Below are 243793 nucleotides of genomic sequence, written 5' to 3' on the forward strand. Positions count from 1 at the left end.
TCCTTTCTGCCTTCTCATCTCACCTCCAGACAGGAGCTGCCCATTTATTTAGTCTCATGTATCTACTTGAACTAAAAATCACACTCTTCACGAGTGTGATTTTAGGTCTTATAGTCTATTCTTTGTCTGAGGGGTTGGCTTCGGGAATGGTTTTAGTTCTGGGTTAACAGAGTCTGGGGGCTATGTCTTCTGGGGTTCCTCTAGTCTCAGACCATTAAGCCTGGTCTTTTTACTAGAATTTGAGTTCTGCACCCCACTTTTCTTCTGCTCTGTCAGGGACTCTCTGTTATGTACCCTGTCAGGGCAGTCATTGGTGGTAACTGGGCACCATCTAGTTCTTCTGGTCTCAGGCTGATGGAGTCTCTGGTTTATGTGGCCCCTTTTGTCTCTTGGGAAACCCTGGTGCTGTAGTGATTAAGAGTTACGTCTGGTAACCAAAAGGTCGGCAGTTCAAATCTACCAGGTGCTTCTTGGAAACCCTATGGGGAAGTTCTTCTCTGTCCTATAGGGTCACTATGAGTCAGAATCGACTCGACGGCAGTGGGTTTCTGTCTCCTGGGAAACCGTGGAAGCATAGTGGTTAAGTGCTGTGGCTGCTAACCAAAAGGCTGGCAGTTTGAATTTACCAGGTGCTCCTTGGAAACCCTATGGGGCAGTTCTACTCTGTCCTATAAGGTTGCTATGAGTCGGAATTGACTCGATGGCAACGAGTTTGGGTTTTTGGTTTTTGTCTCTTGGGCTAATATTTTCCTTGTGTCTTTCGTGTTCTTCATTCTCTTTTGCTCCAGCTGGATTGGGACCAATTGATACACCCATCTTAGATGGCCGTTCAGTAACTTTTAAGACCCCAGACACCACTTACCAAGGTGGGATGCAGAACATTGTCTTAATAAACTTTGCTATGCCAATTGACCTAGGTGTCCCCTGAAACCATGGTCCCCAGACCCCCGCCCCTGCTACACTGTTCCTCAAAGTGTTCGGTTGTGTTTAGGAGACTTCTTAGCGTTTGGTTTAGTCCAGTGGTAAAAATAGTAGCCCAGTTTTAAAAATGTTAAATGGTTAAGAAAAGCCTAAATACTATCGTAAATATGATACTTCACCTTGAAAAAGACCTGAAGTTTTCTTGTCAAAGTGGGTATCAGAAAAGTTAAAGCTTAGCAGTTATTGTGTAGTGGTTGAAGGAGGGTTATCTAAAATTCAATGGACAGTTGTAACTGCAGATGTGGATGGGTGTGGTTCATAATATGTGGTGAACTGAGGTAGCTAGTAGATGTGTTCTGAGGTGTGTATGCTTTGTGTATTCCTATGTGGGTTCAGCTGGGTGCAGTTTTCTGTGTTCACCTAGTGTTTCTTGTGGATGAAATCATGCAGAAGGAAACACAAAATTTGTGTTTTGCTCACATTGTCCCTTATATATACCAATCATGCTGGAACATAGCCACATTTTCAAAACAAGCCTTATAACAGCATACAGCATGGTGTATATACCAGATTCTATAATATGTGCTTGTAGCAGGATAATTTATTAAGATATTAGTTCATTTGTTCTCCCTATACTTTTTCCCTCTTCCGCATTCCAAGAAAGTAACCAAGTTCTATGCAATTCTTTGCCTCAGGGGCATTTGTAGAACAGAAAACACCATTCAGCTGTTTAGTCAATCAATAAACATTCATTGAGTCCCTCCTGGGTGCCAAGGAGTGTTTTAGGCACAAGGGATAGAGCAGTGAACAAAACAACAAAACCTCTGCCAGCATGGAGCATGAGTTCTAATGGGACAGACACAAAACAAATACATATATAATACGATGTCATTGTGAGAAGTGCTATAAAGTAATATAGTGCAGAATAAGTGGATAGAGAGTAACTGGGGGTAGAGGGATAAGACATGACTCTTTTCAGATAAGGTGATCTAGGGGGAGAGTACATTTGAGCAGAGATCTAAATGAAATGAAGGACTTGTCCCTGTGATTATTAAAGGGAGGACTGTTCGAAACAGAGAGAATAGCAAACTACAAAGGCCCTGAGTAAGGAGAATGCTTGGTATATTGGAGGGATGTCAAAGAAACCGGTGGCTGAAAAACTGAGTGAAAGACAGAGAACAATAGGAAATGAGATAGAAGGTGTTGCAGGGGACCTGGTCACTTAATGTCTATAGATCATGATCAGATCTTTGGATATTTTTTTCTAAGTATAACGGGAAGACACTGAAATATTTTGAGCAGGGAAGAGACATGATGTGACTTAAGAGTTAAAAGGCCCACTCTATATCAGCATTGCCTAATAGAACTTTCTTCAATAGTGAAATATTCTGTCTTTGCTGTCAAATAGGGCAACCACCATGTGGCTGGAGTCCTAAGGTAGCACAGATAGTTAATACACTTGGCTGCTAATCAAAAGGTTGGCAATTCAAGTCCACCCGGAGGCACCTCGGAAAAAGGCCTGGTGATCTAGTTCTGAAAAATCAGCCACTGAAAACCCTTCGGAGCACAGTTTCACTCTGACACACGTGGGGTCACCAGGAGTCAGACTCGACTCAACACCAGCTGGTTTAACGTGTGGCACTTGAAATATGGCAAGTATGACTGAGGAACTGAAAAAATTTTAATTTATTTAATTTTAGTTAATTTAAAATTATGTTTAAATAGCCACATGTGGTCAATGGCTACCATAGTGGACAGTGCAGCTCTAGATGTGCTGAAAATAAACTAAAGGGGAGCAAGAATTGAAGCAGGAAAATTAGTTAAGAGTCTACTGCAATAGTCCAAGTAAGAGATGATGGGGTATGGACTGAGGTGGTAGCAGTGGAGACGGTGAGAAGGGTCAGATTCTGGATATATTTTGAAGGTAAAGGCAACAGGTTGATGGCTTGGATATTATATGCTATAAGAGAAAGAAAAGAATTGAAAATGATTCCTAAGTTTTAGGTTTGCAACTGAGTGCATGGTGGTTTCATTTCCCATGGTGGGAAATAATGGAAAATGAATGAAAACTTGCCATTTTGTGCTGTTTTGTTTTTTTCCCCCAAACTCAAGCTCATTTGTGAGACAATACTCGGGTCCTAGAGTGGGTAGGGAGAGAAAGGTTGGCCTGGAGGGCATCCATACTGGGAAGAGAGCTAAAGTCAGGGGTCTCCTGAGTTGTGCAGACTTGAGCCCCACTCCCTGGCAGCACCTCCAAGGGAGTGCACTAGAGAAGGCCTCCAGCCCCAAGTCTGGCCCCCAAACCATGGAGCTTCCCGATCTGAAGGGACCAGGGGGCTGGGATGATGGATGTGTCAGTGGTGACACTGCCTGAGACTCTGAGCATCCTAGAGGTGGATGGAATGACTAGGCATCAGTGTTCTACCAGCCCGAAGAAACAGGTTCTTTGAGTAATCTTTAAATTAATTTAAAGAAAGAAAAGAAGGTGCTTGAGAAGCATCCTGGATGGGATGACATTTAGTCTTGTCTGTGAGGAATGGGTAAGGATTCAGGAGGCAGAGTTAGGAATGGTGGGTGTCATGGACTACAGATTTTGAATCCAACACTTAACATTCACAGCTTCTTCTGGGACCTTCTCAAGGGGGATAAAAGATCCTTTCATTTAGGTCAGTTTATAACCTTAACCTTCTTTGTCTTTTTTCCTTTTGAAGAGGGTGGGTGGTCACACATTGGGATATCTGTGTCATGGCGAGGATAATAAATACTTTTCTCTAGCAATAGGTGAAATAGAGAATGTAGAGTAACACAAATCTGGGTTTGAATCTCAGATCCTCCTACACTAGCTGTGTGACTTGCGGCAATTAACCTCTTTCTGAGGCTCAGTTTACTCATCCATAAAGTGGGAACTCACAGGTTTGCAGTGAGGAATACATAATGATTGTAAAACATCTCCCATGGCCCCTGACACATAGTAAGAGCTTAGTAAATAATAATTTCCCTTATAGAATTGGCCAAAGCTGCTCCTAGTAGCTTCAGCCTCAGAGCCCTCCAGCGGTATGCTGCCAAACATCTCCTGTTTGATCTCCGCTGCTTGCTTGGATCCCTTCATGGTCCTGCTTTTTTCCCCTGCATTAATTCTAAGCACCTGCTTTATATTAAAGCAAAATTCTCTCTTTGCCCAGCACCTTGTTTTTTTTTTTTTGAAAAAGCAGCTGTAAATGGAAGGTGTGCTCCCCATCATGCAGCACTGCTGGCATTTTGCTCTTTAAAGGTTAATGGCCAGGGTTGTACCTTTGGAAAACTCAGCCAGCAGTGCTCACCAGAAATAATTGCAATAGCAGGGAGGTGGGGAGGTGGGCCTGAGCGGATGGGAGGAGGTGTAGAAGGTCTACATAGTAGGATAGTGAGCATCTGTGGGGACTGTGGTACATTCTGGACAAAAATGATGGGTGATTGGAAGCAGCCAGCCATCAGAAGTAGCAGAGTTGTGGCTTCAATCTGGCCCCCTTCCTGGACCGAATTCTTACTGCCAGTCTCTTGTTGGACAGCAAAAGCTTCTGAGAGTACTTGCTGTGATAATTCAGAGCCTGATCGTGCTTCATTTGCAATTTATTGAAAGTTGACAATAGGGATCCTGTCTTTTACCAGCAGATTCCCAGCACTTGAATCTCTGCAGGCTGAATTTTTTGATGAAAAAGTAGTTAAATTTCACACTTATTATAGTACCTGGCACCTGACAGTCCCCAGAGAAACTAAAAGATTAATGAAATGGAACTCTCAGCACTACTGTAAACAGGAAAGGGAGAGGAGGGGCCACACCCTATGTCTCCTCTCCACAGGAGACAAAGAGCCAAAAGGACTTCACCTTCACTCCGTAAATGGACCCAGATTTTTCTAGGCCAATCTTCAAAGGGCGTCTGATTGGTCCTCAGAGAGATGCTAGCTCAGAGCATCTCCTGGAGGGCAGAATCTGCCTGAAAACGGGTCAGTGTGGCACCAGCATACAGGTCCAGGATCCTGCTCCAGCTTCTCCTGTTCAGCATCAGACAATAACCAGTCAGGGAAGCTGGACTGATTTTTGCCGAGTATCTCCAGGAGTTGAAGTGTGTGGGCATGTCTGCCCTATGATGGGAAGGTGAGTGCAGGATTCAGGGTGTGGTTCAATTGAGGAACAGTGCAATCATTTTGATTCTTACCTACAACTCAGCCAGTTCCTTCACCCATATCCCTGATTGGGTCCTCAGTGGAAAAACTCTCAACTTTTTTTTTTTTTAGACAGATCTGGGTTCAAATCCTTCTGCCATTTATTAGCCTTATAGTTTAATTTCTCCAAGTCTCAGTTTCCATATCTGTGCAACATAAAAAACAATATCATTATGGATATCTATTGCTGAGTAACAAACAACCCCAAACTTAGTGGCATTAAAAAAAAAAAAAAAACCAATTTGTCATGTGCACAAATTCTGTGGGTGAAGAATTTGGACAGGGCACAGTGGGGATGCCTTATTTATTTTTATTTTTGGTGAAAACATACAGCAAAACCTGCTCCCATTCCACAGTTCCTAGACATAATGATCAGTGACATTGGTTACATTCTTCACATTGTGTCAATATTCTTGTTACTTCTAGTTGTTTCGCTACCTTAGACTTAAAATTCCCTGCCTCTCAACCTTATCATCTATGCTTTAAAATAGCTATTGATCATTATTGTAACACTTTTCTGTTGAGCCCATTAAATTATATAGATAATTAAAAAACAAAACAAAACAAAAAACTCAATACTCAAGGGTGAGTGACATCTTTACATTTTGAAATAAACTGTCACTTAGTTTAAAGATGACTTTCGGGGATAATTTCAATTCAAGGTTTGAGAAGTAAATCAGGGCCATAATCTCAGGGACTCCTCCAGCCTCAGTGGGTCCAATAAGTCTGGAAGTATGGCTTATTTCTGCTTCATAGTGTCTGGGGCTTCAGCTGGGATGACTTGAATGAATGGATGACTTTAATAGCTGGAATTATCTGGAGGTTTTTTCACTTGTAAGTCTGGTGCCTGAGATGACTTGAGGCTAGGCTCAGTTGGGACTGTTGACCAGAGCATCCATACATGGCCTCTCCACATGGCTTGGGCTTCCTCACAGCATAGTGGCCTCATGGTCTTTTTACATGGTGATTCTGGGCCCCAGGAGTAAGTGTCCCAGCCAATGAGGCAGGAACTTCATGGCTATTTATGATCTGGCCTTGGGAGTCACACAGCATCATTTCCACCACACTCTGTGGTCAAAGAAGTCACAGCCTGCCCAGATTTAAGGGAGAGGACATAGACCCCACCACTCAGAAGATGGTCACAGAATTTGAAGCCATGTTTTAAAACTGCCACCAGTTCCTTCCTCACTTGGCTCTTGTGATGAATAAAAGAAATAACAATCTTCTACATAGTAGGTGCTCTATAGATAGTTTTCTCTATCCCCTCTCTCTCCTTTAGGCTTTTGAAAGATAAAGAGAGAGAAAAGGAATCAGAAAGAAGTGAAGAGAAGGTAAGAGAGAGCAAAGAAGAAGGTGAGAAGAACATATGAAAGAGGCCTTTCAGAGCAATCTGCATTTGCTCCAAAGCAGAGGGACAGAACTGAAGTTGCCAAAATAACTAAAACTGCTTCTCTCTTTTCTGTTTCATGTCCCATTCTGGGCTATCACAGAGCCTAGAGAAATGGTTTAATTCAGGTGGTGAACTGGGGCAGGTAGGTAGGTTAATATCCCTTGGAAATTTCCAGAGCTGCTTCTCAGGGTAGAAAATACAAACAAAAAGAAGAAAATCAAGGTTAGAGCTTGAACCCTCTACTGTTTCCTGTGATTTGGTTACAAGCAAGTCCAACCCTGTGCTATAGCTTTAAGATAATTCTGTATTCCAGTGTGTATTGCCATCATCCCCTCTGAGGAAACCACCCTGGGAAGTGTTTGTATAGCTCTGATGGAAAGAGCAGTCCAGTGAGGCAGAGAGACTGGATCAGAGGAGGGCACAGAGGCTGCCAAGTTGGAAGTCCACTCAGAACACAAATTCTAGATTTAAAATCCAACTCTAACCTTTTGAGGTCCAAGTTCCATTTACTCTTGGCAAGCTCAATTCTTTTGTTCACAAAGAGAGTAGACACTTAAGAGGCTCAGAGAGAGTCCTCGCACAAATCAAGTCACTCTCACAAAGCCACGGGGGAGAGGTGAGTGCAAATGAATAAGAACTTATGGCTTCTTTGAAGCATAAATTAGGGGAAAAAAACTGCTAAGGGAAAGAAAAACATGTAATGTTTTAGCAAACTCTGAGGCTTTGAAAACAGCTTCAGAATCATGTTGTAACACTTTTTGTTGAGCCCAGCAAGAGATACTACTAGTGACAAGGTGGGCAATGGGAACCATATGGAACAAGCAGAAAGGTCCTGGATATCAAGGGGCAGGTTATAGAGTGAAAGGTGATATATAGTTCTTTCTTGCTACTTAACAAATTATCCCAAAATGTGGTTTACAAGAAATAAACATTTATTATCTCACAGTTTCTGAGGGTCAGAAATCAGGGAGTAGTATAGCTAGGTGGTTCTGGTTCAGGTTCATAAGGTTGTATTGGCTGGGGCTGTAGTCATCTGGAGGCTTGATTGGGGCTGGAGGATATACTTCTGTCTTAGGCTGGGTTCTCTAAGGAACAAAACCAGTGAAGTATATACATAAAGATAAATATATAGAGAGATTTATTTCAAGGAGGTGTCTCCTGCAGCTGTGGAAGCTAGCAAGTTCCAAATCCTTGGGTCAGGTGTCAGGATGGAGGCTTCTCCTGACTCAACTGGTTGCAGGGGCCAATGAACCCAAAATCTGCAGGTCAGACGGCAGGCCGCTGGCTCACATCCCAAGAACTGAGGTCAGAAGATGACAAGTTGGACACAGGAATGAGAGCAAGAGGGCTTTGCCAGAAAATATCCATATGTATTGGATGCAGGCTGCACCACCTCTTAACTGATTGGCTGCACAAATCAGATCACTAAATGGAGGATGATTACATAATATCTGCCAAACCACTGAGAATCATGGCCTAGCCAAGTTGACATATAACCTTAGCCATTATAGTACACCCCTTGTCAACTTGGGACCTATACGCATCTCCTTAAGCCATATAATCTCCAAATAAAGAATTATAAAATCATACTTGTGCCTAACATAACTAACGTGTACAGCTGAAAATGCACGAGCCCCGTTTACATATATATACACACGTATACATATAACAAAAGGAAGAAATACTGAAAACAATTACAGTCTTCATTTCTGCAACTGCTTACATAGTTGTAACTGGTATTTAGAACTACCTTCTTTGCCTGTTGATCCAGATGCATGAGGACCCAAAAGTGGCCAGGTGGAATTCTTAACTTCCAATTCAGTGGAATCAGTGACGTGTCTCCTGGTGGAAGCATTCCTCCATTTTGAACTAAGACCTCTAGACCTGCAGAGCATAGGGTTGTGGGGACAGGAAGCAAAAATTTTGCAAGTAGGTCATTAGGGGTAATAGTGGTGCCACTCCCATTTCTACCCCTTGATTCCTGGACCCATGAATTTCTGGCTATGGGAGAAACAGCACCATATAGTGGATGCTGGTTTAGAGCATGTGATGGCTGGGGTTATGTGTTGACTTGGCTGGGCCATGATTCTCAGTCATTTGATAGTCATGTGATGGTGTGATCATTTCCATGATGAGATTTGATATTGTGTGGTCACCTCCATGATGGGATCTGCTGTGAGCAGCCACTTAGCTGAAGGGGGATTTCCTTGGGTGTGTGACCCCCATTGAATGTGGGTGGATATTCTGGTGGGGTATGTGGGCTTTTGCTCACTCTGGATCCTGCTGCTGGCTCCCATTCAGCTGATCTCCAGTTCTTGGGACTTGAGCTAGCAGCTTACATGTGGTCTTGCCTGCTGATCTTTGGGATTTGTGGATCTTCACAGCCTGTGAACAAGAGTCCTACTCTCTGACCTGCTGATCTTGGGTTCACCAGACCCTGTGGCTATGTGCATCAGAAGCCTCTATCCTGACACATGGACTAGGGACATTCTAGCCCCTACAACCGCTTAAGCCATGTCCTTGATATAAATCTCTCTGTAAGTATATATTCAAATGCTTTACTGGTTTTGCTTCTCTAGAGAACCCAGCCTAAGACACAGCATGTACAGCCTCTTGGAGAACATTGCCCCAACCTTGCAAGGTATTACCACCTAGCTGGCACTGTAACTGTGTCGTTAGAAGGCCATTCCATCATTCAGTCAAACCAGCTGCTTCAGGATGATGGGGAACATGGTAAGACCAGTGAATTCTATGAGCATGGGTCCACTGCTGCACTTAATTTGCTGTGAAATGAGTCCCTTGATCCAAGACAATGCTGTATGGGATACCGTTTTGGCAGAAGCATTGTGTGCAGGGAATGCAAATCCATATCCAGAGTAAGTGTCCATCCCAGAAAGAACAAAATACTGCCCTTTCCATAATGGAACTTATCCAACGTATTCAACCTGCCACCAGGTTGCTGGCTAATGGCCCCTAGGAATGGCATCATATCAGGGACTCAGTGTTGGTCTCTGCTCCTGGCAGATTGGGCACTCAGCAGTGGCTGTAGCCTAGTTGGCCTTGGTAAGTGGAATTCTGTGTTGTTAAACCCATGCATAACCTCCATCCCTGCCACTATGGCCACTTTGTTCATGAGCCCATTGAGGCAGTGACAGGAGTGGCTGGGGAACAAGGCTAACCTTTATCCACAGAATGTGTCATCCTATCCACCTGACTTTTAAAATCGTCCTCTATTGAGGTCACCATTAGGTGAGCATTCACATAAGATACAAATACCTTCACTTCTTTGGCTCATTCAGAGAGATCTATTCACATCACATGCCTTTTCCCCACACCTCCTTTTCACCAATTTTCCAATCATGTTCATTCCAAGTCTCTAATCAGACAACCAAACCATTAGCCACAGCCCGTGAATCAGTATACAGTCTCATATCTGGCCATCTGTTCTTTCAAGTGAAATAAATAACCAGGTGCATTGCTCAGAGTTCTGTCCAGTGGGAGGATTTTCCTTCACCACTGTTCTTCAGGGAGGTCCCAGAAAAGGGCTGCAGTGCTGCTGCTGTCCACTTCTAAGTGGTGCCTGCATATAGCACTGAACCATCTGTAAACCAGGCATGAGTTTTCTCTTCCTCAGTCAACTGATCCTAAGGAACTCCCCATGAGGCCATAGGTACAGAGTGATAGAAAGAGTATAATGTGATAGGAGTTGGTACCATGAGCATTTAGGCTACTTCCTCATGTAACTTGTGCCTTCAGGTTGTGGTTTAGCCCTATATTATATATAACACTTTCATTTAATAATGGAGATTTATTGTGCATGTCCAACTTTATGACTCTGTGGGTCAGACAACACACAGTTCATGGTGGGCAGTTCAGGCCACATAGTGACTTGGTAGCTCATGGTTAAGCGTTCAGTCTTTACTAAGGCCCAGTAACAAGCCAAAAAGCTGTTTCTCAAAGGAGAGTAGTTATCTGCAGAGGATGGCAGAGCTTTACTCCAAAATCCTAAGGGTCTGCAATATGATTCACCAATAGAGGCCTGCCAAAGACTCCAAACAGCATCTCTGCCACTGACACTTCAAGCACCACTAGATTAACTGGATCATATGGCCCAAGTGGCAGAGCAGCTGGTATCGTGGCTGAACCTGTTGCAGAGCCTTCTCTTGTTCTGGGTCCTACTTAAAACTAGCAGCTTTTCTAGCCTCTTGACAAATAGGCTGGAGCAGCACACCCAAATAAGGGATATGTTGCCTCCAAAATCCAAAGAGGTACCAGGCATTGTGCCTCAGTTTTAGTTGTAGGAGGGCCAGATGTAATAACTTATCCTTCTCTTTAGAAAGAATATGGACATTTCCGCCACCACTGGATCTGCAGGAATTTCACTGAGGTGGAATGTGCCTGAATTTTTGTCAGATTAATTTCTCACCTTTATCATGCAAAAGTCTTACCAATAAGTCCAGAGTCATTGATATATCTTCCTTACTAGGACCAATCAGCATAATGTCATCCCTGTAAAGGGCCAGTGTGATGTCTTGTGGAAAGGAAAGGTGATAAAGGTCCCTGCAGACTAAATTGTGACATAGGGCTGGAAAGTTGATATACCCCTGAGGTAGAACAGTGAAGGTGTATTGCTAGCCTTGGCAGCTGAAGGCAAACTAATTCTGGTGTTCCTTCAAAACTGGAATTGAGAGAAAGGCATTGGCCAGATCAATAGCTTCATACCAGGTACCAGGTATTTCCTTTCCCCAGTGAACAGTCACTCTCATAAAACGCCATAGATCTCTTTAGGGAAGGCTGGGAGAAAGAGTAACAGTATAAATTTTTGGCAGTGTTGTGGGGTACTTCCTCAAGGGGACCTGGCTCCCCCCTTCATTCAAGGGGTTGTGGGTCTGTAAGCTGGCACAAATCTGGGAATTGATTGAGGAGCCATGACTCTCTATTCTTGCAATTCAAGTTAGACTGCTGTTTGCTTGACCTAGAATTCTTCTGCTTATACAGATCAAGTAAATACTTAGTAGGTTTCCCATCTGTTTCACTCCTAGGGACACCATGACTAAGTAGCTGATGCCATATGGCCATATGACTCAAGACTATCCTGATTACTGCGTTGAATTTGCTGTCCATTATGATAACCAAGCCCACCTTATCTCTGTCAACTAAGTGCTGCCACGTGGCCCCTACTACCATGGGGTCCAATCAGCCCCATTGTAGTTAGGTGTCTTAATTCAGTTAGGGCAGTTTCCACTGTCAAATCTGATTTACATAAAATAGCAATCACAGCAGTGTTCAAGGATGCTGGGGCTCCCTTCACAAATTTGTTCCTTACTGTTGTGGTAAAGGGTATGTCTTCTGGGTACTCCAGTGGTGGTCTGTGGGTCTAACCTGATAAATTTACTCTAACATACCAATTTCCCTAAGCCTTTGAGTACCTTCTTGTATAGTATACCAAGATGGGTCACCACTTAATCCATGCTTCAGTGAACCAATCAAATAAACTATTAGACCCTTTTCTAACCTCTCGAGCTGAAACATTGAATAAAGAATCTGTGCTTACTAGGTCCATATAAATAAACTTAGAGTGATCCAACTTTATGTTCTTGCATCATTATCCCATACTCTTAACAGCCATTCCCACACATATTCTCCAGGTTTCTGTTTGTATATATTAGAAAAATCAAGTAGTTCTTTTGGAGTATAGCGTGCCTCCTTCTGGGTCACACTTTGTACTTCACCTCTTGGGGCTCACTGAGACTTTAGTTATAAGTCTAGAAGCAAAAATGGGTGATGGGGGTGCATCCCAGGGAAATCCAGCAGTGTCTTGTAAGGCATCTGCCTCAGGTGATACTCCAGGCAATGTCCTAGGCAGCACCCCAGGCAATATCTCAGACAAAGACTCTTCAGGCACAGCTGGGTTAATCTCATCAGTTGGGGTGGAAGGGATAATAGTTTTACTGGGCAGGGTGGCTTAGCAGACAAAGATGGAGTAATCTCTTCAGATGGGCATGAGAGAGCTGGTTCTGGTGGCAGGAGTGATTCAATGGAATTTAGGGGCTCTGTGTCCTCAGCTTCCTGAATGTCTGCCCATATGTCTCCATCCCAACTTACAAGATCTTATTTCTTCCCAATCAATGCCATCACTTTAACTTCAGACCCCATTCGAGGTTGGGAATTCAGTTGGTGGTGTAATTCAGCATCTCTTACAGTAAGACTCTGGGTTTGGTTTTCGGCAATATCAACTATGTTACTATATGAAATAAGACTTTCAGGGCACAAGTGGCAACTTTCAGGTCTTGTATGTGGCACTTGAGCTGTGACTCTGAAGCTTTGAGCTCATCCCTTTTTTCACCGCTTTGACTAGTGAAAATAGAACCAACCAACCTGCTTCTAGAATAGTATTAAATATGCAATCACCCAGAGCCTTGTCACTCACAAATATTTGATCCATTAGTGGTGATATTTTGCATATTTCTATTATCACCTCACACAATGGGCTAACAGTGCCCTCTTTACTCCTGGAGGTAGGGTCATCAGCACTTTTAAGACTAGCCAGATCCATTCCCAAAGCCAACTCTGCAGACAGAGATTGGACTGGACTAAACTCTGCAGACAGGGATTGGACTGGACTATAAGACAGAAAATGATACCAGTGAGGAATGAGCTTCTTGGCTCAAGTAGACACATGAGACTAAGTGGGCAGCTCCTGTCTGGAGGGGAGATGAAAAGGCAGAGGGGGACAGAAGCTGGCTGAATGGACACGGGGAATACAGGGTGGAGAAAAGGAGTGTACTGTTTCATTGGGGGAGAGCAACTAGGAGTACATAGCAAGGTGTATACGAATTTTTGTATGAGAGACTGACGTGATTTGCAAAGTTTCACTTAAAGTACAAAAAAAAAAAAAAAAAGACTAGCCAGACTTGAGAACCAATTCGGAAAACTCATGATTTTGTTCCTCTAGATCCACTCTTACTACCAAATGTCTTAGGCTGGGAGCAAAATCAGTGAAATGTATATATTATATATATATTTATATATATATATACACACACACACAGATTTATTTCAAGGAAATGACTCATGCAGTTGTGGAGGCTGGCAATGCCCAAATTCGTGGGTCAGGCATTAGGTTGGAGGCCTCTCCTGACTCACATGGCTGCAAGGGCTGACAAACCCAAAATTGATAGGTCAGATGGTAGGCTGCTGGCTCATGGGGCTGTGGGAGCTGGCGAATCTCAAAATCTGCAGGTCAGACAGCAGGCTACCGGGTCACATCCCAAGAACTGGAGGTCAGAGGATGACAAGTCGGTTGTAGGATCGAAAGCAAGAGAGCTCTGCCAGAACATTTATATATGTTGGATGCAGGTGACAACACCAAGTAAAATCCCCTTTCAAGTTGTCCCTTAGTCATCTAGTACTGCTATAACCACAAGTAGATGGCTTTAACAAAGAGAAATTTATTTTCTCACAGTCTAGTAGGTTACAAGTCCAAATTCAGGGTGTCAGCTCCAGGGGAAGGCTTTCTGTCTATGTCGGCTCTGGAGGAAGGTCCTTGTCCTCAGTCTTCCCCTGGTCAAGGAGCTTTCCAGGCTCAGGGACCCCGTGTACAAAGGACATGCTCTGCTCCTGGTACTGCCTTCTTCGTGGTATGAGGTCCCCAACTCTCTGCATGCTTCCCTTTTATCTCTTGAGAGATAAAAGTCGGTGCAGGCCACACCCCAGGGAAGCTCCATTTACCTTGGATCAGGGAGGTGACCTGAGTAAGGATGGTGGTACAATCCCTCCCTAATCCTCTCAACATAAGATTACAAATCACAAAATGGAGGACAACCACACAATACTGGGAATCATGGCCTAACCAACTTGACACATATTTTGTGGGGGGGACACAATGCAATCCATGACATTCCACCTTTTGGCTCCCCAAAAATTACATCCTTGCAACATGCAAAGCATATTCACCCTGTCATATCATAGGAAAAGCCCTAACTCCAAGTCCAAAATTCAAAAATTCCTCTTTATCTGTGAAATCTAGAATATAAGTTATCTTTTTCCAATGGTACAATAGCAGAACAGGCACGTGCTAGACATTTCCATTACAAATGAGAGAAGCTGAAGGGAAAGAAGGCATAACAGGCACCAAGCAAGTCAGCAGAACCATTACATTAGTCCTCAAGGCTTTGAAAATAATCCTCTGTTCTCTGAGATGATTTACACAATAACCCTGCCCTCCAGCCTCTAGGTATTGGTCACACTCTCCAGATTCTGAGTGGATGCCCCTCAGCCCTGGGCTTTAGCTCTGCCTTCCAGACCCACTGGGACAGCAACTCTGCTCTCTTGGCTTTAGGCGCACCATTCTCCTCTACCATCTGAGTGGCAACTCCACCCTTAGGAACACCAGAGGCCATGGCTTCACCCTTTGAAACCCTTGAGGTCATGGGCATACCTTTTGAGACTGAGGCAGCTCGTCTCCTTGTATTGTCTCTATTTAGCTTCTGTTTCCTAGTTTCTTGGCCTCTCGTCTCCTTGGGCCTCGTGCCCGCATCTACCCTGCTGGGGTAAGTGTTCCAAAGTTCTGTAGCTCCACTGATAAGTGCCCGGAGGCACCCCACTCCACCAGGAAGTCTCCTGCACACAGGCAGCTTTCTGGCTCCATGGGTCAGCAAGCCTAGCTCCACCAGTAAGTGTCTAGAAGAACCCCACTCCGCCAGGAAGCCCCAAGCGCACAGGCACTCAGCTCTCTCGTTCCGTGGGTTGGCTTCAGCGGTGGCTGGCACTCATCTCCTGGTTCTGCTGCTACTGGTTCTCTGCTGTTGCCGCCTCTCTGCAGCTGCAGGTTCTCTGCCGCGCTGGTCCTCTGCCACTGTCGCAACTCTATCCATTCACAGTTTCAAAACCGCTTCCACAGTTTAAGTATCTATTAGAGCAGCACCCCACTCTCTCAGTATGAAATTCTGTCTTAGTCATGTAGTACTGCTGTAACAGAAATACCACAAGTGGATGGCTTTAACAAAGAGAAATTTATTTTCTCACAATCTAGTAGGTTACAAGTCCAAATTCAGGGCATTGGCTCCAGGGGAAGGCATTCTCTCTCTGTTGGCTCTGGAGGAAGGTCCTTGTCCTCAATCTTCTCCTGGTCAAGGAGCTTCTCAGGCACAGGGACCCCATGTCCAAAGGACAAGCTCTTGAGAGATAAAAGGTGGTGCAAGCCACACCCCAGGGAAACTCCCTTTACCTTAGATCAGGGAGGTGACCTGAGTAAGGGTGGTGTTAAAATCCCACCCTAATCCTCTCAACATAAAATTATAATCACAAAATGGAGGACAACCACACAAGACTGGGAATCATGGCCTAACCAAGTTGATACATATTTTTGGGGGGAAACAATTCAATCCATCACACAAGTGATTGCCTATTCACATCAGATCACAAAATGGAGGATAATTACATGATATCTACCAAACCACTGAGAATCATGGCCTACCCAAGTCAACACATGATCTTAACCATAACTACTTCCAAGATGGGTCACTCACATGGCTGTTTGCTGGAAGTCTCAGTTTCTACCACATGGCCCTTTCCATAGGGGTGCTCATGACGTGGCAACTGAATCCTAGAGCAAATGATGACAGAGAGAGAGACATCAAGGCAGAAGCTGCAGTGTCTTTTATATCCTAACCTCAGAAGCTACATATCATTATTTCTTCCTGATTCTATTGGTCACACAGGCAGATATGAATACCAGGAGGCAGGGATCACTGGAGACCAGAAGGGCAGATGAGTCTGGGCTCCTCCCCTGACATGCTTTCTGGTTAAAAGCAAGGGAACTTTCCCAGGATCTCTACCTCCATCTCTCTTCCCCCCTCTTAACGGTCCGTAAACTCTTTGAGGACAGGGACCGTGTACCAGTGTCTGTTTTATTCATTGCTGTTCCTCTGGTGCCTGGCCCCTGCCTGACATATAGTAAACCTACAATAAATATTTGTTGATTAATGAGACATGTAGGAAAAGAAAGAAGTAGACAAGGTAAAAATGGTACCCTGTATGTCGAATTGTTATTAGGGATGTGGAGTTGATCATGGCAATCCCAATTGTCCAGAGTAGAACTACTCCATAGGGTTTTTAATGCTGTAAACTTTTGGAAGCAGATTGCCAGTCCTGTCTTCCAAGGCACCTTTGGGTGGATTTGAGGAGCTTCTGGGTGGGTTGGAACCACTAACCTTTTGACTAGTAGTCAAGGACTTAATCATTTGTGCCAACGGGCACAAATGTAAGTTGGATTCCAAACCCAAACCTGTCGCCATCAAGTTGATTCTGACTCATACCAACCATATAGGAAAGAGTAGAACTGCCCCATAGGGTTTCCAAGGCTATAATCTTTACGGAAGCAAACTGCCACATCTTTCTTCCATGGAGTGGCTGGTCAGTTTGAACTGCTGACCTTTTTGTTTGCAGTTGAGGGCTTAACCACTGCACCACCAGTACTCCTCTGTAAGTTGGATTAAGGGTACTGAATTCCGGGCTCAGGGGCTTGGACTTTGAGTGTTAGGAATCCATTGGGCTGTGCACTATTGTGGCCCTATTTATGTGCTGGCTCTTGTTGCTTCCTGTGCCTGGAACATTGTCCTCTCAGAACTGCTGCTCAACATTCCAGAAAGATAACTGATAAGAGAACAAAGTGTTGGAGGAAACAGGGTGTTTGTGAATGTGTGTGTGTAAACAAAAGCTCAAGTGGAAGGAAAACATTCCAAGGCAAGAGAGAAGGAAAAAAATTGGTGGAAATTCAAAGACATTTCAAAGTGGGAAAGAGGGACTTTTTAAGGTAACAGAGACCAGAGAAAGAAGGGAATGGTGAGGGAACTTAGTGTGCTTTCATCAGCAGTGGTGATTAAAACGGGGAATATCTTAGTGAGGGGCAGTTTGGTTTCAAGGAACAGAAACCTCTCAAACTGGCTCAGGTAAAAAGGTGTTGGTTGGAAGGCCTCAGGAGTTTGTAGTAGATGTTGCTGCCCTGCTGAAATGTTTTCAGCCCTTCCCTCTACACACCAGAGACTGCTTAGTGCAAACACCTCAGGGTTTTGTTCTGGTTGCAGGAACATACTAGGTGTCTGCACAGGAAAAGTGGAAATTGCCAGAGAGTTAAAAGCTCAGCTTGGAAAGCACTGTCAACCAATGACAGAAGTGGGGGTTGTTGGATAAATACCCCAGCTTCCTCACCCAAGCCTGAGGCATGTTCCATTATCTTCCAGAGTTCCCCAGCAGGTCTGAGCTCCATGTGTTCAGAGTAATAATTTAACAGGTTAATAATGCAGTCTTTAATGGCTTCCTTCTTTTCTCTGTCTCATTTCCTCACTCTTCTACCAGTGGTTCCTGGAATCACCTTCCAAATAACTTATTTGTACTTGAACCCCTGTTTCAGGGTGTCTTAGTTTTTTAGTCATCTAGTGCTGCTATAGCAGAAATACCACAAGTGGATGGCCTTAACAAAGAGAAATTTATTTTCTCACAGTCTAGTAGGCTAGAAGTCCAAATTCCGGGCGTCAGTTCCAGGGGAAGGCTTTCTCTGTCTGTTGGCTCTGGAGGAGGGTCCTTCTTATCAATCTTCCCCTCGACTAGGGGCTTCTCTGTGTAGGAACCCCAGGTCCAAAGGACGCGCTTTGCTCTGGGTGCTTCTTTCTTGAAGATATGAGGTTCCCATGTGTCCCTGCTCGCTTCTCTTTTTTATATCGCAAAAGAGATTGGCTAGAAACACTATCTAATCTTGTAGATCTCATCAATAGAACTGCCACTAATCCATCTCATATCATAGTGATAGAATTTACAACACATAAGGAAATCATATCAGATGATGAAATGGTAGACAATCATATAATACTGGGAATCATGACTTAGCCAAGTTGACAGATATTTTTTGGGGACACAATTTAATCCACGACACCAGGTCTGTTTTGGGAGAACCCAAACTGGAACAGATGTCTCACGAAACACAAGCATGGAAATCAGCTTCGAGGTCCTGCTAGGAGGAGATGAAAGAGAGGGCCTCTTTTCCCAGTAGGGTGAACCTCTACAAGATGCCTCCTCCTCTTAAAGTGTAGGTCTGGTGGTTATTATACTGACAGAGTCTTTATCTCTTTTCTCCATCTTACCAAAATCTGCCTTCTGATTCCTACTTTGGTAAATGCTACAGTCCCTGCTCTGTCACATTTGTCCCTTAACTTAAAAGACATTTATTATGCCTGATGCATCTGAAAGAGCTTCATAAACTATAAAGTTCTGAACAAATGGAACAGGTGAGGAAGAAGGGGAGAAGATAAAAGAAACGATAAGAGAAGATGAAAAACAAGAGGAAGGGAGATGCAGGGGCTAGAAGGTGAAACATGTAGTACTGAATCAGGTAAAGAAGGCAAGGTTAATGTGCTCGGCTGCTAACTGAAAGGTTGGAGGTTCAAGTGTACCCAGAGATGTTTCGGAAGAAAGGCCTAGTGATCTGCTTCTGAGAGATCAGCCATTGAAAACCTTATGGAGCACAGTTCTACTCAGACACACATCAGGTTGCCATGAGTCAGAATTGACTCAATAGCAACTAGTTTAGCATCAAAATAAGGCCTGTGAAAAGTAGACATGGGGCTCTGCCTGTAGCTGGTTCTTCAGCTCTCATCGACTTCATTTTAAGTAAACCCTTCCACCAGGCTGGCATGTGGCAGAGGCAAGCTGCGGTGGTGATGCTGGGCTGCACACAGCTGTGCTGGATGTGCTGTGAACTGCATTTCTGCATTTTCCTCTTTCGCTCCTGTATCCACCGGCAACTGGCAGGGTGGGTACCGAGAGGGTGGCTCTGAGGATCTGTGGAGCTAAGGCACATGGTTCTCTTGGGTGTGTGGCACTCAAGCTGGGTGTGTGTTTTCCTAGGACCCCTCCTCCCTAGAGCTGCCCTGCAGAACATCAGGCACACAATATCAGCTTTCTTTGGGGCTGAAATACCTGCAGTGGAGTGTGGGGGTGGGGGTGGATTAGAGAGGTGGGGGTGTGGGTTTGGGCTCAAGTGTCTGGGTGGCCAATCCAGCCCTGCTGGCTTTCTGGAGAGATGAGGCCAGGACTGCGAAGGTAATTGGCCAAAGAACACAGGGTTGGCTGGGACTAAAGCTCCTCTCACTCCATCCCAAAGAAAAGGCTTTAAATGCTTTGTGCCCTCCTGGAATCCTCCATCCTGGGGAGTGGGACCCATGGCAAGCTCAGTTTGCTGCCCCTCCAGGTAGAAAGTGAGAAAATCATCAGTACACAGAAGAAACAAGCCTGAGGAGGGAGAAGTAAAGGTCCAAACCACAGTGTTAGACCATTTTAGGGTGGGGACCAACAGAGTCTTTGTTGTGGTTATTCATACATTCATCTCCTCATAGGCTTTTATTAAATGCCTACCCTGTACCAGACCTGTGCTGAGTTCTGAGGATGCCCAGATGCAGGAAGCTTCCTGACTTGCATGTCAGGCTCCTGCCTCTAGGGATAGTTCACCCACTGTGGTGGAACCAATGTTTTTGTTCCCTAAGGCGCAAAATACAATTGCTCAGATGCAAGGAGGTAGGCATGTCTTCCCAGACTGCTGTCTGCCGAGGGGATGAGCTCACAGAGAGCCTGGCAGGATCCGGTGTGTCTTGCTTTCATGCCATCCTCTACATTCCCCTGAGTCCAGGAGGAGGGCACTGAGGTCTTTTGAAGCATGTTCCTTTTACTTGGACCAATTTGCCTTTTTGCTTTCACAGTTCTTTACGCCAGCACCAGATGCACTTACCAGTATGGAAGAGACTTGCGGGATGACATATTCTTCCTTCCTTTCTTCCATTGTTTTTCTTTCTAGTATTTACTGATTGTCTTCCAGGAGCCTGGAACTCTAATAGGTGTCTTCCTTGAGTCGGAAACGACTCGAGGGCACTGGGTTTACGGAGAAATGGTGCTTTCCAAACACAAAGCATTCTGTCCTCATTCATCTTCCACTTTGTCTTCCTCTCTGGCCACATGGAGCTGGACAGAGATGTTTTTTTCTCTGTCTCTTCTTCCCTGCCTCAGTTTGTTTCTCTGAGGACACAAGAGCTGCCTTTTGAATCCCTCCTTGGGGACAGTGACATCACAGGCCTCGGTTGCTTTCCCCACTTTCTCTGGAACTGATGGGCATATGGTTCCTGCTCATCTATGCTTGTGTCCATTTCCATTAGCACGTTGGCCACTTCAGGGCCTCTGTGGAGCCAGGACTCTTTCATAACCCCCAGAGGAGAGCGAAGCCACTACAGCCTATGGATGCCAAAGGTTCCATCCCACGGGCTCCTGAGTCAACAACCTACCTCCATCTATATATTTTTTTTTGGTTTGTTTTTGCCTCAGGCACATTTGCTCTGTAATTTTTGGAACCCAAATATAAGGGAAATCTCATTTGCTCTGTTCTGACTCATTTACAATTAAATACACTTGTTCCCATCTGTGTCTGTATACATCTGCATACATTTGCTATAGCATGGCCCTTAATTTTGGAAAACGATGTGGCTGGTGCTATTTTTACCCTGGCTGCCAAATTGGCTGAGAAGACCAGTGGGTGATCTAATGATGACCCCCACCCAGACCTGTCCCTGAGGGACATAGTGATGTTTTTTCCCTGGACAGGACATGCAGACCCCTGGGCAGTAGTGGTCTTTGTGAATGCCTGTCTCAGGGGGTCCAGCTGCCAAGACTGGGCACGCTCCTGTCCATCTCAGTGCTGAGGCATCACCGCCCACAGAGATGGGACTTGACTCCCTATGCCTCTTATTGGCAGCTGCTTTGCAGAGCATTGAAGTTAAGAGGTGGGAGTGAAGGGCTTGCTGACTCTCAAGGAAGGTGACACTGATGAAGCACTGCCAGGCCATCTCAGCCCCACCCCCTCCAAGCTGGGAGAAGTGAGGCACTGTCTTTATTTTTCAGAGGGATGTGTGGGCGCCTGCCTCACCTACGTACCTAAAAATACCACACCATGGTTGTCTACTCCTTTTTTTGTTTTCTTCCCCCCCCCCCCAAAAAAACCAAGTTACATTGTAAAGAGATTCACATTTAATGAGATGGAGGTGCCTGTCAGCACACTTAGAGACTTTTTAATATTATTTCATTGAATAATTTTATTTATACCCATATACTAAAATAAAACTTAGGCAACAAGAATTTTAGGATGCAAGAAAGTAAGATGTCAACTGCTGCCAATCAAGAAAGTTAGTATCAATACGATATTTGAAACAATACTTATTTTCTGCTGACTTACAACATTCTCTTGGAAATTCTGTGACCAGACAATGCCGCTGCTGCTGTTGGTAAATAATTCAGATCTACTCGAGGAAAGGTTGGGCTTCCATACTTTTTCTGCATCACTTCCAAGACCCCAGACTCCATAGTCCTTGTAGAACCAACTGCATTCCTAAGAACAGTTCCCTTCTGGTCCTTGTCTTTAAGGCTAGCATCTTCATTATCATCATTATCAAAATTGCTGTCATCTTCGGCATTATCAGCATTATCCAAAAGCCCTTTATTAAAAGCAACTAACTGCACATTTTGCTATTCTATATTTTAGACAATAATAATTACACAGACTTCTAAGAGCTTAGCAACTAAAGCTTGGGTGAGCATGTTAAGGGCTCCCAAATGGCAGCATAAAAGGACACCTATACAGCAACTTGCCCTAGTGGTGTCTTCTTGGACAGGCTGCTGTGCCTCTCTGAGCTTCACTGATAGGCTGAAACCTACTTTCCTTCCCACCCCCACAATCGACCCCAGTGAGATAAGGCTTGAAGAAGTGCTTGGTGGAGTGGAAAGCACTGTGCAAACTTTAGTTGGCACTTCTCTTGGGCCTTTTTGATTGAACCTGTCTGTGTGGATAGTGCAAATGTCTTATACCTCTCACCATGACTTAACTACTTTTGCCCACTTGGGAATACCTGGATGTGAGAAGCAGCATCTTTTTGACTACATCCACCCCTTTCTTCTCGTAGTTACTAGTTAATATGGTGCTATTTTCCTGGTTTGGCCCATAAGAAGTGGCTGCCACTCTGCTTAGGTTCAAGTTTATGAGAACTCTTCCTATGATTGCCATAAAAATGACCAGTTTCCTAATCCATGTTTCTCTGAACTACATCTTAGTGCCTAGTCAAACATTAGTGAAGTACCTACTGTGTGCTGATTACTATACTGGGTCCTAGGTGAACAGATGCCTTCCTTCAGGAGCTCACAGACAGGTGGGATAGGTGTCAGGTGCATGCACCACTGCAGTGAGATGCACCTTGACAGAGATGTGTGCCAGGCTTGAGTACCTGGGAGGATTTCAAAATCTGAAAGAAAAGAGAGTATCAATGTGTTGGGGAGGCGGGTGGCTAGGAGAGGAGGAAAGACATTCCAGGCCAAAGGAATTAGCAGCCTCAATTAGCAAGGCAGGCCTGAAGGCCCCCATAGACCTCCTTTTGTCCAAAGCTTAGGGATTAAGTACAGAAATGGAGTGGAATGAGGTTAGAAAGATAGGTTAAGACCATTCATTCATTTGGCACCTACTCTGTGCCAGCCATTGTTCTAGGTATTGGGAATGACACAGTGAGCAAGACAGACAAAGTCCCTGCTAGTAGGCTACATTCTAGAGGGAGAAGACAGACAAGCAAGTAGATAAATAATTTTGGATGGTGACATGTACTATGAAGAAAATAAAATAGAGTAATAGGGTAGAGAATGACTAGCCAGCTACCTTAGATTAGGTCATCAGGGAGACAATTTTGAGGAGGAGACATTTGAATTGAGACCTGAATGATGAGAAGGAGCCACTATGGAAAGATCTGAGGAAAAGACTTCCAGTCAGGAAAAAGCTGGTGGAAAGGAGCAGATTCCAAAGGACCCTGTAAAAAAAACCAGTGGCTGTTGAGTCAACTACGATTCATGGCGATCCCATGTGTATCAAAGCAGAACTGCACTCCAGAGGGACTGCGGTGGCTGATTTTTTGGAAGTGTATCACCAGGCCTTTCTTCTGAGGTACCTCTGGGTGGATTCAAGCCCCCAGCCTCCAACATTTTGGTGAGCAGCTGAGCTTGTTAACCGTTCGCACCACCCAGGGTTTCCAAGGGCCTTGTAGGCCAGGCTAAACTGTTTAGATTTTATCCTCTAAAAATGAGAAGCCATTTGAGGCAGGGAAGACCTGCCTAGACCACATTTGAGAAACCTCACTCCGATCTCCTGGGCCTCAGCCTCAGCGGAGACACAGTATGCCTGTCAGAAGACACTGCCAACCACCAGGAAAAAAGAGCTTTGGTTCATAGAACCAGCCATTTGGCTGAAAGTAGTTCAAAACAAGAGCAAAACTGCTGATGGCAAATGATAGTAGGCAGGGGTCACAGCCTCATCTTAAGCAAATTCATGAGGAAGAATAAACCATTGAGAACTAAGGGGGCCTTGTACTGTACACCGCATCCCAGTCCATTAGAAGAGGAAACTGGGGTCCCTGGTGGGCCCAGGCCTAGAGGTATTGATGGGTTGGTGCTCAGTGCACTGCATAACTGCCTTAAAAATTCATGACTCCTGCTGGGCCTGGTCTGGGATGCAGACAATGGGGAGAGAGCAGTAAAGAGATGGCCAATGTCATTTGATAACCTGATCTTCGCTCAGCCTAGAGAAATTTACCAACAGGGATTTCACTGAGGGCGTAATGCCCATTTCAGTAGGATTTACTGTGCTAGATAAAGTGTGGCACATTGTGGGGGCTCAGCCTAGCCGCCTCTCTGTGGCCAGAGCAGTTTCTAACGCTCTGTCACTCTCGTGCTTAAAATCCTTTAGCAGTTTTCTGTTGCCCTCAGGATGAAGTTCAAAAGAATTTCTTAGCATGGCACAATTATGATCCTGCTTTCTTATCCATCCTTTTTACCATGCTGCTGTCTTCCCACTCTACAGCTCAGCCATACTGAACCACTTATTTTCCCCTGAATTCACTATGTACTCTTGCCTCCATGCCTTTGTACAGCTGTTACCTTAGCCTGGGATGCATTCCTTTCCCCTCCAAGTCTCCTTCACCTGGCTAACTCCTACTCATCCTTCAGGGCTCAGTTTAGATATCAGAAAGCCTTTCTGGGCCCACAGAGCTGAGGCTGGAGCTCAGTGGGTCCACAGCACTCTTCCCTCCCTTTTTACCTATGTAACTACTTACCTGCATTTCACCCTTCTTAAATACTCTCATTTTATTTTTCTTTCACAGCTCATATCACAATGGGTAATGACATGCCTGTGAGAGTGTTTTATTAATGTCTGTCTCCCCCACTAATCTGTAAACACTGTGAGGTTATGTGCCTTGCCTGTTTTGTTCCCTATTGTATCTCAAGAGCACATAAATATTTATTGAATGAATGAATGAATTCCTCTGGGCTCCCAAAACACATGGAGATTACCCCAGCATGGCACTTAGATCATTCTGTTATAGAGGCATATGTACTTCTCTGTCTCCCCAGCTGTCCTGTAAGCTCCTTGAGGGAAGGAATGATGTTTTGCTCACCATGATTTCCCAGTTGTTGGCACAGTGCCTGGCAATTAGGCACTCAAAAAATATTTTTGAATAAATGAATAAATGAATGAATGATGACAGGCACTCATTCACTTTCCCTTACACTTCATTCTTCACATAGCAGCCAAAGTGACCTTTTTAAAATGCAGATCAGTTCATGTTCACTCCACTGCTTAACCCCCTAGGGGTTTCCCAATGCTCTTAAAGTAAAATCCAAACTCCTTACCATCACCTACGAGATTTTACGTGGTTTGGCTCCTGCCTACAACTCTGACCTCATCCAGTACTACTCTTTTCCTCATTTACTACCCCTCAGCACACTGGCCTTCTTCCTGTTCCTTGAATATGCCAGGCTTATTCCCACCTTAGGGCCTTTTACCCTTCCTATTTCCTCCTCTGGGATGTTCTGCCCCATCATAGGGCTCATTCTGGTCTTTCATGTCTCAACTCTGTCTAAATGAGCACTCCTTTTTCCTATCACTCTTAATCCTTACTCCTATCTGAAATCATATTGTTCATTTAATTGTTACCTGTGTATTATCTTTCTCCCTTGTCTCTAGAATATAAATTTCATGAGGTCAGACATCATGTCTGTCTTGCCCACCCGTATCTCCAGGGTCTAGTACAATGTGTTACACATAGTAGATAGATAGCTGCTGTCAAGTTGACTTTGACTCATGGTGACCTTATGTACAACAGAACAAAACATTGCCTGGTTCTGTGTCATCCTCATGGTCGCTGGCACGTTCATCATTGTGGCTGTTGTGCCAGTCCATCTCGCCGAGGGTCTCCCTTGCCCTTGCTGGCCCGTTACATATAGTTGCACATAGTAAATGCCCCAAAATATCTGTTGATTGAGCAAATGAATGGGTAAATGACTCACAGGCAGACACATAATGATTTATTGTGCTTAAAGAAATAAAGAAGCTGGGCTGGTAAGAACTGATGGAGGGAGCCAGGATGGAATGTGGGTTTGCCTGGCTCCACTGTGAGCTCATGGAATCCAAGAATCCAGAGCCTCCTCAGCCTGCCTGACTCCAGTCAACCTAGAATCAAATCCAATATGGGTGAACCAAAAACAAAGGCTGCCCCGGCTTCCTGTTTTAGTCCTCCTGTATTCAGAGTGCCCATATGGGGATGTGTGTGGGACATAAAGATTCCTGGCAGGTGTATCTCTCTCCTCTGTTCTAACAGGTTTTCTTTTTCTCCAAGTTTCTTGGAATTTTTTTTTTTAATTGTTACACAACAGAAACAATGAATGGAGACCGATGACTTATTCATTGATACATCTGAAATTGAAAATGTATTAATTTAATTCAGTGTATGTTACAGTGTAACACTTCTATTTTGGTAGCACTTTTCATACCCCTATAAAAATCTGAAAATGCCAGACAAAAAAAAGAATTTTAAAAATTGTGAATACAAAAAGCCAGGTTTCCATAATAAAGCCTACTGATGCTTTAAGAGAAGAAAAAAGCACAACCCCCCTCTTCCACTCCCCTTCTCTTTTTGAATGACTTTTTTTTAGATACAATTTTGCTTCGCTGTCACAGTCTTTAACTTCTTTCCCCCCAGGTTCTCTTTCTCCATTGTTATCAACAAAAATATGAGAATGAAAGGGGCGGGAAGTGTTTGTTTTTGTGTATACATCTTTGATCATATCAGAGAGGAAAGAATCCTGAACACCTACTGCCAACTGATTTTAAGAACTAAATCTTGATTTCAGTTTCTTCAGGAAAGATGAATAACATGAATAAAGAGAGCCTCACACATCTTTCATAAGTGTCAAGGGGGCTAAGTTTGGCTCTTTTTCTTTAAAACTTAACTCACTGGTTAAAGCCAATGCCATCCTCTGTTAGAAGAGGCCTGGAAGGGATGTAAGTGAGCCCTTGCCCCCCTCCCAGCCTCCCAACCAGCCTCACCTGTCAGACCCTTTGAAGCTGTGTAAAAAGGCAAAACGTATGCAGCATTACAACCCGGTATTTAAATTACCTCCATCATGGTATGGTCCTGACATGACAGCCGTTTTGAATATAAATGGTGGCTTTTCAACAAAGATTTTTTTTTTAAGCTATTGCCATTTTAGATGCTAAGTGGCAGTGGTTAAGAGCCTGGCTCTGGATTTTGTCAGACCTGGGTCCCAGAGCTGTCACGTATTCCCAGTGAGATCTAATCCTCTGTTTTCTCATTTATCGAATGAGGAATATATTAGTAACTACTTTAGGATTAAGGAGCCCTGGTGGTACAGTGTTTAAAGCACTCAGCTGCTAACTGAAAGATCAGCAGATTGAACCCACCAGCTGCTCCATGGGAGAAAGATGTGGCAGTCTGCTTCCATAAAGATTTACAGCCTTGGAAACCCTATGGGGGTAGTTCTACCCTGTTCTATAGGGTCACTATGAATCAGAATCAACTCGACAGCAACGGGTTTGGTTTGGTTTCTGGTTACCTTAGGATTCCACCACGATCTGTCAGTTTGTTATACTGTGGAGGCTTCCGTGTTGACTATGATGCTTGAAGCCATGCCACTGGTATTTCAGGTACTACTAGCAGGGTCACCCATGGTGGACAGGTTTCAGTGGAGCTTCCAGACTAATACAGACTAGGAAGAAAGGCCTGGTGATCTACTTCCAAGAATTAGCCAGTGAAAACCTATGTAGCCCAACAGAATATTGTCTGAGTAGTGATGGAAAGTGGCACAGGGCCAGGCAGTGCTTTATTCTGTTGTACATGGAGTTGCCATGAGTTGGAGCCAACTTGACGGCAACTAATACCACCACCTTAAGAATGTTGAGACTTGGATGAAATATGAAGCTCTCCTGGCACATAACAAAGACTTAGTAAATAGGAGCTATTATTATTTTGAGTCATTGAGAGTGTTAAAATAATTATTACTATATGAACAAATGAATTAATGAATGAGCTTTAAGAATACATGACTTAACTTCATTTTTTCCTCAGGCTTAGACTGTGTCAGAGTGGTTCTTGACTCTGGGTGCACATTAGCATCACCTAGGGAAATTTAAAAAACGTTTAGTCCCTTTCCAAGAACAACTGAATTGAACCTCTGGGGGTGGTGCCCAGGTATTTTATTTTTTTAAAGCTCTCCAGATGATTCTAATATGCAGCCAGAGTTGAGAATTATTGAGCTACACAGAAATAAGGAAAATACTCCGATTTTCACTAAGCTAATGGGCAAAACTCCCAGGGTGGGTGGGCCTTCAGTGCTTTTCCCCCACCCATCTGAAAAGGACTGAAAGTGCCAGGCCACCAGAGTCACTAGGCATCTAATTGTCTTAAACCCTGATGTGGTCTCACACTTTGGTTACCTGTGTTTTTACTGCCTTTTGTCCAAATCCACATACAACCAACCCCCCTTGCTGGCCTTCCCCAGGCTAAGGCAAGAGTCCCTTTGATATTCTCTTCTGTGGGACTGATGGGAGGGAGTGCTTATCTTTTCATGGCCACACCAAGAGGTAAAGATTTTCCAACTTTTCACTCCAAAGCTGCCAAATCCAGTCTTGTCATCATCACTCATTTTGGTTCTACTTTCCTTACAGGAGATAACACATAGGAAAATGCTTTGCAAACTGTAAAGTTTTTACCAGCATGAGGTAGATAAATACAGAGAAACCTGTGAGACCCAGAACGCAACGGGACTGCCTTGTTCTTCCAGGTCTCGCAAGTTCTCCACCTTTGACAGGGTGCAGTCTTACCACTTTTCTTCTGCTTATTTTAGTGTAAAATATTTGAGTTGTTCTTCTCTGACAAGTTGCCACCTTACACAAATTTTACTATAATAATGAAGTCCTCATCATGTAGAGAATCTCTAAACTGATCTCTGATAGTTCATCTTTATGGACACTTTGACATTATTATTTTGCATTATTTTTTAGAATACTTCCTAAAAATTGATTTTCCTTTTCCCACGTAATATTCCTGATACAGCCTTAATCCTCCTGGGTCATGGGTACGTGCACTATGTTCAGCAACTTTAAGTAAGAAAGTTTCAATCCAAATGCCACCAACTGGCATCAGTGACTGTCTTAGTCATCTCGTGCTGCTGTAACAGAAATAGTGGATGGCTTTAATAAAGAGAAGTTTATTCTCTCACAGTCCAGTAGCCCAGAAGTCTGAATTCAGGGTGCCAGCTCCAAGGCAAGACTGTCTCTTTCTTTTGGCTCTGGAGGAAGGTCCTTGTCATCAGTCTTCCTTGGTCTGGGAGCATCTCAGCACAGGAACCTCAGGTCCAGAGGATGTACTCTACTCCTGCTCTGCTTTCTTGGTGGTATGAGGTTCCCATGTCTTTCTGCTCACTCCTCTTTTATATCTCAAAAGAGACTGGCTTAAAACACTACCTAATCTTGTAGACCTCATCAGTATAATTGCTGCTAATCCATCCTATTACACCATAGTGATAGGATTTACAACGTATAGGGAAATCACATCAGAAGATAAAATGGTGGGCAGTTACACAAGGGAATCATGACCTAGCCAAGTTGACAGATATTTTGGGGGGACAAAGTTCAATCCATGACATTCCACCCTTTAGTCCCCCAAAATTCATGTCCTTGCCACATGTAAAACATATTCACCACATCATATTATATCAAAAGTCTTAAATTAACTCCAAGTCCCAAATCCAAAAATTCTTCCTCACTGAGAAATCTAGAATACAAGTTATCTGCTTCCAGAAGTACAATGGTAGGGAGGCAGGGCCAAGATGGAGGAATAGCCAGATGCTTCTGGTGATCCCTTTTACAATAAAGATCGGAGAAATCAAGTGAAATGATTATATTTATCACAAGCTAGGAGCCCTGAACATCGAAGGCAAAGTTAGAAAATGGACTGGGCAGCAAGGGGAGTGAGAGGCAGTTCAGAAGCAGAGAGGAGTTGCCGGACCTGAATTGCTGGGATCCCTCAGGCACCATTCCTGGGAGTGGCTTCGGCGGGCCTGTGGTAGCCTTCTGCCACAGTTTCCTCAGGGAGAAGCAGCCAGTTGCACAGCCTACTGACACTTCCAGAACCAGAGAAGAACCGTGCTCTCGGCAAATTGCGTATATTTTACTGTGCCCCTGCCCTCAAGCCAGCTTCAGCAGCTGTTGATTTCCCTGGGCCTGAGATAGGCCCTGCTGAGTGCCCGGAGCCATCTTCCTGGCCTTGGAGAAGTAATACATTCACATCAGGGGGAAAAGATAATTTGCCAGCTCCACTACCCGGGGGAGCTCAGGACAGAAGCGTCTCCTGTCCGTGGACTTTGAATACCTTTCCCCTCTGCATGGACCTGTATGGGCCTATTTCAGGAGAATAGGCCCTTGTTGGCAGACAACAACTGTTTTAGCTGTGTGGTGGAGAGGTGGGTGTTTGCTATTTGAGACCGCTTTGCCTATTAAACAGGATCCTCACCTACCCTCATTAGTAGCCTAAGGACTGGTGGCTCCATTCAGGTCACCCAGCCACCTGTGATGGGGTGCAAGGATAACTGGTATCTCCCAGCCCATACAACCAAAAGCATTGGGTGCCCATGGTCTGTATGCAGAACCCACCCACCTGTACACTCTAGAGAAGAGGGACGTGCTTTTCTCAGAGACACTCGAGGGACGGTTGTCAGCCCCCTGCCTTGTTCAGAGTATGACTCCCTGCTGCAATCAGATACCGGCACCTACACCAAACACCCCTGCCCCTCTAAGACTGTATGACAGAGACTGTATCACATACTTGATGATCAGCTACCTGGACACCTAAGCTGAATCCACACAATAAAAGTGAATGAACTCGTAAGCTTATATACCTGATAACGGCTCTAGCCATCTGGTGACAGGACATCAGAGCTCCAAAGGTGAAAATAATCAAGCTAGCTCACTCAAGCAACCCATTTGGGCAAATCAAAACAAAAGAAAGCAAGAAACTAGGATACAGTAAGCAAACATAAAATAACTTATAGATGGCTTGGAGATAACAGGCAATATCAAACCACATAAAGAAACAGACCGTGATCACTTCAACAAACTCTCAACACAGAGAACCAAAGGATCTTCTGGATGAAGGTACCTTCCTGGAATTACCAAAAGTACGATGGTAGAAGAGGCACAGCTAGACAGTTCCATTACAAATGGGAGGAACTGGAGGGAAGGAAGGCGTAATGGGCACCAAGCAAGTCAGCAGAATACATTAGCCCTCAAGGCTTTGAAAATAATCCTCTCTTCTGAGACAATTTACACAGTGGCCCTGCCCTCCAGACTCTAGGTACTGGCCACACTATCTGAATTCTGAGTGGAGACTCCTTGGCCCTGGTCATCAGTTCCACCTTCCAGGTCCACTGGAACAGCAACTCTGCTCCCTCGACTTTAGATGCACCATTCTCCTAGCCCATCTGAGTGATGACTCCACCCTTAGAAACCCCAGAGGCCATGGCTCCACCCTTTGAAACCCCAGAGGTCATGGCCATACCTTTTGAGACTGAGGCAGCTTGGCTTCCAGTGTTCCTTGTCTCTTCAGCTTCTGCTTCCTGGTTTCTTGGCCTCTCAACTCCTCGAGCCTCATGCCCACATCTGTCCTGCTGGGGCAAGTGTTCCAAAGCTCTGTAGCTCCACCAATAAGTGTCTGGAGGTACCCCACTCTGCCAGGAAGCCTCTTGTGCATAGGCACTCAGCTCTCTTGCTCCGTGGGTTGGCTCCAGTGGTGTCTGGTGCTGGTCTTCTGGTTTCTTACCATCTGTGCCTTCTCCAGTGTTAACAGTTCTCCTCACTTTATTCTGAGTCTTCTATCCATTCACAGTTTCACAGTTTCAAAACCGCTTCCACATTTTAGCTCTCTGTTAGAGCAACACCCAACTCCTGGTACCAAATGTCTTAGACTGGATTCTCTAGAGAAGCAAAACCAGTAAAGTGTATAAATATATACGTAGAGAGATTTGTATCAAGGAAACAGCTTACACAATTGTAGAGGCTGGAATGTCCCAAGTCTGTGATCAGGATAGAGGCCTTTCCCAATTCATGGAGCCACAGAAGCTGGTGAACCCAAGATTGTCAGGTTGGAGAACAGGGCTTCCGCTCACAGGCCGTGAAGGTCGAGGAATCCCAATGTTGGCAGGCCAGACTGCAAGGTCTCTCCTGATTCATGTAGCTGCAGGAGATGGTGAACTCAAGATCGGCAGGTCGGGGAGCAGGACCCTTGCTCACAGTCTGTGAAAATCGATGAGTTCGAAGATGGACAGGTAAGCTGCTAGCTCAAGTCCCAAATACCAGAGGTCAGACAAGAGGCAGCTGCTGGATCCAGAGGAAGCCAAAAACCTTGGCAAAGTGAGCAGGAAGGAAATATGTGGTGGAAGGTGGAGAGATGAAGGCCTAGGGGGCAGTGAGCCACCACAGGTCCCACCCCTGCAGTACCGCTCAGCAGATTCCATCGTGGGGGTCATCACATATCAAATTTCAACAGGTAAGTGATGACAACATTGTACAACGGCCAAATACTGAGAATCATGGCCTAGCCAAATTGACACACAATCTTAACCATCACAATCCATAAGGACAGAAACCTTGTCTGACTTCTTCACTTTTCTGCTCCTAGGCTTGGCACCCACTTTGTACTCCTCAAATCCATGTCCTGTACTGCAGTCAAAATGATCTTTTAATTTAACCATTTTATCACACAAGTAGTGCATGAATAGGAGCCCTGGTGGTACAGTGGTTAAATACTCAGTTGCTAACTGAAAGGTCGGCAGTTCAAACTCCCCAGCTGTTCCACAGGAGAAAGATGTGGCAGTCTGCTTCCATAAAGATTACAGCCTTGGAAACCCTATGGGGTAGTTCTACTCTGTCCTATAAGGTTGCTAGGAGTCAGAATTGACTCCATGGCAATGAATTTAGCACTTCACTGTAAAATATTCAAGCAACACATAATTATATAAGAATACAGAGTAAACCATAAAAGTCCTCCCTACTCCCCTCCCTGGGTATAAGCACTATAACACTTTGCTGTGTATCCTCACATACCTTTTACTATTCATTTATTCAGCTGAGGACTTGCTAACTGCCAGGTACTGTTCTAGGTGCTAGGATTACAACTGTGTATAAAAAAATGCCTGCTTTGATAAAGCTTACATTCTAATGGGAGAAGACAATAAGTAAACTAAAATATATAGTATGTTAGGAATGATAAGTGTTATGAGCTACAGTAGGATAGGGAAGTAAAATGGGAACAGAGGAAGGGAAGTGGGTGCTGGTGTCATTTTACAAAGGGTAGTCAGGGAAAACCTCTCAGACAAGGTGATATTTGAGCAGAGAATTGAATGAAGTAAGGGAATGAGCTAAGGGACTACTTGGTGGAACTGGAAATGCAAAAGCCCTGAGGCAGGACAGTGCTTGATGTGTTACAAGAACACCTCGGACCCCAGTGTGGTCTGGAATGAAGAGATGGAAAGGGAAAGTCAAAGATGGGTGAGAGGTTACTGGGTAAGATCATGTAGATTTTATTCCAAGAGATATGGGAAGCACTGGCAGATTTTGAACAGAGGAATGATATGTTTTAAATGGATCAGCTCCTATGAGAAAAGAGCATTAAAAGGAATATGCACAAAAAGACAACCCAATCACAAAATGGGCAAGGAACATGAACAGCACCTGCACCAATGAGGACATCCAAGCAGGCAACAAACATATGAAAAGATGTTCACAATCATTAGCCATTAAAAAAAAAAAAACCCGTTGCCATCGAGTCAATTCCAACTCTTAGTGACCCTATAGGACAGAGGAGAACTGCCCCATAGAGTTTACAAGAAGTGCCTGGTGGATTCAACCTGCCGATCTTTTGGTCAGCAGCATAGCTCTTAATCACTATGCCACCAGGGTTAGCCATTAGAAAGACACAAATAAAAACTACAATGAGAAACCATCTTACCCTGGCTAAAATGGTACTGATTAAAAAAAAAAAAGTAGACAACAACAAATGTTGGCTCGGATGTGGGGTGATTGGAACCCTTCTCCATTGCTGGTGGGAATATAAAATAGTATAACCTCTATGGAAAATGGTATGACACGTCCTTAAAAAATTAGAAATAGAATTACCCTAGGATCCAGCAATTGCACTCACCCTAGAGACCTAAAAATGATGACAGGAACGAACAGGTATATGCACACCTATGTTCATTGCTGCTTTATTCACAATAGCAAATAAAACAACTGAAGTGCCCTTCAGTGGATGAATGGATAATCCAATTGTGGTACTACATGAAATGGAATACTATACAACCGTAAAGAACAATGATGAGTCCACGGAACATATAACATGAATGGACCTGGAGGGCATAATGCTAAGTGAAATAAGTATATACGGACAAATAAGTAACTTCATGATAAATAGAGAAAAGATTGACGTTGTCAAGGATTTCATTTTACTTGGATCCACAATCAACACCCATGGAAGCAGCAGTCAAGAAATCAAAAGACACATTGCATTTGGCAAATCTGTTGCGAAAGACGTTTTTAAAGGGTTAAAAAACAAAGATGTCCCCTTGAAGATTCAGGTGTGCCTGACCCAAGCCATGGTGTTTTCAGTCACCTCACATGCATGCTAAAGCTGGACAATGAATAAGCAAGATCAAAGAACTGATGCCTTTGAATTGTGGTATTGTTGAAGAATATTGAATATACCATAGACTGCCAAAAGAATGAACAAATCTGTCTTGGAAGAAGTACATCCAGAATGTTCCTTAAAAGCAAGGATGGCAAAACTACGTCTCACATAGTTTGAACATATTATCTGGAGGGATCAGTCCCTCGAAAAGGACATCATGTTTGGTAAAGTAGAGGATCAGGGAAAAAGAGGAAGACCCTCAATGAGATGGATTGACACCGTAGTTGCAACAGTGGGCTCAAGTATAACAACGATTGTTAGGGTGGTGCAGGACCTGGCAGTGTTTCATTCTGTTGTACGTAGGGTCGCTGTAAGTCAGAAGCGACTCAACAGCACCTAACAACAACAAGGACAAATATGATCCCTCTTCTATAAGAAGAGCAGATGAATATAGAGACCAATGTTCATTGATGGTTACCTGGGAGAGGGGGAAGGGGAAAGCACATTTTAGACTGTTGTGTTGTTAGATGCCGTCGAGTCGGTTCTGACTCATAGCGACCTTACGTACAACAGAATGAAACACTGCCCCGTCCTTCGCCATGCCCGATCTTGTTATGCTTGAGCCCATTGTTGCAGCCACTGTATCAATCCATCTTGTTGAGGGTCTTCCTCTTTTTCGTTGACCCTGTACTTTACCAGATATGATGTCCTTCTCCAGGGACTGATCTCTCCTGATAACATGACCAAACTATGTAAGACATAGTCTCACCATCCTTGCTTCTAAGGAGCATTTGGGTTGTATTTCTCCTAAGGCAGATTTGGTTGTTCTTTTGCCTATAGAGACTTTCTTTTGGTGATGGGAAAAGTGGCACTGATTGTAGATGTAGTGAGCACAGCACAACCAAAGTAAAAACGAGTGTTTTAGCATATATGGATGAGTATAGACACAATCAAAGAGAATGATAACAAACTGTGGTAAATGTAACTAATGTCAGTGAACAATTTATGTAGAAATTGTCAAATGGAAACCTAACTTGCTGTGTAATCTTTCACCAAAAACTCAATTAAAAAAAAAAAGGAATATGTACATACTGTTCAAACAAAAACGGGATAGCATATGCATTGCTTTACAATGAGCTTCTTTCCAAAGTGAACGTGTAAGAACCAAAATCTGATCATGTTATTCCTTTGCTTAAAATTCTTTGTGGATCTCTATTCCCCACACAGTAAAATCTAAAGCCTTACAAAGCTCTCTCCTGTCTGTTCTCTGCTGACCTCACCCGCTTCCAAACACAAGACTTCTTTTCCTGGAATGCACCCCAGAGCCTTCAAACTTGTTGCCTTGGTCTAGAATCAAACTTTTTTCCTTTTTTCCCATCTACCTGGCTAACTCCTCTAGATCTCATTCACTTAACTAGTATTTATTGAGGTACCTGCTCTTGTGCCAGGTGCTATTCTAGGCACTAGGGATAAAGCAGTAAAAAAAAAAAAAAAAAAAAAGACAAAAATCTTAGCCCTCATGGGGCTTATATTCTAGTGGAAGGAAGACAGGAAAAAACAATAAGAAAATTAAAATACATATTATGTCAGAAGGTGATACATGCTAAGGAGAAAAATAAAGCAGAGATGCGGGGGATGGGATGTTGGTGAAAGGAGTTAAAGTTTAGACAGAGAAAGCCTCCACTGAGAAAGTGACAGCTGAACAAAGACACGGAGGAGGTGAGAGAGTGAGTCAGGCAGTTATTTCGAAGACAGAATCCCAGGCAGAAAGCAAAGGCCCTAAGGCGAGAGCCTTCCTGAGATTTTCCAGGAATAATAAAGAGGCCACTGTGTCAGAAAAGTGTGAGGGGGCTGGAGGAGGGGCAAATGAGCTTTAGAGGCCCTTATAAGGACCTTGCCTTTTATTCTGAGTGAGAAGGCAGCCATTGGAGGGTTTTGGGCAGAGCAGGAGTGACACATTTTAACAGGAATTGAGACTAGACTAAGGGAGGCAAGGGCAGAAGTAGAGAGACCAGTTAGGAGGCTACCAAGACATTCTTCAGGCTAAGCCTGTTGGCTTGACTCATGATGGTAACAGTGGAGATGGTTAAAACTTGGCAGATTCTGAATGTACTTTGAAGGTAGAAACAAGATTTGCTGAAGAATCAGATATAAAATGGGTGGGAGAAAAAGACTGGCCAAGGATGACTCCAAGGTTTATGGCCTAAACAATCATAAGATGCAGTTAGCGTTTACTGAAATGAAGAAACCTGTGAGATCAGCAGGTTTGGAGGAGGGTATCAGGAAATCAGTTTTGGACACAAAGTTTGAGAAGCCTAGATGCCTACTGGATATCCAAATGAAGATAGCAAATAGCTGGATACACAAGTCTGGAATTCAGGGGAAAGGTTCAGGTTAGAGATAGAAACCTGGAGTTGTCAGCATATTTAAAGTCAAAAGACTGGGTAAGATCACCAAGAGGTATAGGGTAGACAGAAAAACACTCAACAGCAGTTTTTAAATCTTAAGACTCACTTTACATTCTTAAATTTTTTTGAGGCTCTTAGCTCATTAATTTTTATTATGATTATACTTTAGATGAAGGTTTACAGAACTAGCATCCCATTAAACAATTTTAGTACACATACTGTTTTGTGACATTGGTTACCAACCCCACGACATATCAACGCTCTCCCTTCTCAACCTTGGGTTCCCTATTACCAGCTTTCCTGTCCCCTCCTGCCTTCTTGTCCTTGCCCCTGAGCTGGTGTACCCCTTTAGTCTCATTTTGTTTTTTGGGCCTTGTCTAATCTTTGGCTGAAGGGTCAACCTCAGGAGTGACTTCATCACTGACCTAAAATTGTATCTGGGGGCCATACTCTCAGGGTTTCTCCAGTCTCTGTCAGACCAGTAAGTGTGGTCTTTTTTTTTTTTTTTGGTGAGTCAGAATTTTGTTTTACATTTATCTCCAGCTCTGCCCGGGACCCTCTGTTGTGATCCCTGTCAGAGCAGTCGATGGTAGTAGCTGGGTACCATTTAGTTGTGCTGGACTCAGGCTGGTGAGGCTGTAGTACTTGTGGTCCATTAGTCATTTGGATTAATCTTTCCCTTGTGTCTTTAGTTTTCTTCATTTTCCCTTGCTCAGATGGGGTAGGACCAGTGGAATATCTTAGATGGCCACTAAGAAGCTTTTAAGACCCCAGATGTTACTTACCAAAGTGGAATATAGAACATGTTCTTTCTAAACTGCATATGTCAGTTGAGCTAGATGCTCCCTGACACCATGGTCCTCATAGCCCTTAGCCCAGTAATTTGGTCCCTCAGGGTTTGAAGCTCTTAAAGAGCTTTTATGTGAGTTTTATCTAGCAGTATTTACTGCACTGGAAATTAAAACAGAAAATTTTGAAATATTAATTTAAAAACAGTAACAAACCTACATGTTATCACAAATAACATTTTTTAAAGGTAAATAATGTTTTCTAAAACAAAAAATTCAGTGAGAAGTATCATTGTTGTGCCTTTTTGCAAATATCTAATGTCTGGTTTAATTTCTGATTTAATGACAGGTGGAGTCTCATATCTGCTTCTACATTTCATCTGATGCTGTATCATACATCATGTAGCCTGTGGAGCACTCTACTGTATACCCATGAGAAAATGAGAGTGAAAAAGGCAAATGATATCTTAGTATTAATATGAAAATAGTTTTAACCTCAGACTCTCTGAAAGGGTCTCAGGGGCCCCTAGACTGCACTTTGAGAACCGCTGCCCCAACACTTAGACGTTGGGATGATTTAGAAGAAATCATCAAAGAAAACTAAGCAGTTGGGGCCAGGGAGGTTGGAGGAAAATCAGAAGAGCCTGATGCCCTTGAGGATGAATGAAGAAGAGCATTTCAAGGAGGAGCATGATCAAACACTGCTGATGGTACAAGACAGCTGAGGACAGAGACTGACCAGTGGATTTGACAACATGAAGATCATTGGGGACCTTTGATAAAAACAGTTTTGGTGGAGAGCTGGGTGCTAAAGCCTGATGGCAGTGGGTCTCAGCATAAAGGTCATTTTCTCAGGTCACTGAACTAGGTTACTTTCTCCCCAAACCTACTTATTTCTCCCTCCCATCTTCACACTTGCTCTTCATTTTTTTCAGTAGTTCACTGGTTTTAATATGTGTTTCCTCCCCTACATTTTAAGTTGTATGAGAACAGGGATCAAGTCAGTTTTATTCACTGCTCCTTCCCCAACACGTAGCAAGAACCTGGGATACAGCAATTGCTCAAGAAACTTTTCAGACTTTCTTGGAGGTAGGGAACTAACTCCCCTTAGTTTAAGAAATTATGCTGCAAGTCTCATCATATTTTCTCTTCACCTAGACCCTTGTGTCCCTAAATAAACTCTGTACTTTCATCTTCAATTCTAGCATTACTTATGATGATCCCTTCACGTGGAAGATTTCATTTCTGCCTGTTGAAATCCTACCTGTTGTTTAAGAACCAACTCAAACCACACTCACTCATTGATTTATTGATTCAAGGAAGTTATTACCTACCAAATAAGCTGTTCCTGCCCTTTAGAAATTTCACAGTTGGTTAGGGGACTCAGATATATAAATTTAATATATAAAATACAACAAGGGAATCCAGGCTTGGCTTTATGTGTGTGTGACCTGTGCAGTAGCATAGGGTTCTGTGCTTACAAAGGCCCCGTGCGTGCTTGGCCTTGTAAAGGTTTGCCTCTCCTGAAGTGGTTCTCTGCCTACCTCATGGTCCTATTGCCCTTTGTCAGTATCTTTTAACTACTGCAAACCATAGTGCTTTGAATTACAGTGGGCACTTTTACTCATATTAGGTCACTGGGCACTTCCTAGGGGAAAGGAGTTGTACTAAGTGCCGTAGGGGATACAGCTCCTATCTTCCAGGAGTTTGCATTCTCTAGGGGAAAGGAGTTGTGAATAGTAGATGCTGAAGGCAGGATAAGCTTTAGCTTATCCATCAGCACAGAGCCAGCAGTGGATATTGTTGTCTTGGATTATTTTGGATTTATAGGCCAATACTGAAATCAACCCGGTTCATCATTCCATGACTCATGAGAAACATCATTGGGGTTTTCCATCTCAGGCTCATAGTAAGTATATAGTATGTTTTGTTTTGTGTTTTTTTTTTTTTTAAAGGAGTATTCACCATAAAGGATAGGAATAAAATTTTCTAAGTTTGCCACAGGTTTGTCATACTGTGGGGGGCTTGCATGTTGGTGTGATACTGGAAGCTATGCCGTGGGTATTCAAATACCAGCAGGGTCACCCATGGTGGACAGGTTTCAGCTGGGCTTTCAGACTAAAATAGACTAGGAAGAAGAACCTGGCAGTCCACTTCTGAAAAAAATTAGCCAGTGAATACCCAACAGCAGAACACCCTCTGATATAGCGCTAGAAGATGAGCCCCTCAGGGAAGGAGGCACTCAAAAGACAACTGGGGAAGAGTAGCCTCTTCAAAGTAGAGTCAATGATAGTGAGTGGATGGAGTCAAACTTTTGGGACCTTCATTTGCTGATGTGGCATGACTCAAAATGAGAAGAAACAGCTTCAAAAATCCATTAATAATAGGAACATGGAATATACAAAGTATGAATCTAGGAAAATTGGAGATCATCAAAAATGAAATGGAATGCATAAACATTGATATCTTAGGCATTAGTGAGCTGAAATGGACTTGTATAGGCATTTTGAATCATATAATCATACGGTCTACTATGCCAGGAAAGACAAATTGAAGAACGGCATTGTGTTCATCATCAAAAAAAGCATTTCAAGATCTATCCTAAAGTACAACACTATCAGTGATAGAATAATATACATATGCCTACAAGGAAAACCAATTAATATGACTAACCCAAAAAACCCACTGCTGTCAAGTCTATTCCAACTCATAGCAACCGTATAGGACAGAGTAGAACTGCCTAATAGAGTTTCCAAGGAACACCTGGCAGATTCGAACTGCCAACCTCTTGGTTAGCAGCGATAGCACTTAACCACTACACCACCAGGGTTTCATAATAATATGACTATTATTCAAATTTATCCACCAACCACTAAGGTCAAAGATGAAGAAATTGAAGACTTTTACCAGCTTCTGCAGTCTAAAATTGATCAACACACAATCAAGATGCATTGATAATTACTGGCAATTGGAACGTGCAAGTTGGAAACAAAGAAGGCTCAGTAGTTGGAAAGTATGGCCCTGGTGATAGAAACAATGCTGGAGATAGCATGATACAATTTTGCAAGACCAACAACCTCTTCATTGCAAATACCTTTTCTCAACAACATAAATAGCAACTATATATGTGGACCTCACCAGATGGAATACACAGGAATCAAATTGACTACATCTGTGGAAAGAGACGATGGTAAAGCTCAATATCATCAGCCAGAACAAGGCTAGGGGCCGACTGTGGAAAACATCAAGTTCACACTGAAGTTGAAGAAAATTAGAAAAAGTTCATTAGAGCCAAAATAAGACCTTGAGTACATCCCACTTGAATTTAGAGACCATCTCAAGAATAGATTTGACGCATTGAACACTACTGACTGAAGACCGGATGAGTTCTGGAATGACATCAAGGACATCATACATGAAAGAAGCAAGAGGTCATTAAAAAGGAAAGAACAAAATGGATGTCAGAAGAGACTCTGAAAGTTCCTCTTGAACATAGAGTAAAAACCCACTGCTGTTGTAGCTAAAGCAAAAGGAAGAAATGATGAAGTCAAAAATCTGAACAGAAGATTTCAAAGGGCTGCTCAAAAAGACAATTATAATGAAATGTGCCAAGACCTAGAGATACAAAACCAAAAGAAGAACATGCTGGGCGTTTCTCAAGCTGAAAAAAACTGAAGAAGAAATTCAAGCCTCAAGTTGCAATATTGAAGGATTCTATGGGGAAACTACTAAATGACACACGAAGCATAAAAAGAAGATAAAAGGAATACACAGTCATGTACCAAAAAGAATTGGTTGACATTCAACCATTTCAATAGGTAGCATATGATCAAGAACCAATGGTACTGAAGGAAGAGGCCCAAGCTGCATTGAAAAAAGCATTGAAAGCACTGGCGAAAAACAAAGCTCCAGGAATTGATGGAATACTAATTGAGGTGTTTCAACAAATGGATGCGGTGCTGAAAGTGTTCACCCGTCTCTGTCAAGAAATTTGGAAGACAGCTACCTGGCCAACCGACTGGAAGAGAACCATATTTGTACCCATTCCAAAAAAGGTGATCCCACAGGATGTGGAAATTATCATATAATACTAGTAATATCACGCACAGGTAAAATGTCACTGAAGATCATTCAAAAGTGACTGCAGTAGTACATCGACAGGGAACTACCAGAAAGTCAAGCTGGATTTAGAACAGGATGTGGAACCAGGGATATCCCTGCTGATGACAGATGGATGCTGGGTGAAAGAGAATACCAGAAAGTTGCTTACCTGTGTTTCATTGACTATGCAAAGGCATTCGACTGTGTGGATCATAACAAATTATGGATAACATTGTGAAAAATGGGAATTCTAGAACACTTAATTGTGCTCATAAGGAACCTGTACTTAGACCAAGAGGCAGTCGTTTGAACAGAACCAGGGGATACTGTGTGGTTTAAAGTCAAGAAAGGTGTGCGTCAGGGTTGTGTCTTTTCACCATATTTATTCAGTCTGTGCTAGCAAATAATCTGAGAAGCTGGACTATATGAGGGAGAAAAGGGCATCAAGATTGGAGGAAGACTAACAACCTTCCATATGCATATGCACAACCTTGTTTGATGAAAGAGGACTTGAAGCACTTATTGATGAAGATCAAAGACCAGAGCCTTCAATATGGATTACACCTGAACTTACAGAAAACAAAAATTCTAACTACTGGACCAATAAGCAACATCGTGACAAATAGAGAAAAAAATTGAAGTTGTCAAGCATTTCATTTTACTTGGATCCATAATCAACACCAATGGGAGCACCAGTGAAGAAATCAAAAGACACATTGCATTGGGAAAATCTGCAGCAAAAGATCTCTTTAAAGTGTTAAAAAGCAAAGATGTCACTTTAAGGACTAAAGTGCACCTAACCCAAGCCATGGTGGTTTCAATTGCCTCATATGCATATGAAAGCTGGACTATGAGTGAAGAAGACTGAAGAAGAATTGATGCCTTTGAATTACAGTGTTGGTGAAGAATACTGAATATACCATGGACTGCCAAAAGAATGAACAAATCTGTCTTTGAAGAAGTACAGCCATAATGATCATTAGAAGCAAGGATGGCGAAACTTTTTTTTCACATACTTTGGCCATTTTATCAGGAGGGTATCAGTTCCTGGAGAAGGACCCCATGCTTGGTAGAGTATAAGGGTGAGCAAAAAAGAGGAAGTTGCTCAACGAGATGTATTGACACAGTGGCTGCAACAATGGGCTCAAGCGTAACAACGACTGTGAGGATGGCGAAGGACTGGGCCGTGTTTTGTTCTGTTGTACATAAACTCGCTATGAGTCCGAACGGACTTGAAGGCACCCAATAACAACAAGTGCCTTGAGGGATAAGGATAGAAGCCAGGACCCTAAAGTGTGTGTGTGCGTTTGCGTGAGAGGGGGGCATCCTGGGGGGGGGGACGCTGCTATAAAAAAATTTCGCGACCAGGAGGAGGGATCCCGGTTTCCCCAACTGTTGAGAGGATGGATTAGGTGATTTCTAGGGCGATTTCACCTCACAACCTAAGAGATCCCCAGTGTTTGATTGTAGTTCCACTCTGCCTTAAGCTGTGGGACCTTTATTTAGCCTCAGTTTCTCCTTAAGTAAAACTAGGGGACGAACCTAGTACACTTTCCTGGGAACGTCTGACTCGGGGACACCTGTGCCACTTTTCGAGGAGCGTGCCCAGGACCTCACGTTGCCGCGCCCAGTGCCTGGGGCACCGGCCAGGGGCTGGGCTTGCGCGAAACCGTGCCCCGAGACTCACCTGTGCGCAACGCGGTGACTCACCTGCCCTCCCCCACCCTCCCCCGCGGGGCTGTTCTAGGAGTCGCCGCTCCTCCTTCCTCTCGGAGGTCATTCCAGGCCTGAGCGCCCACTACAAGCCTGGAATGAAGTGACTGGGGTGGGGAGCTGAGAGGAAGAAGTCCTGAGGGGGTCCGGGCCGAGCCCTGCCAGAGGGCCTCTTCGCGTCGAGGCTCCCCCATAAAGCGGGGGCCAGACGGAGCCGGGAAAAGCGGGCGGGGCGGCGGCTGCGGCGGGAGGCGCCGGGAAGAGCGCGCCAGAGGGAGGCTCCGGGAAGGGCGGGCGGGGCCGGGGCCGCGGGGCGGGGGGCGGGGGGCGGGAAGGGGCGGGGGCGCCGGGCGGCCCATTTCCTCCTCCGAGCCCGACGGGAGGGAGACAAAGCGGCGGCTGTCGGCCTCGGTGCTCCGGTCCTCCCGCGCTCGCCCCGCTCGCCGCAGGTAACTCTTCGCGCGAGCTCCCCAGCCGGGCCCGGGCGTCCTCGGGCCCTCCCGAGCGGGCGCCGCCTGGAATTGGGCTCGCGGCGGGCGGGGGTCCAGCCTCCGGCCGGCGGCCGTTTCCCGTGCGGGCCCCCGGCCGGGCCCTGGCTGGCTGGGCGGGCGGGGCCCGCCTCCCTGGCGCTGGAGGAGCTGAGGGGCCGCGGCGGCTGGAGAGGCGGAAGCCACGCGCAGCCGCTGCGCTTCCTCGCGGAAAAGTTTCTCCGGGTTTCTAAACTTCGTTAAAGTGGGCTGGGTGCGCGCGCCGGCCCCGCGCTGGGCCGCCTCGGCCGTTTTCGTGAAGAATCTGCGCGTTGTTCCAGTGATTGTGTGTGTTTGGTGAATTGATTTTTCCGGTGATGTGATTGTTCTCTGGTTTTGTGGTTTCTGTTGCCTCAGCTCCCGTCACGGGCCGCTGAAACTTCACTGTCTGCTGAACCGGGCTTTTGCTGAGCCCGCGCGCGCACCCGCATTCCGGGCCCCGAGCGAATGTGAAAGTTAGTTCTCCCTCTCCCTGCCTTAGCCGTGTTGGTAAGGTGCGCCACACCCGTGTGGACTTTCGGCGTGTACCATGTTAACCTTTCTTGTGAAATTACTGACTTCCTGTGTGGTAAATTGGACGTGCCCTTGTTTTCAAGAGTGACGTTACAGCGTCTTTTTTTTTGTTGACTTTGAATATATCGTGTGTGTGAAAGAGAGACAATAGCACTTGTTGGAAAAAATGTTGACTGAATGCCTAACCTTGGATTGGCAGCCATGGCTTCCTAATAATGCAGGCAGCACTTGGCCCAAGGCCAGGATGGACACCCTTGTGTCCTCCTGCGTTTTCGTAATATTTTTGTATTTGTTTTGTAGAGGATTTACAACAACTTAGAAAAGACGGTATGATGCATAGCCCTCAACTAAATAAAGAGCATTTCATAATTTTGTTGAAGGAAATGATTACATCATTATTTTTTGACAGGATAGATGTTTTGGTGAGAGGATATTTTGTGCTTAGCAGTGATTTTTAAAAAACTGTACAGGTGTGTGTTGCTTTAAGAAGATATAAACTTGTAAGTCAAATTTATTAGGATTTGTTGTTTTACAAGAGGAATGAGTGGGGTACCTATCTATAGCTGCTGCCCAATTACTTACCCTTCTTGACTATTGTTAAGTTACAGATAATTTTTTATCCACCTAATTAAGGGTTCACAAATGAGTAAGATATGGTCTGTACCCTTCAGGGTTCACAGTGTAATAGGGGAGGAACCCCCCCCGCCCCGCCCCACAGGGCAGACTTAGATAAGTGCCATAACAGTACTGTTTAAAAGCTTTTGTATGGGTCGGATATACAACAAATATACAAAGAAACTTTGTGGAGGCATAGGGGGAGGGGTAGTTTTCTTTGGAGAAGCTGGGAAAGGCTTCCAGGAGGTGGTGGCTTTTTAACTGGCCTTTGAAACATGAGTAGGGTTTTGTCAGGTGAAAGGAGGAAGTCTTGAGAAGCTTAAAAGGACATAGGATTTCCACGGCAGCGGGTTTGGTTTTGGTTTGGTGGTACAACTCTTCCTGGTTTTGGTTATATGTTTGGCTACTGCTTCTTACTCTTTTTTTTTTTTTTTTTAAAATGTACTCATACACAGGATTTTATCCAGTGTTATTTTGATTCTTTTCTACCTCTACACCATTGATGCAGTATTCACCCTCACTCCTATCAGTAACATCTCATTCCATACAGTGACTTAGAGGTGAGGGATGCCCCCATCCCAAGTGGATAGTCTTCCTGCCATCAACCTTATGTGCTGAAGCCCAAGTCTCTATTGGAGTGCAGATGTCTCTCCTGACCCCCAGAGTCATCCGTGCACTGGATTGCTCCTGGGGTGTCTCAGGGGCTTCTCAAATTCAACATGTCTAAAATGGGGCTCCTCATTCTCTTAATTCTGCTCCATAAACCAGATGTGGAGGTTGTTGTGTGCGACTGTCAAGTCAGTTCTGACTCAGCAATCCTGCACACTGTGCAGAGTAGAACTGCCCAATAGGGTTTCTTAGGCAGAAATCTTTATGGGAGCAGGTTGCCAGGTCTTTTCTCCCTCTGAGCCACTGGTGGGCTCAAACTGCCAACCTTTTGGTTAGCAGTAGAGTGCTTAATGGTTGTGCCATTGGGAATTTCTTTGAGAAAGTGACATTGGTTTGAGGCATGAGGGATAGCCCTGGTTGTGGGGGTTTGTATGTATTCTGATGAAGAGCTGAATGGAGGGAACAGGGCACTCTGCATGTTTAAAAGTCCTGAGACAGGAAAGAACTCCACGTGTTTAGGGACCTCAGAGAAGACCTGTGTAGATTAAATACTCTTAGGTGGAGAGAAGCCTCACATGAGGTTGCCAGGGAGGGCAGGGGCCACGTCGCTCAGGGCTATGTTTGGACTGTATTCTAAGAGCTATAAGAAGCCATTGTAGGGAGTTTAATCATCTGATAACATTTTAAAGAAGATCTCTCTTGCTAGCGTTTGGAGAAGGCTTATACAAGTGGAAATAGGCAGTTAAGCTAGAAAGATGTAGGGGTGAAGGTGGTAGGGATGAAGGGAGTTGTGTTTTGGAGAAATAAGACAGGACTTGAATGTGCATTGGATGTGGGGGTCTAGGTTTCTCGATAAATGTTGTTTCTTCCTTCTTGTACTCTATTACTGTGTTTACTGGTGTATTCTTAGTTATAGCTCTAGATTCAGCTGAGTGTTACCGCTTTCATTTTTGGTAGCAAGCCTCTTTGTGCAGGGTGGTGTGCTACATTGTACTGTGACTTATTCTTGATGTCCCTGCTGGAAAGTGAAGCTCCTTGAAGGCAGGGACTGGTAGCTTTAGCCCTTGGCAGTTACTGGACATGGAGGGCAAATAAAGTGTTTGTTGAATGAAGAAGGGAAAAAACCAGTCTTTTCTGTTTGGAGTCTAGTTTGTGGGTGGAGCCGTGCAGATGAGGCAACAATCAGATTAGGGAGAGCCTTGTACTTAAAGGAAACCCTGGTGGCACAGTGGCTAAGAGTTACGGCTGTTAACTGAAAGGTCGGCAGTTCGAATCCACCAGGTGCTCCTTGGAAACCCTATAGGGCAGTTCTGCTCTGTCCTATAGGGTTGCTATGAGTTGGAATCGACTTGACAGCATTGGGTTTGGTTTGTACGTATAATAAATTCCTGTTTTGGGGAAATTGAGAATTATTCCATATCTCTGAACTTTCAAAAGTACTTGAGGTTTTCTGGATAAATTGTTTTATTTCTTTATTTAAATGCCTTTTTTCAAATGTTTATCCTTTGTCTGAGCCACCTATCCATCTAACAAACTCATTTATTCTTTAAAACTCAAGTTTGACGCCATTGCCTCTGGGTTTTCTCTTGGACCCTCAGTCTTCATGGGTACCTTGTACATCTTCTGTATTTGCATCTGTCACACTATCTGGTCAATATTTTTATGAATGACTTCCTCTCAGCTGGGAGTTTCCTGGAGGTGGGGTCTAGGCCTTTATTTTTAAGTAAACCTTTTCTTATTAAAGTATAACATACATGCAAAAAAGTGCTCAAATCATGAGTACCTGCTCATTGAATTACAGAGTGAACACTACCCATATCAAGAGGTAGGAAAAAAACAGCACTCCAGAAATCCCGACTCCCTTTGTAGCCTGTAGCCACCCCTCCACTGCCCTCAGTTTTTAATCCCAGGATTTGAAACATTATGGTTGCTCAGTAAGTGTTTGCCAAAGTTTGTACGGTTTCCTCCTGGAAATTCCAGTCTTTTACATATAAGCAAAGCTCTGATTCTCATTTGAGAAACAACTGATAACTTGTTGCATTAAATAAAGAGGTCATACTCTTAAATTGGTGTTAAGGCTTCGAAGTTCTGGCCCTAACTTACTTTTTCAAGTTTATTTTCTACTTTAAGTTGCTGCTGCATGTCTTCTGCATTTGCCAGGCATTTGTGCTAATGTTCCTTTGCTGTTGGCCGTGTTTTGGAATGTTTCATCCCTCTTTGACACAAATGCTATCCATTTCTGAAGGCCGATTAACATGCTTTTTCCATTGAGACTTTGTTCACCATCACTGAAAGTGATCTTTATCTGAACTACAAATTTGCATGGGGTTACAGCTTTCTCATTTTATATATATATATATAAATGTATGTACATATGTTAACTGTATTTTTTTCAGCTGAACTCTTTTTTTACCCTGAGGGCAGGGACTAAGTTTAAGTTACTGTTCAAACCAAAACCAAACTGTTGCCATTGAGTCGATTCCCTCTCATAGAGACCCTATAGGACAGAGTAGAACTGCCCCACAGGGTTTCCAAAGAACAGCTGGTAGATTTGAACTGCCAACCTTTTGGTTAGCAGCTGAGCTCTTAACTACTGCCACCTATACCCTCCAGCACTGGCGCATAGAGTGAGCAAGGAAAGCATCTAGAAAGAGTTCTAAAAAAAATTCTTAAAAGGTCATAATAAACAGCAAAGAGTTGTGTGGTGGGGCATTTCCTCCTATTGCTAATTTGTTGTTGGTTATGTGTCCATTGTCTGATGAGTTACGATTATAACGATTATAACGTGCTTTTAGGAGTTTTTAATCTTATGAGACTCAGCTGAGAGTTTGAACTTTGTCATCTGTATAATGAAAAAGATGATTTATAAAGGATATTTATATTAACTTCTGATGTGAAAAAATTCTATTTTATTTTTTAAATTATGGAGTGCTGGACAGGATATGTTTTTATCCATGTTAAGTGGATTGTCTTGCAAGTAAAACCAGTGAACAAGTTCAGCGTTTAAATGTCATTAAGGTGCTGACTTAACCTTTGTTAAGACTTCTAGAATGTCAGTTCTTTTGTTAGATGCTTAGTTCCTTGAAGGCAATTACATTGTTTTGTATCTCTGTTTTCTGTGATACTTGACTCATTTCTTTGCCTATAGTATGTACTATTTAATCAGTATTAAATTAGTTATGGCAGATGTACTTGTGCTATGTATAGGGTTGTGCCAGGTTGATATGGGGGTGGAGGTACAGCTTGACATCTGACTACTTAAAATTAAAAAAAAAAAAAAGAAAATTCATATTTATATCATCCAGGGATAAACACTGTTAACACTTTGATTTATATCCTCTCATCTTTTCTCTAGGCATGTATGTTGACTATAAAATAGCTTTTATAAAAGCTGGATTTTACTTTATGTGCTCTTTTGTAATCTACTGTCCACTTAAAACTTGAACATTTCCCCCTATTATTAGAGTAAGATTAACCTTTATTTAATCCTTTATTTAACCCTTAACGAGATGGACTGACACAGTGCCTGGCATAATGGTCTCAGACATAGCAACAGTTGTGAGGATGGCACGGGACCAGGCGACATTTTGTTCTGTTGTACACGGGGTCACTGTGAGTGGGAGTTGACTTGTTGACACTTACCAACAACCACCAACTTTATTTTATGTGCCATGAGGAAAGAAGAAACGCTGCCAAATAAACTAGGAAATGCCATCAATTCTAAGATGTGCCCAGATTTTAGACTAAAGTCTAAAAAATGTGAAATAATGTATGCTTTAAATTGACGAAATATGGTTAGTCTCACAATGCTAACACAGCACGTTAATGATCCCCTCCTATTCCATCATGTGGCTTCTTTAACCAGTTCTTCCTGGGCATTTAGCTTGCTTCCTGTGTTGCTTTAGTTTGTAGCTAAATCTTTATGTCCATCCTTGATACATTTCTTAAGAGTAACTTCTCAGAAGTGGAATTTCTAGGGGAAAAAGGTACTTTTTTGTAGCTTTAAAAATTTCTGAAATTGCCCTCCCACTCCCCCAGAATGTAGTTTATTTGCATCTATGCTATATCAGGGTATTTTCCATTTTAAACATCATGGATCTATTGTTTGAATACTTGACAGTGGGATCTGTAAACTGAAAGGAAAAGTTGATGGCAGGCCATACCCATTCTTGGATAGAGGCCCTAATATCCCTCAGACTGAAATCAGGCTGATTTCATAAATGTTTTCCACTGTTGTTGTTAGCTGACATCAGATTGGGGCCCCAATTCATGGTGTCCTCATGCATGGTTGTGGATTGGGCCACAGTGATCCATAGGGTTTTTTTCATTGGTTGCTTTTTGAAAGTAGGTGTCCAGGCCTTTCTTCCTCATTAGTCTTAGTCTGGAAGCTCCACTGAAAGCTGTTCAACATAACAACACACAGGCCTCCACTGACAAATGGGTGGTCGCTGTGTGTGAGGGTGCGTTGGCTGTGAGTAGAACCCTGGTTTCCCACATGCAAAGCAAGAATTCTACCGCTGAACCACCAGTGCCCCCATGTTTTTCACTATTTAATCTCTATATAGAAGGGCGAACTCACAAATTTTTTTTTTAATTTTTATTGTGCTTTAAGTGAAAGTTTACAAATCAAGTCAGTCTCTCCTACAAAAATTTATATACACCTTGCTATATACTCCTGGTTGCTTTCCCCCTAATGAGACAGCACACTTCGTCTTTCCACTGTCTGTTTTTGTGTCCATTCAGCCAGCTTCTGAACCGCTCTGCCTTCTCATCTCCCATTCAGACAGGAGCTGCCCACATAGTTTCCTGTGTCTGCTAGATCCAAGAACTTCACTCTTCACCAGTACATTCTCTGTGCCACAGTCCAGTCCAGTCCCCGTCTGAAGAATTTCACACACAAATTTTTAAAAAATTCCTATATTTCAGATGAAGGTGTACAGAACAAACTAGGTTTTCATTAAACAGTGCACACATTGTTTTGTGATATTGGTTACCAACCCTATGACATGTTAGCTGTCTCTACTTCTTGACCTTCTGTTCCGTATTACCAGCTTTCCTGTGCCCTCCTGCCTTCGCGTCCTTGCTGCTGGGCTGGTGTGCACCTTTAGTCTCATTTTGTTTTATTGGCCTGTCTAATCTTTGGATGAAGGGTGAACCTCAGGAGTGACTTAATTACCAAGCTATAAGGGTGACCAGGGGCCATACTTTCAGGGTTTCTCCAGTCTCTTTCAGGCCAGTAAGTATGGTCTTTTTTTGTGAGTTAGGGTTTTGTTCTGCGTTTTTCTTCACCTCTGCCCGGGACCCTCTATTGCGATCCTTGTTAGGACAGTTGGTGGTGATAGCCGGCACCATCTCGTTGTGCTGAACTCAGTCTGGTAGAGGCTGTGGTAATTGTGGTCCATTAGTCCTTTGGACTAACCTTACCCTTGTGTCTTTGGTTTTCTTCGTTCTCGCGTGCTCCAGACGGGAAAAATATATTTTTTAATGAGTTTATTTTTTTCATTTTTGATATGTAATAAAATTCACTCTCTTTGGTTTACTGTTCTATGAGTTTTGACAAACTCATAAAATAAGCCCTAGAAAGGCCATGGGCTGATGCTGCTGTTGATGAGGCAGTGAATTTTTGTCTGGTAGTGGTTGTGGATCTGCATGGCCACCTGCTGACCCGTAGTCCTTGTTCAGCCTTCTTAAGAGGTTGTATGTACAATGCTGTTGTGAAAATAACGTAATTTAATTTTTTTTTACACATCTGAATGTTTTGAAATTAAAAAAAAATTTTTTTATTGTGCTTAAAGTATAAGTTGACAAGCCAAGTCAGTCTTTCATATAAAAATTTATATACACCTTGCAATATACTCCTAGTTGCTCTCCCTGTAATGAAACAGCACACTCCTTTCCTCCACTCTTTTTGTGTCCATTGAGCCAGCTTCTGACCCCCTCTGCCCTCTCATCTCCCCTCCAGACAAGAGCTGCCCACATAGTCTCATGTGTCTACTTGATCCAAGAAGCTCACTCTTCACCTGTATCATTTTCTGTTCCATAGTCCAGTCCAATCCCTGTCTGAAGAGTTGGCTTTGGAAATGGTTCCTGCCTTGGGCTAACGGAAGGTCTGCGGACCATGACCTCTGGGGTCCTTCTAGTCTCAGACCGTTAAGTCTGGTCTTTTTACTAGAATTTGAGGTCTACACCCCGCTGCTCTCCTGTTCTCTCAGGGTTTCTCTGTTGTGTTCCCTGTCAGGGCAGTCATCAGTTATAGCCGGGCACCATTTAGTTCTTCTGGTCCCAGGCTAATGTCGTCTCTGCTTTATGTGGTCTTTCTGTCTCTTGGGCTCATAATTACCTTGTATGTTTGGTGTTCTTCGTTCTCCTTTGCTTTGGGTGGTTTGAGACCAGCTGATGCCTCTTAGATGGCCACTTGATAGCATTTAAGACCCCAGATGCCACTCTCCAAAGTGGGATGCAGAATACTTTAATAGATTTTATTATGCCAGTTGACTTAGATGTCCCCTGAAACCATGGTCCCCAAACCCCCGACCCTGCTACGCTGACCTTCAAAGCATTCAGTTTATTCAGGAAACTTCTTTGCTTTTGGTTTAGTCCCGTTGTGCTGACCTCTCCTGTATTGTGTGTTGTCTTTCCCTTCACCTAAAATAAAATAGTTCTTATCTACTATCTAATTAGTGAAAACACCCTCCCTCTCCTAACCATCGAAGAATAGTTTCTTTTCTGTTTAAACTATTTTTCGAGTTCCTATAATAGTGGTCTCATACAATATTTGTCCTTTTGCAACTGGCTAATTTCACTTTTTTTTTTTTATGGGTTAATTTCACTTAACACAATGTCTTCCAGATTCCTCCATGTTATGAAATGTTTCACAGATTCATTATTGTTCTTTATCGATGCATAGTATTCCAGTGTATGAGTATATACCATAATTTATTTATCCATTTATCCATTGATGGGCACCTTTGTTGCTTCTATCTTTTTGCTGTTGTAAACGGTGATGCAATGAATGTGTGTGTGCATATGTCTGTTTGTGTAAAGACCCTTATTTCTCTAGGATGTATTCCAAGAAGTGGGATTGCTGGATCATATGGTAGTTCTTTTTTTAGTCTTTTAAGGAAGCGTCAAATTGATTTCCAAAATAGTAGTACCATTTTACATCCCCACCAGCAGTGTATAAGTGTTCCAATTTCTCTACAGCCTCTCCAACATTTATTATTTTGTGTTTTTTAGATTAACCCCAGCCTTGTTGGAGTGAGATGGAATCTCATTGTAGTTTTGATTTGCATTTTTCTAATGGCTAATGATCGTGAACATTTCTTCATGTCTCTGTTAACTACCTGAATGTCTGTCTTAGTGTAGTGCCTGTTCATATCCTTTGCCCATTTTAATGGGGTTATTTGTCTTTTTGTAGTTGAGTTTTTGCATTATCATGTAGATTTTAGAGATCAGATGCTGATAGGAAATATCACAGCTAAAAACTCTTTCCCAGTCTGTAGGTAATCTTTTTACTCTTGGCGAAGTCTTTGGATGAGCATAGATGTTTGATTTTTAGGAGCTCCCAGTTGTCTAGCTTCTCTTCTGCATTAGTAGTAATGTTTTGTATACTGCTTATGCCATGTATTAGGTCTCCTAGTGTTGTCCCTATTTTTTCTTCCATGATCTTTATCATTTTAGATTTTATATTTAGGTCTTTGATCCATTTTGAGTTAGTTTTTGTGCATGGTGTGAGGTGTGGGTCTTGTTTCATTTTTTGCAGATGGATATCCAGTTATGCCAGCACCCTTTGTTAAAGAGACTGTCTTTTTCCCATCTAACTGACTTTGGGCTTTTGTCAAGTATCAGCTGCTCATATGTGGATAGATTTCTGTCTGAATTCTCAATTCTGTTCCATTGGTCTGTGTATCTGTTGTTGTACCAGTACCAGGCTGTTTTGACTACTGTGGTGGTATAATAGGTTCTAAAATCAGGTAGAGTGAGGCCTCCCTCCCACTTTGTTCTTCTTCTTCAGTAATGCTTTACATATCGGGGCCTCTTACCTTTCCGTATGAAGTTGGTGATTTTTTTCTCCCTCTCATTAAAAAATGTCGTTGGAATTTGGATCGGAATTGCATTGTATGCATAGATCGCTTTTAGTAGAATAGACATTTTTACTGTGTTAAACTCTTCCTGTCCATGAGCAGTTAGGTAGGTCTCATTTGGTTTCTTGCAGTAGTGTTTCATAGTTTCTTTGTATAGGTCTTTTATATTTCTGGTAAGATTTATTCCTAAGTATTTTATCTTCTTGGGGTCTAGTGTAAATGGTATTGATTTGGTGATGTCCTCTTCAATGTTCTTTTTGTTGGTAAAGAGGAATCCAACTGATTTTGTATGTTTATCTTGTATCCTTATTCTCTGCTGAACTCATCTATTAGTTTCATTAGTTTTCTTGAGGATTCCTTAGGGTTTTCTGTATATAAGATCATGACATCTGCAAATAGAGACACTTTGACTTCTTCCTTACCAATCTGGATGCCCTTTATTTCTTTAGCCTAATTGCTCTGGCTAGGACCTCCAGCACAGGGTTGAATAAGAGTGGTGATAAAGGGCATCCTTGTCTGGTTCCCGATCTCAAGGGAAATGCTTTCAGACTCTCTCCATTTAGGATGAAGTTGGCTGTTGGCTTTGGTATAAATGCATGTTATCATGTTGAGTAATTTTCCTTCTATTCCTATTTTGCTGAGAGTTTTTGTCATGAATGGGTGTTGAACTTTGTCAAATGCCTTTTCTGCATCAATTGATAAGATCATGTGGTTCTTGTTTTTTGTTTTATTTACTTGATGGATTACATTAATTGTTTTTCTAATGTTGAGTCATCCCTGCATACCTGGTATGAATCCCACTTGGTCATGGTGAGTTATTTTTTTGGTATGTTGTTGAATTCTGTTGGCTAGAATTTTGTTGAGGATTTTTGCATCTAAGTTCATGAGGGATATAAAAAACCCACGTATAGGTCTGTAATATTCTTTTTTTGTGTTGTCTTTACCTGGTTTTTGTTATCAGGGATATGCTGGCTTCATAGAATGAGGTTGGGAGTATCCTGTCCTTTTCTATGCTCTGAAATACGTTTGATAGTAGTGGTGTTAGCTCTTCTTGGAAGTTTGGTAGAACTCTGCAGTGAAGCTGTCTGGGCCAGGGCTTTTTTTAGTTGGGAGTTTTTTATTCACCTTTTCAATCTCTTCTTTTGTTATGGGTCTATTTAATTGTTCTACCTCTGTTTGCGTTAGTTTAGGTAGGTAGTGTGTTTCTAGGAATTCATCCATTTCTTCTAGGTTTTCAAATTTCTTAGAGTACAATTTTTCGTAGTAATCTGATATGGTTCTTTTAATTTCAGTTGGGTCTGTTGTGAAATCACCCATCTCATTTCTTAGTTGGGTTATTTGCTTCCTCTCCTGTTTTCCTTTTGTCAATTTGGCCAGTGGTTTATAAGGTTTGTTAATTTTTTCAAAGAACCAGCTTTTGGTCTTGTCAACTCTTTCAATTGTTTTTCTGTTCTCTATTTCATTTAATTCTGCTCTAATTTTTATTATTTGCTTTCTTTTGCCCGAGGGTTTTTTTTGTTGCCTTCTTTCTATTTGTTCAAGTTGTAGGAATAACTCTTTGATTTTGGCTCTTTTTTTGTATGTGTGCATTTATTGATATAAATCGGCCTCTTAAGCGCTGCTTTCACTGTGTCCCAAAGGTTCTGATAGGAGGTGTTTTCATTCTCATTGGATTCTATGAATTTCTTTATTCCATCCTTCATGTCTTCTACAACCCAGTCATTTTTGAGCAGAGTATTTTTCAGTTTCCAAGTGTTTGACTTCTTTTCCCTGCCTTTTCTGTTATTGATTTATGGCCTTATGGTTAGAGAAGATGCTTTGTGATATTTTGATGTTTTGGATTCTGCTAAAGCTTGCTTTATGACATAATATGTGGTCTGTTCTAGAGAATGTTACATGTGCACCAGAAAAGAAAGTGTACTTGGCTGCTGTTGGGTGGAGTGTTCTGTATATGTCTGTGAGGTCAAGTTGATTGATTGTGACATTTAGATCTTCCATGTCTTTCTTGAGCTTCTTTCTGGATGTCCTGAAAGTGCTATGTTGAAGTCTCCTACTATTATTGTGGAGCTGTCTATCTCACTTTTCAATGCTGTTAGAGTTTGTATTATATATCTTGCAGCCCTGTCATTGGTGGATAAATATTTAATATGGTTATATCCTCTTGGTATATTGTTCCTTTAATCGTTATGTAGTGTCCTTCCTTATTCTTTGTGGTGGATTTAACTTTAAAGTCTATTATGTCAGAAATTAATATTGCCACTCCTGCTCTTTTTTGATTGTTGTTTGCTTGATATATTTTTTTCCATCCTTTGAGTTTGTGTCTCTAAGGTGTGTCTCTTGTAGGCAGCATATAGATGGATCATGTTTTTTTTATCCATTCTGCCCCTCTCTGTCTCTTTATTGGTGCATTTAGTCCTTTTACATTCAGCATAATTATGGATAGGTATTTTTTTTTTTATGAGTTTAGTGCTGTCATTTTGATGTCTTTTTTTTGTTGTTGACAGTTTCTTTTTCCCACTTAATTTTTTGTGCTGAGTAGTTTATGTTTATATATTGCCTTTTCCTTTTGTTCCTTGTTGTTGATTTTGTTTCTGCTGAGTATTTTTTTCTTGTATTTTATTTTGATGTGTAGGATTTCTAGTCTCCTTTGTGGTTACGTTAATTTTTACCCGTTTTTCTAAGTTTAAAGCTAACTTTTATTTCTTTATATCGCCTTGTCTTCCTTTCCATATGAAAGATCTATGACTACATTTCTCAGTCCCTCTTTATTGTTTTAATGTTGTCTTCTTTACATAATAACATTGCTTTTTCCCTCTTTTGAGCGTTTTTTTTAATCTTGATTTATTTTTGTGATTTCCCTATCTGGGTTGACATCTGATTGCTCTGTCCAGCATTCTAGTCTTGGAATAATATCTAATATTACTGATTTTCTTACCAGAGAACTCCCGTTAGTATTTCTTTTAGTTTTGGTTTGGTTATTTTTACGAATTCCCTAAACTTCTGTTTATCTGGAAATGTCTTAATTTCAACTTCATATTTGAGAGACAGTTTTGCTGGATATATGACTTTTGGCTGGAAATTTTTTTCCTTCAATGCTTTATTTAAGTCATCCCATCACCTTCTTGCCTGCATGGTTTCTGCGGAGTAGTCTGAGCTTATTCTTATTGACTGTCCTTTGTTGTTGACTTTTGTTTATCCCTAGCCGCTCTTAAAATTTGCTTTATCTTTGGCTTTGGCAAGTTTGATTATAATATGTCTTGGTGACTTTCTTTTAGGATCTACCTTATGTGGAGTTCAATGAGCATCTTGGATAGATATCTTCTCATCTTTCACGATATCAGGGAAGTTTTCAGCCAACAAATCTTCAACAATTCTCTGTATTTTCTGTTATCCCTCCCTGTTCAGGTACTCCAGTCACTCATAGGTTATTTCTCTTGCTAGAGTCCCACATGATTCTTACGGTTTCTTCATTGTTTTTAATTGTTTAATCTGATTTTTTTTCAAATATATTAGTACTAAGTGCTTTATGTTTAATCTCACCAATTCTGCCTTCCACTTTGATCAATTGTGCTCCTCTGACTTTCTGTTTAGTTGTCTGATTCTGTAGTTTTATTGTTAATCTTTTGAATTTCTGATCGTTGTCTCTCTGTGGATTCTTGCAGCTTATTAAATTTTTCATTATGTTCTTGAATAACCTTTTTCATTTCTTCAGCTGCTTTATCTGTGTGTTACTTGGCTTGTTCTGCATGTTGCCTGATCTCCTTCCTGATGTCTTGAAGAGTTCTGTATATTAATCTTGTGTATTCTTCATCCGTAGTTTCAGGAAGGCACCTTCATCCAGAAGAACGCTTGGTTCTTTGTTTTGAGAGCTTGTTGAAGCGATCACGGTCTTTATCTTTATGTGACTTGATACCAGCTATTGTCTCCAAGCCATCTATAAGTCATTGTATTAGTTTATATTTGCTTACCGTATCCTAGCTTCTTGCTTTTTGTTTTGTTTTGATATGCCCAAATGGGTTGCTTGAGTGAGGTAGCTTGATTATTTTTGCCTTTGAAGCTGTCATGTCCTGTCACCAAATGGCTAGAGCAGTGATCAGGTATATCAGCCTAGGAGTCCATTCACTTTTCTTGTATGGATTCAGCTCAACTGTCCAGGTAGCTGGTCATGAAGCATGTGGTACAGGCTCTGTCCTACAGTCTTAGAGGGGCAAGGGTGATTGGTATAGGTATCTGTGTCTGGTTGCAGCAGGGGGTCACACTCTGAACAAGGCAGGGGGCTGACGACTGTCCCCCAAGTGTCTGTGAGGAAAGTGCATCCCTGTTTCCTAGAGTGCATAGGTGGGTTGTTCTGCAAATGGACCATGGGCACCCAATGCTTTTGGTTGTGAGGACTGGGAGATAACAGTTATCCTTGGACCCCTGTCGTGAGTGGCTGGGTGACCTGAGTGGAGCCACCAGTCCTTAGGCCCCTGATGTGGGTACGTGAGGATCCTGTTTATTAGGCAAAGTGGTGTCAAACATCAAATACTCACCTCTCCACTGCACAGCTTAACAAGTTGCAGTCAGCCAACAAGGGTGTATTCTCCTGAAGTAGGCCTGCACAGGTCCATGCAGGGGGGAAAGGTATCCACAGTCCACAGACCGTTTATGCTGGGACATGAATCGCTTCTATCCTGAGCTCCCCAGGTTAGTGGAGCTGGCAGATTATCTTTTTCCCCAATTGTGAATTTATTCCTTCTCCAAGGCCAGGAGAATGGCTTAGGTTGCTCAGCAGGACCTATCTCAGGCCCAGGGAAATCAACAGCCACTAAAGCCAGTTGGGGGCGGGGGGGGGGCATGGTAAAATATAGGCAAGTACTTAGCTTTTGCCAAGAACGCCATTATTCTCTAGTCCTGGAGGTGTGAGTAGGCTGTGCGGCTGGCTGTTTCTCCCTGAGGAAATTGCGGCTGAATGCTACCACCAGTCCACAGCATTTGCTCGCAGGAGTGGTGCCTGAGGTTTCCTGGCGATTCAGGTCCAGCAACTCCTCTCTGCTTCTGAGCTGTCTTCTTCATCCCCGTGCTGCTCAGTCCGTTTTCTGACTTTGCCTTTGATGTTCAGGGCCCCTACCTTGTCATAAATATCATTGTTTCGCTTGTTTTTTCGAGTGTTTGTTGTAAGAGGGATTACCGGAAGCATCTGGCTATTCTGCCATTTGGCCCTGTCTTCACATTATTTAATTTTTTATATTTTGATTGTGGAGGTGATTACCCAACTGTATGAGTTTGTCAAAACTCAGAGGATAGTACATGAAAAAGAGTGAATTTTGCCATGTTAAAAAATGAAGAAAAAAAAAACCAGGTAAAATAAGTTATTTAAAAAATGTCTTTGCGAGTTTGACTTTCTACGTAGAGATAAAGTAGTGAAAAATATGAAATCGATCATCCTTTCTGCGTTCCCTGTCCAAATAATTTTTTCCTCATGAGTGACTGTGAAGCCACACCCTTTGAGTCTTAAAGAATTTTGGTGATTATATGTTGGAGAATTTGTCTTATTAGTACCTTCTGTTTTCTGTTAAGAAAAAAAGTCAAACACATCAGGCATCTGGGAGTCTCATAGAGTATCAGTTCCTGAAATTTGTGCGGGTGCTTGTGTGCTTGCTTCCAGTTCTTGTGGGTGTGGTTTATTTAGCAAGGAAGTCTGCTCAGTCTCCACGCTGTGGGCCTGGATTGAATGGGCCTAGCGGTGTGGAAAGTGGACAGTATGGCTTGCCTTGCCCTGTTTCATGCTGTTTGCTCACTTGGGAGAGTACTGTACTGAACTTACCCATTACTGAAAGTCTAAAGTATGCAGAAATACTTACCTTCAAAGAGCACTTCAGCATTACCCTTTCTCTTTGGAGCCCCTAAATGTTCATTATTTTCTTCTTTAGCTTTTTCATAACTATCACACTTTTTCTTCATATGCGAGCATGCCCTCCCAACCCCATTTCTAATGGAGCTTGAAATTAGCATGCATTTCTGTTTACTTGTTGATGGACTGTCATCTATCAACCCCACTTTTTGATTGGGATTTAATATGTGCTTTTTTACTGGCTGCAAGTTTCCATTATTGTATATAATGCGAGTACAGTTTGGTGGACAACTTTGAGTATTACTCTAAATATTTGCAGCATTTGATCATTTGGAATAAGTATTGTATGAGTAGTGTGATTTGACTTTTAGAATTTCTGTCATTTTCTTTATTCTAATTTTATTAAAAGAAGGGAGAAATTAACATTGTGTAAGTTATTGTAATTTTCATCTGATAAGAGGTTTTTTTTTTAATGTTTATTTTTTTAAGGCTACTAGGACTTTAAAATTTTGTAATGAGTAATCTATCCATTCTATTTTGAGTTCCTGGGTGGCACAAACGGATTAAGTGCTTGACTACTAGCAAAATGGTTGGCGGTTCAAACCCACTCAAGGGCACCTCAGAAGATGGGTCTGGCGATCTGTTTCCAAAAGTTGCAGCCTTCAAAACTCTACGGAGCAGTTCTAGTTGGCACACGTAGGGTAAGCCATGAGTTGAAACTGACTCGACAGCAACTAACAACAGCAATCTTTGTTTTAAATAATTGGTGTTATTCTTAATGGTTAATTTAAAGGCTAGTTCTTTCCTGGATTCCTTAGTTTTGGTTATTCCATTACGTTATATTGAGCTGTTGTTGTTGTGTTAGTGGAATTGATTCCAACTCATAGCAACACTGTAGGACAGAGTAGAACTTCCCCATAGGGTTTCCAAGGCTACAGTCTTTACGGAAGCAGAGTGCCACGTTTTTCTCCCTAAGAGTAGTGGGTGGGTTTGCCAACCTTTTGGTTTGCAGCCGAATGCATTAGCCGCTGTGCCACCAGGGCTCCCTCATTTTCTTGTGTTAAGACTGGGAGGTACGGAACTCCTTTGCAGTAAACAATTTGGCCTTTGGTCCTGGTTTCTGAGAACAGGACCACACGTGAGGTCAATTAGTTGGGGCTTGACCTAACCAAAAGGGATCACCTCCTGGTCTGATGCTGACTAAGCCTCAGGGGCCACATGGTGAGGCCAATAAAAGGCCGTGGGAGACAGAGGCTCATTGGAGCTTCTCAGTTGGAGAGAACGAACATAGTTACATCTGGAACATAGTTACATCTGGAACATAGTTACATTGAACATAGTTACATCCCGAAAACAGTTACATCCCAAACATAGTTACATCCTCCTGTTGGGAGGATAAGCTGTCTCCTGGGGACATGGAAGCTCTGTGCTGAGACCCCTCCTAACTTCATTCCTTTGTGTTTATAACCTCTTCTCCTTCTAGATTAAAGATAGCCTTTTCCCTACAGTTTGTGAGTTCCACTGGATTGTTGGACTTAAGAAATATAGAGGGGATTGGTGCTTACAGACCTGGCCCTGGGTAAATGGGGATGAAAGAGAAATGGCTGCATGGAGCAGCTAGGGACTGAACTGACCAGGGAAGGGAAGCTGAGATTTCCCTGGACTGGTTTTCGACGGCACTGGGTTTGGTTTTTGTTTTGGGTTTGATGCCATAAAGACTTCATTATTAAATACTGCCATGAATAAGTGGACCACCAATTATAGCTTGAGAAAGTTTTATTGCTACAGTTTATTTTGTTAGTATTTGGCATTATGAGTTGAAGATATGAGTTGGAGGCCTGGCTAATTACCAGATTACATAATCCTGTACGCAGGTTAGGTTGCAGAGCGTTCTTGAAACTGAAGGTTCTGCCTTAGGCATAGCTCAGAAAATGTATTCACTACAGCCGGTTTCAAGTGATGTGAATGATAGGAGCCTTTTTTGATAGTCCATTTGCCCTGTGTGGCTCTGATTCATACTTTATTCCAAAGCAAAGATGCATTGTTACTATTCTTTCATGGTATGTTGAATATTTCATTATGTTAAATATTTTAATATTAGTCCAGACTTTTAATCATGGTTTGTGAAAAATGATAATGCAGTGAATAAGCCAGAAGCTGAGAGGGAGAGGTAAGCTACTGTTACAGACAAGTGAGTTTTCATGGGGTTTTCTATTCCTAGGAATCTCTAGATTGGCAGAGGTTTCCTATAATCATCTGTTACCATTTTCTTGCTTCCTTGGACCTGAGGTCACCATGTTCTCAGGAAAACTCAGGACTTGTCATTTTGCAGAGAAGTGGCTAAGTGAAAATGTGATCTTGATCCCTTGAAATAGAAAAAAAAAAAGCCCGTGGAAATGGAAAATGGCAGCCTTGAGAGAAATTTAAGCTTATTTGGAACCATTAAGACCAGTGAAAAATGTGATATTTTCTATGTAGCTTTAATCTAGAGTGGAGCCCTGGTGGCATAGTGGTTAAGAGCTTGGCTGCTAACCAAAAGGCTCGAATTCACCAGCCGCTCCTTGGAAACCCTTTGGGGACATTTCTGCTCTGTCCTGTAGGGTCACTATCAGTCAGAATTGACCCAAAGGCAATGGGTTTAATCTAAGGTAGTATTTAGTCTGCTGTATATCAGTCGCAGTGGGAAAGGTTCAGTTAAATACAGCACATTTATTAGAAGCTTGCTTTGCAAAGCAGTGTGCCAAATGCCAGAGATCTTAAGAATGTTGTCAGCCAGCATTGATAACCTCAAGAAGTTTACAGACTAGTGGGATTAGCCTTAGAAATATCACTGATAGGTAAGAATGAGCCATTTATGCCCTTTTCTTATTTCTTTCCCACATGTGTTGGTGTTCATAGATGAAACCTACCTTCAGTTAAACATGTATAGAATGCTGTATTAGGTGACTGTTACCACGTTGAAAAAGACATGGTTCCTGTGCTCAAAGTGGCTCACAGTTTCGGGGAGACAGGGACACAGATTAAGTGCTATGTGGCAAGTGCTGCTTTAGATAGAGATGCTTGTATAGTGCTGGGGAACCCATGAAAGAGGGAACAGCTCTTTCTGTGTGGAGGCAGATGAGATGACATTTGTCTGAGTCTTGGAGGAAGATGAGTAGCTTCTCCAGTTGGAAAGGTCTGGGTAAAGGAAACAGCTTGTATAAAGGTTTGGAGGCATGCACATGCAGGGGGATGTTTGATGGAGTGGAGGCAGGGGATTAAGGCTACAGGCTAGTGCAGATCCAGTGTGTTTGCAGAGTTTTGGCTTCATCCTGTCTGTGATCTCCTTTCTTTCAGAGGGTTGTGACCCAATGAGAATGGTAAGTGGTGTGGCTGCTACCTGGATAGCCAGGTTGAAGGAAGGATTGGACATTAGAAGACTCCTAGATATTCTAAACCAGGGGTAACAGGTGTCTGAGCCAGAGGGCTAGAGGTGTTTACTGAGTGAGGCGTTCACTGAAGTACAGACGAGGGGGAGGGAGGAGGAAGAGGAAAGGAGGCATGGAGTCTCCTTGCGGGGGGAGGGGGGAACCTTGCTTGGTTGAGCTTTGTTCAGCTGAGATGGCAGAGACCACAGGGGGAATATGCCAGGGGAAGATGCTTGGGTTGGTGCCTTTTGAGTTTGAGGAATTCGTTCTACAGTTGCGTGTGTGTAAAGATGGGTGTTCTGTAGACCTGTGCAAATGGAGCTCTGGTTGGGAAGGCACTGTCTGGCAGCTTCTGCCTTCACTATGGTAACTGCAAGAGCTAGGATTCAGTCTTTTGTCTTTGTTTTTCAGTAGAGGGTTTCTCACTGCTGAGTAATTGTTAGAAGCAAAAATAGAATGGGTACAAAGTAATTTTTAAGTTAGGAAGGATAAAGCCTAAATCTCTAGTGCCTTCTTAATTTCTTAGTTTACCTCTCAGCTTATCTCCTGCCGTTTCACTCATCCTCTGTTTTTCACTCAAAACCGGTTCCTGGAAGGTGCCAGTGTTCTCTGGTGCAACTTGAAAGAGCTGCCCTCCCTCTCAATATAGCAGATCCTTAGTGAGACTCCCTGGCCAGTTGGGGACTCCCTCCTGAATGCTCCCAAAGCTCGTCTTGTATACCCATGGAGCACTTGACAGCTTTATACCTCCTGTTGTAACTGTGGAAACCCTGGTGGCATGGTGGTTAAGTGCTACCGCTGCTAACCAAGAAGTAGGCAGTTCAAATCCACCAGGCGCTCTGTAGAAACTCTATGGGGTGGTTCTACTCTGTCCTGTAGGGTCACTATGAGTTGGAATTGACTCAACAGCAATGGGTTTTTTTTTTTGTTTGTAACTGTTTTCCTGTCTGAACTGTGAGCTCTGCCCAGGGTATTTTCTCCCCAGGTCCCTGTCTCACCGCGCCCCCCCACCCCAAGAAAAAAATCTTCAAACCTACAGAAAAGAGTGATACAGTGAGCCCTTGAATCACCAGTTCACCTAAATTCACCAGTTAACATACTCAAATTTGCTCAATTACTCTATATAAACTTTTTCTGAGTTATTTGAAAGTAAACTGCAATCATGGCCTTTCACCCTTAAATTCTTCAACGTATAACTCCCAAGAACAAGAACATTGTCCTACATAACCATAATTAGTCAAAAAAACTTTCACATTGATACAGTAATATTATTAGCTTGCTTTTAAAGAGTGGTCTGAGGGACCAGCATTGGGTTTCCCTGGGAGCTTGTGAGAAATGCAGAATCTTAGGCCCCATCTGCCTTTTAACAAGATCCCTAGAAGTACTGACTTCATGTATAGTCCATATTCAAATTCCAGTGATGTCCCAGTGATTTCTTTTTGATCTAGGAACCAAGTAAAAGATCGTACTGCATTTAGCTTGTCATACCTCTTTAGTCTTAATTTCCAGTCTCCCCCCTGCCCCCCATGACACTTACATTTTTTAAGAGTTGTGATCAGTTTTGTAAATGTCCCACATGTGGACTTGTCTGATTGTTTGCACTTCTGGCAGGAATACTGCATATATGGTATTGCGTCTTTCTCAGGAGGGCAGTGATGGTTCGGTGGTAGAATTCTCACCTTCCGTGCAGGAAACTTGGGTTTGATTCCTGGCCAGTGCATCTCATGTGCAGCCACCCCCCCCCCCCCGTCAGTGGGGGCTTGTGCGTTGCTATGATGCTAAACAGGTTTCAATGGAGCTCGCGGACTAAGATGGACTAGGAAGAATGGCCTGGAGATCCACTTCCAAAAATCAGCCAGTAAAGAAACCCTATGGATCACAATGGTCTGATCTGCATCCAATGATGGGGGTTGGTGCAGGACCTGGCAGCATTTCATTCTGTTGTGCTTGGGGTTGCCAAGAGTTGGGGGCCGACTCAGCAGCAGCTAACAATAATCTTTCTCCGGGCATTACAACATTTGTCAGGTTGTTCCACTGATGGTCGTGCTGTTTAATCACTTTTTTAAGATTAAGTGGTGTCTACCAGATTTCTCTGTTGTAAAGGCAAAAACATCTTTACTCTTGTACTTAATAATTAATGTATGGATTATCTGCTAGGGATTTTGAATTAGTTTTTCTGTCCTGGCACCTAGCAGGATCCCAGAAGATGGTAATTGATCAGTCATTGATGTATTCAAATCAAAGGCCATCAACGTTATATATACTACCAGACAAATCTTAGAGAGGATTCTTGGTGGTTTTCTCACTCAATGTGAGTAACTTTCCAGACTTCCTAGTCAAGTCCAGGCATCTTCTTGCTTGGCTTTCCAAGAAAATGACTGTATTTTTCTTCTTCCTGTGGGTTTCTCCTCAGCTGTGTGAAAAGTTTCTCTGCCTTTTAGTCCTATTGTTTTAAAACAAAAACCTTTTTTTTCCCTCTCTTCTCTTGTGCTTCCAGTCCAGATGCTTGTTTCTTCTTTGCTTTTCAGACCAGAGTTATCCAGTCTCTTATGGAAACAGGGACTTCCTGTGCATCTATAATCAGTTGTTTATTATGAGGCCTTTATCAGCTTTCTATCAAACACTTGTTCCCTTGTTAGTTACTAGCCTCAACCATAGTGGGGTGGAAACTAAATAAAAGAACCATATATATTTGGTCTATAGAGCAAATGATTGCTTTACCTTGGGAGGTTTTTTTTTTTTTTTCCCTTTTGCTGGATCTCTCACCTCTTTTCACTCTACTCTTGAACTACACTGACCTCCACTTTCTGAGACTGGAGATGCTTCCTCATAGCTGTGTGCCCTCTGCCTCTTCCCAGATGCTCATGTGGTTGGCTCTCTCTCTCTTTTTTTTAATCTTTCAAGCCTCTTATTTCTTTGCTTTTTGTGTGTGTGTGTGTGTGTGTGCTTTAAGTGAAAGTTTACAACTCAGGTAAGTTTCTCATACAAAAACTTAAACACACATTGTTATGTGACCCTAGTTGCTTTCCCTACAATGTGACAGCATATTCCTTCTCTCCACTCTGTTTTTCCCTTGTCCACTGAACAAACTCCAGTCCCCCTCTGCCTTCTCATCTCGCTTGCAGACAGGAGCTGCCCACATAGTTTTATGTGTCTACCTGAGCCAAAGAAGCTCACTCCTCACCGGTATCGTTTTATGTCTTATAGTCCAGTCTGTGTCTGAAGAGTTGGCTTCGGGAATGGTTTTAGTTTTGGGCCATGACCTCTGGGGTCCCTCCAGTCTGAGACCATTAAGTCTGGTCTTTTCACTAGAATGCGAGGTCTGCATCTCACTTTTCTCCTGCTCCATCAGGGGTTCTCTGTTGTGCTCCTTGGCAGGGCAGTCATTGGTGGTAGCCGGGCACCATATAGTTCTTCTGGGCTCAGGCTGATGGAGTCTCTGGTTTATGTGGCCCTTTCTTTCTCTTGGGCTCATATTTTCCTTGGTCTTTGGTGTCCTTCATTCTCTTTTGCTCCAGGTGGATTGAGACCACTTAATGCATCATAGATGGCTGATTGTGGCTGACTCTTCTTGACTTTCAGGTTTCAGCTCAAATGTTACGGAGACAGAAAGGCCCTCTGAGTGCTTTACCTAAAAGGAGATTCCCCACTTCATTATCCTATTTAATTTTTTTCTTAGCACTGATGTTGTCTTATTTATTCACTTAACGTCTTTAGTGTATGCTTCGTGAAGGCACGGCCCTTTTTTGTCTTGTTCAGTGCTGTCTGCAATAGTGCCTGTACCAAGAAGATGTTCAAATACTTGCTGTGTGTATGGCAAAATAGTTGGCTGGACATCTTTTTGGGGGGGAGTTTACATTTTTTCCTTGGCTTTAGTGCTTTTGGTAATCAGTGTCTCTCTGATGCTTGTGGTATAGCAATTCTTTGTTTCAGCTGTTCCCTGTATTTCCTCATTGCCTTTGACACCCTCAAGAAAATAAGAAAAGGAACAAAATAAAAATGATTTAGGTGCTTTATTACTGTTACTATGATTATTATTTTTAAAGATCTAGACACGTATCCTTTTTCTCATAGGCCTGTATATCTGGAAGGTGTAACTCCTTCTCCCATATGCCGTGTAAGTCCCTGATGTAAAATGTATTTGTATGTGATGGGTTGATGCTTATGTAATCCAGTTACTCTGTACTAGATGGGAAACTTTTTACCCTGATTATATTTTGGCTGTCAGGTTTGACCAAGAGTGAGAGTTTTTTTTTTTTTTTTTAACATAGTGATGTTATAATTGTAATCAGAAATGGACTGTCTACTTTCTTGGGAAAAACAAATTTTCATTTTGTTTACTTGGGCCATCTGCATTTTAATACCTTTTATTTACCCTGTCTTTCCTCCCCCAAACCCCAGCCTGTTTACATGTTAGGAAAAGAAGGTGACAGGCTTGGGGGGGGTTAGTAAAATAGTCAGGATTTGGCTTAAAGAGTGAGTCTTAATTGTAAGGGTTACCTTTTTTTTTTTTTTTCTGACAGTTACCAAGAGATTTGAGAGTTGAGGTTCCCACAGCTATGTTAACTCTGCTTATTGCAGATGCAACTTGGCATACCTATGACAGATCTGAGGAATCACAGCCTGTGTCTAGTGCAGTGTGACAGTGCAGTGGGTACTTTTAATTTCTAAATTTCCTGATTTGCATTTAAATGGACCATCCTCCAACATTGCATTAACTTAACCTTGCTGTTAAAAAAAAAAAATGCCATTGAGTAGCATGGTAAGGATAGTTTAAAGCTTTGGAGTAGGCACATTTTAAGAATGATGTGGCCATTCTGTTGTAAATGAATGTTTAATGTCTTTAGGGAAGGTATGTAGCTCTTCGTGCAAATGAGGCAGTTTACCACAATCAGCCTCCTTGGTTCTGATGGAACTATGCTTTCATTTTCTTTCTGTCGCTTCTCCATTTCTCTGTCATAAAGATTGCTAGTCAAATGCCTACATCTCTGCCCCTTTCTGAATTTATAGCAAGCTTAGCCAGGATTGTCATTTATAAGGTAATGAAGACTGAGTAACTACAGTTTAACTTTTCATTTAGTTCCACTAAGCATAATTTCTCCTGGAAAAACCTAAGGTTGCTGTAATTCATTAAGGTTGGCTAGCTCTAGTAGGTTTTATAATAGATCTTGTGAAGGAGTGCTCTGTAAGTTGATTGGAAAATGAGAGACTGCCAAGAGTTTAAAAGTTGTTTGTTTAGCTGCTGTAAACAATACCATTAATTGTAGAGAACCAGAAGATATGACTAAGATTAAGGCAGGAGCTTTGTTTTGGTTGGCTTGTAAATACTCTTGAATCAGGTTTGTATAAATTCAGTTCAACCAATACTGTGTCTACTCTGTATAAAGCATCTTGCCAGAGACTAAGGTACATAAAGAAGCATAAACCTAGTTATCACTCTTAAACTTAAAATATAGCTAGAAAGACCGGGCTAAACACGGGAAATATTAATTGAGTTTAGTAAAATAGTTTAAAGGCTGTTGAGAGATAATATAAATGAAAAGAATGCTAGAATTTAAGGGCTGGATGAAGCTGGAGCATAGAATTTAACCCCTTTTTTATAGGTGAGAAAACCAAGGACCCCGCAAGGTGAAACGACTTGCCCAAGGTCAGAGAATAAGTTAGTGACAAAGCTGGTACCAGAAGCCAGTGTTCTTTCCAGCAGAACACATTCTCTTTAGATTTTAAATTCTCTGCTTTTATTTTTTGAAATCCTTTTAGGGTTGAGGGGTCACCAAAAGCATAACTTGGCTCCGTAGCATAGTTTAATAATGTTCAGTGTCACTCTCAGCAGGGGTTTTGATTAAAGATGCCGCACAAGGCAGTCTGCTTCCATCATGGTTATTGAAAGACTTGAAAACACACTGAATGGGTTCTCAATTTCCAAGTGTCAGTATATTTCAAGTTTTTCAATGTAAGTGAGTGATTAAGTCCTTTGCTTTAACACCTTTAGTGGTGAATTTTTATGGGGGAGGCAGTAGACCTCGACAAGAGATGTTATTTACGAAGATTGTAGAGCTGGAAGGGACTTTAGGGAGGAATCTTGTTTAGAGGTTGCAAGGTTTGTCCAGCAGGACAAACGTAATCCACAGACACATTTGTCCTGCACAGCGGTAATGATTTTTTGGAAGGAGTTACTAACATTAACGTTAGGAGAGTTCATGTGAAAATCTGCATTGCTGGCTTCTGTTGAAAAATTTGAATGATCTGGTAACCCTGGGTCTGCATTTCTGCACGATAAAGATTGACTGGAGTTGATGGGGAGCCCTGGTGGTGCAGTTTTTAAGAGCTTGGCTGCTATCCAAAACATTGACAGTTCGAATTCACCAAGCTGCTCCTTGGAAACCCTATGGGGCAGTTCTACTCTGTCCTATATAGGATTACTGTGAGTTGGAATCCACTCAAGGGGAGTGGGTTTGGTGTTTTTGGTTTGGAGTTAATGGGCAGCAGTTACTTTAACTGGGCACATGCTTTTCCATTAACCAGTCCTGCCTCTACTAGTGGTCTCCCCAGACCCGGAGGGGCCAGGGATCATTTGCAATTTATTATTGCACTTGCACTCTGCGTTTTTTGAGTTAAGAAAGTGAAATTATTTTGTACCCTAAAATATCAAAATCAGAAACAAAAGACCAAGAAGCCTTTCTATTTCAAGAAAAATGGAATACTGTGTTTGGGAGAGTGAATTGTATCTGATTAATAATTAAATACAAATTATGACCATACAGTGTCACCTGAGTGTACACTTGGAGCTTAAATTATTCTTGGCTCCCTCCCACTAACCAAACCCATACCTGTTGCCATCAAGTTAATTCAGACTCAGTGACCCATTAGGACAGAATAGAACTGCTTTGGAGGGTTTCCAAGACTGTAATCATTATGGGGGTAACCCTGGTGGTGTAGTGGCTAAGAGTTCGGCTGCTAACCAGAAGTTCGGCAGTTCAGATCTACCAGGTGCTCCTTGAAAACCCTACGGAGCAGTTCTACTCTGTCCTGTAGGGTTACTCTGAGTTGGAATTGACTCACAGCAATGGGAATCATTATGAAAGCAGAGTGCCATATCTTTCTCCTGTGCAGTGGGTGGTGGGTTTGAACTGGTAACCTTTTGGTTATCACCTGAACACTTAACCTACTGTGCCACCAGGACTCCTTTTCCCTCCCTTTACAACCCCTGAAATAAGTTAGTGACAGGTTTTATGAAAGGTTTTGTTTTATTTGTGTTGATGGAGGATCCATGGGACATGTTATTCCTTCTGAAATGTCTTTATCTGTGACATTTGATGACATTTGTTGAGCTGTTATCAGCCCTTTAGCGATCTAGAGCATACTGTCTCCTAAGGTTTACTGACTAGGGCCGATCAGTTTAGTGGACAGATAAGCTTTAAAGAACCAATGTAAAGGCCTGTCATGAGTGTAGAGAGCAAATTTACCCTCTTGCAGTGAAACAAATTCCCTGGAAACTGGCAAATATCAAGTAAGCAAATCTAGATTCCTTTTAGCACCGCCCCTCCAGTGATTCTAGAATTTCCTGATGGCTTAGATAAGGCTTGGTGAAAGATGATGCTTGTTACCAGTATTTTTCAGCAATCTAAAGGGGTCTGTGTGTTAGTACCTGAAGCGTGTGTTTATGGGAGAGGATATAAACATATTCTTCTGTTAAAATTGTCAAGAGTGGGCTAGTCACAAATGTGTACTTCTTCCTTGTCATTTTAATATAGAGTTTAAATGTTTGATGCTGCTTTCTGTAGAGCCTCTCCCTTTCCCTCCACCTCTCCCTTTACACACACAGATACACACACACTGTCACAGGTAGGCCAGAAGTTCACATTAAGGATGCCAGCTCCAGGGGAAGGCTTTCTCTGTCAGCTCTGGAGGAAGGTCCTTGTCCTCTATCTTCCCTTGGTCTGGTAGCATCTCAGCACAGGAACCTCAGGTTCAAAGGACGTGCTCTGTTCCCGGCGCTGCTTTCTTGGTGGTATGAGGTCCCCACTCTCTGCTTGCTTCCTTTTCCATTTATCTCTTCTAAGATAAAAGGTGTGCAGGCCATACCCCAGGGAAACTCCCTTTACATTGGATCAGGGATGTGACCTTACTAAGGGTGTTACAGTCTCCCCACCCCCCCACCCCCAATCCTCTTTAGCATGAAATTACGATGGAGGACAACCACACAATACTGGGAATCATGGCCCAATCAAATTGATAACATGAATTTTTGGGGGGACAGATTTCAACCCATGACAAATGACATTGCTACATTTGTAAATACAGTGCAGTTGAACATTGATACAATATCAGTGGATGCAATGCTGTTGCCTAATTCAGAGTCCATATTTAAATTTTATCAATTGTGTCAACTTTTTTTCCCCACTCAGTACAATTTCAATCCAGAATACTTAACTGCATTTAGTTGTCATATCTCTTTAGCCATCTTTAATCTGGAAGAGTTTCTCAGTCTTCGATTTTCCTATCCTTATTATTTGTGAAGAGTACAGGCCAGTTATTTTGTAGAGTATCCCTCTCTTTGAGTTTATGTGATATTTCCTCGTGACTAGATTGAGGCCATATACTTTTGGCAGGAAATACCACAGAAATGATCTTGTAGACTTCCCAGCGCGTCATATTAGAGGTACGAGATGTCACTTTGGAAACCCTGATGGCGTAGTGGTTAGGTGCTGAAGCTGCTAACCAAAAGGTCACAGTTCGAATCTACCAGGTGCTCCTTGGAAACCCTGCGGGGGCAGTTCTATTCTGTCCTATAGGTTCGCTGTGAGTCAGAATTGACTAGAGGGCAATGGATTTGGTTTTTGGTTTTTGATGTCACTTTGCACAATAATTGGGAGATATGAATTTTTTTTTTAAAATTGTGATTTAGGTGAAAGCTTACAGAGGAAATTAGTTTCTCATTAAACAGTTGCTACACAAATTGTTTTGTGACATTGGTTCCCAACCCTGCAGTGTGTCAACACTCTCCCCTTCTCCACCCCAGTTTCCCTGTTTGCATTCGTCTGGTTTTTCTGTCCCTTTATGCCTTCTCATCTTTGTTTTTGGGGTGGTGTGCCCATTAGTCTCATACACATGATTGAACTATGAAGCATGTCCCTCATGTGTGTTATTGTTGGCCCCATAAAACAAACCCAGTGCCTATAAAAAAAAAAACTTTTTTTTAATCTATAGACCTGTTTAATCTTTGGCTGAAGGCTGAACCTTAGGAGTGCCTTTAATACTGAGTGAAAAGGGTGTCTGGGGGCCGTGCTCTCCGGTTTCTTCAGTCTCTTTCAGACCAGCAACTCTGGTCTTTTTTGTGCAAATTTTAATTCTGTTCTACGTTTTTCTCTGGCTCTGTCTTGGACCCTCTGTTGTGATCCCTGCCAGAGCAGCTGAGTGGCAACTGGGTACCATCTAGTTCTAGGCTCAGTCTGGTTTAGGTTGTGATAGTTGTGGTCCTTTAGAGAGATACTAATTTTGATCACTTGGTTAAGGTGGTGTCTGCCAAGTTTCTCCAGTGTAAAATTGCTGTTTCCCTTCTTTGTCATCAATAAATAATCTCTTGGGTGTTAAGTATAAGTCTAGGTAAGCAGTTTTTTAAGCTTTCACTCACTAGTTTAGCATTCTTTGATCATTCTTGCCTGAATCTATTACTATGATAGCTCCTAAATTATTTTTAAAAATACATTATTCATTCTACATTTACTAGTTGATTTTCTGTTGTAAGAAAGAACTTCTCCTCCTCCTTTATTCATATCAGCATGAATTGATGAATTCTTATTTTATTCAGTTTTATCTAAGTTAATCTTCACAAAAGTCCTCTGAAGAAGTTGGTGGTAGTCTTATAAATGAGGAAATATGTTTAAAGTAGTTAAGTGATTATCAGGCATGCCTTTTGATTCTTTTGTCCCCCCTACATCTTATATAATAACTGTTTTTTTATTATAGAAATAACTTTTTCTAAATACCTGTGTAATTTTATATCAGAATATACAGTTAAGCAAAGAGAAGAATGTTAAAACTACCCATAATCTCCAACCCTTATGGATAGCATCACTATTTTTCATATTTTAATTAATTTTTATTGTGCTTTAAGTGAAAGTTTACGAATCAGGCCAGTCTCTCATACAAAAATTTACATACACTTTGCTATACACTCCTAATTGCTCTCCATCTGAGATAGCACAGTTCTTTACTCCACTCTCTCTCCTCGTGTCCATTTGGGTAGCTTCTGGCCCCCTCTACCCTCTCATCACTCCTCCAGACAGGAGATGCCAACATAGTCTCATGTATCTACTTGATCCAAGAAGCTTGTTCTTCACCGGTATCATTTTCCATCCCATATTCCAGTCTAGTCCAGTCCCTGTCTGAAGGAGTTGGCTTTGGGAATGGTTCCTCTCTGGGCTAACAGAAGGTCTGGGGACCATGGCCTCTGGGGTCCTTCTAGTATCAGTCTGACCGTTAAGTCTGGCCTTTTTATGATAATTTGGAATCTGCATCCCACTGCTCTCCTGCTCCCTCAGGGGTTCTCTGTTGTATTCCCTGTTAGGGCAGTCATTGGTTGTGGCTGGGCACCATTTAGTTCTTTTGGTCTCAGGTGGATGTAGTCTCTGGTTTATGTGGTCCTTTCAGTTTCTTAGGCTCATAATTACCTTGTGTCTTTGGTGTTCTTCATTCTTCTTGCTCCAGGTGGGTAGATAGCATCACTATTAATATTTTGGTGTATATATCCAATTACTTTATTTTCCCACTGCAGTTATATGTAATATTGTTTTCAGATCTCTTTTTCATCCTCTGTAGTGTTTTGGACTTTTCTCCATATACTTCTATATATTTTCCCCATTTTTTTTGATGAGAAATTTGTTATACCAAGAAGTTGAAAAAATAATTCTGTAAACACCCATATGTCCTCTACCTAGATTCAACAGTTAAAAGTATTTATAATTTCTTGATTTTTTTTACTTGGAAAGATCAAGAAATTAAGTATGTGGATAATTTATATCTCTCTAGGTATCTCTATATATATTCATTTACTTTGCAGAACCATTTGAACGTTGTTAACGTCTTGACATTTCACCTGTAAATATTTTAGCATGCATCTCCTAAAAAGCCATTTTCTACATATCCACGATTCAATTATCACACCTGAGAAATTGAATAGTAATTCCATAATATCATATAGTGATTACCAATATTAAAAATTTACCAGTCCTATCAATGTCCTAGAGCTGTTTGTTTCAAACCAGGGTCCAAACAAGGTACGTATATTGCGTTGGATTCTTATGTCTGTTGAGTCTTTTAGTCTAGAGTAGTCCCTTTACCCTCATAATACTGACTTTTCGAAGAGTTAAGGCCTGTTGTAGAATGTCCTACGTTCTGGATTTGTGTGATTGTTTCGTCATGGTGTTGCTTAACATGCTCTGTATCCCCTGTACTTCCGATGAACTTGAAATTCAGTCAGGATTAGGGTTTCTTAACCTGGAGTCAGTGAATTTGGATTGGAAAAATTTTGTCTTTGTTTTCACTCCCTCAAACAGGACTTTAGTATTTCCCTGTTATTAATGCTGGCAGGAAACCACGTTTTTCAGCTGAACTTGTAACTTTGCCACCAGTAGACATCTCAGAGTTTTTTGTATCTGCAATAATCCTAATATAGTATCTTGAAAAAAACTTGTACATTAGTATTTTGAAGTAGTTATCAGAATTCTTGGCAGATCTTACTTAATGTGGTAATAGGGAAACACATATGTTACTTTATCACGTTTGTAAAGTTTAAAAGAAGTGTTTAATTGAGGTGAAATTTACTTAACATAAAAGTAACCATTTTAGAGCGAATAATGCAGTGGCATTTAATATATTCAGGGTTGTGCAGCCAGCGCCTCTGTCTAGTTCCAGAATATTTCTACCACTCTTAAGTAATTGTATTTTGTTGACTACATTTCAATATATTTGTTTCCTTTGTAGTCCTTTGAGTTCTACTTTATGCATTTAAAAACATTCTGAGACAGGTTTTATAGCTGCACTATCCAATACAGTAGCCACTTGCCACATGAGGCTTTTGAACACTTGAAATGTGGCTAGTCTGGATTGAGATGTGCTGTAAACCGAAAATACACACCCAATTTCGAAGACTTAGTATGCAGGACTGTAAAATATCTCTAATAATTACAAAAAATATTGATTACACATTGAAGTGATAATATTTTGGATATATATTGAGTTAAAGAAAATATTAAAATGAATTTCACCAGTTTGTTTTTGCCTTTTTTAGTGTAGCTACTAGAAGATTTAAAATTACATATGCGGCTTGCATTGTATTTCTATTGGACAGTGTTGCTTTGTAGGCTTCATTAGACTGCCAAAGGGATCTGTGGCACATACACACACAAAAAAGATCAAGAATCCCTATTTTGAGGCTTCATTAGTCTTCTTGCATTAAACATTTTTAAAAATTTTTATTGTGCTTCAAGTGAAAGTTTACAAACGAAGTCAAAGTCTCTCACACAAAAGCTTATATACACCTTGTTACATACTCCCAATTGTGCTCCTCATAATGAGACTGCCGGCTCCCTCCCTCCACTCACTCTTTTCGTGTCCATTTCACCAGCTTCTAACCCCCTCTACCCTCTCATCTCTCCTCCAGGCAGGAGACTGCAAAAGAGTCTCAAGTGTCCCCCTGATCCAAGAAGCTCACTCCTCACCAGCATCCCTCTCCAACCCATTGTCCAGTCCAATCCATGTCTGAAGAGTTGACTTTGGGAATGGTTCCTGTCCTGGGCCAGCAGAAGTTCTGGGGGCCACGACCTCAGTGTCCTTCTAGTCTCAGTCAGACCATTAAGTCTGGTCTTTTTATGAGAATTTGGGGTCTGCATCCCACTGCTCTCCTGCTCCCTCAGGGGTTCTCTGTTGTGTTCCCTGTCAGGGCAGTCATCAGTTGTAGCCGGGTACCATCTAGCTCTTGTGGTCTCAGGCTGATGTAGTCTCTGGTTTATGTGGCCCTTTCTGTCTCTTGGGCTTGTAATTACCTTGTGTCCTTGGTGTTCTTCTTTCTCCTTTGATCCAGGTGGGTTGAGAGCAATTGATGTATCTTACATGGCCACTTGCTGGTGGATTAAACATTTTTTTTTTTTTTAATCGAGAATACTTTATAGGTGATATAGGTGTTTCGTATTTCATCACATATTAGGAAATACACGATATCAGGTGTCACATTAACGGCATTAGTAGGCTGTTCATTTAAGGGAGTGACCATCAGATTTCAACGTTGTAAAGGTGTATTTTGCCCTTTGTAATTAGTAAGTAGCCTGTCAGGTAATACTTTGGCACCTTACAAATATCGTATTCCCCAATAACCTTTTACCTACTGGTCTTAACATCATTGATAATCCTTGCCTGAATCAGTTATTATGGTGGGGTTGCAAAAGGGTCATTTTATAATTCTGTTCTACATTTATGGTGAAGAAATTGTCTTTGTGCGCCCCCCCCTTTGTTTCTATGGACATAAGCACTTTCATTTACTTGTTATGTTATAAAGGAGCACTGGTGGTGCAATGGTTTAGTGCTAAGCTGCTAACCCACCAGCTGCTCCACAGGAGAAAAGACCTGACAGTCTGCTCCTGTAAAGATTACAGTCTACGGGAAGCCCTGTGGAGCCCCTCTACTCTGTCCTATGGGGTAGCTATGAGTTAGAGTTGACTCGATGGCACACAATTACATGGACTTCAGGATTTTTATTTTATGTATTATATTATAGGAGCCCTGGTGGTGCAGTGGTTAAGTGTTTGACTGCTAACCAAAAGGTTGGCAGTTCAGATCCACCAGCTGCTCCTTGAAAATCCTATGGGGCAGTTCTCCTCTGTCCTGTAGGGTTGCTATGAGTAGGAATTGACTCAGTGGCTGTGGAATTTGGGTCTGTTATAGGCAGTTACAGTCATTATTCTGTTTGATACTCAAATTGTCTTAAGCTTGGCCAATGGGAGCCCTTGGTTCCTGTATCTTTTTGGTATGATTTCATTGATCTTAATACTCTTTCTTGCTTTCTGCACTATAAAATGCCTTAGGCCCGGAATAAGCCTTTTTTCCAAGAAAGCCTGGTTCCTTCTAATGGGAAGTGGTATTTAATAGAAATGAAGATCTGAACCCTCCCAAACAAAGTTTTTTAAGGATAGGACACTTTAATTGTGTAACCGTTTCAGAATTTATTTATTCAGTCATCTGTTAGAAGTTTAGGTAGTTTCTAGTTTTTAATAATTATGTACAGTGCTGTTGTGAATATCATTTATCTTTTTTTACACGCACCTTAGTTATTCCTTTAGATTAATAATCTAGAACTAGAATTGCGGGGTTACAGACCGTGGACCTTTTTAATGTTTTAAATTTCTATCAACAGTTTGTCTTCTAGAAAGTTTGTATTAGTGTTTACCTCAGCTACGTACCTCTGTTTTTTCTTTTTTAAAATAATCATGAAGGTATTACTTTTAGAAGCAAATACTAACTGTGGTTGGTATTTTCATTGGAGTTTTTTTTTTTTTTTCCTGTTTTAAACTCTCTGTCCAGTGGAAGTTTCCCTTGACACTGATACAGTGATATTTGACTAAGTGAGACTTGAAATTTCTTCTGGCTATGAGTGATAATAGCTGTAGGTGCAGAGGGCAAATGACTTAAGCTTTATGCTTTAGTAGAATAAGACAAGATGTTCTCTAAGAATCCATCAAAAAGTGCTGAGGTGTACCTTTTAGATCATACTGTACTAGAAATGTTGTGAAGTAAGAAAAATCAGAACCTTCTGTACTAAATTAGTTTCTGAAGAAATTTCTTTTAAAGTAGCCTTTATTCACTTTAGCTTTTCATCCTACTTCTAAAGTTGGTGTGAAAAAACTGAAAGTAGATATGTCTTGGTACCAGAGAAGCCCAGAGGGAAAAGCTGTGTTTGGGAATGCCCTCTTATAGTACCCCTGGTATTTGTGAACTAGAAATCTTAAGTATAATAGGTTCTAAGGGTTACTGGATTCACATGTGTAGGCTCCTAAGACTTTTTTTCCATCTTGTGGTTAATGTAGCTTTGGTGATATGAAAGCCCTGAAGTAGGAGATTAGTTATGTATTTCATGTTCGTGTTTGATGGTTGCCTAACTTTGACTTTTTGTTCCTCTTTCAGAAATGACTGCTGTCCATGCAGGCAACATAAACTTCAAATGGGACCCCAAAAGTCTAGAGATCAGGACTCTGGCAGTTGAAAGACTGTTGGAACCTCTTGTTACACAGGTAAGAATCTGTAAAAACAAATACGTGTTGTAATGTGGTTCCATAGCAGTGGGCATGGGTAACAAACATGAAAGCAAAGTCATTTTGTTCAAAGCCTTAATTTGAGTAGTTAGTACTTAGATCATGTTTTAGTGTGCTTTGGCTCCTCTAGTAAATATTGATGCATGGATTCATTTAATCTTTTAGGTGCAGATGCTGCTGCCATTTTCTTCAGTCTTATTGGCAATAATAGGGGTTAGTGGTATATAGTGCAGCTTCCCAAATGTTGGCACTTTAGAGATACCTTAGTCTTTCCTTGGAAAGGAAACCCAAGGAAGATGGATTATGGAGCCTTGACTGCTAAGTCTCCTCATGGTTTGTTAACGTGCTTTTCGTTATGCAGAGTCGGTTAGCAGGCAGTTAATCAGAGTGTGTATGTCTGTTACAAATACAAATATTACAGTGTGATGACATTTTGTTAATTGTTAGCAACTAGCTATATACCTTATAGTGTTTTGAAACAACTTACTAGTGTGTGTGTGTCTTTAAAAAAAAAAAATGCAACTCCATTTCAACTCTTAAATAAGAACAGTATTTATTTATATATATATACATACACATGTATATGTGGGAATGTGTGGTTAAGACTCAGGGGACTATTTACTTTCTTAGAGCTCATCTACTAGAGTCCTCAGTAGGTCTTTGGCAGATTTACACTCTAACACTTTTTTAATCATCAACCTAGAGATCATCTGGTGGGTCACCACTAGACTAGTAATGATGGTTAAGTGTTCTGGGACTTAAAGCACCATCACAGTTGGCTTCTTTGGGCAGTCATTACTTTCTTAAGGGCCTTTACTAATTAACTGTTGAGATTTGTGTGAATAAACTCTGAAAAGACTTCAGAAGCAAGTTATTTTAAAACATTTTTCAAAGATTGAAAACAGTGGTAAAGTGTGTGACCTCCAGGTAAAGCAAGTTCGTTGTTAACCCCTTTCTGGAACTTCTTAGTGATACATAGAGGAGAAGATACATGTAATCATTCTTTAATTCGTAAAACCAAAATAAAAACCTAATGATCATTCCTAAGGAATTAAAATACTTATTATATTTCTTATCTTACGCACCAAGTTAGCTAAATTATTTTGGAAACTAAATATAGTCTCAATACTATATATCTTAGACACAGAGTTGTATGTTTGTAATGGTTAGTGGAAACTCATAAATATGATTTTTATTTCCTTGTGAATAATTTATTCTTGCAATCTTTAAGGATGTTAGCCTTTCTTTTATTTTAATTTTAATTGACGGCAGTTTATTATTTTTTTTAATGAAATGTTTAGGTTACAACCCTGGTAAACACGAATAGTAAGGGCCCCTCTAATAAGAAGAGAGGTCGTTCTAAGAAAGCCCATGTTTTGGCTGCATCTGTTGAACAAGCAACTGAGAATTTCCTGGAGAAGGGTGATAAAATTGCAAAGGAGAGTCAGTTTCTCAAGGAGGAGCTTGTGGCTGCTGTAGAAGATGTTCGTAAACAAGGTAGGTCAATACTGCTTTTTATATAGAGAGAGGCAGGACTTTCTAGTAGATCAATCCTTACAGGAGGCTTTTGTGGTCAGTATTCTCATTCTTACCTTGCCAGTTGCTTAATGACTTGTAATATGCAGTTATTGGAGACTTAGTAAGTTTTACTAGCTTATATTTTAATTGGAAGTGATGCTTACAAAGGAACATCTTTCTGAAGAATCTAAATCCACTTCTCTTGAATGTTTCAGGTAATAGTTAAGACTTAGAAATATTGCAGCACAATTTGATAGCAAATAAATGGGGCAGAAGTTTCCCTTTCATCCTACTTGATACCTCTTTTTAAGGTTCATACTGAAGATAATGGGGAGGAGTCCTGGTGGGGCAGTGGTTAAAGTGCTTGGCTGCTAACCAAAAGGTCGGTGATTTGAACCTACCAGCTGCTCTGTGGGGGAAAGATGTGGCAGACTGCTTCCGTAAAGATTTACTGCCTTGGAAACCCTATGGGGCAATTCTCTAAGTCCTATAAGGCTCACTATGAGTAGGAATCGATTCGACAACAGTGGTTTGGTTTGAAGATATGGAAGTGATAAAACGGAAAAATGGCTACACATTCTGAAAATGCCCTAGCAATTATTCCATTCTGTCAAACTGGTATGGTAAATCATCTGTGCACATTTTTACTAGTTTGTATTTGAAATCAGTAAATCTGGGCTTAATGGAATCATGTTTTGGGAAACTCAGAACTGATAGTAAAGTGGTAACCCACAGCTTACTAGTAGTTAACTGTAAGAAAAATTGTATTGCAGGTATGAAAACTAGTTGCCATTTAGTCAGTTCCGATTCATGGGGACCCCCTGTGTGTCAGAGTAGAACTGTGTTCTGTAGTGTTTTCAGTGGCTTATTTTCCTGAAGTAGATCTCCAGGCCTTCCAGTGTGCCCCAGGGCATACTTGAACCTTTAATCTTTCAGTGAGCATCTGCATTTTAACTATTTGCACCACCCAGGGACTCCACAAATATGAAAAGAAGACTTTGAATCTGGGAGATAAACTTCTTGAAACTTAATTTGGTGTTAGGCTTCTGGTCTGGTCGGGCAGAAGGACTAGAACAAGGATGTAGGTTATTGTAGGGCCATTGGATATTCGCTGAGCCCCTACTCTGTAGCGCTTTACTGGCTTCTGGGAAGTTCCCTAGATCTCTGGTGGCCTACAGCAAAGTGCATAATCCAGTGGATCCTTACGTCATATTCATCCCTGTAATAGTAAGGGCAGTGTGTTAAATGGAGCCAATATGTTCACTTGTTCTGGATTTGTGAACTAAAAATCTTGAATGGTAAATATTTTCTTAATTTTTAGGCTGCAAATGATGAGATTACTAGCTAGGTGATTTTGAATAAATTTAAAGCTGTTTAATTGTCCATTTCAGGACAGTTTTTTAAAGTCCTGTTAAGGAAATCAGGGTGGCAACTTTGTTGTTCTCAGTGGGACAGCTCTGCTTCCAAAGCCTTTGTCTCCTGTAATGAAACTCACAATAATATTAACCGATGAGTGGCCAAGTGTTCATTGAGTCTAGTGACTAAGACATTTTCAAAATACATTTGCTTGTTGCAGGTAACTTTTTATTTATGCATATCTCTTGCTTTAGAATTTTTTCTGATGCAGTGTTTGCAGCAGTCATGGTACAATATGTATCCTCACCCTCTAGAAAAAAATCTCAGAATTTTTGAATGCATACCTAAATTTCTGTTTTCCTGTTATTTTTGTTTATATCTGAGAAATCCTTTTTATGTGTCCCTGAATCATAAATACTTGTGTATCCCAAGTCCAGCTTTGCAGTTACTTATGATCATGATCTATTTACCATAATTTGCCTTCTGTCTAGAAAAAAAAAAAAAAATCCCAAACCAGAGTATGACAAAATATAACTGCCTCATCATCATTATCACATCAGATACGAAAAGCCGAAATGCCTTGCTTTTTTTCTCTTGGCTTGTTTTTCTTTAGAGAATCTTAAATGGTGATGAAACTTGTGTGATAAATAGAACAAAATATGTACTGTGAAAATGATTAGGCAAAAATTATTTTAATCAACGAAGCCTTATTGGTTATGTTGTTGAAGCTGCTCAGTCATCATTTGAGACCCAGTAGTGGTGTTAAGGAAACCCTGGTGGTGTAGTGGTTAAGTGCTGTGGCTGCTACCAAGAGGTCGACAGTTCAAATCTGCCAGGCGCTCCTTGGAAACTCCACGGGGCAGTTCTACTCTGTCCTGTAGTGTCGCTATGAGTCGGAATTGACTCAACAGCAGTGGGTTTGGTTTTAGTGGTGTTAAAATACTTCCATGGATTCTGGTACTCCTCCCTCAAAAAGTAAAGCCTAACTTCACTGCTAGGTTGGACTTAGTGACTTGCTTCTAATGAATAGAATGTGATGGAAGTGATAATACATTACTTTGGAGGTGAAGTGATAAAAAGGGAATAGTGTCCACCTGGCTGTTTCTCTTGGCTTACTTGTTCTGGGGGAAGCCACCTGCCCTCCCATGAGGACATTCAGGAAGTGCCCCTGATCTGCCACCTTGGAGGCAGATCCTCCAGCTCTAACCAAATGTTCAGATGACCACAGTCCCATCCAGCACTGAATTCCTGACTCAGAAAATCCTGGGAGATAATAAATGTTTGTTTTCAGCTACCAAGTTTTGGGTTAACTTGTTATGTGGTGAAAAATAATTAGTACAAACAGCTTTCCCAGATTTTGCCTCAGTAATCTTGAGTGCTTATATAAAACTCTGACCTTATTACTCTGAATTTTACTGACATGTAAAACATAAAACTGAGATACAGGGTACTATGACCTACCCAGAGCTCCAGAAGTTGGGTTAGAATTATTTGTATTTTAAGTCTGTTGCTTAACCACTGGACCACCTACTTGCTAAAGGATGTGTAAGAAGATTTCTTTATTCTGAATTAGTTTTGACGACTTTCGTCTAGGACAGGTTGGCACCTTTTTTCTGTAAGGGGCCAGATAGTAAATATTTTAGACTTTACTGGCCATTAGGTCTTCGTTGAAGTTGAAGCTATAGCAGTATGTAAATGAGTGAATCATGGCTGTGTACTGATAAAACTTATTTACAAAAACAACAGGTGGGCAGGATTTGACCCACAGGCTAAAGTTTGCTGATCCCTTGATTTTTAAAATGTAAGAGCTCACTGTTTTCGAAGAAATATTTAGGTATGTATTTATAATGGTTTTGAGCCAAAAATAAGCCCTTCCATATCTTTGGGTTTGTACATACCCTGTGCTGCCCCTGTGCTTTCTGTGCAGTCATAACTTATAACTAGAAAGTTGAATATATATAGTTTTTGTAGCATAACTTCACTTTTGTATTAATCCTTGATTACATAGGTAATAAACATGAACTTTATAAGTATACTAAAACTTGCTATAATGCTATAAGTGGGGTAAAAACATTCATGCACATAAAACATTTTATGTCATGGTTAAAGAAATGGCCAGGTGAGCCTCCTGTGGTGGATGGCAGCCAAAACCCAATTGCACAGCATCTAGATCCCTGTGCTGGAGGGGTTTCATTGTTCGGCTCAACCTAAGTGTTAAATATATGGGCTGAGGCATATATGTACTTTATAGATGTGCTCTTTTCTTCTTGGGAGCCTTTCCCAGCCTCCATCTCCCCCATCCTGATCAAGTCATTCTCAACTTATAAAACTTGGTCATATGTCTTCGCCTCTCCAGTCTCCGGGAGGGCAGGTTCTGTTCCATTCTGGTGACAGTTCTCTGTGGCACCCGACATGGTGCCTGGTGCAAGATAGGCACTTAAATGTTTGAGTAAGATAATTAACTCCGCTCTTCAGGGAGTATGTGAGAAAAGGCTCTTTGCTCAAAATTGAAAATGAATTTTTCTCCCTAGTGCCAAGTATAAATGTAGGGGTAAGGGTAGAGAATCTTATATTTCTTTTTTATTGATATAATTCACATACCATAAAATCCATCACTTTAAAGTGTGCATTTCGGTGGTTTTTAGTACAGTTACAGTTGTGCAGCTATCACCACTAATTCAGAGCATTTTCATTACTCCAAAAAAGAAACCACCTACTCATTAAGCCACTTGCTATACATACACACACACACACACACACACACACACAAATATAAACATTACATAGAAAAGAGTAGTAGCTGCCTTTGGTATATAATGTATTAATTCTTGACTAGGGATCTGGCTAGAAAAAGAGGGTCCTTAGCTGGGCAGAGGGCACCTGAAGGACAGAGTTGGAAAGACCTAAATGAAACTTGTTTGAAAAAGGAGGGACATTAAAAAAAGAGAACCAGTGATGGTAGATTGGAAGTGGAGTGGTAAGGAATAGCTTCTACTAGAGCAGGGTTTTAAAATCTATTAGTCACTTCTCATGGAATCCAGAATTTCTGGAGCCATTGAAGCTGGATAAACCCCTGAAACTGTTGCCCTGAGATAATCTTTAAACCTTAAACTGAAAATATCCCTTGAAGTCTTCTTTAGACAAAACAATTTACAAATTAGTTAAGAATGTCTGCCTTAAGCATTGTGCCTCCTTTAAAAGCTATCTATATGGGACCTAGTTGAGAACAGCAACTTGAAAGTTTGGATAGGAAACTTAGAGGGTTTATGTTAATGGGGGAAGAACAATTCAGAAAAGGAGGGGGAAAATGGTTGTACAACTTGAAGAGTGTAGTCAGTGTCACTGAATTGTACATATAGAAATTGTTGAATTGGTGTATATTTTGTTGTATATATTCTAAGCAGCAACAAGAACAAGATAAAGACAGACAAAAAAATCCCTTAGTCACAATTCACATTTGGATCTCAGAGGCTAAGATCAGAGACTTGCCGTTTCATCAGTAGCTCATGGGTATTTCTGGGTGGATGAAGGAAGAAAAGATCCAGGGAAGCTGAAGCATACCTTTATGTAATCCCACACTGCTTCTGGGGATGCTTTGCTTGGTAAAGCTGCTGAATAGGTAGATGATTGGTACACTGGGCAACAGTAGATTTCATGGGAAGAAGTTTGTGTTGGAGAAACCAGAGTGGGAAAAGGCTGAGTGACTGTAGTCCCTGATGATCATCTTCCCTCTCTGCCTGGTGACGTGCAGTTGGTCTTCCAGCATACAGGAGGCTACTTTTCCTATTGTCCCAGAGTTTATAATTAGGACACGTGGACGTAAAAAGTAATAGGATGTCATGGGCAGAGGAATGGATGGTAACACTGGGATAAAAAACACTTCCTGAAAGTGTTAGAGCTTTCACTGGGTCTTAACAGGTGGAAGGAGGAGGAGGGGGAAGGGCATCTAGTAAGAAAAATAGCAGATTATGCAAGGCGTTCTTGAGGGCCCTGACTGGAGGAGGGAGGAGTGTTCTTGAGCACTGCTGGGAGGAGAGGTTAGAAGGAGAGAGGTTGGAGCCAGATTTTAGAAGGCTGAAGTGCCAGGTGAAGAAGGCAGAAGACTATTAGAGAAATGACATAGAACCAGAGAATTCTATGGTTGGGCCAAGCCTCACAGCTTAGATGGTTTAGGTTCTCACAGAACTCACTCTCTCAGGAAGCAGCTCTTTCCAGTATTGGTTTGTGTTTATTTTTATACTTTTATTCTTCTTAAATTAAACTGAAATATGTCTCCTTAACTTTCTTCCTGTTATAAGAAGTTCTGCCATCTGGGCCATACAGAATATGAGGAAAAGTGGTATTTTGGGGAGGTTAGCCTCTAAGATGTGTGCAGGAAAGGCCAAAAGGGTTGGAAGAGAGCCTGGAGGCAGGACCGATAGCCAGGAGACCATCATAGTAGTTGGGGGATAAGGAAGGGACTGCCATGGCAGACATTGGGAAGGGAGAATTGGCCAGTCTCATGCAAGTTAACTGCCAGCTTGGCCTGTGCAAATGGTTGATCTTCTCAATAGATAAAACTAAGGGATCTGTTAAGTGAAAATTTGTAGTGATTTATTTTCTTGTGTCTTGAGTCATATAGGGTGTGTGTTGAGGCAGTGTGTTACTAAGAATGCCAGATACATTACCCAAATTAGAGTATGTACTCGTTAGTTTAGAGTCATTAGAATTCTCCTGTGCCAGATTTTGGTCAAATTAAAAAAAAAAAAAAATGCATCACAATATTTGCTTCATTGTTTATTTACAGTAATAAAAAGTCAGCTAACAGGTTTTTTTTTTAATTATTATTTTTACTTTTAATTTTGAAATAATTATAGATTCACAGGAAGCTGCAAAGGTAGTACAGAGGTCTTGTATGACCTTCATCGAGTTTCCTCCAATGGTTCCCCCAATGGCTACATCTTACGTTACGATAATAAAATATCAAAATCAGGAAAATGATATTGTACAATGTGTGCAAGGAGTCCTGGTGGTCAGTGGTTAAGCCCTCAGCTGCTAACAGAAAGATTGGTGGTTCCAACCCAGTGGGAGAAAGATGTAGCAGTCTGTTTCTGTGAAGATTACAGCCTTGGAAACCTTACAGGCAGTTCTACTCTGTCCTGTAAGGTCACACTGTGAGTTGGAATTGACCAAATGGCACACGACAACAATGCATATAATTCTGTGTTATTTTACGACACATACAGATTTGTGTGTGAAGCATCTGTGGGTGGCACAAACGGTTAAGAGCTCAGCTGCTAACGGAAAGGCTGGCTGTTTGACTCCGCAGAGGTGCCTTGGAAGAAAGGCTTGGTGATCTACTTCAGAAAAATAAGCCATTGAAAACCCTTTGGAGCACAGTTCTACACTGACACATATAGGGTCACCATGAGTTGGGATCGACCTGACGGCACCTTTTTTTTTAAAACTGGTTTATAGATTTGTGTAACCGCCACAGCAGTCAATACACAGAACTATTCCATCACCACAAAGATCTCTCTCATGCTATCCTTCTATGGTTAAATTTATCCCCCTTTTTTCCCCACCACTCCTAACTCTTAGCAACCACTAATCTGGTTTCTATCCCTATAATTTTGTCATTTGAGAGTGATGTTGTGTAAATAGACTCATACAGTGTGTGACCTTTTGCGATTGGCTTTTTTTTTTCTTTTTAAAAGGGCATGATATCCTTGAGATTCATCCAAATTGTATCAATAGCTTGTACCTTTTTATTGCTGAGTAATATTCTGTGGTGTGGATCTAGCTTGTCTTTTCATCCTCTTAACAGGGTCTTTTGTAGAGCAAAAGTTTTTAATTTTGATGAAGTCCAATTTATCTTTTTTTTTTTCTCCCTTTTTCTTTTTGGATCATGCTTTCAATGTCAATCTGAGAACTTTTCATCAGGCTGTAGCTAATGAAGATTTTCTCTTTTTAAAAGTTTTATAATTTTACATTTAAATATTTGATCCATTTTTAGTTTTTTTTTGTATGAGGTGTAAGGTTTAGGCTGAATTCTTTTTTTTTTTTAATGCCTTGTATTTTCTGAATTAAAAAATTTATTTGCTTGTGAATATTCAATTGCTTTAGTATCATTTGTTGAAAAGACTATATTTCCTCCAATGAATTCCTTTGCACCTTTGTCAAAAATCAGTTGGCCCTATTTGTTTTTTTAATGGAATTTGGAATTTTTTTTTTTAATTGTACGTTAGTTGAAGGTTTTTAGAACAAAATGGCCTCTCATTAAACAGTACACATACTGTTTTATGACACTGGTTGCCAACCCCATGGCATATCAGCATTCTCCCTTCTGAACCTTGGGTTCCTATTACTAGCTCTCCTGTCCCCTCCTGCCTTTTAGTCCTTGCCCCTCGGCTGGTGTGCCCCTTTAGTCTCGTTTTGTTTTATGGGCATGTCTAATCTTTGACTGAAGGGTGAACCTCAAGAGTGACTTTATTACTAAGCTAAAAAGGTTTCTGGGGGCCATACTCCCAGAGTTTTCTCCAGTCTTTGTGAGGCCAGTAAGTCTGTTCTTTTTTTGTGAGTTCGAATTTTTTTCTACATTTTTCTCCACCTCTGCCCCAGACCCTCTATTGTGATCCTTGTCAGAGCAGTCAGTGATAGAGGCCGTGGTAGTTGTGGTCCGTTAGTCCTTTGGACTAATCTTTCCCTTGTGTCTTCGATTTTCTTTATTATCCCTTGCTCCTGAAGGGGTGAGACCAGTGGAGTATCTTAGATGGCTGCTCAGAAGCTTTTAAAACCCCAGACGCTACTCGGTAAAGTAGAATGTAGAACATTTTCTTTATAAACTGTTTTATGCCAATTGAGCCAGATGTTCCCCAAGACCATGGTTCCCACATCCCTCAGCCCAGCAGTTTCGTCCCTCGGGGAGTTTGGATGTGTCTGTGGAGCTTCTATGACCTTGCCTTGTACAAGCTGTGGTGGCTTCCCCAGTATTGTGTACTGTCTCACCCTTCACCAAAGTTACCACGTACTATTGTCTGTTTAGTGTTTTTCTGTCTCCACCTCTCTCCTCCCTTGTAACCATCAAAGATTGTTTCTTTTTGTGTGTAAACTTTTTCACGAGTTTTTATAGTTGCGGCCTCATACAATATTTGTCCTTTTGTGATTGACTTACTTCACTCGGCGTAATGCCCTCCAGATTCATCCATGTTGTGAGATGCTTCTCAGATTCATCATTGTTCTTTATCTATAACATAGCAAGTACTCCATTGTGTGTGTACCATGGTTTGTTTATCCGTTCATTTGTTGATGGGCACCTGCGTTGTTTCCATCTTTTTGCTATTGTGAACAATGCTGCAATGAACATGAGCGTGCATATGTCTATTCTTGTGACGACTCTTGTTTCCCTAGGATGTGTTCCTAGGAGTGGGATTGCTGAATCATATATTTCTATTTTCAGCTTTCTAAGGAAGCACCATATCATTTTCCAAAATGGCCGTATCATTTTGCATTCCCACGAGCAGTGCATAAGAGCTCCAGTCTCCCCGCAGCCTCTCCAACATTTGTTATTTTCTGTTTTTTTGATTTGTGCCAGTAATGCTGGGGTGAGATGATATCTCATTGTGGTTTTGATTTGCATTTCTCCAATGGCCAGTGATCCCAAGCATTTCCTCATGTGCCTGTTGACCGCTTGAATGTCTTCTTTGATGAAGTGTATGTTCATTTTCTTTGCCCATTTTTAAATTGGATTATTTGTATTTTTGTTGTGGAGGTGTTGGATTTTCCTGGAGATTTTAGACATTAGAACTGTGTCGGATTCATAGCAGCCAATTTTTTTTCCCCAGTCTCTAGATTCTCTTTTTACTCTTTTGGTGAAGTCTTTTGATGAGCATAAGTGTTTAATTTTTAGAAGATCCCAGTTATCTAGCTTATCTTCTGAAGTTTGTGTACCGTTAGTTACGATTTGTATCCTGTTAATGTCGTATATTAGGGCCTCTAGCAGTGATTCTATTTTTTCTTTTATGATCTTTATAGTTTTTGGCTTTATATTTAGGTTTTTGATGCATTTTAAATTAGTTTTTGTGTATGGTGCGAGATATGGGTCCTGTTTCATTTTTTTGCAGATGGACATGGAGTTTTGCCAGCACCATTTGTTAAATGACTGTTTCCTATTTGATGGACTTTGAGTCCTTGTTGAAGATCAGGTGACTGTAGGTGGATGGGTTTACATCTGGGTTCTCAATTCTGTTCCACTGGTCAAAGTATCTGTCATTGTACCAGCACCAGGCTGTTTTGAATACAGTGGCTATATAGTAGGTTCTCAGGTCAAGTAGTGCTAGCCCTCCTACTTTATTCTTCTTCAGTTGTGCTTTACTTATCCAGGGCTTTTTCCTTTTCCATATGAAGTTAATGATTAGTTTTTGTATTTCTTTAAAGAGTGTTGTAGGTATTTGGATCAGGATCGCATTGTATTTGTAAATTGTTTTGGGTAAAACTGCCATTTTGACAATGTTGAGTTTACCTATCCATGAGCATGGTATGTTTTTCCATTTTTGTAGATCTCTTTTAGTTTCTTGCAGTAGTGTTTTATAGTTTTCTTTGTAGAGGTCTTTTACATCCCTGGTTAGATTTATTCCTAAGTATTTTATTTTTTAGGGGATATTACAAATGGTATTGTTTCCATGATTTCCTTTTCATCGTTCTCTTTATTGGTGTATTGGAATCAAAAATCAGTTGGCCCTACTTCTCTGGGGCTATTTTTGGGTTCTCTGTTTTGTTCCATTGGTCTATGTGGCTATCCCTCTAATACCCATAGTGTTGATTGTGATAGCTGTATAAGTCTTCAAATTGAGTAGTGTGATTTCTTCCGCTTCATTCTTTTTCAGCTATTCTAGTTCTTTTGCCTTTCCATATACATTTTAGAATAATCTTGCCTGTTTCTATAAAATTTTGGTAGGAATTACATTAAACTTGTATGTCAGTTTGGGAAGAGTAGACGTCTTTATTATGTTGAGTCTTAATCCATGAATGTCTTTCCATCTATTTAGATCTGTTTTGATTTTTTTTAAATCAGTGTTTTATAGCCTTTAGCATACAAACCCTGAACATGTTTTGTTAGATTTACATGTAAGTATTTCACTGTTTTAGAGCAATCATAAATCATATTTTATATTTATTTGATTTTGTATTCCTTTTCGACTCCTGGCCACATGCATGTGCATTTTACCTAGTTTTAAGTCTAGCTTTCAATATCTTTATTTATCTTCTTTTAAAAAAAAAAAAAAAAAATTTTTTTTATACCAATCACAGGCATTTAAAATTTTTTATTGTAAAATATATATATATCAAAAATTTGCCATTAAAACCTTTAATTACTGGCATCCTTAATGATTTAGTATAACCTTGGAATTTACAATCTTTAAATAAAAGCTGCATATTGCATTATTTCCCAATTATTGGACTCATAGATTATTTACATGTTTTTGATATAAATAACGCTGCAGTGAGTGAACACCACTGTGCATGCAGTGTTTTCCTTTTTGTTTATATCCTTGATTAGCTAGCCTGGGTCACATGTTCATCTCAGGATACGTTCATCTCAGGAATGAGAGTGGAGCTCTCCACAGGGGTGGGGTATAAGAATGTGATTTTGCATGGAAAAAAAAATTTCTCTCTTGACCAGTATTGGGCTTCCACCGCCTGCCCCCGCCCAAGAAAAAAAAAAAAAAAACCGGTTGCCATCGAGTTGCTTCTGACTCATAGTGACCATATAGGACAGAGTAGAACTGTTCCAAGGGTTATCAAGGAATGGTTGGTGAATTTGAACTGCCGACCTTTGGTTAGCAGCCATAGTGTGACATAGATCTTAACCAGTGCGCCACCAGGGCCTTCAGTACTGGGATAGTACTGTTAACAATTTTACTATCTTTATAGATGTAAAATGCTATTTTCTTTTTAAAATTTTACATTATTTGATGGTACTTTATGTTAAGCATTTTATCATTTTGGTTTATTAATGTATCCGAAACATGATGGTGCTTGTGAGAGCCCTTAGGGCTGTGACAAGTATCTATAAACATTAGTGCCCCTTTGCCTGTTGATTTGTTGAAGCATTATTGGTTTTCTTACTGGTTGGGATTCTACTAGGTTTGCAGCAATTTAGCCGTGATTCATTAGACCAAAGGTGCAGATTTTCTAGATTTCCGATCACTAATCTGTTAGCATAGCAGAGGTAGAACGAATTTGGAGTAGAAAATCAAGAAATGATTGTGTGTCTTTATCTTCTGTTTTAATAGTGGGACAAGATTTATGGTAGTCCTGGAAAAGGTGGTTGAGTTCTGTTGAACCCAGCAAGGATTGTAGCTAAAGCCAGTGATTCTTACTGCTTAATAGACCATTTGGTTTCATCTTTGTTCCACAACTACCATGCCACTAACCAAAGCCAATCTCGTCTCTTGTATGTGGTGTTATTCACCTGGTGGACAAAGTGAAAACATCTGCATAACTCACTGCAACCTCTAATCCAATACTGGAAAAACATTTGATAGTGATACCTGTATACCCCTTCTCCCCAAATGATTAGAAGGCGAAATAAAGTAAGTTCTATTACTGAATATCCTTGTCTAGTAAATAGAAGGCAGGCACCTTAATGTTTGACTTGTAGCTTTCCCCCTTTCACAATCAAGTACTTACGTTTAGCAATATTTATCTTAACATTTTTTTGGAGGCTTGTTATTTTCAAATTTTGGCTTTCAGATAATTATTCCATTTCAGGTGAACTTTGATAATAGTGAAAGTGCATTATCCTTGAGGAGAAGTAGGACTTCAACTTATTGAGAATAATTAGTGTTACTCAATACTAAATCTTAATTGTTACAGGAAATATCTTTGAAAGTGTCTTGTTGTCAATTTTGGAGCATTAAAACAATATTGCTCTATTAAAACGATAGAGTTAAAACTATTGAGTTTGCTAGCACCTGGGTGATCCTAGTACTTAAGAGTTGATTCGTAGTCTTGTTGCACAGAAATCTTCTCAGCTTTCTTAAATAGTAAAAGCACAGAATTATTCAGTCAGATAAAACTTAAAAAAATTGTTTTTATTTTTTTAATTGTGCTTTAGATGAAGGTATACAGAGCAAATTAGTGTTTCGTTAAACAGTACACATATTGTTTTGTGAAATTGGTTGCCAACCCCGTGACATACAAGATACCCGCTTCTTGACTGTGAGTTCCCCATCCCTATTTGTCCAGCTTTTGTGTCTCCTCCTGCCTTCTCGTCCTTGCCCATGGCCTGGTGTGCCCTTTTAATCTGGTATTCGTGGTTGAGCTACCTGTATTACTGTTTGTTTTATGGGCCTATCTACTCTTTGGCTGAAGGGTGAACCCCAGGAGTGACTTTAGTACTGAGTTAAAAGGGTGTCCAGGGGCCATACTCTAGAGTTTTCTCCAGTCTCTGTCAGACCAGTAAGTCTGGTCTTTCTTTGTGAGTTAGAATTTTCTTCTACATTTATTTCCAGCTCTTTCTGGGACCCTCTATTGTGATCCCTGCCAGAGCAGTTGGTCGTGGTAGCCAGGCACCATCTAGTTGTGCTGGACTCAGTCTGGTGGAGGCTGTGGTAGTTGTGGTCCATTAGTCCTTTGAACTAATCTTTCCCTTGTGTCTTTGGTTTTCTTCATTCTCCCTTGCTCCAGACGGGATGGGACCAGTGATATATCTTAGATTCAGTCAGATAAAACTTGACGATCTCTTAGGACATTTTCATAAATGAAGGATAGGTGATAAGAGTTTTTAATCCATTAAGTGACATTCTTTTATTTATCGTAGTAATTGTGTAGTGAGTTTGAGAAAATAGATGCTATCTTGGTGTACAGCCTGAATGATTTGTGTATAACCAAAAAACCAAACCCAGTGCCGTCGAGTCGATTCCAACTCATAGCGACCCTATAGGACAGAGTAGAACTGCTCCATAGAGTTTTCTAGGAGTGCCTGGCAGATTCGAACTGCTGACCCTTTGGTTAGCAGCTGTAGTGCTTAACCACTACACTACCAGGGTTTGATTTGTGTATAGGGAGAAGAAAAATACATATGTGTGAGTGTGTGTGTATCTATTTTCATTGTGAATCTTGGCAAGGCAATTTTAAGGAAAATAACAATGTATTTCATCCCTAACAAAAGAATATTGAGCACAAGCTATCAGGCTCTTGAGGCATAATTTTCTCCCCGGCAACTGACTAGAGGATCAAGTCAGATTGAAGGAGGTGAAAATTGGTCTCCTGTCCAATGCAGATGTTGACAGCTTCAGAGTGATGTACCCACATCTAATATATACTCAGCCTGAAAGATAGATGTTAAAAGGCAGATGTGATCAGGACAAAGCAACTGTCAGGGACTGTTTTGAGTAGGGTTTGAGAGGTAGACAGGAAGGAGGCAGAGTGGAGTCTGAGTTTGCAGAGTTGGTGGTGTGAAGACTTAAAACATGTCTTTGAAGAGCTTTGTGTGTGTGTGTGTGTGTGAGAGAGAGAGAGAGAGATTGCATTTTAATTTCTCTGATGTGGTTGGTGTGATTTTAATCAGGTTGGGATCCTGAGCTTGATCTTACATATGGGCTCTTTAATGTTTAGTATGGATTTCAAAAAGTGCTCTGGAAGAGCAGTAGCAGGCAAGCATTTAACATTGTGAAAAAGATTAAAGTTAAGGTAATTAGGTTTTCATATTAGTGTAACCACTTTCTTCACTAAGCCTAACAAGAAATCAGCTGATTTCTCGCATACTCTTACTTTGAGTTTTGGCTTCTCATTTATCACCCTGCCTTTTTCTCTTGCCATTTTGGTAAAATTTTCATCCTGTTTTCTCCTCTTATTTTTGCGGATGTCTCTTTTCGTGTGATCCTCCTTATGGCTGGATCTGCTGTTAGAAGTGCTCCTGCTCCAATTCCTACCCTTCACATGTTCCAGAGGACTATGATTAACTTAAAAATTGTTCATTATTGACCCCCATTCCTCCAGTCTCACCATTTAACGCGTTTTCTCTTGCTCTTCATTTAACTTGAGCAGGAAAAGCAAAGTATAAATTCCAAAAAATCATTAACTGGTTGTCAAGAGAGTGTTTTATGTCTTAAAGTTGTCTATCTGACTTAAACTGTAAGTCTCTAGGGTAGAGGCGGTATTTTCTTTGACTCAGTATGTGTCAAGGATGCTGTCCGCTTCTGGATCACTACCCTGGTGTGAGCATATGCTGCTTCTCAAAGCCTTGGGTTTTCGTCTAGGCAGTTAGGAAGTAAGGAAAGGAGAAGAATGTTTTTATATTCTGATGATTCCTGTCATTTTACAATTGCCCGCCCACACCCCCAAGTTTGTCTTAAATTCACAAAAATAAATAACAGTAGCCAGGATAATAACTTTAAGTTACAGTGGGTAGTATTAATTACTGCATTAATATATTTGGAACCCTCATGGCATAGTGGTTAAAAGCTAGGCTACTAAACAAAAGGTTGGCAGTTCAAACCCGCCAGCTGCTACTTGAAAACCCTATGGGGCAGTTCTGCTCTGTCTTATAGGGTCACTATGAGTCAGAATCGACCTTGACGGCAGTGGGTTTAATACATTTTATATAGTGTAGCTGAGGAAATTATTGTAGGTATTAACATTTTGGCTCTGATGTGACTTCAACCATGATGTTGCAGTAACGTGGTTTCTACAGGCTGATTTCTTAAGAAAGTAATTCCAAGTTGAAATGCATGTTATGCATTTATTTGAATGTGTAATCAGGAAGTAAGTGCCTCTCTTTAGAGTGTTTCTGCGTAGCAGCAGGGCACACTTGAATTAGTAAGGAAAATGAGAACATGAATATGTGTGGTACTCTATTTTAACTTTTTTAAAAAATCCATTCTCAAATGAAAAAAAAAAAAAAAATCCCCCCCCCCCGCCCCCCCGCCCCAGAGTCCCTTCACCCCCAGGGAGTGGGGAAAGAGTGGCTAAATTGAGAGACCTGTTTTCTGGGCTGTATCTGATCCAGATGGGCTTGCAGTATTTAAATAACTTGATATTAAATGTTTGTTTCTTGGGTTGACTTTCAAAAGAAAAACAGTTTTGTAGATTAAAAACAACATTCCAAAAAGTTATTTTAAAGCATCTGTCAGGGATGCTTATGAATTGTCAGTTTATCTGTAATTATGGAGGTATCTTCCAGGGGGTCTCTGTTTTTTTGCCAACTCCTCTGGCATCATTGAATGGAGGAGCAAAGGTACAGAGAATCAGAGTGTTTTTTTCAGGTTCATTCTCATTTGGAATGAACCACAGGGCATGTGGGTTATTCCAGATATGCCATCATTTCAGTCCCATCCCATAAGGGCTTTTTTTTTTTTTCCCTCCTGTGGATCTATTTATTTATTTTGAGGTGTATTAGTTTTCTGTGGCCATGTAATAAATTATCACAAACTTAGTATCTTAAAATAGTACATATTTCTTTTCTCACAATTTCTGTGGTTTGGGAATCCATGCGTGGTTCAACTGGGTTCTTTGCTCCGGGTCTCACAAGCAGTAATCAAAGTGTCAGCTGGGCTGTGTTCTCATCTGGAGGCTCAACTAGGGAAGAGTCAGCTTCCAAGCTCATCTGGGTTGTTGGCAGAATTCATTTGCTGGTGGCTGTGTGAGTGAGGGTCTCAGCTTCTTGTTGGCTGAAGGCTGCCCTCATGCTCATGCCCTAGAGGCTGCCCACAGTTCCCTGTCACATGGCCCTCTCCATAGGCAGTTCACAACATGGCAGTTTGCGTCTTCAAGGCCAGCAGAAGAGTCTTTCTCCAGTCTGCTTAGGTAGAGTCTCTTCTTTTAGAAACAAGAATTTTATTTCTTATTTTTATTATTATATTTTTTATTGTACTTAAGATGAGCGTTTACAAAACAAACTAGTTTGTCATTAAACAGTTAATATACTTATTGTTTTATGACATTGGTTAACAACCCCATGGCATGTCAACACTTTCCCTTCTCTACTTTAGTTTCCCTGTTACCAACTTGCCTTCTAGTCCTTGCCTCTGGGCTGGTGTGCCCCTTTAGTCTCATTTTGTCTTAAATGCCTGTCTAATCCTTGGCTGAAACGTGAACCTCAGGAGTAGCTTCGTTATTGAGCTGAAAGGGTGCCTGAGGTCCATACTCTCAGGGTTTCTCTAGCCTCTGTGATGCCAGTAAGTCTAGTCTTTTTTTGTGAGTTAGAACTTTGTTCTACATTTTTCTCCAGCTCTGTCTAGGACCCTCTATTGTGATCCCTGTCAGAGCAGTCAGTGGTGGTAGCCAGGCACCATCTAGTTATACTGGACTCAGTCTGGTGGAGGCCATGGTAGATGTGGTCCATTAGTCCTTTGGACTACTCTTCCCCTTGTATCTTTAGTTTTCTTCATTCTCCCTTGCTACTGTAAGGGCTGTTTTGTGAAGTCTGTTAATTTTTGCCACTGTGTTGTCACTTTATCTTAATTAACAAGTATGGAAAATGTCTTATTACCAGATAATTGGCAAATGAGTTAATCTTGTGGTTTTTCTTTTTTTTCCCCTAGGGGAGTAAATGGGGTATGGTAGGAAATGGCTGTTAACTCTTGGTTATCTTGAAATTAACAAATAATTTTTTAAAACCTTGGTTGTATTAGTTCATTATTTTTTAAAATGAGAGTTGGTACAATGGGTATAAAGAGATAAGAACAATTGTATCACTTTTTTCTCAGTTATATTGCACTTGTTAAGATACTTTAATCAGATATTTTAAAAATAATTTGATATAAAGTTGGTTTATCAATGGAGCTAAAGCACTAAAAAGTAACTTTTAAAAATTAAGAATCCCATGGTAGGGAAGTTTTAGATATCCAGATCTAGGGCTGGACTTCTTTACTTTTCACCTTGTAACAAGATGCTGAGCTATTGAGTACAGGGATGTTTGCCTGTGATGTTGGTTGCTTGCCTTTTTTTTTTTTTTTTTTTGCCTTGCTTCAACCACTGCCTGACTGGAACTAAGAATTTATTTTTAAACAAAAAGTTAATTTTCTGCAGTGAACATGTTTTTGATAAGAAGACCAAAAATGAAAGTTACCTGTAATTTTGTTACCCAGAGATAAAATCAGTGGTTAACAATTTGGTCTAAACCTTTGTAGTTTGTTTGCCATTAATATACTCACATGGGTGGAAATATGTGTGCTCTGTTGTGTCATTTACTTTTTTACTTAGTGGATCCTGAACATCTTCCAGTATCATTAAGTATTTTTCTATAGCATAATTCTTAAATTTTTATTGTGCTTTAAGTGAAAGTTTACAAATCAAGTCGGACTCTCATACAAAAATTTATAAACACCTTGCTATATACTCCTAATTGCTCTCACCCAATGAGACAGCACACTCCTTCCCTCACTCTCTCTTTTTGAGTCCATTTGGCCAGCTTCTGACCCCCTCTACCCACTCATCTCCCCTTCAGACAGGAGATGCCAACGTAGTCTTATGAGTCTACTTGATCCAAGAAGCTCATTCTTCACTAGTATCATTTTCTGTTCCATAGTCTAGTGCAATCCCTGTCTGAAGAGTTGGCTTTGGGAATGGTTCCTGTCTTGGGCTGGCAGAAGGTCTAGGGTCCTTCTAGTCTCAGTCAGACCGTTACGTCTGGCCTTTTTATGAGAATTTGGGGTCTGCATCATGCTGCTCTCCTGCTCCATCAAGGGTTCTCTGTTGTGTTCCCTGTCAGGGCAGTCATCGGTTGTAGCCGGGCACTATCTAGTTTTTCTGGGCTCAGGCTGATGTAGTCTGTGGTTTATGTGGCCCTTTCTGTCTCTTGGGCTCATAATTACCTTGTGTCTTTTGTGTTCTTGATTCTCATTTGCTCCAGGTGGGTTGAGACCAGTTGATGCAGCTTAGATGGCCTCTTGCTAGCGGATAAGACCTCAGATGTTACTCACCAAAGTGGGATGCAGAATGTTTTCTTAATAGATTTTATTAATAGCATAATTTTTAATGGCTGAACAATATTCCCTGTAGAATAATATGATTTAAGAAGGTTATTTTGAACCAGAAAATAAAGGCTTCCCTTTCATATTATGACCAGAGTTTTAGTTACCTTTCAAATTTTTAAAGGAGTGTGGTAATGAGTTTTTTAAAGTCTGAAGGCTGCCGTTTTGTTAACAAGTATAGTATGAGATAGCTGCCTGAGAAGAAAAAAGATTTTAGATATTTAATATCATTTCAGCTAAGAAGACCAGAGTGACTTAAGCAAGGTCACCCAGGAAATCATTGGGAGAAGGGGATGAGAATTCCATGTATGGCCATGAATTGATCCTGAAATAAATAGATATAGTGAACATCTTTTAGATGGTAAATGGCTTTTAACTCTTCACGTGGAATCTTCTGTCATTTTGACACAGGACCGTGTTTGTTGGTTTGCAAAATCATATTCAGGTGGGTGCCATAAAATATCTTCTCTCTGTTAAATTTGTCAGTTGACAACAGACAGCATTCTGTCACAAAATGTTCTGTTTAAGAAATGCCTACTTTGAGTCTAAGTTGAACCACTTTGCGGCAACTAAACAAAAAGTTACTGCAGTGAGATTGGGGCTGCAGAGAGCCCCCTTATTTCATCATTTAGCTTACCATATTTTGGAGAAGCATCTCAAGACAACAGATTTTACAAAGCTTTTAAAAAGAGATTTAATAATGCATGTTAGTTTTCCTTTTTGCATATTTCTACTTTTTCTTTTACTAGCCGTGGAATTTTTATGCCTCACAAAAGAGAAATTTTGTATACAGACAGTTTTTTTTGGTGAGTGTTTTAGATGATACCTTTCTAGGAAATTCTGAGTTTTATATATTACCCACACATAGGCATTAAAAGTATTTTTAATTTTTGTGATCATTTAAAAACTTTTTTCCTATGAAAGTATGTTCGTTATAGAAAGTTAAAAAGAAAGAAAGAAAGAAAAAAAAGGCCAACAGTAGAAAATAATCACCCATCAGGCTATATCACCTTGTGATAAACTGTTAATATTTTGTTGTATGTCAGTGTAATTCCCCCCATTACTCCCGTGTGACATAAACACATTATTACTGTGCGGTGGAGATTGTTGTATATCTGCTATTTAAGGTGGAAATAAAAATTTCATTAATGAAGACCTGGGGGTGGGTGAACTATGTAATTTATAGAAGATAGGCCATGTTCTTCTACTAGGCTAGCAAAGTTTATGTCTCTCCCTGGACCTAAAAGATAGAGAAAGCTGTAGTCAAGGAACATATTAAAAATATCTTTAGTCCCTTTCTTGATGAAAACATTCAGGACACTAGGAATAGAAGGGAAATCCCTCAACTTGATGAAGAGCATTTATAAAAAACCCGTAGGTAACATACTCAGTGGTGAAAGACTGAAAACGTTCCTCTAAGATCAGGAACAAGACAAGAATGCCTGCTTTTACCACTGCTATTTAACATTGTACTGGAAGTTCTAGCCAGAACAATTAGGCAAGAAAAAGACATCAAAATCAGAAAGGAAGAAGTAAAACTGTCTCTATCTGCAGATGGCATGATCCAATATATAGAAAATACCAAGGAATCCACCAGAAAGCTACTAGAGCTAATAAATGAAATTAGCAAAGTTGCAGGGTATAAGAGCAACAGTTAAAAATCCAGGTGTGTTTCTATACTCCAGCAATGAACAATCTGAAAGGATGTTAAGAAAACAATTCCATGTACAATAACATCTAAAAGCCTAAAATACCTAGGAATAAATTTGATCAGGGAGGTGAAAGACTTGTACGCTCAAAACTGTAAAGCATTGTTGAAGGAAATTAAAGACCTAAATAAATGGAAACACACCCTGTGTTTATGGATTGGAAGACTTAATATTATTACGACGTTAGTACTGCTCAGAGTGGTCTACAGGTTGAATGTAATCTCTAACAAAACTCCAACAGTCTTTTTTTTTTTTTTTTTGCAAAAATGGAAAAGCCAATCCTCCAATTCATGTGGAATTGCAAGGGGCCTTGAAGAGCTAAAACAATCTTAAAAAAGAAAAAAAATTGGAGTACTTACACTCCCCAATTTCAAAATGTACTGTAAAGCTTACAGTAATCAAAATAGTGTAGTGTGGGCATCAGGATAGACATATAGACCAATGGAATGGAATTGAGAGCCCAGAAATAAACCGATTCATCTGTGGCCCATTAATTTTTGACAAGGTTGCCAAGTCTATTAAACTGAGAAAGAATACGTTCTTCAAAAAATGGTGCTGGGACAACTGGTTCTCCACGTGCAAAAAAATGAAGTTGGATCATGTGTGAAAATTAATTCAAAACAGATCAGTGACCTAAATATAAGAACTAAAATCATAAAGCTCTTAGAAGAAAACATTTGGTAATTGCATTATGACCTTGTTTTGATAAGGAATTCTTAGATATGACAACAAAAGCACAAGCAGCAAAAGACAAAATTGTTAAATCAGGCATCATCAAAATGAAAAAATTATTGCGACTCAAAAGACTTTACCAAGAAAGTGAAGAGACGGCCTACAGATTGGGAGAAAATTTTTGGTAGTCTTATATCTAATAAGGGTTTAATATTCAGAATATACAAAGAACTTCTAAAACTCAACAACAAAAAGATAACCTAATTGAAAAATGGGCAGAGAACTTCAACAGACATTTTTTCTCCAAAGCAAATACACAAATGGAAAAGACACCCAGTGTCATTAGGTGTCAGAGAAATATAAATCAAAACCACGATGAGATACCACTTTACACACACTAAGATGACTACTGAAACTAACAAGAATTTATAAGAATGTAGAGAAATTGGAATCCTTCTGAGTTGCAGTTGGGAATGTAAATTGGTGCAACTTCTGTGTAAAATAGTTTGGGAGTTTCTCAAAAAGTTAAGCATAGAATTACCATGTTCTTATTAGGTGCTGTTGAGTAGATTCTTACTTGTAGTGACCCCATGTGACAGGGTTAGAACTGCTCCGTAGTGTTTTCTAGGTAGTAATCTTTTTTAATCTTTACAGAAGCAAAGCGCCAGGTCTTTTTCTCACAGAGCCTCTGGGTGGGTTCAAGCCACCAACCTTTAGGTTAGCAGCCAAGTACTTAACCGTTGCACCACCAGGGCTCCTTTACAATTACCATATGACTCAGTAATTCCACTCCTAGGTGTATACCCAAAAGACTTGAATGCAGGAACTCAAACAGATAAATACTTGTACATCAATGTTCATTGCAGCATTATTCACAATAGTCAAAAGGTAGAGAGAACTCAAGTGACCATCAATAGGTAAAAGGATAAAATTGTATGTATGTACATACATACAAGGAAATACTATTCAACCGTGAAGAGAAATGAAGTTCTGATACATGCTACAACATGAATGAACCTTGAAAACTTTGTGCTAAGTGAAATAAGTCAGACACAGAAGGATAAATATTGTATGATTCCACTTATTTGAAATATCTAGAATAGGCAGCTGCATAGAGACAAAAGCTTATTAGTGATTACCAGGAGCAAAGGAGAAGGGGAGATGGGTAGTTACTGCTTAAGGGGTACTGATTTTCTTCTTCTTTTTTTTTTTTTTAAATTTATCGTGCTTTATATGAAGGATTACAGGGCAAATCAGTTTCTCAATAAACAATATACTTATTGTTTTGTGACATTGGTTGCCACCCCCACAACATATCAAAACTCTCTTCTTCTCGACCTAGGTTTCCCCATTTCCGTTGGTCCAGTAAATGAATAATTTATTCTGTAAGGTTCAGCACAAAGCTGGTTTCTATAAGGTTGAGGTTAAAGATGTCCCAAATGTCCAACTTTTCCAACCTATTTTACCACTTTATCATCTCTAACATCAACTAATCCCTGTCCCCTCACTACTCCCTTCCGTCTTTGGGTTCCCTAAATTGCTGTAACATAACACAGAACTCACAAACCATATAAAAGAAATGGCTCACACAGTTGTGGAGGCTGGCAAGTCCCAAATTCGTGGGTCAGGCATAGGCTTCTCCTGACCCACATGGCTGTAGGGGTTGACGAGTCCAAACCAGAAGAGGCTGCAGAAGCTGGCCAGTCAGGTCACACGATAGGCCACCATCCCCAGGGGCTGTGGAGACCAGCGAATCCCAGAATCCACAGGTCAGACAGCAAGCCTCTGGGCTCAGTCCTATATCAGGTAAGTCAAAACCTCCTGGGTGGGGCTTTGTCTTTAACAGATGGCTCTCTTCTTTATGGCATCCTTGGAAACATTTCAGGGGAGGCCAGGTCTGTCAAGGGAGCATTTGTATATCTATACTGTGTGGGGGCACATGACTGTACACACAGTGTGGGTATAAAAGTCTCTCTTTTTAAAAAATTTTTATTGTGCTTTAAGTGAAAGTTTACAAATCAAGTCAGTCTCTCACACAAAAACTTATACACACCTTGCTACGTACTCCCAATTTGATTTCTTTTTGGGTGATGAAATATTTTGGAAATAGATAACGGTGATGGTTGTACAACATGGTAAAGATAATTTCACTGAATTGTACACTTACAAATCATTAAAATAGCAATTTATTTGTTCATATGTTTTACCGCAGTAAAAAAAAGTATTCTTAGTGTTATTTTAGACAACAAGAGATACCTATCAGGGCTCCCTGGAAAACTTTTGAAGGTTGCGGAGATGTTTCCACACTGGATTTCTGAGGCATTGGGACCCTCTACCACAGCATTGGGGTTGGGAGTCATTCTTGTTGCATATAGGCTCTATGGGATGTCAGGTTGTAAATAGGAGAGGTGAAGGAGACGTCCGTTTCCTAAAAACTGGACGGAATTTCAGATTGACTTGTTAACGTTACTTTAAAAAAAAAAAAAAAACAGATGGAAAAACTAAGGGGCCAGCAAGGGGAACTAAGTCAAACTTTGTGACTAGTACCACAAAAACACCAGTTTTTACTACTTCTGCACTATGGAAATTTGTGTGACAGACCAAGCCCCTTTTACTGTGTCAATATCACAAATTAAAAGCCAACTTTTCCTCCATCCTTCAGGAAACTTGATATCAAGACTTTTTAAAATCCAAAAATGTGAGAAACAGTTGGTATGTGGCTAGTGACCATATTCTGAATAGGTTTACAAATTGGAAAAAGTAGATAGGAAAGTAGAAGGGGGTGTGGAAGTATTTGTTCTTTGACCACATACTGTGTGTTGGATACTGTGTAGTAAGTAATTGCTTTGCATGTATTACCTCATTTCATTTTTCTAACAACCCAGTGACGTGGGAGATTGTGTTCTATTTACAGAAGAGAGATCTCAGGGAGTGGCGAAGTAACCCAAGGTCTCACAGCCGCCAGATAGGAAAGCAGGAATTCAGGCCCAGCTGCGATACCTTGTTTAACCTATAACATGCAGCTTTCTGGGATAGAAGTGGTATGTGTTCATTAGCATTACTTTGTACCATTCTTTGTTTTAGAGGGGCAATGCAATAAAACATCTTAGGTCTTTCAGGTTTAGGTTAAAAAAAAAAAAAAAGCCTTTATTTCTTTCTCTTTTGCGTGTGCATACACAGTTTTCTCCAAGCCTGTTATTCCACTGTAACTTTATAAAGTTTGGTTGCTTTGAAGGGAATTTACTTGAGATATTTTGATGTATCAGAAAGGCCTTGATCTTGTCCTATTCTGAAGGAGAACTGTGGGGTTTTGGTCCACTTCCTTTATAATTGCCCTTCGTCCTTGTTTTGAACTCCAGAGGAGCTTACCTTTGATAACCAGCTTAGTCGAGGAGAGCACCAGGGGAAGGGCATTGGGTTCTCTTAAGTTTCATCTCCTTTTTATCTTAGTTAATGCTACATGTAGCGTGCTTGATTGGAGACAGTTGGGACAGGGCCAGAAGACCCAGTTAGTTTCTCAGCCTTTTCTGCTGACCATGTGACTTCGGGCAGATTGACTGTTTGCCTCATTTTTTCCAGTTTGCCATTTTTTTGTGTGTGTGGAAAGAGTGCTTTTGATCTCAATGCATCTGTAAATTAATTGACAATTTCTTTTTTTTTTAAAGAATTCTTGATTATTTTTGAATTTGAAAAGTTTTTACATTCTGAACATCTCAAGTCAATCTTAGTGTCTTGACTCTTTTAGAGGGATGGCTATTTAGCAAAAGTTGGAGGCCCTGTCTTTGGCTAAGGGCTTATTTACATGTTTTTTTCATAGTTCTGTGAGTAGTGTTGTTGTTAGGTGCTGTTGAGTCCGTTATGACACATGACTGTGTACAACAGAATGAAACACTGCCCAGTCCTACGCCATCCTTAAAATCTTTTTATGTTTGAGGCCGTTGTTGCAGCCACTGTGTCAATCCATCTTGTCGAGGGCCTTCTCTTGGAATCTCTATGGGGCAATTCTGCTCTGTCTTACACGGTTGCTATGAGTTGGAATTGACTCCATGGCAGCGGTTTTGGTTTTTCTCCCTTACCAAACATGATATCCTTCTCCACGTAACATGTCCTCCTGATAACATGTTCAAAGTAAATGAGATGAAGTCTTGTTATCTCCTGTTTGTGTTCCATTTCATTTTTGATGATTTTCAGTTTTCCTAGACTCATGCTTTGTATATTCCATGTTCCTATTATTAACGGATGTTTGCAGATGTTTCTTCTCATTTTGAGTCATTCCCCATCAGCAGATGAAGATTTCCTGAAAGCTTTACTCCATCCATGTCGTTGAGGTTGACTCTACTTTGAGGAGGCAGCTCTTTCCCAGTCGTATTTTGAGTGCCTTCCAACTTGAGAGGTTCATTTTCCAGCACTATATCAGACAATGTTCTACTCTACTACTATTTATAAGGTTTTGAGTGGTTAATTTTTTCAGAAATGGACTTCCAGGTCCTTCTTCCTAGTCTGTCTTAGTCTGGAAGCTCAGCTGAAAGCTGTCCACCATGGGTGACCCTGCTGGTATTTGAAATACCAGTGGGATAGCTTCCAGGATCACAGCAACACACAAGCCACCATAGTATGACAAACTGACAGATGCGTGGGGTCTGTGAGGAGAGAAAAATTTAAATGCTTTAGTTCATCATACGGTGTGTTGCTGATTCATTTTTTTCATTCCCAATGCTTTATGTTAGCCATGAAGTTAAGGATTTGCCATTGTGGCTGTGAACTAAAAAAGATTAGACCTTTGCTTCTTCCTTCTAGTTCCACTTGTTTGTTGTCGTTTGACCTGATATTGTTTTGGAATGATTTTGTGACGCTAGCTGTAGAACGCATGAGACTGTTTAAAAAGAAGCCTGGGTCAGAGTGAAAATTTAGAGAAAGGAGGATGTTAAAAGAGTGTTTGGAGTTGGTGAAAAATTGGGAGATTAGTATAGTTCTGTTACTGAGCCTGGATGGCATAAGTGGCTTGCGATCAGTTGCTAACCTTAAAGTCGGTGGTTTGAATCTGTCCAGCAGCTCTGCATAAAAAAGGCCTGGCGAATTAACACTGTATAGGTTACAGTGAAAAAAACCTTGTGGAGCAGTTGTACTCTGTAACACATGGGGTCTCCATGAGTTGGTGGTGACTCAATGGCAGCCAGCAACAACAACAGTAATATTACGTGTTTAAAATTATCTCCAAGACTTTTGTTTATTTGAATGTAAGCTAGCCTTTGAAGCAGTCTGGTTCCTTTAGATGACTAGTTTTAACAGTCTAAGTTCACTCCATTTGACCTACTGTACGCTCTTCTGTGGCACAGTTCTTTAACTCACCTCAAGTTAACTCCTTTTTTCATTTCCTGTAAGCAGCTGTTTCACAGTTTGTTTCACTATCCCAAACCCTTATTTCCATTTTCCTCCTGCTCAGTTTTCAGGGGAGAGCTTTACTCACTGCTTCTGAGAAGAATGGGATTCTGTGACACTGCTAGGCTTTATACTACTTGGAAGCCTCTTGCAACCTCTACTTCACTTTTCTTTTGAGGATGTAAGACCTGCCTTTCCCTCCTCTCACTTGCTTCTTGGGTCCTCATTATGTGTGCTCCTGTCTGTTACCCGGAATCTTCATTCCCACATTAGGTGTCTTTAGGGTCCTTCTGCCTCCCCTCACCCCAGTCTATCTGTAAGTCATCCCAGCGGTGATAATAGGGCGTGACTGTCAGGCACTGTTGTGAGTACTCTCCTGAGTACTTTGAGTCATAGAGAATTTGGTTTCACCTCCACAGCAGCCCTGGGGGGTAGGTACATGCTGCCCTTGCTTTATATGTTTCAGATTTGTATACATTTTAATTACAACAGTTTAGTTAAACAATACCAGTTCCCCAACTACGCAGTTTAGACTTTAGTTATGACAGTATATTAACTGTAATTGAATAAAGTACAGATTTTTCTGCTAGTTCTGAAGTACACATATCACTGTGTAAATAACACACGCACATCATTATCATTGACCAGGCTGGCAAGTTCTTCCCAAGTCTTTTGGTGATTGGTCACTGCACAGATCTTACTTGGTATGGAATTGTGTTGCCTCTTTGTCTACCAGTGGTAAATGCACATGACGGTTTACAAAAATGGATAATCGAAAGGGAATTAGCTAACAAAGATGGAAGTGCAGTAAAGAAATGAAAAGTGATAAACTCGCTTGAAATTTGAATCGAACATAAACGGGAGTTTCAGAAGAAATAGCTGATGGGGGAAATATTGACCCTCCTGCTGGTACTCTTACTCTGTATGTGCAGCCAGAGGAACTTAGTGAAGGTGTACTTATCAATGTAAATAAAGAAAAAAGGATGAAGGATGTCCCACAGGAAGTGCTGTCATCAAAAACTTCACATTAAAGGAACTCCTGGAGATATTTCAAGACATTGAAAAGGACAAAATGTTGGAAACTGATCCAGACTTTGCAAGGAGTATGACAATTCACCAAGGCATAGAAAAGATGCTCGCTCTGTATCCTAAGTTATGTGACGATAAGGCAAGCATTGTTCAAACTATTTTCGAGTTTTTTTTTTTTTTTTGGCAAAGAAAGCAAACACTTTAATGCTCAGTGTTTCTAATGTTCTGAGTTAGCGTACTAAATAAATATTAGTTGTGCTATTTTTTTTACTTCCTCTTGTATTTATAATTGACAGTAAAGGAGCTTTTAATATTTTGACAAATTTTAAAGGTCATGGGACAATCATAATTTTTCCATTGATTGTTAAGGTGTCTTTGTACTGTTTCAGCTTAAAAAAAAATCCTGTACTACTGTGTAAAGTGAGGACTGTCTGTATTATTATCTTTGTTTTACAGTTATGGAAACTGAGGCCTACTTAGTACTGAAGCTGTGGTTTCTGTCTGTCTGACAGAGTTCATGATCCTACCCTCTTCATCATACTGCTATCCCTACGCCACCACCCCCCCCCAAAATTTTTTTTTCCATTGGTAGGTTCTAGACTTTTCCTTCTTCTTGAAACAGCAGTCTTATTTCTAACTTGTCCTATACCACCCACCCGTTGCCATCAAGTTGATTTTGACTCATAGTGACCCTGGAGGACAAAGTAGAACTGCCCCATAGGGTTTCCAAGGTTGAAATCTTTATGGAAGCAGACTGCCACATCTTTCTCCCACGGAGCAGCTGGCAGGTTTGAACCACTTATCTTTTGGTTAGCAACTGAGCGCTTTAATGCTTTAATCACTGTACCACCAGGGCTCCTAACTTGTTCTATAACCCTTGAAATCTGACTTCTGCACCTCCCACAAAGCTGTTCTTCATTCCCTCTGTGCCAGCCACATGGGCTGCCTTGGCCTTCTGTGATCATGCTAGTGTGCACTTACCAGGAATGTTCTTCTTGCAGATAGCCATATAGCTCCTACCCTTTTTCAAGACTTTAAATGATACCTTTTCAATGAGGCTTACCCTGACTCTCCCCCTGTTTTAAATTACATCTTATATCCCCACTCTCCCCATTCCTCCTGTCAACCCACTCACCCCCAAGGTACTATTTTCTGTCAAACTATATGATTGGCTTATTATGTTTATTGTCTTTCTCCTTCCACAAGAATGTAAGTTCCCTGGAGCCATGGATTTTTGTTTGGTTAGTTGATCTGTACCCCAAGTGTATAGAATAGTGACTCATTTATAGAAGGTGCTCACTCAACATTTGTTGAAAGAAGGCATGAATGCTCTTGAAGGTAGCTGTTGAGCAGGTAAATCTAAACACAATGAGCAAATGACTGAGCTGAGTCTTTTTAAATACCATTGTTTATCTTGTGTGTCCACTTAGTGATTGCCGTATGTCTGTATCTTTCTAAAGATATAAGGTAAGACTTCATTAGATCCAGGAAAACCCTTTTATTTTTAACTATAAAATTCTTCATTACGAGTTAATTCTGTCCTGACAGATATGTGGTGCCTACCTTTACTCTTCATGTACTATCTAGTTTTTATAAGTCTAATTGGTATATGCATCTGAGGATGAATTTGACTCTTTCCCCTCCTAAACTCATTTCTGCAACAAAAATTCATAGCTAGGAGAAATTTGGTAGGTCTGTTCAGAAACGGAAACCCCAGTGGTGTAGTGGTTAAGAGCTACGGCCACTAACCAAAAGACAGGCAGTTTGAATCTACCAGCTACTCCTTGGAAACTGTATGGGGCAGTTCTTTGTCCTCCTGTAGGGTCACTATGAGTCAGAATCGACTGGAAGGCAATGGGTTTTTTTGGTTTTGGGTTCAGAAATAGCTAGACTTCTTGAGAGTGCCTTTTTCTTTTTTTTTTTGCATTCATGGAAGAGGTGGGAGAGTGCACGGCCTTTATTTGGGCTTTAACCTCAAGAGAACATGCTCGTCCCAGGGAGGGAGTAATTGCTTTTCTAGGAATCCAGGGATAATTACCATACAGGTGCTCAGTACAACAGGTGGACAAGCCACAGCCGTGGTCCTCTAGTTGCTTCCATCTATGAGAAGAGAGGGACAGTAGGCACCCTTAAAGATTATTAATAGAAATAAATAATAAAAGTTTAAGTTGTTTTATACGTTTTCCAGGAAATGTTAAAAATAAATTTTTAGCATTGCTGAACTCAGGGTTGTGTAAGTTGAATATCCCTAATAACTATAATGAAATCTATTATACATTTTAAGCTTTTTTTTTTTTCCTGATAAGAGATGTAATACATGTTCATTGTAGAAAATGTTTTAATAAGTACAGAATAACCTAGTGGTAACTATTACTTGCCTTTGGCTTCCAATTTTTTCCTGTATTTTTAAACACAGACCACATACATTTATAATTTGTCTTTTTTCTGCCTAAGGATTCATCATAAGCCCTAACACTTTTCATAGATATATTAATATTTGCATAATAGTCAACTGTTAGGCTGCATCGTAATTTATTTACCTAGATGTTTATTGTGGAGCATTTCAGTTGTTCGTGAGTTTTCCTATGAGAAAAATGAACCAGGGCTTTATACATTAGACATTTGGGATAGTTAATAAAGTGTCATAGTCCTGCATAGTGGTTACCACATTCTGTGATTGGGAGAGTAGTTACATTAGATCCATTTTTTGTCCCACTCAAACCTTGAATTATTTTTTTAGGATACATTCTGGAAAAAGGTATTATTAGATCAAAGGGAAGAAGTATTTTTAAGGCTCTTGATATGCAGTGCCAAATCACATTCTGGGTATTGTGCTTTCATCAGCAGTATGAGGGTTCTATTCTTAGTGACAGCTGTAAAACAAACAAAAATAAAAACCTTTAAACTAAATCTGTCCCTAGAATATATAGTTTGAACTATTTCAGTTTTAAAAAATATAGGGCAGTTATTCAGGTACATTCCTGTTGAATTTGCCTTTTCACTCTGACACAGGTGACTTGATGAAGAGTGCTGCGGGAGAGTTTGCGGATGATCCCTGCTCTTCTGTGAAACGTGGCAACATGGTTCGCGCGGCTCGAGCGTTGCTCTCTGCCGTTACCCGGCTGCTGATTTTGGCTGACATGGCAGATGTCTACAAATTACTTGTTCAGCTGAAAGTCGTAAGTACAGGCCTATGTCTGTAATTCGCTCTATCACAGTGAGGTTGCTGCTGGCAAGACTTAGTTCAGCATTCCTTAGGATTTAGTGGGGTTTTGAACCCGGTTTACCTAAATGAACTAGGGATGTTTTTGTTTAAATACCACTTACTACTCTATTCCAAATGTACATGATGCTGGTTCCACTATGAGCTAGTGTTGTTACTGTTTCTAATAAAGAATTTGTAGCAAAGGTCTTGTTTTTACTCCTTCCCCTTTTTTCAGTAATGTTTAAACATTTCCTTGTACCAGTAGAGTTCCAGAATTGAAAAACAAAGAATATATTAAATTGTACACTTTTAGATTGTTATTATTGGGTGCCATTGAGTTGATTCTAACTCATAACGACCCCATGTGACAGAGTAGAACTGCCCCATAGGGTTTTCTTGGCTGTAATCTTTACAGAAGCAGATTGCCAGACCTTTTCTTTTGTGGCACTGCTGGGTTGGTTCAAACTGCCGACCTGTTGGTTAGCAGCTGAGTGTTTAACTGTCGCATCACCAGGGCTCCTTAAATTTTTAGACAGAGATCAGTGTAATGCTGTCCTTCCTGCTGTGGGCCAGTACTACCTATCATGCTCTGATATAATAGCTGCTTAAATATTTGAGGGCCATGCAAGCTCAAGAGAAAGTTTGGATTGCTGGCTTTCTGAGGAGCTGTTAAAAGCCGTAAAAAATTCTAGGGTACTGTCTATTTTATGTACAGACTTAGAGTTCAGAATTTTTCTTTTTCTGGGGGCATGTTTTATAGGTAGAAGATGGTATCTTGAAACTGAGGAACGCTGGCACCGAACAAGACTTAGGAATACAGTATAAAGCCCTGAAACCTGAAGTGGATAAGCTGAACATTATGGCATCCAAAAGACAACGGGTATAGTCATGATTTGGGGGATATATTAAAGCCGTTTATATTACTGACTATTGAGAAAAATCCATCTGCCTATGTTTTCTGAAGGTATCATTACCTCCCTCTGCCAATACAGTTTCATCAAAACATCTTAACTAAGGCATATCCTTTCAGTATTGTGTTGTTAATAAAGCTGTAATTAAATTGCATTCAAGTTATGCTCCTATTTTAATTCTTTGGGTAATTTTACTTTAAGTGGCTTTGTAATTCTAGATGAAGATAGTGTCTGGAGAGGTGATAAGCCTTTGTTAGGTGCATTGAGGGATTAACCTGAGTGGCTGGTGAAGTTTAATTCACATTTTAAGAAAAATCTAAACAGGTTAAAACATGTTAGAATTATGTCTATATCAGAAAGTACCCCCCTGCCCAGTGTTTTGTCACTGTTTTAGTATTTCTTATTAGTAATTCCATAGTGTTGTGAATTTATGTTGTGTGGCACATTAGTATTATATTCTTATTTTTCCAAGCTTGATAACTGTTTTTTTTTTTTTTGCTCCTGGGCTGCTTTGAAACCTTTCCTGTGGGATGCTGTGTGTTTTAGGTGTGTTTTTTGCAGGCAAGATACACGTGTAGCCATCCAGCTGTTTATAACTTTGGTAGCCCTGATATTTTATTTTTTAAAAAGCCTAATTTTTGTTATTGTTAGTCAGTGTCTGTTTCAGTTGGTATACTTTGTACTACAGTTCACAGAAAACCCCAAATGCTTTAAACAACGTGACATTTATTTTCTCACTAACTAGTAGTCCCACAGTAGATTGAGTGACTCTAGGGTTGTTAAATTTAGGGGCTTTGCAATGTCATCAAGGATCCAGTTCTTCACATTTTCCAGCATTGTCATTCTCAGTGTCCTGTTCCCAATGGCCACAGAAGCTCTAGGCATGACATTTGCACAGATCAGTGTGTCTGGTGGGAAAAAAGAAACTTTCTTCCATGTCTGTCTTTGTAAGTTAACAAGTCTGGAAGCACCCAGAAGACTTTTCGTAAATCTGAATTGTGTAACACGCCCATTCCCCACCAATCATTGGCAAGAGGAAAGGAGCTACCATCCCTGATGCAGAGTAATCAAGATCCATCTTCTGCCTGGTGGATAAGGATAGGCTTCCTGAGGACAGGAACACCCAAGAAGAGCTCTGACAGTCAGGAGGAAAATGGGGATAGAGTGGGCGTGTGGAGCGAGCTTGGGTAGCAGCCAACAGTGCCATTTTTATTAAGGGAAGATGGTTGTCAGTACTATAAATGTCTAATATATGACAACATCAGCTTTGGAGACTTTTTGTAACCTTCATTCATTTATATTTACCTTAGAGTATAATCTCTCCCCCACAGGGTTGAGGAGATTGAATTAAATAATGTATCTAAAGTGTTAAGTACAATATCTGGTACTAGTAGTCCCTCAACACTAGGCGATCAGTGAATAGTAGCTATTGCTTGTATTTCAAGCCATAGTATTAACTCATGTTGCTCATAAGATGTAATCAAATTGACTCTGAACATTTAAGATCCTGCTTTTAACATTTCCAGTATATACAATAATATGGTTAGATTTGGTGTACTGCTTGAGGAATTTAGTTAGTGTAGGCACAGTGTGCTTTGATCATTTATCTTGTTGACTTATCTCTTTACCATATAAATCACAAGTAGCTTTTTTCTTTTTGTTGGTACTGATTGATTCTAAGAAAACTTGTCAATAGTCTGATAATTCTACAAATATGGCAAGGTAGCCAGTTTATGTTCATGATTTATTATACTTAATGTTCTTGATATAAATTCTCATTTGAATAAGTGAAATAAATGTTAGTTATATTTAAAAACAAAGTTTGATGAATAGTACTGTCTTAACAGTCTGATACTGGTTTTTGAAGACTTGCTGTTATTTGAGCAAAGTAAGGACATTTAGACTGCCACTTAATATTATGTATCTTTGCAAAATGGTGGAATAAGTAAACAGATGATGCTCTTGAGGTAAAACATACTAACAATCCAGAATTTTGTATGCTACTGGAGAAACTTAATAGAAAGTAATATCGGCTGAGTTTTAATCCTTTGTGCCATGAATCCAAGAAGAGTTCCGTATACATAATTCCTGATGTGTTAGAAAAAAAGTAATAGTAAATGTCAAACATTTCTGAAATATGATGTCACAAAAATTCTGAACTTCTGTGCATATGCTGGTTATTGTTCTGTTTACCCTTCCACATCTGCTTTCCATCCTTGTTCATCCAGCTCTGCACCAGGAACCTGACCTGTCTGGCTTCTATCCAAGGGTTCCTTTGCCCCTCAGGGCTTGGCGAGTAGGAGTACCAGCAGGAGACAGAGGAGAGTGAGGCTGGGGTCAGAGTGAGGCTGGGGTCGAAATTGCCCTGACTCTTTCCTTGCTGGTTGCTCTGGGTGGCTAAAATTTACCTTCTTCCTCAGTTCAGGTAGTTGCTGCTTCCTCTTGCCCGCCTCAGGTTTAAGTGTCCTAAACACTAAACAGCCTTGTGGTTTCCTTGTACCTTGCCTGTACCTTTGTAACATAGTCCCCAAACCGTCTTTGAATTACCCAATTTGCTTTTATTATTTTCTGTTGGAATTCTGAGTGATACCTGTTCCTATTTTAAAGTTTTTCTTGGGTTTGTATTATGTCATAGTCATTGTAGTTTTCCTTAATTCCTTAACCTGTAGCCTTAACCTTCTACAAGAGAAACCTTTGAGTAGCCTGGCTGTAGACTCCTGTATGCCTCCTGTTCACAAAATGGCCATTCATAGGACCTGGGCCTTAGTGTGTATTCCTTTAAGTTAGTGTTTCTCATGGGAATTAAACTTCTATTCATTTCATCCTGAGGGCCCAGCCTGGTGGAAACTTTATTCTCCCTTTGAATTCTGACAACTGGCCTCCTTTAGCAACTGGTCATATTTCTCATGTGTGTTTTCTGGCAGAATTTCCCCACTGCTATGTGTTTTTTTTTATGTGTTTAGCCCGCTAGACTGTTTGGACCTTTGACTTTTTCATTACCCATGGTATGTAGTAATTTACCTCTCAGTGACCTCTCATCTTTGCAGGCACCTCTAGTTTAGAAAAGGGAGTATTTCCTAAAGAGCAGTATTTGGCTTAGCCTTCTTATCATTTGAGTAGGCAGCCACCCAATGAGGAAATGATAAACCTCATAAGGTTAGCTGGCTCTCTGGAATTTACCTAATTGTCCTTAAGGATTTTCTGGGATTTGGTGTGGTGGTTGTGGTGATGTTGCTGATGGTAATGGATAGCTCCAATAAAGTGTTTACTGTGTGCTAAAATACTCTCATAAGCCCTTTATAAACATAAACTCAATCTTTACAAAAGAGTATAAGATAGATCTAACACTTAGTCACATATTAATTTTTATAGATGAAGCAACTGCAGCACAGATAAAGTAATTTGTGCAAGGCCATTATCTAGAAATTGGTGGAGCCAGGATTTGAATCCAGGCCAGCTGGCTCCAGAGGACAGGGATACGGTATTTTTTTTTTTTTTTTTAACACTACACCATTTATCTCCAATGTGTAGAATGTTGCCTGGACCTAGTAGTGTTCAATAATTATTTGTTTAAAGAATGAGTGAAAAAATCACTTTGCTATACTATTAATCCATCCTGTAATGGGATTCTAAGTACTACCCTAATCCGTTATTTCTTTCTTGGGCTAGAGTATTATTTGCTGACTAGAAGTGTTGGATTTCCGTTAGGCTCTTCTTTGGCTGTAATGGTAAAAATGATTGCAGAGGTAAGGAGGAGTTGACATCACCCCTGGTCTCTGTGAAGAGGACCACCTCTGCCTCACATTGTCAGCCTTGCTCCCCAGCAGACTGAGATGGAATGCTCTGATGTTTGCATTCCATCCGCCCAGGTACATAGAACTTGTTGAGGTATTTGGTGAGAACTTGATGCTTCTTATTTCTTACCTAATTCTGGCTTCCATGATTATTTTTCTGAAAATCTGAACAGAGGCGTTGGCAATGGTACTGTCAGTGTTTTATTTGTAAGTATTCTGGACTACGTGGGTTGTTTGTCCATGGACCATTTCTTTAAGTATAGTTGTTTGAATTAAAGAGAAGACATTTTGATCAAATGTATCAAGGCTTCAGTTTTATATTGTTCGGAAAGAAATGAGAGGATACTTTCAATTTAATTTTCAGCTCTTGGGTAGAAATAGTGTTACAGATTGCTCAGAAGTTTCCCTTTATTTCTTGGTTGCTGCTTGGGATGGATAGTTCGGATTACGTTGAATTCCATTATTTCCTCTTTATACATTTGTTTGGCTGATCTTGAGTTTGTCTGAATCGTAACTGGATTGGTGAGGTTGGGAATCATAGACCCAGTGGGCTCTGATTTCATGTTATTTACTGTATAGCTTAAAAGCTCGCTTTTTTCTGTAATCTGACTTAAGTATCAGCACTGTGTTGTTGTTAGGTGGCGTCAAGTCGATTTCAACTCATAGCGATCCCAAGTAATAAAGTAGAACCTCCCCATAGGGTAATCTTTGTGGAAGCAGATCACCAGGTCTTTCCCCTGTGGAGCTGCTGGGTGGGTTCAAACCGCCAGCTTTTTAGTCAGCAGCCCAGTGCTTAACCATTGTGCTACCAGGGCTCCTTATCACCACTGTATATCTTGAAAAGAATGCTTTTGACTGATAACTATTCTTATTACCTTAAATAGTGTCCATTTTCCTGTCTTAACAAAATCTAATTTCCTTATGCAAGGCAAAAACAGTTCTAAAGAGAGAAAGTAGAACACTTCAGCAGTTAGGACGAATGATACTATTTAGTTGTCATTTTCATCATAGATTAAAATATATCCACCGTACCTGGTAAATAGGATCTACCAGAGATACACATGTGGTGAAGGCAGGAAATTTAGAAAATAACCACACAGAACATGTTCACTGGCTGTGTAAGACTCATGGTTAGTTCCAGCCCCTTGTCACAGCTGGAGTCTATAAAGCCATAGGGTTCTGTTTCTGAATATTTAACCAAATGTAGTCTTTGGAGAGGTAGAAGTTTATCGTACCAGGCCTGACTGTGGCTTTAGGAAAGTAAGCTGTTGAATAGTAATTCTGGCACCTGTTAACTTTAGGTGGACGTGTCTTTGGTAACCTGTGTAAGATGCTGTACTCATCTGTGTTACAGATACTTAGGAGGGATGCCAAAGCTGATTATAAAGTGTTTTATAAAAGAGAGGACAGTATAAATGCGTAAAGGCAAGTGCCTCCCTAGGAGACTTAAATTAGAGTCCCTGAGATTGTAGGGAGGGCAGGACATTTAGAAAATGCCACACAGAATATGTGCACCAGGTGTTGAAGCATAATGGTTAGCTTCAGCCTCTTGTCATACAGATTAACTTGAATCTTGAAATGATCGCTGATTTTCTAAATCCGCAGGGTCCTGTTTCTGAATATTTAGCCTAATGTACTGAGCTACAGGACATTTGGAGGGCTGTGAGTTATTAGATGCAAATTCAGATGCCAAATGAGAAAAGAATTCTAGGAGGAGAAGTAAGCTGTCATATTATACAAGGTTTCAATAAAGATGCAAACCTAAGATACATACTGAGGTAGAGTTTCAGAAAAAGGAAGCCAGTTTCATGTTTCCAGTGCTTACTTAGGAGCTCATCTAGAAAGATGAGCCATTAAGTGGCTAAATCAGACTTTTAATTGAGTAATTGACTTCAGCCTTTTCTATGTTAGCCAATTTTCTTTTACCGTTTACACATGTAATAACTCAGTTTTAAACCTCTAGGATTTAGTTGATGATATTAACATTGGAATTCTATGATCATATGTAAAATGGAGTTGGAACAGATACTGTGGTTAGTTAGGGTTACCGCCTGTATTCTTCCTCTGTGATGATGACCCACATTTATGAAAGACTTGGGTTTCTTTTCCTTCTGCTGAGTAATTTGAATAACAATGGGGTACCAGAAATACCCCATTCCAATCTTTCTTATTGTCAGTAATGCAAATTTGTCACTTAGCATTTATTATCCTGCCTAGTGTTGTACCAAGTTGATGCCAGAAGTGGAAACAATGCTAGGAACCTCAAGTCTTTTTAACTGGATTATAATTATTAAGTAAAGCAAACAGAAAAAGGACAGTCACTCAAGGCCACAACTGTGCAGAGTATTACAATGAAATACCTCTTTGTTTGAGATCATGGAGCACATGGGCCTCAGCTTTATGCCTGAATGACCTGTTTTTGATCAGTGAACTGTTTGGCTTTACTGTGTGAAGAAAGTATGCTTCTGTGTCCTAAGGTGGCCTTTTGGGGTAGGAGGGGGCTAAGCGCAAGTTGTGTACTTCTGAGAATAGGCTGCCGAGTCCTCACCTGGTCAGTTTGCATAGTTCATATACAGTTGTGGTATCCCATCCCAACTTTCACAAAACTCTTAATGAATTTGTATAACAATAAAAAAAGAAGTCCTCATAATAAATGATACTGTGTTTAAATGTATCTCCAAATGATCTTTCTATTTTGGTCAGGATAAGTGTATACATCTTTATGTAACTGTAATTACAATACTAGGCAGTTTTATGTTTTGCCTTTTATTTCGTGCCTTGTTTAGTACTGTGCTAGGTGCTTTACATGCATTATCCCATTTAGTCCTCTAATAAGTATATGAGTGGTACTACTATTGCTCCTATTTTGCAGAAAGAGAAACTGAGTACAGAGTTTTAAAAAGGACCGCAATAGCCAGGAAGAAGTAGAGTTGAAGATTTAATTCTAGGTCTGTCTGATTTCAAAGTTTGGACTCTTTCCTGCTAAGCCATATTGCCTCCCTTGTAATTACCTTTCAGGCCAGACTGTTAATGATATTGTGTCTATTAGTAGAAATTCTAATTTTTCAGCATTTACTAACAAATTTTTATATGACTAGAATGCATGTAAAGATTGTTCCAATTCCTTTTTCACCTTTGTAGGAACTGAAAGATGCGGGCCATCGTGATCAGATGGCTGCAGCCAGAGGAATCCTGCAGAAAAATGTTCCGATCCTCTATACTGCATCCCAGGCATGCCTACAGCACCCTGATGTCGCAGCCTATAAGGCCAACAGGGACCTGATATACAAGCAGCTGCAGCAGGCGGTCACAGGCATTTCCAACGCTGCCCAGGCCACCGCGTCAGACGATGCCTCCCAGCACCAGGGTGGTGGTGGAGGAGAACTGGCTTACGCGCTCAATAACTTTGATGTAAGTTATACTTGGGAGGAATCTTCAGGCTCTTGACCACCACCCAAAAGACAACAGGCTCTTAGGGATATGTGATCAAGGCTTCTAATGAAAGCTCAGTTTCCACTTAGATTTGCAGTCTAAGTGGAAAGAAATTGTTATGAATCATCAGCCTGCTTGATCTTGACTTGACCTAAAGTGTTCATCTTTTCGGTTTTTTATTTTTGTTTGAGTTAAAATTCTGAATTCTTCTGTACAATTTGTGTTTCCCATGAGTTCATTCTTTATTGAGGATGTGAGTTTGGTTCATTTCAACCAAAATTTTGATCTTGCAGATATGAAGCTATGAGAGATACGGAGGCGATGTGGACTTTGGCTTAGCCTTCCAGGGGCTCATAGTCTAGTAGGAGATACAGACATATCATAAGTGGCTGCAGCAGAATCTTACTTACACTGTAATCTTACTTGTCTGTCTGGATGCACTTATCTTGGCAGTGACTAAATTGAAATAACAACGGACAAAAATTTAATCAAGTAGGAGCAAATTTGGGATTAAAATACCTTCTTAGCACAGTGCCATATAATCACCTTTTGCAACAGATGTGCAAGCTCACTGTCTTATGTGTACAACTCTAATCTTAATTTTTTAAAAATTTTGTTTTTTATTCTTAACCATAATGCCTTATGGCTTCCAGTAGGTGGCAGCAGCTTAAGATTTTTTGAAGGTATACCAAAAAAAAAAAAAAAAAAAAAAAAATCGAAACCTGTTGCTGTCCAGTCGATTCCAACTCATAGAGACTCTGTAGACAGAGTAGAACTGCCCCGTGTGGTTTTCAAGGAGCATCTGGTGGATTCAAACTGCAGGCCTTTGGTTAGCAGCTGTAGCTCTTAACCACTATGCAACCAGGGTTTGAAGATTATATATCTGTAAAACCAAGTGTTGGGTACTTTTTTTAAGTAAGAGAAAATTGTCTTATAGGTGACCAGCATTCTTTCATAAGTAAAAAATATACTTTCAGGTATAGAATCAATATAGTGGAGTGCATTTTGTTTTTAACAGTTTTTCCTTGCTTTTACCTTTTGTTTCTTACCTTTGTCTCACCCTTTTTCTTTGACTTGGGTAACTGATCCTTGCTGATGTGCATGGCTGATTTAAAACTTTCATAAATCATAAAGACAGTGGTAAGTCTAAAGACCATGGTATTAGAACTGAATTTTTACCCTGGAACCTTAAACATTAAATAACTTTATAGCAAACACTTGTGATGCATCTTACAATTTACTGGCACTGTTGCTTTTCACTACTCAAATTTTGTAGTATTAAGAACTTGCCTCTTTGAAGACAGCAAGGATGGCATTTTGCCCTCATTTGAGTAATCTGTATCAGAAGCCACTTAACCTCTTAGGGCCACAGTTCCTTCATTTGTAAAAAGAGGGAATTGGGCCAAGTGATGTCAGGTCCATTGCTAAAAAACTTTTAGAATTCTGTGACCCATTCACGCCTTATTCTCACTGGCCACAAGCATCGTATATGCAGTTTGGACCAGATAAAACCTGTAATAACTTAATCTGGTAAGAAAAATGGCCAGCTAAAATGTAAGTTAATAATGAACTCAAGATATTGTATGTTCAGTTTCAAAACTGAAGTTTCTTTGGTAGGGAAGGAGGAAATGTTTACTTACCGAAAAAGGGCAAGGTTTCGGTAGAAAAAAAATTGACATTTAAGTTGAAGTGAATAGAAACATAGTCCCTATAAGGAAAAAGGCAAAATATTTGTACAGATATTTACCAGTGTGAACATTAATTGTATCAAGTAGAGAAGTTGGAGGGAGGCCAGTAGTTGCTATCCTAGAGGTGTTGATGTTTGACCTTATACCTATAGCTTGCTGTGACCAGACCTCACTAGTCACTGGTAAACCTGTGTTTAATGGAGTCAGGGAAGGGAGAGGAAGGAAGGGGAATACAGAGGAAGAATTTATTTGTTTTAGAACGGATACGCCTCACAGAGTGGAGTGGTTTTGTTGGGGAGGTTGGATATCTTTTACAGAATATCTGTAGGTCTTTAAGGAAGGAAAATCTGTTAGACACATCAGGATGAATTTGAGATCAAAAATTGTTTGTTTATAAAATTTCATTAGATGTGTGAGGTGAGAATTGAATTTCATTATGAATGCATCCCTTTCTGAAACTTTGAGGTCAGAGGCCAGTTTTGTTCTTACTTTTTTCCGCGTGAAACAGTTTTACTAATGTAATATAGCATGTATACTGTACACATCAAAAGAAAAAGATAACTGGTTTTTCTTGTAATTCTTATTTGATGACTTACTAATACTGTATAGGCTGACCTGTAGGTATTCACATTAAGCAGTTCGAACATGATTTTTATGTCAGCATATTTGTATTTACATCTTTGGTATCATGCCTTACCTAGGCCTGTTGTACTGGGTAGTATTGCTTTCAGTACCTTCTTTGGGAAGTGATCTATCAGAGGCCAACTTATATGGGATGGCACCTCATCTTCCAAAATGTATGACTTTCTTTCATGCATTGAGATTTTTGTGTTAAATCTTGATACCAACACTTGACTCACTTTATTGAATAATGGAGGGAACAGCGATTAGCACTAACTTCAGTAATGCTTCCTCTGCAGAAACAAATCATCGTGGACCCCTTGAGCTTCAGCGAGGAGCGCTTTAGGCCTTCCCTTGAGGAACGCCTGGAAAGCATCATTAGTGGAGCTGCCCTAATGGCAGACTCATCCTGCACACGTGATGACCGGCGTGAACGAATTGTGGCAGAGTGCAACGCAGTCCGCCAGGCCCTGCAGGACCTGCTGTCTGAGTACATGGGCAACGTGAGTGTTAGAATTTTTCTTTGAAGTCAAGTATTTATGTCTGAGGAGTTTTCCATAACATGTTGGATCTGAGATGTTTTAACTATAAATGTAAAAAATTTCCTTGACTCTTTTGGGTGGGCAGATTCTTTAAGGAATGGTAAATGGCCTCCTGGGTGACTATTTCCTCCCCAAAGTTTTATTTTGAAAAATTTTAAACTTATAAAAATCGTACAGTGTACATCTCTTATACCCTTTATCTAGATTTACCAGTTAGATACATGTGCATGTATGTGTGTGTAATCGTATGTGTATATATACATATACACATACATTTCCCCTTTTTTTCCTCTGAAACTTTTAAAAGTAAGTTGCAGATACTGTGACACTTCGCCTCTAAATATTTCAGCATGCATCTGCTAAAGATAAAGACCTATACAACTAAAATTCCATTATCACATTTAGGTGGACATCTAATTTTGGACAGAGAATACTGAAGATCCATCTCTTTAATATTTATAGTTTATGAAATATTTTTATCAACCACACAAAATAAGAGTAGGCAATTGCCAAGTAGAGTTGTATTAGGCAAACTGCATAGTTTTTTTTTTTTTTTTTTTTTAGTTTTTAGACTTGTATTTGACACTTGACTTTTTGTTTTAGAAAATACTTTGTTGATTTTTCTCTATTGTTAATGTCTTACTTTTTCCTTCCCTCTTCAATTCTAATTATTTAATGCTAATTTAGGGTCACTATTTTTTATAGACCTTGTGGAGCCCTGGTGACACAGTGGTTAAGAGTTTGGCCGCAAACCAAAAGGTCGGCAGTTCAAATCCACCAGCCACTTCTTGGAAACCATGGGGCAGTCCTGCTGTGTTGTATAGGGTCGATATGACTTGGGATCGACTCAACGGCAATGGGTTTTATAGACCTTGTAGGGAGCCCTGGTGGTACAGTGGTTAAGTGCTCAGCTGTTAACTGAAAAGTCAGTGGTTCAAACCCACCAGCTCTTCTGTGAGAGAAAGATGGAACAGTCTGCTTTCATAAAGATTTCAGCCTCGGAAGCCCTTTGGGGCAGTTCTACTCTGTCCTATAGGATTGCTATGTGTCTAAATCGACTAGATGGCAATATGGTTTTATAGACCTTGTAGTCAATATTTTACTGTGGCAAAGAAGGAATAAATTAAATTACAGTTGTATAAAATCATTTTCGGGGGAGAGGGGCAACATGAATTAGTCATCGTCACTGGTATTTTTGGCATATATAACCCTTTTCAGAAAAAAGATCTTGATCCTTTCTCATTTGTTCATTTGCCATATATCTTATTTGTTCACTTATATGCCTATATAAGTGAACGTATAATGGTGAGTTATGAAGGAATTCCTAGGGTGAAGATGAATCCCTTCCTGTGTTTATCTTGTTTCTACGATATTGCAAAATTAGTGAAGTATATTGAATTTTTCAGACAGTTGCCATGTTTTGATCATAGGCAGTCTATCTCAGAAAAATGAGATTAGAGTCTTAGTTAAATCAAATGGAAAAAGTAGTTGATAAGGCACAGTTAAAATGTGGGACACATTTAAAAATCCATATCGAAGCTTGAAAATCAGAAGATAATAAAAAACGGCAAAGTTGAAGAATGGCTCACAATGTTAAAATCTTAAATAAGAAAATAGAGGCCCCATGGTGTAAGAGGAGCCCTGGTGGTGCGGTGGTTAGGTGTTGGGCTGCTAATTGAAAAACTTTGGTGGTTCAAACTCACCAGCTGCTCTTTGGAAGAAAGGCATGGCAATCTACTTCCGTAAAGATTATAGCCTTGGAAACCCTATGGGGCAGTTCTGTGCTGTCCTGTAGGGTTGCAATGAGTCAGAATTGACTCACTGGCAAAGGGTTTGGTTTTTTAATCATATGTAGTGCTGGAGTGGTACATAATGTTTGAAGTAGTTATGAGATGGGGAAGAGTATGTGGTAAATCTGTCCTGATTGTTGCATATTAGAGTTTCCTAACTGATGTACAAGGTATCCCTTGAGCCCTTGGGTTGGTCAGACCTCCTGGGCTAGCCATTCCTGGTCATGAGTTACCTTCTGGTTACTCTCAAGAGTGTCATACAAGTAGTACTTTCTGTTTTGATTACTCCCAAGAATGTCATACAGATAGTGCTTTTTGTTCATGCCATGATGTAAGAAAAGGTGGGAAGCACTCATTTATACTGAAGGCGTGGAGACCATAAGAGCATGCTTACATTCATTTTATTTTGTAAGTAAAAACTAGACCAATGCTTGATTTTTGGCTGAAATTTAAGGTTTATAATAGGTGAGAATCAGAAATGTAATTTAGAGATGGGTATGTTTCTCTTTATGATAAAAATCTTTAGCTTCATTTTATTTTAACAGTGAGCTAGCTAGGTCCTGTCAAAAAGTGATGAAGTGAAGATAAAGGGGGAGGAAAATGGAGCAACGCTTGAAGAAAGCTTAGAACGATAAAAGGGTCTGTAGGAAGCAGAAGCAACTGGGAACAGATTTTTGGTTATTTATGAAGTAGTCAAAAACACTTAGAACCTCTTGTGACAATCCGACTTTAACCAGCAATGTCTGCCTGTCATTCAGTTCATATTGAGTGTGTGCCATATGTAAAGCAGTGTGCTTGGCACTGTATAAGAGGAATGGAGTACTGATCCCTCCCTTCTGGAATAGTTAGGTCTGTACAGGACATTTAATGGGGATGCCATTAATAAGTGAAGCTGAAATGCCATGGGAATTACAAGGAGAATGAAATTATTTCTAACTGGGAAACCTGAGAAGACTTTATGGCAGATTTATTTATGTTCTTTTGATTGAGTTCTATCTTAATTTTTAAAAAACGGTTCATTTTAAGTTTTAAGATGAATGATGTGTTAGACAAGTAGTTGTGGCAGTATGTGGAGAATTGAGATAACCCAGATGTATAAAAACTGGTTTACCATGTGGAACATTATGTAGACAGAGTGGTAAAGTCCAGAAGTGCTTGTGTATGTTCACTTTTTGTTTCCTGGATTCTCTTGTAATGCCACTGTTTTTATAGATACACAATCTTAAAATCTTGTCATAATTTCTGAGTCTTATCTCTTCATCTTATGTTGCCGGTTATTAAGTACCTTTGGTTTTTCCCTTTAGACAGTGATTCTTAACTTTGGATGTGTATTGATTCAGACCAATGAAGGAGAAATACTTGGGCTGGGATCCAGGTGTCAGTATATTTTAAAGCTCCCCAGGTGATCCCAATATGTAACTAAGGTTGAGAACCTGTTCTGTTTTCACTGCCATTGCCTTAGTCCAGGCTCTCTTTTACTGTCTGCATTTTCCAATGTGTTCTGCTTACTCAGGTTAGGTGGAGCTTATGCCCTTGGTAAGACATTGTTCATTCTGTTCTTGAAATTTCCTTCCCGCCTGTTTAAACCTAACCTGCTCTTCCTTCAGGAGCCCTGGTAGCACAGTGGTTAATCGCTCAGCTGCTAATCAAAATGTTGGTTTTTTGAACCCACGAGCTCCTCTGTGGGAGAAAGATGTGGCAGTCTGTTTCCATAAAAATTACAGCCTTAGAAACCCCACGGGGCAGTTCTACGCTGTTGTACAGGGTCACTGTGGGTTGGAATTGTCTCGACAGAAATGGGTTTTTTGCTCTGCCTTCAAGGCTCACATTTTTTTTCATCTCTTTGCTGAAGGCTATTTTAAACTGTACTATCCTGGATTATTTCTTTGGTGCTCGAAGTTTTGCACTTAATTGTGTATTTCCTTCAATTGTTGCTTTATTTCCTTTATCCATGTCTTTTCTGCAACCAGGTGTTAAGCTTTTGGAGATGGGAACTATTTAAAATATTCTTTGAGGGTCTAGAACAGGTGTTCAGTAAATGCTTGCTTAATGAATGCTGGCTGAATTGGGAGAATGAACAAAATTAATTATTTTGGATATTCATGGCACTAGAGATTATTGATGTTGTTAGCTGCCATCAATTTGACTCCAATGCATATTGACCTTATGTACAAAAGAACAGAACCTTACCTTTGGTCCTGCATCATCCCCATAATTGCCAGCATGTTCGAGACCATCGTTGATGCTATTGTGCCAGTCCCCCTCCCCGAGGATCTCCTACACCTTCTTTGGCCCTCTACATCACCAAACGTGATTTCCTTATTTAGTGGTAGATCCCACCTGATGGCGTAGTCTATCATAGACTAGAAGTTCAGCTGAAACTTGCCCACCATGGGTGACCCTGCTGGTATTTGAAATACCAGTGGCATAGCTTCCATCATCATAGCAACACTCAAGCCACTATAGTACGACAAACTGACACACGGGTGGTGAGCACTAGGGATACATTAGTGATTAAAAACAAAGATCCTTGCCCTTATGGGCATTATGTTCTAGAGGGAACAGGGGGGAGAAGCTGCAAACAGTTTATGTTTACTTCCTGAAGGTCTTTCAATATACAGATGTAATTTGTAGAAAAAATTAAACCAAATACTATGAAATAAGGAATAGAGAAAGTAATATCTTAGAGCGGAGTTAAATTTAATTCATCAGGTGAGGGCCAAATTTCATTTTAAAGGCTCGAAGGGTCAAGAGACCAGCAGTCTTAATGTTCCTGCTTATACTGTGGTCTGAAGAGTTAGTCTTGGCTCAATAGCTAGCTTTCTGTATGATGCTTTAAGAGATATTGATGTAAAAGTAATGCATTTGACCCTTACTTACTTAACATTATGGAAGCGCCTCAGAGGCATGACAGTAGAGTATTGCGACTATTCAGTGGATCCTGGTAGTTTCACAAATGACTTCCAGATTTCCTTGAAATGAAATGTGGTTAAGTTTAATTTGTTCCTGCTATATCAGCCCAAGGTTGCTCTGCCTGTGAAGGTTCTAGAGAAAGGAAAAGAGCTTGGATGGGTGTCTTATCTTAAAATGTTTAGAAGTGAATGGATTGAAATTAAAATGTCATCTAATTTGAAAAAAGTTATTGCAATTTTTGTTTTATTATATTTTGAATTTTTTGTTGTTTAGGTGAAAGTTTATAGAGCTTATTAGCTTCCCATTATAACAAATAATACACAGCTTGTTTCGTGACATTGGTTGCAAACCCTGAATATGTCAGCACTCTCTCCCCTTGTTTATGTTTTATAATCAAGTCATACACCTGCATTAGATGAACTACTGCTACTATTTTTTATTTTATTTTACGTTTTTTATTGTGCCTCAGATGAAAATTTTACAGAGCAAATTAGTTTCCCATTTGATAGTTTGTACATAAAGTGTTCCATGACGTTAGTTTCATTCCTCACAATATGTCAGCACTCTCCCCATTTCTGTTGCCCGTTTTCTTTTCATCCTGATTTTCTTCGCCTTCCTGCTTTTTCATCTTTGCTTTTGGGCAAATGTTGCCCCCCCCCATTTGCTTTTAATTTTATTGTATGTGAAAGTTTATAGCGTAAATTAGTTTCTCATTCAAAAATTCATACACATTGTTTTGTGACATTGGTTGCAATCCCCGCAATGTATCAGCAGTCTTCCCCTTTCCACTCCAGGTTCCCGGTGCCCATTCATCCAGTTTTTCTGTCCCTTCCTGCCTTCTTGTTTTGCCTTTGGGCAGGAGTTGCCCATTTGGTCTCATATACTTCATTGAACTAAGAATCATATTCTTCATGTGTGTTACCATATGTTTTATAGGCCTGTCTTATCTTTGGCTGAAAAGTGGGCTTTGAGACTAGCTTCAGTTCTGAGTTAGCAGGGTGTCGGGGGGCCATATCCTCAGAGTTTCCTCTAGTCTCTGTCAGACCAGTAGCTCTGGTCTTTAAATGTTGCCTTTTTGATCTAATATAATTGATTGTTCTAAGGAGCATGTTCCTTTTGGGTGTTATTATTTATCTTATGGGACTGTCTATGGTTTGGCTAAAAGGTGGTCTCTGGGAATGGCTTTAATTTCAGTTCTGAAGGGTATCTTAGGGCCGTAGTCTTGGGGTTCCTTTAGTCTGTCAGACCAGTAAGTCTGGTCTTTTGTGAGAATTTGATTTTTTGTTACGCAGTTTTTCTCCGGCTCTGTCCAGTGCCCTCTGTTGTGATCCCAGTCAGAGTGAGTGGTTGTGGTAGCCAGTACATCTAGTTCTTTTGGTCATGTAGGCTGTATTGTTTATGTTGTCCGTTAACCCTTTGGGCTAATTACTCCCTTGGATCTTTGATTTTTTTTTTTTTTAATTCTCTTTGCTCCAGACATAAGAGACCAATAGTTGTATCTTAGATGGCTGCTCTCAAGGTTTGAAGACCCCGGACGCTACTCACCAAAGTAGGATATAGAACTTTGTCTTTATGAACTATGTTGTGCCAATTGACATAGATGTCCCCCAGATCTATGGTTCTTCGTTTTCGAGCCTGGGAATTTCGTTTTCTCGTGAGGTGTTTGATTATGACTAAGAAGTTGCCCTGACTGTGGTCCTTGTGTGCTCAATTGTCTATATTAATGTATAGGCAATACCTACAGTTATATATGTAGAAATATCCACCACCAAACCTGTATCTGCAGGTTGAGAGTGTTCCCTTATACCCTCCCACACCTCTTGGTGTATATATCTTCTCACGTATCCATTCATATAATTTAGTGTTTGTTGATACTGTGGTTGTAGGATATAGTATTTACCATTGTTGTCTTTTATTCTTGTGTTCCTCTCAGTGTTCTCTCATGTCTTGGTCATGTTTTGCTGACTGCCCCCATATTGTGTATAGGCTTTTCTTTCACCAATATTAACACATGTCTTCTATCTATTTGGTAATCTCCCCGCGCCCCTAATCTCTGGTAACCATCAAGAAAGTTTTTTTTTCCCCTCCCATGTATAAACCTTTTCTTGTTTATAATAGTGGTCTCATACGATATTTATCCTTTTTGATTGACTTATTTCATTCAGTATAATATCCTCCAAATTCATCCAAGTTGTGAGATGTTTTGCGAATTTGTTGTTTTTCTTTATTGTTATGTGGTATTCCATTGTGTGTATGTACCACAGTTTGCTTTTAATCCATTCATCTGTTGATGAGCACTTAGGTTTCCATCTTTTTGTTATTGTGAATAATGCTGCAGTGAACATGGGTGTACATATGTCAGTTCATGTCATGGCTCTTATTTCTTTATGGTATATAACTAGGAATGGGATTGCTGTGCATATGGTATTTCTGTTTTCTTTTTAAGGAGCTCCGTATTGTTTTCCAAAGTGGTTGTACTGTTTACATTCCCACCAGAAGTGTAAAAGAGTTCCAGCCTCTCCACAACCTCTGCAACAGCAACATTTGCCATTTTTCTGGGGTTTTTTTTTTTTTTTTGATTAGTGCCAGTAATGATGGGGTGAAATGGTATTTCATTGTAGTTTTGATTTTCATCTCTTCAATGGCTATTGATTGTGAGCATTTCTTCATGTATTTATTAGCCATCTGAGTGTCTTATTTGGTGAAGTGTCTGGTCATATCCTTTGCCCATTTTAATTGGACTGTTTGTCTTTTGGTTGTTGAGGTATTGAAATTTTTTAAGAATTTTAGGGTGTAGAGCTTTGTTAAATATGTCACAGCCAAAAACTTTTTTCCCCAGTCAGTAGGTTCTCTTTTTGTTTTTTTGGAGAAGTCTTTTGATTAACATAAGTGTTTAATTTTTAGGAGGTCCCATTGATCTACTTCATCTTCTGCTGTTTATGCATTTTTATTTATGTTTGGTATTCTATTTATTGCCATATATCACTGTTAACATTTGGGGATATATATTTCCATTTTTTCCTCTTCTATTTTCTATGCAGTGTTTTTGTTGTTCATTTTTAAAATATAGTTAACCATCTTAATGCTGTCTGTGTATAAGCCTAAAATATTCATGTAACTAGGATTCAGACATAGGTGAAGGGGTTAAAACAAACTATTAAGTTAATGGATTAAAATTTGTTTCTTAAGTAATGTAGCTGACTTTGGAGCCCAGTTGTGTGTTATAATGCTTTATGCAGCTGAATTCCTTATTTCATACTTTCCATTCTGCTGAGGAATATGCAGACCCTTTTATGTGTTCCTTTCTCTCTTTGTTAAAGCACTTGCCTAAAGTTGTTACAGTGGTAGAATTTATTGGGATCAAGTTTATTTGTCTAGATTACCACACTCCACCTCAATCCCTTATCTCCTTAAAAAACAAACACCCTCCACCCCCCAGAAAATACAAATCTGAAAACATAGATGACTTTCAATCTTTGAAGTGAATGGCATTTGGTTTTGGCCTGAGTAATCTTGCTCAGCAATTCATGATCACTTGTTGAGTGACCAGAGTTAGGGCTTGTAATTGATGAGAACAAGCTCTAGGTCTGTGCCACTAACCACATGTGGCTGTTGAGCACTTGAAATGTGACTTCTGAACTGAGATGTGCTATGAGTGTAAAATTCACACTGTATTTTGAAGACTCAGTACACAAAAAAAGAATGTAAAACATCTCATTAATAATATTTTGGCTATATTGGGTTAAATAAAATATTATTCAAATTAATTTTACTTGTTTCTTTTTACTTTTTTAAAATGGCTACTAGAAAACTTAAAATGTAGTTGTGGTTTGTGTTTCTGGCTTGCGTTATATTTCTGTTGGATAGCTCTAACTACTGGATAACTGGCTGGCTAAGGTGAGTAGATAAGCATTTAGCATCAACCTAGTCATTGGATGTCTGTCTAACTGGTACAGTAATCCATGCATGGTAACCCATTATAGCTTCCTGTTTTTTAATTTAAGGTTTCAAACTGTAGCTTTAGGCAGAAGAAAATTGGTGTTTTAGGACCTGGTGAGAATGATATTGCTTAAAGTAAATTTTATTTTGTTCTTATTCAAAAACATTGTATGTAGTGATTGGTAGGGTCTCCAAAGAGGAGTGACAGCACTGCACATTTTTTGTGTTGGAGTGGACATGCATTTGAGGAGTTGATTATGTTAATGTATCAGGTATAAAATTTTAATTAGATTTGGGTAATAGTTTGATGTGGAATGTATGAATAGTGTGCAGTTAATGCTCACTTTCAAAGATCATTTGAAAAGATAAATTGTTATTGTAGCAAAGGGAAGCACTCAATTTGGTTGCTAATCCCTTCTCAGTTTTACAAATGCCTTCCTGGAATCACTTCAACACAGCCAGAGCCTCCCAGCCTTTGAAGGACTCCGTCTTCACGGAGCTTGCTCTACTGCATTATTTTGTGGCCACGTTTTCTGGTCTTTATAATGAAAATAACTTAAAAAAAATTTTTTCCCCTGATTATGAAAGTTCTGCATTCATTACATACCACCTGTAATCCCACTTCTCATTTTTGTTATGTAGCATTCCAGCCTTAATTCAGAATATGTTTATCTTTTCTTTTTTGTTTGGCAGTGAAATTAAGGATTATCTACTATATAATACTGTTTGCCACATGCCATTTATTGCTTCTTTTACCTCCATAATAACCCTACTGGACTGTTGCTAAAAAATACATACATGTACAGCTGGGATTTGAATCCAGATCTATCTGTCTGATCTGAAAGCCTGAGCTTTTAACACTTACTTCTACCATTGGTCATCTTCCCAAATCAACAAATAGGGTGTTACATCATCATCTTTACTTGCAGTGGAGTTTTCTGTTGTAAAACTTTATAAATATCTGTTCTGAAATTAAATAACCCAGATTACATAAAATAAGCCCATGCAGTATAAGAAAGCTTTTTACAGTATCCTCCCATGCTAGATTCTTTGGTGGTACTCCAGTGTCATGGATATTTACACTGGCCCTGTGATGTGCATCTATCGGGGATGAATTTTGTTGTACAATACCCTAGGATTTCCGTCTTTGTTTGAACCCTTGGATTTCCTGCAGTAGAATCTCACCTGTACTTCTTAGTCCATAGTTTTGTGGCTGTGCTTGCAGATGATTTTATTGATTTGTTAGTGTAAGCTTTTCTGTGAGCTGCCTAGTATATTGGGGAGAATTTGGATATAAATAGATGTTGCATTGAATGCAAAATCTGAGCATGTGTAAGACTCGCTTTTTATATTCACAGTGACACAGAGCTGCATTTGTTTAATTTGGAAACCTTCTTTGTCAAAAATGAATGTGTGATTTTCCTATGGTGTACGATGAGAGGTTTAAAAGACTTCAGTTCTAAGGAAGACGTCTCACCCCGGTTGTATTTTGTGTTGCTTTTTAAGAGAGGCTTGAGGTACTTTCTATGTATGCTACTCTGGCATTATGAATTGCAATATTTAACAGGCAAGTTCTTAACCTTTTATATCCAGAAAGATGTATGTTTATGTATTAGATGAAGCGATGCTGGCCTGATGGAGCAATAGTACAGTGGTCCCTTGAAATCAGGATGATGGAACAGACATGGAAGCCTGCCCAGTGTCAGGCTGCAGACGGATAGGGTTTTAGCCTCCAGGAGATTGCCGTTAGACTGCCCTTGGTATCACTTTATGCTCTTTAGATGTCTGACAGGCTTGAAAAGATTTCATATCTAAAAAATATTTCTAGATTAAAAGGCAATAACCCCTAAATACATCAGAATGTTAGTAATTATTTTTAGGGGGTACAGTGATGGGCACTGTAAATTTTCTATTTTTCCCCCTTGTTTTTGACAGTGTTTCTTATATTCACAATGACACTGAGTTTAAAAATAAACTTAGAGCCATAGTTTTTGGGTCTTGGATCTTTAGGTTTTGTTTAGACTTATATTCTGTGACCATTTTTAAAGTAGTACTAATACAGAAAATTTGAGGATTTTTTTTTTTTTACATGTATTAAAATCTTGATTTATCTTTTTGAGGTAATGGTTCATTCTAGACTGATTTGACTTTTTTTTTAATAATGTAGATTTCTAGCAAGTCTTGGTCAAAACAGTCAGTTATCTCTGTTGATAGCATTTGCTTTTTACTTTTCTTGAGATGTATATCAAAGAGATTTTTTACCACAGAAGTATGAAATTATGAAGTTTAGAATTTGGAAGTGACATTAGTTATCATCCAGTCTAGGAGGTCTACAAATTATAGCCCTTGGGTCAAATCTGGCCTGCCTCCTATTTTTGTAAATAAAGTTTTATTCCAACACTGACTTGTTTGAGTATCATCTGTGGCTGTTTTTCCACTGTAACGGCAGAGTCGTGTAGTTGTGACAGGGACAGTATGGCCTCCAAAGCTAAAACATTTGCTCTCTGTCTGTCTCAGTTATCTAGTGCTGCTATAACAAATACCACAAGTGGATAGAAATTTGTCCTCACACAGCCTACAAATTCAAGGTGCCAGCTCCAGGGGAAGGCCTTCTCTGTCGGCTCTGAGGGAAGGTCCTTGTCATCAGTCTTCCCTGATCGAGGAGCTTCTCAGTGCAGGGATCCCTGGCCCAAAGGAGGTGCTATTCGCCTGGCTCTTTCTTGGTGGCATGAGGTTTCCATGTCTCTCCCATAGCTTTTCTCTTTTGTATCTCAGACAAGATTGACTTAAAACACAACCTTCTAGATAGAGTCCTGCCTTATTAACATAACTGCCTCTAAACCCACCTCATTAACATCATAGAGGTTAGGATTTACAACAAAAACAAAATCCAAACCCATTGCAGTAGAGTCATCCCTATAGGATTTACAGCACACAGGATAATTACATCAGATCACAAAATGGAGAACCACACAGTACTGGGAATCATGGCCTAGCGAAGTTGACATACATTTTTTGGGGACACAAGTCAATCCGTAACACGGGCCACGTACAGAAGAAGCTTGCTGACCCTAATCTAGTCCTACCAACTAATTTTTTGGAAGGCTTTTAATTACAAATTCAATTTCTTTCATACACACGTGACTATTCAGGTTTCTTCTTGAGTCAGTTTTATACATAGAGTGGTTTGCAGCATTTCCTTATTATCTTTTTTAGTATCTGTGGAATCCAAGTGATAGTCTCATTCCTGATGTTGGTAACTTGTAGCTTCTCTTTTTTCTTTGTCATTCTGGCTACAGGTTTATCAGTTTTATTGATCTTAAAAAAAAAAACAGCTTCGGTTTTAATGATTTTTCTCTATTGTTTTTAGTTTTCATTGATTCCTGTTCTTTTTAATATTTTCTTCCTTCTGGTTACTTTGGATTTATTTTACTCTTTTTCCAATTTTTAAGGTCAAAACTTAGATTATTGCATTGAGACCTTTTGTTTTTTTTAAATAATATAAGCATTTAATGCTACAAATTTCCATGTAAGCCTTGCTTTGGCTACCAGAAATTTTGGTATGTTGTATTTTCATTTTTTGTTTAGTTCAGAATTAAAAAATTTTTTTTTCTTTCTTTAACCATGGATTACTTAGAAGTATGCTCTTTCATTTCCAAGTATTTGGAGATTTTCTTGCAGTCTGTTACTGATTTCTCATTTAATTCAGTTGAATACTTTGCATGATTTTAGTTCTTTTAAATTGTTTGTTGAAATTTGTTTTAGTTCCCAGTTCTACCTTTGTGAATGTTCTGTATGTACTTGAAAAGAATGTGTATTCTGTGTAAACATCAGTTAGATTCGGTTGGTGGATGGCATTATTCAGTTCTTCTGTATCCTTGCTGGTTTTTTTTTTTTTGGGGGGGGTCCTACTTGTTCCAATGATTATTGAGAAAGGGATGTTAAACATCTTTAACTATAATTATGTATTTTTCCATTCAGTTTTCAGATGCTTCTTGAATTTTGTCTAGGGTTTTTAGTTGCATTCAGTGGAATAGACAGGGTGGAATGTGTTTAACTGCATCTTAACCAGAACCAGAACCCAACCAACTAATTTTCAGAATAGAGCCTAACTCAAAACCAGTGAAGTAACTCGGCCATGGTCATACGCAGATAAGAACAGTTAGGAGTAGAACTGAAGTTTTTAACTTTTAGTCCAGTGCTACTCCTGGTGGTATCTCTTCACATGTGATATCATGGACGTTGGCCAATAAGCTGATGCTTCCACAGGATAGGACTCATTAAAGCTTGGTCAAGTAAGTTAATGTCCTCAGGGCTGCTTTATCAACTGTAGAACGGGGTCAGTAATAGCTGCCATTCTACTTGACCTTGTTAAAAGACACAAGGGAACCTCTTGAACAAGATCAAGTAAAATGGGGGTCGGGTGGGGGTGGGGCTTAATGCAGACAGGTGGTGTTACTGCAAAAATATCAAAATGCGTTGAAACGAAAGAGCAGAAAATGAAGTGTAGCAGAGAACAGAGTGGACAGGGATCTGGATTGGCAGAGACCAAGGCTGCCCTCCAGGTCTCTTGTGACAGGTTCTTCTGAGCTTTGCATGTCTGCTCCATTCCTTGCTGTCTGCTATAGCAAAGAGTCACAATGTCAGCCCCCATTCCCAGTTTGCATGATCCTGGAGTTCAAACATTTAATTGTAGATGACAACGGGTGTTCCCCCCGTCCCCCTGTCTGGGAGAAATATCATATTTGATGTGAACATAAAAGTAGAAAGTGTTAAATACATGCAAATTGGTATTAGGAAATTATAATACAGTTACTTTTCCTCATTTACTCTTTTTTGGCCCACGGACTAGGTTTTACTTTTGGCGAAGTTGTTGTATGTTGATAATAAAAAGTGGATTTGTTGAAAATGTTGTAATTATTTAAATGTAGCCAACTAAGCGTTTTGGGAGGCCACTTGTTTATTTTATTTAGAATACCCATATGAGACAAACATGTAAAACCAAAAGCTTATCAATCATAACTTTTTACCCTAATATTTTCTGTCCATTGATCTTTAAAAGCATTTTTTTTTTAATGTTATTTTACAGGACTTAAGTTTGTTTATGAGAACTCATTGTGAATATGGCAGTTTAGGATTAAACAAATTGTGTTTGTATGTGTCTCTTCCCCCCCACCTCCAACCAACTGTATTTTGTTTTTTGCCTTAACCCTTTCACCGCTCATTAGACGTAGTTACATTTAGGTATGTCATTCAGATGCTTCTCTAGAATCAGGTTCTGTTGTGAGCTTCTGAACTATCCTTGCCAGAGACATATATGGCCCTGTCTGCCAGAAAATTTCCTCTTCTCTGACTTCAGGCCTGCTCTGTTGAAAGTTGCCACTTTGGTTGACATAATTCTTAGTCATAATGCAAAATTAGAAGGGCAAGAGCCTGTGAAATGTGATGTTTTTCTTCTCTGAGTAGATGTCTTTATTCTTTCTGTTTATTTTGGGTTGAATCTGTGTTAACATCTGATGGCTGCTTAGTAAGTATTTACCAGTCACTAAATAGCTTATTTATTTTAAAGTGGGATATTGGATATTTAGAACCAAAGACGGCTGAGAACTGAATCTGTTTGGTCAGAGTCTTTGAAAATGGCAGTTAAAGTCTTTTCATGATTTGGCACAATTTGGAAGCATAATATCAGGAAGATAGTTCCTTTGAATTGCTTTATGCTAAAATAACATCTGGTCAGTAAATTGTCTTACAAGTATTATTTTCAGATGTGTTGAAATGATTGGCTTCCTGTTCTGATTTTATTCTAGTTGCAGATATTCTAACTTTTGGTTTTATAATTTGTATCTTGTAATAGTCTACCAAATAGAATGCAGTGAGGCATCTTATTTCAGGACTTCCTTGCTAATTGTCCTTTAAAACCTTACCTGTCCTGAATTCCTTCTTACCTGCTTTGAAGGGAGAGTTATAATATAAAACTCATCTTCTAAGAATGAAAAGATTTATGCTTTGGCTTGCCTTTGTTCTTGTGTCTGTATGAAAATTGCTTATTAGGCCCTGATGTAAAATGACCTGAAGTATTTTGTAAGAAAAATCATAAATATTTGATCAGTGATACTTAGAAGAATCTTAAAAGGTCATACTAATGAATACACTTGTTGCTGAGAAGCATAACATATTTAATTGCTTATGTTTATGTTTCTTTTAAGATTCTGTATTATTGGTGGAAAAAATAAAGCCATTTATACAAGGGAAATTTTTTAAAGTTATTCATAAAAAAATATATATAAAAAAAACTTTTTTTTAAATATATACCTGTAATTAGAGATTTTTGTTTTGTTAAAGGGTTCCATGCCTTCGCTTCTCAGTTAAAAAAAAAAAATTTTTTTTTTTAGATTATTAAAATTTTTTTAGATTATTAAGAAAGAGGCTCAAAGCTTCTTTTTTAAAGCAGCATTAGATTTTATAACATTCAGAAAAAATAAAATTATAAAATTAAAATTCCAAAGACTTAGATAATTTGACTCCAGTGGCTGGATCTTATTTGCTGTCTACAGCTATTTCATTTTGGCAAACCATAAAGGCTAGAATCAGACTATCCTTTTTGACTAGGTTTTCCTAGAACCAGTGCAAAATTAGCCATTTTCTTAAAATCGCTCTGAGACAGATTATATTAATTTTAGGTTTATAAGAATGTCAATAGCTATATGTTTTTGATTTGGCCAGGTGGCAGTTCTCTTAACCCTTAAGATTTAAGTATAGCCAGTATGAACTAGGTTTATGGGAATGGTACATAAAAGAGAATTCCTTATGAAATGAAATGACATGATGTGTTAGTTTTTTGCTGGAGTATTTCAAAACAAATCTAACAAAAGGGTGATAAATGAAACGAACAACAGAAAGTTGATGGTTGGTAAAGCTTGGTGATGGTTACACGAGTGAGTTCGTTGACTGTTCTCTTCTTTTGGGTATGTTTAGAAAATTCCATAATAAAAAGTTTAAAAAATGGTGTCTCTTAACCACCATTATGGTTGTCTGAGGAGGTGTCAGCATATTAGAAGTTTCAGGACACAGTGCTTGTCATGTATATAGCCATTTTGTGGACATTTGTCTGTCTTGCAACCCCTAGAAGGCTTTGTTTTTATCCCGCCCAGCCCCCTTCTCACTGCCTGGTTCACAGGCAGGCTCCTGGTTATGATGTCTCTTAGGCCAATTAGATTCTCTTGGGAATTTGTACAGGAAAATAATGGGCAAACAGGCAGTTACTAATGAGAACTGAAGCCGGAAATGATGCCATTAAGTAGAGTAAGGGTCATGAGGGGTCTGCAAAGTCAATTTGTGGGTGAGCGGCAGCTATGAGTTAGATAGCAGTATAGAGGATGAGAGTGGGTTGGGTATTTGAGATTGGAGTCAGCTAAGAGGAAGGATTTGGGCTTTCTGGGCTCCCAGCTGTGCTCTGGTTCTTCTGCATATTTGTCCTTGGAGCAAATCCTCTGTCACTAGATTCAATTTGAGTTCCCTGTACCCAAAAAGAAGCATAACTACTATAGTCATTGAATGATGCAGATTTTTCTTGGATGAATTCTTAGTAACTACTTTTTTTTTTAAAGGTCAGAAATGATCGTTGCTTAATCATCTAGGCAGTCCATAGTCTAGTTCCGTAAGCATTACTGGAGTCCCGGCTCTTCCCTGGTCATATTTTTAAGGCTATGTCACATGTAGTAAGAAACTTTTTAAAAATCTACTCGACTATTACATAATTTAGTAGTGATGTTTACACTGTTGTTCACTAGCCTTTGGTTGAATAGAATTTAATAGAAATAGTAGTAATGAGTTTTTTTTTTTTTGGGTACGTGAGGTCTTGCCTTCTACAGGTTTTCTATTAATTGAGAATTTGCCTCAACACATTTTGCTTAAACACTATTTTGTTGGCCATCGTGGTTTCAGATTCCTTGCTTTTGCTGTTCATTATTAAAAGACATGGCTCCTAGCCAGAGAGAGCCTTGTTTGATTATAAACATCCAGTCTACTATTGTCTTTGTCTTTTTTCCCTTTTTGATGTTCTTTTTGGGGGTGAAAATAAGAATTAGGAGATCTGGCTTAGAGGAGATGATATAGTAAGATGGAGGTTTAGCAAAAAGCATAAACGGTTTTTTTTATAATTATAAAGTACTGGAACAAGTATAGAACTGTTTATATTAAATAGGATATACGAGGACAGAAAGAAAGAAAGGGCTGGCATTGGGAAGTAGGTGAAAGAAGAAGCAATAATAGAATGAGATTCAGGAATTAGTGTTCAGGGAATGGAAAACTTCTTGGCGTGGTGGGAATGAAGAACCATTGAAGAACCATTTTACAGGTAAAATTGGCTAAAGGCAGTCTTCTTTTAGTGGGTGGCTCACTGATATTGTTAGAGGTCTTGGGAATGTTTGCTTTTTTCCCTTTAATTTGTTCCTGGGTAGAAAGCTACTGCATAAGAAGGCATGACTGATGCAGACAGTCTAGTGATAGGGGGCTGTGGAGAGAGGTGTTTTGATCATATTATTTTCATATTATAAAATCTTAAATTGGCAGCTTTCTTCTGGGGTGAATTTAGCCTTTGATACATTTCCTCAGGCCCAAGAAAATGAACTGCTAAAGTAGAAACGAATAAAACATTTCCATTTAGCCTGTAGACAGTGACACATTAAGGACTAATGACTGCCAAAAGGAAATGTCAAACACTAAGCTAGTCTACTTTATTTGGCAGCTCAGAATCCGGTGAATCAACAGTTTTAGGGGGTGTATATTTAATGTGGGTGGAGGAAGGAGAGTGTCTGACATTCTTTAAGGCCCTGTTAAGTTCAGCACAGCTGGACTTGGATCTAGTTTGTACTTTCTTCAGCCTAAGAAGGTCACATGATATAGAATAAGAATGGTTACTTATTGTCATGTTGGAAGTATTGGATAAAACTTCAGAAGTGTGTATATGGGCTTTGTCTTTGTATGTTTTTGTTTAACTGCTGGTAGGTGTTGAAGAAGTGCTGCACTTGTATGTGTGAGGGAGCATAATTTGGTTTTGATGGCCTTGGTACTGTTTTTCACAAATAGGAATTACCTGAAGAGTGTTGAAAGAGAATGGATTAATTTGTGATCGTGGAGGCTTAGGGGCAAATTTAGGCTGGATATCTATTAAAAATTACTTTTAAGAAAAGACAACGAATTTAGAGCTTTTTAGCTTATACCAAGTGTGCTCACCATGCCCTGAGTATTTAAAATTTAGTATTTAAATATTAACATGCATCCTGACATGTATGTAGTCTAGTGATGTTTATTAGTATTTTAAGTTACAATTCTGACATAGTTATCTAATGCTGCTATGACAGAAATATCACAAATGAGTGGCTTTAACAAATAAAAATTTATTTTCTCTCAGTTTAGGAAGTTAGAGGTTCGAATTCAGGACGCTGGCTGGGGGTTGCGGGGGAAGTTTTCTCTCTCTGTTGGTTCTGGGGGAAGATCCTTGTCTGTTTTGTGGTTCCTTGGAGATCTCATGAAGCATGGCATCTATCTTCCCCCATCTGTGCTTTCTTGCTGCATGCTTAATCTACGCTTTTAAGTCTCAAAAGAGATTGATTTAAGACACACCCTACACTAATACTGCCTCATTAACATAACAAAGAAAACTCATTCCCAAGTGGGGTTATAACCTCTCTCATCATTCCCAGTCCTTTCTGACCCATAGAGACCCTATTGGAGGGAGTAGAACTGCCCCATAGGCTTTCCAGGGAGTGCCAGGTGAATTCGATGGCTAGCAATTTTCTGTGGCTGTTTCATTTAGATTATGAAAATGTCCAGTTAAGGGTTACAGAATCAAAAATAGAAACTCAGAAATCAGAGTAAACAGATATCATTTCAAGCTATTTTTTTAATTTTTATTTTGTCTCCTTTGTGGAAGAGTTGTGGAGCTGTACAATATGCAAATTCTTGACCCTTAAATTATCACATTTTAAAATATTTTGGATTTTGTAAGTCTTTTTTGAAGATTCTGCGTATAATAACCTAGAATTTGACTCAAAAATTCTGAGAAAAATGAAAATGAGTCAGCTTTTATATTAATTACATAATAATTTTGAAATATTTCAGGGGGCCAGAGAAATATAATGGGTTTGGGGGAAATTTTTATTGAAATAATGGTGCTGATAGTACCTCATGCTATAGTCCAGGGCCATTTGAACTTCAAGAATTTGCAAAAATATCTATAGTAGGTTATAGGTGAAGTGGCTGGCTTAAACAACATTAATTAATTACTTTGTTTATGTACAATAGATTTTCCTTGTTTCCTGCCATGGGTGGTACATGAATTTTTCAGTTTTGTTCATACAGGCTTTTCCTGGTCTCTGTGGTGCACCTACCAAATTGGTGTGGCAGACCCTGTAGAGTTTGCTGCTACCCAGTGGAGTTAAACTGCCAACTTTGGTTAAAGCAAGAGGCTGGCCCAGCCTATGGTGAAATGTAGACCAAGGTTAACAGTCTCCCCAAACTTTTAGTGATCTGGAGGCTTTATCACAGAAGCTTGCTCAGTTACATTATAGAAGCCAGCAATAACTTTACCAGCAGAAAATAAGTCTTACTATGCTGTGTACATAATATAAAATTGTAGCCACTAATAAGGTGTCAAATGAACCATAATGACCTCTTTCTGTTTTTGTTTTTTTAAGTAATGTTAACTTGCTATGTGGGTTTATTTCCTTAGACTACTGGTGCTTGCTACCAGCTTGAACTAGGACACCCAAAGACAAATTCATGTGACAGAAGGAATTTTTAAAAATTCTTAAGCTTTTTCTGCAATAAGGAAAACTGACAAAACTCCTTTTTACCTGTCATAATTTCTTAGTGAAAGTGTTAGTTGAAAAAGTCAAATACACATATTGTTGCTTTATCTGGGGAATATGTGCAGCTTTTGGTTGTTGTTAAAGATAAAATTCTTGAGGAGCTTGATGGTAAAGTTTCAGGCACTGGCAGGAAGTGAGGAAGATGTGTGTTGGTAGGGGCAGTCGGACCAGTGGGGACAGTTGCTTTTGAAGCCTCTTCTGGGTTAGAACATAGATCTCTAAATTGATGTTCCCAGAGGTGGGGCACCTCTTTGCTGCCCCAAGTAAATCAAAGATGAATTGCAGAAAGGAAATGCTTGGGCAGTTTTGTTGCTGCTTGGAGTTTGGTACTAATGAGATTAGTGTTTCCTTACCTGGGACTGAGGAGTTGAAGGTTAGAAACTGAAAATGGCAGAGGTTATACAGGACAGTTGTAACATTAGGTTTGTGAGGTTGTCAGGAACTTTTACTGTTACCCTATGCTTGTAGAGGTGAATAAGTGACTCTTTTGTTTCTTTAATATTCTCTTTTGCTTAGGCTGTATTCAGTAGTCTTGCTTCTTGGGTTAATAAAGTCTACCTAATTTGAAGCTTAATTTCCCCTCTAGAGATGTTTGAACTACCTATTTACTAATACAAATAGATTGTTGACATTAAATTTTTTATCGAAGGGATTTTCTGCAGGGAGGTATTGTTCTAACAGCAGTTAGTATGAAGTGACCAAAACTCTGCCGTCTCAGTTGCCTCCGGTGTGAGCTGGGGATGATGATGGTACCTCTGCAGGAGGCACGGCTGTGAGAGTGTCAAACAGCACAGTGCAGGGCACAGCCCTAGCCATTAATAACGCTGCCACTATTACCACTGCTGTTACCAATAAAGTTACTGTAGTCTGGATGGTTCAACTTTCAAGTCATCTTCTTCTTCTTTTTTTTTTTTTTTTACACTTTTTAAAACCAATTCTGCCTCTTGGTGACTTAGAGTAGTTGCATTTTCATTCTTTTGAGTGAAAGAGTTTAATTGATTCTCTCTCTCCCCTTCACTTCTCTTCTCTTTTTCACAGTGGTCAAATATATTTGGAGAGTTTTCCCTTTTTTATGTGCATTCTGGTAATAATGTCTAAAGATTATATTAATTTCCTGTTGCTTAGCAAGTATGTTTCTGCCAACTGTGATGCAGAGGTTATTTTATTGTTCTCCGTTTGTCTTAACTGTCTTGCGTGAAGTTGGTGGCCTTATTCCCAGATTCAAAATATGTTCTCTTTACTATTAAAATGTACATTTTGCTTGGATCTGAAATACTTCTTTATAGTTAATTCTGAGTTATCTGGCATAGAGAAGCGAGTTTCTGATCATCAGTGTTCATTCTCTGAATTGAGTTTTGTTATGGGCATCTCTGTATAAAATCTTTTCATTATTCTTTCCCACCCATTTTGGATTTATTTGGCAATTGCATTTGAAATAGACTTTTTATTTGAATACTGTCTTTTCTTGTTCGTTTTCTATAAGTTGTATTTATATTTCCTCTCTAGCTTATTTAAAAAAAAAATCTTTTCTATCCCTACAGAAAGAAGCTGTTATGAATAGGACCTTTTCTGGTCTTATTAATAAACCCATCCACAAATACTTACTCATTGTTTAAGAGAATTTGCATGCCTGTTAGGTGGTTGAATAATTAACCAAAAAACATTAAGGTTAGGCATTGCCTATGTAGTATAAAAAAAGACTACATGGGGCGGGTAGTGTGATCTTAAAAAAAAAAACCAACAGAAAACAACCCATTGCTGTTGAGTCAATTCCTACTCATAGCGACCCTATAGGACAGAGTAGAACTGCCCCATAGGGTTTCCAAGGAGCAGCTGGTGGCTTCAAACTGCTGACCTTTTGGTTAGCAGCTGAATTCTTAACCATTGTGCTAGAAGGTCTCTTTTCCTTTAATGTTTTAACCATTCTCTTTAGAGTTCTAAAATGGCTGAAGAGAAAAGTCTTATTAGAAAAAATCTATATAGTTAAGCTGTGCTGGCTTTGAAGCGAGGCATGTGGGCTGGCTGGTATATGAACAGTTGCCTTCAGTTGTTATCTGTTTATAAATAATAAACTTGTTTATTGGAATAATGGTTAGTTGCTTCAGAAATGACACTAAAGCTCAGAGTAATAGAAAAGCATTTCATTTTCTGGCTCTCATAGGTTTTCTTGTTTTCGAAAACGGCCTCTGTTACTGAGCTGAGGTCCTCAAGGCTGCATCATTTCTTTATACCTAATATAAAGTTTTCTTTTTTTTAAATTCGTAAAATAGGTAATGTGTTCACATGGTTCAAATTTAAAAGCGTATAATACATATATAGTGAGACATCACCTCTCACCCCGTTTCCTAGCCTTCTAGTATCTCTCACTACAGTTTCTTTTATCTCCCTCCAGAAATATTTTATGCATAAACAAAGTATGCCTATACACATGGGAGAAAGTCAATTTAAAGATTATTGTATGTGTATTTTGATCTTGTATTGAGAGTTAATATTACTTGCTTGTGAAATAGGTTTTGCTATGACAGTTTGCTGACTTCTACCTATTTTATCTTTTAAAATGTATTTTCCTAAATATTCTTTACTCTTACGGCTACTGAATGTCATCTCACATCCTCTTTTTGGCCAGAACTTTCTGCATCCTCCCTTTTTACTCCTAAGAAAATTGTGCCCTGTCTTTGCTTTCTTTCTTAGACATTTAATCCCAGATGTCCCTGTTCCTTTCTCTCTACTGTGGCATCAGCTGATGAAGTCTATAAACCCCACTTGTTGGGAATGTAATCAAGTGTCTTGTGTCATGGCTGAATGTTTTTCAACCAAGTTAAATTGGGTGGCCCTAGGCCAGATCTCTGTTATTGACTGGTCTATATATGGGCGATACTTCTATTTCAAAATAATTAATAATAATAGCCCATCTTAGTGTATTATCTATATAGCTGTCATTTCCTGTCTTCTTCCCTGTATCTGGAGCCCTGATGGTACAGTGGTTAAGAACTCAGTTGCTAATTAGAAGATCAGCAGTTTGAATCCACCAGCTGCTACTTGGAAACCTTGTGGGGCAGTTCTACTATCGGGTTGCTATGAGTTGGAATCGACTCAACGGCAATGGGTTTGGTTTTTTGAATTAGTGTGTTACCTATATAGCCATTAGACATTTTCTGTCTTCTCTCATATGTCTATTATGGGGTGTCAGGTGGTTTTATGCTTTGTTAATTTATTACCTTTTTTCATCATAGATGGTTTCAAGTAGCCTTTATTCTCTATAATAACTTTTAAGGTTTTACCATTTTACTGTAGTTTCTCATTCAGTTTTACTTACTGGACAGCTCCTATGATTTTTAGCTCTGGGCCCTTGTCTAGAAAGTCTTCATATGTTCTTTGTTAACCTTGAATGGGTGCTTTGGGGTTTTGGAGCCCAAAAGATGATACCTCTTTAGATTTAAAGTATGCCCATTATCACTACAAAAAAAAAAAAAAATTTGTCTAGTAGGTATTTTGGTGATTGATAGTGGTTTCTGCATTCTAATATTGAACCTTTAGCCACGCACAAAGAGTTTTTAAATTTGGCTTAGGGGATATTGAGCGTTACCTAGAAGCATGGCATAAAATGGGCATGCTATGCTCTAGGAAGAAAGAAGACTGTTCAATAAATAAATAAAGAAACAAATAAAAGGCACTTTTTGCCTTGTGCAAGAAAGCATGTAATGTATTGTCACCAGGGATGTATGCCTGGGAAGTTCAGGTTCAGGTTAATTCCATAAAATGTATCTGACTGGAGCACAGCATGGATAACCATGAGAGAAGAGAGAAGAACCCACATTGCCACCCTCATTTTCTTTTTTAGGCTTCTTGCTCACTGAGCCTCTTTTCCTATCCTTCTGGCCACTACTGTGCCTATCTCTGACCTTAGGGCTTCTGGGGCTCTTGGCCTTACATTCTCTAGAGGTTGTCCAGTTGATCATGGCAGCTGGTCATCATGAGAGGTGATGTGTGTGGGTGAAAGTGGCTTTGATAGTCAAGGAGGGGATGGATGATTTCTGCCTCCAAGCAGGGGAGACACAGTATATTGTACACTAACTAGTGCTGGAGCTGAATCCTTGAGGCCCTGAAAGGTTGGAGGTTCAGCTCACCCAGAGATGCCTTGGAAGAAAGGCTTGGAGATCTAATTCTGAAAACAGTCAACCATTTAAAAACCCCATAAATCACAGTTCTACTTTGACACACATGGGGTTGTTATTAGTTGCATCTGCTTGAAGGTAGTTAGTTCTACTAGGCCTGACATTAACCCTTTAGGTACTGGTAGGGTATGGAGTATTTCAGTGTTTTTGACAGTGCATCAGTGCATCCCCAGTGAAGATGAGCCTTGCCTATGAGGGTGTGGGCTAACAGCAGAACCCCCCATTACCATATCTATGTTTCCTGCTTCTTCTAGGCTAAGCTTAGGCAGTTACCTTCTACCTTTCTTGGGCAGTGTTCCAGGACAGTGATTCCAGCCTCTTCTCTATTGCCTTCATGCTTCTTTCATTTTCTGCCTTTTTAAAAACTTGGTTATCACTTACCTTACACCCTGTGAATTTGATGATTACTATAGAGCTCTGATAGTTCCTTCCTATAGCCTGTATTTCTCTTTTAATATTACAATCATTTTGACAAGTACAGCTATACGAAACAAAATACACAGAGGCAAAGGCAATACTGTCTTTTAATTTATACACACACACACAGCTTTTCCATAAATGGAATCATGTACACGTTGGGTGCTCTTATTTTCCCGTTTCTTCTGTCTTCTTCCTTCCACCTATGTTTCTCCCACATCCTGCTTCCTCAAAGAGCCAGACTTAACAATCTGGTATGAATGTCTCTATGTTTTTCTTATATAATATCCCCCCCCCATAGGATTTTTTTTTTTTTTGGTATAAATGTTTGATCAAACTGGGATTATTGTTTGCAAACCTGTGTGTCTTAATTTCTTTCAACAATACCTCATGGAAATACTTTGCAGTCTCGTAGTTTACCACTAACGCATTCTTTTATTTGCTGTATAATATTTCATGGTGTGGATATACCATAAATTATTTGACCACTCCCCTTTTGCTATGAACATTCACTTTTAAAGTTTTTTAAAGCACATGAACAGTGTTGCAGTAAACGCCCTTGACTATATATCCTTGTGTATATGGGATAGATTCTGGAATTTATTTCTGTGTTATATTGGGTTGAAAAGTACACATATATTTTTATCAGAATGGATGTTGACAGATTATTTTTCAAAATGGCTAAAACTAGTTGCAGTTCTATTACCAGTGTAAGAAAATAGCCTCTTTTTCACATCTTCTCTAACAGTAGGTGTTACTTGTTTTAATTTTGCTAGTCTGATGGTTGTGAAGTAATATAATAGCTTACTATTGCTTTAATTTGTATTTCCCTAACCAGCGTTGAATTCAGATAATCTTTTTATATACTTGTAGGTTATTGGAATTGCTCTTCTGTGAATTGCCTATTCATATCTCCTGCCCAGTTTTCTAATGGCCTGTGTGTGTTTTTCCCTTGCTGAAGCTCTTTATGTATTACAGCTATTATCTGATGTCTGGTTCATGTGAATCTGTCATTTGTCTTTTGGGATTGGTTATGAGTATATTTTTTAACCAGTTTTTATTTTCATGTATGTATACAAAACAAGGGGATACTGCATGGTTTAAGGTCAGGAAAGGTATGTGTCAAGGTTATACCCTTTCACCATACCTATTCAGTCTGTATGCTGAGCAAATAATTCAAGAAGCTGGACTATATGAAGAAGAACGAGGCATCAGGATTGGTGGAAGACTCATTAACAACGTGCAATATGCAGATGATACAGCCTTGCTTGCTGAAAGTAAAGGGGACTTGAAGTGCTTACTGATGAAGATCAAAGACCACAGCCTTCAGTATGGATTGCACCTCAACATAAAACAAAAATCCTCACAACTGGACCAATAAGCAACATCATGATAAATGGAGAAAAGATTGAAGTTGTCAAGGATTTCATTTTACTTGGATCCATAGTCAACACCCATGGAAGCAGCAGTCAGGAGATCAAAAGACACATTGCATTGGGCAGACCTGCTGCAAAAGATCTCTTTTAGAGTGTTGAAAAGCAAAGGTGTCACCTTGAAGATTAAGGTGCGCCTGACCCTAGCCATGGTATTTTCAGTCTCATCATATGCATGCAAAAGCTGGACAGTGAATAAAGAAGACCGAAGAAGAATTGATGCCTTTGAATTGTGGTGTCGGCGAAGAATGTTGAATATATCTTGGACTGCCAAAAGAACGAAAAGTTCTGTCTGGGTAGAAGTACAATCAGAATGCTCCTTAGGAGCAAGGGTGGCGAGAATACATCTTACATACTTTGGACACGTTGTCAGGAGAGATCAGTTCTTGGAGAAGGATGTCATGCTTGATAGAGAGTCAGCAAAAAAGAGGAAGACCCTCAACAAGGTAAATTGGCACAGTGGCCGTAACAACGGGCTCAAGCATAACAAGGATTGTGAGCATGGCGCAGGACCAGGCAGTGTTTTGTTCTGTTGTACATAGGGTTGCAGTGGATTCAAACTGACTTGATGGCCTCTAACAACAACAACATACTTATCTTTTGTTTTACGGCTGGATTTCCTGTTTTGGAAAAGAATGTTTTCTCCCCCTTTGATTTTACATACCAACACACCCTGATGTGGCTCAGAGTTCAGTCACGGAAGCAGAACAGCTAGGAATTATATGTAAGGGATTTATTACAGAAATTTGACCATATGCAATGTTGGAAGCAAATTGAACAGTTTATATGAAGTGTTTGCTTTTGTATGTGGTGCTGGAGCCAGACGTTAGCAGAATGGGCAGTTAGTAAGAGAAGATGGATGCTATATGTGAAGCAAGGTCACTCTGGAACAGGAACTGAATCCTACAAGGATGGCCTCTCACTCCAGCTTTGAGGATGGGGGTTTTCTGAAGGAGAAGCTGACTGTCTGTTTCACAGATCTAAACATGTACCTAACCCAGGAGTCAGAAAAGCTAAAGGAGAAAAATTGTGTAGGAGCTGTGGTCTTGGTTGCTGCCCCATGTCACTAAAGTGAGACAGCAGAGAAGCAACAAAGTGTCTGAGCTGCCGTAGTGCCATGTGCCTGCAACAGCCATCCCAGCATAAAAAGAAGATGGTTGTGGTTTCATTTCTGCCTTCCAAACTTCATGCAAGAATGGATGTCCTCTGTGGCCTAGGCTAACTTGGATCTATGCAGGGAAGGGAATTCTGGGAAACATAGTTGGTGATTAGCTAAATTCACACAATATAAATCTACCACAGTCTGTATAATGACTAACAATGACTCTAACTTAATTTTCCTCCAGTTGGATAGTGGGTTGTGTTTACACCATTTATTAGACAAACCATCTTTTAACTACTGAACTGAAATACTACCCTGTCATGTATTAAATATTTGCTTTAGTTTAAGCGGAGTCCTCGTGAGATAGTAGTTAAGCAATTGGCTGCTAACCAAAAGGTCAGCAGTTCGAATCCATCAGCCGCTCCTTGGAAACCCTTTGGGGCAGTTCAACGCTGTCCCATAGGGTTGCTATGAGTTGAAATCGACTTGACGGCAATGGGTTTTTTAGTTTAAGAAATTGGTCTAAACTTAGTTGTGTTTCAACACTAATAGATTTTCTTTTTGACCTTAGAGATTTAATAAGTTATGAGTTACTGACACCGACAGCTAGTGCTTGAATCCTAGGATCTTCCATTAATGGTTAATCTTCAGAAGGGAAATCTTAACTCACCCACATGTGTATGACACAACTGTATTAAAAAGACGTATTTCCTAGTTCTTGCTTAAGAATTGAACAAAAATATCCAAAAGGAAGGTGTTACGGCTCTGTGCGTGTGTAGTGCATACAAAAGTAATATGAATAAAGACTGAAGAGACCAACAAGTGGTTCTAGGAAAGAATTCTCACATTTTAAATGAGATTTTCACATAAATTTCCTATAAACTGAGATATTCCAAATACAAATTGAATACAATTAAATGCCTGGCTTTGAGCTTTTGGGTTTTTTTTAATTTTTATTTTTATACAGGCCATTTTAATTATTTAAGATCAGAATTCATTTGATCTGGTTTTAAGAACATTTATTTTGTTTTTATTTTTACGAACACCTGTGAAATTTGTGTGTATCTGCACAGTATTTACAGATACACAAATTCCTGAATGCAAGCACTGAATGTGACTCTACACATATTCAAGTGAGTGGTTCTTTTTCTCGTCAAGTAGAAACAGCCAGTATAAGATTCAGAATCGGGGGGAGAGCCAAAGTTAAAAAAAAAAAAAAAAAAAACTTTGACAAGAAATGGTCTAAATAATGGCTTTCTCTCTGAAATAAATGGGAGCTCTTTTATCTTTATCTATGTCTGTTTGCTTCCATTTTTCCCTAGCTGAACCGTACGTACTCATGCCGTACACACGTTCTTTTACGTAGACTTAAGTAAAAAGTGTAAATGCTTGAGAACTCCCAACTAAGGAAAGACCGAACAAAATGTCGAATGAGTGGGCTGCAAAGCATCACTGAAGAGAAACTTAAGTGGGAGAAAAAGAGGAGGAAAGAACAGTTTGACAAACTCCTCCAACTGCAATACTGTAAAATATAGAAATTATGTGGTACAGTGAAAATAGAATGAAGGATTTTAAGGGCAGAATTGATTTGACCCATTAGGCTTCTCTATTAGAAAAGAAATTCAAATAAGCCATCTCCATAGACATTTTTTCAGTTCTCTTTTCTTTGGCTAATTTTTTTGTGATGTCTTCTTCTTCTTCCTTGTCTTATGTAAACATTATCCATTAAAAAGACTAACAGTGATTCAGAAATAATATGATCCTGTATATGTAGAGGTATTTCTTAGTCTGTGGAACCTAAACTTTGAGTGATTTTTCCCCCTTCATTGGTAATACGTTTTCATAGTTTTGAGTGCCAGTTGTAACCGTTGACAGATATTTTCCATTTCAGAGGGAAAAAAATGTTTGGATATGAAGAGCAAAACTGGTCCACACAGAGACCAAAACCATGTTCTAACCAAGCAAGCTAACCAGCCAGCTTTTGTATTCCCTATCTCTAAATATTACTGAGGATGCAGGAAATCATGAAGTTACCAATAAAAGCCCTTTAATAGCAATCAGAAAAAAAACAAGTACATACTAGGTTAAGCATTTTTCTGCCTGTTTCCTAAAATTTTATACCTCGGTGAGTTTTCATTTTCTCATTTTTAGCTTAGAATACTGTTTTACCGGTGTTCTTAGTTGCTGACCCTTGCCTGGAGGTGTGTAGGGAACTCAACACTTCCATTTAATGTTTGGTGGGTGAGACAAGGTCCCCACTTTGTCACTTCCTCAGCAAGGGGAACAGCATGTCCGTTGCCTTCTTGTAAAAAGATTTCTGGTAGATATTCCCTATTTGGGTTGTTTTTTTCCTACTTTGATTAAATAAAAATTAGTGTAGAATCCTTCAGTCTGGTCATGTGATAATTTCCATGGTTTGTTTAAGTGGAGAAATTTGAGTTGTCAGCTGGTCTTGATTGTAATGAAAATACGGAAAGAAAAGAAATGTGTGCTTTTATTTGAGACATTGAAAAGCTCTTATAATTACGATGATTTCTGAAAAAGAGTCTTTCTAAAGAAAGATAAAGTATTTGATTATGGAGAGGGGAAAAAGAGACAGGATAGAGTAAAATCTGGGTAGGGGATGAAGGGATTCTGAAATCCTGAAACCTGTTGTTGTTATGACATGTAACCCTGAAGATATCATTTTTCATCTTCAATTTCTGTTATTAAGGTGGGAGGTAGATAATAGTTTGGGACTTTATTAAAATTGTATTAGCAGCCATACCACATAGTTTTTTAAAACAAAAACAGCAGTTCCACTGAGGTTTTAATAGTAAAGCCATTAATGAACCTCTTATATATGAAAGTAACAAATTAAACCTTATAATAAGGTTCTTTTGTAGTATGTGAGGGAGTTAAATTAACAGGTTGTCACTACACTGTGCTGCTGCATTTTGTTTACTACTTGTACCACATTAAAACCAAATCAAACCAAACCCGTTGCTGTTGGTTGATCGTGACTCATAGCGAACCCTGTAGGACAGAGTAGAACTGCCCCATAGGTTTCCAAGGAGCAGCTGGTAGATGCAAACTGCTGACCTTTTAGTTAGCAGCTGAGCTCTTAACCACTGCACCACCAGGGCTCAGGTACCACATTACCAAAAACCAAACCCATTGCCACGTGGATTGCCAGAGCAGAACTGCCCCATAGGGCTTCCAAGGAGCAGCTGGTGGGTTCAAACTGCCGACCTCTTGGTTAGCTGCCAGATAGTTAACCACTGTGCCACTAGAGCTCCTGAACCACATTAAGATGCCATAAATTATTCTAAAAGTTTAAAACTTATCTTGCAAAAAATTTAAGAGTACACAGTTAAAATTGGAAAAAGGGGCAGGTTTTTACTAGGGTGAATGGGACCTGTCTTAGGGCTCTCTAGAGAAATGGGAACCAGTGATATATACAGATATATACGGAGATGGGGTGGGGGGGGAGGAAAGGGGGGAGAGATTTTTGAGGAATTGGCTTACATATTTGTGGGGGTTAGCAAGTCCAAAATCTGTAGGTTGGATGACATGCTGGATACTGCAGCAGTCTTATGTCCCTAATTGGTAGGTCAGGAGGTGGGGGAGAATGAAAAATTCTGGCAGAATGTCAATTTATAGTCTGAAGGCAGAATCCTCTATCAGGTAACCTCCATTTTTGCTCTTAAGTCCTTCGACTGATTGGAGAAGGCCCACTTACATTATGAGGGGTAATCTGGTTTACTTAAGGCCAATTATTTTAAAATGCTAGTCACATATAAATACTCCATACTCTAGACTAGTGTTTGACCAATCAGCTGGGCAGCATAAGCTAAGCCAAGTTGACACATAAAGTTAGCCATCACAAGATCCAAGCAAGAGCTTTTCCTTTGTTTATGCTCCGTATTTCACAAAGGAGAAACTGGGTCTTGTGTTTTCTGTGTCTAACTCATGAGAAGAAGCCCTTATTGAGGCTTGAAAAGAATGCTGTAAATATGGAAGCATATTAGGAGGGAACTGTGCATCTTTTTAGAAAATATTTTTAGAGTGGACATTAGTAGTGAACACTTGAAATTTAGCCTGGGAACTCTGAAACTTTTTTGATTTTGCAATCATTTTCCCTCATGCCCCAATCTGCTGCATGTTTCTCTTGATCGAACCTGTTAGGGAGGGTCATTTGTTCTTTTCTCACTTGGCAATTAGTTCTTACCCTTTGCCTGTCCTTTAAAGAAATTTCTTCCCTTGTCCATCTACTTACCAGCCCTTTTCTGATTGTGGAAGTTTATGAGTTTTGTTTTTCTGAGCAAAACAAGAAAAATTGCCAGAATACTTCTTTCTAGATGACTGTTTTGATATCATACCCTGGCTCTCTCTAGAAATCTGGAGTGCCTGCCCTAGCCAACCATGCTATATATATCTAAGCTCTCTGCCTGGGCCCAGAGGGCCCCTGTCTTTTGGCTTTACCTTGGCCAAGCCTACAGTAGCTGCATCTACTGGTATTATCTGTCAGATTGGGGCTCTGGTTCCCCCTGCCTCGGCCATGTTAAAATATTGCTGATACTTTTAGACTGAGCTCAAGGCTCATTTCGCCACTGCATTCTTCAGTGTCCTAGCTGTCCTTTAAATGATCTGTAATCTGGGTGGCATCATGCAGTTCACAATTTTGGGTTTATTCTCTGGTATTAGTTATTTATCGTTATATTGTTTTATCTCCAATTAAACTTACGAGTTCCTGAGGGCAAGGAACTTAGCATCTAGTATGTTGATGTGGATGTGGTGGAAGTCAAAGTAATACTTGTTGAATTATTTAAAAGTCAACAACAGTTAGAGTTCACACTTCAGTGCTATCTGTGTGCAAGGAAGGAGTCCCTGGATGGTGTGCAAATGGTTAAACCCTCCACTACTGACTGAACAGTTTGGTGGTTGGAACCCAGCCAGAGGTGCCTCAGAAGAAAGGCCTGGCAGTCTGCCTCCTAAAAGTCACAGCTGTGAAGACCCTATAGAGCAGCTCTACTCTGAAACCAATGAAGTTGCCATCAGTAAGAATTGACTGGGGGACAGCTGGTTTGCGTGTGCCAGAAATTGTTCTGGTGCTTTAGATGCATTCACATTTAATCTGCAAAGCATGAGTTTGGTCCTCTTGAGGCACAGAGGTTAAATGATTTGCCCAAGGTCTCACAGCTGGTAGGTGGAGGTGGTACACACTTTGAACCCAGCCTGGCTCCGAGCCTGAGCTCTTAACCACCATGCCATACTGCTGGTCTAACTGAGAGGGATGGTGTGTTAGATTACCCATACATAAATTACAATTGTAATTGTTTTTTCCTTTTCCCCAACATTTTATTATGAAAAAAGTTTTATTTATTATTTTTCTCTTTTTGGGCTTTAGATGCAGGTTTACAGAGTAAATGAGTCTCTCATTAAACATTTAATACACATTATTTTGTGACAGTGGTTGCCAATCCGTGACATGTCAACACTCTCCCCATTTCAACCTTGGGTTCCCCATTTTCATTAGTCCACGTTTCCTGTTCCCCCCTCCTTTATCACCCTTGCCCCTGGGCTGGTGTACCCATTTAGTCTCGTATACATGGTTGAGCTACGAGTATTATTGTTTTATGGGCCTGTCTAATCTTTGGCTGAAGGGTGAACCTCTCGAATGACTTCAGTATAGTATATTATGAAAATTTTTATACATACAGAAAAGCTGCAAGAATTATATGAGATTGATACATCCATAACAGACCTCCTAGGTTCTGTGATTAACATTTGCTATATTGGCTTTATCACATGTGTATCCATTCCTGTATCCGTCTTGTTTTGCTGCATTTCGGTCAGTTGAAGATGCTTGTACACTTTACCTTTAAACATTGTAGCATGCCTGTCATTTACTAGAGTTTTTTAAAGGTAAAAGTTATATACAGTGAAGTTTATAAATCTTAAGTGTACTATTTGATGAGTGTTGATAAATGAATACACCTTGTAACCCAAACCTCTGTCAAGGTACAGAATATTTGGCTATCTTGTGGTTCAATCTATACATTTCCCCCAAAATTAAAACTTGATTTTCCGATTGTCTTTTGTTGGTTCTCTTAGTTTATTACACTGACCTCATCGAGGACAGGGCCATCTCTGCACCTGCTCGGCATGGAGAACACGCAGAGGTGTAATGAATTATGGATTTAAAATAGTCATCACACTGACACCCTGAATCGGTTGTGTACAGACCCTTAATTGATAAAAGTTCCTTTCATATATGTTTCAGATCATTTTCATGTTAGCTGTCAACTTGGCCTCTGACTCATGGTGAGCTATGTACAACAGAACAAAATGCTGCCTGGTCCTGCGTCATCCCCGTGGTCAGTGGTGGATCAGACCGTAGGGTTTTCATTGGCTAATTTTCAGAAGTAGATCTCCAGGCCTTTCTTCCTAGTCTGCCTTAGTCTGGAAGTCCCACAGAGAACTCTTCAGCATCACAGCAACATGTAGGCCTTCAATGCCAGAAAGGCGGTGGCTACTGTGCACGAGGTGCATTGGCCAGGAATTGAATCCAAGTCTCCCCTCAATTCACTGAGGGTGGTGCAAGGGGAGAATTCCACCACTGAACCACCACTGCCCCCACTTTCATGAATTAAGCTGACCGTATTCCTGTTAGTTTTCCAGCAGCACATGTTATGCGCAAGTGACATAGAGAGGTCATCCTGCCGTTGACACTCGTGTGTGTGTGTGTGTGTGTGTGTGTGTGTGTGTGTGTGTGTGTGTGTGTGTGTGTGTGTGTGTGTGTGAGTGTGAGTGTGAGTGACTGACTGCCACATGAGAGATAACTGTTTAAAGATTCCTCGGATTGGTCCGGGGAGGAAAATGTGGCTCTGCGATTCTCCATCTACTCTTTCCCTTGGTGATCTCATCTAGGCTCATGACTTTAAATACCTCTGTTCACTGATGATATTTCTAATAACTTGTATTCCCAGTCTGGACCCATCCCCTGGACTGCCGGCTTGTATATCTAACTGCCTACTTGCCAACTCTACTTGGATGTCTAATAAACATCCCAGCTTTAACATGTCAAAAACAGCATCTTACTCTTCCCCTATTTCTCCCCATCTCAATCTATTTCACTCATAGTCTTCTTAATTGATAACAGATCTTGGAATTCAGTTAGTGATGGAATAAAAAGGGTCCACCCTTTCTTAGGTTTTATATAATACCCAAATCCCCTCCTCAGTTTAAACTGAGTTGTGTGTATGTGTGTGTGTGTTTTAAGATTGACATAAAATGTTTAAAAGGTTCCCAGATACCGATTATTGTTTTGGGAACCTAGTAGATTGTGTGTTTAGGTGGAAATATATTTGTTTAATAATATTTAATATAATTTAGGGTGATGTATTTGATGGGAGTGTCAACTAGACGTTAGGTAAAAGTCCTTTACAGTTTGTCCTGTTCTTCACATTCTATCTGTCTGCGATTCATCTCACATCTAAATCTAAGCAAGCACAAATTGGGTGTCTACATGATGATATTGCTGATGCACCCTAATGCCTTTTGACACCTCAGGAAGGCTGCATCAGAAGGAAGAGAATTTCTGACCACCTGCTGTTAGGTTTTCATGTAGAGTAACAGATAAATCTGAGACCGACAGTTTTAACACAATAATAAAATGGGCTCTAGTTGTTGGAAGTTGACCGCAAGTGTTAGGGAGCAGTTTTACACACACTGGCCCGAAGGATTGTCAGGAGAAAAAAGTGAGATGTAGTGACCGTGGCACTGTCCCAGACACCTGTAAGAGTGCAGAGAAGGCGGGGATTCCTTTCCCTTTCCTTCCCACTGCCATTTTCCCCTTGTTAAATTCAAGGCAAAGTAGAGAGGTTGATCAGGGAGAAGTGGCACTATCAAGTTGCTCCTAAGCACAGTTCTTTTATGTGTGTGTATGTGCCTTTTGTTGTCTTTTTATATACGTAAGGCCGTACAGTATTTGCCCTTTTGTGATTAGCTTATTTCGCTCAGCATAAAATGTCTTCAAGCTCCATCCATATGGTAGCATGTATCAAAATTTCATTTCTCCCACTGGCTGAGTAGTATTCCATTGTATCTATGTACCGCATTTTGTTTATCCGTTCACCTGTCAATGGGTGTTTAGGTTCTTTATACCTTTTGGCTATTGTGCATAGTGCTGCAGTGAACATTGGTGTATGAGTCTCTGCTTTCAAGACTTTTGGGCATATACCTAGGAGTGGAATTGTTGGGTTATATAGTAGTTCTGTTTTTAGTTTTTTGAGGAACCACCTCGTTGTTTTCTATGATGGCTGTACCATTTTGCATTCCCACCAGCAATGGATAAGTGTTACAGTTTCCCCACGCCCTCATTGACATTTTGTTATTTTCTTTTTAATCTTAGCCATCCTAAACAACAACAACAAAATACCAGACTCATTGCTGTCAAGTCCATTCCGACTCAGTGATGCTATAGGACAGAGTAGAACTGTCCCATAGGGTTTCCAAGCAGTGGCTGGTGGATTTGAGCTGCCGACTTTTGGTTAGTGCTGAGCTCTTAACCACTTCGCCAGGCATTCTAGTGGAAGTGAAAGGATATCTTGGTGTGGTTTTGGTGGCTAATAACGCTGAACATCTTTTCATGTGGTTGGTAGCTAGTTGCCTGTCCTATTTGGTAAAATGGCTGTTCAAGTCCTTTGCCCATTTTAAGATTGGGTCATTTGTCTTTTTGTTGTTGTTAAAGTTTTATATATATTTTGGTTATTAGATTGCTGTCAGATAAATGGTTTCCGAAGACATTCTCCAAGTTGGTAGCTTGTTGTCATGGATTGAATTGTGTCCCCCCGAAAACATGTATATCAATTTGGCTAGGCGGTGATTCCCAGTATATTGTAATTGTTCACCATTTTGTTATCTGGTGTAGCTTTCCTATGTGTTGTAAATCCTGCCTCTATGATGTTAATGAGGTGGGATAGGCAGCAGTTTGGATTGTGTCCTGAGACAGTCTCTTTTGAGATATAAAAGAGAGTGAGCAAAGAGACAGGGGGACATCATACCACCAAGAAAGCAGCACGGGGAGCAGAGTATGTTCTTTGGACCGGGGCTCCTGTGCAGAGAAGTTCCTGGTCTAGAGGAAGATTGATGAAAAGAACTTTCCCCCAGAGCTGAAACAGAAAGCCTCCCCTGGAGCTGACGCCCTGAATTTGGACTTCTAGCCTCCTAGACTGTGAGAGAATAGACTTCTGTTTGTTAAAGCCATTCACTTGTATTTCTGTTACAGCAGCACTAGATGACTGAGACACTTGTCTTTTCATTTCTTTGGTAAAGTCTTTTGATGAGCAAAAGTTTTTAAATTTTTTTTTTAATTTTTATTGTGCTTTAAGTGAAAGTTTACAAATCAAGTCAGTCTCTCGTACAAAGATTTATACACACCTTGCTATATTCTCCTAATTGCGCTCCCCCAATAAGACAGCCAGCCCACTCTCTCCCTCCACTCTCTCTTTTCATGTCGATTCTGCCAGCTTCTGACTCCCTCTGCCCTCTCATCTCCCCTCTGGATAGGAGATGCCAACATAGTCTCATGTGTCTGCTTGATCCGAGAAGCTCATTCTTCACCAGTATCTTTTTGTATCCCATTGTCCAGTCCAATCCCTGTCTGAAAAGTTGGCTTTGGGAATGGTTCCTGTTTTGCGGTAACAGAAGGTCTGGGGGCCATGACCACCGGGGCCCTTCTAGTCTCAGACCATTAAGTCTGGTCTTTTTATAAGAATTTGGGGTCTGCATCCCACTGCTCTCCTGCTCTCTTAGGGGTTCTCTGTTGTGTTTCCTGTCACGGCAGTCATCGGTTGTAGCCGGACACCATCTAGTTCATCTGGTCTCAGGCTGATGTACTCTCTGGTTCACATGGTCCTTTCTGTCTCTTGGACTCATAATTACCCTGTGTCTTTGGTGTTCTTCATTCTCCTTTGATCCAGGTGGGTTGAGGCCAATTGATGCATCTTCAGTGGCCACTTGCTAGCGTTTAAGACCCCAGACGCCATTCTCCAAAGTGGGATGCAGAATGTTTTCTTAATAGATTTTATTATGTCAGTTGACTTAGATGTCCCCTAAAACCATGGTCCCCAAACCCCTGCCCCTGCTACGCTGGCCTTGGAAGCATTGAGTTTCTTTAGGAAACTGCTTTTGGTTTAGTCCAGTTGTGCTGACCTCTCCTGTATTGTGTGTTGTCTTTCCCTTCACATAAAGTAGTTCTTATCTAGTATCTAATTAGTGAAAACACCTCTCCCTCCCTCCGCCCTCTCATAACCATCAAAGAATATGTTCTTCTCTATTTAAACTATTTCTTGAGTTCTTATAATAGTTGTGGTTGTGTTTTAATGCTGGTTTTTGCACCTGAATTTTTTTTTTAATTAACTTTTATTGAGCTTCAAGTGAACGTTTACAAATCAAGTCAGACTGTCACATATAAGTTTATATACACCTTACTCCCACTTGCTCTCCCCCTAATGAGTCAGCCCTTCCAGTCTCTCCTTTCGTGACAATTTTGCCAGCTTCCAACTCTCTCTATCCTCCCATCCCCCCTCCAGACAGGAGATGCCAACACAGTCTCAAGTGTCCACCTGATATAATTAGCTCACTCTTCATCAGCATCTCTCTCCTACCCACTGTCCAGTCCCTTTAATGTCTCATGAGTTGTCTTCGGGAATGGTTCCTGTCCTGTGCCAACAGAAGGTTTGGGGACCGTGACCGCCGGGATTCCTCTAGTCTCAGTCAGACCATTAAGTATGGTCTTTTTATGCGAATTTGGGGTCTGCATCCCACTGATCTTCTGCTCCCTCAGGGGTTCTCTGTTGTGCTCCCTGTCAGGGCAGTCATCGATTGTGGCCGGGCACCAAGTAGTTCTTCTGGTCTCAGGATGATGTAGGTCTCTGGTTCATGTGGCCCTTTCTGTCTCTTGGGCTCTTAGTTGTCGTGTGACCTTGGTGTTCTTCATTCTCCTTTGATCCAGGTGGGTTGAGACCAATTGATGCATCTTAGATGGCCGCTTGTTAGCATTTAAGACCCCAGACGCCACATTTCAAAGTGGGATGCAGAATGTTTTCATAATAGAATTATTTTGCCAATTGACTTAGAAGTCCCCTTAAACCATGGTCCCCAAACCCCTGCCCTTGCTCCGCTGACCTTTGAAGCATTCAGTTTATCCCGGAAACTTCTTTGCTTTTGGTCCAGTCCAGTTGAGCTGACCTTCCATGTATTGAGTATTGTCCTTCCCTTCACCTAAAGTAGTTCTTATCTACTAATTAATCAGTAAAAAACCCTCTCCCACCCTCCCTCCCTCCCCCCCTCATAACCACAAAAGTATGTGTTCTTCTCAGTTTATACTATTTCTCAAGATCTTATAATAGTGGTCTTATACAATATTTGTCCTTTTACGTCTGACTAATTTCACTCAGCATAATGCCTTCCAGGTTCCTCCATGTTATGAAATGTTTCACAGATTCGTCACTGTTCTTTATCAATGCGTAGTATTCCATTGTGTGAATATACCACAATTTATTTACTCATTCATCCGTTGATGGACACCTTGGTTGCTTCCAGCTTTTTGCTGTTGTAAACAGAGCTGCAGTAAACATGGGTGTGCATATATCTGTTTGTGTGAAGGCTCTTATTTCTATAGGGTATATTCCGAGGAGCGGGATTTCTGGGTTGTATGGTAGTTCTATTTCTAACTTTTTAAGAAAACGCCAGATAGATTTCCAAAGTGGTTGTACCATTTTACATTTCCACCAGCAGTGTATAAGAGTTCCAGTCTCTCCGCAGCCTCTCCAACATTTATTATTTTGTGTTTTTTGGATTAATGCCAGCCTTGTTGGAGTGAGATGGAATCTCATCGTGGTTTTAATTTGCATTTCTCTAATGGCTAATGATGGAGAGCATTTTCTCATGTATCTGTTAGCAGCCTGAATATCTTCTTTAGTGAAGTGTGTGTTCATATCCTTTGCCCACTTTTTGATTGGGTTGTTTAGACAGGTTAATTTTGAGCAAGCGTTATATTTAATAGAAATTTTGGTAATATGGAGGATCACTATTCAGCTTTTGCAGATCATACCCTCTTGTGTGCACTGGAGTGTTGGGTTATCCTCATGTTTTTAAATTTTCATACCTTCCCTGCCTACGCCACTCAATAATTCTGGCAAATCTGCCTGGAAACCAAATCTGCCACAATTGGACGGGCTGCTTCCTAAATTAGATATGGTAGGTTGGAAGTACATTTTTGTCTTATCAGAGGATGAACATAACAATAATCCTTAATTCTCAGCCATGTATTTTGCCCTAAAATATAGTTGTGAGAAGCTGAGACATCAATGAGATTTTTTTTATTTCTTTTGAAAAATATTGTCAATTTATGATAATGGATAGATGTGTTGTCCTATATAATTTTAATGCACAAGGAAAAGAGGGATCATTAGATTTTAAATGACTGCCTTACCCAGAATTGGAATTAGAGTTTCTAAACCTTTAGAAATTTAGCCTCAATTCATAAAGGTAAACCAGAGTAATGCTATATCTAATATTATATTTTGTAAAGCAGATTACTTGACTCTGAGATAATATGATTGGTTTTATGTTAATATTAGATGTAAAAAGTATATCCAGGCTCTTGAGGCTTATTAAAAGCTCTGATTAATTATCAGTCTTCATTTTGGGTACTGCATATTGACTTGGTGAGAGAAGAAAAACTAGAAGTAGGGAGCTTCGGAGAGCAATCCATGGGTCTAACATGCTTTTATTGTGACTTCATTTTATACCTGCTGAATCTGTACCATATGATTCTCCACATATTGCTATTAAAAAATACCAAACATTTACTGAGCTTTTACAATGTGCAGTCTGTTCTCAGGAATGTAAATGTATTAACTCCTACAGTGTCATTATGAATTGGAATTGACTTGACAGCAGTGGGTTTTGGGGTTACGATTGTTCCCTGGTGGCATAGTGGTTAAATGCTACAGCTCCTAACCAAAAGGTGGGCTGTTTGAATCAACCAGGTGCTCCTCGGAAACTCTTCGGAGCAGTTCTGCTCTGTCCAGTAGGGTTGCTGTCAGTTGAAATCGACTGGACGGCACAGTTTTTTTTTTTTTTTGGTGTGGTTGTTACTGCTGTTAATTCAGTTTTAGGCATGAGGTTAGGGACTTCTTCAGGGTGACAGGCCCAGGTGTGGAGCAGCCTCTTAACTGCCATGTTACTTGCTCCTCCTGGAATCTGGGTGGTTTCTCTAGTGACCTTAGAATGAGTTTTAAATTTTAAAGAGACATGTAAATTTCTAACAGCTATTTAGACCAGTGATTGTTTTAACTTTTTAAAATGTGTTCTTTGTTAGGAAATTAATTATCATCTGAAAGATTTTTACCAAGGAGACTATTTATGATTATTGTTAGCACTAGAGATGAGGCATGAAACATGAGTCTGCTCATTCAGGATGTAGTGGAAGATGTTTTAAATTTCAAATTGTCCTTCTAGTTTAGAAGATGTATAATGTTGTTAGTTGCCATCAAGTCAGTTTCCGATCCATGGTGACCCCACGTGTACAGAGTAGAACTGCTCCATAGGGTTTTCAAGCCTGTGACCTTTTGGATGCAGATTGCCAACCCATCTTCCGCGGAGCCTCTGGGTGGGTTCAGACCGCCAACAATTTCAGTTAGTACCATGGTGCTTAACCATTTGCACCACCCAGGGATTCCTTGCAATGTAATGTGGTAGTATTTACGGGGTGTTGGAACACCGTAGTTTGGGTCCCAGGGAGGTGATAAGGAGGAACCATGGTGCACATGCATTTCTATAGATGTTCAAGGCTCCAGCCTTAACTAGATCAGCACAAAGCATGCAAAGTGCTTGTGTCGGCTTCTTACCCTTAGATTTACATCAAGGGTTGAAATGAAGAACAAGCCTGCCTATTCTCCAAAACTTCCTTGGAGATCCTGTCAGTTATGTGTGTGTGTGTGTGTTTTTTTTAATCGTTCTTACAGTCGACTCCATTTTATAAGTAATTCACAGGCTTTTGTGCCTGATTCTCTCCCCAGATAAGCCGCTATACTCCATTTTATCAGATGAAAACTGTTAGTTCTTGGCTTTAACCACCTGGAAGATCAGGGTAAAATTGCTGTATAGTAGAAAAATCTGTTCCATTGCTCTCTCAGGGCTTCCTAACCCTTTTTTGTGAGTTATCAAAGCCCTTTAGGATCTTGGGAAATCTGTGAGCTCACACAGAATGTCAAAATTTAATTATAATTTCCTCTGACAAATAATTCTGGACCCTTGGGGTTACGAATACCCTCTTTTGATAATTTTACATCATTATTTTTATTCTGTACATATGAATATAGTATTCTAAGTTTCTTGATTCTATAGAAGTAGGTTATGTGTAAATACTAAATACATTGTTTTCAGAAGTTTTGGGTGATAAGCGGTTACCTTCCATGTCTTTGGCAGCCAAACCAAAAAAAGCCAAACTTGTTACCCTCTAGTTGGTTCCAACTCGTGGCAACCCCATGTTCTGTAAAACTGTTCCATAGGGTTTTCTTGGTTGTAATCTTTATGGAAGCAGATCGCCAGGCCTTTTTTCCACGCACTGCTGGGTAGGTTCAAACTGCACACCTTTAGGCCAGTAGCTGAGTGCAAATCTTTTGGACCACCCAGGGACCTCTAGACCATGGGAAGTGTTTTTTTTTGTTGTTGTTGTTTATCACAGGAGAACTTTTTTTTTACTCTTACGTTGATTAAAAACAGGCTGGCTAATAAAAATGCCATGGGGCTTTTGTCTGGTGATTTTCCAGAAAAAGCAACCTGGAGATTGTGTAAATCTTTTTTTTTTTTTTTTTTTTGTACAAATGCCAGCACTCGGCTGCTGACCCAAAGGTAGGCTGTTTGAACCTACCCAGTGTCTCCCCAGGAGGAACACTTGGCAGTTTGCTTCCTTAAAGATTGCAGCCAATGGGCATTTATGTTGTTTTTTACATTTTGCTTACTTAAATAATACTGTGGTGCCCAGCTACTATTACTGAACATTTTTATCAAAGAATCTATAGAAAAGTCTCAATCAAAGGGGGGAAAATGCAATTCAGATTTTTTGGAGCCATGGAAGCTAAATGAACTCCTGAAACTATTGCCCTGGTATAATCTTTAAACCTTAAACCAAAAATATTCCCTCAAGTTTTCTTAAAACCAACAGTAGTTCAGCTTAACTAGTAAAGAATGCCTGCCTTGAGCATTGTGCTCTTTTAAGATATATCTATATGGGATCAAATTGACAACAGCAAATTGAAAGATTAGATAGGAAACTTATGGGGCAATAAGTTTATATTAGTGGGGGAGAAACAACCCAGTAAAGGAGCGTGAGAACGGTTGCACGACTTGAAGAATGTAATCAGTGTCACTGAATTGCACATGTAGAAAATATTGAATTGGTACATGTTTTGCTGTGTATATTCTCAACAACAAAATAAATACAATTAAAAAAAAAAAAAGAATACTGACTATAGGAAAAAGAAAAAAGATTGTAGCCAAGAAAACCATATGGGGTAGTTCTGCATGGGGTCGCTATGAGTTGGAATCGAGTCGGCCGCATCTAATAGCTACAGAGATGGAGTTTTTGTACTCTGAAGCACAATTGTGAATGGATATTCAGTAATGCTTAACTATGACATTTTTACATTTCTTTCCTGTGGTTCTTGGTAATGTCTCTTGGTGAAAAGTAAAAAAATTCTTTGAGAATTTTCTCTGGGGCTGCAGTTAAAAATCTGATTTCCCAGTGAGGGATGAGCCTCCACGGGGCAAGGAGAGTTCTGACTGACCCTTCTCTCTTAGGGTAGAGGTGGAACCATTGACCTCTGTGGTCAGGGCTGTCCTTCACAGGCACCCCTTCCTGCTGGATTTCCTGTGAGGGATTCCTCTGTTGGAGGCGTGGGGGAAGCCTTGCACTTGGGCCTCCATGTGTAGAGATGAATTATTCAGTTTGTGGGCTTCCCAGGATAGGATGCTTCACTGTACTTGCCTTTGGAGATTTCTTGCTCTTAAAATGCCCCCTTCAGATAGGGGAAGGGGGAGGTTCAAGGTTCGGTCCCTTAAGAGTGTTCCCAAAACATTGCTAGTGAGGGAGAAACTGAAACTCATGCTAAGGAGAGATGTTTGGATTAGGTTTGATTTTCACCTCTTCTTCCTGTCTTTGTAAAAGAAAATTTGTAGTACATTTTGTTTCTCTAAGGAAGATTTGAGTACTAAGATGGTTAGATATATTTAAAGGGGGAAAAAAAAACTCTCTTTAAACAGACGTTGAAGAAATCGATTATAAATTTGAGTGGGAACCTGAGAATGCTGTGGCATACTGGCAAAATTAATTAAAATAACCGATAAAGAAATCAGATGTAGCTTTACATGGGATTTTCAAGATTAAAATGTATGAGAATTATTTGTTAATAAGCTGTGCTTTTATTTCATAAAGGGTATGAATTAGTTCCTTTTGTGCAATTTAAAACCATCACCTATGCCCTTGAGTGCATACTGTGCAAATTTGACAGTAAAATTGTGTGCTGTGCTTCCTGCCTTTGCCCTAGTTACTGCTGAGATTTCCTGGCGTCAGAGCTCTGTCTCTTGTAGACTTTCTGATCCCAGTATCACCGGGCCTGGGAAGAGGCGTGACTTGACTTGTTCTCGCCTGTCTGGTACTGCTGCAGGGCTGGAGGAGTGGCAAGTGCATCCTGGCAAGTCTGGCAGACTGCTGGCAGTCAGCACCTCAAGGCCAGGGCAGTTCTGCCGCCAGAACCGCCCAGGCATAGCATCCTGTCCCAGGGTGTTTATCTGTGCCACGGGAGGGACACTAGTCACAAATCTTCCCTTCCTTTCCCCTATCCATACTTACTGATCTGGTGTTTGGGGTAGAGTGGGTCATACAGGGATGCTGGTGGTCCCAGCATGGTCAGCACCCCCCGCACCCCCATCGGTGTGCAAGGCGCTGTTGGGATCTACCCTAACTGACCCTTGAGATAGAGGCCAAGTTGCTGCTGGTCCTAGGTACTGGCTATTGGGTGCCTTTTCGAAGGTCCCCAGGCTGAGGCAGTGGTCCACCATGGGGTGGGGGGGGTGGGGGGTGGCCTTCCTAGGCTCTGTGAGCCCCAGGGATAGCTAATTGTCTACTTGCTAAGATTTGTGCGATCATGATAGAGCAGCTTCTTATAGCATGGCTGTTTTTTATTGGCATAATGGCTTTTCTAGGTGTATACTTCCTACCCCCTTCTCTGTTTTTGCCTCTCTCGATGAAGACGAGGTGAGTAGCTGCCCACGGGCACATTTGGCTTTGTAGAGGTACATGGTATAAAACAACTGTTCACTTGAGGTTTTTATATCTGTCACAAATGGCTTTTCAAATTTCACATGTCAAAATTGATAGGTTACCAAGGAAAAATTAAAAAAAAAAAAAAAAACAATCATTTTTTACAGTATACACAATTTTTAATAACAAAACTTTCCTGTACACTGCACTTTATGTTACCCTTGCCCTCCCCAAAGACTCCCATATAATAGTTTCTTCCCACCCCCAGCCCACCTTCCCACCTCCCACCAAAAAATGGCTCTTGAAGGTGATTGAACACAATGTGTTTTGACTGTACTTCGAGTCTCCGGTCTCAGTGTCCGTAGGAAGGTTCACCAAACATTCCATATATCAGGCTTTTTTTTTAAATCACCAAGGAGGAAAAGGTTAGTTGAAAGAGTAGAAGTTTCCAATGTTTGCAACAGCAGTGTGAAAGCTTAAACAGTCATTTTGTGTTTGTTTTTGGTCTTATTCAAGTACTATGAGTTTGCCCCAGGTTAGATAGAGAAATGCTTAATTATCTGTGGGTGGCCCTTTGTCTTTTTCTGGCTGAAGGACTTTAACCACTAAGATATGAAAAGCATGTTCCAAAGCAAACTTTTGAGACACGCCTGTCACTGTATTGCTCTGTTAGGAGAATAATCATGTAAGTCAGCTGCTAAAAATATTCTTTAAAAAATTTCATGTTGATATCCACAGTTGAGAGAGAGAGAGAACAGGGCATTTTATAACTTTTTTTTTTTTTTCCTGATACCTGTGTGTAGGAAGTATACCTTAAGAAAGTGATTTCCCTGTTTTGAATTTTAGGATTCAGACCTAGTGCTACACAGGGTTCATTTTTATTGGAAAGATGGAGTCTAGCCCCTAGTGACTAGCATTAGAATAAGGAGGTGGATTTTAATAATTAGTGGAGTTGGGAAATTCATTCAATTCCATTCATCGAATTGGTACAGAAATTAACTTAGGCACATCAAGAAATTACCTGTGTTAGTACAGATTTTTGGTCTAAAAAATTGGTATCTTTGCTTTTTGATGTTGGGAGTGCGTATTCTCAGAGTCGTGTGTGGATTTGCAAATTTACCAGCCCGCTCTCTTTTCAGAAAGGTGATTGAAATCTCTGGCGAGCTACAGAAATGAATCTGAATGATTCCAAACTAGCTCTTGGTTGCTAGGTGGGTACAGTATCATAGCCTTCTTTAGCTTTTAGTTTTCATTTTTTCCCGAAAGATTTAATTATTTTTCTGGTTCCTGGTTAAGTGGTCATTTTCCTCTAAGCTTGAAAATGAATTACCCCTACCTCCACCAAAAAAAAAGATGGGAGGAGGGGTGGGAAAGGGAGAGGATAAAACTCCACCAAAAATAATGAAAGCCCGAACACTGTGTTAACAGCATCTGCAGTGTTGCCGTGATGTTCCATCCTAGCCAGTTGGTAAAGAGAGCACAGATGCCCAACAGTCTCATCTTCAAACCTGTGCTGATACTGAAACACATATAGACCAAAATTAAATGAAACCCTGCCTTCTATAGGCAATAAAAAATAGGAAAGGGAAATTTGCTTTGTAAATGAAAAAGGGAAATACCTTTTTGACACTGTTACTCATTTTTTTCATAGGACATTACAAAAAAAAAAAAAAAAAAGGAGAGCAAAAAAAGAAATCTATTATTTTTCAAGGGAAAGTGCCTCGGTGGCCTTGGTTACGCTGTTCCCCTGCATTACCATATTAAATAGCAGGCTTTTCCAGTTTGCTTTTTGCACGTGCATTTAGGATTTTGCCAGTTGGTGGTCCATTTTACTAACTGTAACCTTTAGGATTAATGTGGGGATCCCCAGCCAATATTTCTTACCCTTCCAACTCAAAGTTTGAATTAATTTTGGTGGTGGTTGAAATAATGGAAGATACTCCTTCTCCGCTATCCTTCAGGACTGATGAAATCTTGTATGCTTAGGGCAGTTATGGTGTGACCAGTCTGTTCCCTGACAAATGGCTGTGGTCACCCTGATAACTGGGTTGGTAAATTTTAGCTCGTAGACCTCTTATTTGTAGGGAGCTTCTGATCCATCCCTTTGGTGGAGAAGCAGTGAGCTGCACTCTCTCCTGCTAAATCTGCTTCTGTCCCTGCCCAGGCAAGCCCAGGGCCGGCGTTAATAAGAGATGAAATGCTCACCGTTCAGAATCAGCTGGACTGGGTTGAGTCTTTGTCAGAGTAATCTGCCCACCTTAAAAAAATTAAGAGAGCCCATTTTTACCATAATTTGTGATCTTATTTGCATTTTACTGAGGCACATTTTCTTTGAAATACAGGCATGCATTCTGGTAATATTAAAAAGTAAAAACGTTGATTAATTCTTAAGGGTTAAACTGTAGTCATAATGTTTTCAGTTCAAACCTGGGAGGAAAACATGCCTTGAATGAAGAATATCATTATATTAACGGTCATGTTTAGGAAAAGATAACTTTTTTTTTTTTAAATGGTAGTGGTTTTCTCTAAGGATTTATGCCTTTTTTCACATAAGGTAAAATGGCAGTTGTAAAAATGCTCATTCTTCTAAAATTAAGTGAGTGCTCTGATTTCACAGATTTTGCTAGTACACATATATATCCTTGTTTATGGAAAAATTTTAAATGTGAATTTATAACTTGTATCGAATTCCCAAACACGTCATAGTTTCTCCACAGAAATCATAATTGAGGAAATGAAATACTTGTTCTTCCTGCATGAAGATGTGGCACCATTATCATTTGTTAATTTTGAGATGTTTATATTGATAGCACGGAAACCTCTCCCCCACCGCTTCAGCTCCTGGGCCCTTGCCCTGTATGATGGAGATCGTGTCCTGGCTGTCTTACAGTTGCAGTTAACCTGCTTCTGTGAGAGCCAGATTTCATAATGCTGCCTTTCCCCTTCGTCCTCTCTTAACTGCTGTGTGGCTGCAATAGGCATGTAAGGTGTTCTACCCATGAGAGGGTTTGACTGGGTAATATGTCCTTCTCTTCCCTTAGAACTGCTTTTACAATGTAGATATGTATGTTTATTAAAAGGTGAAGTTTAGTATATAATATTTTAGGAAGTGGTTTTTTTTCATGGTTCCTTTATAATACATTCTAACAAGAATCAGTGTTATGCCTGTTGCTAGCCAATTATTTTTAATTTGGCTCTTTGAGGTTTGAAGATCAGGAAAAGGCAGAAGAGGTTTAAACCTTTTTGTCAAGGCATCTTTGATCATGACTGTTGAAAGAGAGAAAGAAGAGACTGTTGTGTGTATGTATTCCAAATGAGGAAGGGAGCGTGTCATAGGATTGTTAAATTGACTCAATTTATCTCAGATAGTTTTTAAATCTTTTTTAAAATATACATGTAAATATAGGATTTAGTAAATTAATTAGTAAAATGGTAATTACTAGCTTAAAATAATAGCCTAAATGCCACATAAATCACCATGTCCATTATAAGACAAGCTAGAGATGTATGATGTCAGTGTAATTATTTAGTATTGATTTCATTTTAATGAGACCTTTTCACAAACACTTGAATTTATTGTTTAAGTATATTAAAGAGTCACTCAGCTTATTAGAATTACATAAAGGGTTCTGAATTCATGATGTGGACTTTGATAATATCTACTAACCCAGGCAAAAACTCTGGAAAAAGAGTATTTAATATTCACCAGTCTTCAGCATATGTGAAAATCTACTTCCCATACTGGCAGTAGATTGTTGATTTTAGTTAATACCAAATTATCATACAAGAGAACTTTGCTCAGCCTCCTTTTAAGCAGCAAGCCAGTTGTGGTATGTGGGATGGAGTGCAATGGTCAAACAAGTATTGATCCCTGTCTTTTTCTGCTTAGTAGCTTCTTTCCAAACTGTGTTCAGTAGAAAAAAATAGCATATGGAGACCTTAGTGTAAATGTTTACACATGGTAGTATATAATTACATACATGAAACATCTTATTTTGAAGTGAGCATTTTTTAACTTTCCAACAGGAATGCAAATTAATGTGAGCATTGCTTCATTTAACACTTAAAATATGGTTTTGTTAAAAAAAAATTAAAAATACTTCAACACTTCAAAAACTAAGTCTCCACTTGGCTTGGAAAATTAGGCTTAATGTCACCATTGGTAAAAATTAGATATGTATTTAGCCCCTACTATGTAAAATAGGTTACTTATCTGATGTGATTTTTGATGACAGGTAGATATTATACTTCACATTCTTTGTATGGCAGCTGCTGACACTTGCACTGTCCATAGCCATTAATGATGATGAAGGGTCCTTCATGGGTGGCTTCATATTCATTATACGGTCCTTGGTCTGACATGTTTGACATATGGAGTCGTGTTTGGGATCGGAGCTGCCTGTGGTTCTGAATCATTGAGCACTGCCTAATTCTTCTTAAAGTGGGAGGGCAGCACTTCCTGGAGATGAACACTATAAAAATAATAAAAAAGAAAGAAAACAATAAAGCCATTGTTCCTGTAATTACCCGCTGAGTGAAGATGGCATTGTCTGGTTCAGGAAAGTGTTCCTCGGTGGTAACTGCTATGCCTGCAGTAGTTGGGATTTCTTTGTCTCCCACATGGTAACTTGATGAGCTTATTCTTTTTGTGTATTCAGTGGTTGGATCTCTATAAGTTGTAGCCATAGCAGTGACAGCGGTTGACAAATTCCAGCAGAGCTGAAATCCATGGACTGCATCTAGAATATCCTCTCCTTGGGTGTGGTCAGGGCTGTGGCATAGGATGGAATGCTCCCACCGACCTTGGAAACTGCCCAGCCAGGAGGCCAAAGCACATATTCCGGGGCTGCATTCCCACAGATTGCCAGAGAGGCCAACAGTCGTCAGGGATCTCAGGGAGTTTAAGATCTTGGAATCAAGGCTATTTAACTTGTTGTTATCCAGGAGGAGTATTTTAAGGTTAGGCATAGTTTCAAACACCACCAAGTCAATGGCTTTGATTTCATTTCCAGTCAGGTCTAGCTTTTCTAAAGTGCCCCAGGTCCACTCCATCCCACATGTCAAGTTGCTAATTTTGTTCCATTGTAAGAAGAGCGTGTGCAGACTGCTTAGCCGTAGGAAATGAGCAAAATTAATCTTCGTCAGCTGGTTGTGCTCTAGGTGAAGCTCTTTCAGTTTGATTAATCCCGCAAATCCATTGCGAGCCAAACTTCGCAAACGGTTTGTGCTCAAATCCAGAAACTCCAGACTACGACAGTCCCAGAATAGGCGTACTGGGATAGTCCGCAGGGAGTTGGACCGTAAATGCAAGGTCTGCAGTTTCCGGAGGCCGTAGAAAAGCTCTGGGTGCAGAGATGACAGCTGATTAAAAGACAGGTCCAAATTTTGCAGGTTGATTAGTTGGGTAAAAGTTGTGTTTGGCAAGTAAAATATTTTGTTGGAACTTAAGATTAATTCCCTAAGTTTATATAGTCCTTGAAAAGCATCTTCTTTTACTGTTGAAATTTGATTGTGGTCTAAGTGGAGCCAGGTAAGTTGACTGAAGCTGGCAAATTGATCCCTTTCGAGCTCCGCGATATGATTGTGCCTCAGGGACAGGCCCAGAGAGCCCTTGTCAGTGGTGTTTGGCACTGAGTGGAAGCCCTGAGAGTCGCAGTAGAAGAGCAGCTTCTCGCAGCGGCATTTGGGTGGACACGCCATACCCAGGGCAGGCAGCATTTTTAAAACCATACTCATTGCATATATTGCTGCCAGCATAGGGGCCCCTAATGGCCACTTGAAATGTAAGCCTGCAGAATATAATTTAAGGAAACAAGAAGATAGGATATTTTTCAGCAGATCATATGGGCTATTGGGGGAAAAAAAAACAACAAAAAACAGCAACATTATGGTGAAGATTTCACTGCATATAACTTATTTTGCATTTGCTGCAGAAAAACTAACCTTGTTAGTATAACTGGAACAAAACTTGAATATTTAAAAATAGAATAAAACATGTCCCTGTCATCAGCATTATATGCTTTCAGATAAACCTCAAAATAAAAAAATGTGACAACAGTTTCACTCCTATATGTGAATTCAGTGGCTCATTTAAAAGCATGATTCCTTGCTGACTGTACAAGACATATGAATGCATGGACTTACCCATTCTTCTGAGCACATTGGAGGCTGCATTCAGTCGCGGTTCTTAGACTCAGCACAGTGAGTCTGTAAAAGGCTCTAACATGCAGGAGCCTCTGACCAGTTTCCTGTTTTCTATGTCCCAGGCTCTCTGAGTAAAATTTAATCCACCAGGGTGAGTTGTTTATTTTTCTTTAGGATATTCCTCTGGAAGGCACTGGCTTCATTTTCTGTGACCGCTCTGATCCTCTAAATCAGCTTCGCATATAAGATATTTTCTCTTCCTCCAACTGCTCAGCTGGTTAATCAAAGCGTCAGTCTTTCCGCAGCCGTTAGTTCTCTTGGTCTTAACTTGTTGATGGCAGATGGGCAGCTTGTTGCAGAGAAGAGCTCCTGGAGCAGCATGAGTGCATTTACTGAAAAGCTTTTCCGAGAAACGGCACAAGAATGGATTTGCTTATGTGCCGCGACCACACAGAACTGTATATAGGCTGACGTCACTGGGTGACGTGTCTTTTGTTTGGGTTTTCCAGAAGCTTTACTGTTACAAAGCGCCGTGCTTTGTAACAGTATTGGGGTTGTTGCAAGACCACCTGATTATAATAAAGCGAGAAAGAAGAACTGCTGACTTAAAAACATGGTATTCCTTCAGTGTAGCAAGCAGCAGTGAGGTTGTAATAAAGGCTGCATTCAAGAAGACCCGTCTGAACAGTGAGTGAGTCGGGTTAGCATAGTAATGATTTTTAATGCTTGCGAGAGCCAGTGTTAGACTGCCGATTCTGCATAGAGAGATCATCTAAACGGGCAGGAGCTAGGAGCCTGCACGATTTATGAAGTGCTGATTTAATGCCAGACTGTGCAAGATAGTGCCCGCTGCTCTGGCAGTTTGGAAAGCTGCTCCTCAATCATCTTGCTGTCATGTTTGGTTAAAATAGAAGTATGACTGTGATTTGCTTTAGATGTGTTGGTAAACTAGCTAAGTGGAAGTGGCTTCTCTTGTCATTAAGAGCTTAACATCATAAACCAAGTATAAAGGGTAGGGGGAAAGATGCTTGCAAAACAAAACATTTGGTTATTTTACCCTGAGAATTTCAGGAGAACTCTCATTAAAAAGACTTCTCTCTGTCCTATTCTGTAACAATGTTTTATCATCATGCTGACTGAAGAATAATGCTGAGTTGATTTTTGATGTTCTATTTTTTTTACTAGGAGAAAAGGGTGGGTTGATGCAGTCATTTTAATACTGCATGCCTTAAGCATTAACACTGGAGCAGAAATTATTTAGAATAAGTGATATAGTGTGGCTGGATTCTGACATGCTTCCTTGTATTTACCCCAGAACTCCTTCAACTGAAAGCCTCAGTTGATGCTGGGTTTGGGGTTGTGGTGCTCAAACAATAGAGCATTTTTGCACTGAATACTGGCACATGTAAGAACTGACTTGAGTCTTGTACTAACTGTTATAGGAATCTGTAGTGCATAAAAAAGGTGATTCATATTTTTTCATAGGATTTTTGCTTTGGCTGTTTTTACTTGACCTAACTCTAGCTTCTCTCTGCTGAATAGTATCGTCACTTTTTAGACTTTGGTTATGGATATACAGCTCCAGGTTTAATGTTGTATAAATGTGAAAAATGTTTCTAGCATGAGCCAGTGTCACATTTCCAAGCCTAACGAAGGTAAGGCCTCTTATATACACATCTTGACTTATTGATTTGGCCCTATATATCAGTTTCTCCCATACCATTGGCACTTATCCGCAGTAGGTCTTTTCTTAGACATGGAGGCAGAAATCTCAAACCTACCCTGGCATCTGTGAAACAAGAAAATCATCGGACTGTTGGCTTCCTAGGGTTTCATCCCACTGGACAAGTTTAAGAAGTCACTGGGGTATAGTTTCTGTGTTGGAGTAAGGACTGGAACACGCCAAGGACCGTTCCTTGGGACCTTGTGTAAAGGTGCTGTGAACTGCCAAAATAAAGATGTGTCATTGTGAGTCCTCACAGAAGCAGGCCCCAAGATGAGATTAGAACTATAAGAGTTTTTTTTGGTGGGAAACACCTGGTAAGGGTAAAGGAGTAGGCCAAGAGAGCCTTCAGACCACAAAGCAGGTCTAATACTTGTGCAAAGAGAGGGGAAGCAAAGAAGATTAGGTAGGCAGAGCCTCAGAGTGTAGCACAGTTCTGAGGCCTGGCCTCTGCCGGGCCCAAAGGAAGCCCCCCAGCTGAAGTTGCTTATGTCCTCAGGAATGAACCTGCGTTGGTACTCCCACTGTGTTCCTACTTTCTGGTTAAGGAAGAGAGGGAGACATGTCCCCTTTTAGACCCCCAAGGACAACCATTCTCCCACTGACCTTGATCCTTTCCACACTCTGTAGGCTAAGTGTTCTTAACCTGCATCCACCGACAGAAAAATTTTGTTGCATTTTGTGCATTTTTCTGTAGATAAGGTTTATAGGTTTAATCAGATTCTTACAGGGCCTAGGACTCACAATGTTTCAGAACCACTGTTCCTCAGGAACTTTTCTCCTAAAAGTCCCAAGGAGGGGACTCTCATAGGGGTGGCCTCTTCTAACTTTTTTTAAAAAGGAAAAAAGGCCTTGTGATAGTGTAATTGCCATTATCGAAGTCAGCCACCCTCAAATGAAAAAAACCTTTGCTATACAGGAGGACTGGATTAAATTCTTCCCTCAAGTAACAACTTTAGTTCCGTGTAGAGAAAAGCATTTGAGTCAATTGGATTAGAGCAACTATGATTAGGAATGAGCTATATGTGAAAATTTCTTCAGAAGGAAAAGTATCTCCTTCCCCTCAGACTCTTGGTTCCTTTCTGTTCTCTGGTCTGCTTGGCATACCTCTTATGTCTTAACAAATTGATACTACTTAAATTATATTATCCGAGTACTATTATAACAGATTTGTGGGCAAGGAAAATTGCCCAGAGAAGCACAGATGCAATCGAGAGTAATTATTTTTTGATGTATCTGGAGAAGTGGGTAATAATGCCTGCTGTATCACAGCACCCAGAGAACGCAGTTCCTTCTGGGCCACCAGCCACCTTTTCTTACCTGCCTTCTCTTTGACTTCAAAAGGTGTACAGACTGTAGCGTCAAAGAAGATGTGATATTTGCCTTAAAACTGGTGGAGTATGCACTTCCATTGATGGAATTTTGTTACCGTTTTTAATCTTTACCTTCTTTAGCTAACAGGGCTAAACAGAAGCTCTTGTTCTTTCTGAACTAACCTTTTTCTTGGTTTCATTTTAGAGCAGCTTTATTATGCATACATATGCCTTTGACTTAATTAAAGTGACTTTTTTACTACTTCTGGAAGGTACTATCCATATCATCTGTTTCAGTTTTCACTGCTTTGGATGTTCGTGATAAGGCAAAGGAGAAGTAAAATCTAATCCAGCTCCTCTTTGTAGGTGGTTTTAAGCAAATCTGAGTCAAATGGGGGGCTTAGGTGAAAGTAGTTGTCTGCATTCCTCTGCCTGAGAGTTTGCATTTAACACATATTACTGATTAAAAAAAAAATTAGGGAGAGTTATTTCCCCCACTTGAAGAAGCAGATGTATAGGCATATAAGTGAAAATCTTCTATTGTGGTAGGGAGATAGTTTGATATTTTGCTTTATGCTAAAAGGCCTAATGTTTCTTTTAACTAATCATGCCCAACTCCAAAATTTTTAATACCCTGACCTCAGGTGCTACACAGAGGGACTCTGGAAAAGTCTTTTAAAATAAACCTTGTTACTTGGGGTCTTGGTTTCTACTTGGAGAATCTCTTCACATTTATTAATAAGTGATAGCAGTTTTTAGGGTGGAGATCCTAGATTTGGGGAGTCTTTTTGGCAACCACATACTTGGCCTATATTGTATTGAGACCCACATTAGAGTATATAATTTTACTAGTCCTTTTATTTTTTGCTTTTGGAGGGAGGAGAGAAAGAGGTTGGGAGAAGATTATGGGAAACCCTAGAGGATCACTGGGATTTGGCAGTAAACATGGTCAGTTTGTCTGTCTTCCCAAGAAACAGAACCTATGGAACAGAGGCAGATAGAAATGTAGGGAGTGATGGCTTCCCCAATCTTTCATGTTGGAGGCTGGCTAAAGAGTAGTTGAAAGTTGTTCTGTTGGTGGCTTTACATGTTTCCCCTTCCTGTGTGTGTAACATGCTTTTTTTATTCTGGAACATAGCCAAGTTTGGGTTTGTCTTTCTACCTTCTCTTTCTTTACATTTTGTGTTGCCTTGATTTAGATGTGTTTCCTCCTCCATTGATAACCATGTGCTGCGCAAAGCCATTTGCACAAGATAGAACTAAGAGTTAATCTACCCACTCATACTTATTTGAAGAATCCCCTTTTAATTTTAGTGGACTCTCTGACCCAATTGGCTAAATTTAAAGGGGGTGAATTTGCATGTATGTTGGCTAGATGCTGTCAGGCTTGGTTCCTGAAGCTCGAAAATTTCATTCTCTCAGAATCCTCTGACCTTTCTTTGCTGTGAATTTTGTCATTTTTTTTCCCTGGGAAGAGAGGAATAGTTCTGATGTCTCAGGATTTGGTGAGAAGGTGCCACATGTTCATTGCGGTTCATTTACCGATGGTCATTTCTGTGCTATAGCAGCCATGTAACTGGACGTGGTGTAACTGTTAGCCATGGTGGGATACCCGAAAAGCCATGTTTCAGCACGATTCTCTGGCCAGAGCTGAGAAGCTTTTTGGAATCGATAGGCACCCCAGCAAGGTTCTGGGTGTGTTGTAGCGTTGAGCCAAGAAAAATGTAAAGGTGGTGAGTAGGCTAGCTCTGTCATCTGGGAAAATACCCAGGCAAATCTGTAAAGTACATTTCTAAACTTCTGCTCTTTATGGCAAAAAGAGAAAGAAAGGAGATATTTATTAGAGTCTCCTACCTTTTTTTTTTTTTTTAATTTATAGGATTAAATAGTAACATGAGGCAAACTAGAAATTGTTCTGTTCTTTGTAACCTAAGGAGAAGATACTCCTTAAAATGAGTTTGAGAATGCAGGTCTATACAACCATTTTATTCTAGGATTGAACTACTCAGCCTTTGCGTAGGGCTTCCAGTATTCCGTTTATGCTGAGTCTGTCAACCATCTGTGGGCCAGGTGGAACAACCAGGGTCATATTGCTTCTCATGTTATATACTAACCGCATATTAAATGGCAATGCGTTGCCCAGTTCCCAGCAAACCTTTTAGTTCTACTTAGGAAGACATGAATTGACTCTTTAATAAATGCTGGTCTTCCTTGGTTTTCAAACATTGTTTTCTCAAGAGGCTCATTAATATTAAAGTTTCCATTCTTCTCAGAGGTATTTCCACCTGTGAGCAGGAGCTTGGAAATGACTTACCTTCTAAAGTTCCTCACCCCCTACTTTACTTGAAGGCCTCTAGTCTATAGGTGATAGCCTTAGTTTTTCTGTTTAGTACCTGAAAGTGGGGAGCCCAGGTGGCAAAGTGGCTAAGAGCTCAGGCTGCTAACAAAAGGGTTGGCGGTTTGAATCCACCTGCTGCTTCTTGGAAACCCTGTGGGACAGTTCTACTATGTCCTATAGGGTTGCTGTGAGTCAGAATTAACTCGATGGCACACAACAACGTGGAAGTGGAGGTGCTGCTCTAGTCCTTCCTGTTTCTTGTCTTGTGTGGAAGAGGCATCACATACCCATTCTGACTCAGGCTTTATGGAATGCCATAGTTCTTAGTTTCTTGACATTTGTTTAATTTTCTGGGAAGTGAGGGTTACTCGTGCATCATGACTGGTGGAGGTCTTGTGTCTAATGAGTTAGGCCTACTTGTTAAATTAATCAGACCTTCCTGTTTTCTGTTAAATAGTCCTTAAATATTTAAGGGTTAAAACATTGGCTTTTACCTCCTCCTCTGCTCTTGCCAACGTTATTTTAAGTTAAAATGAGGATAGAAAGAAGTATTTGGGATCGTTTGAAAAGTCTTATATTTTCATTAATGATTAGTAGGCAGGAGACTGATGATTTGCCACATACATTACACACTAAATCCTGTGTCTGTCTGATTGGTCCTTGGTTTCTTGTTTAATTCATATCCAGTGGGAGACAGGCAGGCTCACAGGTAATTATCCCAGCATATGATCTGAGAAGGGCTGTGATGGGGAAGTGTGAGGTGCTGTGGGGAGAGAGACCTAACTTGAACTTAAGGCTGAAGTTGGCTAAAAGAAGCTTCTACAAGGAAGCGATACCTCATCTAAGGGATGGATAGAGGTTAAAAGAAGTGTGTGTGGGGTTCGGGGGAGGGGGCAGGAAGTATCCCAGACAGGTGAGTGAGAACATGACATGTCTGAAGAACCGAAATGCATGTGGATGGATCATAGCTGGAAGATGGTGGAGTAACCATAGTCATTGAAGTCATGGAAATGGCCAGGCTCCACCAGGCACAGTGTGCAGAGTAAGAAGAGAAGGAAGCCCCTGGCAGAAGAGTCTTGAAGAGAATCTTCAATTTAGAGCTTGTTTTTCCCTGGAAGCAGTGTGAAATGATATTTATCTTGTGCAGTTACCTTTTACGTTGAGTAGTTTTCTCTGGGCTCACCCGACCTTTGTCATATTATTTCTGGGGACTAAATTGTGCCTTGAATTTCCGCCAGCATTGCCAGGGACATATTGCACCTCTTCCTAGCTGTTGCCGGGAATTTGAGGCAAACTAATAAGGGGTGGAGTAGAGTGGAGTCAAGGAGTTGAGAAGGATGTAGGGTATGGGTGAGGAACTGGTGGACATAGTCTCCTGCCACAGCAGTGAGACGTGGTGTCATCTGTGGCAAAGGCTGTGTGTATATGTGGTTGGTGGATTATGAATTTGTTATAGGAGAACGTTTGCTCTTTCTTAGGCAGTAGTCAGTTCTCTGAAGAAGACAGGCTTCTTTCAGAGGTCACCATCAAAATCGAGTAAAATCCTCCAGGAAGTTCTATTTCTTCTTCTTATTTTTTAAAAAAATCAATGCCTATTTTAAATGTAATCTTCTCTGCATCCCTTGCATTTACTATTCTAATCCGCACTTAGGTCATTCAGAACTCATATCAGGTCCTGCACAGTACAGGGTATTGCTGTATTATATGTTGTTCTGAGTAACTTTATCTCATATTATAAACTGCTTGAGGGGAGGATTATGGCTAGTTCTGCCCAATCCAATGGCTGCTTAGTTTGTTGAAAGAAATAGTAGTCTGTCCACACAAGAGTAAGGTGGAGTAGCTCCTTCATGCTTCTGTTAAAGATGGGCTTGAAAAGCCTTTTTACTATCTCAGCCAGAACTGTGTGGCTAGAGGCCATCATCCAGCTAGTAACATTTGCCTCTCCTCAACTCAAGCAGATTATTTACTTGTTGGAGAGAAGCTTTATGCTGAAGCCTGTCATGGATTGAATTATGTCCCCCGCAAAATGTGTGTATCAATTTGGCTAGGCCATGATTTCCAGTATTGTGTGGTTGTCCTCCATTTTGATTGTAACACCCTTACACAGGTCACATTCCTGATCCAGTGTAAAGGGAGTTTCCCTAGGGTGTGGCCGGTACTACTTTTTATCTCTCAAGAGATAAAAAGGAAAGGGAAGCAAGCAGAGAGTTGGGGGCCTCATACCACCAAGAAAGTAGTGCCAGGAGCAGAGCGCATCCTTTGGACCCGGGGTCCCTGTATGGAGAAACTCCTAGTCAGGGGTAAGACTGATGAGAAGGCGGACAGAGAGAGAAAGCCTTCCCCTGGAGCTGACACCCTGAATTTGGACTTTTAGCCTGCTTCACTGTAAAGAAATAAATTTCTCTTGGTTAGAGCCATCTACTTATGGTATTTCTGTTGTAGCAGCACTAGATGACTAAGACAAGGCCCTAAACATGCCCTGTCTTTTTAGTTAGAAGGCCCTTTTGCCGCTCTTTGATAGGAATACCTTTATCAAAATTGTGTGAACCTGGGTGGTGTCTTTGCTCAATAGAATGGAATCTCTCAAATAGGTGGGAACTGAGGGTTACTTACATTTTAAAGTTTCCGTGCTACTTCCAGGAAGTTATTACGCTACAGGATTGCCTTTTCTAACATTGTTTGAGCAAGTTTACTTTTGCCCAGCTTAAACTAGAAGTAGAAAAAATCATAAGAGCTTTAATTTAATTGAGAATTAAAATTTTGATTTGAAGATCAGCAGACTTTACCAAGCTCAGTGTTAAGGCTGTGTGTGTACTTACCCGTATTATATTTTAAATGGTTAGAACCATGAATTTGCTTTGTGGATTCCTTTTTTTTTTTTTTTTAAAGGGCTGCTTGATTGAAAAGGTGGTCTGTCTAGTATAACCTAAAAGGTTCCGTAAATAACTGCAGCTGAACTACCCTTCCTGATTAATGAGGCACAAACCTCTATTTCCCGCAGTAAGGAGAGAGACAAATTGATTTTTAGGGTAGTTTGACAAAGATGGAATTAAGAGATTCATGATGTGGGTTGTATCTTAAAGTGAATTTCGCTGTGTGAATATAATTCCCTCAAAAGTCAAGGACAAGAACTTGCCTTTACATAACTTTCAAAGTAAATCTTTTTACCCAAATTCAAGAAAATTCCTGGGCATTTGAGGCATAAGGGAATTGGGCTCTCCTGAGGTCACTGAACAGTCCAGCTTTCGGGTTTCAAATTCCAAATGTTTTCTGGAACAAATGATCTATTAAGAAACTCTCAAAAAATGTGGCTGGAACTTTACTATGTTTTATTGGGTTTATTTAGAGAAGTTTACTTGAAGTGAGTACTTGAGTGTCTAAGGAATACTGAGATTTTCCTGGTTAAAGCTTTAATTATGAGGTCAGTTTGATTTTTGATTCAGTTGTGGCCACTTTTGCCTTAGACCTTGGTATTTTGATATTTGAGATTGTCAGTAACTAATTATACTTTCAGTGTGACTCCTGTTCTGACTGAAGGCCCTGAATAAACCACAGCTTATTTCTGCAGGTAGAAATTCTCTTAACTGAATTTGTTTTTGTTGAGGGTGACTTTTTCCCACACTAATACAGTGAACTGTTTAATTTCATTAACAGTATAGGAGTATTGGGGGGGCAAAGTGAAGGATGCAACCCTGACCATATTTGATAATGACCCTATCAATCTCTCACTTGTATTTCAGCTGTTAATATTCATAAGTCCCCCCTTGTCTCCGTTTTGTTCTCTACTGAATAACCTATGAGGAGCCCTTGTGGTACATTGGTTAAGTGCTTGGCTGCTAACAAAAGGATGGCGGTTTGAACCTACCAGCTGATGTGTGGGAGAAAAGACCTGGCAATCTGCAGTCTTGGAAACTCTATGGGGCAGTTCTACTCTGTCACATGGTGTCACTATGAGTCGGAATCAACGTGATAGCACACAATAACAACAAATAACTTGTACCAAAAAAAAAAAAGTGTCGCCATGGAGTTTATTCCGACTCATAGCAACCCTATAGGACCAAGTAGAGCTGCCCCCATAGGGCTTTCAAGGAGCTGCTGGTGAATTCAAACTGCTAACTTTGTGGTTAGCAGCCAAGCTTGTAACCACTGTGCCACCAGAGCTCCCAGATAATCTATAAACCAAACACCCATTGCTGTCGGGTCAGTTCTGACTCATAGCTACCCTATAGGATAGAGTAGAACTGCTGTATAGGGTTTCCAAGGAGCGGCTGGTGGATTCGAACTGCTGACCTTTTGGTTAGCAACTGTAGCTCTTAACCGCTGCACCACCAGAGTCCCAAATAACCTATAACCTACCTCAGTATTCCTTCTCCTTTTTCCAGTACATAGTAATGGGGGCAGAGGGACAAGTGGCATTGTCTCCGTTAAACAGATGGGGGAGGTTAAGAGGTAAAGTGAGTAACATATGTACATAAAAGGCACTCAATAAACATATAACCAGCTGTCCTGATCCCCAGCCACTCATCTGCTGTGCTGGTTTACCCCTACCAAAATGGTTCAAGAGGGCACCCAAAGGGAGAACATAGGGCTAAATTCCTTGGTCCACTGGCATGTCTCCTATGATTACTAACATGTTTTACAGAAAAAAGGCATACTTATTGGCCTGGACAGCCTGTGGGAACAAACTTTTAATATATTTCATAGTTTAACCTAGTTGATGTCTTAAAAGTTACTTTCAGAGGCATGGCTACCTCTATCTTTGATAATTGCATTTGTCTCTTTTCTTTCAATCATAATCTATTTTCATTTTGCTTAAAATGTTGCCCGGGCAAATCTCAACACGACCCGATGACCTCTGGAGAATGCTGATTTACATACCTCTCTAGCAATGGCTAATATATTCTTTGCTCTGCAGTACCATTGCATTAAGCATAGCCTAGAATTTAAAAAATACGATTGAGGTAATTTTACAAAACACTCTTAATTCCAGCCGCGTAGTATATATTAATAACTCTGACCCATCATGGTACATTTTAGTTTTAAAATTCATTTTCACATTGTTTCAGTGCCAGGTGCCATCTTTCACATCTTGACATTCCTCAGATCTCAGAGTTCATCAGAATCAGGTGTGACTTGTTCTTGCTTGCAGTTTAAGGAGAGTGGGTTCATTAGTGAAAGTGGTGTAACATGAACCTTAAATTAAAATACAAATTTAATTTTTAAAGCCAAACTTTAAACGAAAGTCTTTGACTCTTGGCTTCCCTTATTTTGGCAAAACGACCTCAGTTCTAATCATCTGATAATGTGGAGCCTAAGAATAGTATGGTTGGGTTTTTATGGGCAAAGACACATAGTTTTTCTTTTTATTTTCCAATTTTGAATTAAAAAAAAATGTGCTTTTTTTAGTGTTGATTTAAACATAAATAACTATGGATTATTAAAGTTCTAAATTGTGCAACTCATCCCCCCCCCCCCCCCCCGCCCCAGGCTGGACGTAAAGAAAGAAGCGATGCACTCAATTCTGCAATAGATAAAATGACCAAGAAGACCAGGGACTTACGTCGACAGGTAAGCTGGAAGAAAGCACCATTTCTTGCCCAAATTCTCAATTTTGTAGTTTTGATTAAAATCTCAACGAATACTCATATATTATTAGGAAAAAGGGTAGATTTTCTCTGGAAAGCGACTATCTCTGCCTGTGTATTTGGTAATAAGCTTCTAAATGGCTAATCTCATGGGGACCTGGAATAATTCAGTCCCTTTGGGATAGACTGAGTAAATTAGCTTTAATGTGAAAAGGATGTACAGGTAAGAGAATCAGTTTAAAATGACTTTGGAACCTGTGAAAATACCCTAAAGGATCTCAATATATTAGCTTATATAGAGACAGAAATCCCAGTTATTTATTTGACTTGTCCCATTTTGATTACAAACTTGTATTTCTCTTGGATCCTTGGTAGAGAAGAGTTTATAGTTTGAATATGGTGGGTGTACTTGGGTGCTGAATCATCCTAGTTAGTAAATACAGGGTAAAGATTCTCCTCATTTAATGTTAAATAACCCCATTAACTTTTTGGAATTAAGTTGAATTTTAGTCTTTAAAGAAGGTAGGGTTGAATTAATTTTTTTTAAAAAAGTACTAAGACATAAAAAGAAGTTGTAATAATAGTACAATATCCAAGATTTAGTGGAGGGATATTTTATTCCTCATGTATGATCAAAAGTAAACTTAAAATTGGAATATATCACTAAATCCATAGTTTCCTTTTGGTGAAGCAGTATCACAAATGGTTATAAAGATGTCGTTTTAGTTTAAGGTTCATGGTGTGCTAATCTTGTTCGGATAAACCAGAAAATGCCACATCCCCCAATCATTTTTATTTAGCCTATTAGGCTAATTACATATATTCCAAGGTTATGGGCCAACTCACACCGGAGCTACTTTCTGTTCAACTTACATTCCATTATTCCTTTAAGATGTAAGCCTCAGTTTTGTAATTCCTGAGGAAAAAAGATACCGTCTTGAAAGCTGAGATTCTGTTGCTGAAATGCTGTAACTACAATGTAAAGCATTCTGTCCACCATCATATGTTTCCTGTGCTGCGGTTTACAGAACTGCATGGCTTACATGAGGGATCAGTATGGAAGTGCAGCCAAGTTATTATGTGCTTCCATTAGATTTAAAAGTTCAAGAGAAAAACAGTGATCTAGCATTTTGGTCAAAATAAAATCAAATTTTTTACAATTTAATTATTAGCTCCGCAAAGCTGTCATGGACCACGTTTCAGATTCTTTCCTGGAAACCAACGTTCCACTTTTAGTATTGATCGAAGCTGCAAAGAATGGAAATGAAAAAGAAGTTAAGGAGTATGCCCAGGTTTTCCGTGAACATGCCAACAAATTGATTGAGGTAAGTGTTATCAGCAGTTTCGTAACTGTAGGTAACTTGGTGGAATGGTTTGATTTTTAAACAGATGTTATTTAATCATCTAAAATTATTAAGGGACCACAATGTGTACAGAGTGATAGTCTTGCATTATACGTAAGATTTATATAAAACTACCGTTCTTGTCAAATAGTTTAATTAATGTGTATGATATAGGTTTCTATCCTGGAAATTTGACGTCTCCACTTCATGTTAAGGCAGATAAGTAAAGATGGATAATGATTAAAAACCGAAGTGGATTATCCAATAGGCAAGACAAGCACAGGCGTACTTGTGCTTATTTACTAATCTGTACTGAACAAGTAAACCTGTGCTTACTTTGCTTACCAGGTTATCTACCCCTGTCAGGGACTGTAAATTTGAAGAGGCTTTGATTCTGTAGGAAGGTGCTGTGGGCTTGAGAGAGAGACAGATGCCAGCCATTCCTAGAAGCAGAATCTTTGATGGGGTGAAAAAAAAAAAAAAAGTGAAATTGTTCACTATAGATGATCCGGTAAGCAAGGTAAGCACTGTGCTTACTTTGTCTATTGGGTAATGTACCCCTAACTGGAAAGACAGTATAGAAGAGAGGTGTGGTTAAGAGCTGGAGTCAAACTGCCTGGGCTTGAATCCTGGCAAGTTACTTAACTCTCCGAATTTCCATTTCTTGTCTGTAATATGAGGATGATAATAATACCTACCTCAGAGCTATTTTGAGGACTAAAAGAGATGGTGCATGTCAGGTGTTTAGCCATATGCATTTAGCCCAGTCCTCTTATTTTAAAAGTGAAGAAACTAAGCCTTAACATGCCACTGGTTAGATATGTTTGTATAATAGAAATCTGTAAGAGGTGTGAATTGCCATTTAATTTTCAGGTAAGTTAGACTGCTCCTGCCTTTTGCTAACAGAAATTATTATTTAATTTATTCATTATTATTGTATATTGGAAATTTGACACAGTAAGCATGTGCCCAAGCTATTTGATGTTATAACCTCCATGCAGAACATATAATATTTGGAAAAGATATTCCATAGAACACTTGGTAAGTTGGCTAGTATGTAAGAATAGAAAATGAGCCTTTATGTAAAACGTGTCTTGCACATTTGGATTTATAGTGATATTAGGCCAAGTTAATGCCATAAGAATATTCCAAGGAAAATACCAGTAATCACATTATATGCATTACTAATTTTAAATCTGGTTTTCTTTGAATATTAAGTGTTATTCTGGCCTGAATTAATTATGTACAGAATACATAGGCCAGTCTGCTGTTCGAGTTACGATTCTGACATTTGGAATTAAAATTGGGAGACTATCGTTTTGTGTCTCCATTGAACATAATCTTGTTCACGATAATCACATGACAGCATGAGGTATAACCTCCATATGTTCAAAGATTGTCTTCAGAAAGCCAACCTCCAATAAGTAGCCTACGCATTAGAGAGTTTGGTGACTGTTTGTACCCCACCAGTATGTGGCAGGAAGCGAGGAGACACTACCAGCTCAGGGCATTGGGTGACAGGCACCAGTAATGGCTGAACTTCAGAAGGCAGCCTTTGTCTGTACTGGAGCTGGATGGCTCTTTATCGGGCCAGCTGTGTCATCACCAGCCTCTCCAGCCTAACAGAGCCGACACCTGCTGAATGCCTACTCTGTGCTAGGTGTGTGCAAGTGCAGTGTACTTCTCACAACCACATTTCTCAGGTAAGGAAGTGGAGGCTTAGAGAGGTTAAGTAACTTTCCTGAAGCCACCCAGTTTGCATTCTTCCAACAATGACAGCTGTGCCATCAAGGTCATTGGATTGGTGGACAGCCTAACACCCACAGGCAAGTGTTAGGTGGACCTGATGGGATTAGAGACCGTGCTTCAGGAGTTTTTTCCATGATTATACTTTTTCATTCTGAAACTTATAACCAAGGACTCCCTAGAGTTTGGTGTTCCCCATCACAGCTCAGTTCTGAACCCTTCCTCACCTCTCCCCTCTCCATGCCCTCCACCCCCATCGCTCCCCACACATATTATACATGTATTGAACGACACATGGCCTTTCATCGCTTGAGGCGTAACCATAGACTTCATAGTGCCATTCTGCAAACAGTTAAATTACATTTATGGTAATAGAGACACTTGGATATATAATTGCATATGTGCATGAAAAGGAAATGAGTTTTTTAAAGTGTTGTTGAAGCCTTAAATTCCTGACTCAAGGCTGAAGTTTATTCTTCAATGACAGGGCTTCTCCCCTCACTACTTTTGTATTATAATAAAATTGAACACTTTGAACTAGTGAGAGATTTGTTTAAGCAAAGGTAAGGTACTTCACTATGATTGTTTTGTTAACCACCAGTTTTTTCATTCCTTTTGGTTAATTCCCTCCTAAATGGAATAAATTTCCAGAGGCCAACTCTGGTTTTAGGGGCCATTTGCCATTTCCCTTGGAGGTTTAGAAAAAGAGTGCTGTATAAAAGCTGGGCAGGCCTAGGGGTGATAGGCCTCTAGCAGGAAGAGAGAAACTCTCTTCTGCAGCCATTCTGCCAGTTATGTTTTAGAGGGGCAGCCTTCCGCATCTTGACGATGTGTAGGATGCATGGTGTTCAGGTTGCGTGGCTACATGTGGCAGCCTGGCTTGCTATAGAACATAGAAGGAGGAGGTAAGATGGGCTAGGTTTTTTTCCTGCAGCTTTATGTAGACCCTGTTTGTGGCCACTTACCTAGTGCTTTACTACTTCTCTTGCCTGCTGTACTTTGTGGTGTTGGCCTTTTCCTTTTCCCTGGGTTCTGCCCTGTAAGAGCCAGGTTTTCTGTTCTCTAAAGGGATCTCCCCATCTCCTCAAACCAGAGTGGACTCATAGATTTTCAGTCTGGTGTATAAATCCCCTCAGTGCTGGGAGGGAAATCAGTCCCTCCCGAGGCAGCACACTCTATCAGTGGGGTCTCTGGCTGTTAGGAAAGAGGAGCCACAGTTAGCTTCTCTGGAACTTACCTCAGTCTGTCTTCTTGTTGGTACGCATACAGGCCTAGGCTGAATTGAGGATGCTCTTAGGTGTAAAGTACACATCAGATTTCAAAGCTGTAGTATAAAAAAAGAATATAAAGTATCTCCTTAATAATTTTTATATTGATTACATGTTAAAATGATAAACATTAAGATTAAATAAACTATATTATAATTAATTTCACCTTTTTATAATGTGGCTACTAAAATTTTTTAAAAATACATATGTGGCTCACGTTATATTTCTATTGGACCGTGCTGGTCTAGATGATTTCCTTTGGCCTTTCAGAGGCTCTCTTCTCCCCTGCTCTTCTCTGAATGCCTTCCACTCGGGTGCCAGCCCTCATTGAATGCCTGCTTCAGGGGCAGACCAATGGGCACAGACCAGTCAAGGCCTTTGTCATTCCTGAGGGAGACTCTGACCAGTGTACAGCAAGACGGCTTCAGCCTTTTGAGCAGCATTCTCGCTATGCAGTTTCCACTGCGCACGCAGTCCACCAGAGCCCCAGGGGTCCCTCTGCAGGAGTTGCTGCTGCCCAGTCCCATTCTCCATTCCTGTCCACATGGGTGTGGCCAGTTGTTTGGCTCTACTTGCAGTTTTGACCCACATGCAGTGTAAACTTCTGAAACAAGTCGAATGTTCTGTCGGAATTGTTGCTGGCATTATTAATATTATTAGCTATCCCTCCCAAACCTGTGTCATTTTTAAAAATAATTACATCTTTTCTCCCTTTATCAAATCTGATTTTTAAAAATATTGTCTAAGACACAGGGTAGAACCTTTCAGCTTGCCACTAGACACCATTCTCTTGATCAAACACTTCTTTGTATATAGCAGGCCCTTCAGGCAATTAAAAATCCCTTCATTTTTGTCAGTGGGGAGTCTAAGATATCTAGATCAAACATGTCTACACTGTTCCCCTCATGCCTTTTCAATGTCTGCAATGGTTACCCCATTCAAATTGGGGCACCTGTAGGAAGCATAGTCTGGTCTAGCAGCTTCTTTGTAGATACGGGCTGCCTGTCCACTTCCCAGAGCAGGTTCTGCTAATGTGTCCAGTAATTTCATATTATGAAAACTCACTTAGAAAATGGGAAGCAAATAAGCAAGGTTGATAGAGAACATCTGCTTTGCAAAGTGACTTTGTGGTTACGGCTTGTGGTTGAAAAATTAGTTATCTGTGTTGGCTCAGGTATGATCATTCTGACCTTGCTTAATGTTTAATAAGTTGCTGTTCTCTAAAAATATTTTGGGCTTACATTTAAACTTTTGTTTGTTTAAATTTTCCCAACGAACACTTGGGTGCTGCAGTAGATCAGGTAGCTGTGGCTGGGGTTAGATGAACGCTTCTCACAGCTGACCCCTGAAGTGTGTGGTGTGATTTATTAGCTGTTGGAAGCCAGGCCCCTCCCAGAACCATTTGGGAACGGTGTGCAATTGCTGCAGTAGGGCTCTCGCATCAAATAAAACTCTGACCAGCCAGCGTATGCCAGGTTGCTCTAGGGCAACAGTGCTTAGACTTATCTGCTCGTCTTTATTATTAGAGAAATTACTCTGCAAGTATCCCTGTGCAGCAAGGTGCCTGGGGGAAAAAAAAAAAAAGATAAAGCACAAATTTACATTAAGTTTAAATGCAGTTTGGCGACCATTTTAACCAGTTATAATCATGCCCTGACTCATGGAGACCTCATGCATGTCAGAGTAGAACTCTGCTCCTCCAGTAGCTAATTTTTCAGAAGCAGGTCTCCAGGCCTTGCTTCCAAGGTACTTTGGGCTGGACTTGAACCTCCAACGTTTTGGTTAGCAGCTGAGCAAGTTAATTGTTTGCACCACCCAGGGACTCCACTACCATTTTGAAATATAGCCTTTTTTTTTTTTTTTTTAAAGCTACTAACAAAATACAAGTTCTCTATAGAAAATACAGATAAGAGAAGCACAAAGAAAATAAAGCAAATAACACTTTGGGGTAGATTTACACACATTTTATCTTATCCGTATGTGAGCTTTTTTTTTCTTAAATACACAAAACTCAACATACTGTTTTTTTTTTTTTTTCGAGGTTAACATCATCATAGTTTTGTAATCTCTCCCCTGCCCCCCCGCCCAGTGTACTGTGGCCATTTTACCATGTTGTGAAGTACTCATTTATGGCACTTACACTGATTGTTTACTGTTCCATTTGTTTTGGGGAGTTCCTAGATGGTGCAAACAGTTAAGCACTCACCTACTAGCTAAAAGGTTGGTGATTTGAACTTACCCAGAGGCGCCTCAGAAGATAGGCTTGGTGATCTGCTTCTGAAAGGTCACAGCCTTGAAAACCCTATAAAAAACCATTGCCGTCGAGTTGATTCTGATTCATAGTGACCCTATAGGACAGAGTAGAATTGCCCCATAGGGTTTCCAAGGAGCAGGTGGTGGATTCGAACAGCTGACCTTTGGGTTAGCAGCCAAACGCTTAACCACAGTTCTGCATACATGGGGTTGCCATGAGTCACAATCCACTTGGTGACAGCTAACAACAACAAAGGTGGTTTTTAGTCTTTTATTGTTATATATAATGCACTGACAAACATCTTTGTGCTTTTTTTTGCCCCACTCGGTTGTTCAAGCCAAAAATCTAAGTCATCTTTGATTCCTCTTTTTCCCTCATGTTCCGTGTGTAATCTAACGTCCTCTTGGTGCAGCCTTCATAATGTGCCAGCTCGTTCTACTTTCCTTTATTTTCACCATCCCCCCCCCAGTCAAGCCATTATCTCTCATTGGACTTCTGGAAAGCAGCCAGCACAGTCCCGTTAGAGCAGATAATGGCATTCCTTTGCTTCAAGACCCCCACCCACACCCTCAGTGGCTTCCAGGCACTCTTGATATAAAATCCTAAAATCCAGGCTCTGAACCGTTGCCCCTGAGGCCTCATTCCTGCCTTTCCACTGCCTTTTTTTAGCCCAGTGTGTCCCTCACTGATTAGCCCCCAACATACCTGAATACTTCTTCCTCTTAACACCATACCCAAGCTTGTCCCCACCTCATGTCCTCTGCACTTGCTGTGCCCTCTGCTTGGAGTTCTCTGTCCACTTATCATACGGACCTCTGCCCAAATGTCACCTCCTCAGAGGGGCTTTCCTGGATGCCTCACCCCTCTATCCTACCCTCCACCAGTCATTTTTCATCTGTTACCATGTTTTATGTCCTTCATGACACTTCCTATTACCTGACATTATTGGGTTCAATTTTCTTATTTGTCTGCCCTCCCCCTCCGATACTCCAGTAGAATGTACGCTCTATGAGAACATGGGCCTAGGACAGTGCCTGGAACACAGTAAACAACAAAAAAATAAAATTTAAAAACAAAAAAAACTTGTTGCCATCAAGTAGATTCCAACTCATAGTGACCCTGTACAGAGTAGAACTGCCTCAGTTTCCAAAGCAGTAATCTTTACCAAAGCAGACTGCCACATCTTTTCTCCCATGCAGTGGCTGCTGGGTTTGAACTGCTGACCTATTGGTTAGCAGCTAAGGACTTAACTACTGCGCCACCACGGTTCCTTTGGAACACAGTGTTGTTGTCAGATGCCACCGAGTCACTTCTGACTCATAGAGACCCTGTGTACATCAGAATGAAACACAGCCCAGTCCTGTGCCATCCTCACAATTACTATGCTTGACCCCATTGTTGCAGCCACTGTGTCAATCCATCTCGTTGAGGATCTTCCTCTTTTTCACTGACCCTCTACTTTACCAAGTGTGATGTCCTTCCCCAGGGACTGGTCCCTCCTGATAACATGTCCAGAGTATGGGAGACAAAGTGTCACCACCACTTTTTTCTAAGGAACATTCTGGTTATATACTTCTTCCAAGACAGATTTGTTTGTTCTTTTGGCAGTCCATGGTTGTTATGGATTGAATTATATCTCCCAAAAATGTGTGTATCAGTTTGGCTGGGCCGTGATTCCTGGTGTTGTGTGGTTTTACTATATGTTGTGAATCCTGCCTCAGTGGTGTTAATGAGGGAGGATGGGTGGAAGTTGTGTTAGTGAGGCAGAGCTCAGTCTACAAGATTGGATTGTGTTTAGAGGCAATCTCTTGAGATGTAAAAGAAGTGAGCAGAGAGACAAGGGGACCTCATACCACCAAGAAAGCCACGCCAGGAGCAGAGTACGTCCTTTGGACCCGGGGTCCCTAAGCCTGAGAAGCTCCTCAGCCAGGGGAAGATTGAGGACAAGGGCATTTCCTCCAGAGCCAACAGAGAGAGAAAGCCTTCCCCTGGAGCTGACACTCTGAATGTGGGCTTTTATCCTACTTTACTGTGAGGAAATAAATTTCTCTTTGTAAAACCATGCACTTGTGGTACTTCTGTTACAGTAGCATTAGATAACTCAGACAATGGTATATTCCATATTCTTTGCCAACACTATAGTTCAGAGGCATCAATTCTTCTTCAGTCTTCTTTGTTCATTGCCCAGCTTTCACATGCATATGAGACAATTGAAAGCACCATGGCTTGGGTTAAAAAAAAAAGGCTTGGGTTAGGCACGCCTTAGTCCTTAAAGTGACATCTTTGCTTTTTAATGCTTTAAAGAGGTCTTCTGGAGTAGATTTGCCCGCTGCAATTTGTTGTTTGATTTCTTGACTGCTGCTTCCATGGGTGTTGATTATGGATCCAAGTAAAATGAACTCCTTTACAACTTCAATCTTTTCTCTTTTTATTGTGATGTGGCTTATTGGTCCAGTTGTGAGGATTTTTGTTTTCTTTATGTCGAGGTGTAATCCATACTGAAGGCTGTAGTCTTTGATCTTCATCAGTATGTTCTTCAAGTCCTCCTTGCTTTCAGCAAGCAAGGTTGTGTCATCTGCATATTGCAGGTTGTTGATCTTCCTCCGATCCTGATACCCTCGTCATCTTCATATAGTCATTTCTTGAATTATTTGCTCAACATACAGATTGGATAAGTATAATGAAAGAATACAACCCTGACGCACACCTTTTCTGATTTTAAACCACGCAGTATTCCCTTGTTCTGTTCGAATGACTGCCTCTTGGTGTGTGTACAGGTTCCTCATGAGCATAATTAAGTGTTCTGGGATTTCCATTCTTGGCAGTGTTACCCATAATTTGTTATGATCCACACATTTGCCTTTGCCTAATCAATAAAACACAGGTAAACATCTTTCTAGTATTCTCTGCTTTCAGCCAAGATGCATCTGACATCAGCAGTGATTTCCCTCATTCCATGTGGTCTTCTGAATCCAGCTAGAATTCCTGGAAGTTCCATGTCAATGTACTGGTGCAACCATTGTTGCAAAATTTTACTGGCTTGTGATATTAATGATATTGTTCGATACTTTCTGCATTCTGTTGGATCGCCTTTCTTTGAAATGGGCACAAATATGGATCTCTTCCATTTGGTTGCCCAGGTAGCCATCTTCCAAATTTCCTGGCATAGATGAGTGAGCACCGCCAGTGCTGCATCTTTTTGTTTAAACATCTCAATTGGTGTTCCGTCAGTTCCTGGAGCCTTGTTTTTCATCAGTGCCTTCAGTGCAGCTAGGATTTCTTCCTTGAATACCATCAGTTCTTGATCGTATGCTGCCTCCTGAAATGGTTGAACGTTGACCAGTTCTTTTTGGTACAGTGACTCTGTATATTCTTTCCATCACCTTTTTATGCTTCCTACGTCGTTCAGTGTTTTGCCCATAGACTTATTCAGAATTGTAACTCAGGGCTTGAATTTTTTCTTCAGTTCTTCAGCTTGAGAAATGCTGAGTGTACTCTTCCCTTTGGTTTTTTTTTATCTGCAAGCCTTTGCACATTTCATTATAATACTTACTAGTCTTCTCAAGTTGCCCTTTGAAATCTTCTGTTCAGCTCTTTTACTTCATCATTTCTTCCATTTGCATTAGCTACTGTACGTTAAAGAGCAAGTTTCAGGGTCTTTTGTGACATCATTTTCGACTTTCTTTCCTGTCTTTTTAATGACCTTTTACTTTCCTCAAGTATGATGTCCTTGATGTCATCCCACAACTAGTCTGGTCTTCGGTCATTAGGGTTCAGTGCATCAAATCTATTCTTGAAATGGTCTCTAAATTCAGGTGGGATATATTTGAGGTTGTACTTTGGCTCTCGTGGACTTTAGTTTTCTTCAGCTTCAAATTGAACTTGCTTATGAGCAGTCGATAGTCTTTTCCGCAGTCAGCCCCTGGCCTTGTTCTGACGAATGATATGGAGCATCTCCATTGTCTCTTTCCACAGATGTAGTCAGTTTGATTCCTGTATATTCCATCTGGTGAGGTCCACTTGTATAGCTGCCTTAAAAAGGTATTTCCAATGAATAGGTCCTCAGTCTTGCAGAATTCTACCTTGCAGTCTCTGGTGTCCTATCTATTACCAAGGCCATATTTTCCAAATACTGATCCTTCCTCTTGGTTTCTAACTTTCACATTCCATTCATTAGTTAATCAGTGCATCTTGATTGCATGTTTGCTCAATTTCAGATGGCAGAGGTTGATGAAAACATTCAATTTCTTCCTCACAGCTACTTGCAAGCCACCACAGTACAACAAACTGACAGACGAGTAGTGGTGGAACATAGTAGGTGCTCAAAAATTATTAGATGAATGAACCTAGTGGTCCCCAAAGTTAATAAACATTAGAGTTTAACATTCATGTTCCTGGATCCTATCCCCAAATAATTCTGATTCAGGTGGTCTGAGGACTGTAGATTTAGGAACACAGAACTCTGTGTAATGATTGAACATCTGTGTTCGTGAGCTTTGTCTTACTGAAGTATCTGTAATGTCCATCCAAAAGAGTGCCATGGTGCATCATTCTCAATAATGTGTACATGAAGATATGAATTGTAAAATGTTTTGGGATGTGGAGATGGTGGGAAAAATTGGGAGACTTTTTTTTTTTTTAAGGTTAAATGACAGTTATTTAGTAATATTTTCTTTGGCTAGAATAAAAGCTTTCACAAACCTATAGAAAACTTTCCGAGGTTGAGGGAGAAAAGTTGTAATGGATTCTTACACCAAATATTTATGGAGTTCCTGAGAGTCCCTAGGTGGCGTATACAGTTAAGTCCTTGACTTCTCACTAAAAGGTTGACAGTTGGAACCCTCCCAGAGGCACCTTGGAAATAAAGGCCTGGTGATCTTCTTCTGATAGGTCACAACCTTGAAAACCCTAGGGAGCACTGTTCTACTCTGCACTATATGAGGTTGCCATGAGTCGGAATCAACTCAATGGCCGCTGGTTTGGGTTTTGCTTTAATATGTCCCAGTCACTCTTCTGGGCATTAGGGAAATAGTAGTAAATAAAACAAAAATCTCTATCCATATGAAGATTACCTTCTACTAGGGAGAGAGGGAGCCAATAATAATAATAATAAAATACATTATATAGTGTGTACATTTTGTATAATGTATAAATGGTACTGAGGTGACATGCGAAAATAGTTATCTATTTGATCAGAGTTGGAAATGGAAGCTGGGTAAAAGCTGTTCCTTCAGCAGCAGTTTTAATACATGACCAAAATAAAATTGGAGCAGATGTGTTGGCTCTTGCTAACTTGAGCTTTGGAAGTCTTATGTATTGCTTTAATAGGAAAACTTTCCCCTTAGACTGAATAAAATAGTATAGCAAGGTTATGTTTTAATTTGGGGTATCATGTGAAGTTGCTTCAAATATATTAATAGTTCCTGAATAGTATTGGGGAGCACACCCGCTCAGAAATGGAAACCTTTTATGGTGCCTTCTGTATACATACGACATTATGGAAATGTAAGGTTGGTTTCAAGAGTAAAAGCCACATGCTGACTATTGAAGTTGTATAAGCAGAAGCAAATTCTTCCAGTCCCTCTGTGTGCACAGTTTCATTGAGGCTGTGTGGGGCTGAATGCCTATTGGACCCTTATTAAGTGACTTTTGTAATTTCACTTGAAAGCAAATAGCAGGATTATTGCCATGGGACCTCTCTTTCCTATTTTCTCAGGGCCTTGGTGGACCCCTGACTGCCTCATACCTCAGTTGTCAGTAGAATCTGTCCACTTTCTACATCGTGTTAAAGCCCCTTTTCTTCTCTGAAGGGTGCATAGATGTTGTATGTCCCCAAATACCACTGAGTTGGGGGGAGCAGGAGCTCAGGGCCAGTATCACTGGGCCGGGTGACACGTCTCTTTACCAGTTTCTTATGTTCTAGAATGTATAACCGACAGCTATTCTTTCATCTGTTTATAAAGTGGCATGGCTGTGCTTCAAGGTAAAGATAGGGTCTTTTGTACTTGACTCTCACCTATATCTATCTAATTAATGATTTTTTTTTTTTAATGTTGCTCTTCAATTTAAAGTATACAGAGGTGAAAAACTTATTTGCTGTCAGAAATGTTAACCGTTTTGTCAATAATGCAATACCCATGTGTCGTTTTTATTTGCTTCATTCTTTGCCCACCTCCTTTGGCTGTGAGCAGCTTAATAGCTAAAGAGCAATCAGTTTTTCCTTTAATTTTGCTCTCTTCTGAGTCCTTATTCAGATTCACAAATTGAGAGAGTGGAATACATACAGAAGGCAGTTCATGAAGTCCTACCTATAAAAACCATATATCATTTAGTATCCCGTTCCCCTCAGCTCTAGACATTGTATTAAAATGTGTCTTTTATTATAATGAATTTGCTATAATAAGATTGTATCTCCTTCACTGCCTTGTGAATTAAGAACCAAAACGTGAATGTAACTGATACGCTTTTAAGCTGGATTATTATTGCCTCCCCCCCGCCCCCCGCAAGTATTTCTCATTATCTAGGACTTCGTAGGATATGGCTTTATTGGTTTGAAATGTGTATTTTAACTGCAAATTGAATGATCTGCGTTCTAACTTTTATACTGTGGTACACTGATAATGCTTGGTAAAGTGGCCTTGAAGAAGGCTCTCTAAGGAGCATTTGGATTAAACACTGACCTTATACAATCTACCTGTGACATCTTGGGTATTTTTTCAGTGCCTCTGTAAGATACTGTAGCCTGAAATCCTTGCAAATAACAAATTAAATGAAATTTCAGTATTTTGGGACTGTAGGATGTTTGCATGAAAACAATCAGATGTCCTTGGGGAATGCTGACCTTGGAATCCAGAGTAATTCTTTAAACATATTGAGCTTGGTTTTCTCACATTTTCAAGGGTCTGTAAGTTCAGATGCATGGAGCTTTCTGAGACAAAAGTGGCTTGCATGTACTATTTTTAATTGCTTACCTCCAAACAATTTTTTTTTTTTTCTCCTGAACTTAACCACCTGGTCAAATCTCAGGATGGTGAGAGTCAGTGGAGGAACATTGTTCTAAGGGGCAGCAAGAGTCTTCTTTTCTCCCCGAGCATTGGTAGGAATGCTTAATAAGCAAGCACCCTGCTCCACCTTCTCTGTTCCAGGAAAGAGTGTAGGCCCTCCTGATTCCTCTTCAGTGGAGCTGACGGACGGTGTGCCTAAATGGGCTCTCTTACTAGCTTTATTGCTGGATTATTCAAGCAGTTAGGTAGAAATAGAGAACCTTTTAAGTGGTCCATATAATACCATGGAAATGGAAATGGTTATAAGATCATCTGGGTGGTGATCTACAAATGAAAACCTTTAAAAAAATATCAAATAGCCAAGCTGTTTAAAAGACCTTGTCACTTTTTAGGAAGTTCGTTATTTCTAATTCTGTTTTTTATCTGATTATTTTGAACAAAACATGATAAAATAGATATAGAAACTCAGGACCAAGAAAAAGAATAATAGACATGTATGAACTATAATTGCCATGCTTGAATTCGGATTTGGCAGTGTACTTCTTGGTAGCAAGGGGGAAAGGGTAAAACAATCAACTCTGTAGTTCTTGTATCAAAATGGAGGCAGTATGCCCATTTTTTCCCCATGGGAAATAGAGTCTATCATAACAATAAAATCTAAAGAATTCCTTAACATGGGACTTCTATATAAGAGACAGTGAATGATTAAATGAATAGGGGCCCCAACGTTTTAATAATAAATGTAACGGTATGTTCCCTGTGATTTTTTTTTTTTTTTTTCCTTTCTCTCCTGGTAACTACCCTCTAAACCCCCATGCGTTTATCAGTTCATTGTACTCTGGGGGCTTGTGTGTTGCTGTGATGCTGGAAGCTATGCTAAAAACCGAAAACCTAACCCACTGCCATCAAGTCGATTCCAACTCATAGCGATCCTGTAGGACAGAGTAGAACTGCCCCATAGAGTTTCCAAGGAACGCCTGGCGGATTTGAACTGCCGACCTCTTGGTAAGCAGCCGTAGCACTTAACCACTACGCCACCAGGGTTTCCGAAGCTATGCCACCAGTATTCAAACACCAGCAGGGTCCCCCATGGTGGACAGGTTTCAGCTGAACTTCCAGACTAAGCTGTACTGAAGACATTGGTGAAAAACAAAGCTCCAGGAATTGATGGAATACCAATTGTGATGTTTCAGCAAACTAATGCAGCTCTGGAAGTGCTCAGTCATTTTTTTTTTGTTATTAAAACAATTTTTTTTTATTGTGCTTTAAGTGAAATTTTATAATTCAAGTCAGATTCCGGTACAAAAACTTACACACACATTATGATGTGACCCTAGTTGCTCTCCCTACAATGTGACAGCATACTCCTTCTCTCTACCCTGTATTTCCCCTGTCCATTCAACCAGCTCCTGTCCCCCTCTGCCTTCTCACCTCGCCTCCAGACAGGAGCTGCCCACACAGCCTCATGTGTCTACTTGAGCTAAGATGCACACTCCTCACCAGTATCATTTTATGTCTTATAGTCCAGTTTTATCTTTGTCTGAAGGGTTGGCTTCAGGAATTTTTAGTTTTGAGCTAACAGAGAGTCCGGGGGCCATGGCCACTGGGATCCCTGTAGCCTCAGTCAGACCATTAAGTGTGGTGTTTTTACTAGAATTTGAGGTCTGCATCCCACTTTTCTCCTGCCCCATCAGGGGTTCTCTATTGTGCGCCCTGTCAGGGCAGTCATTGGTGGTAGCTGGGCACCGTATAGTTCTTCCAGTCTCAGGCTAGATGGAGTCTCTGGTTTATGGTGCTCACTCATCCTTGTGAAGAAATTTGGAAGACAGCTACCTGGCCAGCCGACTGGAAGAGATCCATATTTATGCCTATCCCCAAGAAAGCAGATCCAACCAAATGTGGAAATTATTGAACAATATCATTAATATCACACACAAATGAAATTTTGCTAAAGATTATACAAAAGCAGCTGCAGCAGTACATTGAAAGAAGATTGCCGGAATTTCAAGCCCGATTCAGAAGAGGATGTGGAACGAGGGATATCATTGCTGATGTCAGGTGGATCCTAGCTGAAAGCAAAGGATACCAGAAAGATGTTTACGTGTGTTTTATTGACTGTGCAAAGGCATTTGAATGTGTGGATCATAATAAATTATGGATAACATTGCAAAGAATGGGAATTCCTGAACACTTAATTGTGCTTATGAGGAACCTGTACACAGACCAGTAGGCAGTCATTCGAACAGAACAAGGGAATGCTGTATGGTTTAAAGTCAGGAAAGGTGTGCATCTGGGTTGTATCCTTTCACAGCCTGAGAAGCTGGACAATAAGAAGGAGGACACGGCATCGGGTTTGGAGGAAGACTCAACAACCTGCATTATGCAGATGACACAACCTTCCTTGCCAGAAGTCAAGAGGACTTGAAGCACTTACTGGTGAAGATCAAAGATCACAGCCTTCGGTACTGATTACACCTCACCATAAAGAAAACAAAAATCCTCACAATTGGACCAGTAAGCAACATCATGATAAATGGAGAAAAGATTGAAGTTGTCAGGGAGTTCATTTTATTTGAATACACAGTCAACACCCATGGAAGCAGCAGTCAAGAAATCAAACAATACATTGCAGTGGGCAAATCTGCTGCAAAAGACCTCTTTAAAGTATTAAAAAGCAAAGATAACACTTTAAGGACTTAAGGTGTGCCTAACCCAAGCCATGGTATTTTCAGTTGCCTCGTATGCATGTGAAAGCTGGACAGTGAATAAAGAAGACTGAAGAAGAATTGATGCCTTTGAATTATGGTGTTGGCAAAGAACATCAAATATACCGTGGACTGCCAAAAGAACAAACAAATCTGTCTTGGAAGAAGTACAACAAGAATGCTCCTTAGAGGCAAAGATAGTGAGACTATGTCTCACATACTTTGGACATGTTGTCAGGAGGGATCATCGCTAGAGAAGGATATCGTGCTTGGTAAAGTAGAGGGTCAGCAAAAAAGAGGAAGACCCTCAATGAGATGGACTGATACAGTGGCTGCAACAGTGGGGTCAAGCATAACAATGATCACGAGGATGACGCAGGATGGAGCAGTGTTTCTCTCTGTTGTACATTGGGTTGCTGTTAGTCAGAACTGAATCAATGGCACCTAACAACAATAACCCTCTAAAAAGGCAAGGCCACCAAGTTGTGATCCAAATAGCTATGACCTGGTAAGGGGCTAACCCAGCCTGTGGACTTCAACCTTACAGTAAGAAGATGTTAGTATGATTTCTTATTCCTCCTAGTAAGATTGCCAGCACCCTTCCCTGGAAATCGGAAAGATGTGGCTTAACCTGTGTTCCATCATCATTTCATCTGGGGGACTGGGAATGATTGTTGGATATTTCTTGAGTGGCTCTGAAATTTATTTAATGACCTATAATTGGGACTTCTCACTTAAGACAAGTTTGAAAAATTGAATTACTGTTTTCATTGTTATTTTTGACTTTTTATGAGTTCAGATTTGCTTTACCATCCAGTTTTAAAGAAGAGAACTCATGTGGTAGCTTGATCCAAGGGCACAAGGCAAGTGATCTAGGTTTTCAGCTTCAGCCCAATGGCCTGCTATTTAGGGCATGGTGTCACTAACTTAGACTTTAAAGTTCCCCCTCCCACAGCTCTTCTCACTTGTGGCAGGTTATTAGAGCAGTAATTAGTAGATTACCAAGAGCAGAAAGAAATCTTTCCTTGTCTTCCTACAAAGGTTTCAGGGTAAGGAACAGTGGAGAAACTCAGCCAAATAAGAAGCCAGGAGCAGTTACTGAGGGTAGTACAAAATGACCTGTTTGTTTGACTTAAGCAAATTTGAACTTTATTTTAGTCATCACAGCATATATAATGAAGAAAAATGATCAGAAGAGGATTGTTTTTTCCAATGCAGAATTTGTAAGTAAAGAAAATCCAGCGTGTAAAAATTTCCTAAATGACCGAAAAAAGTTGTCTTTTCTCATCATGCACAGGTGTCATATATGTTGAAGTGACACACCCTGGCTGTGACGCCCTTTTCCTCCACAGCTCAGATTGTTTTACTGGGCAGTGACAGAAACCAGCAAGAACCCAAGACCAGTCCTCCCCCCCCCACCTCCAGGGCTGTCCGGAAATCTTGGCCCACACTTACCTAGGATAGGCAGAAGCAGTGCAAAAAAGGCTTCACAACTCAAAGCTAGTGGACATAGTGTCAGTGTTAGCCCACCTCTGGGATTAGCAGGAATCAGACATTTAAATTACTAATATACTAATTACCGTGGTAGCAAAGATATAATAATTTATTCTCCAAACAAATTTAGAGATACTACTCATCCCTCTATGGAGTCTCGACTATGCGGGGTTCTCTGTGTAAGTTTGCTGTTGCAAATGTCTTTACTTCAAACTTCAGATTCTTTTTTAGTCTCAGTATTAACTGCTCTCCCAGGTTTCTAGAGCCTCAGATTTGCCGCTGCAGGAGGCATTTAGGAAGACCCTTTCCCTGCCCCCCAGCTTTCACTGTAGTTGAATGTGGCACTAATACATGAGGTTAGCCTCACAGAGATGTTGCATTTGCACATTTGTCATTGTTAGAAGTGAGTAGCCCTGTCCCTGGGGCGCGAATTGAAGCGCATTCATCTGGAGACGGTTGGCAGTGGCAGGTGCCCACTTCCTCCTCCCAGGCCAGGCAGGGCACCTCCTGGAACAGGCAGTGTGCATGCGTAGAACATTACTGCCTTGACAGTACATCAGAAATGTTTTTAAGTAATGTTTTAAAATAAAGAACAAGTCTTCCATAACCTTTGTTTTGTTAGGATTTGTATCAGGAAGTAGCAAAGATGGTTTAAAGGAGTCAGCCATTTCAGCCTTAGCCATAAACCACCCTCATGTGTCTGATCTGGTAGTAGGTACTACTTATGGAATCTTTTGCTTCTTAAGTTAAATATTTTTTTCTGAGTTTTAAGGACTTGTGAAAATGGGAGAATATAAATTGCAATAAAATGACTAGAGGGTGGAAGGCAGAAACAGTGCCTGGCCCTTCTGAATCCAACATTTTGTTGGCTGGCCTCCTAAACAGTGAGAATGGGGCAGGGTGCTGGGTAGTACACTCAACTCTCCAGTGATCTTCGTGATTCCCAAACTGCACATTCAGTGATCAACATAAAATTTCATATTTGTTTTTCTGTAAAGCAACAGAAGTTGTAGATTACCCTTCGTGAACGCATGTAATTTAAGCTTTCTCCTTCAGTGTAGCGTCATAAAACGTACATCTTGGTGGTTATGGTTTTATAAAAAAATCTTATGTTTTACAAAATTTAGTTTAGGTTGTATTTTGCAGTGATATTTAAAAATAAAACTACAGTCAGCTCTACACATTGTCATCATGGAGAGCAGTACCTCTGCTGCCATCCAGTTACGTCAGAACGTGGTCTTCTGAGCTGCAGGGAGCACAGATGTTACTTCTTGGTGTGATTTTGAAGGCCCCATAAACATGACAGATCTGGCTTAATTTTCAGTTTGCTTACATTTTTGTTTAAATTGCATGTTGCTTCCTTTGTTTCTCTTTGTGGTTATTAGGCATTGCGGAATTCTGATAGTTAGCAGTCTTATAGAAAGCTGATAATCTTAACTGTAACACACTGCAAAACAACAGCCATAATAGTGTATAATTTTTCTCGTGTGCTTATGTGCTTAAGTTCGGTGGAGGAGTGAAAATCAAAGGTTATTGCCACTGCCCTTGTTTACTCTTGGCATTTAAATTCCCGGAAAGTGCCTTTGATATTCAACTGCCTACGCCTCTATCATTCATAACTCAATTTGCAACTAGGGGAAGGATGTGTCTCAGCACTGTGGATTCAGTTGGGTCCTGGAATTGCTAATGGAGTTGGCAAGTCTATTCATTTAGAAACACTGGGAAATGATCATAGCCTTAGCAGTCACTACAGAGCAACATTCTCAGCACAGCTAGAGTTTCAGCAGAGGAAGTATGACACAACTTAGATTGTTTCTGGCTATAGTTGTACATGAGCTGAATCATGAGACAGTTGGATGGGAAGGTAAAGATTGTATTTCAAATTAAGCAGCATCATTCAGGAAAGAGTCCAGCTGTCAGTGTTTTTGAGAGCCCAGTGGAAGGACAGTTTTGTACTTAACTACGGGACATCATCCCTGTTTTCTTCCATTTTTGATGAGGATGGCCTTTATTCCATCTTGACGTTGTCTCAATACTATTTTTTTTAAATTTGGAAAATAGCCTTTGTTCAAATAATCCTCATCTTGGCTTAAAGTAACCATCCATTCACCTGCCAAATGAGAATAGCAACTTAGAATTTTGATTTCCTTCCTTTGAGAACAGCTGCAAAATGCAGTTACCAACAAATCTATCCAGATGCCTTGACTCTGCAGCTTTTCTTAAATCATTGCCCATGCCAGGAGAACATCTTTGTAGAGTGACTACAGTTTACAGGCAGGTTACTCAAGTTACAGGCCCGAGGATTTTTCAAGGCTCTCTCACCAGCCGCAGTGTGACCTGTGTTACGAGTCTGTGTTATGTGCCTAGCACAGAGCTAAAAAATGTGTCCCCAAAAGACTTGAGAAGTCTCTAAAAAATGCCGGATATGCTCTTGTCATCTATTCTGGAATGGTCTGGGGTTTGGTGAGGTGGGCATGTGTTTGTTTCCCTTAGCAGTCAAAAGAAAAATATCTTTAAAGATCTTTTTATGTTGTTCCTTCTTACAGGTTGCCAACCTGGCCTGTTCTATCTCAAACAATGAAGAAGGTGTGAAGCTTGTCCGAATGTCTGCAAGCCAATTAGAAGCCCTCTGTCCTCAGGTAAAGTACAAGCAGCAGCGTTTGAGATATCACCAAATTGGATTTTGTTGGGAGTAAAGACAGGGTTTATTTAATTTATTTATTATTGTTCTGTAGACGAAGGTTTACAGAGCAAACTAGCTTCTCATTAAACAGTATACATATTGTTTTATGACATTGATTAACAACCCCATGACATGTCAACACTTTCCTTTCTCGACTTTGGGTTCCCTATTTCCAGCTTTCCTGTCCCCTCCTGCCTTTTAGTCCTTGCCCCTGGGCTGGTGTGCCCCTTTAGACTCACACTGTTTTAACTTCAAGTGAAATTTCCTCAGGGCCCAACCCAAACCCAGTGCCGTCAAGTAGATTCCGACTCACAGCGACCCTATAGGACTGAGTAGAACTGCCCCATAGAGTTTCCAAGGAGTGCCTGGTAGATTCGAACTGCCGACCCTTTGGTTAGCAGCCAAACCACTATGCCACCAGGGTTTCCTTCCTCAGGGCATCACATATTAATACCCCCTTGCCCTTCATTTAAAATGCATAGTGCCTGCCATTGCTGGAAAATGGTGATGAGCACTGCCTAGTCTAAACCCTCTTTGAGGGAGGGCCATTTGCAAGCATCTGGCAGCCTTGAAATCAGGATGGTTACCTCTCAAGCCTGTAAGAGAAACAGCCATCCACCTACACTCCATTTTAATACTTGGTATTTGAGTCTCTGTTGGAGGGAACCAGATTCAAGAACCAGGGCCCTTACTCTAAGTAGCCTTATGATACAGATGTTAATAACTTAATTCAGTCAGCTACTGAAGTAAAAAGTAAAATCAAGAGCATTTCTCCATTGATGATGGCATATTGGAAGACCAGTATTAAAGGCTAGGTTAAGTATCTGAGACTAGAAAGACTCTGGAGGACATTGACCGACCGATGCTTTGTTAAGTGATGATGTGTTGCCTGCCTCCTGTGAGGGGAGCGGTCCTGTTTGTACAGCCTGATAAACTCCTTGCCATTCCCAGGAGTTTGAAGCAGTGTGTGAGGTGTCAGTGAAAGAATTGCCTCTCTGATTTCTCAAGTAGAGAATGCTCACGGGAACATACTGTGCAGAATGGAAGGATAGAATGGCCCTTCCAGAATGAAATGTTTCCCAACCTTCTCTGTCACAGTCTGAGTCTAGCTGATGTAGAGACACATGTGCTGTGGCCCTCCCATATGTTGGTACATTTTAAAGAACCTGTTTTCTATAACTTGGACGAGAATGTTTCTGAAATACTAGATTAATTTCAGATATGTCCCTAAAATTGACCCATACGTAGATGGGGCTTCATGCTAACTGAGGACTTACGCGTCCCCCCTCTCTGAGTGTCCTGCCAAATGGCATTGGCCACGAATAAAGGGGAATAAGCCAAGAGACTACAGTGATGGAGTAGAGGTCGCAGGAATGAAGTTACTATGTCTGTGGCCAACTTTAAAATACCCTGGGACTGTTACTTTGGTGCTTTCAGATAATAATCCCTAACATGCAAGGTAGGCAACCAAAGTAAGTAAAGCTTGTCTGGGTGGCTGTTTATCAGGGAACCTAACTGCTGCATAGGTTAATTAGGGCATTTGTTCTAATTCCCAACCACATGGGTTAGTTTGCGATGAGAGTTGCTTCATCTTCATACCAGTGTGAACCCAGTTCACCTGAGGGACCTTTTCCTAGCTTTATTCCTGTCGTGAAATCTGCCAGTGATTGACAGCTGTACAGATAATAATCCAGCGGGTTCAGTCGCCACCTCCAGAAAGGTCATGGATGACCAAGTTGTATGAAATAAATGTAGAGTGGGTTTCTGAAGATTTGGCATCCTTTCTCAAGTTTGCCATTTTACCCTATCAGCGTTTTATTTTTAATGTCTTTGGTTCTCCATTTGGTTCTGAAATGCTTGAAAAGCGACAATGCTTTCACATATCGGCTGAAACAGATGGTAACATACGCTGATCACACCTACCAAGAGTATTTTTATAAATGATCTTAAAGCCAAGGGGTGGGGGGGGGGAAGAAAATCACATGTAGAGTCTAGTAGATCCTAATGAAATGATGTGTGTGCATAGATCATGCACTGCTGGGCCATGCCACACAGATTTGAGATTGCTGTTGGAAAGTTTCATTTATTTCATTCTCACCTTTCCAGTTTCATTTCTGCTGCTATACAGACCTCGGGAGAGTGAGCTGAGACAGACAGTGGCGACCACACTCGGTACTGATGATATGTCTTGGATAAAAAGGTGTTTTTTCCAGGTGTGATTGTTGTTCTGGATGCTCACCTGGGCTCATTGCTACCCTGCTCTGCCCCTGGGGCCAGGCAGGTTTGGTAATGGCCAATCCAGGAATTGTTTGAAGATATGGTAATGGCAGGCTGGGCAGCACATGCTGTTTCTAAATGAGACAGCCAAGACTTCGCTCTAACTCGTCACTGTCAAGTCTTAATTTTAAATGATTGGTAACGAATTCAAAGTTTTGAAAATCTTGGGCATAAATCAAACCCTTCTAGGATCTGGATCTGGACTACCCTGTCTACCCCTTTCATATTCAAAGGACCCGTCTTTGAAGGTGGCTGATATTCGTCCCTCTGAGGCAGAAGGATTTGATTGTGGAGCTCTCTCCCTAGTCTCCAGCCTGTCGTGGGCAATATCTGAGGGACTGGGGATCCTCGTCCTGAGCTACTGCTTCCAGAGTCACTGGCTTGCTTGATAAATAGACTCTAGGCAACAGGAGATAACTTGGTAGTTACTTAATTCACCAGGGGTTTAAGAGGGTGTTTGATACGTAATATGCATTATGTGGACAAACGTTTATTACGGATAATCCCCGACTTAAGATACAAGTTATGACGAACTACACTTTTGACTCTTTTTTTTTTTTTAATTACATCTTATCGTTAGTAATATGTACCACATACAATGTTAAAATTTATGTTTATATGTCATATTTCCACCCCCCAAAGACCAAGATTGGATTTATAAAGATAATAATTTAAAAAAAGGTAATAATAATGAAAACTTAAAAAAAAAAAATGAGGTGTTTAAGTCATGTCATTACTGACTGACAGTGGAGCCACTGGAATGGAATCCTGTCATAAGTTGGGGCTACCTGTATATTAAAACGTGTTTTCCTTATTGTGAGCCTACTGTTTACGCTGTCCACAGTCCAGAGTATGTGTTAAGTTTTACAGGATGTTTGATGTCCCTCACACCCAGGCTGCTGTGCTCCCTTGTGTGGCTTTCCTGAGGGTCCCTTTTCTTTGGTCCTGTCCACAGTTGGCACCTACACCTCTTTGTCCCTATCTGGTGGGGAGAGGTGACAGATGGAGCCCCCAGAGGAGTTTTCATCCCCATTTTTCAGTTTGCCCTATAGCAAATTAACTTTTAGAAGTAGGAAATTTGGTTCTAAAGTTCTAAATTTTCAGCAGTTAAGCAACATGAACTGTGAATATTTGAGAAATTCAAGTTGAGTAGAGGAGGAAGAAGGGCAGTGGTGGTTCAGTGGAGAATTCTCGCTTCCATGTGGGAGACGGGGTTTCATCCCTGGCAAGTGTACCCACAGGCACAGCCACCACCATCTGTCATTGTATGCTAGAGTTTTGCTGTGACGCTGAACAGGCTTTTACAGTTTCCAGGCTAAGACTGGGAAGAAAGGCCTGGTGATCTACTAAATATCAGCCAGTGAAAACCCTGTGGATCACAACAGTTCAGTCCCATTGTGCCTGAGGTCACCATGAGTCGGGGGCTGACTTGATTGCAGCTAACAGCAACAAATAAAAGGAGGAAATGTGGATGCTTTTAAACTTGAAAATGGCTTATTTTGTTGCCTGAGAAAAAAGCACTCAAAATTTTTGGTGATTTGCTGTTACATGAGTAGGAAAGGAAGTAGGTCAGCTCTCTCCCTGTCTTGTCTTCTGCTTTGTGACTGCACTGCCTCACTCTGTTTGTCAGAAAGGGGACCTGCCTCCATATGAGCAGAGAGCCCCAGCCTCACGAGCTTTGGTTGGGGGAAGGACCTGAATCTGTTCCCCAGATGTCCTGGACAACATTATACCTTGCTGGTGAGTGTGCCCAAGTCTATGGCAGCTGCTTAAAATATTGTAATTCAAAACCACTTGGGGCTGGCCAGAACCAAAAACCAAAATAAAAAGACACAAAAAACAACCCTGCCAGCCGCCTGTTTCTGACAGTTGCGACTTTTTAAAATCAAAGAAGGGCATTCTGGAAATGATCTCATTTAATATTTTATTTTTCTTAGTTTGTTATGCAAGAATGAGTATCACACATTTAAGTTAATATAAATCTGGTCTTTTAATAATTCATATAGCCCCGTTTTAATGCATGGCCTCGCTTGGAAATCTACACAAGGGGTGAATTAAGTACTTGAAACCACTACTTATCTGCATTTCTTTTTCAGCTTCTCACTAAATTGAGAAATAACTTATGAACTGTCCGTTCTTTCTTCTGCCTCAGTTTTATCTTACATATTGCTTCTTCTGTTGTGCTTGTGAAAACCCTGATCACTTTGTGGCTGGCAGGCTTGACAAACATCAAATAAGCACCAGCCCAGACAGACCTGGCCTCTAGGTGGTAAGGAAGCATATGGCTCTTAAAGGAACATCTGAGGCCTCCCAGCCAGGGTAGACCTGCCGCCTCATCTCTCGTGTACCCAGCACATCACAATTGTAGGCCACCCACTTCCTTTTTTCAGTTGTGCTTTAAGTGAAAGTTTACAGTTCAAGTTAGCTTTCTCATACAAAAATTTATACGTAAACATTGTTATGTGACCCTAGTTGCTCTCCCTATAATGTGACAGCACACTCCTTCTTTCTACCCTTTATTTCCCATGACCATTCAACCAGCTCCTGTCCCCCTGCCTTCTCATCTCGCCTCCAAACAGAAGCTGCCCATTTAGGCTTGTGTATCTGCTTGAGCTAAGAAGCATACTCTTCACAGGTATCATTTAATGTGTTATAGTCCAGTCTAATCTTTGTCTAAAGTGTTGGCTTCAGGGAATAGTTTTAGTTTTGGGCTAACAGAGTCTGGGGGCCATGTCGTCCAGGGTCCCTCCGGTCTCAGTGAGATCATTAAGTCTGGTCTTTTTACTGGAATTTGAGTTCTGCATCCCACTTTTCTTCTGCTCTGTCAGGGACTCTCTGTTGTGTTCCCTGTCAGGGCCTTCATTGGTGGTAGCCGGGCACCATCTGGTTCTTCTGGTCTCAGGCTGGGACCATCCACTTACGAATCACTTCACTTTTCTGCTTCTGGTTTTCTTTAATCTAATTTTCCTACAAAGCTCAAAATTCACAAAAGAACTTGAGGGGAGATGCTTCTGACCAAAAGTTTCTCTGAGCATTTGCTGTATCCCCTCACCCCAACCCCCAGACTGAGTTTGGGCCTAGGCAGGTAACACACCCCCAGAAACACTGAGGTCTTTCTGTAAGGTTTGCATGTTGATACTGTCTCTTGTTTTCTTTACTTATGAAGTCTTTGTCTGATTGTGGTATCATAAAAGTTGGTAAATTTTCAAAATTTGGGTGACCTGGAACAATAACTAAAACTAGAACAGGAAAAATCAACAGGTCGAAGCCCTGCTAGAAACTTAAATCTCCCTCTTAGAAAACAAGGGCACTATATGTGTTGCATAGCAGCCAAATTCTTGCCCATTGGATTTTGAGCAGAGTTGGAAACAGCAGTGCCTCACTCAATGATGGCAGTCGACTGTGCCCCGTTAAATGTGTATCATTCTCCACAGTCCTGCCAATAATCCAGACTCACTTAACAGACTTCTGAAGGGGCTCACTATGCCTCTTCCAAGTCTCCCATTCCAGGGCATCAACCCGTAATTGTCCCCATTCTGGTTATCAGTCTGGATCACACAAATTTTAAACATATGGGTCTCTTCTGGTTTTTCTTCATAACTAAACCAGTTCGAACTGGTTTGAAGCCCTGAAAGGAACGCAGCTCTGCAGACACCTTGATTTTAGCCCCACAACACCCATTTTAGACTTCTCACCTCTGAACTGAAAGATAATAAACTTGTGTTGTTTTAAGCCACAGAGTTTATGGTAATTTGTTGCAGCTGCAATGGGAAACTAATTCAGAGGCAACTGTACAAATCTAGGCAATAGTACAGTGGAAGTGGTGGCCAGTGGTTAGAGTCTCAATATATTTTGAAGGTAGGATTGGATGTGAAGTGTGGGAAAAAGGGTGAGCCTAAACAACTGGAGGGATGGAGTTACCATTTATTTTGATGGGCAAGAATGGTTTTGTTCAGTTGTGGGCATGTTAATTTTGAGGTGCCTGTTAGACATCTAAAGGACATCTAGAGGAGGCCTGGTGACACAATGGTTAAGTGTTCTGCTGCTAACCAAAAGGTTGACAGTTCAAACCTACCAGTAGCTTCTTGGGAGAAAAGACCTGGCAATCTGCTCCTGTAGAGTACAGCCTACAAAACTCGGTGGGACAGTGGGGTAGCTTTGAGTCGGAGTCAACTTGACGACATACAACATTAGACATCCAAGAGGTGATGTTAGGTAGGTAGTTAGAGATACAAGACTAGAGTTCAGGGGAGAAATCTGAACAGTATATATAAATGTGAGACTCATTAGCATATACATGGTGCTTAAGGCCTGAATGAGATCACCAAGAGACTGAATATAGATAGAGAAAAGGTCTGGGACTGAACCTGGGGTTCTCTAACATTTAGAGGTTGGAGAGAGAAGCAGGGTCCAGCAAAGGAGACTGAATAATGGTTATTAAGATGAGAATCTGGTTACAGCTTAGAAGCCAAGTTGGGAAAAAAGTGTTTCTAGGAAGAGTGATTCTTTATGTCATATGGTTGTAGAACGTGAACTGAGAATTGATCATTGAATTTAGCAACATATAGAGGTCATAGTTGACCTTGGACAAGAGGACTTTAGAGTAGACAGGCCTGATTGGAGTGAGTCCAAGAGAGAAGAATTGAATATAGGAAGTTGACATCTCTTTTTTTGTGTAAGGACTGTGGAGACATGGGGTGGTAGCGTGTTGTTTTAAGCCACTACGTTTGTGGTAATTTGTAAATAGGAGCAATAGAAAAATACTTCAGAGGATATTGCACTATGTAAGGATCGTGGAGAGATGGGATGGTAGCACGAGGCGGGTATGAGGTTGAGAGTGTTTTTTCTTTCCTTCCCTCCCTCCCTCTTTCCCTCCCTCCCTCCCTAGCCTTCCTTCCTACGGAAATGAGGTAAATTTTGATGAAGAGAGGGGAGACTTGCTAGAGCAGTATCCTGGAATAGAGGAGAGGAAATGAAACCCAGTGGACAAGTAGAGGGATTGTTTTGGGATAGGAGCATAGACAGGAGCACCCATAGTTAACAGGAAGAAAAACAAAATACATGGGCACAGCTGAAGTGGATGGACAGATGTGATAGGAATCTGTAGAGACACTGTTTTGATTGCATCCATCTTCTCATTGAAATAGGGAGCAGAGTTATAAGTGGAGAGAGGATGCTGGCAGAGGTGTTAGAGGTTCGAGGAGCTAGAGAAGGTATGAAACAATTACTAATTTAGGGTCCAGACTTAAGGAGAGGGAAAGAATGACTGGACTAAGGAAAGGCAGTTCCTTGCTGCCCCCAACACTAAGAGTCCAGGTGAAGTTCAGTGACCAATAATTTTAATGTGAGACCCAGTCACCATGGTTACATTTGTTTATTTTAAGCTAAGTTTAGCAGCATCGTTGTAGGTTGAAAGTTGGATTTAACGATGACTGAGGTTTTTTCAAATAACTACAACAAAATAAAACAGGGGTAAGAGAATTGAGTAGATACACAGCTGATTAAAATGAACTGTGGAATTGAAGCCAGAAAAAGTGAAGCAAGGGACAATGGAAAATATAGTAGGCTCAAACAATATTCTGTGGATTCAGGTAATATTCACTGTTTACATTGTGAAAATATTGTTTACAGCTGAGTAGTATACTATGATATGGTATGATTGAATTTTTTTCTTGTGCACTTTTTTCTGGAGTTAATCATTGCCTTGCTGTTTATTTGCTATCGGTATTTCTCCTCAAATTTCCCACAGAATTGTAACATCAGTACAGTTGAACAGAGCAAGACATCCTGTTTTTTTCTTTTTCCTGGAGACTGCCCTTCAAGCCTGCCTCAGTCTGGGCAAGCTCTTCTATAGATTTGCTGTACAGCCGTAACCTTGGGACTTCCCTTCACTATCATCCCGAGAATTTCCATTGTCTTTCTCATATTGGATCCCCTGTTTTCCTTCTTCCTTGGTTTATTCCCTAGTTCCGATGGAACACATCCTCTAATAGTTACCTGTGAAAGATACTTGGAAAGTATATGACATTTCATACTGATGTGCCTTCCTGTGAATCTGTTTTCATTCATTTTGCTGGGTACGCAGTGAGCCAAACCATCTGCATGTAGAGAAGAGTAGAAGCAGTTAGGAGGCTGTTATAATAATAGTAGCTCTTGTAGCAGCCGATATGAGAGGTGCCAGTGGAGTTGAAGTGGAGAGATTTGAGGTGTTGTGGAGATAGGATTGATAGGACTTGATAACTAATTGATGGGAAGTTGGGGAGTGAGAGGAAAGGAGGAGGAGTCAATATGACAGCTTAGTTTCTAGCTAAAGCAAATGGATTTGGATGATGGTGCCATTCACAGATATCCAAGACTGGAGGAGGAACAGGAAATCATCTGAGACATCAGGGAAGGCATACTGGGCATGTAGCTGGTATATGAGTTGGGGTTTAGAATGAGTGGTCTAGGGGTAGGAGATAATGGGAGTAGTTGACAAATAGTTGGTAATTAAAATTATGAGATTTAATGATAATGCCTGGGGATGGTAGGAGTGGATGTAGAAAGAGGAGAGAAGGCAGCACAGAACTGAGCCTTGAGAAACTCTAACACTGGTAGAAGAAGACAGCAAAGGGGACAGAAGGAGTAGCCAGAATAGTGGGAATGAAAAAACAGAAAATGAATTTGACAAAATCCAACATTCAGTACTGATAAAAACAGTGCAAACTAGGAATAGAATTCCTCAACCTGATAAAGGACAGATACAAACAATCAACAGCTAATATCGTACGTAATGGCAGAAACAAGTCAAGTATGTCCACTGACGCCACTTCTATTCAACACTACCGAGGTTCTAGCCAACAGCAACATTTTAAAAGTTACCATTCAATACAGTGGTCATGCCTATTTTTTGACTCTTAGTAAATTTTCTAAGCAAAAAAGCAACTCTCATTAATTTGCATTTCCTTGATAACAGGTGAGTAAACTTTTCCCTAATTTGTTTCCTAGTAGTTTGTACTTCACCTTAGGAAGCTGTCCATGTCTTTTTCCCATTTTTCTACTGGTATTTTGTTGGTGTTCTTACTGATTTATCTAACACCATACATTTCATCTCTTATATTTAAATACAAAAGTAATATAATCAAATTTACAAAATGATTTCTCCCGTTGTTACTTGGAAACAAGAATTTTCTAGACATAAGAAATATTTCTATTTAAACATTTGTTAATAAATACATTCTTCTAGCTTTGTTTTTAATTTGTTATGTATCTGGAAACAATCCTAGTACATAAAATTATGAAGTGAAGCTATAACTTCATTTTTCCCAGAGTATCTGATCGAATGTAAAAAATAATGTACCAAAATACACGAAATAACCCATTCCCCACTGATTTGTGATACCGCTTTTCTCACACATTAAATTCTCTTCTGTTTTAGTTACTATAGCTTTATACTGCATTTTAACCGTCTCCCTCCTCTTTATCCCAAAGATTTTCTTGACTGCTCTCAACCATTTATTGTTCCAGATTAATTTGTGAATAAATGTTGGTCAGAATTTTGATGGGAATTGCAGTAAACCTAACAATTAATTTGTGGAGAAATTAACATTTTTTACATATTGAGTCTTCCTATCCCTGCACATGGAACGTGTTTCCACTTATTTATTTATTTTTTTAAATGACCACAGAAAGCCTCTTTTTTTTAAAATATCAGGCCTCTGCATTTATTTACAAATTTAATCCTGTGTATTTTGTATTAATTGCTTTTATGAAGAGCTAACATCTCTCACTTTGTGTGTGTGTGTGTGTGTGTTTGTGTGTGTGTGCGTGTATGTGTATATATATATTTCCCCCCCGCCCCAGTACGTGGAAAGGTACTGATTTTTTTAAAAATGTATTTATATTGTCTCTAGCTTAATGAACTCTTCATAATTCTGAGAGTGCTTTCAGTTGATTCACTTCAGTTTCCTAGATAGACAAAGATCATTTGCATTCAAAAGTAAATTTTGTCTCCTTCCCAATAGCTTTTTCTCTTATTTCCATTTACCATATTATTTCATTGGTTAGAAAGGCTATAATATTATTATTTATATAATGGTTATAGAAGGTGTGCTGATCAATAAAATCTTGATTTTTAAGATAAGTAATTTTAGTGGTTCACTAATAAGTATCATTTTGGATGGCTGTTTGGGTAGTATGTTAAAGACATACCTATTAATTACCAAGAGTCATTATAAATGAGTATTAACATTTTATCAGATGTTTTTCTTGGGTCACTTAAATGGCTTTTTATCTGTAAATAGTTTTATAATCAAAATGAGAAAGTTAACCCTAAACAAGGTGCTTTTCCCCCATTATACTGTATGAAATAAGATATATTACAGAACAAAGAGCAATTTTCTCTTTGTGAAGGGAAATTATCTTAGTATTTAAAACATATAATTAATTCCTTGCCCATGTTTACTTGGCTATCTTAGGAAACACTTTCTCCAGCCAAATATTCTTATAAGGCCTAGCTCTACTCTGCTGTATTAATTACATGAGTGAATTAATGAATTAATTAATGAAGAGAGTAGTCCATAATGGTGAAGACATCTAGTAGGAAATGAATGGCAAGAAGGAAGAGATGCCATCAAATGAGCCTTAAACTGAAGAAAATGGGAAACCACAGCAAAACATCTGAGGAAGATAGGATGCCTTCTCTAATTTATTACCAAACTGGGACACATTTGAGAGTGTTAGGCTATTAGTAGTTAATAAACTAGGGTGGCTTGCTGCCCCCATGCCTGTTAATAATTGTATCAGATCTACCGGTGTCCAAGTGTTTAGGTTGGAAGAGGAGTAGTGACACCAGCCTAGTGGGTCTGAGTCATCTTTAGTCTAACATCATTTTTTAATAGCCGCCCGGTATGCTGGAAATTATACACATGATCTGCTGGCCTGTGTAGCACCTAAAATACCATCCCAGCGCCTGCCCTCAGGTTCGCATGCCCAGATGCCTCTATAGCAGCTATTCTTCTGACTCATTTAGATCCCTGCTCCGTCATACCAGTTCCCTCCTGTCTTTGCTATGCTTCCAAGTTCCATTATTATAAACAGATTTTCCCCCTAACCCATAAGCACCCATGGACCTAGAAAACTAATGAATCCTTCATTTTTCTGTTACTCTCATTATTCACCCATTAAAGAGTATATCAGAGGATCTGAACAGACACTTATCCAAAGAAGGATGTACAGATGGTCGATAAGCACATGAAAAGATGCTTAACATCACCAGGGGTCAGGGAAATGCAAATCAAAACCACAATCAGATACCACTTCACACCCACGAGGATGACTGTAATAAAAAGGGGGGAGTAAGTAGAGAAGGTATGGAGAAATTGGAACTCTCGTACTAGTGGGAATGTGAAATGGTGTAGCCACTTTGGAGAACAGTCTGACAGCTTCTTAAGTGGTTAAACAGAGTTACCACATGACCTAACAATTCCATTTCTAGGTATATACCCAAGAGAAATGAAAACACAAAAATGTGTATAATATTCACAGCAGCATTATTCATAATAACCAAAAAGTAGAAACAACTGCCTATCAACTGATAAATGGATAAGTAAAATATTTTTATTAGTAATAAAAAAGAATGAAGTACTGATACATGCTACAACATGGATGAAGCTTTAAAACATGCTGAGTAAAGAAGCTAGTCACAAGTCTGTTTATTGTAAGATTGCATTTATATGAAATGTCCATTGTAGGCAAATCTGTAGAGACAAAGGGTCAGGGGAACGGGGAATGACTGATAATGGGTACAAGGTTTCTTTGTGGGGATGAAAATGTTCTAAAATTGATTGTGGTAATAATTGCACAACTCTGAATATACTAAAAAAAACAAGCATTGAATTGTACACTTTTTAATGAGTGAATTGTTTGATATGTGAATTACATCTCAAAACATTTTAAAAGAGATTTTTTAGATTATACTCTACATTCAGTTTATTACATGTCAGTTATGCCTCAGTTTTTAAAAAAAGGGTAGAGGGCTGCCTGTGGCATTGAAATATAACATATTTAGGTACAGTAGTAATGTTTTAATACATAATTATATGGGTAAGTATTAAAAGGAAGGGACAGAATAGTCAGTTTATGTCACGTAATTGGATATTTTTTGATGCGTCTACATACGTGTATATATTAGGAGAAAAAAGCCTGGAACAGAATACCAAAAATTGTAAGGAGTTGCTGTTGCAGAGTAGAGAGATAAGAGGTTCTTTTTAAAAAAAATTTTATTGTGCTTTAAGTGAAAGTTTACGAGTCAAGTCAGTCTCTCATACAAAAATTTATATACAAGGAGGTACTTTTTATTATTTTATACTTGCTCTTAGTTTCTAGATAAAATATGTATTCTACATTGATACGTAAAACCTGTTGTTTAGCATTTCTCTGCTTCAACTTTGTAAGGTTTGTGGTAGCACGTACAGGGTCCTCGTGAAATGCAGGTGAGACAAAGCTGTGGCCAATCTATTGACTGCATTGCCCTGTCTCTTTTATTTGCATGGCTCTGAAAAAGAGAGTTAACAATGAACTTTAATGTCTCTTGCAGGTTATCAATGCTGCACTGGCATTAGCGGCAAAACCACAGAGTAAACTGGCCCAAGAGAACATGGATCTTTTTAAAGAACAATGGGAAAAACAAGTCCGTGTCCTCACCGATGCTGTAGATGACATTACTTCCATTGATGACTTCTTGGCTGTCTCAGGTAATAAGGGTTCCCCAGAGAAGCATATGAGATGTGGGTAATTGCTTCCAACTAAGTTACAATCAAAAAGTCCTCAAGTCTGGGCAGGTAAAGTAGTCTGGCAATAATATTGTATGGGTTTTCATTTTAATTAAAAAAAAAAAAGCTACCCCTGACTGCTGAGCATTGGAAGGTGGCATTGGAGTAGTTTCTCTTGTCTTGTCTCAGGGCTCGGAGTGGCTGATTTGACCTCAGAAGCGTGATTTGAAAGGCAGCTGGAGAGCTTTTTCCCCTTGTGTGTATAGAGTGAGAGCCTGCAAGTGTGACCTGTATGGCACTATGGCCACCCACCCCAGTTGCTACTGTTTTTTTTATAAAAAATCATTGACCTGTGTTCTGGCCAGAGGCTGTGAAACTTAGAAGCAACTCCCACCACCATCACCTTTAGTTTCTTTTAAAATAATTTTTCCCTTCTTGGAAAGCCTCTTCTCTCTCCCTTAGAAATGATCATAGTTTTAACTGCCTACTTTTCCCAGACTCTTCTGTGTCTGCATGATGCACAGATAGAAAACAGGGAGGAAGTATTTAAGTGCCATTTAATTATGAATTTGGAAAAAAATAAATCTGGGTAATTCACCTCACAAAAACAGTTGATTTCATTATATAAACATAAACTGGTAATGACATAGTAAATTGCATTCATATAGAAAATGTCTGTCGGATGCAATTCATAGTGTTTATCACACAGAGATAAATCTCAGTCCCATCTCCTTAGAGTTGAGTAAGTATAAATGCATTCTCCATTTAATGGGGCTGTGGTTGCCCTTCAAATGGCCACACTGCCTGCTGTCTGGGAGTGCCAGGCTTCCTGAGGCTAGAGGCTGTGGGCAGAGTCAGCGGCTGGGTGCCTGTAGGGCTGAAACTACCTGTCACCCCAGGGAGCTGCAGGCTAGAACAGAGGAGATGTGAGTGGCAGTGGGCCTTGAAACAGAAGCGGGGCTAAGTACGTGCACAGCACGGTCCTTCAGCAGTGACCTATATAAGGGGGACGGCGTGTTCCGCATACCAATGTCTCCCTGTCTCTGCTCGCTCCCTGGGCTTTGCCTGTACCAGTGGGGAGCCTGCACTCCCTGAGGTGCAGAGAGAAGGGGGTGGCCCGTGCTGCTGCGGGGCTGCCAAATTGCAGGTGGTGGTACTTTGAAGCAAAAACCCATTCATAAGCACATCTTGCAGGTGCCAGAAATGCAGCGATGGCTGTTTGGGGAAACCTTGGCCTTCTGCTGCTTTTCCCAATAAAGTACTGAATTATTCTTTTATAGGTTTAGAGAAAAACATTCCACCTTCACAGCACACTTTCAAGCAAACAAAAAATTCTGAAATCTAAATGCAAAGCCCCCTTCCGGATAGATTTCCAAACTTACTTTCTTGTGATTAGGTTATGGATCTCTCAGGGTTGGTCTCAAGGGATTTTCAGGCCTTCTTACAGGAAAATAAAATTTAATAGAATCAAATGTCTCTCATGCACCGTTCTTCAAATCGGAGAACAAAAGGAATCCAGCAGCAGCATTTAGTGGGATCCAGACAATATGTTCAGGGTATATATGACATAAAATAGAAGAATGGAAAAGAGAAATCAGATCCTCTAATAGACACACTCTTGTCTGGTGAGTATGTTCAATTTTTATGTAAATGTAGGAGAGTATAAGAGAGGGGGGACTTGATGGAAAGGAGTTTAGACAGTTTCCATTTAGCAAATAAAAACATGGAACAATTCTCTCATCAGGAAGTAGTGTTGTGTTGTTTTCAGAGCATCTGAATTTTAGAGGTCTGCCTGGCATGTTTTTCTAATGTTCTGTCACAGGCTTGCTTAGAACTGTTGAATAATTAAATAGTTAATAGGGCAACGGCCATTATGCACAGTTCCTCTGATTTTTATGGTGTGCTTTTTAGGGGGTGGGAGTTCTACTGGATCGACCAGTTAAATATTTAGTATTATGCTCCTTTATCCCCTCACACACCTACCTCACCATGGCCGGTTTAACACTTGTTACGTGGGGGGACTAGAGAAGTTACCTCATCTCACCTGATGCCCAGCTGAGGCAGGGGAGCAATGGTTCTTGTTGAGGGGACTCCAACTCCTGATTGGACCAGCCCCTCACTGGTCCTCAGTCCTTAGCTCTCTGGAAGTGTGCCACAGATTGGCAGGCAGGCATCATCTGCAGCATTCGGCAGAATTTAGACGAGAAGCCAGATCTGGCTGGGCTGTCCCTCATCTGCCCCATTCACCTTTTTGGCCACTTGCCCGGAGGCACACAGGTGTTTCAGTGTGCCTGTCAGTGAGAGGGACTGGTTTCCAAGTAGAAGGGCTGCTAGGCGAGTGCCCAGCCCAGGGCCTAGCTTAAGACAGGTGCGCTTCATAAAATTTTGCTGAATGAAATGTAAAGGGGCTGCATGATTCTTTGGATTGGTGTTTCTCTGTATTCTGGAGCCTGTGGTCCTTTGGCAGTGTGAGAGGTCTTGTGGAATATTTTCACTGATGATTTTCTACCATGAAATTCTCTCTTTGAATCCTTGGGACCTGGGCATTCCCTGTAGCTTGGCTTACTCACTGGGAACCCAACCAAGGGAAGTTACTTAGGGAGCAGGGCTGAGAGGGCCCTCTGCTGCTTCATCTCAACTGCTGCTGGGTATTCTGTCCTTTTAGTCTCAGAAGTTTCCTTATACTTCTCGTAAGTCATGTCCTGATTTGTAGGGAAGCCCTGGTGGGGCAGTGGTTAAAACACTTGGCTGCTAACTGAAAGGCCCGTGGTTCAAACCCACCAGCTGCTCCTTGAGAGAAAGATGTGGCAGTCTTATTGACGGCAGTGGGTTTTGATCCTGATTTGTAGTTTAAAAGGTAATGGCCATCTTGTGTATGACCTGGTGACGTCACCAAGACCCAGATACAAGCTTTTCATGAGGCTTTAGAGCATGGGGAGCTTGGGTCGCTGCATGTCGAACATAAGATAGTGGCACTTGCTAATGAAGAAGGGGACATACATGCCACCCTTAGGGAAGAAGGAGTGGGAATTCTTCTTCCCCAGGCTGTTGTATTCAGAGTGTTGCCTTGTAAATACTGGAGACAGCTTGAGATGCTGGACAGCATGCAGCAAACCAAGAATATATTTATATTGACTGATTTCTTAAGGAGCATGGTTTGAAATTTATCAAAGTGATAAAAGACTGTTTGAATTTCATTTGATAAATGTTTTCCATGGAAATGCAATTTACTTTCTCCTTTGTTTATTCTGCTTACATGCTGAAGCTTTGGATTTGTTTTTTTAAAAACGGTTGCTCGGAGTGGTTCTAATTGGATTTATCATGTTTCTTTACCAAATGCTCTTGGAAACAAATGATATATCGCAGTAAATACTTTGGGGTGATACACAAGAGTGGTAACTTGTACTCTCCTTCATTAAGTGTCAATGTGCTCATAAAATTTGGTCTGATTGGAAGATTATTAAATAAAAGGATTATTGCAACTAATTTTTTTCTTTAATAGCAAAAATAAAAACCTGAAAATAAGAGTTCCTTTGGAGGAAGTGGTATCGCTAGTGATAAATTCAGGTTTGATTCCTGACTCCTGATGCCTACTGCCTGTTGTGTGACCTTGGGCAAATCACTCAATACTTCTGTGCCCCAATTTCTTCATTGATTAACGATGATAAAAAACAGTGCGTACTACATGGAGAGTTAAATGTTAAGTAGTCAGAACAGTGCCTGGCATAGAGTAAGCACTATAAAGTATTAAGCAATATTATTATCTCCTGTGTGTGCATAAAAGGTACACCAATAAAGATATCCAGGGCAAAGGGTGCACAGAGCAGGCCCTGTTATTACATGCTGTGGACTGAAATGTAAATTTTTGCAGTCTTTCAGGAGGGTGCCAGTTGGCATGGTTCCTCAAGGGCAATTAGGCACCATGTGTCTATTTTAAACGTATATACCCTTTGACTCAGTAATTTCATTGCTAGAAATTTTCCCCAAGGATATGTATACCAAAGTTTGCCAAAATACCTGTTCCAGGATATTCACTTCAACCCAGATGTCTAAAAGAAGACTGGATAAGTGAATTATGGCCCTTCCATGCATTCAGCAGGGTACTATGCAGCCATTAAAATAGACACAAGAGCTCTTTATGGGCAGACCTAGAAAGGTTTTTAGGTGAAAAATGGATGTAATTGCGTCCATAGTGTGGTCCCTTTTGTGTTAATCTACATATAGCTCTGTGTATATGTGTGTGTGTGTGTATAAATAGATAGATAGACAGACAGACTGGTGTGTGTGAGTGAGGATTTTTTTTTCTTGTTGAAGCACACCTGTAAATAAAGACCATATTGGACAGTCAGCCTTTAATGGGGTGTCGATTGGTGTGTTTAATCATAACAGATCCATTCTGTTTCCTTGGAAATTCAATTAAAACTAAGGTAATTTATGGGTAAATTAGCGTGGGCACCTACCTCCTCACCCGATTTGTGCAGGTTCAGTGGACTCTCAGCCTCCCCTAGGGCCTGGGAGCAGAGAGCAGGCTCAGGGCTGTGTCCTGGGGGTGCTGTGGCCTCAGCCAGGCCAGGGCTTTCCCAGAGATGGCTGTTGAGTGAACGTAGAGAATCTGACTTTAGTCAGCTTCCTGAAATGAAAGGGCTTCCTTTGTTGCTAGAGAATGGAAAACCCTTCCCTGTTTTGGGTTCATCTGAAAGAAAGCCTGTCTGAGCTGAAGAAGGTCCAAATTGATTTTTTAAAACATGGATATCTAATTGCAGGTGGAAGTTTGAGCCACCATTTAATGAACAAAAGAGAATGCCATGCTTCATTGATTCGAAGATACACTTTCCCCCCTCCATGTATTAACATTTCTGAAACCTGGATAAGTGTTAAAATCAATATGAGAAAACATTGGATTACCAGCATCTCTTCTTTTTTTAGTGATACGTGATACTAATGTGTGATGGTTCATCTGACAGATAAACGGTGTGCCAGATTCAGTAAAGGCAGCAGTTTAAACCCAGTGCCTTGTATGGTGGGCAGGCACTAAAAAAAAAAAAACCCATTGCCATCGAGTTGATTCCAGCTCATAGCAGCGACCCTATAGGACAGAATAGAACTGTCCCATAGGGTTTCCAGGGAGTGCCTGGTGGATTTGAACTGATGACCTTTTGGTTAGCAGCCAAGCTCTTAACCACTATACCACCAGGGTTTCCTGGGCAGGCATAAAGTCGGTTTAAATTAGCACATAGCATATAAAAGGTGCTCTGGAGGGGGTCCCCAGACCATTTTATACTTGTGATTGATTCAAATTATACCCTAAAATCTGTTTATATTAGATTAATATGTTTTCTCTTTTGATAGCACAATAATTTCCGAACTAGTAGAGGCTAGATTAGGTCTTCTTTATTATAGGAATTCATTTTTCCTTCTTTAACAGGAATTCTATTTCCTGTCTTCTAGTTTTTTTTACCAAGTGTCTTTTCAGTTCTTCCATATCATTAATAATTTTTTTTTTAAATCTTATTCCATCATACCTGTGGTCTCAGAACAAAGGTCTTATCCCTTAAAGAGTCCCTGCCTACTGTCTCTTGGGAATTAGAGAAGAGCCTTGGTTCTCGGGCTGCAGCCTACAGGCAGGGCATTGTGGTGGCCCCCATCTTGGCTAGATGTGCCAAGTACTGCTTGCCCCAGCTCACCTTGGGATGAAAAGAAGTGGCATCATGACCATTCTTGTTTTGGTTGTCTTATGAGGTCAAACTTACTATCTCCGTTCTAGAGATGGGTCCTCCAAAACCCAACTTTATGACTGGTGGATGCCACTAGGGACTCGTAATTGGCCCAACTGCTTACCACGAGAAGGTTATTAAATGTTTTGCCTCATGTGGGCTCCTCAGAGCCCTCCAAAGGAGGCTTTAGCCTGCTTTCCAGGACCTTCTTCTGTCCCAGGGCTGTGTTGGCTTCTTGGTAGATTGTTTGAACACCATTGGCATCTTAGGGGCGGCAGGGGTGGGGAGGATAAAAGCCTTACGGTGGAATTTTGTTCTTCTGATTTAGACTTGGGAATGTAAGATCAGTGAAACTAAGAGTAAAGTAAAGAGTAGATATTAAGGTTTCTGTGATCTGAATTTTTTTTTTTAATAATTTTTATTGTGCTTTAAGTGAAAGTTTACAAATCAAGTCAGTCTGTCACATATAAGCTTATATACATCTTACTCCATACTCCCACTTACTCTCTCCCTAATGTGTCAGCTCGCTCCCTCCTTCCAGTCTCTCCTTCCATGATGGTTTTGCCAGTTTCTAACCCTCTCTACCCTCCCATCTCCCCTCCAGACAGGAGATGCCAACACAGTCTCAAGTGTCCACCTGATACAAGTAGCTCACTCTTCATCAGCATCTCTCTCCAACCCATTGTCCAGTCCTTTCCATGTCTGATGAGTTGTCTTCGGGAATGGTTCCTGTCCTGGGTCAACAGAAGGTTTGGGGACCATGACCGCCGGAATTCTTCTAGTCTCAGTCAGACCATTAAGTCTGGTCTTTTTATGAGAATTTGGGGTCTGCACCCCACGGTTCTCCTGCTCCCTCAGAGGTTCTCTGTCGTGCTCCCTGTCAGGGCAGTCATGGGTTGTGGCCGGGCACCATCTAGTTCTTCTGGTCTCAGGATGATGTACGTCTCTGGTTCATGTGGCCCTTTCTGTCTCTTGGGCTCATAGTTATCGTGTGACCCTGGTGATCTTAATTCTCCTTTGATCCAGGTGGGTTGAGACCAATTGATGCATCTTAGATGGCCGCTTGTTAGCATTTAAGACCCCAGATGCCACACTTCAAAGTGGGGTGCGGAATGTTTTCATAATAGAATTATTTTGCAAATTGACTTAGAAGTCCCCTTAAGCCATAGTCCCCAAACCCCGGCCCTTGCTTCGCTGACCTTTGAAGTATTCAGTTTGTCCCGGAAACTTCTTTGCTTTTGGTCCAGTCCAGTTGAGCTGACCTTCCATGTATTGAGTATTGTCCTTCCCTTCACCTAAAGTAGTTCCTATCTACTAAATAATCAGTAAAAAACCCTCTCCCACCCTCCTTCCCCCCGCCTTGTAACCACAAAAGTATGTGTTCTTCTCAGTTTATACTATTTCTCAAGATCTTATAATAGTGGTCTTACAGAATATTTGTCCTTTTGCCTCTGACTAATTTCACTCAGCATAATGCCTTCCAGGTTCCTCCATGTTATGAAATGTTTCACAGATTTGTCTGTGATCTGAATTTTGAGCTGGTCTGTAGAACTATGCTTCAGAAATGGACTTTTTTTTTTTTCCTAACCTGAATTAAAGATGGTTCTTAGGGGTTATTATAGGTTGAGTTTCTGTGGGACAATTTAACAGCTCACCTGGTCTCTTCAGTGAAATGAATGAATGATACATGTAAAGTTTTTGGCACTGTGGCTGGCACAGAGGAAGCATGGAAGAAATAATAGAGGCTAGCTTACAGTTGTCACCTTCTATGGAAGACCTCCTCCCTCATTTGGCTTTTCTTGTTGCTCAGAGAATCACATTTTGGAAGATGTGAACAAATGCGTCATTGCTCTGCAAGAAAAAGATGTGGATGGGTTAGACCGCACAGCTGGTGCAATTCGAGGCCGGGCAGCCCGGGTCATTCATGTGGTCACCTCAGAGATGGACAACTACGAGCCAGGGGTCTACACGGAGAAGGTTCTGGAGGCCACCAAGCTGCTTTCCAACACAGGTGTGGAGGCTCCTCCTTGTCCATTGTCCCCCACCCCCCATTCCCCCCACCCCCCCTGCCATGGCCTAAGTAGGGCAGGGCCATGCTGTTAGGGAATCAGAGCTCAGGTCATAAGAGGAGAGTTCTGGGTGAAACATCTAACTCATGAGAAGTTAGCAGGATGAAGACCTCACAAGCACATTTTCTTCCTTGTAGTGCGTGATCATGGCTAATTGTGAACACATAAAGATGTACTTCTGAGTTAAGTCTCCTGTTAGTAAATAAATACAAAATTAAGGTGAGACCCAAACATAGCCTCAAGAAAATTTCACTTCAAGTTCTGAGCCATCTAAACCCTGTGTTGCAGAATCTAGTCAGAGACAAAGAAAATGACTCGAGTGTTTATAAAATACTGTATTTAATTTATTTCAACCATAAATACCCTTCATATGGTAGCAGCAGAGGCTCTTCCTCATACACCTCGCCTCTGTCTGACGGCCTGAGGGATTTAGGGAGGGTTGGCGGAATGACCGTGTCCTCTTGGCCATCAGGATCTGGTATGCTTCTCTCCCCATAGTCATGCCACGTTTCACCGAGCAAGTGGAAGCGGCGGTGGAAGCCCTCAGCTCAGACCCTGCCCAGCCCATGGACGAGAATGAGTTTATCGATGCCTCCCGCCTGGTGTACGATGGCATCCGGGACATCAGGAAAGCAGTGTTGATGATAAGGGTGAGTAACTGCATTTCAGATGTTTTAACAGCTTCTTTCTTATCATTTGCTAAACTCGAGCAATGCATCATTCTGGAACTCAGCAGATGTGGTGGCAGTATATTAAAGCCATGAATCTAAAGGCTTTTAGAATGAGATATATTTAATTATGTTGTCTAAAATGACTGTTAGTTGCAAGTTAGAGCCCAAACTTGGGCTGAGAAGGGGAGCTAGCATGAGTTGGCCTTGAGGATTTAATTTAGAGCAAACAGTCAGTGCAATATGAGACTTCAGTTTGAGTTAGAAGGAACTACAAAAAATAAAGACTGTTAATTTCAGAGAAAGGGGCATTTTCCTAATGTGGGTTTAAGTTGCTCTTCACACTAGCGCCCCCCTCCTCACAGTGGCTGCAGGCAAGCATTCCCTGGTAGAACTTCAGTATGTTCAGGATGGGAAAGAAGGGTTGTGCCAGCCCCTGGTGGTGCCTCTCTAGCATGAGGCTGAGTGAGCACCGAGCGGTTCACAGTGCCTGAGGAAAAGTCCAGGGCCCCCTCTGGGTTGGCATGAACAGAGGGGTTTCAGAAAACTACCGACCCCTCCAGGGTACTGGGCCTCGGTCTCACAGTTGCTTTTGCCAGACTAGTTGACCCTTTGCATGCTGCTCTGATAATGAGCATGTCATTCTGAAAGCTAAGAGCAGGACTCTCCCCAGGTCCACATGGCCATCTCCCAGGTCTCTGGGCCAGGCTTTACCCTAGCTATAGAGTGACAGTGGGAACGGGCGCCTACCTGATGCATTGATGCTGCTTTGCTGTGCTATGGATCTAGTTGGCCTGGGGAGTACCATTTCAGCCTCTATGGTTCGCTGGTCAGATCTCCCAAGATAAGCAGGTATTCTCTCCCACTGCTGGTGGGTTTTGCTTTCTTCATTCCTGCTGCTGTGCTGATGAAGAACCTGCATTCAACAAGGGCCTGACTGAGCCCAAGGAAGTCAGTAACACTTGGTGGTGTGACAGGGTCCCTGGGTCACATTTACCAGTGGTAATGCACACAGCCCTGTTTCCCCAAGTTCTTTTCATGCAGACAGACACCTAGAAATAGAAAAAAAAAAAGAAACCCTAATGATGAGGAGGAGTTGTCGGGTGTCTGAGGTGAAAGCCTGTGGGATTTAAGAGTCCAGGACTGGAGTGTGACCTGTGGTGTGACTGTGTGTGGGAGGACCAAAGGTCACGGATTCAGTGACTCCGGTCAGGGTGCCTGTGCTTTTCTATACCGTGTTCCGCAGGCAACAGCTAGATTTCACTGATATATGCTCGTGCTGGGCTCTTTGACCATTTCATGCATTCCTGTCCTTAAGCCTCTCACACCTGTGTCTCCATCCTCTCCACATGGATGGCCTCGTTCCCTTTTCTCCTGAGGCAGCTGGAACATCTGCCCTGCTGCATCTGTGCTCATGTATTCTGCCTCTTTCCTGTTCCCATGGATGGCCCTCTTAGTGTGCTGCTCGCTAAGGGCATGCCCTCTGCTGGGGCATTAGATGGCACCCCCGCTTGCTCTATCAGTTCACCACCTCCCCCCCCGCCTCCAGCCCTTTCCCAAGCACACAAACATGCTGTTTTTTCTCTCATCTTAAAAAAAAAAATCTACCACTTGACCCCCCTCCTCCTCAGCCTCTTTCGCTGGTTACTCCTCATCTTTGCAGCCTGTTAACATTGGTATGCCCCATAGCCAAATCCTGGACCTCTTTTCTGTCTCTAGTCATTCCTGTGGTATGCAAAGCCTGAGATTACCATCTAGATGTTGACTGCCTGAGTTCCATTCTATCTTGCCACCTTGCCTACTGTCTCTCACTGCTTGATTGTCTAACAGGCATCGTAAGCTTCTGTCCCAGCCTGAGCTCCTGACTCTCTGCCTCCAACCCGCCCCACCCACAGTCATTGCGTGTCAGCTGATCGCAGCTCTAGCCTTTCACTTGCTCATGCCATAAACTTGGATTCACCCCTGAAATTTCCTATTCTGTCTCATAACCCACATCTGATCTATCTGCACATTATGTTGGCTCTACCTTCACAATAAATCTAGACCCTCACCATTGTTCCCACCCTTAGCTGCCTGCACTCTCATTATCCACAAATCAGTTAGTGACCTTTTTAAACCTAAAGCAGATCACATAACTACTGCTTAAGCTCCAAAAGCTGCCCGAGAACCTCAGTCCTTAGCACTGGCCACAATGCCCCTCTCTAGGAGATGAGCCCGCACCTCTCAGCTCTTCTCCTGCTGTCCTCTGTGCTCTCAGGGCTCCTGCTGGCCCTGTGACCTGAAGGCAACAAGGTGGCTCCTCCTTCCTACTGAAGTGCTCCCCCCAGGTACCTGTCGTGTTCCCACCTCACTGCCCTCAGGTCTCTGCTCAGACGTCACTTTTTCATAAGACCTTTCCTGATCAGTCATTTAAAATCCCTCTTCACTGCTTTATTTATTTATTAATAGCACTGATAATTTCTAATATGTCAAATCATTCACTTTGGTCTCATTTTTCCTAGTAGAATATAAGCATTGTAAAACCAGGGATTTTTGCCTATGTTGGTCATATTTATCTCTGGAGCCCAGAACAATGGTTGGCACACAGATACCCAACAAATATTTCATGAATAAAAGAAGAAAAGAAAAAAGAGGGTATTTGGTTATCTTGGCAAGAACAGTTCTTGGGTCCATGATGGGCTGTTGAGAGTGGTGGGTGGTCAGGAAGTAGAGATAATGTAAGGCAGTCCTTGAAGAAGCTTCTTAACAGACACGCACACCAAACCCTACCGATATCTGTGAGCCCAGCATTAAAATGTGCTGCTGAGTCAGCAGGACTCTGCGCCCACTAGTGCCCATGTGGCCCTGAGAGTAGATGTGGCCACTGCTCTCACCTTGAGGGCAGGCCTAGCCTCTGCACATGTACAAACCTAAGACACTTTGGGCCATTTCAGAGCGCATTCTCGCGTGTTGTCTCACTGAAGCATCTCGGCAGGCCTGGGGCTGGGCCTGGATTAGGTCCTGGTGCAGATGAGGGACTTGCCTCGCTGATCGCCTGTCACAGGCTGGCTGGCAGGGCCAGGAGCCAGCCCCAGCTGTTCCTGCTGCCCCTCAGCTGATAACTTCCAGAAGTTGGCATTATGTTTCAAGTCAGCAGCTAATCACGAGAGGCTGACAGTTTGTGCAAAATAAGAATTTTATTTCATAATTAAAGCAAAGAGCTAAGACCAGTAATCAGTCCCTTTGGTATTTACTCAGCCTTTACCTGCTATATTCCCTCTCTTTTTCTTTGATATTTTGATAAAAGTTAAAAAAAAAAAAAGAAGCCTTTGATTCCCTAAAGTAAGGTCCTGTATTATTTAATTCATTTAATTTTCTGTTTGTCATAAAGTGGGAAAGGTATAAGAATCTGCTTAATGCTGTATAAAACACCTTTATTTTTAAGATAGCACCCTTTCTGCCCAGGACAATTCTCACCTTTTTAAGATACAGGTGTTGCGGAAGTACATTAAGAAGTGAAAACCTTGTGTTATACAAAGTAAGGGCCTCTTGACTAAGTAGTTGAAAGTGAAGCCCTATCCCCATAAAAGAATCCTGGCCCTTTAGGCAGTCCCGGTGAGGTACCCACACCTGCCACCTGACTGGCGGCTTGCCGGTGCTTTTGTGAAGCAGACTCAAAGATGAATAATGAGCAGCTTTAACTTTAGTCCCAGAGCTGTTCCAAACACTGCACATTAAAATCCAGAATTTGATCTGCATGGATTCTAGAGCCAGGTTTCATGTTCTCCCCTGTGGACTTACCTAGGCCTCTGGTTTAGGGGCAGCAACAGTGGTCACAGGGAGCCAGCCACTGTTACCAGTGTAATAGCAGGTAACAGGTGTATGGTGGGCCCAGAGCCTCAGAGGCAGGACCATGGAGGCCCAGGGCTGTGTTTGACTCACGATCTCTGTCTTGTTGGCAGACCCCTGAGGAGTTGGATGACTCTGACTTTGAGACGGAAGATTTTGACGTCAGAAGTAGAACAAGCGTCCAAACAGAAGACGATCAGCTGATCGCCGGCCAAAGTGCCCGGGTAAGAGAACATCCTGGGGGGCATCTGCGGAGCTCATCTTTTACGGGAAAGCAGACTCTCGGTATCTAGAACCCCACTTTCCCTCTTTTTCTGCTTCAGGAGGAGTGAAATTAACCTATGTTGTAGCACCTGCTAGGTCAGCTGTAGGTTCCTCCAAAATGTCTTCTCAGCTGGGACCAGGGCAGAAACAGGAGCCTCTTCACTGGAGCCCAAGGCCTGCAGAGGGAGAGCCCTGGGATCCTGCAGTAGTGTTTGTTAAAAAGATTGGGAAACTCAAAAAAAGATGGCTGCTTTTGCCTATCCCAGTGATACCATGGGTATGGAATATTTAATTATTCATGAATTAAAAAGAAAAAAATAAGTGGTGCATTCGAGAAAACCAGTCAGAGCCACTGTATCCCTTTGAGTCATTAAATCCTTAATCGATAGCATCTATGTTTTGGGAGAACACCATGAAAAAATTTCCAAGGAGTCTTTTTTCTTTTTTCATTTCTTGGAAATAATTTTGAATAGCAAGTGTGTTTTAGGCCCCATCACTGGCACTTTAGTAAGCTGAGTGGGAAGGTACGCCGGACCCTAGAGTTGGTGGGGCTTAAAATGGGCAGTGGCCTCCAAGTACTGCTTTTAATAAGATTTAATGCCGTGTCAGGTAGCCAAAATGTGTATTTCTCAGCACGTTCTCCTGCACATTCCCTCCTCCCAGCTTACATTCAAAAACTACTTCCAGTTTACCTCGAAAAGTTGGAGCTGTAAAGATGAATGTGGCCAGGGGAAATGTCTGTTGAGGGCCCATCAGGTCAACAGCCCTCTACATTAGCCTCTTCTTTCCCTCACTCTGCCCACTGCAAGAGCCCGCAGCTGAAACCAAGAGAATGAAGGTAGCAGGTTCTGTCCCTGTGCAGGTGTGATCACGAAGCTTCCATATTGGCCTTCTACCCCTCACACTCCATTTCCCTCCACACTAGAACTTGTTCTAGAAAGTGGGTCGGGAATTCAGGCTGCCATAGACTTCTGAGCAAGATGAGAATAGCCCTTCAGGCAAAATGAAACCTATTAAAGCATTATCCTACCGATGTCATAGATTGCCGGTTGGAAATACTCTTGGCTAATTCACCATGAGAACTTCATATTCTCTTTATGTAGAGCTTTCTGTGTCTCTGCTTTTAGGCGATCATGGCTCAGCTTCCCCAGGAGCAGAAAGCAAAGATTGCAGAGCAGGTGGCCAGCTTCCAGGAAGAAAAGAGCAAGCTGGATGCTGAAGTGTCCAAATGGGACGACAGTGGCAACGACATCATTGTACTGGCCAAGCAGATGTGCATGATTATGATGGAGATGACCGACTTCACCCGGTGAGATTGCACACCACACTGTACCAGGACAGTTTTCCCCCTACAAGTCCCTGCCACCATGTAGGCATCTTAGGTTTTCCCTTATCTCCCAGCTCTGAAGGGCTTCATATACAGTGATTCTTGTTGTTCTTTTTATAGCGGTAAAGGACCACTCAAAAATACCTCAGATGTGATCAGTGCCGCCAAGAAAATTGCTGAGGCAGGTTCCAGGATGGATAAGCTTGGCCGTACCATTGCAGACCATGTAAGTGACAGATTAGCCGTGTGGGTCTCTCAGCTTCGTCCTGGGGCTTAGGCAGCCTAGCCCATTCCTGAGGTCGCTCTAGCCATGTACTGCATGGGTCACAGCTCTTTTCACTTAGCTCAAAATTGTTTTTAACTTGCCAACCTACTTGATGAATATACTGGCATAGATTTTTAAAGACTTCTGAGTTCCTGCTTTTTTCTTTGACAAGTCCTGTGAGTTAGGCTCAGTTTGCCTGTAAAGCGGGTGTATATATTCTGAAAATTTCCATTGGTTGATGGCTAAAAAAGGCTTCTACTCTTATTTTATTATCTCTCAGTTCTCTGTCTTCAGAACTTTAGCTCTGGGCCAGCACTGACACACTATAAGAACCAGGAACCTACTTGGCCAGTCCTTTGAAGGCTAATGTGTGGCCAGTATGGAACAGGCTTCTGTGGCATCAGCACTGTGTCCTCAGCAGCCTTCACCTCTTTATTCCCTCGTGCTGATATCTAAAACAGTTGTGGGTCCCTCCTACTGAAAGTTTTGTAACACATTTCCTTTGAAGCTCTGAGAGTCATTATCAGAGATGCTATTTCTCCTTTGCAGTTACACTCCCTAGCTGCACCTCTCCCCACTCTCCCTGCGGTATCAGCCTCTCTGTCTGCATCCAGGCTGCAGGATGAGTGACAGCTGTCACTCAGTGCTCAAGCCAAAGACTCAGGAGTCATCCTTGACTCTCCTCTCTTAGGTGCAACCCAATACCAAAAGCCTGTTGCTTCTGCTGGCCATATGTATCTTAACACCATCCATCTTTTCCTCTCCACAACCCCCAGCTTAGTCACTCCTTGCTATTCCTGATTTCCTACTCTTTCCTCTCCAGTCCATTCTCCACACAGACCCAGCACGCTCACCTATCTGATCATGTTAAAATGCAAAACACAAATGCTAAGTCCTGCTCAGAATCCTGCAGTAGCTTCTTAGAATAAAATGCAGTCTTCAGTGTGGTCTACAAGGTCCCTCTGGCCTCACTGTAACTACTCTCTGTCATTCACTGTACCCCAGCCTTCCCTGGAAGAAAATTTTACTGTGAACATTTGAGAGGTTCCTTCTTTGGGTAGAACCTTCCGACCCTGCCCTGATTAGGCACCTCCACAGCCCTGAGCTTTGACAGCAAGAGGGGACCCAGGCACGGCCACCCTCTCCCTTGAGTTTCCCCACATGACCTCACAGTCCCTGAGCACCCCTTTTCAGGCTTTGGTTTACTCACTGTTCCTTCATATTTGCTTAAAATGAATGTTTCCTTTCCTCTGATGTTTATAGTGTGCATCATAATTGAGCAGATAAAGTGCCTCTGAGCAGAAGAGCTATACATTTGGGTGGTTATTACCTAGCTCAAAACATTCTGACTCTTCCCTGTAGCCAGGCTCTTGCTTACTGAGGGTTTTTCTCTCCTTCAAAGGCCACAGGCTTCCACGCTCATGAAAGGTCTGCAGTAGAATCCTTGACATTGGTGATTTCCTGGTGTCATGGGGTTCACTTGCCTCCATCCTCAAGCAGATAGGAGGGTAGGGATGTGACCGTCCCCAGGAAATTAGAGAACTCAGCTCTCTTGCCATTTGCTCCAGCAAGAAGAGAGGATGCGAGGTAGTCCCCCACTGAGCCTTTTGGAATAGCCAGGGGTGGTGGTTGGGCCAGAAGGTCCTGGTGCTAATGTGCTCTTCTGACAGTGCCCAGACTCCGCCTGCAAGCAGGACCTGCTGGCCTACCTGCAGCGCATCGCCCTCTACTGCCACCAGCTCAACATCTGCAGCAAAGTCAAGGCCGAGGTGCAGAACCTCGGCGGGGAGCTTGTTGTCTCAGGGGTAAGTTTTATCTCCAAGAAAACACGGGTCAGTAGGAGTGTGCTGGACCTTGTTCTGAAACGAAAGTAGCCTATTGCTCACTATACTCCTTACCTGCCCAAAGTGGGTGTGCATGTAATGGGGGAAACCAAGGTTTTCTTGGCCCCTGGAGACCAGGGCAGCACACTTTGCTCCCTGCTAAATTGCAGTTCTTTTCAGCATGGTGAAGCCGGGACAGTGGGGAGCCATTACAAGGGCAGCGTCTTCTTGTTTGCTGGCCACTCACTGGCAAAAATATTTTTATCTTCCTTGCTTTTCTTCCCCCCAGACAGGAGTTAAGCTTGTTCAAAAACTGCTAAGTAGACATAGGTTGCTTTCTCAGACCTCCTCTGCCCTCTCAGAGTATTTGTTTCTTTTTCTGTTTACTGTCACCATCCTGGACCCCTTCTCACCTTGGGGAGGGGGAAGAAGTAGCTTTGCTGAGTGTACCAGGCTCCACTTGGCTTCCAGGAATTCCACTGAATGTCTTCTAAAAGAAATCCTTTGTACTGTTAGAGATACTGATACCATTTGCTCATCTGCTACAACATAAATGCCCCTATCTCTAGGGAGCAAATTACCCCTGTTCTCCATGTGGGGGAGGAGACCCACTACGTCATAATTGGCTGCTTGTTATAGATTGAATCATGTCCCCCAAAAATATGTGTTATAAATTCTAATCTCTATGGCTGTGATTACAAACCCATTTGGGAATGGGTTGTCTGTTAACGGGCAGGATTAGTGTGAGGTGTGTCTTGATGTACTCTCTTTTGAGATATAAAGGAGATTAAACTAGAAAGCAGAAGCAGCAGAGATAGGGGAAGACAGATGCCAAGACACATGAAGACTGCCCAGGAGCAGAAGCTCAAGGACAGGGATGTTCCTCCAGAGCCAAGACAGAAAGAGCCGGCACCCTCAATTCTGACTCCAGCCTCCTAAACTGTGAGAAGAATTGGTCTTCCTTGTAGCCATGTGGAAATTATCCTATCGCTGACAGCACTGTATTTCAAGATAGATCTTAAAATGTTCCTTTTGACTATGAAAGCAACGCCATTTGTCTTCAATTTGTTCCCAGCATTGTAGACCATGTAACAGCCTGATTCAGAATGGCCAATACCAGTCCATTTCAGCTCCCTAATGCCTAGGATTTCATTTTGATGACTTCCAATTTTTCTAGATTCATACTTCATACATTCCATGTTCTAATTATTAATGCATGTGTACAGGGGCTGCTTCTCCTTTTGAGTCATTCCATATCAGCAGATAAAGGTTCTGAAAGCTTTACTCCATCCACATCAAGATGGACTCTACTTTGAGAAGGTAGCTCTTCCCCAGTCATATTTTGAGAGCCTTCCAACCTAAGGCCCCCACGTGTCTGTCAGTTTGTCGTACTAGGGCGGCTTGCGTGTTGCTGTGATGGTGGAAGCTATGCCACTGTTACTTAGATACCAGCAGGGTAACCCATGGAGGACAGGTTTCAGCTGAGCTTCCAGATTAGGAAGAAGGATGCGGCAGTCTGCTTCTGAAAACTATTAGCCAGTGAAAGCCTTATGAATAGCAGCTGAACATTGATACAGTGCTGGAAGATGAGCCCCCCAGGTTGGAAGGCACTCAAAAGATGACTGGGGAAGAGCTGCCTCCTCAAAGTAGAGTCAACCTTAATGACGTGGATGGAGTAAAGCTTTTGGGACCGTCATTTGCTGATGTGGTACGACTCAAAATGAGAACAGCTGCAGACATCCATCAGTAATTGGAACCTGGAAATGTACGAAGTATGAATCTAGGAAAATTGGAAATCATCAAAAATGAAATGAAACTCATAAACATCTATATCCTAGGCATTAGCTGAAATGGGCTGGTATTGGCCATTTTGAATCAGACAATCATATAGTCTACTATGCTGGGAATGACAGCTTGAAGAGGAATGGTGTTGCATTCATTGTCAAAAAGAACTTTTCAAGATCTATCCTGAAGTACAAATGCTGTCAGTGTCAGGATAATATCCATACGCCTACAAGAAAGACCAGTTAATATGACTGTTACTCAAATTTACACACCAACAACTAGGGCCAAAGATGAAGAAATAGATTTTTATCAGCTGCTGCAGTCTGAAATTGATCGAAGAGGCAATCAAGATGCATTGATAATTACTGGCGGTTGGAAAGCAAAAGTTGGAAACAAAGAAGGATCAGTAGTTGGAAAATATGGCCTTGGTAATAGAAACAATGCCGGAGATCAAATGATAGAATTTTGCAAGACCAACGACTTCTTCATTGCAAATACCTTCCTTCACCAAAATAAACGGCGACTATACACACGTACCTCATCAAATGGAACACACAGAAATCAAATTAACTACATCTGTGGAAAGAGATGATGGAAAAGCTCAATATCATCAGTCAGAACAAGGCCAGGGGCCGACGGTGGAACAGACCATCAACTCCTCATATGCAAGTTCAACCTGAAACTGAAGAAAATCAGAGCAAGTCCATGAGAGCCAAAATATGACCTTGAGTACATCCCACCTGAATTTAGAGACCATTTGAAGAATAGATTTGACGCATTGAACACTAGTGACCAAAGACCAGACAAGTTGTGGAATGACATCAAACATGAAGAAAGCAAGAGGTCATTGAAAAGACAGGAAAGAAAGAAAAGACCAAGATGGATGTCAGAGGAGACTGAAACTTGCTTATGAATGTCGAGCAGCTAAAGCAAAAGGAAGAATTGATGAAGGAACTGAACAGAAGATTTCAAAGTGCGGCTTGAGAAGACAAAGTATTATAATGACGTGTAAAGAGCTGGAGATGGAAAACCAAAAGGGAAGAACACACTCAGCGTTTCTCAAGCTGAAAGAACTGAAGAAAAAATTCAAGCCTCGAGTTGCAATAGTGAAGGATTCTATGGGGAAAATATTAAACAATGTAGGAAGCATCAAAAGAAGATGGAAGGAATACACAGAGTCATTATACCAAAAAGAATTAGTCGATATTCAACCATTTCAAGAGGTGGCATATCATCAGGAACAGACGGTACTGAAGGAAGAAAAGTTCAGGTACTGAAGGAAGAAAAGTTCAAGGTGCTCTGAAGGCACTGGCGAAAAACAAGGCTCCAGGAATTGATGGAATATCAATTGAGATGTTTCAACAAACGGATGCAGTGCTGGAGGTGCTCACTCATCTATGCCAAGAAATATGGAAGACAGCTTCCTGGTCAGCTGACTGGAAGAGATCCATATTTATACCTATTCCCAAGAAAGGTGATCCAACCGAATGTGGAAATTATGGAACAGTATTATTAATATCACACACAAGCAAAATTTTGGCTGAAAATTGTTCAAAACAGCTACAGCAGAATATCGACAGGGAACTGCCAGAAATTCAGGCAGGTTTCAGAAGAGGACGTGGAACTAGGGATATCACTGCTGATGTCAGATGCATCCTGGCTGAAAGCAGAGAATACCAGAAAGATGTTTACCTGTGTTTATTGACTATGCAAAGGCATTCGACTGTGTGGATCATAACAAATTATGGGAATTCCAGAAGACTTAGTTGTGCTCATGAGGAACCTTTACATAGATCAAGAGGCAGTTGTTCGGACAAAACAAGGGGATACTGAGTGGTTTAAAGTCAGGAAAGGTGTGTGTCAGGGTTGTATTCTTTCACCATACCTATTCAACTGTATGCTGAATAAATAATATGAGAAGCTGGACTATGTGAAGAAGAACAGGGCATCAGGATTGGAGGAAGACTCATTCATAACCTGTGTTATGCAGATGACACAGCCTTGCTTGCTGAAAGTGAAGAGGACTTGAAGCACTTACTAATGAAGATCAAAGACCACAGCCTTCAGTATGGATTGTACCTCAACATAAAGAAAACAAAAATCCTCACAACTGGACCAATGAGCAACATCATGATAAACGAAGAGATTGAGGTTGTCAAGGATTTCATTTTACTTGGATCCACAATCAACAGCCATGGAAGCAGCAGTCAAGAAATCAAAAGACGGGTTGTATTGGGTAAATCTGCTGCAAAGGACCTCTTTAAAGTGTTGAAGAGAAAGGTGTCACCTTGAAGACTAAGGTATGCCTGACCCAATGGCATCATATGCATGTGAAAGCTGAACAATTGAATAAGGAAGACTGAAGAATTGATGCCTTTGAATTGTGGTGTTGGCAAAGAATATGGAATATACCATGGACTGCCAAAAGAATAAACAAATCTTAGAAGAAGTACAACCAGAATGCTCCTTCGAAGCAAGGATGTTGAGACTGCGTCTTACATACTTTGGACATGTTGTCAGGAGGGATCAGTCCCTGGAGAAGGACAACACGCTTGACAAAGTACTGGGTCAGAGGAAAAGAGGGACCCTCAACGAGGTGGACTGACACAGTGGCTGCAACAATGAGCTCAAGCATAACAATTGTAAGGATGGCACAGGACCGGGCAGTGTTTGGTTCTGTTGTGCATAGGGTCGCTATGAGTCGGAACTGACTTGATGACACCTAACCACCACCACCCTGAAGGACTCATATTCTCATCTTCCAGCACTATACCAGACAGTGTTCCGCTGCTATCCATAAGGTTTTCACTGGCAAATTTTTTCAGAAGTAGATGGGTAACCCTGCTGGTATTTGAAATACTGGTGATATAGATTCTAGCATTACAGCAACTGTTAATGCCAAAAATGAAGAAATTGAGTTTTTTTTTTTTTTTTTTTACCAACTTCTGTAGTCAGAATTTGATGAAACATGCAGTCAGGATGCATTGATAATTACTGGTGATTGGAATGGGAAAGGTGGAAACAAAGAAGGATTGTTAGTTGGAAAATATGGCCTTTGATATGCAGCTGACACAATCTTGCTTGCTAGGAAGGAAGCACTTACTGATAAACATCAAAGATTACAGCTTTCAGTATGGATTATAGCTCAACATAAAGAAAACAAAAATTCTTGCGACTGGAACTAAGCAACATGATGATAAATGGAGAAAAGATGAAGTTGTCAAGGATTTCATTTTACTTGGATCTACAATCAACACCCATGGAAGTAGCAGTCAAGAAATCAAATGACATTATTTCATCGGGCAAATCTGCTTCAAGAGACATCTTTAAATTGTTAATAAAGCAAAGCTGTCACCTTGAGTGGAAACCCTGGTGGCGTAGTGGTTAAATGCTACGGCTGCTAACTAAAGGGTCAGCAGTTCGAATCCGCCAGGCTCTCCTTGGAAACTCTATGGAGGCAGTTCTACTCTGTCCTGTAGGGTCGCTTTTGGGTCACCTTGAGTAGTAAGGTACACCTGACCCAAGCCATGGTATTTTCAATCAACTCATATGCATGTGAAAGCTGGAAAATGAATAAGGAAGACCAAAGAATTGATGCCTTTGAATTATGGTGTTGGTGAAGAATATTGAATATTCCATGGACTGCCAGTAGAACAAACAACAAATCTGTCTTGGAAGAATTACAGCCAGAATGCTCATTAGAAGTGAGGATGGCAAGACTTTGTCTCACATACTTTGGACCTGTTTTTAGGAGGGGCCAGTCCCTGGAGAAGGACATCATGCTTGGAAAAGTAAAAGGTCAGCAAAAAAAAGAGGAAGACCTCAGTGAGATGGATTGACACAGTGGCTGCCACAGTGGCCTCAAACATAGGATGGCTCAAAGATAGATCATGAGGATGGTGTAGTTCCCGGGCAGTGTTTCATTCTGTTGTGCATAGGGCCGCTATGAGTTGAAACAGACTCGACAGTGCTAACAACAACAAACTGAGAAAATAAATTTGTTAAACCACCCATTTATGGTATGTCTGTTATAGCACCATAGAACTAGATAACCAAGACACTGCTGAAGGGGGGCAGAGGTCCCAGGATGGCTTCACTTCTTTCCTCCTCCCCTTCTGTGGCCGTTAACGGGGCTTGTGTTTATAGCTCTCTGACCATTCAGAGTGCCAAAAAAAGAGGCAGATCCTCCTCCAACTTGTTTTATCGAATAAAAACGTGTGAGTGGCATCCCAAGGTGATGGTGTCTTGTGTCTGTTACCACTCCCTTTTCTTCAAAGATCTGAAACATGGGCATTTCCAGGGTATTTGGATAAGAGCAGCCCTGGAGAAGGCTAGTCAGGAATTCTCTGGCCCGTTCCAAACCCTGGTCCTGGAGGGGGCGGGGTGGTGGTGGTGGCACTGTCAGGTACTGCAGCAGCCCCAGGTCCCCAGGGAAGGTGGGGCTGGAGGTTGGGCCTGTGCTCACCACCACCTGTCTGTCCTTCTAGGTGGACAGCGCCATGTCGCTGATCCAGGCGGCCAAGAACCTGATGAATGCTGTGGTGCAGACAGTGAAGGCGTCCTACGTAGCCTCCACCAAATACCAGAAGTCTCAGGGCATGGCCTCCCTCAACCTCCCTGCCGTGTCGTGGAAGATGAAGGCACCTGAGAAAAAGCCCTTGGTGAAGAGAGAGAAACAGGATGAGACGCAGACCAAGATCAAACGGGCATCTCAGAAGAAGCATGTGAACCCTGTGCAGGCCCTTAGTGAGTTCAAAGCTATGGACAGCATCTAAGCCTGCTCCAGCCCTTGTGGCTTCTAAAGATCACTGTTCTTCACTCAATGTATTTGCTAAATAGAACACCAGTGCTAGATTCCACAGGTAAATAGGCAGATTTTAAGCCTGGCCAGGTGGTGAATTTTGCAAGGACATATTTCAGTCGGTCAGAAATGCTTTTAGAATTCAGGAGCATATTTCTAGCTATATTTTTTATAAGCATAAGTAAGAATTCCATAACCAAAGAGAATCCCACATTAACTTGTTAGTAATCCTCGAGAATCCCACATTAACTTGTTAGTAATCCTCTTGGCCACGTCGTGATGCCCATTCTTATTGGTGGCACTGTGGGTTTGAGGGAAGGGAGTCTGACTCACCCTGGTATAGGAGAGGGTGCTTCCACCAATACAGGCTCAAGTACTTGCCTGGTCTGGTATTAAATGACCAAAGACAACCCGTGGTGAGCAACCAGGTATCTTAGGAAGCATTCCCTAGAAAACTACGTTCTCAGAAAGGTGTTCAGAGGGACAAACCATATAAAACTCGGTAAAACAATGTAGCATGAAGAAAACTGCTCTCTTTATGACATAAAATGAGAATTTTAATGCATGGTTAAAATTACTAATGTAGTCTGTTATAGGACATTAATAACGTTGCATTTTTTCAGGCTAGAATGTTGTGATGCTGTGATCAGAACATTGCTTTTTCCCCTTTCTTCCAACCTCAAATGCAAATTAATCATTGGGCTCGTGTCTAATAATTGCAGTGCTTCCTGCCTTGGGCTTGCAACAGAAGCTTGGCAAAATAGTGTTTGCTTAGGCAATAATTTAGACTTTACATTATTTGTGATTACTATAGCAATTACTGCAGCTACAAGGTATAATAATTTTACTGTCTTATTTAAATTTTTTGAGTTTTAATGATTTTACACTAACTTTTCCCAATAAAGTCCACTATGAAACCAAATCTAAGAAGCCAAGGTCCTTTTCTCAACCTTCCAGTAGAGTCGTAAGTTTTATATTAAACCTTTCCTGGATGTGCCCACAGTGTGTGCCCTCCAGGGTGTCTTCTTCCCCCAGGACTGTGTTGCCCAGCGAGGTAGACTGTACTTCAACTCAGGGATATGCATGTCCATTCTTCTAGTAGTTCAGGTCGAAACATTGGAGACTTCTGTGCTTCTCCTCGCCGCTCTCTCTCCTGAGTCACTCCCATCGGCATACCACCAGACCAGGCCATAGCTGCATTAAAAAGAAAAACTCTCCCTAACCTGTGTCACTTCCTAGCAAACATTCCCATCTTGAACAAAACTCCCTTCCTCACTCCCATTTCTGCGCACCATTCAGTCAGCTCTCATCTTGACCACTCCACCCTGTCCCTCTTGTCAAGGTGGCCACCTCCACAGGGCCAAACAGACTGGCTCTTTCTTCATCTTACCAACCCTCTCAGGAGAACACTCCCCACCTTCTGAAACTCTCTTCACTTGATTACCAGGACATCACACTCGTCTTGTGATTTTTTCTCTTATTTGGTAGGTACTACTCCATATTCCTTCTCCTTTTCCTAGCTGTTCCCAGGCTCAAGACCTGGACCTCTTCTTCTTATCTCAGCCACACTCCTGGCTTTACACCATCCACATGCAGATTTTGCCTCTGAACTCAACTTGTATAACTGCCTCCTGGACTCTGCACTTGGGTTCCAATAAACATCTCAAACTTGACTTTTCCAAATCATGCTGCCATCTCTGCCCTCTAACCCCAGAGCCCTCCTCCTTGTGGCCTTCCGCACCTTGCAGACTGGCACTACCAGTCACCTCACTTCTCAGGCCTGATGCCTACAAATCAAACTCTAGAATATATCCAGGAGCCAGCTTCTTACTTGTTTACTTATTACCTGGTCTCAGCCATCATCATTGTATTACTTGCCCGTTACTGTGTAACAAATTGCTCTACCTCACAGTTTCTGAAGGTGGAGAATCTAGAAGCAGCTTTGCTGGGTGGTTCAGACTTGGTTTCTCATGAAGCTGCACTCTTAGAAGGCTTGATGGGCTGGAGGATCTGGTTCCCAATTCGCTCCTATGGCTGCTGGCAGAGGCTATCCCTGGCCACATGGGCCTTTCCACAGAACAGCTGACACATGGTAGCTGGCTTCCTCCAGAGGGACTTGTCTACCAGAACAACAACTGCAGTGCCTTTTTACAAGCTGATCTCAGAAGGGATATGTCATCACTTCTGCTGTGTTCTGTTGGTCACAGACTCACCCTTGTGCAGTGTGAGGGGACAAGGGGTGCCAATGCCAGTCATCTGTGGCTAGACTGTTGCCTCCCCGCTAGTCTTGCCTGCAACTTCCTTGCTTCCTGACCTCTGCCCCAAACTCCCACATCTACTCCACAAAGCAGTGAGAATAGCCCTAGAATACAAAAGTCAGATCATGTCACTGCCTTAGCCCAAAGCTTCCAGCAGTTTCTGTCTCCCTTGGTAAAAGCCAAAGTTCTAAGTCACAAGTGTGGCCTCTTGCCCCACTCTGACCTGTTCTCTTGCTATTCTTTGTCATTCTGCTTCTTAGCCTGGTCTCCCTCAAATTCTTCAAACGTACCAAGCAAAGCACGCTCCCGCCTCAGCCTAGAATCCACTTATTGGCAGAGATATCTGCTTTCTTTAGGACTGTCTTCAAGTGTCCCATCAAAAGTCACCTTACCAGAAAAACATTCCGACCATGGTCATTCTCTAAATCCTTACCCTGCCTTATCTTTGTAGCACTGAGTGCCTTGCTTACCCATTTATTTCAGTTCTCTCTCGCCCTGGCAAAAATGTAAGCTCCACATGGGTGGAGATCTTTCTTTTGCTCAGTACTCAATCTCCAGTACACTGCCTGGCACGTAGAAGACACTCAGTAGATATTTGCTACCCCTGGGATCTCCAGCTGCCTTCCCTAGTGGGGCTGGGTTCAGAAGGTTCTGGCCTCCCTTTACTTGGCCCCTGCCCCATGCTGACTCAGGACATGCATTGCTTTTGTGGTCATCAGTTTATCAGACTCTAAAACCACCCTCCAGATATTCTGTTGCCAACCGCCTCACCTGGCTGTCCCAGAGCCCACACCCCAGCAGTCCCCAGTCTCTATCTAGTTTACCCCCCAGATCCCCTATCCATCTGCTTCCCTGAAGCAGAGGCCAAGTTCCTACCTCTGCATCTGGGTTACTTACTGCAAAGCCTCCTAAATCAGCCCCCTACCTCAGCCCCAGACTCCATTATCCATATCCACCAGTAGCAAAGGAATCTAAAACACATCTCGCCAAGTCAGCCTCTGCATGACGCCTTCAGGGGGCTACCCACTGCACATGCCATGTGACGACTCAGTGTCTGGCCATCTTAAGCCATCACTGCCCGCTCTCCCCTGCTTCAGTCACCTGCCTCTGCCAGTCATCACCATAAATTTCACTCACATACCACCTAAGATCACCCCTTGTACCACACTAGGAAACAGCCCACACCCCTCCCTTGCTCCCCAGGCCTCAGTGAGGATGTCGCTTACCTCCGCCGCCACCTCAGCACATGCGGTGACAGCACCACAACACCCAGACTGACTCCAGGTTCCTTCAGGGAACAGCGTTGGTCTTACCCCATCATCCAGCGAAGGTCCGAGCACGTGCTTGACCAACACTTGAACTATATGAACCATATATTTATTTAAACCAATCTATAAAAATTACTAGAAGACAAAAGACATGCAGCTGAGGTGGCTCCAGAGGCCTGTCCAGAAATCTCCTTCCCATCCTCCTTAGAGACCATGATCTAAAAGTGGCCCAGCCTGGGCTGAGCAGAAGAGGGAGACCTGACTCCCCCTACATGCAGACCTGGTCTGAAGGCCCCTCAGGTGTGCGCTCTCCTGCCACCCTGCAGGTGAGGTGGTTGCCTCCTCTCTGCATCCTGAGGATCGTTGCTTCTCAGCCAGGACAGACGTGCCCCTTGTGGTAGGGAAGCCAATAGTCCCAGCTCCCTCCACCCCATGACACATCACCAGCCTGTCACCTTCTACTCGCACACAGCTCTACCTGCACACAGCTCTACCTGCACTCAGCAACTGCAACAGTCCAGCTTTCCCCCAGCCCTCACTGTATCCCAAGTATGCTCTACCCTTGGCCTTGACCTGCTAGCCACCCTGCAGGGGCTCCCCGTGGCCCTTGGACATACATCTCAAAGGCCCCAACTCACCTCTCCTCACAGCTGCCCTGCCCAACATCTTGCACCCTCCACCCAGGCTAGGGTCACACCCACTGAAGATGGAAGGAGCAGCTATGTTCTGGGACCTCCCAGAGCCTGTGGAAGGCCTTTATTGCATCTTCCCACTTCACTTTAAAACCAACGCAGGAGGCATCAATGCTATCTTACAGCTGAGAAAACTGACTCAGAGTTGAAGCCCCTTACCAAAGAGGCAGCTGGCAAGTGGCTCAGCCTCCCACCCAGCTTCAAGCTCCAGGCCCTACAAAGCCCCCAGAGGTTCTGACCATCCGTCTATGCTCCCCAACCTTCCCCCAGAAGCTCCCCCATGCTCCCACCACATCTGCCCCTTCCCTGCATCTGTTCCTCAGCACTCTCCAGGCACCTGGCTGAGGCCACCCTTGGCTATGACTGGGCCCCGGTCACTCAAGGACTTGCCACCATAACTGTTTTCCTTGCCTCATCAAATTTTCCCTCATCAGCACACAAAAAACATGCTCTGATATCTCCCATAGTTAAATAAAAGACAATCCAAAAAAGCATCCCTTGAATCCATCTCTCTCCTCCCCTCATACAAAACTCCTCAGATGAGTTTTCACACTCACTGTCTCCACTTCCCAGCTCCACTCAGCTCACACCACTCCGTTCTTCTCTCTTACCTCTTAGCAGCACGTTCTTCTCTCTTACCTCTTAGCAGCACGTGAGGCCAGTGGCCACGCCCTCCTCATCCTCACACCTTCTCTAGATGTCCATGGTTCCACACCCTTCAGATCTCTGCTCCTCAGCACCTTTACCAGGTCATTCTCCTCTTGACCTCTAGTGTCGAGGGGGTCCAGGGCTCAGATCTCTGCCTGCACCCTCCACATCAGCCTCCCAGGCAGTGGTGTGCTGGTGAATTTCTAACAACTAGTTATCTGGGGTAGGGACATGAGGGGAACACACACACACACACACGCGCACACACACACACACACGCATTTAGTTTTACTGCTCTAAGGGAACTGTAGCACATAGTTTACAAATACAGTAATAAATACACAATACTTTTTTACTATAAATTCCATATAGCCAATTTATTCTTACAGAATGCTGTCTCTTGAGTTTTGCTGAACTCTTGAATCCGTAGCCACCCTATGGTTGAGAGTAGTTCTGACATG

At 40.9% G+C, this 243793-nt stretch overlaps 2 protein-coding genes and 1 long non-coding RNA gene across 4 annotated transcripts; 1 reads left to right on the plus strand and 2 right to left on the minus strand.

Annotated features, from left to right (window-relative positions):
* Nucleotides 1-43973: 43973 nt before the first annotated feature.
* Nucleotides 43974-238440, plus strand: CTNNA1 (catenin alpha 1). Its single transcript, XM_049873755.1, has 18 exons — nt 43974-44079; nt 78396-78502; nt 79825-80020; nt 110157-110323; nt 111110-111229; nt 118196-118465; nt 121095-121298; nt 182300-182380; nt 183570-183722; nt 202758-202850; nt 215748-215904; nt 223447-223647; nt 224204-224355; nt 228315-228425; nt 229593-229774; nt 229913-230018; nt 231728-231862; nt 238153-238440. Exons 2-18 carry the CDS (start codon nt 78398-78400, stop codon nt 238438-238440), a joined length of 2721 nt encoding a protein of 906 aa, XP_049729712.1. The 5' UTR covers nt 43974-44079; nt 78396-78397.
* LRRTM2 (leucine rich repeat transmembrane neuronal 2) lies at nt 169431-171078 on the minus strand. The gene has a single exon (XM_049873770.1). It carries the CDS (start codon nt 171049-171051, stop codon nt 169537-169539), a length of 1515 nt encoding a protein of 504 aa, XP_049729727.1. The 5' UTR covers nt 171052-171078; the 3' UTR covers nt 169431-169536.
* On the minus strand, nt 211141-220690 carry LOC126070021 (uncharacterized). 2 transcript variants are annotated; one of them, XR_007516111.1, is made up of 3 exons: nt 220383-220690; nt 217305-217412; nt 211141-211269 (listed from the first exon to the last, which is right to left on the minus strand). It is a non-coding gene; the product is annotated as an uncharacterized LOC126070021 (long non-coding RNA). The 2 variants fall into 2 exon arrangements; XR_007516110.1 differs by lacking the exon at nt 211141-211269 and adding an exon at nt 215501-215705.
* Nucleotides 238441-243793: the final 5353 nt, after the last annotated feature.

This window comes from Elephas maximus, chromosome 2 (genome assembly GCF_024166365.1).
Source record: "Elephas maximus indicus isolate mEleMax1 chromosome 2, mEleMax1 primary haplotype, whole genome shotgun sequence".
NCBI lineage: Eukaryota > Metazoa > Chordata > Mammalia > Proboscidea > Elephantidae > Elephas > Elephas maximus.

Bases quoted from the DNA above. Each gene is read 5' to 3' on its own strand.
- CTNNA1 (XM_049873755.1), top strand. From the start codon at position 78,398: ATGACTGCTGTCCATGCAGGCAACATAAACTTCAAATGGGACCCCAAA. The intron at 78,503-79,824 runs GTAAGAATCTGT...TGAAATGTTTAG, and splicing joins TGGAACCTCTTGTTACACAG to GTTACAACCCTGGTAAACAC. The intron at 224,356-228,314 runs GTGAGTAACTGC...TCTTGTTGGCAG, and splicing joins AAGCAGTGTTGATGATAAGG to ACCCCTGAGGAGTTGGATGA.
- LRRTM2 (XM_049873770.1), bottom strand. From the start codon at position 171,051: ATGCTGGCAGCAATATATGCAATGAGTATGGTTTTAAAAATGCTGCCT.